Source organism: Sciurus carolinensis, chromosome 9 (genome assembly GCF_902686445.1).
Source record: "Sciurus carolinensis chromosome 9, mSciCar1.2, whole genome shotgun sequence".
NCBI lineage: Eukaryota > Metazoa > Chordata > Mammalia > Rodentia > Sciuridae > Sciurus > Sciurus carolinensis.
This window is the reverse complement of record NC_062221.1, coordinates 123,341,020-123,584,812: the sequence shown is the minus strand read 5'-3', so window position 1 is coordinate 123,584,812 and position 243,793 is coordinate 123,341,020. Positions and strand designations below refer to the sequence as shown.

The window sequence follows — 243,793 nt, the reverse complement described above, 5'->3', positions numbered from 1 at the left end:
TCCTTTGATTGACTCAATTTCTCTTGATTTATTTAATCAGAATCCACACAAGGATTTTCAAGATGGCGGACTAGAGGGCGGCTGCATTTCATGTTGCTCCAGGATGCAGGATTCAAAGAGGAGATAGTGAGAGACTTGGGACCAACTCAAAGCCGCCAGGTGAGTCTCTCCCATTGGGGAGGCGTCCCGGATGGGGCGGTAGTCCCAGTACGCAGGGAACTTGGTGAAGAAGAGTTGCTCGGCGAGACACCTCTCCCCCCTGCTGGAGAGGTAAACACGGACCACTGGGATCATCGTAGAGGAGGCGGCTCAGCACAGCGCTTGGACTCGGAGCAACCACTGGGGCTCCGGGCGGCTGCCTGAGAGGAGCTGCGTGATGAGCTGTTTGGACTCAGAGCGAACGCTTCTGAACACCGGGGGGTTGCCCGGAGGAAGAGGAGAAGCGCGGCGGGTCCCTTGGTCTAGGAGTGACTGCATCAGAGCTACAGGTGGCTGCCTGAGGAGGAATGCGTGGTGAGCTGTTTGGACTCAGAACGACCACTTCTGAACACTGGGGGGCTGCCCGGAGGAAGAGGAGAAGCGCGGCGGGTCCCTTGGTCTAGGAGTGACTGCATCAGAGCCACAGGCGGTTGCCAGAGGAGGAGGCGAGTGGTGAGTTGTTTGGACTCAAAGCGACCGCTCCTGAACACCAGTGGCCTGCCTGCAGGAGGAGCGTGGTGGGTCGCTTGGTCTCCGAGCGACTGCTCCTGAACACCAGGGGGCTACCCTGAGGAGGAGGAGGAACAGGGTGGGTAACTTGGACTTGGAGTGACTGCCTAGGGCTATGGGCAGTTGGCGGGAGGAGGAGACGCGAAGTGAGTTGCTTGGACTCCTAGTGACTGCGTCGGAAACCAGGTGGCTGTCCAGAGGAAGAGGTGTGTGGCGGGTCTCTGGGTCTCAGAGCTATTGTATGGGGCTCCAGGTGGCAGCTCAGAGGAGGGGCCGCATAGCCAGGCGATTAGGTGCAGAGCAGGGTCCCAGGACCTAGGCGGCATCTTGGTGGAAGAGCTGCACAGAGACACACCTAGGGGCGGAGCGAAGTTTCCAGGACTGCGGGCAGATTCTCTGAGGAGAGGCAGCCTAAGGAGACTCGTCTGCGAAGGGTGAGGCTCCCAGGCCCAGGAGGTAGGTCCGGGCACCTGGGAACGTTGCAGAGGAAGGCAGCCCAGCCCAGGCGGTAGTTGTAGATTGAGAGGAACCTCTAGGAGGGGAACTGACCAGCGAGGCCTCCCCACCAAGTGAGTCTTCCCAGGCGGGTGAGGTTTTCCCACAAGGACTTTAAAACCAGAGACAGGCCTTGCCTCAGCCCGCAGCCTAGTTCCCCATTGGATGACCATTGGTCAACAAGTGGAGGCACCTCTGCCAACTATCAGGGAATATACCCCACCTGAGGGTCACCAACCCTAGAGAGGCTGCATCCTTGTGGAGCACCACATTATCAACTTCCTCCAAGACTGCAGGCTACTGAAGGATAAGAGGGGATATACTAGCAATCTTCAGGGACATGATAAGTCAATAGAGGAAATATGCAATATCTTAAGGACCCACTGATTCCTGAACAATGTGAGAAAACAATGGAAGAAAATGCCCCAAACAAATCTAGATGTTACATCAATAAAATTCAGCATGGCAGAAGAAATGACAGAAAGGGAGTTCAGAATGTACATAATTAAAATGATCAGGGAAGCAAATGAGGAGATGAAAGAGCAAATGCAGGCATTGAAGGAGGAGATGAAAGAGCAAATGCAGGCATTGAATAATAGCACCAATCGACAGTTAAAAGAGCAAATACAGGAAGCAAAAGATCATTTCAATAAAGAGTTAGAGATATTGAAAAAAAAACCAAACAGAAATCCTTGAAATGAAGAAAACAATAAACCAAATTAAGAACTCCATAGAAAGCATAACCAATAGGATAGAACACCTGGAAGACAGAACCTCAGATATTGAAGACAAAATATTTAACCTTGAAAACAAAGTTGAACAAACAGAGAAGATGGTAAGAAATCATAAACAGAATCTGCAAGAACTATGGGATATCATGAAAAGGCCAAATTTGAGAATTATTGGGATTGAGGAAGGCTTAGAGAAACAAACCAAAGGAATGAACAGTCTATTCAATGAAATAATATCAGAAAATTTCCCAAATCTGAAGAATGAAATGGAAAATCAAGTTCAAGAGGCTTATAGGACTCCAAATACACAAAATTAAAACAGACCCACACCACGGCACATTATAATGAAAATACTTAACATACAAAATAAAGACAGAATTATAAGGGCTGTGAGAGAAAAGAACCAAATTACATTCAGGGGGAAACCAATACGGATATCAGCAAATTTTTCAATCCAGATCCTAAAAGATAGAAGGGCCTGGAACAACATTTTTCAAGCTCTGAAAGAAAATGGATGCCAACCAAGAATCTTATACCCAGCAAAACTTACCTTCAAATTTGATGATGAAATAAAATCATTCCATGATAAACAAAAGCTAAAAGAATTTACAAAAAGAAAGCCAGCATTACAGAACATTCTCAGCAAAATATTCCATGAGGAAGAGATAAAAAATAAAGAAGCAAATCAGCAAAAGGAGGAATTATCCTAAAGGAACTGTCAAATAAACGAGGAACCAAGGTGTGTCAAAAAAATAAAAAAATAAATAAATAAAATTTAAAAAATGAACCAAATGACCGGGAATACAAATCATATCTCAATAATAACCCTGAATGTTAACAGCCTGAATTCATCAATCAAAAGACATAGACTGGTAGATTGGATTAAAAAGAAAGATCCAACAATATGTTGCCTGCAAGAGACTCACCTCATAGAAAGAGATACCCATAGACTAAAGGTGAAAGGATGGGGAAAAACATACCATGCATATGGACTCAGCAAAAAAGCTGGAGTATCCATCCTCATTTCAGATAATGTGGACTTCAAGCCAAAATTAGTCAGAAGGGATAAAGAAGGACATTTCAAACTGCTTAAGGGAAGCATAAATCAGCAAGATATAACAATCATAAACATCTATGCCCCAAACAGTAGCTCATCCATGTATGTCAAACAAATCCTTTGCAATTTTAGAAACCAAATAGACCGTAACACAATAATACTAGGTGATTTTAACACGCCTCTCTCACCACTGGACAGATCTTCCAAACAAAATTGAACAAAGAAACCATAGATCTCAATAACACAATAAATAATTTAGACCTGACAGACATTTATAGAATATACCATCCAACCAAGAGCGAATATACTTTCTTCTCAGCAGCACATGGATCCTTCTCTAAAATAGACCATATGTTATGCCACAAAGCTAATGTCAGCAAATACAAGAAGATAGAGACACTACCTTGTATTCTATCAGATCATAATGGATTGAAGTTAGAAATAAATGAAAGAGTAAAAAACAGAAACTACTCCAACACCTGGAGATTGAACAATATGCTATTATATGATGAATGGATAACAGAAGATATTAGGAAGGAAATTAAAAAATTCTTAGAGGTAAATGAGAACAAAGAAACATCATATCAAAATCTCTGGGACACTATGAAAGCAGTACTTAGAGGAAAATTTATTTCATGGAGCGCATTTAATAAAAGAAATAAAACTCAACAAATAAACGACCTAACACTACAGCTCAAAGCCCTAGAAAAAGAACAGACCAACACCAAAAGTAGTAGAAGACAGGAAATAGTTAAAATCAGAGCTGAAATCAACGAAATTGAAACAAAAGAAACAATACAAAAAATTGACAAAATAAATAGTTGGTTCTTCAAAAAAACAAACAAAATTGATAAACCTTTAGCCACACTAACAAAGAGAAGATGAGAGAAAACCCAAATCACTAAAATTCGGAATGAACAAGGAAATATCACAACAGACACGACTGAAATACAAAAAATAATTAGAAGCTATTTTGAAAATCTATACTCCAACAAAATAGAAAATTTCGAAGACATCAACAGGTTTCTAGAGACATATGAATTGCCTAAACTGAACGAGGAGGACATACACAATTTAAATAGACCAATTTCAAGTAATGAAATAGAAGAAGTCATCAAGAGCCTACCAACAAAGAAAAGTCCAGGACCAGATGGGTTCTCAGCCGAGTTCTACAAAACTTTTAAGGAGAGCTCATTCCAATACTTCTCAAAGTATTCCATAAAATAGAAGAGGAGGGAACCCTCCCAAACTCATTCTATGAAGCCACTATTACCCTGATACCTAAGCCAGAGAGAGACACATCAAGGAAAGAAAATTTCAGACCAATATCCTTAATGAACATCGACACAAAAATTCTCAACAAAATTTTAGCAAATCGCATACAAAAACATATTAAAAAGATAGTGCACCATGATCAAGTGAGTTTCATCTCAGGGATGCAAGGTTGGTTCAACATCAGGAAATCAATAAATGTCATTCACCATATCAATAGACTTAAAGTCAAGAATCACATGATTATTTCAATAGATGCAGAAAAAGCATTCGATAAAATCCAGCATCCCTTCATGCTCAAAACACTAGAAAAAATAGGGATAGTGGGAACATTCCTTAACATTGTAAAAGCCATCTATGCTAAGCCCATGACTAATATCATTCTAAATGGTGAAAAACTGAAAGCATTCCCCCTAAAAACTGGAACAAGGCAGGGATGCCCTCTTTCACCACTTCTTTTCAATATCGACCTTGAAACTCTAGCCAGAGCAATTAGACAGACCAAAGAAATTAAAGGGATATGAATAGGAAAAGAAGAACTCAAACTATCCCTATTTGCTGATGATATGATTATATACTTAGAGGAACCAGGAAATTCCACCAGAAAACTTTTAGATCTCCTAAGTGAATTCAGTAAAGTAGCGGGATATAAGATCAATGCACATAAATCTAAGGCATTTTTATACGTAAGTGATGAATCTTCAGAAAGAGAAATTAGGAAAACTACCCCATTCACAATAGCATCGAAAAAAATAAAATACTTGGGAATCAATCTCACAAAAGAGGTGAAAGACCTCTACAATGAGAACTACAGAACACTAAAGAAAGAAATTAAAGAAAACCTTAGAAGATGGAAAGATCTCCCATGTTCTTGGATAGGAAGAATTAATATTGTCAAAATGGCCATACTACCAAAAGTGCTATACAGATTCAATGCAATTCCAATTAAAATCCCAATGATGTACCTTACAGAAATAGAACAAGCAATTATGAAATTCATCTGGAAGAATAAAAAACCCAGAATAGCTAAAGCAATCCTTGGCAGAAAGAGTGAAGCAGGGAGTATCGCAATACCAGATCTTCAACTCTACTACAAAGCAATAGTAACAAAAATGGCATGGTATTGGTACCAAAATAGAAAGGTGGATTAATGGTACAGAATAGAGGACATGGACAGAAACCCAAATAAATACAATTTTCTCATACTAGACAAAGGGGCCAAAAATATGCAATGGAGAAAAGATAGCCTCTTCAACAAATGGTGCTGGGAGAATTGGAAATCCATATGCAACAGAATGAAACTAAAGCCATATCTCTCACCATGCACGAAACTAAACTCAAAATGGATTAAGGACCTCGGAATCAGACCAGAGACCCTGCATCTTATAGAAGAAAAAGTAGGTCCAGAGCTTCAACATGTCGGCTTAGGACCAGACTTCCTCAACACGACTCCCATAGCACAAGAAATAAAAGCAAGAATCAATAACTGGGATAGATTCAAACTAAAAAGCTTTCTCTCAGCAAAGGAAACTATCAGCAATGCAAAGAAAGAGCCTACAGAGTGGGAGAAAATCTTTGCCAATCATACTTCAGATAGAGCACTAATCTCCAGAATCTATAAAGAACTCAAAAAACTCTACATCAAGAATGCAAATAATCCAATCGACAAATGGGCTAAGGAAATGAATAGACATTTCACAGAAGAAGATCTACAAGCAATCAACAAACATATGGAAAAATGTTCAACATCTCTAGTAATAAGAGAAATGCAAATCAAAACCACCCTAAGATTCCATCTCACCCCAATTAGAATGGCGATTATCAAGAATACAAGCAACAACAGGTGTTGGCGAGGATGTGGGGAAAAAGGTACACTCATACATTGCTGGTGGGGCTGCAAACTAGTGCAGTCACTCTGGAAAGCAGTGTGGAGACTCCTTAGAAAACTTGGAATGGAACCACCATTTGACCCAGCTATCCCACTCCTTGGCCTATACCCAAAGGACTTAAAATCAGCATATTACAGAGATACAGCCACATCAATGTTCATAGCTGCTCAGTTCACAATAACCAGATTGTGGAACCAACCTACATGTCCTTCAATTGATGAATGGATAAAGAAACTGTGGTATATTTATACAATGGAATATTACTCAGCCATGAAGAATGATAAAATTATGGCATTTGCAGGCAAATGGATGCAATTGGAGAATATCATGCTAAGTGAGATAAGCCAATCTCAAAAAAACAAAGGACGAATGATATCGCTAATAAGTGGATGATGACACATAATGGGGTGTGGGAGGGGTTAGTGATAGGGTTAGAGTTAGGGTTAGGGAGCGGGGCAAGAATGGAGGAAGGAAGGACTGTATAGAGGGAAAAGAGGGGTGGGAGGGTTGGGAGGGAAGGGAAGAAATAACAGAATGAATCAAACAACATTACCCTATGTAAATTTATGATTACACAAATGGTATGCCTTTATGCCATGTACAAACAGAGAAAAAACATGTATCCCATTTGTTTACAATAAAAAAAAAGAATCCACACAAGATCACATATTACATTTGGTTGAATAAAAAGACTTTTTTCTTTTTTTATGTGATAATTGCTTTTTTCTCTTTTTTTAATTTGTTCTAATTGGTTATACATGACAGAATGCATTTTGATACACTGTATACAAATGGAACATAATTCCTCATTCCTCTGGCTGTGCATGGTGCTGAGTTACACCAGTAGTGTAATCATACATGAAGACCTCTATATCTCTTTAAGTCCACATTTTCCTCCTGTAGTTGATATTTTATTGCAATTTTTCCCCTTGTGCTTGTGTTATTTTCATTTGTAGTTTGTGGAGCTTGTATATGTGTGTGCATTTCTCTATGCCCTTTATTTCCTACAGACTGGTACTTAAATCTGGAGGATTTATCAGATTCTGGTTCAATTTCTTTTTTGGTGAGAGTAATCCCAATGCATTGTGTCAGGAGGCACATGATGGCTGTCATTATGATGTTAAGATTGACAGGTGCATTCAGGTATGGGCAGACTTTTCCGCTGATGATTTTAGCAGCAGTTTGTAATGACTACCTAGAGTCATTATTTTAAATGTGTTGGTTATATTTTATAAAACTTCATTAACTTATTGGAGGATGATGGGTCTTAAAAATTTAGTGTAGACTCACTTTGGGTAAGACAAAAGTCAAGAGACATAAGAAAGGTACTCAGTGTTTTGGAATGCTTACTTGATAGAATATTAGATACATCTTTCTTTCACTGATGCAACTGTTCGAGAAATCTATTGAGACAGATTTACCTTAATGAAAGCACTAGCATTGGCTTTAATTCTAGCTTGGCCTGTGCATTTGACAAAGTTGTATAAACTTTTACGCCTCAATGGCTCCATTTGTAAAAAACAAAAACAAAAACAAAAAGTTACCTTTATGTACTTTAGAGTTGAAAAGAGTAAGTGAAAGGGTAAAGTGCTTGACATATGTAAGAGAGTAGAATTAGTCATTATTCACTGAGTCACTCATTCAGCCATTCAACACGCTTTTATGTATTTATATATATTTACATATAAATATATAATTATGTATATTTATATATACTTAAATATATATATTTATACCCAGGGACACTGTGCCACTGAACTTCAACTCCAAACCCCTTTGATAATTTTGAAACAGGAAAAGTAGCTAGGATTACAGGTGTGTACCACTGTACCCAGCTCTTTTTTAAGTGTATTTTGACACATACACATATGGAGTATGACTTCCTATTCTTGTGGTTGACCATGATGTGCAGTTACCACTGGTACTCATATATGAACATAGGATCTTTTAAATTTTTAAATGAAGTGAGCACCAATTTCAATGCACAAGACTGGATTCTTTGAAGGGCACTCTTTTCTTTTCCAGACCTTGTGTCTACTTAGTTAGTTCCAAGATGCTTACACATAAACCAGCTTACTTGGTTCTCTCAACAGCCCTGCACTGTAAGCATATGGATGGAGCTTAGAAAACAAGAAATGAAGGAGCAGAGAGGTTAAAAGACTTGCCCCAAATTTTGCATCTGGTTAATGTCAAAACTGGAACCACAGTTTGTTTCTGATCTTCCAGGATTGAAGGTGTGTAGTAAATGTTATTTAATTAACTAACTAATACATTTAGGTCAATAGGACTGATTTTAATAAGTAAACAATTTCATTTAAAATAAAATGTCCTGGGGCTGGGGATATAGCTCAGTTGGTAGAGTGCCTGCCTCACCTGCACAAGGCCCTGGGTTCAATCCCCAGAACTGCAAAAAAATAAAAATAAAATAAAATGTCCTGTTTTGTGACCTGAGAGCTTCAGACAGAACCATGTCATGGGATTCTTAATGCAGAAATTCCTTTCCACCACCAAATGAAGTGAACATTCTGGTTCAACCACACACAGATGTTGTTTATCAATGTACTAATAGGTTATTATAAACTGCCATCCCAAAATTAAAACCTATAGATAGGAAAGTTTTACTTTTCCTTTTAGAATGTAGATTTTAAGAGCCAAACTTTTACACAGACTGCTAAGCAAGTGAATTAAGGAGTTGCTTATAATCAATAACTTATCCAAGTGTTCTATTCCATTCATATGTAGTTACTGTGATGACCCCTATAAAAATAGGATTAGTGTTAACTGGGTGTTATTTGTATCAAGGAGTAAAGATCTGAAATTAACCACCTTGTTAGCAGACATGAGAAAGTGAATTCCTCAGATTACAATTTTCAAAGACCATTGACATTGCCATAATTAGTTAAGAAAGACATTCCTTGTTTGATGACAAATTATTTTGAAGCAGCACAGCCAGCCTGTAAACTGTTTTAAGTTCACAGAAGGGCAAGTACAGACATTGAGGAAATTATAGCAATTTGAAAGTAATCTCATGTCTGAAATCTATTCATTCTTATTCATGTGGGAAAAAACTGTAACCATCTTAACTATTTTAAAAGAGCTCAGCACTGATCTCCAGGAGTTTTTCATCTTGTAAAACTATAACTATATATTCATTAAAGAATAACTTCTTTCCCCTTCCTGGCTTTTAGTACATTTCTTACTTTAAAAATGTCTGTAACACAATGGAAATAAAAAACTGGTCCTTCACAAAGTTCTTAAAGCAGCCAGTTTATCAGTAAAAAGCATTTTATACATATTCTTGCCCTGTAAATTTTAACTGTAAAGCTATACATACAAAATATTGAAGTCTTGGACAAACAAATGTACCACATTAATGTCCTAGTTGATGATTTTCATCACTCTAAACTAGATAAATTAGATTGCATATTTTAAAGCAATTTAATTCATACTAACATTAGCTTCTTATTTAAGCATGTCAGTTTGATCACTGCTTGAACATAAAGGCACAAGTGATGTTCTCCTCGGAACCCTTCTATTCCTTCACATTCTGGTCCTGCCTGAAATATCTTATTGCTAGTTAGCCAACATGAGCAAGTGATTTAAATAAAAAACCTAAACTAAAGGTTTACAGCTTAATAAACTTGCATTTGGACAAGTATTTAGTCTTATCAGTTCACCAGTTACTATTCTAAAACAGTGTGGCTTTGTGGATGAGATTTCACTAATTTTCTAAAAGACTAACACCTACTAACTAATTTCAGTGGAATCTGTTTTTCACAAATTGCTAGGCCCTCTTCACGTCAGTATGTGTGTGCTGGGTGCCGGAATCATCATATTCAAAGTTTTTAAGAAATATATAGGAATCAAACACACAACACATCGGAAGTGGACCATTAGACTTTCATTCAAACACCCCAGGAATTTGATACTATTTGTTTGTTTGTTTTTTTAATAGTTTTTAGTCGTGGTTGTCAATGGACCTTTATTTTATTTATTTGTTTTTATGTGGTGCCGAGGATTGAACTCAGTACCTCACATATGCTAGGCAAGTGCTTTACCACTGAGTCACAACTCCAGCCCCCAATACTATTTGTTTTCATGAAAAAAATATCTGCAACAACACAAGAACATATTGTATAATAGTTTTATTTTTCTCATTTTACTATTTTTACATTTTATGCACAAATATTTATCTGAGTAAAAATAGAAAATAACTGTTTTATGTAAATTACAAAAAAACCACAAAGAAATACATAATTGTTATTATGATAGTATAAGTGTCTTTATTTAAAGAGTAAAAATGTATGCAAAAATCTTCCTCCCTTTTACAAAAGACTGAGAATATTTTTTCCTGGCAATAAGTGTAATATCTAAGTGTTAATATTTTTATACCCTTTAGATCTGAAGACATTAAGTTAGTCACAGGTTTGTTTTGCAGTTATAAATTTTAAAACATTTTTGTGCTATTTCAAGGATACACTAGTTCTTTTTATAAGAGGCAGTAGCAAAAATGAATGTGAAAAATAGTAGACCTCACCAAAAATATTTGGAGGTACAACCCTTTAAAAGAATTTCAAAGTGAGTATCACCATTAATCTGGGAAGAAAACAACTAAAAATTTTTTCCTAATTTACATGGATTGATACCAAATGAATAAAGGACCAGTTGACTCAAGTGAAAATTCCACACTTAGCAATCCTGCTTAATTTGTTTGATTTTTCTAGTACCAATGCAGACTTTCAGGTTTCAGGCTAGCAAGATACATATGAGAGTTGGCTCTATGCAAACTATCCATGGAAAAAAGTTTTAAAACACAAGTAAACATTTCATTATTCTTGTACTTTAATAAGGTACAGAAAAATGATCAATAATTTTATGTCTTCCTTTGAATATGGCCTATATATGAAAACTTCATAAAAACAAAGAATGAATAGCATGAATTCTACTTTCTTTCACAAGTTTTTTTAATAGAGGAAAAGAATACTTAATTGTAACTTCAATAAGAACAATGGAAATACTTTATATATAAGTCAAGACAAAGTAATGAAAGCTTCTTGAATCAGTTGGAGAAATCAGTCACATTACCTATGTTATGGTGCACAAAATGGCGGTGAAGAAGAAACAGCATCAGATCATGTATGAGATCTGTTCACATTATGATGAACAGTAAGAACTGCCAAAAGAAGATAGCAGATAGAATGTAGATTTTAAACCCTAACCCCCAAATCTTAGAGGAGACAAAAAATAAATCTGATTTTAGGGATCTAGAAGAAATGTATTCCTGCCTTTAAAACATTCACAAATAAATGAGACATAAACAAAGTCTGTCCTCTTGGCTAATACTTTTAACATAATGTCTCAAAAGCATCTTAAATTTAAATGTAAAGATTTTTAAGCTCCTAATATAACAGAAGAATACATGTATTTTTTTAAACAGTAAGTGACTTGTCAACTCCCTAGGCTGTAAGATAAGACAAGCCTTCTTTATCACTACCTATTTGTTACCTGATGTTAGGGCTTCTATATTTCATATTGTTATTCCACTCAGATATCTTTCAAATAACAGTGCCTGAATTGCTTGAATAACTTGTCAGTCTACTGTCTGTTTATGAAATAGTAAAAATGAAAGGTACAACTTTTACTTTTAGGTATTTTTTGCAGAATATTAAAGGACTTAATACAAAATAAATGAATAGATGCTGCAGTTCTTAAACAGTTAAAATTGTGATTTAAGGTTACCAGAAAAGTAGAACAACAGATTTATCTTGTCTCTAAGATCCCTGCTTCCTGACTCATTCCAAACCCTACTTAGTATTGTATCACTTGGCTTGTATTACCACAGTTCTTTCCTCCTAGATTGTCAACATTGAGCTCCTTTAAACTTGTTTTGGGGGATGAATTTAAAGGAAATTTAAAGGAAATGTATGAAGTATTTGAAGGTCAACTTGCTCCAGTCAAAGCTATCTGCCAGTCTCTCATATCATGATTCATGCGTGATCCCTTAAAACAAACAACAAAAAGAGAACAAAGACTTTTCTAGCCATTTCTGTTTAGTGTTAGCTCATAGTAAGGAATTTCATATAAGATTTCTTTAAACATTTTTAAAAATAAATTAATAAATTCCCTTTTGTATATCTTCATATACATGTGCATATGTATAAAGAAATCGACTGGACATGTATATGGATATTTGTACACAAACACAAAAAAATTAAAAGTGGGAAGTTTCATTTTGAAGAGAAGACTGCCTAAATAATGGAGGTTAAATTTTCCTTTTGTAACTATCTGCAAGTTATTTACTAACTTTTTGAAAGGTAAAGTACTACTATCTGATTTAAAGTCTTCATTTCATTCAAAACCACAGGAATATATAAGCTGCTCTGCATAATTAATCAGCACTGCAGACTAATTTAAAAAAAAAAAAAAAAAAAAAGGAAGTCACACCAAATCAAACTTTTATTTTCTGGTTGAGGTATACTTTTTCAGTTTTTTTAAATCTCTGACAGGAAAAACAGAGATCATTTTAGAATTGTTGTAACAGCTGGTTTATTAGAATTAAATGCCTCCTTCAAAATAATTTAAATTCTTGGCCTGACATAATGAATAATCTATACAGAAAACCCTTAACAATGGCTTGAGTTAAGCCAGATTTAAACCTGGATCTCCTTCTTTAGCATTGCTCTTTGTCAGTCAACTTCCTATTGTTCTTTACTTGCAAATATATAAATTACCTTAATAACCTGATACTCTTAGCTTAGTAATTTATTAATATTATTATAATTTTATTTGATTTGAATATTTTAGCTCTGCTTGATTAGATGAAACAGGCACACATGCTTTAGCTGAGAAATCTATTTTCTGGTTCTATGTAAAGCAACATCTAAAGCAGCAGAGAGAGGAAACAGTTTATATTTTCAAAAATAGTTAAGCCAGACTGTTTCCTGGAGATACTTCATTTATGTTTCATCTTCAGATGCTACTGGTTATTTTTGGTAGGGCTAGACATTAATACTGACCAGTTTAGCTTTCCTGTTAACAAACTATCCCACAATGAAGCTGCTTTCAAGTGGCCAACATTGTGGTGATCCTTTAACATACACATATTCTAAAATATATGCTCAAAGTAAAAAGATCCAAATTCACAAGAGTATGAAATATTTGTAAAAAAATCATGCATCAGATTGTACAATCTAGAAATAAAAGAAGGTTCAAATTCGGTAATAAAGGTAAGAGCAATACTTGCTCTAGATATTTAAGAAAGACCTTAGAGTCCCAGAAAGTCCTGGGTCTCAGTTATCCTTTTCTGTTTGCAGCGAAGCAGCAGCCAGGGCTACTGCTGTGACTGGCTGGGCAATTCCATGGAGCTGCATCTTTGCAAGTTTCTTCTGTTCACATTCTGTGACCAAACGGTTCAATTCTGCTGCACTGTATCCAATAAGAGTCTTCAAGTCACAGACAAACTTGTACACAAATCTCTTTCCTTGAACTTTACAAATCATGTCTCCATCGTAATAATACCTTTAAAAAGAGAACACCACATTAGAACCTACGTAAAAATTAAAACTTCTTAGGTTTCACAGATTATTCCATAAGCAGAAGCCTGTTATTACACACTTACAACAACAGCAGTTAACACTGAAGTAATACCAAACTTTCAAAGCAAATTTTCAACAACTGTGATAAAAGAGATTTAAAACCAAACATAATTATTAAATAAAACAAGAAAAACAAAAACCTGGGAATGGCAGTAGAAGCTAACAAAGGTTTTTGAGTCAAAAGCCAAGATTCAAAACCCAGCATTTGGACATAGTGTCTTTGGTACCACAGGAAAATCAAATTAACTCTTAAGTTTTAATTCCTCATATATAAAATGAGGTTAAAAACAGTACTTACCCTCAGAATTATTGAGGATTAAAGGATAATCTTTGTGAAGTGCTTAGCACACAATGACAGGCACATAGTTAGCCCTCTATAAAATACAAGCTATGTTAATAAGAATTCAGGCAGTTAAAAAACTGATTTACATATTCTACAGATTGCTGAATGTCCATTTCTGTGAATTGTGTAAATTCTATTATGATGTAGACATACCTTCAGACTTATCATTTTAACTATACAAATGCTTTCCCAATTTCAGAGAAATTACTCAAACTCAACAGGGGTTTCAAATGAATAAGTAAAAGGATTTGAAGAACAAAGAATATAGAAAAAAAGGAAATCAACACTATAAAGAAACAATGTTTCTAACTCTATATAAACAGATTTGAGGGAATCTACTTTAGAAGTCTAGCTCCCTGTTGCTTCCTATGGAGATGGAAAAAGACTTGGATTCGTATTTACTTTGGAAAACAAGACTTACTACTGTGCACTGATAACTGAACAACAGAGGGAGAAAAAGAGAAGTCAAGCTCTTTTCTGGGCTGGCAGACTGTGAAGCCCTTATCTTAAAATTGCACTGCCCATTGAAAAAGAGCTATCAACAAAGGAACAACTATTTTGCAACTGTACCTGTGATATAAACTACCACATTTAGTGGAATTTTATTCTAAAAGTCACTTGGCTTAATTAAGAATCCATTAATGAAATGACTCATCTATATACAGCAAATTATGCCATCTTTACTCAACTGCAGAATAGCAAAAATGTAACAGTCTCATTTCCTAGTAAAAGATACTAACACATTGGGCAGAGTCCTATGTTTTCTTTTTTATCATTACATTAATACAGAATTTGGATCTCAGCCTACTAAACCACCAATTCCTTGTCATCCCGTTTAAAATGCTGTAAGCATTTCAATTTAAGAAAATTCCTACATTAATATACTAGGCTGTAGTAACAGACACTGGAAAAAAAACGGAAAATCTAGAAGAAAAGTAGTTTCATCTTTCTAAGTGGAAAACGGAATTGATACCATATTTCTTAGAGGTGAAAGAAAATACATGCACAAACTTTTATTTTACTTAATATTTCCTTTCTTCAATCTAGTAGATGCATCACAGAACTACATACAGCAGCAATTACTGCATTTGTTCTCTCCCTAAAATGAAAAAGTAGAAAGGTTCACGACACTTGTATTTTCAAGGATGTTTCCTTTCTTCCTTTTTTTAAAACCTGAATTCTTTTCAAACCTTTCTAAATGTGAATTATATCACACAAAGGACACAAAGTTAACTGCTCAGTGAACATTCTATCAACCCAGTTCTAAATAGACAATGCCAGCTCCCAGAATCCCCCTAGGTGCCCTCCCAATAATCATCCCTCCCACTCTAAAAGGTAAACACAAGCCTGCTTCATGACAGTCATTTCACTGCTTATTTTTTTAATTACCTAAATATATATCCCTAAATGCTGTGGTTGAATCTTCCTGTTTTTTAAAACTGTACTACATAAATGGGTTCATACAGTATGCAGTCTTTTGGGTCTGGATTTCCTTTCTGAACATCATGTTTGTGAGTTTCTTCAATATCATTGTAGCAGTTTACTTTCATGGATGCACAGTACTTCATTGTATGAATATACCACAACTGATTTATCCCCTCTACTTCTGATATTTGGTTTGTTTCTGATTTGGGAATATTATAAGTATATGTGTGGACATTCATGGACACTTCTTTTCTGGTATCTACTTGAAAAAGCAATTGCTGAGTTGTGGTTGTAGCTCAGTAGTAGAGTATTTGCCTAGTGTATGTGAGGTACTGGGTTCCATGCTCAACACCACATACAAATAAATAAATAAAATAAAGGTATTGTGTCCATTTACAACAAACCTGAGAGGGGGAGAGAGGGGGAGAGAGAGAGAGAGAGAGGGGGGAGAGAGAGAGAGAGAGGGGGAGAGAGAGGAGAGAGAGGAGAGAGAGGAGAGAGAGGAGAGAGAGGAGAGAGAGAGAGAGAGAGAGAGGGAGGGGTAGGTGTGTGTGCAGGGTGGGGGAAGGGGAAAGGAGGGAGGGGGGAGGGGATCCTCATCGATACTTGGTACTGGTTATCTAAACTGTGACTATCCTGGCCCCAGAATGTGCTATATCATTTTATTGTGATTTCAAACTGCATTTCCCTAATTACTAATGAAGTGGTGCATCTTTGCATGTATTTACTGGCCACTTGAATAATCTCTTAACTGAATTATCTACTTAAATCTTTTGCCCATTTACAAAAATTTTCCTATTGATTTTAAGAGTTCTTCAGTTATTCCAGATACAATTCTTACGATAGATTTGTGTGGCTTGCCTTTCATTCTCTTAATGATGACTTTGATGACCAGAAATTCTTAATCTAAATATAGTGAAATTTACTGATTTTTTCCTTTAGGGTCAGTCCTTTAAATTGCTTAAATATTTGTAACTGTTACCTGCAATCATGGAGGTGTCTCTAGATGTTTTCCTATTTTGCAACAATCTACATGGAACTGATGTTTGGTATAATATGAGGAAGCAGTCAAGTGTCATCCCCAAATGGGTTGTTAATTACCCTACCACTGCTGACTGGAAAGTAAATTTTCTTCATGCTTTCTTCCCACTGTTTTATTTCTTTAAATCAAAGGTAATATATTCTTGGTTACATTTGGGCTTCCTATTCTACTCTATTGTCTATCTTTAAACAAATAGTATACGGTGGGAAGCCATCTGTGACTAGCAAAACCAGGCTTGGTGAGCTGTCAGACAGGAAATCTGGTTTTCAGGAACTGGCAATCAATGAGAAATTATTCCAGATGGCTTAAGGCATGTGGTATCCATGAGAGTGGCTCACTGCTGGAATCTGCGTGTCTTGGATGTGTCATGTGACCCGCTGGAGCAAAATGGCTTCCTTAACTCCACCCCATCCTGTTCCTCACAGAAGCAACTCCTCCTGGTCCCCCTTTTACCTATGCGACTATAAATAAGGGACAGGTGGGCTCTTCCATTATTATTAGAGCCAGATTGGTATGGCTCAATTGGTCACACCCTGCTTCAAAAGGTAATTGTCTTCTGTGGTTCTTCTATTAAGTAGTTTCTTAGCAGTTAATTTATAGCCAGCCTATCCCTATGACAGAAACCCTTTCCCTCTCCCATGCTAGATGTGGAAGAAACTTGATAGTATACTATTTTATTATTGTAGCTTTAGAGTCAGTCTCAATATTCTGAAGAGCAAGTCTTTCTACTTTGCTAATCTTACATAAAGATAGAAATTTACATATATAAATTTTACAATTATCTAGATCATCAACTATGAAAAAGCATTTCAGATTTTGCTGTTTGCTATATTGAAACTCAGATCAGGGTTGGGGATGTAGCTCAGTTGGTAGAGTGCTTGCCTTGCAAGCACAAGGCCCTGGGTTCAATCCCCAGCACCACAAAAAAAAAAAAAAAAAAAAAAAAAGAAACTTAGATCAATGTGGGGAGAACTGATCTTCTAATTATTAATTCTAAAAGCTACCTAGAATTTTGAGGGACTATATACACAATCTTTATCAAGTGTCAAAGATGGCAGTTTTAATTCTGATTACATAGAAAGGAATCTGAATAGTTGGCAAAATGTTTGAGATTAAGTAATAAGCAGAATAAAAACTAACCATTTCACTTATATATTCCAAGGAAAATAAAAGGTCATTCTGGAAAAGAAAAATATTTTTGGTAAACTATGTAATGGCCATAATCCTGGAACAATGAATACAGATCTAATCTCCATATAATTACACTGAGATGAGGGCATGGAAAGGGTATGTATATGTATAGTGGTGAGAGCTAAATCATTAATCTCTCAGTGAGAAACTAATAGATAAGGGCCAGGTGAAATACACAGCAGCAGTAAAAGCATGTTATTTACAAACACAGTGGTAAACTGCAAAACTATTATGTTCTCTTCTTCCTTCAAATTATATATAATTCAATGATATTCATATATATTCTTTCCATCAGATACAGTGAGTTTCCATCACTGTAGTAAGTATGATTTCTGATAGAAAGTTATGTCAAAAAATTTTATACTATTAAGTTTGGCACAGGGGCACACACCTGTAACCTCCGCTATTTGCGAGTCCAGGGCAGAAGGATCACAATATAGAGCACAGCCTGGGGAACATAAGGAGACTGTCTCAAGAAAAAGAGAGGGAGTGAGAAAGAAAAATTCATACTACTATATTACTTATGGAAAGTTACACCATTTTATACTCTTCCAATTTTATTAATGTAAAGGTTGGATATTTAGATTTAGGCAAACTGTAAAAGAGAAAAACCAGAAAAAGGAACCAATATTTTGCATCTAATTCTAAAAATAAAAGACAATAATTGCATATTTGTTAAAAAATTTATATTCGCTTAATTTAGCTATGCAAATGACAGCATCTTTATCTGCTGTGAAAATGATAAGACCTCAAAGATTAAACACTCTGGTTTTGAACAGCATACTATATGCTTTTAAATCAGATAACAATTTACAAAATACTTTATGTACCTCAAAATTATTAATAAGATCTTTTTAAAGGGTCATTTTTGACATAACATATATAAAAATCTTAGTTTTTTAAAAAATATAACATATGGGCTGGGGAGATAGCTCAGTTGGTAGAGTGCTTGCCTTGCAAGCACAAGGCCCTGGGTTTGATCCCCAGCACCGCAAAAAAAAAAAAAAAAAAAAAAAAAAAGAAAAAAAAATATATAAAACATATATGAAAAAGCCAAAATAATTTAGTATCACTACATAAAATGTTTACAACCAGAATATGAAACTACCTTTTAGAAGGCTTGACATTGGGAAAAGCAGATATAAATGCTTACCTTAATGCACGACTGAGTTTCTCATAGTTCATTGTAGGCTTATTTTTGCGTTGTCCCCATTTTTGTGCAACAAGCTCAGGCTGATTTAACTTAAACTCGCCTTCATCGCCAACCCAAGAAATACAGTCTCGAGCATCCTTATCAGTAAGAAGTTCTAACAAAAATTGCCATAGTTGGATTTGACCATTGTTTCCTAAATTAACAAAATGGACAAGTTATCGTCCACAATGTTACAAATTAACACAACACACAGGCAACACGCAGATCTTAGGGGTGGCAAAACAAATGTTTGTTTTCACAAATAATGTGAAATACTGCCAGAAAAATAGTTCTTATTAACATTTTCATACAGTGAAATAAAACAAACTATAATTTGATAAGTTTTATAAGTACCAGTTAATGCAAAAATACCTGTTCTGTTTCCAGGTGAGCTTCTATCTTCCCCTGAAATCCTTGGGGCTCTTTGTACTTTAGCTGCCTTTGCACTACTATTTATAACTTTAATAGTAGTTGGAGTAGCAGACTGCACTGATGCTGGAATAATTTGCACGGCTGCAAGAAAAGGGAGAAATTTTTTTCTTTCAAAATAATTACTGAATGACTTTAAATGCAATCAATTTAACTAATGTCCTTCTAACTACATCAAGACAAGGTTTCCTTATAAGAAAGCCTTAATTCACAACAGTTCTGAATTAAATTTGTAAAATTTCAGAGAATGGGGTATGATATTTGTAAATCTTAACAGTGAAGAGTTAGTCTCTTTATTTTGAAGTAACACTGTAGACATTAGACAAAGAATTATAATATAGAAACATTTGTTTCTAAATATAAAAGAAAACTGTATAACATGTTGGAGAAAATTTGGACAAATAAACACACATTGCGCTACTAGTAAGAAGACAAATTCATAAGACCACTTTGAGAAAAACTGTGGCACTACCTACTAAGGTGGAAAGGTTAAAAAACCTGTGACACTACCTTACAAATACCCATTCAATGACGTTCATACATTTAAAAAAATACTATTCAGCAATGAAAATGAAAGAAGTTGCAACTAACTCATAAAGGTTTGTCTCATATGATGCTAAGTAAAAAGCTAGGTACAGAAGAATACGTACAATATTTAACACCACTTTACCCAAAACCTTTAAACATGTGCAAAACAATGCTATAAAGTTTACAGTAACATAGCTGGTAGAGATACAAATTATATAAATGATAATAAACTTCAAGTTGATGATAGTTCTTTAGTTAGAAGAAAATAGGATCTACAACAGGTAAATCTGACATATCATTGTATTTCTTATGGGGTACACAGGAGTTAGTTATACTTTATTTTTCTGTATATCTAAAAATCTTTAATAAAAACTTTAGTAAAACATTTTTTTACTACCTTACAGTATTCAAATAAAAGATTTTTTTCTTCTTTTGGTGCTGGGGATTGAACCCACAGGTGCTTTACCAGTCCGTTTTATTTATTTATTTTTACTTTGAGACAGGATCTCATTAAGTTGCTTAGGCTCTCACTAAGTTGTGGAGGCTGGTCATAACTTGTGATAGATCCTTCTGCCTCAGCCTCCCAAGTCACTGGAATCATAGGTGGGTAGCAAGCACCGTGCGTGCCCAGTGAAGATTTCTTAATGATTCAACTGGTCAATATTATGGGCATGAATACTCACGTTGATCAATTGTAACTATCTCATTCATCTGCTGTTCTTGGCTTGCCAAAACATCTGAAGAATACACAAAAAAATTGTTTTCATTTAAAACCAGAAATAAAAATCCCAATCCAGTAAAATTCAACTTAATAAACATGATTCTTTTAAAGGGAGTTCCATAATTGAAACCAAACTAAATAAACAAAAATACAAATATTGAAGAACTGAAATGTATTGGGATATATACTTGAAAACTCCTGAAGGTCATTAATAAGGCAAAGTATCTTTTAAGGGACAAAACGTAGGGAAACTCAACTTTCTTATAGTGTTCAGAAAAGTTTTGACGAATTATGGCTTTCTAAATACAAATGTTTGTATCTAAATCAATTTATCTACGTAAAGTTGTGTAAAAATAGTAAGATCACTGAGAAAGAATATACATCAAACTGAAATTTAGATATACATTTCCAACAAAACTTGCTCAGAATGATGTTATACTCACTTTTGAATAAGGCTGCTTTTAATTTTGTAGTGCTATTTGAATATAGCTAAATTTTCAATAAAATTATAGCAATCCTACACAATGAAACTAAATAATTTAACATGTTTACAAATAAAGATCTCAACATAAGAGTTATGTTACACAAGGTCCTAACGTAGCCCTTTACAGAACCATCCATTGCTCATCTATTACTATTCCCAGCTCAAATGCTATTCTTTACCTATAAAAAAAATTGTAAATCTCAGTCTATTACCAGGTTCTTTGAGATTCCATTGTTAACTATGTATCCTTTAAAAAAATTATTGGTTCTTCTTGGTTACACATGACAATAGATTTTGATAATGAAACTAAAGCCAGAAGTAATCATTCTAGGTTCTCAATGAGTCCCGGGACAAGGGTGCCATGACAGAGAAGGACAGGAACCTAATAAGAAGTCTGAATCCCATGCATCAAGATGGGAGTTTTCTTTGAGGCCCTGAGTTTAGGGATGTAGATTATCAGATGGGACGAATTTCAAGCAGATCTGGGTTCAGATATTAACTCACTGACTATAACAGATACTCAGCCTCTCTGAACATTAATTTCCTCATGTCTAAATTAAAAACACCTCATAAAGTTGTTGTATTAAAGGAAAATGGTTTTAAGAAGTACAATGCAGAGGTAAAACTTTCCAGTAAACTAAAAATGTTACTATTTCATCCAGACTTCTAGTTCTAATAATTCTCCACTAATCTCTCTTGAAGAAAAATCCATGCCTTGTGTTCACGGTTGTTCTCTCTAGAATTTTATAAAAGTACCTGAAAGAGGAAAGTGTTATTAAAATTGAAATAGTTTCATTTATGACTAAAATGAATGGAGGTTCACTAGTCTCTAAAGAGGTCAAAGAGAAAGCAACCCAACGCACAGTCTAGGTGTGACCAAACTGTAAAATCAGTCCCTAGGCCTGAATTCTCATCCTTCAGTTTGGTCCTGGGAATGCTCAAGATGGAAAACAGAAAACACAACACAGAAAGAGAGGGGGTTTTGAAAGCTTGGTCCACGAGCATATAGATACTCTGAGCATTATATTTTCCCTGAAGCTCCAAAATCTCGGCTATGCACAAAGGAAGTATATTCCTTAGAGGCAAAGCTCTGGGGAATATGGATTCACTTTATCAAAAAACTCTATACTTTAAAGATATAAAGCAATTGTTTTTCCTAAAGAACACCCTCAACAAACTTAGACCATTGCCTTCAGTGACAATAGAAGCACACTAGAACTGGCAGTACTGAGACACTTCCTAACTACCCTCCCAGGTACAGCAGAATTTAGAAAAAGTTTCAACATGAACTGCAGGCATGTGGTGGCTCAGAAGGGTAATCAAACACGCATCAGCAAAAAGAGCTCTACCTCTCCAGCATTGCTTCTCCTTGAGATCACTGAGGATGAACAATAACAGGCTGGGTCAATAATAGTTTTGTCTCAAGAATGAATACCCTTCAGAGATATGCTGCAGACTTCTCTATACAGGAAGGACCAGATTGGTCAAGGAAGCCTGTTCTGAGAAGTAAGACTTGTGAATTATAGAAAGTCTACCAGAAACAGACTTACATATCATCCAAAATTCTGAGCTGAGTATTAAGATTCCCAAACCAGCTGAGATTTCCCTGTCAGGGCAGAGCAAAGAATGATAAAATTCTGCGAGACACTTACATAGGCTATAGGAATTTGCTGTTTCTGAAAAGAGAGCAACAATTCCAGAGCAGAACTTTTCTGCGGAAGTATCATTCTTTTAGACCAATTTCCATGGAAATGGAAAACTGTCTAAGACTCTTTTGCTACCTATACTAGAACAAGTATATGAATGAGCTTTATAATTTGAGAGTAATAGAAGAACCAGAAAGAATGAACCACAACAAAGAGTTGACCTGGCAAAGACTAGGGAAATCATAAATCTGGGGAAAACTTAACTGTAGTCTAGGCACTATCCTTGTTCTGTTCTTAAGAATTCCAAAAAGAAAAATATTTCAATGAACATATTTCAATGTAAGACCCTGAAACAATCCAGAATTTTTCTTATTCATCTGAAAAGCTCTTCAGAGGAAAATGTGAGAAACCAATGACAAAACTTATTTATATATAAGAATAGAAATTGGAAATAAACCCTATAAATGCAATGAATGTTGCCAGGATTTTAGTGTGGTATTTTTATTTATTTCTTTATTTTTTGGTACCAGGGATTGAATCCAGGGCACTTGATCACTAAGTCACATCCCCAGCCCTTTTTTATATTTTATTTAGAGACAGGGTCTCACTGAGTTGCTTAGGGCCTCACTAGATTGCTGAGGCTGGCTTTGAACTCGAGATCCTCCTGCCTCAGCCTCCTGCGCCACTGATATTACAGGCATGCACCACTGCGCTTGGCTGATACTTTAAAAAAATATATCTAAAAAATCCATATAAGAGTAAAACTATGGATAAACAATGAAGAAAAGCCTTCCTCCAAAGTTCATTTCTCATTCAAAAGTACAGAAAGTGCCTCTAAAGCTAAGCATTATATGACTGGAAAATCTCTGTAGCAAAGGTCTTCCCTAATTTGCCATATAACAGAACAAAATACCATTATATTTTTGTCCATAACTTATAAAAGTAAAGTCAGAGTTTGTCCTACTTATGAATTGAAAAATAATGAAGGTCTGGCTAGCATCTCAGATACACAGTATTAGGGAATGGCTTCTGCTAAGGTGTCTTAACAAAAGTAATGTCACTTTAATGTAGAATGCATTAATATTCAAACAAAACAATTTACATTTATTTGAGCTCTTTTTTTGGCATCCAAGCAGTTTCTAACTTTTCTACATAGTCACTTGATCATAATGTTTGTGAAGCGAAAGTGAAATCACTTATAACTAGTGGCTTCCAATTCATGATGGTGGGATGTACACTTATACTTCTTTCTCTTTAAAGACCCCATTCAACTAAGAATAAATTAAAATATTTCATCCCACTAAGAGAATGAGATAAGAGCCAGACCTGTGAACAAATAATCTTAAACTTCTAGAAGATGTGCAGAAAATGGAAGAAGTGACTGATGAAAAAGCATCTGAGTTGAGAACTCAAATTCTAACATGAGCCTGGGTTAGAATCCTGGCTCTGCCTCTCCCTGTCACATTGTGAAGCATTTTAAAGCCTCGTTCTCCTATGTAAAAAATAAGGAAAATAATGATTTGTGGATTATAGGAATTAAACAAGAAAACAGAGCTATGAGCACTCACATATGCAGTTAGTAAATGTTAAGTATTACTACTTGTCTGCTTAATTAACTGCATATTATTGTTATTAACAGTTAAGATGAAAACAAATTTATAAATAAATAAAAGGTACAATGTAAACAGATAGTAACTCTAATTTTATACATTTTCGAAGAAGCTCAAGATGACTCCAGAGAATTTCTCCTCGAGGGACCCGCTGAAAAAAATCTTCTTGGTTGAGACTACATAAATCTCTTCCCGAAATGTTCAGTGTGGTGAGGTCAATGTCAGTCATGCTGAACTCCTTCATTACCCAAACCACCCAATGCAGGACTTGGTCTGTGGACCACTGTATAGGATCTAGAAAGAAAAATATTACCTTTAGTCTAGTTCTATTGTACACATGTTTACAATTAACTTATCAATACATAGAATACACATACACACAAATTCCAGACTTTTCCCCCAAATGAAATAAAATTATATGAAAAGATTTTTTTTTTTAATTGTATACAAATGGGATACATGTTGTTTCTCTGTACATGGAGTCAAGGTCACTCTGGAATTTTATCAAGAAAACACAAAAGGCAACATATGCAGTCATCTTGAAAAGAATAGAGTAACTTATCCGAGTTCAAAATATTAGTTTATACCATTGTCTGATCTGGTGCCTTGAAAAAAATTCCAGGGGACTCTAGGGAGTGACCCTTAGTCTCTAAAATGTGAAAAATGTACTTTCCTCCCTTTTCCTTCTTGTAAAAGGCTGGCTCCTCCTGCATTTACTCTTATAGTGTCCCTTACAACACACTAATTATTTATTTACTTAGCTGCCACCCCCACACCAAGACAATATAGTCTTAACTATAAGGATTTTGTCTTATAAAATCTTCCAGGCCCTTATATGGTATAACCAGATAATTTCATTTTCTCCATCGTATTTTACTATCTAATTTAATTCACAAGTGAAAAAGATGGCCAACTGCATAAACAGTACAGTACTAAGCAGAGCACACTATTTGTGAAAGTATGGATAGTCAGAGAATCTTTTTTTCCCTTAAAATTTTCCATTAAGATCACTGAGCGACCCTGCCCGACCACCACACCGAGATCAGTTGCAATCGAGGAGCAAGCTGGCTGGCAAACCAGCCCGCCTGCCTCGTGGAGCTAGCAGGAGGGTGAGCTAGCCCACCAAACTCCCATGCCGAGGTGGGCTGCCATCACAGAGTGACCCCGCCTAACCCCCACACTGAGGTCGGATGCCATTGCTGAGCCTGCCTGCCTGCCCCCCCCACTGCTGAGGGACACTGCAATTACATCTGTGCTGACTCAGTGCACCCTCTCTGGGGCTCCCCAGCTTCTTTATAGGCTGGTGCAGGCATTTTGAATTATTCCTGAGGGCGTGGCCATCATCATTGGAAGGGCGGGCTCCCCGGATGGGGCAGCAGTCCTGGAACACAGGGAACTTTGTGGAGTAGAATGGCCCAGTGAGACTCCCCTGCTGGAGCCCTGAACCCGGTCAACCCGGCGCATTGCAGAGGAGGGCCGCACAGCGAGAGGCTTCGACACAGAGTGAGGATCCTAGGCCCAGGCGGCAGGACCAGACTGCAGCAGCTTCTCAGAGGAGGGCCACACAGCAAGAGGCTTCCATGGAGGGTGAGGCTCTGGCCCAGGCGGTAGCTCTGGTCCCCAGGGAACATAGCAGAGGAGGGCTGCTCAGCGAGGGAGTCCCTTGCAGGGCCAGGCTCCCCAGCCCAGGCAGTAGGTCCAGACCCCTGGGAACGTCGCAGAGGAGGGCTGCCCAGTCCAGGTGGTAGTGCTGGACTGAAGGGAACATCTCAGAGGAGAGCTGCCCAGTGAGACTTCCCCACAGAGTGAGTCTTCCCTGCTGGGTGAGGATTTCCCACCAGGGGAGTAGAACCAGAGACACAGGCCCAGACAGGACGTGCCCCAGTCTGCGGTCTAGTCCCCCTTTGGCTGTTCATCAGTCAACAAGTGGAGGCACCTCTGCCCACTGACGGGGAATATACCCAACCTGAAGGCCACCACCCCTAGAGGGGCAGCTTCCTTGTGGATCACCGCATTATCAAGTTCCTCCAAGTCTTCAGGCTACTCCAATATCTGTAATATCTCAGAGTTTCACTACTAGAGGGGTAGATACCTGAGCAATATGAGAAAACAAGGGAAGAAAATGTCCCAAACAAATAACATCAAAACAGCAATAAAATCCAACGACAGCATGGCAGAAGAAATGTCAGAAAGGGAGTTCAGAAAATACATAATTAAAATGATCAGGGAAGCAAACAATGAGATGAAAGAGCAAATGCAGACTTTGAATGATCGCACCACTCAACAGTTAAAAGAGCAAATGCGGGAAGCAAAAGATCATTTCAATAAAGAGAGATACTGAAAAAAAAAAATCAAACAGAAATCCTTGAAATTAAAATCTCCATAGAAAGCATAACCAATAGGATAGAACACCTGGAAGACAGAACCTCAGACACTGAAGACAAAATATTTAACTCTGAAAACAAAGTTGACCAAATAGAGAAGATGGTAAGAAATCATGAACAGAAACTACAAGAGTTATGGGATATCATGAAAAGGCCAAATTTAAGAATTACTGGGATTGAGGAAGGCTTAGAGAAACAAACCAAAGGAATGAACAATCTATTCAATGAAATAATATCAGAAAATTTCCCAAATCTGAAGAATGAAATGGAAAATCAAATACAAGAGGTTTATAGTATTCCAAATATACAAAATTACAATAGACCCACACCAAGGCACATTATAATGAAAATACGTAACATACAAAATAAAGACAGAATTTTAAAGGCCGTAAGAGAAAAAAATCAAATTACATTCAGGGGGAAACCAATACGGATATGAGCAAATTTTTCAACCCAGACCCTAAAAGCTAAAAGGGCCTGAAACAACATTTTTCAAGCTATGAAAGAAAATGGATGCCAACCAAGAATCTTATATCCAGCAAAACTTACCTTCAGATTTGACGACGAAATAAAATCCTTCCATGATAAACAAAAGCTAAAAAGAATTTACAAAAAGAAAGCTGGCGCTACATTCTCAGCAAAATATTCCGTGAGGAAGAGATGAAAAACAATGATGTAAATCAGCAAAGAGAGGAACGACCCTAAAAGAACAGCCAAATAAAGGAGAAACCAAGTTGTGTAAAAAAAACAAATATGAGCCAAATGACCGGGAATATAAATTGTATCTCAATAATAACCCTGAATGTTAATGGCCTGAACTCATCAATGAAAAGAATAGACTGCCAGATTGGATTAAAAAGAAAGATCCAACAATATGCTCCCTGCAAGACTCACCTCATAGAAAGAGATACCCACAGACTAAAGGTAAAAGGATGGGGAAAAACATACCATGCACATGGACTCAGCAAAAAAGCTGGAGTATCCATCCTCACATCAGATAATGTGGACTTCAAGTCAAAGTTAGTCAGAAGGGATAAAGAAGGACATTTCATACTACTTAAGGGAAGCATAAATCAGCAAGACATAACAATCCTAAATATCTATGCCCCAAACACTGGCCCATCCATGTAAGTCAAACAAATCCTTCTCAATTTCAGAAATCAAACAGACCACTACACAATAATACTAGGTGATTTTAACACACCACTGGACGGATCCTCCAAACAAAAACTGAACAAAGAAACCATAGATCTCAATAACACAGTCAATAATTTAGACTTAACGAACATTTATAGAATATACCAACCAACAAAGAGAGAATACACTTTCTTCTCAGCAGCACATGGATCCTTCTCTAAAATAGACCATATTCTATGCCACAAAGCTAATGTTAGCAAGTACAAGAAGATAGAGTTACTACCTTGTATTCTATCAGATCGTAATGGATTGAAATCAGAAATAAATGACAGAATAAAAAACAGAAACTACTCCAACACCTGGAGATTAAACAATATGCTATTGTGTGATGAATGGATAACAGGAGACATCAGGAAGGAAATTAAAAAATTCTTAGAGGTAAATGAGAACAAAGAAACATCATATCAAAATCTCTGGGACACTATGAAAACAGTACTTAAGAGGAAAATTTATTTCATGGATTGTATTCAATAAAAGAAAAAAATCAACAAATTAATGACCTAACACTGCAGCTCAAAGTCCTAGAAAATGAAGAACAGAGCAACACCAAAAGTAGTAGACGACAGGAAATAGTTAAAATCAGAGCTGAAATCAACGAAATTGAAACAAAAGAAACAACTGAAAAAATTGACAAAATAAAAAGTTGGTTCTTTGAAAAATAAACAAAATTGATAAACCCTTAGCCACACTAACAGAGGAGAGAGAAAACCCAAATTACTAAAATTCAGAATGAACGAGGAAATATCACAACAGACACGACTGAAATACAAAACATAATTAGAAGCTATTTTGAAAATTTATACTCCAACAAAATAGAAAATCTCGAAGACATCAACAGGTTTCTAGAGACATATGAATTGCCTAAACTGAACCAGGAGGTCATACACAATTTAAATAGATCGATTTCAAGTAATGAAATAGAAGAAGTCATCAAAAGCCTACTAACAGGGTTGGGGAGATAGCTCAGTCGGTAGAGTGCTTGCCTTGCAAGCACAAGGCCCTGGGTTCGATCCCCAGCACCCCCCCACCAAAAAAAAAAAGGCCTACTAACAAAGAAAAGTCTGGGACCAGATGGGTTCTCAGCCGAGTTCTACAAAACCTTTAAAGAAGAGCTCATTCCAATACTTCTCAAAGTATTTCATGAAATAGAAGAGGAGGGAACCCTCCCAAACTCATTCTATGAAGCCAATATCACCCTGATACCTAAACCAGACAGAGACACATCGAGGAAAGAAAATTTCAGACCAATATCCTTAGTGAATATCAACGCAAAAATTCTCAACAAAATATTAGCAAATCACATACAAAAATAAATTAAAAAGATAGTGTACTGTGATCAAGTGGGTTTTATCCCAGGTATGCAAGGTTGGTTCAATATCCAGAAATCAATAAATGTAATTCACCATATCAACAGACTTAAAGTCAGGAATCACATGATTATTTTGATAGATGCAGAAAAAGCATTTGATAAAATACAGCACCCCTTCATGCTCAAAACACTAGAAAAAATAGGGTAGTGGGAACATTCCTTAACACTGTAAAGATCATCTATGTTACGCCCATGGCCAATATCATTCTAAATGGTGAAAAACTGAAAGCATTCCCTCTAAAAACTGGAACAAGGCAGGGATGCCCTCTTTCACCACTTCTATTCAACATTGTCCTTGAAACTCTAGCCAGAGCAATTAGACAGACCAAGGAAATTAAAGGAATACTAATAGGAAGAAAAGAACTCCAACTATCCCTATTTGCTGATGATATGATTATATATTTAGAGAAACTGGGAAATTCCACCAGAAAACTTTTAGAACTCGTAAGTGATTTCAGTAAAGTAGCAGGATATAAGATCAATGCTCATAAGTCTAATGCATTTTTATACTTAAGTGATGAATCTTCGAAAGAGAAGTTAGGAAAACTACCCCATTCACAATAGCATTGAAAAAAATAAAATACTTGGGAATCAATCTCACAAAAGAGGTGAAAGACCTCTACAACGAGAACTACAGAACACTAAAGAAAGAAATTCAAGAAAACCTTAGAAGATGGAAAGATCTCCCATGTTCTTGGATAGGCAGAACTAATATTGTCAAAATGACCATACTACCAAAAGTGCTATATAGATTCAATGCAATTCCAATTAAAATCCCAATGACGTACCTCACAGAAACAGAGCAAGCAATCATGAAATTCATCTGGAAGAATAGAAACAGAATAGCTAAAGCAATCCTTATCAGAAAGAGTGAAGCAAGGGGTATCACAATACCAGACCTTCAACTATACTACAAAGCAATAGTAACAAAAACAGCATGGTACTGGCACCAAAATAGACAGGTAGATCAATGGTACAGAATAGAGGACATGGACACAAACCCAAATAAATACAATTTTCTCATACAAAGGTGCCAAAAATATGCAATGGAGAAAAGATAGCCTCTTCAACAAATGGTGCTGGGAAAACTGGAAATCCATATGCAGTAGAATGAAACTAAACCCATATCTCTCACCCTGCACAAAAATCAACTCAAAATGGATCAAGGACCTTGGAATCAGACCAGAGACCCTGCATCTTATAAAAGAAAAAATAGGTCCAAATCTTCAACATGTTGGCTTAGGATCAGACTTCCTTAACAGGACTCCCATAGCACAAAAAATAAAAGCAAGAATCAATAACTGGGATAGATTCAAACTAAAATGCTTTCTCTCAGCAAAGGAAACTATCAGCAATGTGAAGAAAGAGCCTACAGAGTGGGAGAAAATCTTTGCCACTCATACTTCAGATAGAGCACTGATTTCCAGAATATATAAAGAACTCAAAAAACTCTACACCAAGAATACAAATAACCCAATTAACAAATGGGCTAAGGAAATGAACAGACACTTCACAGAAGATCCACAAGCAATCAACACATAAATGAAAAAATGTTCAACATCCCTAGTAATAAGAGAAATGCAAATCAAAACTACCCTAAGATTTCATCTCACCCCAATTAGAATGGCGATTATCAAGAAGACAAGCAATAACAGGTGTTGGAGAGGATGTGGGGAAAAAAGGTACACTCATACGTTGCTGGTGGGGTTGCAAATTAGTGCAGCCATTCTGGAAAGCAGTGTGGAGATTCCTTAGAACACTTGGAATGGAACCACCATTTGACCCAGCTATCCCACTCCTTGGCCTATACCCAAAGGACTTAAAATCAGCATAATACAGAGATGCAGGCACATCAATGTTCATAGGTGCTCAATTCACAATAGCCAGACTGTGGAACCAACCCAGATGTCCTTCAGTTGATGAATGGATAAAGAAAGTGTGGTATATACACATACAATGGAATATTACTCAGCTATAAAGAATAATAAAATGATGGCATTTGCAGGCAAATGGATGAAATTGGAGAACATCATGCTAAGTGAGATAAGCCAATCTCAAAAACCCAAAGGACGAATGACCTTACTGATAAGTGGATGATGAAACATAATGGAGGGTGGGAGGGGGGCAGGAAGGGACAAAGGAGGGGTTATATAGAGGGAAAAGAGGGGTGGGAGAGGTGGGGGGGGAGAAAAAATAACAATGAATCAAAAACTATTACCCTATGTAAAATGTATGATTACACAAACGGTATGCCTCTACTTCATGTACAGAGAAATAAGATGTATCCTATTTGTTTACAATATAAATTAAAAAAAATTTTTTTTTCCATCAAGAAGTGAAGGGAAAATGGGCCAGCAGACCCCCGCTGTGCCAGGAAGGCTCTGGGCTGGCTCAGTCCCAAGCTGCAGAGAGGGGGAGCCTGGGCAGCAGCCCTCTTACTTCTTGTCCTGTTATTGATAGCTCAGTTCTATTCTACTTTGGGAGAGAGAGAGGAAATCAAATGCCCTTTTTAAACTGGCTCTTCAAAACTCATCTCCTGGCTTACAGAATTTATACAAGAGTGGAGGCAACATTGCTGAAGATGAAGATCATACAGTATTAGAAGTGTTTTTCTTTCAAAAGTCTTGATTGTTTGGTGGCTTTCTCCAGTTACTGCTTTTCAATCAAAAGTCCGTTTGCTTCATCAGAAATGATTTTTATAATCTCAAGGAAAAATATGTCCCAGAAATTGAGTTTACTGTTACTTGTATTTGGGCTCATTTGGGGACTCATGTTACTGCAGTGTACTTTTCAACAACCATGACATCAAAGCAGTGTCAAGTTACCTGAACAAATACTACGTTTGAGCAAAAGATATGTTAAAGCTCTAGCAGAGAAAAAAAGAACACTGCAGATGTTGAGAATGATGTTTCTGTGGCAGGATATGCAGATCTGAAATGAACAATTGCTGTCCTTTTGGATGATATTTTGCAATGCTTAGTGAAGCTGGAGAACAAAGTTGAGTATATTGTTGTAAAAGGTTCCACTACCAACACAAACAATGGTACTAGTGAGAATTTGGTGCCAGTAATCACAAATGCTGCATCAGGCAGCATTAGATAACAGTTGAGGATCACCCCGTGCTGCTACATCCACTGGGGATTATATCCTATTGCAGAAAAGCTTTTTAATTCTGGCTAGGACAAAATATCCTTTATAAAAGCTCCACATATTTTCAAGGAGCGTGTCGGATTCATGAAACTCTTAATTCTGTACATAAAATTTTAAAATGTTATTAGTTTGCTTTCAGGCAAGTCTCTTCAATGCTGTATTATATCCTTAAAGGGAATTTGATAACATGGTTAATGTAGTAATAAGCAGGTAGGTGATCTTGTCTAAATCTTTTGTGTTTGGGATCAAGTTGAAACAAAAACACTAAAAGATATATTCATTTCTATAAAATATTTATTTAAGTATATAATCTGTTTTGTCAGACAAGTGGAGAATATTGTTATTGAATCATTCTGTCACTTGTTCTCAGTAGATACAACTGTTGGACTAAGGCTATTAGAAAGTGTGCTTGACTTCCAGTACTATATTTTGTTACTAAGGTTATGAGAAAGAAGTGTAATGTTTAAAATAATGTTTTGAAATCATAACCCAAAGAATGTCTTCATCTGCACTATCCTTCAAAATAACTGAAGGATAATTATTTGTATATTTTTAAAAATTACATTTGTAAGAGTATAATCTTGAAATGGGTAGCAGTCACTATCCATAAGCTATTCTTAACATTGGGGGCAATTTAATAACTACATTAAAATAGTATTCTTTAATCTCATACTTAAAATTTTCTTATATATAGTCTAAAGAAATATTTTTATGATGAAATTAAAAATTACTATTCATGATATTTCACATATGAGTGTTGCTTTAAAAGTTCAACCCTTTAGCTGGGTACAGTGTCCTTTGACTGCAGTCCCAGCTGCTTAGGAGGCTGAGGCTGCAGGATCAAAAGTACAAGGCTAGGGGCTGGGGTTGTGGCTCAGTGGTAGAGTGCTTGCCTAGCATGCATGAGGCACTGGGTTCAAATTCTCAGCACCACATATAAAAAAATCAATCAATAAAATTAAGGTCCATCAACAACTAAAAAAATATTTAAAGAGTTCAAGGCCAGTCTGGGCAACACAGTGAGACGCTGTCTAAACAAAAAACAAAACAAAAACAGCATTTAACCCCTTGAGTAATTTTGTAATCCGGAATGCACATTATTTCCACATTTGAGTAATTTTGCTTTTGTTATATTGGTGGGCAGGAGGGGACTCTTGAGGATTTTAACTAGATATGTATAATAAAGGTGTTTGTGCTACATAAAATTGCTTAGAAAATGTTAATATTACTTGATGTTATATAAGAGTATCGTGTTTTATGAATCTTTCTGATTAGGTTTTCATTTTATATAACTACCACTTAAAATAATTAAGAACATTTAAGATGTAATTTAAATTATAAAGATTGGCTATCTTTTCAGTAAAACAGCTACTGTACACAGCACAAGAAATCTCAATCTCAGGTAATTCCAGTATAGAATGAAGTACACCCTTATTTAAGTTTCCCTTGTAGCAAATATAATTGCTATATGGTGCCCTATATATCACAAAATTTATTCTCTATAATACCCGCTAAAGTTCACTACCTTCCAGATTTAGGCTACACTGAATTTAGTTTTAGATACTGTATTCATTATTATGATACCGAGCAGTAGCAATAATTATAATATTTTGTTAAAATAAAGAGTGAAAAAGAATTGTTTCAAAGATGATCTCCAGACTGTCTTTTCTGTACCTTTTTGTGAAGAGATTAATTGTATACCACTGCCAGTTGAAGTATGGAATAATTGGTCTCTCTGATGAGATGTGGACATTTTTTTTCTTGTTTCTGTTTGCAGGGATGAAATAAAATATATTATTTGTACTTAAAAAGAAGTCAAGGGAAGAAGGATTCTAGGAAGATTGCAATTAACTTTAATTTCTCTGAATGCATACAGAAAAACAGAAAAAAATGATGAGGAGAAAAACACCCAAATCAAAAAACCACCACCTTCTGGATGTTTACAATAGAACCAGGTGACAAGATATCCCCATGAACTCTAAAAACAGACATGGGCGAAGACAAAGCAGTAACAGCTATAAGCCCTCCATGCTCTCTGTATCTGTGCAGCACAAAACAAAGGGTAGCAAAGAGATGTTTGATCCATTCTGGGCGTAGGAACACTGTATGTAGCCAAGAAGTATCCACTGATAGCACAACAGGCTGAAAGCAATGGCTAAAAAAGTTTTGCCCAAACCAACAGCAGCTGAGTACAAGGGTTCATAATGAGGTTTAAAGGACTGGAGCAGGGTAGCATCTGGGAGTTTTTCAAACTTAGCCAAGGATTCCTTTCAGGAAAGTGGCACACAAATAAGGAGAGACTGGAAGTAGAAACAAAAATGAGAAGCAGAGGAACACCAAGAAAATGCAAAGAAGAGACTCAGGTCCAAGCTAGGTAGAAAGAAAGATAACAACAAAAAATGGGAAGAAAAAAAAAAAAAACACACACACACACACAAAGAAAAAAAAATTAAGGGAACAGAGAGTAACTGAGAAACCAAGTTGCCCAATTCTGGAATGCTACTTGAAAACAACAGAAAAGGGGAATTCTGTTCAGCTAGAAAAGCTACCATGAACTATGCCTCTCTTTAAGAGTGCAAGACAGCTCACTTCATATCAAATTAGACAAGAAACTATCAAGATCAATAAAGGGGAAAACATTAGCTTGATCTGTTTTCTCAAATATCAAGGCTTCTGGTTTTGTTTATGCATGTTCTGTCTCTTTTCCCTCAAAGGTTAGTAATATGACAATAGAAGTAACTTTTAAAAGATAAAAAAAAATCATAGGAACATAAGAATACAGTAACAGACATGGATGACAGATCTCTACTAGTTTTTTTTTAAGACAATAAGCACAGAAATAGGCAATTGGGCAGAACAGGGGAAAAACCATGATTGAAATGTCTGTGCAGAAGGATACCAATGGAAGTTGAGAGCATTTCTTCTTGCAGAACCCATACATAGGCTCAGTCATTGTGGCTCCAGGCAAGAGGAAAGGCTTAAAGCTGCGATGACTGATTTAGAAGTATATGGTGTTAGAATCTCATGGCCTCTCCTTCACTCTCGGGGCCAAAAGATGAAAACAACCCACACCTGTGGACGCCGGAACACTTTAAATGAGGAAGGACATGAAGCAGACACTGGGAGAATAGTTCACAGTAACAAAAAACTACAAAAGGAAGAGTAAGACCTCTCCACCTCCTCCCTGTCTCAGTTCTCATTCCACTTTTAGAATGCAGCATTCACATACTCATCAATCCCTAAAGGTCACCCCAATCTCCTATTCCAACACGTATTTGGCCAATTATACAAGTTGAAGAAAGTCAACAAAAAGATCCACACATATCACATTTGAGTATCTTTTAATGAAAAGGCCAATGTCCCTTTTTATCAGCATCTAGTCAACAAATCCTTCAAAACATCAAAGCAATTAGTTTTAAAATTATTTGGTTTTACGGCTGGGGTTGTGGCTCAGTGGTAGAGCACTTCCTAGCATGTGTGAAGCACTGGGTTTGTTCCTCAGCACCACATAAGAATAAAATAAAGGTATTGTGTTCACGTACAATTTAAAAAAAAAAAAAAATATATATATATATATATATTTAAGTTAAAAGAATGTTATGGAAAAAAGCAAACAAAATCAAAGAGTCCGTGTAAATTAAAATTTAAAATCATGCAGGGCACAGTGGTATACCCCTATAATCCCAGTAGCTCAGGAGGCTGAGCCAGGAGAATTTAAAGTTCAAAGCTGGCTTCAGCAACTTAGCAAGACCTTCTCTCAAAATAAAAAATAAATAAATAAAAAGGGCTAGGGTGTGGCAGAGCAACCCTATGTTCAATATTCAGTACCAAAACCAAATAACAAAATCAGATGGTTTAAAATATAAAAGCGAAACAATCTGATAGAAAGTAGTACAGAGGTGAAAAAGAGGAAAGAAAAACAATACAGAAGATAAATCCAGGACATTCAACAGGAGTTCCAAAAACAAAGCAAAACAAAAAACAACACAGAAACACAGAAGGTAATTATCAAAATTATAATGTACGAAAAATCTCTAGAATCAAAGGCAATTATCTAGATCACTACTAATCCAAAGAAATATAATGCAAAATTTTATGTGATTTTAGATTTTCTAATGCCCATTAAAACAAGTAGGTGAAATTCATTTTAATAATACATTCATTTAGTCTAATATACCCAAATATATTACTATTTAAACATGTGATAAAAAATTTGATTTAATTGGTTATTTCACACAGCACATCTCAGTTCTTGACCAGGCACATTTCAAGTGCATACTTGTGACTATTGGCTGTCAAACTCAATAGTACAGGGCCTGACTGAAACTTTACAACATAAACCACAAGTCTAAATGAATGAAAAAGATTCACACTGTCACCAAACCAAGGTAAAGACCAGATAATAGGCGTAGATATAAAACGGTTCCAGGAAAAAAAAAAAAAAAAAAAAAAAAGAGAGATATAAACAAGCTAGATGAAGATACCCCTGAATGTTTCACAATAATGAAACAGGAGTCATCAAAATTTTGAGGAAAAATTAATTTTCAACTATAGTATTATATACTCAAACAATCAAAGAAAATAGAATAAAGGTAGTTTTAGATGTATAAAGCTCAACAAAAGAAAAAAAATCTATTTCTTAGTACCCTGTCTAGTAAACCCTTTTTTAAGAAAGATTAGTGCATAAACAAGCGACTAAAACTATGAAAAAAGAAAAATATGACATCCAGTAAAATGGGGATCCAGTAGTAGGATGACAGCTCTGCAGCAGATAGAAAAGACTTGATCCAAAGACACTTGAGAATTTGGAAAAAACTAACTAAAAACAGGAACAAAAATAGCTCAAAATGGGAGAAAGTGGTATTATATACAAACCTGTACAACCAAAAATAAATCAACTTTGAATTTCAGAAAACTAGGAGTTGTGTAAATATAATCAGTTATACAATAAATAAACACTCATAAGGCACACAGTACCTAACGATTTAAATTAAAAAATTATATAACTTATTACAAAATGAGAAGGTAAGGTATCATTGTGCTCTATGGAAAGGAAACAAAACCTCATCCACTATAATATGAAGTTAATAATGATTAAAAGCAATAAAGCAAAAGGATAGCTGCACCTGAGGTAAAGGGTTGAAGATATTACTGTTTTTCCTATGAGATTTTTTCTTTCTTTAAATCAATCAAATATACCATAAATGACATATCTCACTGATGGGGTTGAGGAAGAACTATGGAACTGAATAGCTAGGTATTAAACTATTTCTATAGTATTTTATTTCTTTGTGTGTATATGTGACATTTAAAATGTTAGCAATGACAATTCTGAAGGCTGAAAAGCATGAATTTGTTTTTTAAAAAAAATCATTCTAAGTGGAAGAAAAATAATCAATCTCAACATATGCTTTCAATATTCTTATTTAATAAAAGAATAACTATTTTGACTGATTTTGACCAGACTTCATTAACATCAATTTCATCCCCAGTTGTTTAATGTGAAATACTGAAAAAATTCAGCATAAAAATTATACACACTTCAATACATGTATTGATGTACACATACATCAATACATGTACACACATATATATATATGTGTATATGTGTTATGTGCCCATATATACATACACTCATGTATATGTGTTTGGGTACATACACACAAGTGAAGAAGTGGCTCTAAGCATACCAGATTTCCCTACTTCTCCAACAAGGCTTTTAAAAGCATGCTCTTCCTCGTGCACCATCATGAGTCCAGTTTTTATCACTATGTCTGCGTATACATGTAGTGTTCATTACACATGTAATGAAGATGCGACTGATTTTTATCAAGATTATTGCCCCAGTCACTCAATACTTGAATCTCCCCTCTCTGCACTCACATTCTCTGCTTAGTCCTAGCACTGTTTTCTCTCCCCCCTCCCCTTCCTTCTCTTCTCCTCCTCCTCTCTTGTTCTTTCCCTCCCTCCCTCCCTTTCTCTTTCAGTACTGGGGATTGAACCCAGGAGTACTTCACCACTAAACAACACCCAAAGCCCTTATTTTTTATTTTAATATAGTCTTGCCAAGTTGCCCAGGCTGGTCTTAAACTTGATTATCCTGCCTCCGTCTCCTTACTCACTGGGATCACAGGCATGTACCACCATGCCCAACTCAGCACTATCTCAGTACCTATCTCTTCTTTTACACTCCCCAAAAAATCACTTTGTTTAAGCTAGCCTGGACAATACTAGGATTGAATAAGCTACAATAATATGCTTTTGTGTTTTCTCCATCTGGTCTCTACCTGCTTAACATATGAAATATCAATGCCACATTCATTTTTCAATTATCCCAACAACAGCTTAACTCTATTGACTAAACCTTCTTACTATCACACATACTACCAGATTTGTGCCTAATGTTTCTGGTCTCTAATGCCCTTTGCTGCACAATAATTTTTGTCTATAAAAAAATCTTCCTCAATTTTCTCTCAGGCCACTACGATTCCTTTAAATTCTAATAGTTTATTGTGTTCTATAAGCTACTGACAGCTTTAATATTGCCTTTTCTAACAATTATTTATTTTCATCTTTCTTTTCAACTATATGTGAATATGGTAAGGCCAGAAATTTTGTTTTATACTTCTTTGTATTCCCAGCACCAAAATTTATTCATCATACATGCTTAAGTGTGTTACAGTTTAACAAATACAAGTTTAATTACCATAGGGAATCCCAAGGCGTTCCTGTTCTTTCCTATACCCTTCCAGTGCAGCAGCCCATCTTGTCACTTGTTCTGAAGTTTCATCTGAAATGGTTGTGATGTGTTTTGTACCATCAAGAGTTATCACTTGAGCTTCTTCAACAAGATGTGCTTCTGCTTCAGCATGGTGGGCATCTGGATCAATAACGACTTCAACAGTTTCCGCAGTTTTAACAATTTCAAGGATGTTAAGCTTTGGCTCAATTCCTTAACAATAAATTTAAAAAAATATATAAATTTAAATTGAGATGACAACACATAAGCCACAGACACACAAAAAAAATGAAATTTAGTCTATACGTTCCCAAATGACAGAAAAAAAAAATTTAAATATTTTTAGCAATATATCTTTATCTAGAGAACTTAATAGATCCCTATTAACAATTCAATAGAACTTTGGTAATAACAGTTCTGTATCAATGTTAATTTCCTGACTTTGATAACTGTATGGTGGTCATATAAAAGAATCCTTTTTTTTAAGAAAGCACACACTGGTGACAGAAAGGGATCATGTCTGCAACTTATGCTTGAATAGTTGAAAAAAAAATGTGTGGGGAGATGGCAAAAAAAGAAAGTGTGACAAAAGTGAATATTTGTGAATCTGGGTAAATGATATCCAAGAATTCTTTAACCAGTCTTACAACTTGTCTACAATAATTAAAACATACACACATACATGTCGTATCTACAAACATCATTAGGAAAGAAAAAAAGTACCAGTTTTTAACCACAATAAAAAGTTAATAAATAAAAAGTACCAACATAGAATAAAAAATAAAAATTAGACTAGGAACAGTATAAATGTTGAGTAGCTACATACCCTAAGATTTTTAAAACAAAATTTTTCTAAGCAAATTAAAATTACTGACCCTATTTTTCTTTTTAAAGAACAAAGAACGTGTAAAAACCATGCTGACTTTGTTAAGTTCACACCATTAAATTCTGACTTTCATTTTCAATTAAATGAAGAAAAACCCAAATCCAGAAGATATTCAAACCCCTAGTATAAAGATATTAAGAACTGTAAATTCTGTGAAAAACATAAAAATCAACATGAGTTAAATGATTAATTCAGAGACTCTTCCATGCCTATTCCAACATAAAAAACATCCAATTATGTTTCAGATATTAGAATTAAGCTAAGAAATTATTCCATAAAGACAGCAATTCTATTTAGGGGTTTCTACACAATTGTCTATAAGATATACTATTTTTTTTTCAAAACAGAAAAAACTAGGCCTATGTGAAAATAATCTCAAATACCTACTTTGAAAAGACAGCTCTAAAAAGCTACAATATTATTTTACAGCAAAAGCTTATGGAATCTGTTATAATCTACAATGGAATTTAATCAAAAGCAAATTTGAAAGAAAAAACAAAGGTCAACTTAAATCCTCTATGAAAACCAGTATTTTAAGAAAATGTGTTATCATTGACTAGATTATATACAAGTCACTTTTTCAAATACATATGATAAAAATAATTAGAATTTTAAAAAAAGTATTTTCCTAAGATTCATTCCCTCATCCATATCCAAATTTTACTTTTATGGCTTCAAGTCAAGCTTTTGTAAAATGTGCCTTGAGAGGTCACTGAGTTTTTAAAGATAAAAAAAATTCATAACAATGAATTTCTTTCCCATTTGCAACCAATAATCAATCCTGGAGGAATGAAGGATCAAAAGTAGGTAGTTATCATTTTCAAAGTTCAAAGAAAACTACACTTTGGGGAAACACAATTGCAAGCAACATATGTTCAGAGATTAAATATTTTAAAATTCTTATTAGAAATCCCAACAAACCACATTCTTAAAACCCAATAGTCAACCTACCAAAATGTTCTTCTAATTTCCGTTTTTAATTTGTGTACATGCACAATAGTAAAACACTGTGATAGATATGGCTGACTGGGTTGCTCCACTTCCTTTGCAAATTCTGTGCTATACTATAGTGACTGAATTTCCTTCAACGAGGGTCCAGATGTGATTTAGACGCTAGAGTCAGTACTTCTATTTGGAATTAAGTCAAGAAAGGGCAAGTAGGCACATGATATTCATTTTGTGACTAGTGTGGCTCACTATAAAAAACAATAGTTCTAAATTAACAGCTAGAGTGGTAGCTTCCAGACTTGCAAGGATATTTGACTATAACTCACTTTAAGTCATTTAACACCATCTGAAACACCTACAACTCACAAAAATGAGAAAAACAATGTAAAATTTAACTTACCTTGGTAAGAAATTACCTGTACACTAAGCTGTACAGTTCCATCTGTCTTTACTCCTTGGTCAAATAAACTTCGTTCTGGATCCAGCTAAATATGAGTCAAAATAAAATCATTTCGGCTAAATCATCTAATTAAGGATGCTTCCTCTGGCTTAGCATAAATGCATGCATGAAACAGAACTTAATTACTGAGAATACTAATTAAATTATTAAGAACATTTTGATTATCCAAGTTGTCATATCGTTGAATTATTTGCCAAAATTAAAAATATTTTAACCACTTGGGGTAAAACTGAGTACAGAATAAACCACAATCTTTTTAAGTATTTTTAGTTATAGATGGACACAATGCCTTTATTTTGTTTATTTAGTTTTATGTGGTGCTGAGAATTAAACTCAGTGCCTCACAAGTGCTAGGCAAATGCTCTACCACTGAGCCCCAGGCCCAGCTCCATAAACCACATAATTTAAGAGGTAGTTTTCTCTATCCCTGGAGTCTAGGATAATAATGCCAAAAGGCAATTGTTCATTCTGTAAATGTATTTAAAGTAGAAGATAAAGCAATGTCTGTCATGAATAAGCAACAGTAATTAGTATTAACAATTTATCTAAATTTATTCATGTTCTACCTCCCTTGTAACTAATGCTGAAGATTAGGGTTTACTCTAAATCTCTGACCACAAAGTTAATGAAATTAAAGAATTTATGGTCTTTCTACTTGATCTAATTATGAATATTTTTAATCAAACTTCCTGTGAACATTAGTGCTCTTTTTTCCTTCACGTCTTAGAGTAAATGCATCACACACAATGACCAATTGATGAGAAAATTAATTCTAACTTTCACTTTCTGTCACCAGCTTGAAAACAGATTTTCATTATAATTATCTTGAATAATGTATGTCTGTATGTGTCTGCATATCATATGGCTGAAGATAGAAATCTCTCACCCTCATTTGAATAATTCAGTTGATACTGCATTAATAGCATAAATACATTTCCTAAAATTTAAATTTTTATATATGTACATATATTCATATACATATACACATATATATACACTATATATAATTTTAAATGACTGTGTCTAACCTATTTATATCTCAATTTCTATATCTTAAGAATGTGAATTAATAAAATGTTAACTTCAAAGACTGCTATAAAGATTAAATGGGATAATTTAGAAGTGTTTTGCAAGTTATTTTTTTGCTCAATATATCCTGCTCTTATAATTCTTGTTCACCAATTTTTAACTGATATACTGAATTTTGACCTATGCTAGGTTGTGGTGGTACACACCTGTAATCCTATGACTCAGGCAGATGAGGCAGGAGGATCACAAGTTCGAGGCCAGCCTCAGCCACTTAGCAAAGCCCTAAGCAACTTACCAAGATCCTGTCTCAAAAAAAAAAAAAAAAAAAAAAGAAAAAGAAAAAGAAAGAACTGGTGGGGATGGGATGTAGCTTAGTGTTAAAACTCTCCTGGGTTAAACCTCCAGTACCAAAACCAAAAAGATTGGGGCTAATTTATCCTCAAGAAGAAAAACCTTAAATAATAACATTTTAACATTACTAGACTTGATATACTATCTAGTTTTAGAAGAGCAATATCTTTTCACCAGCACCATTTACTAGGCATACACTGAAAGGAAAAGATTAAAGTATGGTTAAATGGCAAATAAAATGCACAAATTTCATTAAACCAATTGAACATAGTACAACAAAAATCTTATTTAAAAACTATGGCAGCATATGATGATTTGAATTTTTTTAAAAACTAAAGTCAAATTTCTGTGATATATGGAATAACGATCATAAGACAGGCAGGGAAAGACAGTAAAGAATAAAGCAAATCAAACAATTCAAACAATTTGTCAAAAAGTTGACAAAATATAATTTGTATGAGTTAATATTAAAACAGTATAAACTCCAGTACTTACTCAAATGTTTAAAGATGATCATGGAGAAACTATCTGAGCAATCCTATTTGGTCCATTTTCTATACATAAAAGTGCTACCTTTCTTGAAAGAGTTCCATAAAACATGACTGTGAATACGCTTCAAACACCTATAATACTACTATTGTTTATCAGTTGGTATTTACACATTTGCTCAAAATTTACTGCTAGAGAAAATGGAAGGAAATGTAAAATCACTTAGTCGAATGACCTTATTTTAAAGATAAGAAAACATATATACAAAGAAGTGAAAAGCCAAACAAAAATACACTTATTCAGGTTCCAATATCAATGTGTTCCCACTATTACATATTTAAGTTCTGACTGCAATTTATTTAAACTTCTCATTTTATATTAATGAAAGTAAAAACTAAATGTCTGAATTAGTACTTACCTTTTAAATATAATTTTAAAAAGGAAATTTGCTGAAAGAATTCTTATTCCTTTTTCTTTCTTTTTTTGGTACAAAAAACTTAGCGGCACTTAAAATATTGAGTCACCTCCCCAGTCCAATTTCTGTTTTTTATTTTGACACAGGGTCTTACTAAGATGCTTAGGGCCTTGCTAATCTGCTGAGTCTGGCTGTGAACTTTCGATCCTCCTTCCTCAGCCTCCCCAGTCTCTGGGATTGGAGGCATGCACCACCATGCTCAGCTAAGAATTTTGTATTTCTAAATGCTTAAATTTTATCATAACACAGGTCAAATCTATTTTGGAGATAAAAGCAATTGTTACAGAGATAAAAGGCTAACAAAAAGAAGGGGACAAGAGGAGAAGGAGAAGAAAAAAATTACCTGGATGTCTTGCAGGCAAATTTCATGAGCATCCAAAGAACACTGTAGTCTTGGTTCTAGTAGTTTCTTTAAATTCCCTATTGGTTCATTGATGTCTATGGCTTGGCTCACACATTCAGCTGGGGCGTAGGTCTGTTCTACAATGCTAAACATTTAACGGTACAAAAGTTAACTATTACATTGTTACCCTAAATATTAAATTAAAAATATGGTCAAAATAAAATTGAATACCAAACTCATTTCTTCTTAGATAGTATGGTAGTGTATCACCAACTAGTGTTTTGCCTAACAGCTAAATGGAAATTTAAAGCACTCTTTATAAATTACTTTCTATTTAATCTGAACATTAATGATTATAAACATCATAGTTCCATATTTTTAAAAAATTATAGTCCTTAAAATTTTCTTACAGCTCTTTGTATTGGTATTTCACTTTGAATTAGAAAAGGTTAACTCCTTTGGGAAGTAACTCTACATGTTTTATAAATGCTTGTATGACACCAAAAAGACACCAAATAATACTTGCTGAATTGACTGATTTAAATTTCATTTGCAGTTGTCAAAAAAGTGTATGATAAAATTTGCTATGTGCCATTTTCACAAATGTATAATGTATAATGAGGAAAAATGTGATATTCAATGAATGTATATAGCTTAAAGTTTTCGTAAAACATGCTTAATTTATAAAACAGACATTGTTTTTTTTTTTAAGGCTTATTTTAAAATAGTAGTATTAGTCTTTTGACTAATAAGCATTTTTGCCAAATTTCTCGGCTATAGCACAACAGACTACCATTTTCTCTCTCCTTCTTTTCTTTGGTGACAATGTTCTAAAGTTTCAGATGTCACATTAGAACAGATTTTTTTTTTTTAATGTTTTTAAAATTTTTGGTACTAGGGATTGATTGAACCCAGGGACACTACCACTAGGTTCATCCCCAGTCCTTTTTGAGTCAGGGTCTTGCTAAGTTGCTAAGTTGCTGAGGATGGTCTTGAACTTATGACCCTTCTGCCTCAGCCTTACAAGTAGCTGGAATTCACAGCAGTGGCATGCATCACTGTTTCCCAACCAAGATTTCTGAAGTTCTATTTTATATGACATGGATCATCCATGTCACTCAGCGTCAATGTCTGCAAAGCAACAATATGCTACGGCTGAGTAGCAACTACTGCCTCTTTCGTAGGTCAACATAGTAACTACACATTTCCTACACAGACACGTGCAAGAGGCTGAAGAGAAACCGAAGAGGTTTTATGGACCACTTGGATGCATATGTCCATTTAAAAATAAAGACATGAATGCTAGGTTTCAAGAGGACTCCCAATGATCCTCACCTTCTAATATTTACACCCTTTTTTAGTTCCCTCCTGCATTGTATCAGCATGCGACTGTGACCAAAACACTTCAGCAGAAGTGATATATCGCTTCTTTGGTTACGTCTTGCCACCCTCTCTCAAACTATATATTTAAGGGAATCAAGTTGTCATGGGATAGCATCCTAAAGAGAGGCCTGTTACCCTGCCAACAGTATAATCAATGATTTTGAAAATGGACACTCTAGCCCCAGTCAAGCCTCTGGATGACTATAGGCCAGACTAACAACTTAACTATAAGTTCATGAAATACTGTAAGAACCAACCAGCTAAGAGGCTCCCAGGTTCCTGACCTTATGAAACAAGGTTCAATAAGTCGTGTTAAACAGTTAAGTTTTGGGGTAATTTGTTACACACAAACACACACACAATGTTATATATATGCATACATACACATATGTATAAATAATACATACACACATATAAATGAAAATCAAGAGAAGCATGCATTTTATTCTTTTTTCAACTGGAAAAAGTAGAACCAAACAAGCTAAAAAGGTCTATTAAACACTAAAGAATTTTTTTTGGGGGGGGGGGGCGGGGGGCACTAGAGATCAAGTTCAGAGGTGCTTAACCACTAAACCAAATCCCCAGTCCTTTTTTAAAAATGTGAGACAGAGTCTTACTAAGTTGTTAGGGACTCACTAAGTTGGAGAGGATGGCATGAACTTTCGATTCTCTCACCTAAACTGGGATTACAAGTGTACACCACCACACCTAACTAACATTTAGGTTTTAAATCTTGGCTGCACTCTCCACTCGGCATCCTATTTGATCTTAGTTATCCTGCTTGACTTCTGGTCCCAAGAATACCCCTCTACTACTCTTCAGTCTTACTTTAAGCATATTATCTTGTCTCCTGCTATACAGAGGAAAATAAAGACCATGAGCTACTACTTTCCACTATCTTCTTCTTGACTTCAAAATCTGTTTTGACCTGTATTCTCCCCTTGAACTCTCAACTCTTCACCACTGCCCTCCTTTCAAATAAGCAATATTCCACTATTATTCCAAGAACTAAAACCTTTCACTGTACTTTATGCTTAGTACTATACACATTATCTATATGCCTATATGAATCCTCAAATACAATGTAACTTCTGTAAGAAAAGATGAATATCTCATTTGATTCATATATTCCTGACAATTACTAGTTTACAACACTTACTTACATTTGTTGAATTAATTCAGGTTAAATTAAATGCTTTCTGAAATGAAAGTAACCACCACTGAGGAAAGGAATAAAGAAGAGAATAGTGCTCTAAGGAAAAAATTGTAACTCTCAATGGTTTGATCATTATTAGCTAAGCTCATTCCTAACCACTAGTGTAAAGCTGTTTTTCCCTCTTAAGAAACAGAAGTCAATTAAACACCTGGCAGGACAGTATAACCAAAGCACAGACCTACATGAACTTTTGGAAGAGAAAATGGCTCTTCCAGTGTAATTTGAGATGTAAACTTGTGTCAGCCCTACCAAAAGTAAATAAAACTGGAGGTTATAAAGGAAGGGTTCTTATGTGGGAATGCCTAATAATAACTATCGCAAAGGACTACAGAAGTCACAAGTTTGTCCTGAGTCCATTTGAGCCTGATCTCATAGACCTACAAATCTTCTGAGAGACAAACTTGACCTGTTTTTCATTGACATGAGTTACTGTCTTCATAGTTTTCAGAGACTGGCTGAAATACTAATTGCTTGTATGCTAATTGTTTACAAAAAAAGTAATGCTTTCTTGTTTGCTCACTGTTGTCTTAGCAACAATGCCCTACGTATGCCTGGTCCAATTACCCACCAACTGCCACCATGGACCTCTAGATTGTCCTGATGCTAAATACTCTTAACTATCCATGCCTCACCTAACAGAGAATAAGGACTTACGGTCACTTTTCCCATAGCTTAGGCCTCTCAGCAGGAAGTAGCTTGGGGATGTCTTTGCCAATTTTTCCGTAGAAATAGAATGCAGAAATTGACAGTGGGAAAAAGTAACAGTGTGTTGGGGGCTGTGCCAGCCAGAACGGCGCCTGATCACATCGGCAGTGAGGAGGTTAATTGACATAAGCACACTCAGGTGATTTATCACTGGCCATATTCAGTTAAGTCCTTGTGCACAACGCATGCACAGGTGTTCTGGAGCGCGCCTGCTTGGGCCTGCTTGTTTTTGACCCTTGCTGTGATGGGGCAGCTGGCTCCTCACCTGATCGCAACTGGCGTGGCCCCGCCCTCCGCCTCCTGGAGGGAATATAAGCAGGCGGTGGGCGGGGGCGCGACAGGAAGAGCAGCAGCTAGCAGAAAGAAGAGGAGTAGAAGCCATTAGCAGAAAGGAAGAAGAAAAGGCTGCAAGCAGATAGAAAGCACCTCTGAAAAGAAGCACCTCTGAGAAGAAGCACCTCAGATAGATGCACCCTTAGTTCACAGGATGCAGGACACACCTTTAAGAAGAAGCAGAACTAAGAAGAAATAGATCTCTGATAAGCGTAGAAGCCTTTCTTTCTCTAAAACTTTCTCTCTAAGCAAAGTTTCTCTTCCTGATAAGCAAAGTCTCTCTTCCTCTAAGCAAAGCCTATCTTTCTCTCAAAGTCTCTCTTCCTCTATAAATTAGTGAATATAGGAAAAATAGTTTATTTCCAGGCCCCTCCGATAAATACCTGCGCAATTGTTGCTGCGGGCGGCGACAACAGTGGTTTACTTTATGATTTTAATATAGCCCTTGCTGCCCTCATTGTGACTTATTTTTAAAAATATGTTTCTTTCTCTTCTTCTCTCCCTCTTCCTCCCTAATCACTCCTCTTCCCTAATCTCAGAGGAAACAGGGTTACCTTTCTTCCCCATCCTAGGCATAGTTATCTATCCTTTAGCACACACACACCACAGGACTGAAGTAATTCAGACTTTGGGGATGGCACCAGAAGATCTCAGAAATGATTATCTCCCAAATTAACAAGTGAATTACAACTCCCACAGAGAACATTAGAAATGTAGCCTTTGAATCACCTTGTTAAATACCCTGGCATTGGCATTAAATACCCTGGGATGGGCAGAATCACAGCCTCTGGGATAGGAGTCCCTAGTGTATCTTCTTTGCTAGCAAAGCAATAAAACTTCTTTTCCTTTTTCCAAAAAAAAAAAAAAAAAAAAAAAAAAGGAGTCAGAAGTAAAACCAGCAATATATTATCCCTTATTTATGCTAACATCAGTTAAGAAAAACCTAAAAGAACTATGGTTTGATTCCTCATTTTACTTAGGTATATTGATAATACACGAAAATAAGTTCAGAAAATACCAACCTTTCTTCTGTGCACTCTGTTTTCTCTGTTCCATCAATCTCAATTTCTATCAGTTCCTCAGCTTCTCTTTTAGTCATGGCTGGAGTATTTCAAAAACTCAGTTCTGCAAGTTAAATTTTAAGACACTCTGAAATTATCTGCATAAACTAAAATAACACATAAGCACAGACCAAATTCAAATAAAAGCAGAGAGCAAGCAGAAGAGGGGGTAAGTAACTGTTATGTATAAAAGAAAATCCACAAATGATATTTATAATCCAGTCTTTGTTTAAAGGGGTTTATTAAACTGACATGATGACTTCATTATTCTGCTGGATTTATTTGAATGTTTTCTGGCCCAATCTCAGTCAGTAAGTTAATTTATGTTACTTCGAATATCAAAAGAAGGTAATGTTAACCTAACCGTAAAGCAACTCAGATTCAAACCTGAAACCTAACAAGGAAATGAACTACAAATGATTAGCTAAAAGTTGTATACTTTTTTTGGTACTGGGGATTGAATCCAGGGGTGCTTAACTACTAGGCCACATTCTCAGTCCTTTTCTTATATTTTATTTAGAGAGAGGGTCTTGCTTAGGGCCTCGCTAAATTGCTGAGGCTGCCTTTGAATTTACAATCCTCCTGCCTAGCCTCCCATGCCACTGCAATTACAGGCGTGTGCCATAGCGCCCAGCTAAAAGTTGTATCTTATTAGCAATATTCATTGCAAAGCACTGTACCAACATAAACTGAAGCTAGGATCTGTTACAAATTAATTATCATAAATGTCATACAATATTTCAAAATAGTAAAATAAAGTAACAAACTATTGATATGCACATTATTGCTCTGATTATACACTAGAATTTTTTATTTTTTTAGATGTGGTTTGATTTGAAACAAATTATTAGTTCAATTTTTAATTATCTCACATTGAATTATTACCTACTGCTTTAATAACCATTGCTACAAAAATATATTAAAAATGCATTATTTAAAAAAAATGTACTGCATAAAATAGCTACATATATTGGCATTTCTTGCCATTATTTTTAAGGTACTAATGGTATAAATTCCAGGTTCTGCTACTCAGTGTAGATGAACAGATTTGTCTTTGAATTCCGTGTATTATCTTAGTTCACAGACCTTCAGAGTAGTTTTTGAAGTTTACTCCCACATCTGAAAAAGACAAATCTTGTACTTATAAGGAACACTCTCCTAAATCTGGTATTCTAACACTTTCAAAGGAATCTGTGCTCCCAGGTACAATATTTGACAAAGTGAATTCAAATACTCATTCCTGTTGATAATAACCATTATTTACTGAGCGCCAGGCAATATATTCACATGCTTTATTTACACAGAACAGCACTATTCTGAACCCACCCTCATATGAAAATTATTCAAAAGTCAGTGAAACTAAACTGCTTGTGGTTCTATACTGTCATTTTAGATATACAAACTAAATACACATTATTCAAGATGGGGTCAAACTATGGTTTACTTGAAGACAATGCACTGCATATACTAATTCAGAAGCCACCTCCTTCTCTTACTTGGAATATCACCACAGCATCCTAACAGGGTTCTGTCAGCCTTGCCCTCTACAGTCTAATCTCAGTCAATACAAGAGCCAGAGCGTGATCCTTTCTAAAACTGAAGTTAAATCATAGCACTTCCTTGAGGGATACCAGTCACAGTAAAACCCAAAGACTTCACAATGGCCAACAAGGCACAATATGATATACCTCCCTCTCCCACATTAACTTCCTTGCATTTTGCTGTCCTATGGTCTTAGCTCTCATTGTTCAGATTGCCTGAAACCTAATTGCCTCAAATATCTTCTTGGATGAATCTCATCTTTTCAGGAAGGTCTACCCTGACTATCCCGATTTAATTCTGTTATCTATCACTCCTGTAATCCTTGTTCTTCTTTTCCACGGCACTTGCCCTTATGTTATTGTTATAGATATGTTATATGTAGCATACTATATCTATCTATGTATAATATATATATACATACACACACTTTGTTTCTTTCTCTTGACTCTTCATCAGAGCACAAAGACCAAAACTGTTCAAAAATGACCACAAGAACTTAAACTGGTTTGTCTGGACTAGGAATTTCTCTTATTTTTTTGAAGTGGGAAGGGCCTGACAAGGTCTCAAGAGACTAACACCTCTATGGTTAGGAATAATGACCCAGAACCTGTGAGTCTGTTATGTGGCAAAGAATTAAGGTAATAGATGGAATTAAAAGGTATTTATCAGCTTGACCTTAAAATACAGATTATAGTGGATTGCAAAGTGGGCTCAGTGAAATCAACAAGGGTTTACTTTAAAAGTAGAAGAGGGAACTGGAAAAGAAGTCAAGGTGACTCAATGGGAGCAAGACTCAACTGGTCAGCTGTGACTGGCTTTGAGGATGGAACAAGGCACCACAAGCCAAGAGATGCAGAAAGCTTCTTTAAAAACTAGAAGAGAAGGAATGGATTCTCCTGCAGAAGTTATGGAAGAAGTACAGCCCTGCCAACACCTGATTTAAGTCCAGAGATTCATTTCAGACTTTTTACTTCCAGAACTGTAAGATAACACATTGGTAGCACTTTAAAGTCACTACATTTGTATAATGTTACAGTAGTAGTAGTAAACTAACAGTCTCCCTTTCCACTTTAGAAAAGGTCCCAATATCTCCAATTGTGAGATAGCTGGTTTCCTAACAACTTAAATCTCGAAAAAACTGACACCCAAATCTAGACTCCTTGGTACAAAAAGACCTATTTCCCCACATTATTAAAGTTGCTCTGACACTTGCCACCTAAGGATAAATAATAAGAGGGTAGAGTTTGTTACTCAAATAGGTATGTATCATGCATGTCCTTCAGTTTATCTCTGCTCCAGCTGCTTTCTCTTTGGGATGATGAAAGGATGATGAATCTGTGTTTTTCTTTCTGGCTGATACTGACCTAAAGAGAATTTCCTTTTCCAAGCAAGTCTATTCCTTAACTAGTACTATCTGAAAGTTTGTGGAATTCATCCTGAGCAAAACAGGTGATGACTCCATAAAATTCTACTATTTGTAGAACAGCATTAACTTAAAAGGGCAGGCATTTTGTTCACAAATTATACAAAGTAAGTTAAACAGTGTCTTGTCCTTCGTAGGCACTCCATTAATATGTGCCGGAAAATGAATGTTATTTGATTACTTCACAGCATAACAAATGGATTCTGGGTGTCTTAAAAGTTTTAAGTGAAAGAGAAAATGAAGTAGTATTTTTTTGGGGATCTGAGGACAGAAAAGCGCTTCTTAAAATTCCTAAAACATAAACATTGGCATGTTCTAAGGTGAAATAATTGGATGACAGCTGTAACATAATCAGTCCGTCCTTGTAGAATTTGATTATATTAATATTAGGTTCAATACATAAGAGAATGGGGAAAAATATTTCTGTAAAAAAATATTTCTAACCGCTAAAAATGACAAGGGGCAAATAAATGGAATAGATGAAAACATCCAGGAAGTTAAGAAAAAAAAATTGAGACAAACTAGTAGAGAAAAAATAGGAAAAGGAAATTCACATAAAGGGAAACCAAAATGGTTCATGAAATGGAAAAAAAATGCTCAAAGTCAAATCTTTCAAAAATGCAATTTGGCTCCTGATCCTTCTGCCTCAGTCTCCTGAGCAGCTGCAGTACAGGTGGTCCACCACCATGCCTGTCTAAATCAATCAATCAATCATAAAAACTGTCCTAAATCAATCAATCATAAAAAACAGAAAAAAGTGAGAAATAACAAATATTATAGCTGAACACCACTTTCAAAAAGTAAACAGAGGCTGAGAAACAGCCCTAATGACTTAGCAGAGATACTTGGGGTTTCTCTTAATATAAGCACTAAAACAGGGAATTATTAAAGAGAAACTTATCCTATGATCTTTCAAAAATGTTATAGATCAGTCCCAAATGGTGCCAAATAGAGGGGGGAGAAATGAACCCTATACACTTTTGGAAAAAATCACATTACTCATAGTCTCTGAATTGATCTTTTTCTCTCAGTCCTACTTAGCCTAAAAAAAGCAAAGGAGAGATTGGGAAATTGTCCAAATGCTTAAGGTCTTAACTCTTACTGGAACCAATTTCCCAGGATTCTATGTCAATACTTACATTCTTGGAGCCTCTCCACCTAAGGGCTGCCCCTTGTCCTAACTACATGAAACAATTTCACAGACTTTCATTGGTATCTTAGTACTATATTAAATCTAACTCAGAATTCAGAACATTCCACAAAATGGACACAAACTAAGCTTGAACTAAACTAAAAATTATGGTAAAGGTTAGTATTTTTTTGGTTTTGTTTTGTTTTTACAAAGCAGATATCCTTATAACTCTGTTTTGAAAACAAAGATAAATTTGAGGATTGTCTTTCTTCATTAGAATGAATTATTAGTTTGGAGAGCTTTGGATCATTTTCCCCAGTATAGGATAAACAAATATGAGCACAGTCTACAAGTACTTGACATGATCAACTGAACATTTTCCCAAGCTAACAAATACTTTTAAGTACCTGAGGAAATTAAAATACATTCTATTTTAAAGAATAAAATCAACATTAAGAAAAAGTAAAGCACATGGGCTGGGGTTGTAGCTCATTGGTAGAGTGCTTCCCTAGCACTGTGAGGCAGTGGGTTCCATCCTGGGCATCACATATACATTAATTAAATAAAGGTATTGTGTCCATCTACAACCAATAATAATAATAATAAGTAAAGCATAAAGGCGTGTGTGCAGAGAAAGTAAGCATGATGAAAGGTTAACAGCTGATGACACACAGGTGAAGGGTATACATGTGTTCACTGCACGATTTTTTTTCAATTTCCCTATAGGTTTGAAGTTTTTTAAATAAAGAGTTGAGGGACAAGTAAAGACAAGAGTTTTAATTTAGTACTAGCCCTATTTATGCCCCATGACTAGCTTCAATATAACATCTAGCTCATTATTTGGTATCTCAAGACCATGAACCCGTCGTGACATATGTTCCCATATATGCAATCCACGTAAAATTGTTCTATGTCCACCCAGCTTTAGGATATGTACAAAATAAGCAAGCTGGAAATCCTTGATCAAATCCTGAAAAAGAATAACCACTTTAAGTTTTAAGGTAACACAGTACCAAAGAATGTTAACCACAAGGAAATACCTTCTAAACCTTCCTCCTCCCACCAGTCATACCTACTGTTACTACTTTGACGCTACTTATGCAATGGACTTATTTCTAAATTACCACTCATCATTTTGCAATGCAATACCGGGCACGGTCCTCTCTGCCCTTAACCTAAACAAACTGGGATTCCCTAAATCCAAACACGCACACCGTATTACACAAAAACTAAAAAAAGTTGGTCAAGGTACGTTAACCCACTACTATGCCCTTGGTTTCCTTTCTTGTTTAAAAAAAAAAAAAAAGATGGTTATTACATAGACTAATAAATGGTTTTGGTGCAACCGTGAGACAATTCTAGGCTGACAAATGGATCTGAAGCGAATCCGAGAGCGGGTGCGCATCTTCCTGTGAAACCCTGCGGGCGTCAAGACTACCCGACCACGGAGAGAGCACCGCAGACTGCGACCAGACAAGAGCCGACAGCAGCGGAGGAAGCGGCGACAGGCGGCGCGTACGGCCCGGGTCGCAGAGGCGCGCGGGCTCCCGGGGCCCCGCGCTGCTCGCCCCCCGCCCCTCCCCTCCGCTACCCGCACAGCCTCTCCTGCCCCTCCCCGCCCGGCTCCCTCAAGTCTCCACGAACGGAAATGGGAGTCGCAGCGCCGGGGACCAGCGGAAACAAAACAGAGGCGGCCGCGGGGGGGCCGCTGTGGGGGAAAAGGCCCCGGAACGAGGCCGACCCGCGCGGGCCCGCGCTCCCCTCCTCCCCGCGGCCGCACTCACCCGCTCCGGAATCGGCCCTGTGGCCCTCGCCCGCGCTCCAGAGCCGACTGAGAACGGCAGCGGCGCAGGCTCCACGTGCAGTGTCTCTCCGGGTAAGACCTGCAGCTCCCGCGACTCGAAGTGTGAGGTCCCCGGGCCCTTCCCGCGGAATAGGTGCTGAGAAACCCCAAGCCCTCTCCCGCCTCCCAGGCACCCCCGGGTCCAGGACTACAACTCCCAGCAGGGCATGCGAAGCGAACGCCCGAGGCAACGGAGGCCCACGAGGCACAACGCCCCAATCCAACTTGTTTTACACTTTCTCACTTTCCCTGCACAATATACACCTCAATAACCTCAAGAAACAGGACGCTGACTCGGAGGGGGGGCTTGAACTAGGGGAAAGGCCAAAATGCGCATGCATACAGAGCAATGTTTCCAAGAGGAAAAAAGACAGCAGGTCAAGTTAGGCGAAGGAAAGATGGCGGAGTCTTCTTCAGGGGACCCGGAAGCACTTACCCTCCACTTCCTCCTCCTGTTTGGCTTCTGTCTCACCTACAGCCGTCCGGTCGCAGACTGTCTCCGAGACGCTTCCTGTCCGGTGAGCGTCGAACGACTGAAATGGCCGCCCATAATGCATTGCGATGGCGGGTAGGCGTGTGGGGGCGGAGCCAGGGCCGGAAGTAGAACGGTGGCGGTGGCGGTGACTCTGGCAGCTCGGGACTGAGTGCAAGGTGACTGGGAGGGTAGCTAGATCAGCTTGGCCCCTTGGGACTGTGATTCTGGGTTTCTTCACGAGGCCGGGGCAGCTTGTCACCTCTCCCCTAGTAGGAGGAGAAAACAGTTCTGTGTCCCTGGCCCCTTCGTGGCATGGCGCAGAGTCACAACTGACCTCTGTGCTTCTAGGCCCTGAAGTTGCCATAGACCCAAGAATAAGACCGATAATACCTTCTCCGAGGGCGAACGGGGGAGGAAGGGAGGCTGGGGGGTCATGAGCCTGAAGCTCGGCTGGGGCAGTCCAAGGTCAGGCAAGCGGGACAACGTCTGCAGCCAAGCCTGTCGTCTCCCAGGCACGCGGGACAATGTTCTGAACTGTGCACTGGGCAGGTCGTGCACCATAAAAGGGAAAAGGGCAGTTAGTAATCCCAGACGTGTGCATCCCACCTAAAAATGGTGGATGCTACCTAACATTTCATTACGCAGCTTTGTGGATTAGGTACTGAAGAGACTGCAAACAGACCAACCTGTGGTCGATCACTATAAATAGGCTACCCATGCTCCCTCCCATTGGCAAGGACTCTGCCAGGGCTGCTACCCTCTTGCTAATGCCTTTCCCATCTTTTTTATATTAAATACTTAACATAGGCCCTGTTAGTACTTGAATAAGTAATTTTATCACAGGTAGTATCGTACGCCTGTTGTGTACTGACATGCCCTCTGCATGATAGTGGACTGTGCACACTTACTATTAAATCAGAAAAATGAAAGGATGTGATGGAGGAGCAATAAGTTTTGATAGGAAGGATTGCATGTTCATTTTTTGGGTGAGTGCAGGATTTAGGTCAAAGAGATGTAGAATATTATGCATTATGTGTGTTGAGAGTTCAGGAAAAAGGTCAAATTAGAGATGTCATTTGGGAATCATTGGTACTTAAGTGATAGAAAATGAATTTCACCCATGTTTTAGTAGGAATAACATCTTTATAGTCAGCTTTAGAGCAAATTATCTGTGAGGATGTGAGCAATTTAATAAACTTTCTTATGCATAACATTATTATCTGTAAAGTAAGGATAAGAACACCTTTCTCTAACTCTTCAGGATTACCAGGAGGGAATATATGTACTTCATCAAATATCTAGGGCTGAACAGATTTTAGGTTACCTTACTGCTGGATTTTAGGCATGTTCTTAGGTTGCCAGAAGGGAGACATCTTTGAGTTGGATAATATTTTTTATATATTTGTATTGAGTTAGTTCTCTTATGTAATATTGGACCAGGTACTTAACCTCTAAACCTCAGTTTCTGTATGTATGAAGATAGAATGATGCAGAGTACCTTATAAGAGCATTTGTTGTTGGCTTGTAGTCTTCTCAAAAAAAAAAAATTTTTTTTCCCAGTGGGGTACAAGGTGATATTTTAAGGAATTCTTTAATTTCTTCAATATTTTCCTTCTCACTAGTGAAGGATATCTTGCAGATCCTGGAATTTCTTTTGGTAGTTTTTACATGTTATTCCCGGGTTTGTCATTATTGACATTATTGACATTTTGGACTAGATAACACAGTTGTGAGGTGGGGATGCTGTTATTATTATAAATTTTTGGCACATCCATGGCCTCTACTCACTAGAGGCCAGTAGCACCCTAGTGAGACCAACCAAAAATGCCTTCAGACATTGCCAGATGTATCCTAGGAAATAAAATCTCCCCTTTCTCCCCCTGTTTGAGAACCATTTTGCTACTCTAATGTTTCCTAGCTAGTGCTTCTCAAACTTTCATTGTGAAGGGCCATACAGCCTGGTAAATGCTTTCCAAGAGTACAGTGAAAATGAATTATCAGAAAAATGAGATGAGGAAAAAAATGAAACAACCACACAAAATACAAACATTTTTTATTGTTAAATTCACAGCATTCAGTTTCATTGAATTGCTCTAAAAAGCTCTAAAGCTCTAAAAAGTGCTTTTTCCCAATACTGTTGTTATAGGTTATTAATAGTTTGTAAATCATCATTGTACCTATTATGATTTAGTAGAAGTCTGGTGTCAAGATGATGATGATTATTAGGTAGTTTGTAGGAAGGCATTGAAAATACGTTCATATATTGGGACTTTAAGGTTCAGAAATGCTACCAAGCTAGACTGAGTACAATGGTATGTGCCATCTACACAGGAGGCTGAGGCAGGAGGATCACTTGAACCCATGAATTGAAAACCAACCTGGGCAACAACATTTGAGACCCTGTCTCAAAAAGAAGAAGAAATATTGTATTTGTCATCATTTCAATTTAGGGGTTCATAAACCCTTCTAATTTATAAACTAACCCATAATCTGAAGAAATTTTCTGTTAATTATGGCTTTCTTATCTATTCCTTTCTTCCTGGATTTCCAATTTGCATATATTTCTTGTAATTTGGAATATTTTTTGGTTTGATCATTAAATAATGAAAAAGGGATCATCCTCTAATTTATCTACTGGAACGCTCTTTAAATTAGAAAAATAATGTATTTTAGCTATTGTTAAGGTTCTCATTTTTAAAATTTATACTGTCAGGGCTGGGGAGGTAGCTTGTCCAACATGGAAGGACCTGGGTTTGATCACTAGCACTAGGAAATAAAAGATAAGACTTTCATTTCCTTTGCCAATTCTGTTTCACCGACAGGTCGACAGGTCGTGTTTCTTATCTTCCCCTCTGTTGTTACAGGGCTTACTTGTACTGAGTTTTTTTGTGTGTTTTTTTTTTTTTTTTTTTTTTTTCCTTTTAGGTGTTGATTTGGTTGTTACAGTGTTTTTGAATGACTAGGAACCTGCAGTTGTCATAGGCAAGGCAGTTTCTTTCCCATGGGTCTGTGAAGTATGAATTTTCCATTGTCATCCCTGGGTACAGCAGCTGTCTACAGTCTGCTTGCCCAGCTCCCTTTTGGCCTTGTGAGGTGGTCAGAGAAACCTAACACATTCATTTAGGGGCAGGTTTTCTTTTCCTGCTGGTGGCGGGTAGTGTTTTAACAGCCTACTTCTACTATTTCCTCAGGTCCAAAGCTAAGTTTATGGGAGGAAAAAAAAAATCCCATCCCAGATCTTGTAGTATCTTCTCTGTTGCTGGTGGGGTCTCCAGCCTGAATTCCTAACTGTTCTTAGGTTGTAAGAGCCTTTTAGTAAAAAGCAAAAATCTTGCAGTGGGAATTGAGAGGGGAAGGGGATTGTGGTTAGGTTTAGACTGAGTTCTGGTATATATAATAGAACCCACCATGTGATATATTTAGATATTTTGCAAGAAGTGCGTTAACATTCCGATGCTTGTTCTCAGTACCATAGAATCACCATGGTTCTTCAGAGGCTCTTCAAGTTCTCCTCTGTTGTTCGGTCAGCAGTCTCCGTCCATTTGAAGAGGAACTTTGGTGTTACAGCAGTGGCATTTAATAAGGATCTTGATCCCATACAGAAACTCTTCGTGGATAAGATTAGAGAATATAAAGCAAAGCGACAGTAAGTAGATAATCAACCACAGTGTAAATATAACTATTCAATGTATCAGAGTTTCATGATTTAAGTCACAAACTTTATATTCTTTATAAGGAATCCAGGGAAGAAATCCATTAAATCTATTGTCATTTAAAATTATTCTTATTGTCATGTCATTATTATGAACTGAGTCAACTCAGAAGCGTATAGAATCTTGTAAATCATTTAACAGCTATATTTGAGGAAAGCAAGCCCCTTTGACATTGATTAGCCTAATTGGAAGAAAACATACAAAGTATTCTGATTCTCATGTCAGAGAATTATTCTGATTTTCATAGTCATATAGCCCTGGGAATGTCAAAGGACAAAAACTAAAATGACCTGAATAAAGTGCAGGAAAAGCATGATTACAGAACCCGATGGTTTTGGATATGCACTTTAGCTATCATCAGGTCCAGCCCCCAAATCATAGGAAAATGGTGTACATCAATAGTTTCATTTCTCTCATTTAATTGTCTACTGGGTTACTAACTGTGATGGGCAACACTGCATTTTTTTCAATATTCTTTAATAAGGATAGAAAACTTCTAAACAAGTAAATAAAATGTAAATGGGTTTAGGCACTTCAGGAGTGACATATTCAGTGTTTGGAAAGTTCATAGGAAGAAATGCTCCTTTCTAGTTGGAGGCATTTTATAAGACTTCTTGGGAGAGTTAATGTTTTATCATGCCTTTGAGGACAGTGTTTGGGGTCATTCATCCCTCTTGAGAATCTCATGAATAGTTCCCAGATTAAAAAGAAAAAAGTAAAGAGTATACTCCATGATTTTGCTTATAGCTAGAAAGAATTCTCAAACCTGCTGAAGGCCATCAGCAGATACTCCAGGAGTCTACCCCAGGTTAAGGACAGTTGGTATAAAGGTTAATCAGATAAATGGGGGTAGGAAGAAGATATCTTTGAGGAGGAAGAAGTGGTTGAGCTATGACATGAAAATTAGAAAACCCAAAATGTATTTGGGGAATCATGTAATTCTGTTTTCCTGGAGCAGAGAGCATGGATTAGGGTTAGAATGAGGGAAAGCCTTGATTAATCATAAGATCTGACAGTTCAGATGCTATGAAATGGGCATTTGTAAGAAATTAAAGGTTTTTAAGTAGAATGGAGAAGGTGGAACAAGATTACTCTGAATTAGGAGAATAATCAGTGTGTTGGAAAGATTAGAATGGAGAGTAAAGACAAAAATGTTAGGAAAATTTAACAATAACAGCATTAGTTAATGAGAAACTATAGCACTGGGAATATAAAAGTGATATAGTTAGGCCAGGTGCAGTAATGCATACCTTTAATCCCAGAGACTCGGGGGTTGCTGAGGCAGGAGGATTGTGATTTCAAGGCCAGCCTGGGCAACTAAATAAGACCCTGTCTCAAAACAAAAAATAAGAAGGGCCAAGGAAGTAGCTTGGTGGTAAAGAAAGCACTCCTTGGTTCAAAACACACAGACACACACACAAAAAGATGTTGAGACACTGAGAACTGGTCTCAGTGACCTGGTGGAGAGACGGAGGAAAGGGAGTAATGAAATAAAGCAAACTGTTGAGTCTGGGTAACTAAAAAAATGTTTGCCATTACCAAAATTAAGCAGAGATAGTGAAGGGGTAAAGTGTATTAAGGAGCCTGTGTAGACATTGTAGTCTCAGAATAACACGATAGATTTTGTCCCAATTATATATATAAGAAAACTAAGGCTAAGGGGTGTGAATTTGCCAAAAATCACATTATTCAGTAAGCTGGTATGCAAGAATGGTTGAGAAATTTGTCTTTAGTTCAGAGGTGGTGTATCACTTAGTATTGAGGCTGTCTTCACTTTAATTCTTCTTTAAATCCTGTCCATTATTTTTCCTAAGTCAATTCTTAGGTGTACCCTGAAGCTAAAAAGAGTGATCTGTGAGTCATTCACATGAGCAGACGACAGCATGGAGAGTTGTTCTGATGATGACCTCAGTGCTGGAATCTAGCTCTGCCACCTACTATCTATGTTACCTTGGGCAGTTTTTGTAACCTTAGTATCACAGTTTCCTCATACATAAAATGAGAATGACAATAATAGTACCTATTTTACATGACGTTAAAAAGATTAAATGATTAATAAATTAGCATGCCTAGTAGTAGTTGCTAAGAGGAATAACTATCTCCTGAGTGTCTACTTTTACCAGTAAGTAGCCTTGCAAGAACCTAGGGAGATAGTAATAAATGAGACAGTCAGCAAGACTTAGTTCAGTTGAGAAGGTAGATTATTTCTGGCCCCTTTATATCATAAAAGTGCATAGTAAGGTTAGAATAGCCATCATTCATCAGTAACCATTATGTTAATATTGGTTGGATCTTCCGAAAGCAGTTACTAAAGCTTTGTGAATCCCAGAGCCTTAAGACAATCATTGAAATTCTGGTTAAAGGCTCTATTTAGAACTGTAGTATTTGTTTTGGTAACCATTATCCACATGGGACTATTAAAATTCTAATTCATTGCAGTTAAGTATAAATAAAAATTCAGTTCTTCAGTCATCTTATCCCTTTTCTAGTTCTCAGACTGGGAGTGTAGCTCAGTGCTAAAGCCTTTGTCTAGCATGCATGGGGCCCTGGGTTTGATCCCAGCACTCTTAAAGAAGAATATATAATTTTTTTCTAGCAATCAATATCTGTTCAGATATATTTGGATATCGGACAGATATATCTATCATTACAGGAAGTTCTATTGAACAGTGCTGACTGAAAAGAAAATTGGGTCCATGAAGAACCCAAAGATATTTAGATTCTTAAATTGGATTTGTCTGTATTTCTTTGTGGAAGGTCTTTAACAAATTTACCAATGCTTTGATAAATACATGTGGAAAAATATTACCCTTGAAGGAATTTTGTTAATTTTTTGTTTATCATATCCATTAGATTCATTAGTAGGCAGGTAGTAATACTATGACAAACAGAAAATTTTGTTCAAAGAATAAATTAGACATATTTGCCCCTGCTGCTCATCAGTGGTGCTATATTCATTTTCCCAAAACCCAACTCTAATTTTTTCATTTTGTTGCTTAGCAAATAAAATACAAATCCCCAAGCTTAGTGTTCCAGGCCTCACGTGAACTAGGGTCTGCTTGACTTTTCCATCTAGACTGCTCAGTGTTCCCCACATTTTACCAGTTCTTCTCTACCTCCATGTCTTTGCTTTTGTTTTAGAAGGTCTTAAATTAGGATCTAGCTCTAAATTCGTGATTTATCTCAAATGCCACCTTTGTTTTCTGTGATTAGCTCAGCATAGGTGATCTTTTCTGAACTTGACTGATTTTTTGTTAAATCATGTCTTTAAAGCTTATCATTTAACTACCTGATAGCAAAAATGTTTATAAACATGTCATCTTTTTCTTCTAATTGCAAAATTACTGAGACTTTGAAGTGATTTGCTTCTTTCGTAGATCATTATTATAGAGACTTAAAGTTCCCAAGACCTTTTCTTTTTATTTTATTTAAAATTTTTGATGCTTGAGATTGAACACAGGAACGCTCACATTATAAACAGGTGCTCTACTACAGTGCTACACCTCTATCCCTACAATCTTTTTAAAGTATTTCATGATGGCTGATATATAAAGCAGATGATAATAGGTAACAATTATTGCATGCTTGCTATGTCCATTATGTCTTTAATTCTCTTATATCCGTCTGGTAGGACCTTCATTTTTTTGTGGAAACTAACATTTAGAATGTTTACAATGCTACCTGCCATGGGAAAGGTGACATTCAAATGGAACCAGTCCAGTTTTGTTTTGCTTTGTTTTGGTACTAGGGATTAAACCCGGGGGCAGTTAACCACTGAGCAACATCCCCAGCTCTTTTTCCATTTTATATTTTTTGACAGGGTCTTGCTAAGTTCCTCAGGGCCTCACTAAGTTGCTGAGGCTGGCCTTGAACTTGTGATCTGCCTTCCTGAGCTTCCTGAGCCACTAGGATTAGAGGCTTGTGCCACCATGCCCAGGCTGGAACCAGTCTTTGACTCCACAGCCCATAGATGCCTTGTTGCAATTTAGACCCTGGGAGATTCAAACTTAATAAGTATCCTTGGCACTAACAGACCTTGAGTGTTAGAGATTTGTTTGATATCACTTCATTTTATGTGAAACCTCATCATATTAAAATAGTTTGAATTGAAATTCAAGTGGAAATATTTTTTTTTTTTCTGCAAAATCTACTTTTCCCTCTATGAATACCTTACAAGGTCTATTGAAACTTGAAGAGTATTTTTTGTTTTTTTAAAGTGGGACATACAGTTAGATTTTATTTGTTTATTTACACAACAGAACAGCTGGAGGACCTGTTGATACTGGCCCAGAGTATCAACAAGATTTGGAGAAAGAGCTCTTTAAGCTTAAGCAAATGTATGGTAAAGTGGACATGAACACATTCCCTAACTTCAAATTTGAAGGTAAGTCTCTTTAATCACAGATTCATTCTCACAGGGAACTATTATAAGTGGAGAATATTTATACTTTTTTTTATTGGGGGGGTGTGTTTAGAGGAATAAATGACAATGACATGTGAATTTATTTAGCACCATGATGTGCTCAAGGGAGTTCTTCAACCAGTGTTTGCTGCTAGTATAGAAGATCATATAACATAGAATTTTATTTATTTATTTATTTATTTATTTAACCAGGGATTAAACCCAGAGGTGCTCAACCACTGAGCCCATTCCCAGTGCTTTTTAGTTTTTATTTTGAGAAAGGGTCTTGCTAAATTGCTTAGGGTTTCATACATTGCTGAGGCAGACATTAAACTTGTGATCCTCCTGCCTCAGCCTCCTGAGCCACTGGGATTATAAGTATGTGCCACCATGCTTGGTATAACATATAGTTTAAACAATGGGGTTCTGAAATCAAATTGCTTGATCTTGAATCCTGACAGTATTGCTTACTAGCTGTGTGGTTTTGGGCAGTTCACTGGTACCTGTTTCATCATCTTGTATTTGAGGGAGAATGATTGTATCTTCCTCATAATAGTAGCTGTAGTTAAGTGACATATTTGTAAAGTCAATTAATAGCCTCATTCATAGAAATTGTTGAATAAATGTTTAACTATTGTTAAATTTCTGTGTAGATGTTTAAAAGCAGATGTTTAAGCTGGGTGTGGTAGTGACACCTGTAATCCCAGGGACTGGGAAGGCTGAGGCAGGAGGATTGCAAGTTCAAACCAGACTGGGCAACTTAACTTAGACCTGTCTCAAAATAAAATAAAACTAAATTAAATTTTAGAAGGGCTGTGGATATAGTTCAGTGATAAAACACTAGCCTAGCATGTGCAAGGTCCTGTTATTTAATCCCTAGTACCACAAAAAAAAAAATTGGAAAATAAAAATACGTGTTCACTAAAAAAAAAAAAAAACCCAACAATTCTGAAGATTGATGAGTTAAATCTTCAACATTCTAGATGCATTTTATTCTAGTATAGCTAAGTTTGAACCTTTTTTCTCCCTCTTCTTACTTAGATCCCAAATTTGAAGCCATCGAAAAACCCCAGTCCTGAAGAAATGTAAAATTAATTTGGTAATTTGTTGTGAATTAATTGTATTGCTAATTAAAGTTTCAAAATAAACATAAGATTTCACAACTGTCAAGTGTTCTTTTAATTCTGATTCCAAATAAATTATTTGCTGATGCTGAATGTATGTTTGAGTGTATTGAATTCTGTTTTTAGGGTTGTTTTAAATCCTTTTGTTATGTTGGAGATTTTGGATACAGTTTGCCCAGATCCCTGCCAAGCTGTTTTCAGAGTGCAGAGGAGTCTCTTTAGTAGTGCAGACTGCCTGTAGTGAGCCACTGTTCCCTAAGGGAATGTTACACCCTTTCCTAGAATGTGCACAAATGGTTTATAAATAATTTGTCGTAGATTTTTCAGGAAACTGAAGAGTAATTTTAGATTTAAGTAGGACCATCTATTGTGCTTTAACTTCTGTCAACTCAAAACCCAGACTTGCTTGCAGATCAGAGTTTGTTACCGCTCCTATAGATGGAAGAAGGAAAGGTTGGTGACAGAGGGGAGAAAGGCTGCATAAAGTAATTTACTTTAAAAGTTTAGGGGCTGGGGATATAGCTCAGTGGTAGAGCCCTGCCTAGCATGTGCTAGGCCCTGGGTTTGACCCTCAGCATAAAAAGATTATATGGTATTATTTTGTCTAAGCAATGAAAGATCTACCAGATACAGCCTACATCAGTGGCAGTGAGGTAATGCCAAAATTTCAGTAACCCTAGACAGCTCTCAAGGAAATTTTTTTTTATCTTAAAAAGGAAAAACCATCATGACGTTTTTGATCTGATAATATCTCCAATATGTCAATATAAACCTTTAAATATTTTCTTTAAAAATACGAAATAAACATAAGTTGTAGCTCACTTGAAAGGGAAATAGATTTTTATCATGTCATACCATAGCTGAGGTCAAATCTACTGAGGAACATCTTTTATGGAAAATCTATAAATATTTCCTAATGGTATAAGGATGGTTAACGTGTAGAGAAGGAATTAGGAAGGGTAAAGTAGTAGGAAGAGTCTGATTTTCTATAAGTGCAGGTAAGCAATGACAGATCAGTTTAACTACTTTTATTTGAATAATCATAGGCATTGAAACCATCTGATGCCTAATGACAACTATTTAAAGGTAATTGAGAACTGGAGATGCAACCCAGTGGTAGAATGCTTCCCTAGCAAGTGTGATACCTTGGATTTGATCCCTAGCAGAGGCGGGCAAAGCATATGAATATATGTGCACACGTGTGTGTGTGTGTATACATATATTTATTTGAGGAATGCTCAAGGAATTTCTCCAATCTCCCAGGAAACAGGACTACTTTCCCTGTCTGTTGCTTCCAAGCTACCCCTTGGGTCATTAAGCAAATACCATTCAAAGTAGAGAACTAATATCCTATTTTGTTTCATCTTGTCTTCATGCATTTTACTTGAATTTTACTTTTTATAATTTCATGTCTATTTGTCTCATATATACTTTTTATTTGTCTTGCAATTTGGAGTTTTCTTGAACATCCCAATCTGTCTTTCATTATAGAAATAGCATTCTGTTTGTGAATCACCCCACTCCCATCCCCTACATAGGGCTGTGTGCTTATAGCTAAATTTTAGTTGGGCTGTTGCTCCTTGTCTTCCCGGTGAGCCTCAGTGGTGGTGCTGTAGGTCAAGGTTTCGGCTCCCCTAGGGCCCATTTTCTTTCCAGTTAAGCTGCCCCAGCTCTGCAAACTCCAGCCTTTGTTCACCACTTCAGCCTGCCAGGCACTCATCTTGCAGACCATTTGAAACTACCCTGTATATTTATGACAAAAACTCTCCCAGGTATCTGGCCTTTTAAGATGTTTTCCACCTTGCCTAATATTATGGATTAAATTGTGTTCCCTCATAATTTTTATGCTAAACCTAATACCCAGTATCTCAGAATGTGACTATATTTGGAGATAGGGCCTTTACAGGTAATAAAGTTAAAATGAAAGTGTTAGAATGGGAACTAATCCAGTCTGATGTTCCAGGAGGGAATTTGAGATAAGGAAAAGCAGGGAGAACTAGGAAGGGCATGTTGTGTTCCTCATCTATTGCTACCTTTAACAATGACCAAAATTGTCTGTTCTAGACAACTTTCACTTAATCTGTTTAGGGCGTTTGTTTATTTGTTTTGGGCTGCTGTTGTTCCTGATTGTTGCTGCCCCTGGTGTTGAAGGTTTCCCAATGCTGGTTCTGTGGTAAGGTGTATATATGAGTTCTTGGGACACTTTATGGGCTAGGAGGTCTCCTTGGTTGTACAGATTACCTTCAATGTAATCTCTTCCATATTCTTCTCAGCTTCCATTCTAATGGTAAGTTCACAGTCTCTTGTTTGTTTGCTCTGGGTGAAATACTGGCAAGAAGGCTCAAGGCCAACTGCATCCAGTGTTGCATACTGGATTCATGAGACTCACAGTTTCTTTGCCTAGGAAATCATGGAAAAGTGCTACATCCTCCTCCCCTAGTTTTTGACATTTTTGTCCCAGCTCTCACCTTGCTCAAATAGCTACTGTATCCTTGGCAGGTACCTTCAAGTTGCATAAGTAATTCTCTCCTTGGAGGCATGTTGTAGTATAGTACCCCTCCTTTTAATTCATTCTAACAATTTGGACAATTCATTCTTTGTCTGCCTCACTTCCTATTTCTGTCTCTCTCCCCTCTCCCCTCACTCCTTCCCATTCTTAATCCATTCATACACACTTCAGCTTATGTGTACTGTGTAGTGAGTTAAGGATTAAAGGGGAAGTGGCCTGGAGCAGTTACGTCAGGGTAGCACTGTCCTCATGAACAGCAAATGGTATTCATATCCATTGTGTTCATTTTCTAAGAGAAAGTGGGAAATTTGTCTTCAGCCTCTGGACCAAAGAAAAAGTCCCAGTTAGTGTTCATATCTGTCTTTATAAAATGTCTCATCTCTATGTTGTATGTTATCCTAAAGTTGAGAAAAATAAGTTTTTTGCTGAATCTTTCTATCATTCAATAGTAACGTGATTTTAAGAATGAAAAGTTAGTGGCCCAGCACTATGGTATACCTGTGACCCAGGCTACCTTGGAGGCTAAATGGGAGGATGACAAATTCAAGGCCACTATGGCAACAAGTCTCAAAAATGGTACTGCTAAGGCCAGTCATTATGCACATCTGTGTTTTTGCCCAGCAACTTGGGAAGCTGAAGCAAAAGGAGGACAAGTTTGGAGCCAGCCTCAGCAATTTGGTAAGACCATGTTTCAAAATTTAAAAATATGGCTCAGTGGTAGAATGTCTCTGGCTTCAAGACCCAATACTAAAAAGAAGAAAATAAAAGGAGTGAAAAGGAACTTTAGGAGTTCAGCTACAGATCTTAGGAAATCTGCTTAATGTTTACAGTGTGTGTGTTTGTTGGGGGGGTGGGTTTCTGGGAATGAAATACAAGGCTTCATACATGCTAGGCAAGTGTTCTACGTTGAGCTATGTCCCTAGCCCAATTTTTATAATACCTTTAAGTAACCTTATAAATAGTACACTTTAAGTAGAAAACAGGTGATAAAATTTAGATTTAAAATAGTCTGCCTTCAGTCTTAAATTTTTGTTGTTGACATACATTTTTCACTTGTTTTGATAACATTTCTTAGTATGGAGACGTTTTATACTATAGTGTGTCTTAATTTGCACTTTTTTCCCCAAAATTTGGTCAAATAAAACTATGGCGAATATTAAAAATCAAATAAATATTAGAAAGTACCAACAAACGAAAGTTTATCGTTTACCTTGAATCTCCTTACCAGTTTTTACTACCAAATGTGTTCTGAAAACTTGTAGAACAAGAGACAAAATAAAAAATTAAAATTTAAAATTTGAAAGAATTTATAATCTTATTAGGAGAATCAATTCCATATGGAAGGAATATTATAAATAAATGTATGGGAAGGGGTGATTATTAACAAAATGACCAGAGCTGAATTTGAAGGATGCATAAGGAAACTGAAGAGGATAGTGGAACACATGGCTGAATGGGCAGGTTGTGACAATATGATATGTATGTGTGGCAGGGGGAGCCTTTAATTCCAGGCCCAGGAATTTAGACCTTGGTAATAATAAAGAGTGAAGGCTTTTAGCCAGGGGAAGGGAAAAAAAGGAGAAGGGAGTTGAAATTGTCCAGTACAGTAAACAGGCAAACAGACAGATGGGGTGGAGGAAGGGATACAGGGAAAAGGAACCTTTAAAAATTGGATAAATTAAAATGTAACTAAAAAGTTATTTGAGAGAAGAAGGACCCAGAAATCAAAAGGAGAGATAGTAACAAAAACCTGAAATAAATGGATTTAGCTAGTGACAGAATCAAGCCAATGAATGATGGAATTGGTGATTAAATGGGAGGTTTACATGGAGAGATTTTAAAGATAGAATGATGGTAGTAATAGAATTTAAATGCATTCTTCATGGTTAGCTTTAGTATTTAAAAAAGTAAGATTATAGATTTGAGTATCTGGAGGATGAGGGGAGAGGAGATGAGCTTGCAATGTCCTGCCACTACATTTAGACTAGTACAGGAGAAAGGGAAGACAGAAAGGCATTATAAATTGTGAGGCCAGAGATTAAGGAGGTTGAAGGGAAAGTGTGACAGAAAACCAGGAGAATTTAAATGAAAGGAATTCTGAGGAGGGTGGTGGGGAGGGGGATGGCATATGAATCACCCTGGATTGGATAGACCGGGTCCACAAACACTGACCCCTCACCAACTCTGAACTTGGCAAGATACCAACTCTGAGTTGGTTTCCTGATCTGTAAAATGATGACATTGCCCACATTATACCATCTTTGAGAGGAATGGAACTTTATACACCCTCACCCCATCCACCCCCACCTCTGACATATGAAGTGTTAAATAGTTTTTCCTTATTTTCAGAACCCCCCTCCCAACATATGAGATGTTGGCAGGCAACCAAGCTGAGAGATGAAGAGATTCTAATCTTAAGCAGATAAAGAGCTAGCCTTGCAGCTACAGATGGTGAGAGGGTGTAGTTTCCTGGGTTTTACTAAACAACAATAGGTGGGTGACTCTTCCCCTACATTGTTAACTGGAGCTAAAAAGTTTAAGAAGTTCAGTTTTTTTTTTTTTTATTAATAAAGATTTTAATCAAACAAAGCCAGCTGTGGGCTGTGAAGGAAGTTCTTTGCAAAGCTGTATGGAAAACAGCCCATCTTTCTAGATTTAGTTAGGTTCAACCCCCAACTAAAAATAAAGTGAATCTACTTACAACAGCAACAGTTTTAAAACAAAACACAAATTGTTATTAATGATTCTAGAACCCTAATCTTTATGCAACACAATCTCACTGCAGGAAAATAAAATGTTCTAAGAATTACAGTGGAGTTTTACCAGTGGTTCATGTTCAAGTTCATAAAACAATAACAAGTCACAGTAACACACACACACACACACACACACACACACACACACACACGAAAACAGCCCAGACACCAGTGACCCACAGACGTCTTTTAATAATTAGAAAATTAGTTCTCACACTATATCCTATGTGTAGAAGAAACCATTCTTTACATGATGATTTTGACTTGGCTATATATACAATAATATACTGTACAAGATATATTTGGCACAAAGACAGATGTTTACACTGCATAAAGTGAATTGTCTGGCCTTTGATATCTTAAAAAGAAGCTTTTCCTCTATTAGCAAAGTTAAGGCACTCAAGTTTCCTCTCAAAATATGGATTGGTGTTGTTTAAATTAAAGCAGCTGATCTTATGTGATGGTATGTGTGCCTGATGCGGCATCTTTGAGTCATCTATCCCCTTGACTCCCAGCAGTGCAAAAGGAAAGCGTTCCTCAAATCAAAGCAAAACTTCTTGTTAAAGCATGGGCAGCATTTAGCCAGATTTGTAAGAATCAGTTTATAGATAGGTGTTTTCTATCATTTGCCACCAGGAGTTGGGAAACTATGCTTGTAGGCCAAATCCTGTCTGTGCTTGCTGCATTTCTACTGGGATACAGACATGCTCCTTTTTTTGGCTGCTTTTGGGTGACAGTGGCAGAGTCTAGTAGTTGTAGCAGGAACCATATGGTTTAAAATATCTACTATCTTGCCCTTTATAGAAAGTTTACTAGTGACTAACAGTGCTAAGTTGACCTTTGGGGCAGAACATGTTATAGAAACCAGAAAGGACTCTAGTGAAAAGCGTCAAATGCCACAGACAAGTCAAAGGAAGCAGGCTGATAAAGGCATCTTCCCAGTGACCTGGTGTCCAGGTCCACATCAGACATTCAGTGAGTGCTTAATCATTTGTTCAGTGAAAACTGGGACTCTGCTTTGCTACTGGGTGGAAAGAGTGGATTCCTCTGAAAACGACTTAATGGTGGCCAAAGCTGTCAAAGGTCATGAATCAACTTTTCATCTAGATTTTCCTGGGATAACAGGACATACTCTAGCCATATTTTGTTTTTAATACCAATTAAATAATCAAAAGCAGTTCTAAAAGCTACACTTTTTAAACACAGTTTAATACTCTTCCTATTGAGTGAACTGTTGGAGTTTTCATATTCTAATACTAGCTGGAGGTTTTTGTGGTTAATCAATTCAGAAAACAGATGGTTAGACCCATTTTTTATTTCAATCATCATTTCTCAAGTGCCTTCTATGGCTCAAGCAGGGTGCCAGAGGCAGGGAGTGGCAGTAAGTTAGTTTACTCGTATTTTATTTACCAGACAACCACGTCTTTCCTTGCCACTGCTTTGCCATAAGGATTGACAGCCCTCTGGCTTTAACAGCAAAGGATTCGCCCTGCTCAGAATTTCACTGCATGATTTTTAGGGATAGAGATTTGAAGCTACTACTCATGCAGCAAAAGGTATCTGCAAAGCTGTGAAAGCTCCATTGTTGAGCCCTGATGTCAAAGTCATGGAGTCTCTTCAAAGGAGTCTTAGAGAAAAGAAAGAACAGCGAGCAGCAGCGGGGGTGAAATAAGCCTCTTGGATTTGTATTTACCTCTCAAGATTATAAGTAACATACACCAGGTGAGTCCGTGCACACCTGTGAGCTCTGGTCATTAACTGTTTCTCTTTATGTTACTTTTGGTTCTCAGAAATGATAGTAAATACAAAGTGCAAATCCTTGAGTATAAGACCCAACCTCACTGCCTCCGTTTCGTGGATACATTAGTGATAAATGAGCAATTGAATAAGGATTATGTTATAAAGAAGATTCTGGTGGAAATGAGACCAGAGATTCCTTTTGCATCTGTCAGAGTATTTTCTGAACCCCCTAAATAACACTTTTGCACACAGGTTTATATTTGCATGGTCTGTGGATTAACTTCACAATCATTATGATGTAGTAACTTTCTCTAGAAGTTAGGACATTAGTTAACATTTTACAAATCACAGAATATTTCAAGGTAATTTGACTCCTGTTCTTTAGTCCAGACAGAAGAAGCCAGATCATATTTCAGGTGACAAAACCGTTTGCTTAAAATAACAATTTCAGGTGAGTCAAGTCATAAAAAAACATAATGAAATATCAATTTCATTTTGTCATGTACCCCTTTGCAAATTAAGACAAAGCAGAGTTTTATAATACTTTAATAACTGTGTAACAACTGTGGTTTTGGTGTATCTCAAAAGTTGAATTCTTTTAAATTATGAAGGATTTTGTGTGCTTGAAATCCTAGGGAAAAAAAGAAAACAAATCAAGGTTAAATATAATGTACTAATACACATTTAAGGAAGTACATAGAAGTCTTATAAATATCAAACTACATCCACTATAAGAATCATAGAGATACAAACCAGCATGTATTTAATTAAATCTGATTTATGGGAATTTAAGTAAGTAAATACTAGAAGACAAAGTATTTGAAACTATGTCTAGAAAGTAAGGAAGCAGGACTGGAAGTTAGAGCAAGAGAAATATCGTCAATTAGGGATATGCTACTGGCATCTAGCTGGACAGAGGCCTGAGCTGCTACACATCCTCCAGTGCACAGGACAGCCTGCCACAACACAGAGTAATGAGGCTCAAAGCTGTCAGGTTGAAAACCCAGCTGAGTATAAAGTAGAATTGAAGGGGACCAGTTCTGAGATGATGATGGCCACCAAGAGAAAGAAAAGGAAAAAGAAACAGTCTTTTCTTTCAATTTAGATAACAATATGCCTCTCAGTTTGATGGGATGGGATTATTTTGTTCCATAAATTATAGGAATGAGTATGAAGTTGCACATTGCTTGTCCCCTAACTAAAGAACAGTAGGCTTTCAGTGTCGTAAACTACATAGGGATTTCTGTGATAGATTCTGGAGTAAATGAGTTAAAAAAATCAAATTTTTATACAAAATTTGCGAAATGTTTATGGAGCAATAAATGAGTGTTAAATATTAGTGCCCATTAGAGTCACAGTATTTAAAATACTAATGTCCATTCCCCACCCCAAGCTTTACTGAAAGGAAATCTAATAATCTCTGCTCTGCAGTACTAAGGAATTCTGGGAACCTTCTGGTTTTCAAACAGTAGTTAAGAACTTAAAAACATTATAAACTCCCCTTCCCTCACTATATTCCTGAAAAAAACAACCCAGAAAGTTCAATGTTTGCTTAAAGTACTACAAAATGTAAGCAATGATGTTTTCTAAACCATCAGAGTTAGATCTTTATTGCCTTTCTAGGACTTCTTAAATCCTTTTAGCCCTAGCAGAGGATATTTCATATCCTTAAATTTTCCAAGTGCCTTTGAATAACCAAAGGCATATTCTAGAACCATAGATCTGCTGGTAGTGATCTATTCAAAGAGCTAGGAAGCAAGGAACCTGGTTCCAGCTCCCCCACTATCATCCTGCAAGAACTTAAATCTTAACCTCTTCATCTGTCAAATAGAGCAGAAAACTGTAGGCCTAGTGATCTTTTAAAAATTTTTTTAAAATTTGTTCTAATTGGTTATACATGACAGTAGAAGATATTTTCACACATTGTACACAAATGGAGCACAACTTCTCATTCCTCTAGCTGTACATGGTTCTGAGTCACACCAGTAGTGTAATCACACATGTGTACAAGGTCATAATGTCTGCCTCATTCTACCACCCTTCCCATCCCCACCGCACCCAGCTCACCTCACTCCTCCCTGCACAATCCAAAGTTGTTTCATTCTTCCCTACCCACAACCCTCTATGAATCAGCATCCACTTATCAGAAAACATTGGGCCATTGGTTTTTTTTTTGGATTGGCTTATTTCACTTAGCATAATATTTTCTAGTTCTATCCATTTACCTACAAATGCCATAATTTCATTGATATTAAGGAGGCAGACTGATAATAGAAGACACCATGAGAGAAAAGAATGATATAATAAAGATCACTTACTGTGCTTACTCCACAAAACTTTTCTTCCCAGTGGGGGAAAGAAACTAATGTTCACTTAGATCCTTCTAGATGCCAGTAGTAGATACTAATACAAAATGCATTAAAAGTGAAGATTCACAACTTCCACACAACTGCTTCATTTCCCTTACCTATTTATATATCCTGTAAAAACGCTTTTAAAATACTCACATTTTCACTCATTGTAGGGGCTTTAGATGAAGAACTACCCTTCCTGTTTGTGGAAAATAAAAGAGAGTATTTATTGCATTATCACCTCCCATTCTGAAACACTATTCTCATTTAGTTAACATTACCTCCATTCATTTTACCAGCAGAAAGATGAATATTTATCTTAGCCAATAACTATAATTGAATTTCTTGTATTTACCAACAACATTCACAGAGAAATCCATGCAACAAAGTACTCATGTGTGTGAAGTTCTGTGCATCTAAATATATGGTTTAGAGACTAAAGAGTTTTGTGCAATTATTACTGGGTAATTTTTTTGGTGCTGAGGATTGAACCCAGGGTCTTGGGCATGCAAAGCAGGATTTCTACGAACCAAGCTATATCCCCAGTCCATTACTATGTACCTTAACATTAACATTAAGCATTTTGAAAGCTTAATTATTGTAATCTCAAAATTCACTTTTATCCATAGAAAGTTTTACATGGGGACTGGGATTCCATTAAAAGTTCAATAAATTTTGAAAGATGTAGTTTAACAAATAGGAGGAAAGGTGTCAAGGAATAAAGATATTTCTTTCCAGAATGCCACCTGGTTTTGTACGACATTAATTCAAGGAAGTATAAAGCTCCTTTGCCGCTTGTGTAATGTGAAATCTCTCTGTTCAAAACCCTCCAGTTATTTTCATCTTTCTCAATAAAAGTGGAAGTCCTCAGAACTGCCTGGGGGTCAGCAGTGGGATGGGGTGGAATGATGGCTACACATTCAGGCTGCCCCGCTCTTCTGAACTCACCTCCTTTGCTACTCCTAGTCATGATAACTTGGATTTCACCCTGGATTTGTACTGGGATATTATGAGGGATGGGGCCAGGCATCTGGGAACAGGAAATCAATGGTAGCTAAGTCTTCAAAAGATGTAGATGACAGTGTATCTGAAACCATGGCAGCTGGGAATAGAGGAGAGAGCCCTTAGACTCACAGTACGGACTGCCATGTCCATATGTACAGGAAGGACAGTCACACATCAAGCACACATAAACCAGGACTTTGTTGATCTCATTCATATCTCATATACCAATGAGTCCTACATTTCTATCTCCAGTTAAGCTATTTTCCCAAACTCCAAAGTTGAATATTCAGCTACTTACTGATTAGCTATACTTGGAAGTCTAATAAGCTTACTGAGGATTAAAATTCCAAATACTCCAGACCTCTTCACCTACCCCACCACCACTTCCAAGGCCACTCCTCCTAAAATCTTCCAAATTTCCATAAATGGAAACTATCCTTCTCATAACCTTGAAGGTACCTTCCATTGCTTTCTTTTTCTCTCAGCCCATATTCAACAGATCAGCAAATAGTTAAAAATATATCCAGAATCCTATCACTTTCAACATCTCCAACATTGCTGCTTTGGTACCAACTGCCATTCTCTTTCTTCTTTTTTTTTAATTGGCATATTATTATGCATAATAGTAGATTCATTATGCCATAACTATAGATGCAAATAACATAATTTGATCAATCTCATTCCCCAGTAAGTTCCCTTTCTTTCTCTTCCCTCCTGCAATCCTGCTGCCATTTTCTTTTGCCTTGAGTACTGTAGTAGCTTCTTAACTCGTCTATACATTTTCACCCCTTGTTACCTCATAGTTAATTCTAAACAGAACAGCCAATGTGAACTTTGAAGAATTAAGTAAGATCATGCTACTTTTCCACTCATAGCCCTCCAGTGATTTCCTATCTTAACTGTGTACCAGAACTTAATTGCTCAAAACTTCCTGGAAGGGTCACTATACAATCTGACCTATTCTGTGTACTCATTTCCTTCGCTCTGTTTCCCATATGCTGTTCGAATCACACTGGTCTCCTTGACATCCCTTGCACATTCTAGGCATGCTTGGTCTTGAGCTCTACCACAGTTTGGATCTTGAATGTTCTCCATATATTGAAAGCTTGGCTGCTAGCATGTAATGCTCTTCGGAAGAGGTAGAACCTTTAGGAGGTGGGGCCCAGTGGGATACAGTTAGTTGCATGCTCTTAAAGGAGATATTGGGGACTTTCTCCCCTCTTCCTCCTCTTTCTTTTGCTTCCTAGCCATTATGAAGTCGACAGACTTGTCCAACCTCATGCCTCTGCCTCAACATGCTATCTCACCCCAACCTAAAAGCGATCAGGTCAACTGTTCATAGACTGAAATCTCCAAAACTGGGAGCCAAAATAAACATTCTCTGTCTTTAACCTGATTGTGCTAGGTATTTGTTATAGTAATGAAAAGCTAGCTCAGTTGAGCTCTTTGTTTCCTGCCCTCCATATGAACACTCTTCTCATGGAAGAGTGTTGCATAACTTGCTCTCTCACCTCCTCAGGTCTTTCTCAGACATCACCTTATCAGTGAAGCCCTTCCTGACTATCCTATTTAAATTGATAATTTTCATTCCTACCCTGTGCACTCCCTATCCTCTTACTTGCTTTATTTTTTCTCCATAGTGCTTAACACAATCTGACATACTGTATAATACACATATTTGTTGACTTTTCTGCCTTTCTCTACTAGTATGTAAACTCCATTAAACAGTATTTTGTGGACATTTTTGTGTACTGCTGTTTTGCCAATCCTTAGAACACTGTTGCCAAATATACAATTAAATGTAAAAAATGAACAAGTAAAATTTTATTTGAAAAATTTCGATTTAGCAAAATGTGGTAAATGCATATATATTTTAAAGTAGTACTAAGGGAATGCTTATGAAGTCAAATTAATGCCCATGATTCTTCTCTTGGTAATCACTCATCATTTACAAATAGGCATGAGGCATGAGGCAGAATATATTCTTGATGTATTTGAATAACTCCCTAGAAATAAACCTACGGAAATAACCCAATATCCCATTCTTGATTGTAAACAGATATATAACAGAATATTAGTGGATATAGGGAAAGGCATGCATTTGAAGAAAGTATACTTACTGGAAGGAAGTTTCTTCTACAAAAAGAATAAGTATATAAATCATTAATGCAAGAATTCATATGGGATGACAGATTTATTTAAAGACGAGTTTGCTTATTAATACCTTTTTAATCTCAATTCTCACTTGCTGACATTTGTACCTTCTAAATCAAGGGTTGGCAAACTTTCTACAAAGGGTCACACAGCAAATATTTTAGGCTCTGTTTTCCCAAAGGCAAAAGTAAGGATACTATTTAGGTACTTATAAGAAAGGAAACGAATTTCCAAAATTTTTATAGATAAAATTTAAAGTATAATAATAAGGTCTTATAGTACAAGTCTACTAGTTAGAAGAATGGAATTTGTTGTGGGGGACAATATTTCTCTTAATTAGGATTCAAAGTTAGTGTTTCCTATCAGTAAGTAATTGCAAATTTTCTTCTTTAAAAGTTTGGGGACCTCAGAAAATCAGGTGGGGAGTCAGATTTGGCCCTGGGTCAAAATTTGCCAATTTCCATCCTAAACACAAGTTAAAGAATATGATTATTTTGGGTGGGTTTTCTCCCAAAGAAAAATGTGAATAACATTATTAGCTAATAACCCTTAATATAAAAAATGACTCTTTAATTCAGTATTTTAAGAAAAAAATTGTTTGCCAACTCATTAAAAATACTCATACAGATATTCATTAGACATATAAATACAGACTACAAGAATTTTGAACGAGTAATCTTAATGCAGTACTTTCACAGGTGACCAGCAGGGGGACACAGCTAGATTCCATTCATAAAATTACATTATACTGAATTTAAACTGAAGCACTTACACACAAGAATAATACAGTTGTTCTTATTTATGGGGAATGTTCTTGAATCCATGTTTATGGAAACACTTTATTACATTCAATATCTATTTATAAATATTATTTAAAACTCCTCAAATTTAAGTTTTATTTTGGTACAAATTATTTTAAAACCCATATTCTAAAATTAATGCTCTTTATAAAACAGTGGGTCTAAAATTTATTCATGCTATAAATTTATTTATTATTCCATTTAAAAATTCAACTTATACACTATTGCCAAAGGACGTGATGGAGTTCTACAGCTTTGAGATAATTTAAAGACTGGAAATAAAGAAATATATTAAGAGAATAAAACATTATTTTTAAATCTCACCCATTAAATCAAACCTGTTCTATTGTCAAGAGGTTTAACTTGAAGAACTAAAACCTTGCTCGAAAGCATCTCCAATAGTGTAGGTTTCTAGTTTTGATCGAACAATGCTCTTCTACAGTTAAGCTAAATTTGACATTCAACATTTCATTGTTTAACACCGATAAAACACTTCTCTTGTTTGTTTCCATCAAATGGCTTATAAAATTTGAATATTCAATTCCTAATTTAAAATAAGAGGATCTTTCATGTACATAAATATACCACAGTCCATGTTGAATATCTGTCTCTATACTATGCCACTCTAAGGATGCCACTCACACATGCTATGGTGTTGCTTAGAATTTTTTAAATATATTTAAAAAAATTTTTTTAGTTATAGATGGACACAATATCTTTATTTTATTCATTTATTTTATGTGGTGTTGAGGATTGAACCCAGTACCTCACTCATGCTAGGCAAGCGCTCTACCACTGAGTCACAACCCCTGCCCTGTTGCTTAGAATTTTGCAATGAGGCAGCTTCTTTTTTCTCTGTGGTTGCCCAGATGCTTCATAACCCACTTGCATATTACCTTGAGCATCTTCTATAGCAGAAAATCAATGAAAAATATTCCCCAGAGCTTGTTAGGACTTTTTAGGAGAAATAGCATCTCATAAGAAGACTATATCCAAAGGAAATTGTGTATCAAAGAGTGAAATTCACTTACTTGAAAAGTATCCTTTTCTCTGAGCATAGCACACACCAAGGCCACACACAGAAATCACTAAGGTCACAACTACTACAGCTGCTATGATGCCACTTATGTTGAGATCATCTGGAAGTGAAATAAATCATGTGTAAATTCACAGCACATGGATGGACAGACTTCATCATTACAATGAAAGGGCTCAAAAAACTCCCCTTTGGACTGGGGTTGTGGCTCAGTGGTAGAGCGCTTGCCTAGCATGTATGAGACTCTGGGTTCAATCCTCAGCACCACATACAAAGAAACACAAATAATAAAATAAAGGTATTGTGTCTATCTGCAACTAAAAAAATTAAAACAACTCCCCTTTGCCACTATGCTAAAAAGCATAGTTTCAAGCCTTTGAAGCCTGTTCAACTAACTCAATTCCAAGGCATAGCACAAAACTATGCATGCTAGGCAAGTGCTATTTTTTTTTTGAGGTAAATAAAATTAAACTTTTATTACAGGAGATATTTAGTTGATTTACATGGATGAATGCTAAAAGATCATTGATTGGAACATCATGTACTAAATATGAAAAAATCAGATACTCTTAACTAAAATACATTTAAACATAAGACATATTTGTAATTTGGTTAATATAAAGAATGTCTAAAATTCCTTTATTCTCTATGTTCTCATTGAGAGCCAAGTTACTAGCATTTAATATCAGGTGTGATATGTAAATGTCTAAAAATATTTTTTTAGCTAATACAATAGAAGATTATAACATGTTGAATAAATTAAAGCAAAATTTGTACAAAATAATTTTCAAAAATTTACATGTAATTAAATTGGCTATATATAATTTGCTTTATATATAATTAAATTGGCTATATATATCTAACACAATCATCTAAGGTTATTAAAAGATTTTTATTTAAATTCTAAGTTTCTATCATAAAGGCTATTTACAAATATAGAAAAGATCTTTTTACAAACTCCTACTAATTGGATTTTCTAACTAATGGATAGAAGAAAAATATGCTTAAAACATTAACCTCTCTTAGGCTGGTTGAATTTCTATTATTATTAAAAAAACTAATTTCAAAGACAGTGTGATTTCTATAATTTGGCCAAACAATACCTTATTTATTTATTTATTTATTTATTTATTTATTTATTTATTTTTTTACATTTACATAGAGTAATGATGTTTATTTTATTTTTCCCCTCCCCCCACCCCTCCCACCCCTCTTTTCCCTCTACACAGTCCTTCTTTCCTTCATTCTTGCCGCTGTCCTTAGCCTAACTCTAAACCTAACCCTAAACCTAATGCTAGCCCCTCCCACCCCCCATTATATGTCCTCATCCACTTATCAGCGAGATCATTCGACCTTTAGTTTTTTGAGATTGGCTTATCTCACTTAGCATGATATTCTCCAATTTCGACCATTTGCCTACAAATGCCATAATTTTATCATTCTTCATTGCGGAGTAATATTCCATTGTATAAATATGCCACAGTTTCTTTATCCATTCATCAACTGAAGGGCATCTAGGTTGGTTCCACAATCTGGCTATGGTGAATTGAGCAGCAATGAACATTGATGTGGCTGTATCTCTGTAGTATGCTGATTTTAAGTCCTTTGGGTATAGGCCAAGGAGTGGGATAGCTGGGTCAAATGGTGTTTCCATTCCAAGCTTTCTGAGGAATCTCCACACTGCTTTCCAGAGTGGCTGCACTAATTTGCAACCCCACCAGCAATGTATGAGTGTTCCTTTTTCCCCACATCCTCGCCAACACCTATTGTTGCTTGTATTCTTGATAATCGCCATTCTAATTGGGGTGAGATGAAATCTTAGGGTAGTTTTGATTTGCATTTCCCTTATTACTAGGGATGTTGAACATTTTTTCCTATATCTGTTGATTACTTGTACATCTTCTTCTGTGAAGTGTCTGTTCATTTCCTTAGCCCATTTGTTGATTGGATTATTTGTATTCTTGGTGTAGAGTTTTTTGAGTTCTTTATAGATTCTGGAAATTAGCGCTCTATCTGAGGTATGGTTGGCAAAGATATTCTCCCACTCTGTAGGCTCTCTCTTCACATTTCTGATAGTTTCCTTTGCTGAGAGAAAGCTTTTAAGTTTGAATCTATCCCAGTTGTTGATTCTTGCTTTTATTTCTTGTGCTATGGGTGTACTGTTAAGGAAATCTGATCCTGAGCCAACAAGTTGAAGATTTGGACCTACTTTTTCTTCTATAAGATGCAGGGTCTCTGGTCTGATTCCGAGGTCCTTGATCCATTTTGAGTTGAGTTTTGTGTAGGGTGAGAGATAGGGGTTTAATTTCATTCTGTTGCATATGGTTTTCCAGTTTTCCCAGCACCATTTGTTGAAGAGGCTATCTTTTCTCCATTGCATATTGTTGGAACCTTTGTCTAGTCTGAGAAAATTGTATTTATTTGGGTTTGTGTCCATGTCCTCTATTCTGTGCCATTGATCTACCTGTCTATTTTGGTACCAATACCATGCCGTTTTTGTTACTATTGCTTTGTAGTAGAGTTGAAGATCTGGTATTGCAATACCCCCTGCTTCGCTCTTGCTACTGAGGATTGCTTTAGCTATTCTAGGTTTTTTATTCTTCCAGATGAATTTCATAATTGCTTGCTCTATTTCTGCAAGGTACATCATTGGGATTTTAATTGGAATTGCACTGAATCTGTATAGCACTTTAGGTAGTATAGCCATTTTGATGATATTAATTCTGCCTATCCAGGAACATGGGAGATCTTTCCATCTTCTAAGGTTTTCTTGAATTTCTTTCTTTAGTGTTCTGTAGTTCTCATTGTAGAGGTCTTTCACCTCTTTTGTGAGATTGATTCCCAAGTATTTTATTTTTTTCGATGCTATTGTGAATGGGGTAGTTTTCCTAATTTCTCTTTCTGAAGATTCATCACTTATGTATAAAAATGCATTGGATTTATGAGCATTGATCTTGTAACCTGCTACTTTACTGAATTCACTTATGAGTTCTAAAAGTTTTCTGGTGGAATTTCCAGGTTCCTCTAAATATATAATCATGTCATCAGCGAACAGGGATAGTTTGAGTTCTTCTTTTCCTATTCGTATCCCTTTAATTTCTTTGGTTTGTCTGATTGCTCTGGCTAGAGTCTCAAGGACGATGTTGAATAGAAGCGGTGAAAGAGGGCATCCCTGCCTTGTTCCAGTTTTTAGGGGGAACGCTTTCAGTTTTTCACCATTTAGAATGATATTAGCCATGGGCTTAGCGTAGATTGCCTTTATAATGTTTAGGAATGTTCCCACTACCCCAATTTTTTCAAGTGTTTTGAGCATGAAGGGATGCTGTATTTTATCAAATGCTTTTTCTGCATCTATTGAAATAATCATGTGATTCTTAACTTGAAGTCTGTTGATATGGTGAATGACATTTATTGATTTCCGAATGTTGAACCAACCTTGCATCCCTGGGATAAAACCCACTTGATCGTGGTGCACTATCTTTTTAATATATATTTGTATGCGATTTGCTAAAATTTTGTTGAGAATTTTTGCATCGATATTCATTAAGGATATTGGTCTGAAATTTTCTTTCCTCGATGTGTCTCTGTCTGGTTTAGGTATCAGGGTGATATTGGCTTCATAGAACGAGTTTGGTAGGGTTCCCTCCTCTTCTATTTCATGGAATAGTTTGAGAAGTATTGGAATGAGCTCTTCTTTAAAGGTTTTGTAGAACTCGGCTGAGAACCCATCTGGTCCCGGACTTTTCTTTGTTGGTAGGCTTTTGATGACCTCTTCTATTTCATTGCTTGAAATTGGTTTATTTAAGTTGTGTATGTCCTCCTCGTTCAGTTTAGGTAGTTCATATGTCTCTAGAAATTTGTTGATGTCTTCGAGGTTTTCTGTTTTGTTGGAGTATACATTTTCGAAATAGCTTCTAATTATGTTTTGTATTTCACTCGTGTCTGTTGTGATGTTTCCTTGTTCATTCCGAATTTTAGTAATTTGAGTTTTCTCCCTCTTTCTCTTTGTTAGTGTGGCTAAGGGTTTATCAATTTTATTTATTTTTTCAAAGAACCAACTATTATTTTGTTAATTTTTCCAATTGTTTCTTTTGTTTCGATTTCGTTGATTTCGGCTCTGATTTTAACTATTTCCTGTCTTCTACTACTTTTGGTATTGGTCTGCTCTTCTTTTTCTAGTGCTTTGAGCTGTAGTGTTAAGTCGTTTATTTGTTGATTTCTACTTCTTTTTTTGAATGCACCCCATGAAATAAATCTTCCTCTAAGTACTGCTTTCATAGTGTCCCAGAGATTTTGATATGATGTGTCTTTGTTCTCGTTTACTTCTAAGAATTTTTTATTTCCCTCCTGATGTCTTCTGTTATCCATTCATCATATAATAGTGTATTATTTAGTCTCCAGGTATTGGAGAAGTTTCTGTTTTTTATTCTGTCATTTATTTCTAATTTCAATCCATTATGATCTGATAGAGTACAAGGTAGTATCTCTATCTTCTTGTATTTGCTAACAGTAGCTTTGTGGCATAAAATATGGTCTATTTTAGAGAAGGATCCATGTGCTGCTGAGAAGAAAGTGTATTCGTTCTTTGTTGGATGGTATATTCAAATATGTCCGTTAAGTCTAAATTGCTGATTGTGTTGTTGAGATCTATAGTTTCTTTATTCAATTTTTGTTTGGACGATCTATCCAGTGGTGAGAGAGGTGTGTTAAAATCGCCTAGTATTATTGTGTTGTGGTCTATTTGAATTCTGTAATTGAGAAGGATTTGTTTGACGTACGTGGATGGCCAATGTTCGGGGCATAGATATTTATGATTGTTATGTCTTGCTGATTTATGCTTCCCTTAAGCAGCATGTAATGTCCTTCTTTATCCCTTCTGACTAGTTTTGAAGTCCACATTATCTGAGATGAGGATGGATACTCCAGCTTTTTTGCTGTGTCCGTGTGCATGGTATGTTTTTCCCCATCCTTTCACCTTTAGTCTATGGGTGTCTCTTTCTATGAGGTGAGTCTCTTGCAGGCAGCATATTGTTGGATTTTTCTTTTTAATCCAATCTGCCAGTCTGTGTCTTTTGATTGATGAATTCAGGCCATTAACATTCAGGGTTATTATTGTGATATGATTTGTATTCCCAGTCAATTGACTCATATTTTTTTTTGACATGATTTGGTTTCTCCTTTATTTGGCTATTCCTTTAGGCTAGCGCCTCCTGTTGCTGATTTACATTGTTGTTTTTCATCTCTTCCTCATGGAATATTTTGCTGAGAATGTTCTGTAATGCTGGCTTTCTTTTTGTAAATTCCTTTAGCTTTTGTTTATCATGGAAGGATCTTATTTCATCGTCAAATTTGAAGGTAAGTTTTGCTGGTATAAGATTCTTGGTTGGCATCCGTTTTCTTTCAGGGCTTGGTATATGTTGTTCCAGGCCCTTCTAGCTTTTAGGGTCTGGATTGAAAAATCTGCTGATATTCTTATTGGCTTCCCTCTGAATGTAATTTGATTCTTTTCTCTCGCGGCCTTTAAAATTCTGTCTTTATTTTGTATGTTAGGTATTTTCATAATAATGTGCCTTGGTGTGGGTCTGTTGTAATTTTGTATGTTTGGAGTTCTATAAGCCTCTTGTACTTGGTTTTCCATTTCATTCTTCAGATTTGGGAAATTTTCTGTTATTATTTCATTGAATAGATTGTTCATTCCTTTGGTTTGTTTCTCTAAGCCTTCCTCAATCCCAATAATTCTTAAATTTGGCCTTTTCATGATATCCCATAATTCTTGTAGATTCTGTTCATGATTTCTTACCATCTTTTCTGTTTGGCCAAATTTGCTTTCAAGATTAAATAATTTGTCTTCAATGTCTGAGGTTCTGTCTTCCAGGTGTTCTATCCTATTGGTTATGCTTTCTATGGAGTTTTTAACTTGGTTTATTGTTTCCTTCATTTCAAGTATTTCAGTTTGTTTTTTTTTCAGTATCTCTAACTCTTTATTGAAATGATCTCTTGCTTCCCGTATTTGCTCTTTTAACTGTTGATTGGTGCGATCATTTAATGCCTGCATTTGCTCTTTCATCTCCTCCTTCAATGCCTGCATTTGCTCTTTCATCTCCTCATTAGCTTCTCTGATCGTTTTAATTACGTACATTCTGAACTCCCTTTCTGACATTTCTTCTGCTGTGCTGTCATTGGGTTTTATTGATGTAGTATCTAGGTTTGTTTGGGACATTTTCTTCCCTTGTTTTCTCATATTGGTCAGTTGTCAGTGGGACCCTGAGATATTGCAGTTTTCCGCTACTGGCTTATAGTGTTCCGGTAGATTTCCAGTGTATCACCTCCCAGCCTTCAGTAGCCTGATGTCTTGGAGGAATCTGATAAAGCAGCTCATCCGAAGAAAACTGCCCCTAGCCCCCTACTGGTTCCACGGTTTGGAACTGGCTCTGTGCGGAAATGCTCTCACTGTGGGCCTGCACCGTGCAGCTGGCCGTGTGGGAGGAGCCCACTGCCGGAGTGTGGAAGGCTACCTTGGGAAGACTCTAGCTGCCCTGCCCGGCTCCAATAAGCCACCTCTATCTGGGCCTGCCACCCGGACCGAGCTTTACCCAGTGGGCAGACTCACCCGTGGCTCTATTTCAGTCCGAGTCTCTCAATGCCTCCCCTTCTTAACTCCAGGGTTCTGGAGCGACTGGGGGTGCAGTCTCCCTCTAGGCCGCCATCTTGGATCGCCCCGTGAAGAGAGCCTGCAGCCGGAGTGGGCAGAGCCGCCTGAAGAGGTCTCTGGCTGCCCTGCCCTAATCCCAGAGGCTGTTTGCGGATCGCGGCTCTCCGCTGGTTCGTTGCTGGAGTACGCTGCGCTGCAGGGGCTCCGGGACTCGGAGCTTGTTCTGGTCAGAAAGGCTCTCACTAGCGGGCCAGTTCCATTCCGAGAACCTGGAGAAGCTGGCTGTGTGGGCGGGGCCCACCGCCGGAGTGCGCAGGGCTGCCTGTGGATGACTCTAGCTGCCCTGCCCGGCTCCGATAAGCCACCTCTATCTGGGCCTGCCACCCGGACCGAGCTTTACCCAGTGGGCAGACTCACCCGTGGCTCTATTTCAGTCCGAGTCTCTCAATGCCTCCCCTTCTTAACTCCAGGGTTCTGGAGCGACTGGGGGTGCAGTCTCCCTCTAGGCCGCCATCTTGGATCGCCCCCGGCAAGTGCTATTGACAGAGCTGTTTTTCTTAAAATTTGTGTATCTTAAATCTTAAAAAGTTCAGTGATCAAGAAAGAAAATGCCTGGCATTCTTTTGCATTCATTTGGAAACATAATAATTCTTAGAGTTAAATATCAGGTTGGAAACTATCTTTTTTCCATATTTTTATTGGTGCATTATAATTGTACATAATGGTGGGGTTTGTTGTTACATATTCATACATGCACACAATGGAAGCAATCTTAGAAGTTGGATGAGTTGAAATATTCTACTGTGGCCCCTTTACCCCCAATTTTACTTTAAATTCTTCTGTATCATCCTCTGTGCAATTTCACAAATAATGAAAAACTCAATCTCCAAGAGCACATATGTGTTCTACAAAACTGTCAGAAAGACCTTCCTTCTTGAATTTATACAGGTTGTGTTGTATGTACGTGTGTATCGCACACATGGCCATGTACATATATGCCACTAAACTGTTACTCAATGAAGTAAGCACACTTTTCCCTTTACTAAAATGTTATCTCTTCTCTACCCTAATACAAGTAGATTTTTTGGACTCAAGTTTGGAATTACTACCATGTTACAAACCTATGAGTTTTTTTCTGGATTGATTCTATTACCCAATAATTAGATTATTAAACTTCCAAGCTTAATACTCTTGCAAACTGGACATTGTATCAAAGATACCCTTATTCAAGTCATTAATAAAATGATGAACATGACTTTGTTAAGGAAAGATCTATGTAACAGACTGGTAAGACACCTTCCTTCATATAGTGCAATTTATCAGCATGCCTGGAATATGTGATTCAAGGATGTATAAATCCATCCTAACATTATTAGGTCATATTTCTCCATCCTGACTATAGGAATTTCATGACCCACATTCTTGTTATTTATATACTTTCTATGTATTTATTAAAGAAGTGATCCCTAAAGAGTTCCTTCCCCCCCCCCATACTGGGACTTAAATACAAGAGACCCCATGCATGCTAGGCAAGTGCTGTACTATACCTCAAGCCCTTTAAATTTTTTTTTAAACAGGAAACATGATAATCTTTCAAAAGCCTAATTTAACCAGAGTAGAAAACATCAATTATTACTTGGTATAGACTCAGTTCATATTTGGTGGCCATTGAGAGGTCAAAGTCAATGAGATTCTGCTATATATTTACTTGAATGAAAAAGAGAAAGGAGGGCAAAAAATCCACAGTAATCAGAGTTAGGTAAAATTAAGTCAATAGCTAAATGAATTCCTGAGAACCAAACCATGCCTATTATTTTTTTGTAGTAACCAATGAATTTGACATCTACAAAGTGTTCAAATCTAAGGGCTATCATTTGATTTTAAAAAAAACACTATACTTATAGTTTGTGATGAATTTGACATCAGTGAAAGATTAACCCTAAAAGCAAACTCTGACTTGTCCTGTGAGTGCTAAATCATGCAGTGGATTTTATGTTATTTTCTTCAATGGTATAGAAGATAGAAAAATAGTAAGTTAGAGATAAGCTGTTTTCACCCAGTTGCTCTTTTCTGTAAGATACTGAGCAAGTCATGCATTACAACTCAGTGAAGAGAAAATGTAGCAATAAATATGAAAATATTTTTGTATTCTTTCTTTGAAAAAGAAAGCAGCCACCATAAAAGGAAGGTGACATTATTCTAATTGAAAGGAACCAAACTGTTAAAAGGCTAAGGAGGAGGCTGCACAAAAAGGCAGCCTGGGAATGATCAGCAAATTCATGCCTTACTTTACTTCTATGCTTCAAAAAGAATTTCTTTAAGAGAGTTAACAGATTCTGGGTTTTCATTATAAGATATCAGTGGTATTTCACAAAGAACACCAAGAAAATGAATTCATGAATTTATATGTATTTCAAAAGATGTAAATTAACAAACCAAAGTCATGAAACACCTAGGCTCAGTGAATGAGCATTAAACAAACTAATTTTAATATTTAAGCTAACATACCTAGAAAGAAGATGCACAGAAATCATGTATAATAACTGGGGAAACAAACTTTTAAATTTGCACAATCATATCTGCAGTCATCTACATGCACTGAAAAAATGAATTTCTGACTCCATAAAGTTAAGGATCAGTTCCTGCAACCAGGCTCATCCTCAGTATTCTGTTTTAGGGTACAGTTGTCCTGAGTGAACTTCAACCCCTGGCTGCCATTTATAGCACATCCCTTCATCACACAACTATATTCAAAACACTGGCTCTCACCACAAGTGAGAATTAAATCAAAATATTGAAAATTAAATTAAAAATAATAATATGCTTGACAACTCATATAACTTAGAAAATATTAAGTGCTAATTTTATGGGACTCTAAGAACGTTATTTTGTGATATGTAGTATATGTGTGGCAGTTATATTTTATAGCAACCTAGATGCACAAGTATTCCACATGTCTTTTTAGAGCAACTACTCTGCCATACATATAATTAGTATTTCAGGGTATTGAAAAAATTATCAACAACTTGTAAACATAACTGACACTTATATAATGTTCACAGTGTGCTACTACTATTCTAATACTTTCAAACATGGAGTATTTTAATCTTCATAGCAGTGCTGTGAGGAAGATATATTACTACTTCCATTTGGGGGAACTAAGGCATAGAGATTTAACAACTTGCCTAAGAGGATTCGTAGTGGCAGAGTTATAAAATGGAACTCCCATACAGACTCCTGAACCCACAGCAATTTACGGTCTACAAGACACTTAGCTTTTGTTTGAACGATTACTCAGAAGAGCATATTTTAAAAATACTTGAAAAATTAAAACACTTGTTAAATATAATGCTGAATATTCTTGGCTTGATTGGAAGATGGATTAAAAATAGCATTGCTGCTTCTTTGTAATATCAAGATAATTTTTTTCAACATTGCCACCTATTTATCTTTCAAATCACTCAACCCTTTCTTATCCCTTGCTCCTTCTAACCCTGAACTCTGCACTCGGTAACTGCAAACCATTTACCCCTCCAATATCTCAAGCTTACCTACTTGCATGCGTTTCCCAGGACACCTGCTATGTCCAACAGAATTTTGGGCTTCACAGAAGTATTCTCCACTGTCGAGCTTGGAAATAGTGTTAAATTGCTATTTGTGGAAGGAAAAAAATAAATATATATTTCAAAAGTACAGATTTCTAAGTAGGCTCCTAACAACCATGTCCCTTGGATTTTATCATTAAGCTACTCTTTCCTTTTGAATGACTCAGAACTTTATATCTTTATTGTGATTTAAAATATCTACCATAACTTCAAGGAGTAAATAGCTAGACCTCCTGTTTAATTTGACAGAAAAAGATTTAAGTGTATATGAAGTTGTTTTTGGTTCTGTGTTCTTTCTTTTGTGATCCAAAGAAAGCAGTATGTTTAGGAAGGCAGTGGGCATTTTGAAAAGTTTACAGCATTCAATAGTAGCATTTCTAATTTCTGGGAAGCACCACTTACCAATGATGGCTTCTATGCACTTTCTAATTCAAAAGCAAATTCACTGCAGCAGAAAATAATGAATATTTTCTATGAAGAGCCAAAGTTACCACCAGGAAGTAGCTCAGAGCTTAGGAAATCTTCATGGTGCTGTTTACAGGATTATAAATTCTATCGATTCCAGAATTTTTGAAAATTCTGTAAAGATAAAGTCCAGACCTTTCTCTTTCTACTCCCTGTCAAGGCAACTGAAGACTTTGATATGACAGACTTCATGATTTGGAGTTTGTAGCCTTGGATAATTTCTGGAAAGAATGAAAGCAGACAGGAAGGAAGGAAGACGAGGGAGGAGTGAGGAAGAGAAAGAAAAAAGGAAGGGGAGAGGGAGGAACTCTGTCCTGAACACCTCGAAGGATCCTGCCAGGACCTGTACAGAGGGTGTGGGGTGCTCAGAATTGTTCTTTCATTACCCTCCTGGTCCTACACGCTACTGCAGAGGTCATTGCTGACCTCAGCCATGGGAGCCAGGAACCTCTGAGGAGCACCTCCCCACTGTCTTGAATCTTTCTGGAACATGTGTTGCTAAGATAGCCAGAGCTTTGATCCGTTAAAGCCTTTCCTTTTTCACATTTCTTTACCCACTTCCTATGTCCCCTTTTTTCAGAATACTTCAATGTGGTGGGACAGAAAGCCTTTCCTGGCTTCTTTTCACTTTATGGAATCATCTTCCCTGCCCAGAAAGCCAGAATAACTTTAGAATCTTCACCATAAACTCAGGGTCATGGTAATGGATAAATAATAAGTTAGACTAAAACCCAAAATGATCTTCCAGCCTATTATAATTGGTAACTGAAAGGAAGTCATTGGCATTCATACACTGGCGTCTTTGTTTCTCACAAAAGAAGCCATCCTAGTTCAAGGCAGGGCACTCCTTTGGCCTCTTAAGATATTCAAGGGTTGAGGCTCCTTGAGGAAAGTGAATCTATATCATTTCAGACTTGCCTTGGGGCTTTTATCACCTGCTCTGAGAAAAAAACAAATTTGACAAGTAAATTTAGCACAGTGTGACGACAGGTTTTCTGCCCGATTTCTCAGTGTAAAATCGCTGGGACCTGCTGACTGCTAAAAGGGCCAAAGCAGAGCCTTATTCAAGGTGTGGTCCCCTCTACTGATATGCTTTATTATTTAGCTACTGCATCAAATTTCCTTATTATGTATCAGAAGATTTAAGTTTTAAATATTTTTGTGTGCTACTAGGTAGAAGGAATGAAAGGACACTTCACACTCTCAAAAATTCACAAAATTGTTATTATTACTTCTCCTTTAAGTTCTTTTTTTTTTTTTTTGATACTAGTGCTTGTAGTGATCCTGTGATGCAAGAAATTAGATATTTTAAAATTGACATATAGTATTATTTTGTTTGGAAAAAAATTTCAAGTTCATTAACTTTATGTGTGTGGGGTGGGTACTTGGAGATTAAATCCAGGGCTGTGCACAAGGTAGGCAAGCATTCTAATACTGAATTACATCCCCAGACTTTTTAATTTTATTTTGAGACAGGTGCCCAAGATGGCCTTGAACATAAGATCCTCCTGCCTCAGCTTCCGGAGCAGCCGGAACCACCACGTGTGCCACTTTAGCTGACTCAATGACCTTTTGTCGTTTCCACTTCTAGCCTTAAAAGTCACACAAAAAAGTAAAAATTTTCTTTATTCTAAACATCATGAACTTTAAAGGGCCTACTTAGAGGTTTTCCTTTAGGAACCCTAGAAAGGCTCTTCGATTAGAATATTTTCAAGGAGGAAACAATCAGAAAATCTGGGACTAAATTTAAAGTAATAGATAATTAAGTCACAGAGACACTGCTGATGAGCTAGAGTCATGGAGAAGTTTAATGATCTAATGGGTTGACTGTGGTCACTGTTTTTACAGGCTTAGCGCTGGAGTCAGGGTTTACCCAAGTGAGCTTTAATTCATTGCCCCTGTGTTGTATATTGTAACTGCCCTTAGTAATTTTCCAGAACAGAAAGGCAGCTGTAAAAAACTGCAGGATCTATCATCAGAAAGTAGGCTTTGCCTGCCTCAGGTCACCAGCATAGACCCTTGTGTGTTCAGCTCCCTGGTTCGCTGGACGGTCTTCTCATCTCACACAGTAATTCTTCCCATCACTTTTTGGTACGGATACCATCATCATCTTCCCTGCTACCCTCTTCTCTCTTCTCTTAGCAAGCAATGGTATCAGTCTTCTATTCCCCACGTTATGGTTTGGATATGAAGTATCCCCCAAAAGTTTCTGTGCAGAAGGTGAAGTGATTGAATTGTGAGAGCTGTAATCTAATCAATCCATCCTAGTTTGAATGGACAGGTGGTAACTATAGGCAGGTGGGGGCATGGCTAGAGGAGGTGGGTAATTGGAGGAATGCCCTAGAAGAGTTCCTTTTCCCTTGCCCCCCACCCAGTCCCCATTTCTTGACTACCATAAGCTAAGCAGCTTTCCTCCACTACTGCCCTTCCACCATGATGTTTTGCTTCACCTTGGTCCCAGAGCAATGGAGTCACCAACCAAGTACCAAACCTCTGAAACTGAACCAAAATAAACTTTCCCTCCTTTAAGTTTTTTTTTTTTTTTTCTGATATTCTGGTCACAGTGACAAAAGGCTGACTAACACATTCCATCATCTTAAGTTCTAATAATATTTTTATCCAGATGCCAGACAGTTATTAGGTCAATACTTGAAATGATCTTACCAGAGTTCCAGATTTTGTATTCATTGTATATGAGCTGTTGGTGCTTTGGGAGCCAAGTTTTGGATTCTCCAGTAAACGGTTACCATCCTTAAACCATGTATATTCAGGAGCGGGAATCCCTTCCTTATCTTGACATCGTAGCTCTACCACAGTTCCACTCAGAGCAGAAGAGGGTACTTCACAGGATGGAACTGCTGGAGCCACTGAATAATGGAAGTCAAATAGTACTGGTTACATAAAAGCTGAACATGGGTTTTAATAGCCAGTAAAAATGTACTTACAAAGCTCTTATAATAGAGACTGGCTATTTATTCAACAGACCCATCTCCTTTCTTCTTGGGCACAGCAGTAGAGCACATTTGCCAGCCTGTTTGCTGCCAGACAGGGTCATATACATGAGTTCTGGGCAATGGAGTGTGGATAAAAGTTATATAGCCATTTCCAGGCTTGACCTATAAAAACTCCCTGCATGATTCTCCATTGAGTCCCTCTCCTTGTCCCCTCCCACTACTAACTAGTTGTCAACATCCATGTAGACCTTGGACAGCCATGTATTGAAGATGCCAGACCTACATTCAACTGAGTCTCTGATTATTTCATGAAGTAGTCATTGGCTATGCCACCACCTCTTTCCCAAACATTTAGGCTTTACTTCAGTGAGAAGGGAATTTTAATTTTGTTAAGTCACTCAGAGTTCAGGGCTCATCTGTCATAAAAACAAGCATTATCTAATTCAGTAACTATTCCTTTTTAGATAAATAATCTCTTCTATTTTCTCACCAGTGATATAATGTTTATTAACAATTGTATTCAAAATAAGTCAGATATTGTGATGGGCTGACAGATCTGGCTCCATGAGAATGTTATAGGCCAGACTCTAAGGGAAATGACTAAACAGACTCCATTTTGCTCTGAGACTCCATGTTATGTAGGAAATAAGCTTCTCCCATGGGAACACCCTGCCTCTGTACCCATCATCAGTTACTTAGTGTGACATGTTTAACAATACAGAATGATAATTCCTATGTAAAGAAAAATTGTTCTTTTTTGATTCCTCTTGCTCTTAAGCAATGTACCATGTAAACAGTGATTGTGTGGATGTTAGTAACCATTCTTTAGTTTGTACCTAGGTAAGGGTCATTTTGACCCACTTCCCCCTCTGTCAATGATCTCATGATGTTAATGTGTAATTTCGAATCATAGCAACAGACACTTATGATTAATGTAATTTTTGGTATAAGAACCCCTCAACTCTGTGGTCGGGGCTGTCCTCCCAATAGCCATTTTTTGGGGCATTGTGTGAGACAGTCAGCCAGCCAGCTTAATAAAGACTCTCAAATTTGGACTTCTCAGTGGTGATTGGTCTGTTCTTAAGTTGTGCCCCATAACAATATGATGACATTTTTTCAGGCCTGGTACCCAACCAAAATCCTATTCTATCTATAATTGACCAAGTTAGAAAATACCAGCTCCTGGAAGTAAGGTTATTCTGATCTCTGGAACTTGGAAAGTAAAGCAGATTTTATTAGGTGACCCCCAAATCCTGGAAAACTCAGAACTAGCTGAAGTAGGAGAATTCTAAGATGGTCCCCCAGGATTCCTTTCTTTGGGGGTACATGCACATTCTCTTAGTTATTTAGTCAAACCCTCATGTAGTACTATTGTGGAGAGATTCTGGAGATGTAACTAAGGTCCCAAGTTTCTGGTCTTTAAGATAGGGAGATTTCATAGATGGCTTTGACCTAATCATATAAGCCCTTGAAAGTCAGAGCTTTCTCTGCCTAGTTATATAAAGGAAAGCCAGAGATATAAAGAAAAAGAAGGATACAACATGCTTTTGTTGCATTGAAGATGAAAGGGACCAAGTGGCAAGGAATATAGGTGGCCTTACGAATTGAGTGAGGCCCCCAGCTTATTACCAGCATGGAAGGGAATCTCAGCTTATACCACGAGGAAATACAATTAGCTAACACCAACCATGAGTACGGACATAGATTTTTCTCAGAGCTTCAAGTCAGGAATTCAGCCCATGTAACACTTTGATTTCAGTGTTTTGATAATCCAGAGTAGAACCTAGCCCTGTTGCTGGACTTCTGATCTATAGAACTATGAGCTAAAAAAAAAAATGAGTGTTCCTTTGAGCTGCTGAGTTTGAGATAATTTGTTACACAGCAATAGAAAATGAATACACAGGCTGAATCTGCTGCAAGGTTTTCTGAATTAAATTTTCTCTTTTCTTGCACATCACTAGTATTTCAGGAGGAGCCTGAACAACATAAAAAAAGCAAAAGGAGCTATTGCATTTCCTTTACTTGGTAGCTTACGCTAACACCAATGACGGATAAGAGATCTGTTCCTCTACCAACTACTGTCATGAGCTAATTATGTGCACCACTAATTAAACATCCTGACTATGGAGTTAACCCCATCTGAATCCAAATCCTGGTCCAGATGTTTCTTTAGCTATGTGACACTGGGGCAGTCATTTAACGTCTATTTCCTCATCTGTTAAAATCAGGTTGTCAGTGAAGATTAAGTAAAATTACATACATGAAAGGACCTACTATATATTAGCTGCAAAATAAAAGCTAATTCAGTTCCTTTACCAAACAACTTCCAATTTTTCCCCTAATCTACTTTTTTTTTGTTTTTTCTGTTGTTTTTCCATCATCTCATGTGATATCACTTTAGATGGTAACAGAAATAGCACAAATACTGAAAGCTATTGGAAAAATCATGGGAAATGTGCTCCCATGTGCAGAGTGGAACCTTTAGGAATTATCTTTATTAAACCAAGAGACGTTCTATGATAAATGAGTTAATAACAGTGAAATTTCAGCAGCAAATAAGATAATAGGAACAAACAGCCCAGACCACCTTGCTGGAAAGGTGGTGCTTGTGGATGCTGTAACTTTACAGTGTGACTCCCAGTGAATGTTGATGTGTTCATGGATCAGTGTCATTGCTTCCAGAGCTGGAGAAATGAGGAAGGAGGTAGGTGGCCATGGCCACACACACACACACACACACACACACACACACACGCACACACACGCACACACACACGCATGCACGCACGTACACACGCATATTACCTAGTACTTCTAGAGTAACTGTATCCTCTTCCAGGTTTTGGCCTTGCTCAGACGGGGCACTAACTTCACAACGATATTTCCCAGCATCACTTCTTGTAACATTTTTGATCCGTATACTGAAATCTATCATCTCAGCTCGATCTTTAAAATCACCTGTAGAAAACGAAGACAATAATGTTAGTAACAATGCAAGTAACTTTTTGTGCAACATCTTCCTTAAGTCATTTCATTCAACTGAAACACTCATTTTCCTACAAATAAGTTCAATTTTAAACCTTAAAAATTATACATGCATGCTGTTCCTTTAAATTCCTTTATTTAACTTGGTGTGGTGGCACATTCCTGCAGTTCCTGCTCCTCAGAAGGCTGAGACAGGAGAAACCCAAGTTTGAGACCCAACCTGGGCAACTTATCAAGATCCTGTCTCAAGATTAAACAAACGGGGCTGAGCATGTGGCTCAGTGATAGAACAACACCTCTGGGTTCAATCCCTAGTACTACCAAAAAAAAAAAAAAAAAAAAAAAGCCTTCTTTTTCTTAGATTGTTCAAAAAAAAAATTAATCTGACATTCCTATATTTTAAAGAATTCAACCCAAATACCAACCTCATCCCCTTTATAGTACCCTTGTAGAAGTATTCCTGTTTTCAAAAAAAAACACCGGAGAGCCTGGTTTAATTGGTCAGAACAGTGACTGTATGTATGGTAGCCCACATGATAGAACCAGAGAACTACAGAAAATTCAAGTGAAGACAGTTATGCAGAAGTCAACATTTTGGGACCTATAGTCTTAATCTTGACAGAGGACTCAGAAGAGACTATTTGTTTGTTTGTTTATTGGTGCTGGGGATCGAATCCAGGAATTCTCTACACTAAGCCACATATCCAGTCCTTTGTATGTTTGCAGTCCTCCTGGCTCAGCCTCCAGAGTAGCGGGGATTACAGGTATGCACAATTGTGACTAGCTAGAGGGGATATTTTAAATTTTCTATGAACTTTCAACATTTGTCCACTTAATTACTTTTTCTCTCTCTTTTTTTCTTCCTTTCTACCTTTCTCACCTACCTCCACCCCCTGGGGCTGGGTGATCAAACCTAGGACCTTACTCATGCTAGACAAGGGCTCTACCGCTGAACTGAACCACAGCCTTCCATTTAATTCTTTAATATTAAGGGAATACATAACATTTTAAAATAATAACATGGTTTATTATTCTTGTTAAATTGTATTTCCAACTTTAAAAACATTTATATTGGAAAAACTCAAGCATATGCAAAAGTACAGAATTGAGGACCCTCAGTGGACCCATGGCTCAGATTTAACTGTAATCAATGAATGGCCTATCTTCATGTGTACCCTTAACCACTGGATACTTTTGAAGCAAATTAACATCATAGCATTTCATCCATAGTAATCCCACTTTTAGTTAAAAGTACATCACATATTCAACAGAACAGAGTAGAAAGAAATGTAAAACAAATAAAAAGCACTTGCTAATGGTTGTAATTACCCATTCATAGTCCCAACTTCCTGGGCTTCTCAGTGGTGGCCTTATTTTCCAGAGGAACGTAAGGAAAGGGTGAGGGTTATTACTGAGCAGCGACCCCTCTATCCCAGGGCCACACCACTTTTTCTTCCTTTCTTAATCTACTGGGCAAGAACAATTGCATTCTTGTATCTTCTAGGACTGAACTGAGAAATGAAGGTCCAGGGACGCACTGGAATTCGCCTTCACTGGAATTCTCTCCTGCCCTCTGTTTTTGTAGCTGTTGTGTTTTGGGTCTCAGACACCGTTGGTCTCATTTCACACTTGCACAAACACGTTTTCAGTAATCAGTCATGTCCTGTTCCCATTTGTGATTTAAAGGATCTGGGCTGTACTTGGCGTTCTCTTGATCTGGCCTCATCAAGGCCACAGCTTCTTACCTTGGAGAGCCTGTTGATAGTAGACGAAGGAGACACTCCGCCCCAGTTTCTTCCACTCTAATCTGGAGGAAATGGTCTTCTTTGGGTTTTTGCAGGCTAAAATAACCTCTAGGACCAACAACAAAAACACCGGTTTTTTAAGTATCCCTATGAATTTGTATTTTACTTAATTAACAAATTTTTAAACATCCTTAAATTGTGACTTTACATTCTATTCACTCATTCATTCATTCATTCATTCTTTGGGCTAATTATAATATATTATAATTATGTAATAATAATAATTATTATTATTATATATGTTATTATTAATGGGTATCCTATTAGTTTAGCCCAGAGATGAACTGGAAGCATCACAGCTCTTCCACATAACTATTTGACATTATCCTACTTTTCCTAGTTATTGAGCCTGAATTTCCATTGGTAAAATGGGACAGTACCTTATAGAGTTGTGAATCTTCAAGTGAAATAATATATGCAAAGTACTCAGACCCAAACATAGTAAGCACTTAACAAATAGCAGCTCTGATTAATTATTCATCAACTTATCCCCAGTCTCAGTCTTCAAGGAATCTACAGTCTGGTAGAAGAGACAAACAAGGTAAAGTCATTTCAGTCCGACGTTGATGAGTATCAGGAAGCTGGTCTGAGGAGGGCCTGCTGCACATAATGCCTAAGAAAGGCACTTAGTCCAGACTAGGCTGCGCTGGGGAAACCCAAAGAAGTTCCCCCAACAGGCTGTATTACCGAAAGCTTGGCCCTTATCCCAGATGCCAATCCAACAATGAGGGCATGGTTTTGAGAAAAAGGAAAACCATGTAATATTACTTTGCTAGCAAAGGAGAAACACAGGGAACTCCTGTCCCAGAGAAAGAAACATGTCCATTTTTAAAAATAAGGCACAGGGGCAGAGCAGTAAGGGCTCTGTTCAAAGCATGAAGTGGACCACTGTTTCAGCCAGTCTCAATCAGATCCCTTGTGTCAATCTTCTCCACACATTACATTAATATAAACCTAAATGGCCCTCTAATAAATTGTTGATTCCTTCCCAAAAATGGCTGCCTATAACCTTGCCTCAGTCAGATAAATTGTTAAAAGATTTAATCTTGACATTAAGTTTAACTACCCCAGTGTTGTTAAATTCACTTTATTCCAGGAAATTTACTGCAGTTGCATCTTTAAGCAATTCCTGGAACCTCTGAAGAAGCCACCTCCTTTGACTGATTGAGGGCAGGGAAACCCACTGCTGGTCTGTACACTGCTTCAGGTGGCCAAAAAGAAACCTTCAGTTACACATCTTCTAAGTATACTCCAGCAAAGCTCTCTAGAATGCCAGCTTCATATTTCTGGGAATTTTTTCTCCCACAAGGCAAATTAAAAGCACAGTATCTCTGATTACAAGAAAAATTATGTTAAAATCCTTTCTATATCTCTGAGTTTGATGTTAAACAAATCTAATGTCATTAACGATATTATCCCAGGTTTTATTAAAAATGTGCACAGATATGGACAAAAAGCCTGTAAGCATAGATATGAAAATTATAACCCAGTAGTGATTTCTGTGTGATAGAATTATGATTTTTTTTCCTTCTGTTATATGTGGTTTCCAATTTTTTTTTTTTTAGTTTTACTCATTGCTAGAAATACAGAAATAGAATAAAAGGAAATAGAAAATAGGGCAGAGAAAAAAAAAAGACAAGGAAGAAAAGAACCAAAAGTTGTTTTCAAGGATGCCTCAAATTTCTAAAACAGGTTTTACATCACAAAGAGATGTGATTTTACAGAGGTGTTTACAACAGTGCTACAAAGACAAATGTGTGCTGAGGGACCTGTCTGAGGAAACACAGCTCTGCTCTGTTGATTAAGGAGAATGGGTGGTGACCTTCCGGAGTCTTGAGTTTCAGATAGGTTTCCTTCCCGTAGTTTGTTGGTTTTCCAGCTATTAAACATACACCCACACTCTTTTTTTTTTTTTTTTTTTGGTCCATTCTCCTGTCTTACTCCTATGTCACAGGAATCATTTTGCACTCAATCACATTGTTTCCTATATTTAAATAGACCTACAAACACACACATATACACAAACACATGCATTTTGGTGAATTCTTCCTAATTCGTATCCTATATTCTCACTGCTCTATGGGAAAACATCTATTGATATTATATTAGAAAATGTCACCAAGGATTTTCCTAAGTCCAGTATCTTTAGCCCAGTCTTTCTCTCACTGGCCATATAAAATGTAGAGAATGGGTCTATCCAGTTTGCCCAAAATATGTTGAATACTTACTATGTGCTCAGCATTGCTTTTTGAGCTTTATCAGTGAACAGAGCAATGACTCCCTGTCCTTTGGGATATTACAACCTAGCAGAGGAAGTCAGGTCAAAACAACATTAAAAATAATGAATTCTATGGCGAGGATGTGGGGAAATAGGTACACTCATACATTGCTGGTGGGGCTGCAAATTAGTGCAGCCACTCTGGAAAGCAGTGTGGAGATTCCTTAGAAAACTTGGAATGGAACCACCATTTGACCGAGCTATCCCACTCCTTGGCCTATACCCAAAGGACTTAAAATCAGCATACTACAGAGATACAGCCACATCAATGTTCATAGCTGCTCAGTTCACAATAGCCAGATTATGGAACCAACCTAGATGCCCTTCAATTGATGAATGGATAAAGAAACTGTGGTATATATATATATAATGGAATATTACTCGGCCATAAAGAATGATAAAATTATGGCATTTGCAGGCAAATGGATGAAATTGGAGAATATCATGCTAAGTGAGATAAGCCAATCTCAAAAAAACAAAGATCAAATGATCTCTCTGATAAGCGGATGATGACACATAATGGGGAGTGGGAGGGGTTAGTGTTAGGTTTAGGGTTAGGGTCAGAGAGGGGGGCAAGAATGGAGGAAGGAAGGACTGTATAGAGGGAAAAGAGGGGTAGGAGGGGTAGGGGGGAAGGGAAAAATAACAGAATGAATCAAACAACATTACCCTATGCAAATTTATGATTACACAAATGATATGCCTTTATGCCATGTACAAACAGAGAAACAACATGTATCCCATTTGTTTACAATAATAAAAAGAAAAAAAGTGAATTCTACAGCATGTTGGATGTGACGAGATGCTGTGGACATAAGAGAGTACAGCAGAGTTGGGAGGTTTGGGAGTACCAGGGACAAGGATGCAATTTTTAAAAACAGAGTACAGAGTTCACCTCTTTCACAAGGTGACATTTGATCAAAGATTTAGAAGATGGAGGGAATCTATAATGTGATAGGTCCAGGGAACAGCCAGGGCCTTCACCTTAGGGTACCATGCCAATACCTTGATCTTGATTTCTAGCCTCTATAACCTAGAGGGAATACATTTCTGTTATTTTAAGTCACCTGGGTTGTAGTATTTTTGTTATGGCAACTCTAGAATAATGAATACAGACAGTAGAAATACTGGAATCATGGGGCCAACTTCTGAAGATAAGGAGCCAAGCTAATTCTTATGGAATCTCCTTTTTCTCTTTAGCCAACATTCAACACTCAAGCCCAGCACAATTTTCTGTATTCTGCTTCAGGATTATTGTGATGTACCACAGTACTTTACAGGCACAGGTTCTGGAATTAAACTTTTGCCATACAGTAGGTATGCAATAATGAGAAAATTACTTAACTTTTTTGAAACATTATATCCACAACTCAAAAACTACAAAATAAATAAAAACATTAGTACTCATATCACAAAGTTGTTGTAAAGATTAAATGAGATAATGGATTTATATACTGGGTGTATAGTACATAGTTCATAAATGGTCATTATAATTTTCACACATGGGGAACTTCTCTTTAAATGTAATTGCAAGCTTGCCATGATAGAAACCCACACTTTATATCATCACAAATCACTCAGATTTGAATAAAATGTTACCACTGTACAGCAAAAAAAAAAAAAAAAAAAAAAAATCAACATTAAATCACACTTTTCAACACAACATATTAAAAAGGAAAAATGTGCCAAATTTCTCTACTAAGGAGGTTATTTCATTGCCAAACATCTGTTTAATTTAGATTAAGAAAAGATAAATGTTTATTTAAAAAATTAGCAACATGTAGCAAAATAATTACTTGTAGGAATAAGAATCATGAATTTTAATTTTTCTAAAATTCTTTACTACTATCTTTTGAGTTTATTCTCTGTGCTCATGTTTGAAAAATATCAAAATCCTACATAGCACAAAAAGAGAATTGATGCTACCAAAGTAGTTCTGACAAATTATCAGAAATTACTTCTGGGAAGACATGCTTGCTATTAAACTCTGATTAATAGCTTTCAGGGTTGGATACCCTATATACCAGGCTACACACATAATTTACAAGCCTGACAGACCTGCCCTGATTTCAGGTTCTTTCTGCTTTTAGCATTGCCATGGAAAGAGATACAGAACCGCTACATTGAAAAGAAAGAATTAATTCACAGTTTTTGACATTAGAAAGATGAGACTTAAAATAACTGAACAAAATGGGTAGGACAGATATATGCAAACATACAAACCACAAAATATTATAGGCCTTAAGTAAAATTGAGTTACTGTATAAATATTTTAAAATGTGGAAGAAGATAGAATTTATTTTTGCCTTACAAAGAGCCGAATTGGAATAATCGGAGCACATATAAAATAGAATTAAAATGCAATTCTTAATTAAAAGGAAAAGAGGGAAAACAAGAAAATAGAAGATACTTTTTTAGGAGTGAGACTAACTTTTTTTTTCTTTTGGTGCTGGGGGTTGAACCCAGGGCCTCACCCCGCTAAGCATGTGCCCTACCACTGAGCTACACCCACATCCCTGAAACTAACATTTGATTGCAATAAATTATGGAAGAATTTTTTATATTAAAAATAAAGCATGCATTAAAAAGTAATGTAAATGGGTACAGGGTTTCATTTTGGAGTGCTGGAAATATTCTGGAACTAGGTAGAGGTGACATTGCACAACAATGTGAATATACGAAATGCCACTGAATTGTTCAGTTTTAAATAATGGATTTTAGGTTATGTGAGTTTTGCTGCAACGAAATTTTTTAAAGTAATGATGAGTACATGGCATTGAGCCCGAGGGCAGGGAAGTACAGCCACTGCGTCCAGCTGGACCCAGGAAAGTGAGAAGTAGCAGAAATGAACTTCACTTCCTTTGTCCCTCAGGGACATGCTGCTCCATTTTTCCTCTCTCACTGTGCTCACTCTTTTGGCCTTTCCAGCCTCCTTTTTGGCATCTTACTCAGCTTATTTATCTTTCTGCAAGTACTCGGTAGTCTAAGTTATTTCCTCTTCCCACCTCTCCTTATTTAAAACTAATCGCAATAAAGTGTGTTTTATTAGCTTAGTAATATAAAACACTGGAAATTAGAAGGACTTAATTAGCCTAAATAATTATTTAAGTGACTTGTTGCTAAGTGGGTTGTTGTTTTTGAATAACGGACTGATTCTTGTAACATTTTTACTTGACAAGCGCGTATAACGTGCATGTGTGAGGCACTATGGTAAGCACCCGAGAACGTGAACTCATTTCATTACCCCAGGACCCAGGTCTCTTCTCTCATCTTTGACACTTTCCTTCAAACTGTCTCCAACTCCAGGAATGAACACTTTCCTGAAGACAAGAAAACAGGTGTTTGGGACCAGTGTTTTAAGTGTTTACATCTCTGGCTTAAACAGGTATTGCATTTAAGAAACACTAATTAGGGTTGGGGTTGTGGCTCAGTGTTAGAGTGCTTGCTTCGCACGTGTGAGGCACTGGGTTCAAGTCTCAACACCACATAAAAATAAATAAAGGTATTGTGTCCATTTAAAACCAAAAATATTTTTTAAAACAGAGAAATATTAATTATTCTTTTTTTTTGTATTATTCCTTGTATCCTAAGGTAAAAGAAAAGGATGGTCAATATTTAACATAAACTTATAAAAGCTTTTATATACTATTTGGGGGGAAATTATTAGTTTTTTAAGTATTTTTTAACTGTGACAAAATACATACTAATCCCCTTGCTTATAAATATTTTTAAGAAGCTATGATAAATAAGAAAATAACACCTTAAAATAGACTACATTAATGTCATCTTAAATATTTAGTTGGGGTTTGAAGGATTAACTTCCATTAACCATCTTCAGCTGGTTAAAATTTTTCTTAGGATCTCCGTTTTGCAAAATAGATTTTGTCACAGAAAATTTACATAATAGGAGACCTTCTATGTACATCTAGCTTTATTGATTATCCAGAATTTTTACTGAGGAGGTGAAGAAAGAGCTATAAATGTGGAAATGCATGGAGTATTTCAGGCAAAAGAATTAGTGTGGGTGAGGCAGAAGATACCAACAAATATAAAAACATTACATGTCACCCTCATGAGTCATTCAAACAATATAGCTGTAAGAATCAGCAAGGAACTGTACCTTGGTACTCTATGGCTGTGACAACTTGATGGTCTTTTGGGGCAGATAATCCATAGGCCTTATGATCTGAAAAGTTAGAACAGAGATGATAATTAAAATAGTATAAAAAGTGGTTTTCAAACATTTGAAGGGGATGCCATTTCAAGAACAATGGCCTAGATTGGGGGATAGATTTATACAATTTGTAACATAAAGTTTTTTTAAATATCAAAATAGGAAAATCAAGCTATACATGTCACTTCCATCTCTTTATTGTGGTTTTGGACTTCAAGCATTTCCCAAAGCTGAACCTGTGGATGTATTCATGCCCTCCACATACAAGCCACTCTCATCAGCCCCATTGAAAACAAGAGCTTTAGGTCCTTATGTCCTTAATTTATCTTAATATGCAACCAATGTCCACCCACCCATGCATTCATCCATCCATCTAGAAACCACTTTTCTAACTCAACTATCCCCTTTGTATATAATCTTTTATCTGCTCGTTGACTCTGCTATTAATACCTATACCCATATCTCCAGCTTCAGTCTCTCTTCCCCTGGAGTCCCTCCTCCCATGTTTCTGCTGGATATCTGCATCTCCATTTCTTACGTGCACCACAAATTCATGGGCAAAAAGTGAACTCATCAATTTGAGTCCAAATGTTATTTCTAAGACTGGTTCTTCAAATAAGCCTAAGTTCAGAACAGTGGTTACCTCATTACAGTGAAAGGTTCCACAATCTGCATGATCACTCTGACCAGAATCTTAGGTGCTGTCCATGATGCCTCCACCCTTTCATCAGTTCCCATCTATGGACTATGAACTGTGCATCACCCAGGATGATGTTTTGCAATATTTGTCCTTTTTCTCTTTGCCCTGTCCTTTGTAAGTACTCCTTGCCCCAAGGAAGGGATGCAGATAGCCAAAACTAGAGAGAGAGAAACAGGGTACTTCTTGCCTTGTGACATTAAAACCCTGACTATTAAAGAAATGTTAAATAAAATAGGTTAGGAAAACATTTACAAGAAACCATTGTGACTGAAATATATCTGCTCCACAGACTTGGGGTAGAGAAGAATAAGTAAATTGGAGAACGTGAATCTTGGCAGGCTCTTAAGAAAGAAAAATAATAGTAACATTTATTAAGTACTTAGATGTCAGGCAACATCCCAAGTGCTTTACAAGTATTAATTTACTTAACTCTCACAGGAATTATCTGCAGCAGGGTAGTTTTTATCCACATTTTTTTTTCAAGTGTGAAAACTGAAGCACAGAGAGAATAAGAAACTTAACCAAGGTTATACGAGTAGTAAATGGTAGAACTGGAGTTTGAACTCAGCCAGTCTGCACCCATGACCCACATGGTTAATTACTTTATTATACTTGTACCACACCCTGTCTCTCTCAAGCTGAACTATGAACAAGAACTGCCAATTAACAAAGATGCCAGGTGGAAAGGTACATTGGTCTAAAGGAGGCAGGATAGGCTGAGAAATTGGTTATAACGAAGGCAAAGAACTGACTCTGAAGCACAACAGGAAGGTGGAAGCTAAGAGGCTGTGATCAGGGAAGCAGGACACTAAAGGATTCCCAGAGGGGAAGCTCTACACCAGCGTTTCTCAGTATTGACACTATTGACCTTTGGTGTTTGATCATCCCTTGTTGTAGGAGATTGTCTGGTGCACTATAGGATGTTGTGCAACATCCCAAGCTTCTACCCACTAGATGCCAGGAGTACCACCCATCTCCAAATCATGACAACTAAAAATGTCTCCAGACATTGGTAAATAAATGTCCTCTGAGGGTGGGCTATGGAAATCACTCCTGGTTAAGAATCACTGCTCTGAACTTAGTTAGGCTTGTTTGAAAGACCAGTCATAGAAATAAGCCAATATACTAAAGGACAGTAGAGAACTATGAGTTCAAAGATTTTGAAAGTTCCTATAAAATCAGAATTTCACAACAATGAAAGATAATTCATTATACTTCCGGGAAGGAGAAAAAAATCTTTCATATTAGACGGTGTTATGGTTTGGATGTGAGGTGTCTCACTAAGAGCTCCTGTGTTATTACAGGAATATTCAGAAGTGAAATGATTAAATTGTAAGCACTGTCACCTAATCGATCCAATCAGAGTTTGAATGGACTACCTGCATGGTAACTGTAGGAAGATGGAGCATGGTTGGAAAAGGTGGGTCCTGGAGCATGCCCTGGAAGTATTGTTCATCTTCCCGCAGTTCCTTCCCTCTGTCTCTCTCTCTCTCTCTCTCTCTCGGCTTCCGGGTCACCATGACCAGAGCAAATTCCCTCCACCACACCCTTCCACGATGATGTTCTGCTTCCCCTCCAGCCCTGAGCAATGGTCTTGGCCAACCATAGACTGAACCTTTGAGCCAAAATAAACTCCTCTACATTGTTCTTGTCAGATATTTTGGTCACAGTGAAGAAAAGCTGACTAACAGAGAAGGCATCTTTTCTTTGATTTATTGATCTCATGTACATCCACATGTAAATTAGACTTTATACTTCTAAGGAACACATGCTGTGCTAGGGAAGTCCCCCTGCTTTCTTTCTACCTTAGAATACTGCATGGAAAAAAGTCTAATTGTGGCCTCAATGTGTAGCTTCCCTGTCTAGCTATTCAGGGTTTGTATCTCTAAATTGTAAACATCTTTATTAGGGAAATTGGTAACCCTGGGGTTGATGTGAAGAACGTGGGATGGAACTGATCTTTTTTATCAACAGCTGCAAACATGTCTATATAAAGCAGTGGGCGATGTGACTCAGTCTTGCAGAGGTGTCAGGGCCATCAAGGAACAATTAAAAATAACTCTTTTGCTTCTGTATTTTAAGAAGCGTGAAAGGGGTCCATACAATCTTTTCAGACATCCTTTTTCTACTTTTCTATACAATTCTGTCATATACCATACATTTTCTTTTCTCTCACTCCCTCTGAAACCTCCTCCCTTACCACCTCCCTAATACCTGTCTTTCCCACTTTTTCCTCTCCTCCCCCAATTTTATTTTGTGTAGTTCAAAGGCAGAGTCTAGATCTTCAGAAAGCAGAAGGTTCGGATAAAGGTGGTCATACAGAATTCTCATAAGTGAGTTGAGGAAACGGCAGGAAATTTGATGTTCTTGTTGTGTTATCCTATGTTTACTGCCGAATCTCTGGATATGTTTAACAGTGATTATGATTCCAAACCATTTTTCTGTGAAACTTTCAAAGGACACTTTGAAAAAGCTTCTTTTCCTCTTTACAATGTGTGAATTGGTGTCCTCAAAAAGGCTCTCATTGTGAGTGACAATTCTTGTGATTTTTGAAGTATTTTAGTACACTTTTTAGACAAAACAATGAAGACTCAGATTCTCTGGAAACCAGTAGAGGGGAAATCTAGGCAAAATAGGAAAAGTTAATCTTTGTTCCCTCCACATGGTCATGTCTTTGAACTTTCCAAACACCACATCGCCTACTGGGAGTGTTTATTTTCTTCAGCAGACTCTGGCTTTCCTTCAGTTGAGGCAAACTTTAGTATAATGTGAGATTAGAAGACTTAGGAGCTGTGTTCCAGGAATCTTTGAGAAAGTGAATCTTTTTCCTCTTTCTCAATTCCAGTTTTCTACTTGTTAAAGCTTCTTTTGAGAAATATTTTTTAAATTTTCAAAAACTTACTAAAAATTCTCTGAAAAATTATACCAAATGTGACTCTAGGAGCTTAATTTTTTCTTCATAAATTTTACATGCATGTAGTTGAACAGAAAAAAAAATGTGTCCCAGACACTAAAAATGTTGAATCCATAAAGCTATGAAGGAAAAATATCATAATGGAAATTATATTTTTTTATTTCATGTATACTCTTATTTTTTAACAAATACATAAAAATAGTACATATTAATGGGGTACCATGCAATGTTTCTGTATATGTATACATTGTATGATTTCTAAATCAGATTAAAAATAGGTCTCCTCAAATATGTATAATTATTTATGGTAAAAAACTCTCAAAAATTCTTTCTTCCGGCTTTTTGAAATGTTCAGTACAGTATTGTTATCTACAGTCATCCTGATGTGCAATAGCTCACCAGAACTTCCTCCTCTTATCTAACTTACTTGGTACCCATTGATCAACATTTCCCTACCCCTCTCAGCCCCCTACTTCCTCCAGTCCCTGATAACCACCATTCTACTCTCAACTTCTATGAGATCAACTCTCAATTTCTGTTAGATTCTACATGTGCATGATACCATATGGTACTTGTCTTTTTGTGCCTGGCTTATTTCACTTAACATTATAATTATCCATGTTGTTGCAAACAACAGGATTTCATTTTTTATAGCGGAGTAGTATTCCAAGATATATGTGTACCATATTTTCTTTATCTATTCATAGATTGTTTCCATTTCTTGGCTGCTGTTAATAGTGCTGCAGTTAACAGGAATGCAGATGTCTCTTTGACATACTGATTTCATTTCTTAGCTATATAAGCATTAGTGAGGGAAATTAGATGTTTTTTTGTTGTTGTTGCTTGTTTGTTTTGCATTGCTGGGGATTGAACCCAAGGCATCAAGCATGCTAGGCAAGTACTTTACCACTGAGCTACAACCCCACCCCCTAGGGGATTAGTGTTGATAAATCAATAAATGGGTAGTATTTCTTGGTAGGTGAATATTTATTTCTGTGATTTTAAGCATCTTCTTCTGGTAACCTTCCTCCCTCTAATCTACTTACTTTAAGGTTTGCTTGTAAATTAAGTAAAAATATGTAACATATATGATCACTTATGCTGAACTTATTTAAACAGAAAGTCCTGAACCTTAAAATTAAAAAAAACATGCTTATAAGATTTATACCGTATTTTAGGTTTTCTAAGTCTTAAAGTTTACTTTTTAAAACTTGTACCTAAAAACTTATGAAAACAAAATGTTGGGTTGTATATAAATATGTTACCAACAGATGTTAGGAATAGTCTGTGTTGGCTACTTTCTAAAACCAATTTTTTCTTTTACTTTTCTAGAATAAATTAAATGGGAAAATAAACAAACAAAAAAATTGTGACATGAACTCAAAGGTTGAAGTCAGTGATTATTTTAAAGTTAGCTACAGAACATCTTTAATAGTTATGGATGTGTTCCAAAGTCACTGGCAGAAGTTCATAAACTGAACTTAAAGATGATTATGTCCTTAACTGCTAACAACTCCAAGTCAAATAATTCCTGGTCAAATGAAATCCTTTGTGTTTCTTTTTTTCTCAACTTTAAGAATAAAAATTCTTATGTATTCTATTATTCATCTAACATAATCTGATTTAGCCAAGAATAAATACTTACTTTACACTACAATAACTTTTAAATTACTATACAAATATTGGTTAACAGTTCGAATTGAAAACATGATTGGGAAAAATTAAAAGACTATAGAGGTCTTTTACAAGTACATTAGAGACAGCATCATCTATAAAAACAAATGATAAAAACTATGGACATAAAATTACATATTTCATAAGTTTAAAGAGATAAAAGCTAACAATCATGTGGATTTGACAATCACTAATGTATATTTATTATACTAATGAATAAAAATAGTTGCACAGGGTTAGCAAAATAATACCACCCAGAATTTATTGTAGATAACTATTTGTATGGATAGAAAGTAACCCAATGAGGTGGGAATTAGAAATGAGATAATATACTCATCTACCTCACAATCATTCATCCATACTAGATCTGGGGAGCAGGGAAGAAAGAAAAAGGGAGAAAGAGACAGAGACACAGATTATCCTTCTAGTCTCTCAAACAAGGCATTCTGGCCCTCCCTCCTAATGAGTCATCCACATTCTATTTTCAGAGAAAGGCAAGCTGCTGGAAAATGCAGAGAGAAAGAAAAAATGCACTGGACTTTGTAAGTAACTACTCATGGTGATGTCCTGGTAAGTTAGTGAAGACCTAAAGAATTTAAGGGTGATTTTTGACTATGAATAAAATTTCCTCTTAAGAACCTAACATCTGAGTAAGATATAACCCCACTATGTTTATATCCTTGTTTGACAGATATGGCAGTTGAGAGCAGTTATATAAGCTCCTTGAAGTTTCAACATTTTAGAAAGCAAGGAAGCCTAGATGTGCATCTAGTTAGTTGACCTCCCTGGTCTTCTGAGTCTCAATCCTCAAGGTGAGGTGAGGAAGTAGAATCAAATACAATACACAGACACTGTGAATGACTTCATATCCATCTTCAAGCTTTAGGATTGTAAAGATATTCAGAGAGTATACTAAAAATTGTCATTTAACAAATTATATTAATGGATATTTATGGTGAACAAACTAAATTGAACAAATCATGAATTTTGTCATATGCATTCCCCCTTTTCTGGGTCTTTAACAACTTGAGTATAAATGTTGTTAAACATAAACATATTGATGTTTCAGAGAGGAATGAATATACAGCTGTTTTCATGTAAATTATATCATTAGTAAATTCAGAAAACTTTTGGGGCATTCCATTGTCCTGAAGAAATGGACGATTAAAATTTTCAGGGATTATTAGAAAGAGATGAAATAAGTTAATTTCTCAAAGTAAAATAAATTCTCCAAAATTTTAAAGAAATGTTCCTTGGCCCTCTTCAAATGTTTTAGTCAACCGTGACTAAATATCTCACCAGGTGTTACCCACCAGGACATGATGGAAATTATTTTCCATCTTGATCTTCCTCATGATATTCCACAAGTGACAAACTCAGTCAACCATAATTTGTTCACCAGTGACATTATCTATAGATATTGTTGAATGGCAGCAGTCCAATCCAATGGACTCTCAAGACAGAAGGAAGAAATGTCATCTCTGAAAGTGATACTGATAAGAATCACATACTCAATAGAAGCCACAGTTGTTGATCATTCCATGTTCTAACTGGTTCTCTGTGAAGATTAAGGTGCCAGGAAAAAATGGCCCTTGAACTCCATTAGTGTAAAACAGGGAATTACTAAAGAGATCAGGTATCAGAACAAACATGGTGTGATGGCAAAGAGGTAAAGAACAACAAGCCCAGGTGTCTTTGTGCCAATGGCACAGGTGGTCTGAGCTGTGTCACAAGCACACTTCTATAGGAAAAATGGGGCATCAGACTTTAAGAGCTTTATTGATTTAAGATTATTCACTGCCTTTAATCTGAAATTAGAATCGCCTAATTCCTAGTTTGGTTTTTAAAGATTAAAAGTCCAGAACCATCATCAGCATTTGGTAATTACATTTCTCAGTAGAAATGGGTTCATTAATACAGTTGCCAATAAGTCATTTTTGGAATCAGGAAGAACACATCACTTCTGTAGCGTTCAATCAGCTCTGAGAAAAATTGCCTAAACCAGAGTTTCTGAACCAGACTTCAGAACCAGAATCTGCAACATCAATTCTGGTTCTGGAATTCTGTGAGTATCTGGGAATCTCTGTACAAAATTTCCTAAAAGCAGACTCATACAGATTACTCAGGGTCTACTTGGGCCAGGGAACAGGGGTTATCCCACAATTATTTGGCATTTATGAAATCCCTGAAGTGCATATATGAGACAAAAATTACCATCTCCTGGACCCTACCCTCCCACACGGTTACTTAGTATTGTTATTAAAAATCTCTTTATACCTTGGAGATTTATTGTTATTATTAATCTCTTTATACCTTGGAGATTTTGCTTCTCTGTTTTACTGAGTGAATTTCAGTAATCATTTACATTGGTTTAATGTTTCAAATATTTTCATTTTTTTAAAGCAGTTATGAATACAAATTATGTTTTGTGAGAATTAGCATAAACATGTCAAAAGATTTCTCTGCTATCATCAATCTATTAACTTCATAACTTGCAAATGAGATTATCTTTGCACTTCTCAAAGATGGATAGCACTGCTAATGTTTTCAATCTTTTCCTGAAATAGAATATTTATAAAATATAATGAATAGGCACATAAAAGGAACAAGTGGACCATGACTTTAATGAAGCTTAAGCTTTGGGGACCAAAATTGGGATTGCCCAAGGCCCTAGCAGTAGGGTGGAGAGGAACAAGCAATGTGTGCACATTTTGTAAAATGTACAAGAATAAGATTTTTTGGCATTATTTTTCATACACAGAGTGCTACTGATCAATCCCTGCCCATAATTACAGGCTTCTCCTTATTTTTAATTTTTATTTTTTTGTGGCATTGGGGATTTCCTTCTTGGCAAGTGTTCTTCCACTGAGTTACACCCCCATCCCTAGGCTTCTCCTTATTAATGAGTTTATTCAGCTTCCCAGATTTGACCACACACAGGGCTTAGATAAAGAATGTGGTCTCTGGGGACTGTGGCCTGGTAATCTAACCTCTAAAACACTAAAAATTTTATAGGACCAATGACCTACTGTACACATGCTGTCTACCAAACTTCATCTCTTGAATGTGAGAGTTTTATTTTTCAAGTACCCTGCTGGATGATGAATCAGAAAATCTTCATCCTCACTTTTCATACATGTGTTATTAATCACATTCTATGACCATGAATGCTTACAAAAGAAATTTGAAAACCAAAGGAAACCTCCCAGCATATTGTTGCTTCATGTTTCCTTTGATTAGTCTTCAGGAAGCCAAAAGAATAAGAACCATTTATTTTGAAGTGCAGAACATGGAAACAATGGTTTGGCATTGCTTTACTGTCATATTTGCAATTGTTGGGCAAGATTGCTCAGAATTAGCTACGCTGATTTCTTGCGTGCTATAAATCCAGGGGCTATTATTGTCTTTTTCTTTTGGTAAAGGCAGTTCTCTGACTCACTCTTTTATTTAAACTGGCCCTATGCACCCAAATGCATTCTCACACAAACATGCACTTTCTAGGGCCAGTTAACTAGTCTGATTAAAAAAAAAAAATGGTTTAGTGATATCTGCATATATTTAAACCTGTGAGACCTTTGGAGCTGCCTCCTGGAATGGTCAGGAAATGAGTACAGTATATGCTATGAGAAAAAGGTCCAGTTTTTAAAACTCATTCAGATTAAGTATTTAAAAGAGCAGGACTGTTAGCAAAAGCTTGGTCCTTGTCCCCAGTGACAATCCAGTAACAAGGACACAGTTTTGAGAGAAAGGAAAAAAGTTTTATTGCTTTGCTAGCAAAGGAGAAACACAGGGGACTACTGTCCCAAAGGCTGTGATTCTGCCCATCAGCAGTAACAGGGAGCTTTTAAAGAGGTGACTCAAATGCTACATTCTCTGTTGGAGTTGTAATTCACTTGCTAATTTGCAAGAGTCATTTCTGAGATCTTCTGGTACCATCCTCAAAGTCTGGATTACTTCGTTCCTGTAGTGGGTGTATACTCAAGGACAGATAAATCTGCTGAAAATGGGGAAGAAAGGCAATCCTGTTTCTCCTGAGATTAGGGAGGGAGAGAGAGGGAGGGAGATGAGGGAGGAGCAGGGAGAGAGGAAAAGAAAGAAACATGTCCATTTTAAAAATAAGTTGCAATGGCAGAGCAGCAAGGGCTGTACTCAAAGCATAAAGAAGACCACTGGTACAGGACAAAGGTGCTTATGTCCACTGTGGTATGTCACAACATAGTTGCTCTTTGATCTCCTATATAACAGGAGGATGACTATTTTCATATCATGTTTCAACCAAAAATAAGCATATGAATATATTTGATGCTAAAAATCATGAGTCACTTGCTAAAATAGCTTTCTGAATAGAGTAATATAATATAAAGCTGCTCCCCCGCCTCCCAACTACTTGTCAGTCTGTGAACATCCTAGCTAGCTATTGATTGGTTCATCAGTCAGCTTGAAGTATCCTTCTCCGTTATTGGTCCCCCGTTAGCCCAGTGGAATTCAACTGCTTAAGGGTAGCTTCCCTGCCATCTTTTCTCATGCTTTCTCTCTCCTACTCACTTGCTTTCTCTCTCCTCCTCGCTTTCACACTCTCTCTTGTGGGGCCCTTTCTCTTTTCCTCTCATATTCTCTCTTACCCGCAGGGAGACACTCTGTTTGCTTAATAAACCCTCTTATGTCAATTCCCGTGTGCAGTGTGGTTTTCTGGGTTCTTACAGATAGTAACCTAAAATATTATTTTAAAAGCCACAAACAACTATCTTTTTTAAATTTTATTTTTGCAATATTGGGGGTCAATTTGAGGGGCTTGTGCAAGCTAGGTAGGTGCTCTATCGCTGAGCTACATTTCGGTCATTTTTAAAATATTTATTTTAAGACAGGGTCTCACTGAGTCATCCAGGCTGACCTCAAATTTGCAATCCTCCTGCCTCAGCTTCCCTAGTAGTGGGATTACAGGAACGCACCACCAAGTCTGGCACTGTTTTTATTTCTAAAATATTTTTGTTATTATAAAATTGAAAATAAGCTTAATAAAATATTCTCAATTTAAAAACATAAGATGAGTGTGATAAAAAAAATTAAGCTGATTGTGGTAGAGCACACCTGTAATCCCAGCTACATAGGAGGCTGAGGCAGGAAGATGACAAGTACAAGGCCAGCCTGACCAACTTAGTGAGACCCAGTCTCAAAATAAAAAAAATTTAAAATTTAAAATAGGGTGGGATGTAGTTCAGTGGTAGAGCACCCCTGAATTCAATCCCCAGTATTGCACAAAAAAAAAGAAGAAAAGAAAAAGAAAGAAAAAAAAGAGAGAAAAGAATATTATTTGTTTGCTTAAAGTTTTGATACACCAAATTACCAAAAAACAGTTTTGAAAATAGCATTGTGATAGTTCATTTGATGTGAACTTGACTGGGTCATTGTGCCCAGATATATGGTCAAACATTATTCTGTATGTTCCTCTATGTTTTTGGATACGATTAACATTTAAATCAATACACTGAGAAAAGCTTCAGTGTAGGTGGGTCTGATCCAACAGTCTAAATTGACAAAAAAAAACTGACTTCCTTTCATGCATTGGCAATTCTTGGGTATGCAGCCTTCTGGTCCATCCTGCAGATTTTGGACTTGTCCGCCTCCATAATCACATGAACCAATTTCTTAAAATAAGTCTATATACACAAAAACACACACATCCCATTGGCTCTATTTTTCTGGAAAACTGACTAATTCAAGCATCATAATGAATTACACTAATCAGTTAATTTTATAAATACACAAATACAGCCCATTGGTTTTATTTTTCTGGAGAGCCCTAATTCAAGTATCCTAATGAATTACAGTAATAAATTAATACAACTATTAATTTATTATTGATAAAATTAAATACTGTTTTATGATTTGTCACATTCGATGGTTTTTATTGACATCAATCTCTTGATACCTGTTTCCTGTATCTGCTACCTCACACTGGCCACTAAATTTTAGCATTTTATAGAAAGACAGGAGTACCATTGCAATAAAGGTTTGAGAAACTGTGGGTTAACAAGTCAAACAAAGTTCTCTATTGTAGGACTTATTAGCGCCTTTAACCTGCTAAGGAGCACTGTGACTCTCCAGGAAGAAGCACATTTTCATCATGAAACACTGGAGTAGAATAAGAAGGAAAAAAGTCCAAGAGGAAATCATGAAGGGACGAGAAGAGACAATTGGAGAAAGTAGGGCAGCAGGATGTCATGGAAGTCAAGGGTAGGCAGACTTCCAAGGAGGCAGTGGGGACACTGTTGAATGTTCCAGAGAGGTTAAGTAAGGTTTTGATGGAAAGCAAGCCATGGATTTAGGAACTCGTAAATTTATTAGTGACATACTGACAGCAGTTTCAATGGCATGGGAAAGGGGCAGTTCATAGTGGGCTGAATGATCAGTGGGAAAATGGAGACAATAAAAATAGATCATTGTTTCAAGAAGTGTGACTAGAGAAAAATGGTATTTTTTTCCTCCAGGAAAAATCATAAACTTGAGTGTGTATAGTCTGTGATAAGAGAACTGGTAATGAAGATAAATTGAGAGGGGATAACTGCTGAAGCACAGGACCCAAGGAGACGGGAAGAACAGGATCATGAGCACAGGTAAGAAGTTGGCATTAGAGAGGAGAGGCCCCTCTTTCTTTGATTTAGGAGGGAAACTGCTAAAGATGAGTGTAGACATAGACAAGTCTGCAATTCCCCCTCTTCACTCTTGCCTGAGTTAGCCTCTTAAAACAGGATCTGATCATATTTAGCTTCCTTCAGAGCTTTCCCTTGCCTTTGGGATATATTTCAAATTCCTTCAAGTGGCCTTTCAGAGATGGCTCCTGTCCTTCTAGCCTCCTTCTCACCACTGCCTCCCACAAACCCTGTGTTCAAGTCACCCAAGGTGGGGCTCCCAGTCATAAAGTCTCTCCATTTTTACTTCCTGGAACCACCTCCCTTCAACATCCCCTGCCACATGGTGAGCTCCTATTCAACACCCTACTCTGTTGTCAGGAAAGGTAACAGCTTCTGCAGCCACCACTGTCCACCTGTGTAGCATCCTCACCTCTATCTGACATAGTACTTTTTTCTTTTTCCCAGTGGTGGGAATTGAACCAGGGCCTCATGTATGCTAGGCAAGTGCCCTACCATGGAGCTACATCCTAAGCCCCTGACATGGTTCTTTTTATAAGCTTTTATTTTATTTTATTTGGATGGGCGGGTACTGGAGATTGAACAGGGGCACTCAACCACTGAGCCATATACCCAGTCCTATTTTGTATATTATTTAGAGACAGGGTCTCACTGAGTTGCTTAGCGCTTCACTTTTGCTGAGGCTGGCTTTGAACTCGAAATCCTCCTGCGTCATCTTCCTGAGGCCCTGGATTACAGGTGTGCGCCACTGCACCTGGCCAATAAGCATTTTTTTTTTTTTTTTTAAATACAAGCACTCTTTTACAAATCCAGTCCTTCCATTGGATAGTGTTAGGAACATGGTGATGTCAGGAACTGTTTGATGCAAGTTTGTGCCTATATCACACTTAACCCAGAATGCAAGATAATTAAATATCTGTTGTAAACAAAAGTGAACATGTTTTATCTTCAAATTTACAAACTTTTATTATATTTAATAGTGGAGTATAAACTACACTTACATATAATATAAAATGTATTTAAAGTATAGTATAATTGTATTTTCTAATCTACTACAACAACATGGCATACTAATGGATGGAGCTGGAGAATATCATGCTGAATGAAACAGGCCAAGCCCAAAAAACCAAAGGCCGAATGTTTTCTCTGATAAGTGGATGATGATACATAACAAGTGGGGGGTGGCGGAGGTAGAAGAAAAGAATGAAGGAACCTTGGATGGTGTAGAGGAAAATGGGGTGGGAGGGGATGGGGGAAGGACAGATAGTAGAATGAGACAGACAGTATTTCCCTATGTACATGTATGATTACACGAATGGTGTGAATCTACATCATGTACAACCATAGAATTAAAAATTGTACCCCATTTGTGTACAATGAATCAAAATGCAGTCTCTAAAAATAAAAATTTAAATAAAAAATTTTAAAAAATAAAAATAAAGCATCATTTTTCCTACATTTTAAATCCTGACTTAATCCCCCATGCTCTGAGCTAACAGAGATTTGAAAGCTTTGTTTTATAAACCGTGTTCATGTCCATTATGTAAGTTAATATAACATGTCCACAAAGTAGTTTTTATAAAGTAAAATCTACAATCTACACTGTATCATGCTTGTTCTCACAAATATAAAAGAGGGATTGGAAAAGCACAGGATTTATTCAAGAGGCTTTTCAACTCTGCCATTTTCCATCTGACCTCTCTAGACTATTAATTACTCACTGCTCTAAATCTAAGCCCGATATAATTCTTCCTGCTTATAAGATGCTATATTCCAGAGGGTCATATTTTCAGCTCAGAAATATTTAACTAATTTTGGTGCATCTAACTGGGAATATTAGTGTATCTAAGTCTACTTATTTGTCAAGAATAGTATGTCTAAAAACATTTAGTTTTCTTCAGCTGTCTAGTAATACATTTTTCAATGATTTTAAAGCTCTGATTTAATTCTTTAATAAAAATATTTGAAAATGCAAACATGTCATCAGATTATAACCTGACTTTCTCTACCTCAATAATACAACCCAGAGATCAATATTAATTAAACTATAATTGCCTGAACACTCATTAGAATTCTTGGACTCAACATTTTAAAAGTTCCTGTGCTTCTGATTGATCCTGTTCCTATAGAAATTAAGTTGGGAAGTAGTAAAAGACAAAAGAAACAACAAAATAGGAGCAAAGAAATCATCAAAAGAATTATTCTTTATTTCAAAAGAAAGAAAAAACAGGGTTGGGATGTGGCTCAGTGGCAGAGTGCTTGCCTGGGATGTGTGTGGCCCTGGATTCATCTCCAACACTGCAAAACACAAAACAAACCCCAAAAGAAAAAGAAAAAGGAACAAAGCAAAAAGCAAAAACCACATGCTTGTGTCCCACTATCAGCACATAGCAATTTAAAAAATAACGCATACACAAATTTAAGAAAATTTAGGAAATGCAGGATATGTAGAAACACTTATCTTTACTGAAGACAATATTAATATTTTTCATTTAATATTAATTTGGGAAAGAGGTTAGAAAATTATGGGAACTTGTCCTCTTTCCTTTTAAAATAATGTGTGATATTAGGGTAAATGTTTGGATAATAAATTCCTCACAAGATTGGATGTGCTTATGTTTGTATATTCCTTCCATTTAGTTAAACAGCATCTTCAGATCATTAAATATTTATCACAGGTTATTGCTGCTCAGGTTAATAGAGCTTTGAATTAGATTTGAGTTGGGAATATGGAAGGTATTTACTTGTGTTAAGACACAACCACACTTCAAATATACTAAATATCAGAAAGTATTTTAATGACACAATAAAATGCGACATATTTAAACCACCTTATCACACTTTTTTTTTTTTTTTTTTTTATTGAACCCAGGGGCACTTTGTTATTGAGCAACATCCCCAGACCTTTTTATTTTTAATTTTGAGATAGGGTGTCGCTAAGTTGCTTAGGGTCTCTCTAAATTGCTGAGGCTGGCTTTGAACTTACAATTCTCCTGCCTCAGCCTCCTAAGTTGCTGGGTTTACAGCTGTGGACATGATGTCCAGCCGATTTTACCACATTCTAAACGAGCGTTCAAATTATTTTCTTATTATGTTAGAAAAAATTGGTCATCCTTCCAGTACCCCTGCCGACATTACACGCTGATTCTAAATCTAAACATGGTAAGGCAGAGGTTTCCTCTCTCCTTCCTTGTGCCTTCAATTTGCTGAAGTGGACAACAGAGACCATCTTTATTTCCCCTAAAATCTCCTCAGCCTTGACCTTCTTTGCACTTTCCAGCATATTTAGCACATCCCATATGGAAGAAATACAGGATTTGGAGTCAGCAACCCAAAGTCACCTTCAAGTCCTGCCTCTGTGTATCCTTAAAAATATCTGTTTCTCATTTATGAAACTCAAAAATACATTTTATATGGCTCACAGGGATGTTAATATGAGAATTAAAAGAATTAAAATAATTCTTGTGCAAATACTTTGTCAATTATAAAGTTTGATTCAAATGCTAATTTTGGTTTTTCTTTACTTTAAATTCTCAGGTTACCCATGACTTCACTCTGATTTTTTCCTTCATTCTTCCTGGCCTCCAGATAACAAATGCCTTCAAAAAATTCCCACCTGCTACCAGGCAATAGGCCTGTGGTATCCATTATTTCATTGTTTCAGTTCCATATATATATATATATATTTTTTTTGTATATATATATATTTATATATATATATATATATTTATATAAATATATATATATATATATATATATATATATATATATATATATTTTGGTACTGGGGATTGAACCCAGGGCACTTAACCACTGAGCCACATCCCCAGCCCTTTTTCATATTTTATTTAGAGACATCGTCTCACTGAATTGCTAAGTGCCTCAACTAATTTGCTGAGGTTGGCTTTGCACTTGTGATCCTACTGCCTCAGCTCCTGAGTTGCTGGGATTACATTGTGCCCTGGCTGTTCCTTATATTCGTTCTAAGAATTCGGTCTTTTTGCCTCCTATTGATCTTGCTCATGTTCTCTCTTAAAGCCTTTCCACTTTTTTGTTTTTATTTACCACCTAAGTATAAAGGATGGGTACAGATGATTCATGCTTCTCATCCTCTTTTCAATAGTCTAGAAGTTATTTTCAGATATTTTGTTGCTTCTTGAAATATAAAAATAATTATTCCTTCTCAATGAAGTACCATGATTTGTCAGGTTCTACACATTTACAACCTTAGAATTACTATTTTAATTTCTTTGCTATCCCCCATTTAATCAACTACTATCTTACCAATTTCTTTTTTCAATGTTGTTTGGATTTAACACTTCCTAAACAGTTTTTATACTTTAATCACGGATTCTAATACCTAATACCTCTGCTCCAATTACCCTTTTCCTCCAAAGTCTGTGATATATGTAAAGGGTCAAATGAGTGTTCACTCCAAATACCATTTTTTGACATATTACTCCACTCTCCAAAACCATCAATTCCCTGTTGCCTACCACATCAAATAGAAACTTTATAACACAATATACAATTAACTCCATGAATACCAAGCCATTTTTGGAGACTTTTTTCTTGCTTCCTTTCAAATGCATTGTTCTAACCAATAAGAACTAAGACAGTTCATAATTAAAACACATTCTCAGTTAAGCTTCAAATAATTTCATCATCACAGGCTAAATATAGTGCATTTTTTCCATTCAAACACAAAACGTTAAATTATAAAAACACTAATCATCATTAAATCAGACCCTCTCATTTTACAAATGAGGAAAACAAGAGCCAAACTGACTCAATCTTGTTCTTCGAAAGGGTAGTTCCATGTTATTCATAATATATTTTGCTTGTTTGTGAACAAATTTGACATCTATATTTAAGGTATAAGGAAATCCCTTGACTATCCAGTGGAAACATTTCACAAGGTGTGGGAAGCCATCTTTATCTAGCAGAATCAGATGAGGTTGCGCCATGGGACACAGATGCCTGGCTTCCAGGAACTAGCAGCCATGGAAGAATGTGGCACTGTGGGAGTGGTTCCCTGTCTAGTTTCCCTTAGAAGATGGCTCCCCTAACTCCACCCCATCCTGTCCATCACAGAAGAATCTCCTCCCATTCCCGGCCCCTTTACCTGTGTGACTATAAAATACAGGAGAGTTGGGCTACTCCATGTTGTTAGAGGCCAAAGCTGGTGTGGCCAGGTATGTCACGCCCCTTCTCATTTAAAAAAGAGTAGTACCTCTTGTATTTTTATTGATTAGGTAAGTTTATGGATAATTGCTTGATTTATAGCCAACATCACCCTCCGGCACTTAACCCTTTTCTCATCCATGCTGGATGTGACTGAAAGACCCCTTGGTGTAGGGCACCAAGGAAATTGGTAAATTTAATAACATACCACTTATAAGTGTATATTAAAAATAAAATTTGTAAGATTAATCAATTTGAAAAGTGAAGATGATTCTGCCCATCATCCCTGCCCCTGGTGGCCATGTCAGAGACAATGTGACTAAAGTTTTAGGTAAAAGATGGGAGCCCACTGTCCTCTAAACAGAATGGTTAGTTTTCTAAATAACTAGAATGATGTGTGCACCTGCTGTTGACACAGGCTTCAGGCTGCTTCTAATTTAGCTGCTAAAGGCCTCTACTTCCATTCCTTTCTTATGATCAGTGTCTCCTCTACAGCATTCTTAGAATTTGAGGGTCTTCAGTGACACAACTTTGCTCTGTAAATAAACTATTTCTATAGCCCACTTCCAAAACTGTTTGCACATTTTCTTTTTGGTACTACAGATTGAATCCAGGGGTGCTATACTACTGAGCCACATCTGCAGCCCTCTTTTCTTTAGCAAGATAGGTCTCATTAAGTTGCTTAGACCCTTAGCTAAATTGCTGAGACTGGCTTTAAACTTGCAATCCGCCTGTCTCAGCCTCCCAAGTTGCTGAGACTATAGGCGTTAGTCATGACACCTGGCTATACTTTTGTTTTCTAACAATTAGGAATAAGTTCCCTGAAAAACTCTAGACCACATAATCAAAAAGACTGGTCTTGATTGTTCTCATCATTACTTAGCAGATTTTGACATCTCTCACCACTGAAGACAAATAGCCTAACGTAGAAATGGTAGTAGCAAGGGAGATAGAAAATTGGGACTCTGAATATAGCTTCTATTAAAGCCATGTGTGGCAGTCTTGTTTCCACTCTAAAGTGGAGGTAATGGACTAGGAGGCCAAGTGAAACCTCCTGCTCTATTAACATCCACATTCCCTTGCTCATGAATTCATAGTGTATTTGGGGAAAGTGTTCTCCAGTATGGAAGCAGCTTCTGACGTAAATGACTAGAATGACAGTGTGCATCTGCCACTGACATGGGCTCTAGGCTGATTTTAATTCAGCAGCTAAATGCCTCTACTTCTTCCATTCCTTCCTCACAACCGGTGTCTTCTCTAGAGCTTTCTTAGAGTTGGGGGGCATCTTCAAAGATAAAAGAGCTGGGTAAATTAATCACATAAAGAGCCTACATGGAACTTGATATTATGTTATTATTGACAAGAATTTGAATGTTAAATGAATACTTTGGCAAGTATGAGTAATTTGGAAATGTACTTGGGTTGATACGTTAAATGCTGGCTATGCTCTAACCCTTTAAATGGGCTGCAATATTCTCTTTCTGTTGTTTCCAAGAACCAGAGGATTGACAAGAAAGGTTTGATCATACCCAAAATTGAAGTTTTCAATTTTTTTAGGAATATGATCAATGTTTCTTTGATGTTCCACTCTTAATATTCACCTTTTCTTGCTATCAGTCTCTGAAGGTGACATGCATTATCTGACGGACATTTTTACATGTTAGGAAATAAAATATTAAAGTTATTTTCAAAAGAAATGCAATGAAAGGTCCACTCTACATTGGGGGGAAAATGTAGCTGGTATACAGTAGATTTACTAATGGCCTTGCTGTATATAGAACCCAGGGTCCCGAGTTCTACTTGATGATAGGGTTTTGTTTTGTTTTTAAGGAATTTTATTTTATAGTAAAGTGGACTAAATAGATTTAAGAAGGGTTACTTAAATACAATTCACATTTCTTACACAGACTACCCTATAAGGTGTACCATTTGAGAGAATAGATATTTCAGATATTTCAAGTAGACTTACTGGGATTAAAGGTGTGAGCCATGGCAACTGGCTGTACTTTTGTTTTCTAGTAATTAGGAATAAGTTCCCTCAAACACTCTAGACTTTGCTGCTCTTGTAAATAACCTTAGCCTGGGTAGTGAACAACAGATATTTACTGGTCACAAGACAAAGTGGCTAGCAGATTTGATATCTGGTGAGGGCCCCCTCAGCTGGGGATAGATGGCGCCTTCTTCTCTGTGTCCTCTGTGGCAGAAGTGTGAACAATTTCCCTCAGACCTCTTTTATAAAAGCACTAATCATCTCCCAAGGACCCACCTCTTAAAACTACTGCACTGGGATTAGGTGTCAACATATGAACTTGAGGGATACAAACATTCAGGCAAGAATACTCACTTTGGTCTATTTATTTTCTCTTTAAACCAGTAGACCCTAAGGTGGAATGTACAAGAAAACTCAGAGGGGTGCAGAGAAGATATATGGACTTTTTATCACATTATTATTCTCCCCTTTTTTTCCCTTTCTGTTATTATGGGTTTTAATAGTTTTAGTATAGTTTTCGTTTTTGTTTTTTTGGTACCAGGGATTGAACCCAGGGACACTCAGTCACTTCCCCAGTCCTTTTTAAATAGTTTTTTGTATCTTTGGTTTTTGTGGTACTGGGAATCAACTCCAGGCCTTTGTGCATGTGAGGCAAGCACTGCCACTGAGCTATCTCTCCAGGTTAAATAGTTTTTTACTATGAGACATTTCAAATATACACAAAAATAGAGAAAAAAGGACAATAAACCCATACATTCATCAACCAGATTCACCAATTATAAAGATTTTGCTACATTTATTTAATCTATTGTTGAGGAATTTTAAAGCAAATCATAGATGTCAAATAATTTTAATCTTTTAATAGGCGTCACTAAAAATTAAAGACGTATAATTATAACGCCATTGGAACAACTAACAAAATAAAAAATAACTCTTTGGTATAATCTAAAATCTAGCCCTAGTCAAACTTCCCCAGTGTCTTGCTGGAATCGGGATCTAAACCACACCTCGGTATTACATTTCCTTAAGCTTTCTGTCTTGTTTTGTTTTGAATGTAGAATGAACTTGCCCTTCCCTCCCTCTTCTCTTAATTTTTTTCCTTTCATGCATCAACTGCAGAAAGTTGGTCAGTTATTCTGTAGAATAGTCTACTTTCTGGGTTTAGCCCTGTGCTACCTGTTGTGCCACTGAATCTGTTCTCTACCTTCCACTGAAGCTGATTCAGTGAGACTTCCTTCCTTCCTCCCCTCTCCTTCCATGTCTTCTTTTTTGAGGAATGAGAAAGAACAATGCACAATGAGTGCTATGTGTTTCCTATTGTATCACAGTGTTCAGCTGTCCCACTTTTAATGATGCTTCCGATAATCTGTTTCAAGTGAAAATAGACTGATCTTTCTATTGTAAATTTCTACATCAACATTCTGTGTATGATTTTTTTAACTATTAATAATCATATAATTAAGGCTATATTATACACACTCTTTTTTTTTTTTTTTTTTTCCAGTGCTGGGGATCAAACCCAGGGACTTACACATGCTAGGAAATCACTCTAATGCCATGCATATAAATTCTTAAAGGAAAGTAGGATAGACTTAATTCTTTGATTGCTAAGTATCAAAGAAAGGAATAGTTGACCTAGTCAAATTTAATGATGACCAAAGACCAATGACTTCTTATTTTATTGATTATCTTTCTTTCTAGTATCTTTTTTTATAATTATTGCATTTATAATATGCATGCTCAATATCTTTAAATCAATGGCATTCAATATATATTTTTTAACTTTTAATTCCCAAGTTACTTCCAATTTGGCCAAAGGGAGCATTTTTATGTTGATTCCTATGTCCTTTAGATACAGTCTCATTAGTCTTTGAGAGCTAAGTTGCTCTGCAATGCAATAAAGTATCCTAGGTTCATCTTATACATGCCCAACTCCAAACGTGGAACCAGATAATCTTCTGAAGAGCCTTAGTTCACGTAGAATATTTAGAAATTCTAATGTATGCTAGATATGCTCATTTTTATGGGGTGGAAGGACAGATCGTATTATTATTATTCCCAGTTGCTTACCCACTTCTCACTTATTATTATATGATTCATAAACTCTCATCAGGCAGAACACACTTTGCACCACAGTTCCAGGTTTGGCCATGTGATACACTTTGACCAACAAACATACATCATGTTAAGAGCAACCTTTAAAAACTGTTTAATGGTTTAGCTCTGCCTCTTGCTTTCCTGAGACCACAAAGACTGTCCCAAACAGGGCCAACACCTTCAGTCTGGATCCTGAATTGAGAAGGCAGAGACTCAGCAGCTAACCTAGAGTCACCATTTTGAACACATGCAAAAAATAATGTGCATAGAGGCAAACTACAGTGATTTCTTTTAGGTTATTTGATATTTCACAGAACTGACTGATATAGGTTATGATGATTTCTTTTGGCCTTTAAAGTGAACAGAGATAGTGCTATGGTCTTTATATGAGGTCTCTCCCCCAAAGCTCATGTTAGGTAATGTAGGAATGATCAGAAGTGGAATAATCACATTAAGAGAGCTGTAACCTCATCAGTGGGTTAATCCAGTTGATGGATTAATAACTTGAAAGGATTACTGTAATGGCTGGTAACTGCAGGCAGGTGGGATGTGGCTAGAAGTAGGTCACTTTGGGTATGTCCTTAGGGATTACATTTTGTCCCTGGCTCCTCACCTCACTCTTTTTCTTGGCTGCTATGAGCTAAGCAGCTTTCCTTTGCTCACCTCAGACCTAGAGCTATGAAGTTGGTCAACTAACCATCGAATGACACCAGAATCCCAAAATAAACTTTTCCTCTTATATTCTCCAGTATTTTGGTCACAGAAACAAAAAGCTGACTAATATAGATACTTACTTATATCATATATATAAACATATCATCTATACTTTACACTCATACACACATATGTATATCTTTAAAAAGAAAAACAATAACATGAGTTCATACTGGGTTCATCAGTTCAATTCAATTATAATGTTCCAGGATTTTTACTTAACTTTTTAAAACTTCATACATAGATTTTTTTCTATACAATAAAACTTGAGTTCTAAGTACATTAATACAATTATTGATTTGCATTATACTCTAACACAATGATTAGAGAAGGCTGTTTTAGTGAATTTTATCTCCTGAGGTAAAACATGTAAGTTTTCAAGGTCAAATCTGTATAATAAGTTATGGTAAGAGAAGTCTATTCCATCACTGCTCCTTCCGCCCACTTTTGAGTTTCCATTTAACCTTCCAGTGTTTCTTTCCTACACAGAATGTCATAAGCCTCATCATACTGCCCTGCACCTTGACCTCAATATCCTGGGATACAGATGCGTGGAGATCACCCTTGTCCCTTCACATGGTTACACTGCATACTATTGTGTTATTTATTCAGCCACCCCCCTACTGATGGGTATTTGATTGTTTTAAATATTTCTTATAATAAATAATTTTGAAATGAACAGCATGCATAAGACATACGCTGTTTTTTTTAACATACCCCATTTTTTGCAATTACAGATTTAAATGGAGCTCCCCACAGTGGGGTTGATGGGTCAAACAGGAGATAAGTAATTTCTCCACATATTGCTGAATTCCCCTCCCTAGCATGTGTACATTACACAGCCCCATCAGCAGGGTCTAAGAGCATCTGTTTCCATACAGCTTCAAAAACAAAGATGCTGCTGAGTTATGTGCTTTTGTTAATCCAGTAGGAAAGTGATGCTATCTTGGTAATGGTTTAATTTGCATTTTAAATTATATTCAGCGGAGTTTCATCTTTGAAGAACCATTTAAATTTTTCTTCTGAGAACTCCCTGAGGTTTATTTTAATGCCATTTAAAATTTTTTCAATGTTTGTCTTTTAACTCTTAGGAACTCTTTTTATATCAGTGACAATAATTCTTTGAGACTTAAATTGCAAATAACTTTTCCCAATTAAACATTTATATTTTGATTTGCTTATGGTGCTTTATTTATTTATGTGTGGTACTGGGGATTGAGCCCAGGATTCTCTACCACTGAGCTACATCCCAGGACCTTTTTATTTTCATTTTGAGGTAGGGTCCCACTAAGTTGCTGAGGCCGCCCTCCTTCCTCAGCCTCCAAGTAGCTGGGTTTACAGGCGTGTAGTACTGCACCCGGCACAGGGTACTTTATTTCTCCTGTGTGTGTGCTCTCCGGATAAATGTAGTTCAGGAGGACACAACCCTGCTTTATTTTGTCTTGGTTATCTTTAGCAGGCAAGGGGAAGGAGTGTGGTTTTATTTATGTATTTGCTTACTTACATATAGATCTCTGATCCACATGGAATTTACTCTCATGTACACCGTCAGGTTCCAGTTTATTTTCTCCTCAAGTGGCTACCCCATTATTTTAAGAATGTTTATTAAGCATTCTCCCTGTTTTCAGATGCTACCATATGTGTACACACACACACTGAATTTCCAGGAAGTAGGGCTGATTTCTGGGTGTTACATATTGTTCTACTGTTCTGTTTGTCTATTTTTGTACCAAACCCACAAGGTTTTAATTTAAGAAGTTTTATAAAGTGCTGTAATATAGGGCTATCATCACCTCATTTCTTTCTTTCTTTCTTTCTTCTTCTTCTTTTTTTTTTTTTTTTTTTTTTTTTTTTTTTTTGGCGCTGGGCATTGAAACCAGGGGTGCTTAACTACTGAGCCACATCCCCAGCCCTTTTTATATTTTTTATTTTGAGAGAGTGTCTTGCTAAATTGCTGAGACTGGCTTTGAACTCACAATTCTCCTGCCTCAGCCTCCCAAGCTGCTGGATTACAGGTGTGTGCCACAACATCTGACTCATCATCTCATTTCTGTCCCCATAAAGGTATTGTGTATTGATTTTTCCATTTCTCCATGTATGTGTTCATAATTAATATCATATGTTGATACAGAAATGTATGGATATAACCTATAACCAAAAGCCTATACTGGGGCATATGTTCTTTTCAGAAGAAGTAGGATGTGTAATCAAAGGTTTGAAGATCATTGTCCCAGGCAGTGTTTTGAACATTCCACCACCCTCAGACAGTTTTTCTAGGGCACAGTGCAGAAGCTGAGATTCTCAGGATGCATCTGATCTTTGAATTTTCCCATACGTAACTGGGAGATGATAACCTTGGATGGAGATGATGAGTCACCTGGATCCAGAGGAAGTTTTTTTCTGTGATAATGAGCAGGTGTCAAGATCCCACAAGATGAACAAGAAAGCTTAAGAAAATTGCCTTTGGTTTGGAAATAAAGATCACTTTATCAAGCTCTATTTTCTCATCTCTCTTAATAAACTTGTGCCATTATGAACCTAGATTGCTAGGATCTCACCTGAGTGGTAAAGAGATTCCACCATGAGAGACAAATCTGGAGTCCTTTGTTCCACAGAGCACTTTTATAACTCTAAAATCCTTTGTTTTGTTTTATCTCAGGCAAATTTCAAGGGTTATATTGTTTGATTCATCTGAGTTTTTAATCGAGGAAGCACCAATCAACAAAATTTTGTAAAACTCCATAAGGCAGACCAGTCAATATATTTCCTTTTAACTCTAGGGAGGCACAGTTAACAAAGGGAGGTAAGAGTTCTAGAAACAGTAAAATTATGCAAAAAATTTAATTATGAAAAAATCCCTAAAATAATTAGGTATTATTACTTTTACATGTGTCCTGGGGTTTTTATATTAAAAGGTAATGGAATTTTATGAAATTAAGAAACAAGTAAACTCTAGATTATCTACTTCTGTTAACTGATTATTAAAGGACCACCACGGGCCATGTACTTTGTTGCCAGGACACCTCAACAAACCCACAATCTAGACAGGTGCACGTGTATGCTCTATAACAGAACAGTTCAGTAAGTGCCATAAGAGAACCAGGAATATGCCAAGATCATTGGAGTATAATATGTAACAGACTTCAGCTTTGATGGATGGATGAGTTGGAAAGTTTTAAGAGAAGAGGTGAAGAATTTTGGAGTTAGACCTTCAAGGGATAAATTGCATTTGACCGTGTGGAGAATATTATACAATGACAACAACAGAGCATCATGGAGGTTAAGAAGATGTACTGTATCTAGGCTAAATCACATATGTGTTCATATCCACCACACACACACACACACACACACACACATGGCACAAAAGAATCTCATTTGTTCTAAAACCAAAAGCACTATTATATGGGTCAAAACACAACCATGGCTCCAATATGTTTATGTAAAATTTTAATATTTGTATGACATAGATGGCTATGTGTTTAGATCGTTGGATAAATAAACACTTGAGTCACAGTTTAATTTATTGTGTCAGTTCTGCTGCTGATCAGAATTCATTCCTATTTTAAAGTGCCCCTGAAGCATCTTTTAAAACATAAACACTCAACTCCCTTTTTAAAATTAGCACTTTCCCAGTAGTTCGACATGTTCCCTTTTTATTTGTGGTCATTACTTCTTCTCTGGTCTCCTTTAAAAATAGCACCCATTTGCACTTGTCTGTGAATCTTAGCTGGTGTTAATGTCTGCCCTCTCTTGCTTTGGCCCACTTCTCTTCTCTGGACTTTCTCATTGCATCTGGGTTGGTATTTTTCCCTCCTTAGATTTGGCTACTAGTTGGGAAGTTGGTCTCCCTCTTTTTTGTTAGTCACTTTGTCCCCCTATTTCTTTTTGGTAACTTCAGTTAGAAGGTAGCTCCTACTGCATTTTGATGCAACAATTTAAAGGGCTTCTGTGAGATATTGTCATGAAGCCTACTTGTGAGACTTAGCTTTGGGTTGTGGCTTAATTACTAACAAAAATAAGTTTTTGGTGGAGAATACGATATGTAATATGATTTGATTAGCTAGAAGATGCTGAACAGTAAGTACAGTAAATTTTGATTTTCACTTTTAAAGAAACTGTATAGGAATGTTCATATATACTGGAACTGTTTTTTCCCCAATTTCCTGAAACTCTAGGTAAGAACTTAGGAGTGGGTACAATTGGAGTCAGGAGGGCTGCAAAGGAAACCTATTTTTTTTTAAAAATAACTTTTCTGCACAATTTAAATTTACCATTATGTATATTATTTTTTAAATATATAAGTGAATGCATTTAATAATCTTAATATTTACTTTTTATTTTGTCCATATTAAAGTATTTAGCAGGCATTCACAGAGTAAAGAAAGCTAAGACTAAGACAGCAGGTTCTGTTTTGATAAAATGAGGGCAGGCACAACTGGACAAGCCTCACAAAAAGGACACAGGGCAGATGATGTGTTTTGACTCTTCACAAGTTGAGTGTCCCTTATTTGAAATGGCTGGGACCACAAATCCTTTGCATTTCAAATTTTGAAGTTTGCATATACAGAAAGAGATTTCTGGCTGATAGAACCCAGTCTAAAAACAAAATTTATGTTTCAGATATACCTTATAACACAGCCTTACATTTGCCGGTAAATGGATGGAACTGGAGACTATCAAGCTAAGTGAAATAAACCAAACCCAAAAAACCGAAGGTTGACTGTTCTCTGATATGCGGATGCTAACTCACAATAAAGGTGGGCAGGTAGGGAAGAATAGAAGCACTCTGGATTAGGATTAGACAAAGGGTACTGAAGGGAAGGGAGGGGGAATGGGAATAGGAAAGATAGAATGAATGGGACATTACTTCCTATGTTCATATATGAATACATGACCAATTTAACTCCACATCATGTACAACCAGAAGAATGGAAAGTTGTACTCCATGTATGTATTATATGTCAAAACCCATTCTACTATCATGCATAACTAAAAAGAACAAACATCAAAAAATATAACATAGCTTTAGCTAGGCCCTAAGCAACGTAGCAGGACCCTGTCTCAAAATAAAAAAATAAAAGGGGCTAGGGGGGTCTAGGGATATAGCTCAGTTGGTAGAGTGCTTGCCTCACATGCACAGGGCCATGGGTTCAATCCCCAGCATCACCAAAAAAAAAAAAAAAGAGAAGAAATAAAAGGGGCTGGGGATGGGACTCAGTGGTAGAAAGCACCTGGGTTCAATCCCTGTAACCCAAAAGAAAAAAAAAAAAAGAAATCTAACAAAAGGAATAAAAAGTGAATACTAAAAACAGTGGAGTGGAATGGAGAAAGAAAGCCAAGAGCAAGACAAGGAGGTAGGACTCTAGGTAAGAACCAAAATTCCTGTTTGTGAAGTTCACAAGGATTCTTGCTCAGGACTTGATGAGTCAAACAAGTAGCCAGCTAAGAGTGTAGCTCTTGAAACATTTTCACAGAACTGGGTTCAGTACGGTTCTTTGCTTTTCTGCTCATAAACTGTAGGAACAATTCAAACTGAACAACATTTCCTATCCACTCACGGACCTGAAGATACGAAGAGTAGGGTCTTGTGGTCCCAGGCATTCTTTCTCCGTCTCTCTCTCTGTCTGAATGTCTCTCTCTCATGCATTTAGACAGTTACATGAGTAGGAAATTTCAATCCATCAAATCTAACAAATAACCCTCCAAAGGGTGGCAACTCTGGGAACAGTTAATCCTGAAGGAACATAAACCCAAGGGTGGGAAAGTGTGTGAGACTGAAAGAAGATAAACTGTACCCAAAAGAGCTAACAGTTCATGTTTATATGTTGGGAGCTGAACAGAAACCTGGAAACACTTGCAGCAAACATTAAGGTTCCTTAGGGGTTAGGGGAGCAGCTCAGTGGTAGAGTGAAGGCTTTGCATGCAGGAAGGCCTGGGTTTAATCCAGCATGGAAAGGGAGAGAAAAAAGATCCCTTAAAAAACCCAAGAACAAACAGGGCAGGTGGCCCATGCCTGAAGTCCAGGCAGAAGCCTGAGACAGAAGGATTGCAGTTCAGGGCTAACTTGGGCAACTTAACAAGACCCTCAGCAACTTAGTGAGACCCTGTCTCAAAAAAACTAAACCAAACCAACCAAACAAACAAACAAACAAAACAAAACAAAACTGGGGATGTAGTTCTGTAGGTTCAATCCCCAGTACCAAAGGGAAAAAAATTAAGGAAGGAAGGAAAGAGGAAGGAAGGTGCAAACTTTTCTTAAGTCCCTGATTAATCAGCCATGTTTCAAATACAAGGGCTGAGGATATAGTCAGTGGTAGACCACTTGCCTAACATGTGTGAGGCCCTGAGTTCAATCCCCAGTACCACAAAAACAACCAAATACGAAATTATTCTCTGTGGGTGCAAGAATATGTGTAATTTTGTGAGTATATATTTCAATAAACTATGTTTAAAAATACTTCTACAAGCAATTGCCAGCTCTCCAGTCTCTCTAACCTCCATGCTTCATCCAGTGTGTTCTCTCTGAAATGCAAATCTGACTGATATTCTTGGTTAAAAAGAGCTCTCAGTACCCTCTTCAGCTTTCTAAGTGTGTTATACATGTCAACGTAATTCTCCCTACACAGCTACGAGGTCAGCAACATGATTGGGGTTATCACCTTTACATTTGGTAAATGACGCACAACAGAAGTTAAATAACCCGTTCAAGGCCACACAGCTAGTGAGTAAGCACTGAGTTTAGCACCTGAGTACATGTTTTTTTTACCACTATATTGCAGTTTGATGCAAAGTGAAAAATACCACTTTATCTCACTATGAATTATAATCTAAAGGTAAAAGTTAAGGCTGCTGCATGAGATCTAGAACATTCTTGACCACAACACTGACTCCACCGCTGCTCTACATATCCTCTTTTTGGTTGGTGTGGTAGGCAGACTAATGTCCTCCCCCAGTGTCCACAATCTGTTCTCCAGAATCTATAACCATGTGCTTTACATGGTAAATAGGAATTAAGGTTGTAGATGGAACTAAAGTTGCTAACCCGCTGACCTTGAATAGGGAGATTATCCTGGATTACCCAGCTGGACCCAGTGAAATGAAGAGGACCCTAATAAGGAAAAGAAAGAAGAAGAGAGAGAACCAAAGAGATGGCATTTTGGGTTGCTGGCTTTGACTCATGGATGGGCCATGCAAACAAGATTCTGCCTGTTGGTACCTTGATTTTAGCCCAGTGAGACTTGCTTCAGACTCCTAACCACTAGAACTTCAAGAAAATAAATCTGTGCAATATTGCTTGTGGGCATGTTTTTTGTTTTTTTTTTTTTTTTTTTTCCACAGCAACAGAAAATCAACCAGTTGGGTTGTTTTTCTCAGTTCCAGCCTTCCAAGAAAACAGTGTCCAGTTTTAAGATTTATTTTTCTGCCTTTCACAAAGGTTCTAAAAGGGGAATTAGAACCTGGGTCCAGTTTCACTTTATCTTCCTCTCGTTGTCAATCTGTCAACAGGGGAATCCCAGACTACGTACTCAGCACTGCTACACTTTGTCACTATGGATGAAAAGAATATGTTACTTTAAAAAATAACCTGTACAGATTCGTGGTGCTTTTGGACTTTAACAAAGAATGCACCTCTTGCCTGTAGTCTAAACACAGATTCTCCAGCAAAAAACAAACACACAAACCAAAAAACCCAAACCCAGGAGAAAAACAGCACAGTGGAAACCATCAAGAGTGATCATCTGTAGCAAGTGCTCCACCACTGAGCTATCTCCCCAGCGGGCAGCTCTCTTGGGCTCCCCTCATGACACTAGTCAGGTGGAGGGGTAAAGGAATGTTCTCAGCCACGGGGAACTCACTGTTCTCTTTAGGCTAAAGTTTTTGTTTATGGCCTTTTTTTCCTAATGTCATTTCTGTTATAGTCTTGAAATGGTTATCAGGTCCACCAACTACCTCATTTTGACCTTTATATCATCAGCTAATTGAGGCTATGCCAGGATGGGACTGGTTCCCTTCAACAAATTAATTGGGAAGCTTTGTTCTTAACAATGTTTACAGAAGGCAGAATTTTCCTGGCATTGGTCCCCTGGAGTGCTGTTTGGGTCAGTACTGCCACGGAGGCAGAACTCTGTGATTTTACAAAAGATCAAGACCTCTCCTACCTAAGACCTTATCGGTTTATAAGATTACAGACTCAGGCCAAGTGGTTGGTGTGTGTTTCAGTGCAGATCTGAAGACCAGCTTCTATCAGCCAGCTAGTGTCAGGAACTGTTCCTGTTCACACTCAACTCCTTGGCTAATCCCAAAAAGCATGACAGCCCCTCACCAGTACCAAACACTCATTCATTCTTTTTGGAGTTTTGGATATATCCGCTTAAATGACACCTCTGGAAACTTCACCACCCTACCTACTCAACAGTAGTTGGTGCTTCATGATTTATACTGTAATTAGTAAGTCTATGTATCTATTTTTATCTGAATGTTTTTGCCCCTCCCCCCACAAAAGGCAATCCATGTGTTGAAACCTAATCACCAACGTGATAGTATTAGGATATGGGGCCGTTGAGAGATGATTGAGGGAGAGCCTTTGTAAATGAAATTAGTGCCTTTATAAAAGAGGCCCCAGAGCTGGCACAGTGGCGCATGCCTGTAATCCCAACAGCTTGGGAGGCTCAGGAAGGAGGATCGCAAATTCAAAGCCTTGGCAACTTAGTGAGGATCCAAGCAATTAAGCAAGAACTTGTCTCAAAACAAAGAAATAAAAAGGGTTAGGGATGTGGCTCAGTAGTTAAAACCCCTGGTTTCAATCCCCTGAACCATCTTTGAGCCAGGAAGTGAGCCGTCATTAGACACTGAACCCACCTATGCTGATTGTGGACATCCTGGTCTCCAAAACAGTGAGAAAAAACCCAAGTTACCCAGTTTATGGCACTTTGTTACAGCAGTCCAAATGAACAAATACACCATCAGGTACATGTTCACATCTATTATTAACTAAGTACTTTGCTCAGCACTGGACATACAGTGGTGAGTAAACATCAAGAAATCCCTTTTCTATTGGAGTGGGAAAGAAAAATATAATTCAACTGCTATGAATTAGATAAGGGTCCCTCAAAACCCTGTGTTTTAAAGTCTTGGTCCACGGTCTATGGTGCTATTGAAAAGAGGTGCAAACTTTAATTGGTTGGTCTAATGGGAGGTCTTCTAGTATATCCTTGAGGGAAACAGGGAACACTACTTCTTTTTTCTTTTTCACATCTAGGCCATGAATTGAAGATGTGCTCTAACATGTTCCTCACTATGATGTGATGTGTTACTACAGGGCCAAAAGCATAGGAACCAACCAAACATGGACCAAAATTTAGGAAATTATGAGCCAAAATAAATATCTCCTCTTTTTAAGTTGATTGCCTCAGGTATTTTGTTACAGTAATTGAAAGATGACTAAAACATCAACTAAATACAAAAATAAATGTCCATATCAATAAAGATATTGAACTCATACTTTAAGTGGCAGGAAAAACATAAAAAGTCCTCCAGAGTACTAAGAAATATATTTAAAAGGTTGACAAATAGTAGAAAGAATGGAATAAGTATGATATTATAATTAGATATGAAAGGATTGGAAAAAAGGAATGCTACAATTACATTTGGAAGGAATAGGAAGAAGATGAGTACATAATTACAGCCTAAGAAATCCACCAAATCTTTAATAAATAAAAGTGTTAGATTACCAACCAAAGTATAAAGCAAATACATATGAGCCCATGTGGATATAAAAATAAGTGATTAAATAAATGAGAGACACATCCTCCTTCCCTAAGAATTCCAAGTAGTTTATGAAGCTATTCTACCTTCAAGGAGGTAAAACATAACTCTTCTTCCTTAAGTGTGTATTGTGCATAGTAACTTCCTTCCAAAATATATGGTATGGAAATGAGAAAAATAGGGTAAGTAACCTACACAGAAATCTGACATACACTACCTCAGGCAAGTGAGGAAGGTCAACATCAACAGTAGTAAGTCATGTTTACAAGATGCTCCCTAAATATGATATGGTGAAAATGACACTTTCCCTCTGTGATCCTTCTCCCAAAACCCTAGAACCCCATTTGGGTCATGAGAAAAACATCAGAGAAATACCATGAGGAACATTCTAGAAAACACTTGACTAGTATTCCTCAAACTTGTTAAAGTAATACAAAGCAAGGGAAGTCTGAGACACCGCCACAGTCATGGTGCCTAAGGAGACATGAGTACTGAATGCCGCGTGGGATCCTGCAGGGATCCTGGAACAAAAGAGGGCACCAGGTAAGAATAAGGAAAATCTGAACAAAGTGTACTGTGTACTCTACTAATAAGATTCTAACAGTTCGGGGAAACTGGGTGTGGGGTATATGCCTGTAATCCCAGCAACTCAAAAGGCTGAAAGAGGATCTCAAGTACAAGGCCAGGCTCGGCAACTTAGTAAGACCTGTCACAAAGTAAAAAATTAAAAGAACTAGGGAGCTGGGGTTGTGGCTCAGTGGTAGAGAGCTTGCCTGGCATGTGTGAGGCACTGGGTTCGATTCTCAGCACCACATATAAATAAATGAATAAAATAAAGGTTTATCAACAACTAAAAAATATTTAAAAAAAAAAGAACTAGGGATATACAATGCCCAGTACCATACACCCACCTCCACCCCCAACCCCCAAAAAAGAAAAGAAAATACTTGCAATGCCAGACTTTTTGACATCCCAGGAACAATATGGAAAACACACCCACAATACTTCTAAATTAACCTCCAATATGAATCTGGATTAGTAGAGGCCATGTATTATATATTTACTCAACACGTGAAGAAGAGGTAATCCTGACCATTCATCCATTTATTTTATTTTATCTTATTTTTTCTGATTGATTGCCTCTTGGTGGTTTCTTGCCTACAACTTCAAACTCAGGGTATATTGTTTCTATTTTGATGCCTAAACAAGAATAACAGAGTAAAATGATTTTCACTGTTTTTAGTTAACACATTTTTACACTAAAGTCACAATCCTTTTGTGTATTTAAAATTTCAGTGGAATACATATCTAGCCTGTAGTTTTGTTACAATTCCTCCAGCTTGCGTCTTTGTTGCCCTTGGCAAGGGTACATTTTTTTTCCTTTGCTATTCAATGTGATACCAATTGATATTTCAAAATTGCACAAAGGTTTAATTGTGAAACTCTGCCTTCTTGGTTCGGTTTTCTTTGATATAGGTCAGCACATGTCCCTTCCTTGAGACAACGTGCACCCTCCTTCCCCTCTAAGGAACATAGCTCACCTGACATTGGGCTGAGCAGCGATTACTTGGGCAATGAAGTCGTGGGAAAAAGTCACGCTATTGTGATAAGACACTCATCTGGCAGGTTGTTTTAAGTATCATACGTATTATATTACTAGGACTTGAATAGCAACAATAACTCATTTTACAAAAAAAAAAAAAAGGAAAGAAAAAATAGAAAAAACGTTAGAAAGTGGGGGGAAAAAAAAACGAAAGACAAAGCAAGACTTCATTGCTTAAGGTCTATTGTATTTTTCCAAAAAAAAGTTAACGCGAAGAAAACAAAAGGAACTGTTCCCAGGACTTTAAATCTCACGAGTTCAGAATCTGTGAAAATCCTGTTTAAAACCATCCCGTGAAATTGGCTTTGGGATGTCTCCCCTGCTAAGCTACTGGATCTTTAGGCTTTGGCATCTTTCTAACAATCGTCCCATTGGACGTCCCCCGAGGACACAGCAGCTGGCTAGAGTCGACAGAGCAGACGTCCCTGAATGTCGATGTGCAGGTGGAGAGGATAACAGTACTTCTGGCTCGGCGGCCACGAACTTCCCCCACCCACGCCTGGCACCAGCGCCCTGCGTAGCACCCGCGCAGTGTGAACCTAGCGAGCCGCGACCACTCTGCACTGCCCGCTCGGCCCGCCGCTACTTGGAGCGCGGCCGGCGCCTGCCTCCTACCGATGCCATCTTTCTTGGGCTCTTAGCATCCTCGGGGTAGAGTTCTGCATTCTGATCACGTCCCAACGTCTTTGAGAACTTACCCCAACTTTGTAAGAAGATGAGAATCTGCTAGCGGACACCCTTAATTTCCTTGAACTAGAACGGACCAAATCAGACGCTGTTTTACGAGAAACCCAAGATCTCCGGCTCCCCCTCCCCGCGGGTCCCCTCACCCGGCCTTTCCCCTCGCTGATGCCCCTCGGCAGACCCCCAGCCCAGGGCCGCGGAGGCGCGGTGCGCGAGCGCCGAGGCTGGGCGCCGGAGGTTTGGGGGAGGCTGGTCCAAGTAGGAGGCGGTGGATGGGTGGGAGGGTGAAGGTGGGTGGAGGTACCCGAGCAACTTACAGCCCAGGGCGACCACCAGGTAGCGCAGCAACAGCAGGAGGAGGCGGTGGCTGCTCCTCCTCGCCATCTTCCCGGGGCCGGAGCTGGCTGCTGGGCGCCGAGATCCAGGGTCCCCGCGGCCGGAGCGCAGGAGGCGGGGCGGGGGCCCCTGAACTTCTGGGGCGGTAGAGGCGGAGGGAGTCGTGGAGCCGAGGAAGCGGAGGGGAGGGGCGGTCTTGAAGGGATGTCAGTTTCTCTTCCAGGGGCGCCTTCTCTGCGGGCTGCCAAGAGGCCAGTCTTCAGTCTTCCAGTCCTGGGATGGGGGCTCAGGGCCGTTCTTTTTTTAAGAGGGGAGGGGGCTGGGGGCGTGGAAGAGGGACAAGGTGTCCGCTGGGTCCTAGCTGGGGGTGGGCCGCAGAAAGCTAGCAGCGGAAAGGAAAGCCCTGGCGGGTCGCTCCCGCCCCCGCGCCGCCGGGATTGATCGGCTTTGTGTCTGGTCCTGCGCGGGCTGCCAGCTGTCCCCAGGGCGAGGAGCTCGGGGCAGGAGGCGCGCACGGGGTAGGGGGCACGGGCGGGGCGTGGGGATCGGTGATGTGTTGGGCTGGGAGCGGGCTCCGCCTGCCTTGCCCCGACTCCTTTCTTCTCTGCACAAAACTTCTTTTTCGGTTTTCAGCCTAGGGCTAAGAGCTTGTTGGAAAATTTCTACCGAACGGGCGAAACCGCGAGGGAAGCGCTGGGAGAGGGAGTTTGCGAGCTCTGCCTCGGACCTGAGAAAAAAAAAGAAAAGCAATCACGATCGTGCTGGAAGTCAGGTCTCAGATGTTAGACTAGCCTTGTCGTCTTCTCAGTTGAAGCGTTTTGCTCCTTCGGGAGTTAAGGTGTGTTTTGTGTTCTTTGCTTTTTCACGTGTCACAGTTGGAAGTTCACCTAACGGTGTGAAATATTTATCATGTTTCTTTCGAGTTACATAACTGCTGCCTGTGGAGTTTTCCACATGTTAAAACTCCACAGCTGCCCTTTGTCAGGTTTATTTTTGGTCTACTGTGCTTTTAAAAGGGAAACCCATTATGAATGCTCTGTTGCGTGCTTTTTAAATTGACCCGCATTTATATTGCACATGCTTACGAAGACTAAACAGGCGATTTTTATATTTGCTCCTAAGGACCAAAAATGTATGGTGCATTCAAGGGTTTGACAGGTCTGGGTAAAGACCATTGCAAGAGAAGAAACTTACATAGCAGCTTTTTTTTAAAAGGTCGACTAATGCATAAAGTTCTGTATAAAAGATAGCTGATTTCGATGGTGAGCGGTTAAAAAATTCAGCCCACTCAGTGGACAAAGGCAACCAGCGTTTAGACATGCAGAGCTGCGGGGTATGAGGCATCCCTGATGTTGCCTTGGCGACAGTGATGAAAGCTTAGTCCCTATGGGAAGGGAGGAGGTGGCAGAGGAATCAGGGACCCAGAAGGGAAAGTCAAAAATGGCAAAATGTTAGAACTCATACTCCATCCAAGCAAGAGGGTCACGGGGTTTAGGACAGACTTTTGCCAGTTTTTCTGGGCAGTTAACAAGAAATATTTGCTACTTTAAAAGATATTGGCATCTTTTTTTCTCATTCTTGCTACAATTGTATGTCTTTTTATGCCTCCCTAAAGATACATACACAGAAGGCATAAACTAAATATATGTATATCTATATCTATATAGAGTGACATCTTGTGTAATTGACTCATTTATTTTTTCCACCCAACCAAGGGATTTGTCAAATGGCTACTGTGTGTTGAATGGTGGGGGACCATAATGCACAAGACTGAGGCTTTGTTGCTAATAAACTCACCATCTTGATGCGGGGTGGGGAAAGAATTCCATCTGGAAAGACCCCTAATACCACAAGTGTTATTACAGGAGGACAGAAAATAACAACATTTTTCATGTTTTCTCAGTGGTGATGCCTGAAAACATGCCATATCTAATAGCCCAACAACTTTAATAGAGTCAGAGTTACCACTTCCTCTTTACAAAAGAGAAAACTGGACTAAGGCATGCCAAAGGACTTGCCCAAGGCCAAGGATAAGGGGATGGTCCTTCTGTGGAGGTTGGGTTCAGGGTTTTCTTTATTAGACCTTGAAAATGGGTAAAATTGTGAAAGGATGGAAGTGAAGGATGGGCATTTTAGATAGAGAGCAGGATCAAAATCTAGGAGATCTAAAAATTATGGCTTATTAAGGACAGCCAAATTTCTACAACAAGAGAGTACATGTGGATTTGGGATGAGGGTGGTGGGTGTTGGAAAAAAAAGAGGAAGTTGAACTGTGAAGGTTGGTCAGTGTCATACAAAGGACTCTATATAGTATTCTACAACTTTTTTCTGTTTGTACAAACAGAGAAACAAGATGTATCCCATTTATTTACAATAAAAATAAATTTTAAAAAATGGTTTGGATCTTCATTTGCTCACATTTTAAAGTTGATACAGTGTAGTCGTACATAATGATGGAATTTGCTGTCATATACTGGTATGGACACACAATGTAATAATATAATTTGGCCAGTATCACTCCCCAGCACTGCTTCCTCCCTCCTCTGCTGACCCTCTACTTCAGGTCCCTTTCCTCTATTGACTTCCCTTTGATTTTTATGAGACCCACCCCACCTTTGTTTTCCTTTTTCCTCTTTAACTTCTGCATATGAGAGAAAACGATATGACCCTTGCCCTTCAGAGTTTGACTTATTTTGCTTAACATGATGGTCTCGAATTCCATTCATTTCCCTGCAAATGATATAATTTCATTTCTCTTTATGGCTGAATAATATTCCATTATGTATATATACCACATTTTCTTTATCCACTCATCCATTGATGGAAACCTCAGCTGATTCCATAACTTGGTTACTGTGAATTTATTCTATAGTTTTTGGGGACAGGATATAAAAAAATCCATATTTTTATTAGAGCTTTATATACAAGTGTACCTTTCCCCCCACAACCTTGCCAGTATTTATCGTTTATATTCTTGATCATTGCCATTCTGATTGGAATGACATGAAATCTTAGTGTAGTTTTGATTTGCATTTGTCTTATTGCTAGAGATGTTTAACATTTTTTTCATATATTTGTTGGCCATTTGTGTTTCTTCTCTTGAGAAGTTTCAGTTTAGTTCTTTTCCTGATTGGATTTGTGTGTGTGTGTGTGTGTGTGTGTGTGTGTGTGTGTGTGAGTGTGTGTGTGTGTGTTAAATTTGTTGGGTTCTTTGTATATTCTGCATATTAACCACCCCCTATTGGAGGAATAGCTGTGCAAGATTTTCTCCCATTCTGTGGGCTCTCTCTTCATGTTTTTAATTTTTTCCTTTGCTGTGCAGAAGCTTTTTAGTTTGATGGCATCCCACTTACTGACTCTTGGTTTTATTTTTTTGCAATCCCCATCAAAATACTAATGACATTCTTCACAGAATTAGAAAAATAATTCTTAAGTTCATTGGGAAGAATAAGAGACCTAGAATAACCAAAGCAATACTAAGAAAGATAAACAAAGCAGGAGGCATCACAATACCTGATCTGAAGTTATATTACAGAGCTGCAGTAACAAAACAGCATGGCATTGGCATCAAAAATAGATGAAGACCAAGGGAGCAGAATAGAAGACACAGAGACAAATCCACATGCCTGTAGCTGTCTGTTATTTGACAAAGGTGCCACAAAGATATCTTGGAAAAAAGACAGGCTTTTAAACAAATGGTACTGGGAAAACTGTATATAGAAAAATGAAATTAGACCCCTTTCTCTCACCTGCACAAAACTCAAATCTAAATGGATCAAAGACTTAGGAATTAGAACAGAAAGTTTACAAGTGCTAGAAGAAAAGATAGGGTCAACATCCCATCATATAGGTGCTGGCACTGACTTCCTTAACCAGAACCCCAAAGCACAAGAAATGCAAGATTCATATTTTAGAACTGTGATGTGCAATATAGTAGTCTGGAGATTTGAGTCATCATATAAATAAAGATCTATCGACAACAATATAAATTTGAATGATTAAAAAAAGAACATGGACAGTAGGATGGTGAAAGGAGTAGCTGTCCTTAATGCTACTTTGTTAGTGAGTGGTTAAGAGTGGGTTTCATCATTGTTCTGCTTGTACGAACCCTTTTGTCAGGATGTATGGACAATCTGTTGGGAAGAATAGGGAGAAAATACCCCAGAAGTCTCTCTAAACTCTATTCTACTCTCCATGAGCATTCACCCCCAACCCCTGCATGACCACTTTCACCTTGACACTATGGACAGTTTTTTCAGGTAAATGTAAATGGGGATTTAGTATTTTAGGACATTTCCCATTTTTTAGTCTTTTCACGCTCTCCAATTCTGAATTCGAGGTAACATTGAGGTGTGGATGCACATTTCCTAAAACAAGCAATGCAGGAAAGGGCTGGGTTTAAATCGAGTGACTTCTCACAACATCTCAGATTTGGTGTTCTGTGTTGGATGGGTTATTTTTCCTCATGGGTGTGGAGAAGGTGCTGGCAAGTGTGTCCACATGCTATAGTTTAGAGAAAAGAAAGAAAAAAAATTCTTCCATTTCTGGAACACATGAATTCTCAATTGTCCCACATGTAAATTTTAAGGTCCTGTGATAGAATTCAAGGTCTTTGAGTTCCTTATTACCTTGTTCCATTACGCTCATCACTATCTCCTCAGACCATTTTCTGGAACATGGCTGATTTAAGTATTTTGTTCTGAAGTGCCCATAGGCACCCTCATGCTTGGGATACCCTGCTATGGTTTGGATGTTGAATGGCCCCCAAAGTTCCATATGTAAGTGCTTCATCTCCAGGGTGGTGGTAGCGGGAGGTACTGTGGACCTTTAGCAGGTGGGGCCTAGTGGAAGGTCCTTAGGTCATTGGGGGCATGCCCTTAAAGGGGACTGAGGAACCCCAAGTGCTCCCTTGCTCTCTGCTCCTGATTCAAGATGTAATCACTAGGTTGCTCCTGACATACACACCTGCCATTGCCATTAGCACCATGAGGCCATATAGCCCAGGCATGGCCATTGAGCACTGTGCCATTTGGATTTTCAGCCTCTGAAACTGTGAGCTAAATAAACCTTTTCTCTCTTTATGATTTAGCTGCCTAATGTATTGTATTGTAGTAAATGAAGCTGACTAATACATACTTATCCTCCTTTCCAGTCAAATACACTATTCAACAAATCCCATGGTGGCTCAGTCATATAGCTTATTTACTCTCCCTAAGTGACACCTTTCAACTTAGTCTCAGGGAGGACTAAGAGGACTAAGAGAGGGAAGACAACTTCACAAGCTTCATTTGGTTCTAATTATAAGCAGAAACATACGTTCATGTTCTCTGTTCCTAAATTACTTAGCATCACTAAGTGAATTCTACCTTCCAGTTAAGTGACATTCACTAGCAATCAACAAATGAATCATTACTGTTTTCTTATTTAAAAAAGAAATTTATCTTATTTTAAAAGGATAAAACAGTAGAATGAAACACAGTATTATCTTATATATATGTATGATTACATGAATGGTGTGAATCTATGTTGTATACAACCGTAGAAATAAAAAGTTGTACCCCATTTGTGTACAATGAATCAAAATATGTCTGTAAAAATAAAAAAATATTTTAATTAAAAAAAGGATATTTATAGCCAGGCATGATGGTGCATGCCTGTAGTCCCAGCAACTCAGGAGACTAAGGTGGGAACATTACAAGTTCAAGGCCAGCCTGGGCAATTTAGTGAGACTCTGTCTCAAAAACTAAGTAAATAAAAAGACTTGGAGTTATAATTGAATAGTAGAGGACCTCAAGTTCAATCTCCAGTATTGCAACAACAACAACAATTGATGGGGAGCTCTCCAGTGGGTTGCCGGGAATTGTGCAGTTTAATTCAACATCACATATCTGGTGATATAATCCAGATGACAGCATGTTGAAAGGATTTGGGACAGATTTAAACAATTCCTCCATTTGGTTCCTGCTGCACAGAGGACTCTTTAATGATAAGCTGATGGCTTCTTCTGACTCAGTTGAGGGGGTAGCTGTGTATGTCGAAGGATGTTGGCTGTGAAATTTGTGACTTTGGCAAAGCTGAAATCATAACAGGTCCAGAAATTAATGCCTGAACAATTCCTGTTCAGTGATATAAAAAATATTTCAACTCTTAAACTATCACAGGTAGAATGAACTGTGTACTGGCCACATATAGAAGCAATGATTTGATGATCTTATACTTCAAGTTAAAGTCTAAAAGTCTCCATCTGTGAAAGCAACATAAATGGATTCTGAGTTGTCTGATCTCAGTTGGGTGCAGTGGTGCACACCTGTAATCCCAGCTACTCTGGAAGCTGAAGCAGAAGGATCACAAGTTTGAGGCCAGCCTGGGCAACTTAACAAGATTCTGACTCAAAATAAAAATTTCTGAGGACGTAGCTCAGTGGCAGAGTACTTGTCTAGCATGTTTAAGGCCCTGGGATCAATCCCCAATATAAAAAAAAAAAATCATCTGACCCTCAGTTAAGTTTCTGTGCCTGGAGAAGCTGATGTCAACTCATCATGTGATATTCAATTTTTGAAATAAAGTATGAGCCTAGAAAAAAAGATAATGATGAGAATTTTAATTTTTAACATTTACTTGAAAAATGTTATAGGCCACGCTGTGCTGAGCACTTTACAGGTATTATCTAGTAAGCAGCTCTGTGAGGAGGTACTATTATTGTTTTCATCCTACATATGGAGCAACAAAGACTTAGAAAAGTCAAGTTCCTGACCCAGGATGAAGCAACTAGGAAAATAACTGAGTCAGATTTAAACCCTGTCTGACTCTAAGACCCATGTTCTTTTCCACTAAGGTATCTGAAAAGATGGACTCCAATGCAATGTTTTTCTCCCATCTTAAAAGAAGTAGAAAAAGTTATCCCAAAGTTTGTCACTTGTTTCCATAATGACAATGTCATCTTCATGTGTTTGGCACTTTTTAAAGTCCTTTCACATGCATTTTTTCTTTGGATCTTGGCAACAACCCAATGAGGAAGCTGGGCAAAGGTATGGTTGTGCATGTTTTAACAGCCTTGTCTGTAACAGATAAATAAGTACCTAACATTCAGTAAGTACCTAATACACTCCAGATGACAAACCAATAGAGGCATCTTATTTCTGTTTAGTCAGTTCTCAGGGTGCTCCAAGTGATCATCCTGGATATGGGGCAGGACACAGCCTGGGAATGTGGGAAGCATGTTATTGGAAGTCTGCCTCGTTGGGATTGGGTCCTATCTCTGTGTGGCTCCTAAAGGAGTCTCGGAGACTTGGTAACCAACCCATGTTCAGGTTCATGAATCCAAACCATCTGTGTCCAAAGACCCTGCAATTCCATATTCACTTGCTTTAGTCAGTGCCCATGTTCCAATGACTCCTTAAGTCATCTGTATCTCTCTGGCTCAGGTCTTTCTTTTGGGCTCCAAATTCATTTTCTCTGTTTTAAGAACATCTCTACCTAGATGTGCCACAGAAAATCAATGTTTAAAGTTGAGCTGAACTCATCATCTAACCACCCCATCTCACTGTTCTTCAGTTTTTCCCCTCCTTCCTCTCTCCCACCCTTTCCACCCTCCATTATCCAACATGAAATAAGTAACAACAACAGGCCAGTCACTGTGCTAATGGAGACGCAATTATATGCACTAATGGTTAATGTCTCATCTCATGGAGATGTGCATGGAGGAAAAGGACATAAATCAGGTGATGTGAGCATGACTGCTGGGGAGCTATTAAAAATGGATTTGCCGGGTTAGGCAGGTTGGGGAGGTTTCTCTGAAATCTAAAGGAAGTAGGAGAGCACAGGTGGAAAGAAAATCTGTGAACAGGGATCACTATGTGCAAAGAGCTGTGACAAGTATTAGAGTGGACAGATGGGACTGGAGCACAGTGCCCCTGCTTGAAATCTTCATGACTTCCAGCAGCTTTTAGAATAAAAGCAAAGTACACAACAGGACTTCCTTCTTTTTCCTTTTTATTTTTTTCCTCATTAATCAGTCACAGACCTTTTCATATGGTGTTCCTGCTTTGCAGTGGATTCTTCGTTTTCTTTTTTAGAATTATCTAGATTTATCAAATATTTGTTATCTGTTAGACTTTATGCTAAGAGTTTTTCATATGATCTAATTTAATCTTTATCATTATCATTAAATATGGTAAACTGTCATTTCCATTTTACAGGTAATTGGGACAGAAAAGTGAAGCAACAAGTCAGAGCCACAAGAACCTGTGGGTACTTGTTATGGACTGAATGTGTCTCTCCTAACCCCCAAGGTGATGATATTAGGAGATGGGGGTCTTTGGAAGGTAATTACATCATGAGGATGAAACTCACAGGAATAGGATTAGTACCTTTTTAGGAAGAGACAGGAGAGCCTTGCATGATGACATATGCCTGTAATCCCAGCAACTGGAGGTTCAAAGCCAGCCTCAGCAATTTAACAAAGCCCCAAGCGACTCAGTGTGGACTGGGGATATGGCTCAGTGGTTAAGTGCCCCTGGGTTCAATCTCTGGTCCCCAAAACAGCAACAACAACAACAAACCAGAAAAACAAAAACAAGAGACAGGAGTGCTTGCTACTTCTCAGTTCCCTCACCCACTGATGAATGAAGCAACGAGAGGGCCGTGTTTGAGCCAGGAAGTGAATCCTTACCTGACACCTAATTCACTAGCACCTTGACCTTGAACTTCTTATCCTTCAAAGCTGTGAGAAGTAAGTGTTTACTATTTAAGCCACCCTGTCTGTGGCATTCTGAACTGACTAAGGCAGTGTAGAGTGAGGTTTGGAACCACACCTGACTGACTCTAGGAACTAAAGGTGGAGTGAGGTTCACTAAGTTGCCCAGGTCGCCCAGCTGGCCAGGACATGGGTGCAATCCCAGGCCCTTCAATATCTGCTGGCTTTCCTTCCACAGCTCTGCTGTGTTAGCACCCCTCTTACCACCTCCCTTCCAAGTCAGTCAACCCACTGCAGAGTCAGCTCTGATGGTACTACTGTGTTCACTGTAGGGATTTAATAACTTATTTAAAAGGTCCACTTTTAATTTATTTTGATTTTTGAACATTATGAAAAAAAAAACTGTGATGTACATCCTATGAATTTGTAACTTCATCTAATTATTTCCTCAGGACACTTGGTACATGTCTTAGAGTTTATTTCCTATTGCTGTAATGAAAAGCCATAGGAAATCTATAAAGGTTTATTCAGTTTATTGTTATGGAGGCTGGAAAGTTCAAGGTTGCAGGGCCACATCTGCTGAGGGCCTTCCCGCTGGCACTCTGCTTGTGTATGTGTGTGGTATTGGGGATCAAACCCAGGGCTTCGCCCATGCTGAGCAAGCACTCTACCACTGAGCTACAAACAGGTTTCTATAATAGATTCACTCTGGAGATAACCCATTAATCCATTAAACCATTAGTACACTAATGCATGAGTGGATTAATCCATTCACAAGGGCAGAGCCCTAATGACCTAATCACTTCTTAGAGTTTTCACCTTTTAAAATTCCATAAAGGAGATGCATCTTCAGCCTGTGATCTGGTGAGCACATCCAAACCATAGCAGTAGGATGTTAGGCATCACTAATACTTGAGTTTTTATTTTATTTCTGTAAACATGATGTCTTTTAAAATTTTTAATATATTTATTTTATTTATTTTTATACGTTGCTGAGGATTGAACCCAGTGTCTCACACATGTGAGGCAAGCGCTCTACCACTGAGCTATAACTCCAGCCCTACTTGAGTATTTAGTAGTAGATCCTGTTACCTTGCCTATTTGCTAGGAGAATATTTATGCTGTGTGTCAACAAAGAAAAATATGACTTTAAAAATATCCTATGCATTTTCATTAGTTTTTCTTGGCATACAGAAAAGAAAAAAGATGGAATCACTGTAGCCCTTTTCCTTGGACCAAGTCCTCTTTTGAAGTACTGAATTTAGTGTGTAAAACAACTTTAGGCAGATAAATAGGAGTACATGTAGTAAACATAGGTGACTTTTGATTTATTTAGTGTTTGCTCTGTATCTTAAACACATTTTTCTCTAATACATCTGTATAAACATTCATTTGTCTTATCCACTTTTTAATGTGAATAGAATTCGGAAAAGAACCTTGCTCACCAGCGTCTCAGCTGCATTCCTGCATCTTCAGAGTCCTCTAGAGAACATGGATACACTTCATCTGTCCTCCGACAGCGAGAACAGGATGCAGTAGACAAGTAACGGAATGACCACTTTTTACTCCCAAAGATTTAGAATTCCACTGTGTTCTTGAAACTGTCCACTCTAAACCAGGTGGATGGTTTTAATCTTTCCCTGAAATGTTTGTTGGGTGTGATGCAAAGTAACCAATTGGAATAGTAGCAGCAGACTAACGTTTAGTTCACAATTTATAAGCTATATTAAATGATAGTGTTCTGTCCACCCCAGAAGCCAAGATGTCTGTTTATCTGGAGAAGTGAAAAAAGGGAGGATATTGTCTCATAGATTTCAAAACCCTCTCATCGTTTCACTTAATTTTAAGGCTTGCCTTGTATACCCTGTAAACATAATGATTCTAGGAATTAGATCAGTTTTGGGAAAAAACTGCTTCAATTTCAGTGTTTTCACCCCCTGGAAAGGTATCATTATAAAGAAGGCCAGGCTGTTGATTCCTAGAAGTGCTAAGATTCTTCACAGAGACAGAGTTCAAATGTTTCTCTGCTGGCTTGGGGAAGTAAAGACTGAACATATCCTTGGGACATTCAGGTTAGAGACTGTAGTGAAAGTCTTCCTCATCATTCCTTCCTAGGGTAGGGCTGAATATCCTAAAACCCAAAAGTGAAGATACACTGGCTGTCCCAGAAGCAACATTTTGTTATCTCGATACACCCTTTTGTATATGTCAGCTAACACTTCTGGGCTTTGGTTTCTCACGTATTAAAAATGGGATCGAGATATGGGATTTTGAAGATGTTTTCAAACTGTAAAATAAGACAGTTTCTATAATTTGAGTCTCGAAATTCAGAAATGAAGGATAAGAAATTCTTGTTGTAAGAAAAACCATATTAGTATGCTGGAAAGTTGTCAGTATGATGAACAACTTATACTCTACTGCAGATTTTTCTCGATTTCCTCCTGCCCCCAGCCATCAAAGACAGTACACACGTTCTCTGTCTCTTTCTAATGCACCCCTTAATACACTTTTATCCTAGTAAGTCGACAATGTTGGAAGAGAAAGGGATATAGGGAGATAGAAGCAAGAGATGCCTTGATCGTGGTATATAAATTGGGATTCTAAGACCATCTGTTTCTTCTCTTTTCTGATCATTCTCTTATCATCAGTTTTTGCTTCTGTACTCCCTTCCCTTCTTTCTGCTTTCAAAAATTCCATGTTGACTGAGATTCTTAACTAAGAAAAAACTTCTCGTTTTAGCCAAATCTTTCCACAGCATTTTTTCAATGAAGAAAGCTTTGGCTTTTGGCCTAACTTGACCACTGTCTTCACCCACAGTTTAAGATTAAAGAGAACTTTGCTTTCTTCTGTCAGGGTCCCTCTGGAAACACCAGCATATAAAGTCTCAGCTGGTACTTGAACCAATTTTAACAAATCAGTTTTGTTTTTCTTTCTTTACCTCTTGCTAGTAAAAAAAGAAGAAGAAGAAGAAAATGATGGGAATAATAATGAGAAAAGGACTGCCTCATGGACACAGGATTGATAACTCAGAAGCTGTCACCATTAAGATCTGTCCCTAACTCCACCCACACTCTTTCAACAACACTGGAATGTGCCCTTCCCCATCTCCTATATTTATCAGGTTGACCATAAAGACCACATGCAGGGTGGCACCATGATGTCTCCAAGGATCTTCCACAAGGAAGAAATTCCTTTAAAAAATCACCATACTAATGACCAGTGGAAAAATACCAGACCCTAGTCCATCCCAGCAGCTCAATAAAAATTGGTGCCTTCCCTTGTTCAGAGGCCAGCCTGATTTCTCTCTCCATCAGTACTGTTCCCCTTCTTTCCCGGTGAAGCTCCCCACATTTTCCCAGTTAAAGTCTTTGCCGGTATGTTTGTGTTCAAGAGGCTGTATTTGGTTTTTAACCGTCATTGAGTCAGATGTTCAATAATAGAATCTTTTTGATATGGTTAATGTCTTGTTCTAAACTCAAAAGTTTTAGTTAAGTAAAACTCATCTTTTATGTAAGAAAATATTATTTTATAAAAGACAGACACTGAAGAACTAATGTATACACTATTTGTAATTCATAATAAACTACTTCAGAAAAATAAAGATGTAGCAAAATGTGGCAAAGTTAACCTAGGTGCCTTGGTTTGTTCAGACTACTAAAACAAAATACCATAAAGTGGGTAGCTCATAAACAGTGGAAATTTTTTTCATAGTTCTGGAGTCTGGGAAGTTCACAATCAACTCATGGGCAGATTCAGGGTTTGGCAAAGGCCCAGCTTTCTGATTCTTAGAGGCTCCTTCTCATGACATCCCAACAGATAGAAGGCACAAGGCAGCTCTCTGGTCTTCTTCTACAAGGACACTAATCCTACTCTTGAGGATGACATAATCACCTTCCAATGGTCCCACCCCTTAATGCTATCACATTGGGAACAGGTTTCAACAATTTAATAATTATGGGGGCCACAAACATTCAGACCTTAGCACTGAAGGTGGGTATATGGCATTCACTATTGCTTTGTTTTTCTTCTTTTCTATGTGGTTGAAATGTTTTACACATGTAAAAAATTAATAAAGAATTATTCACCTTCATAAACAAGGAACCATAGCATATTGAGTTATTCTGTACCCTCCTTCCTTATGTTAACTTGCTGGCTCTTCAAGATTGTGAAAATGAAGTTCTTTGAAGAAGTTGCATCTATGTTAAAACTTCAGCAGACTGACTTTGGCTGAGTAGACCATCATGATTATGGGGAAATGGAATGTTGCAGGTGAAAACCAAAATTATCTTGGGCTATCTTAGGCCTGTAATAGCCATTTACTTTAACTTTGGTATCCGACCTAACAGTCTCACAACTATTACGTAAAACTCTCGAATATATCACTAAGCTCAGCAGATCTCCTGCCTCCACCTACCCTGAAGTTAAGAATGCTGTAACAAAATACCTTGTAGTGGAGTGGTCTCTACTTTAAAATTGGAAGATTTAAAGGAAGAACCAGTCATTGTCTCTGATCTAACTCCAGTTTGTTCTCTGTCCCAGCTTCCTGCAGACAATTGTCTCATGCTGGAATGGAAAATGGACAGAAACTACAACTCCCTTCACCAAACCCTGGCGCCAGGAGGACAATCTGAAACCTATGGAAAGCTTTCTGCCACTTTACCATAGCTGGCCTACCTAATGTCCTCACTAATGTATTTGCCAAATGTATTGATTTATGATTTTGTGCTTTGGCTTTAAGTCATGTAACCTCTTTCCCAGTGCAATATATCACTCAGGGTAACGTGAATCTGTGTTCCTGGGTCTTGGTCACTCATATTTGGTAGAATAAGCTGTTTTCTTAAAAGCAGAGTTGTTATTTTGCATCAGTAAAATAGTAAAACAGATAAAGTATCCTTACTATGTTCCTGGTTCTGTTTATATACTGGATCCAAGAGAAATGATCACTACCAAAACAACTTAAAGAGGCCTTGACTGAGATTTAGAAGATCAATTAATTGGGGAGAGAAATAGAAACTTATATTCTTGTTTTTTATCTTGACCTCTGCAACTAAGTCTAACACCCTTTGCTTTGGGGAGAGAACATAAGGAAAGAAGGAAGGAGAGGCTGCTAACATCTCCCAGGTGATGATGAAGATGAAGCTCCATGGACCACACTGAATAGCAAGGCGACATTCCAATGCAATAAATGAAAAGAGAAAATTCTGAGATAGCCTCAATTTAATTATCAAGGTTGGAAGATGGGGCAGGTTAAACAGTATGCTACAGGCAGAGAACAAACTCTATTTCACATTTTTTTCCCCAATACTGGGGATTGAATCCAAGTGTGCTGTACCACTGGGCTACATTCCCTACCCTGTTTGTTATTGTTGTTGTTATTTTGAGTCACCCAGTCTGTCCTCAAACTGGTGATACTTCTGCCTTAGCCTCCTGAGGTTGCACCGTTGCACCTGGCTTCATTCTTGAATAGGAGTCAAAATTTGAAATCCCATCACACCCCTTAGGTGCCAACATATCCTGCTTACATCCCCAAACAATATAAAAGTGACAATGACTTCTGCTTATGGACTGCCCTCCTATCCCATTTGCATATCCCTTTTATCCAAGTCTGTGCAGGTTAAATATAAACAATTTAACAAATTTTCATTATTTAAAAAAAATGCCCTTAGCTCTGGTCCAGGACGTGTGTCCAACTATTACTTAGTTCTGCAACTGATAGTTGTAGGATCTTTTCCCAGGACCTGGTCCTTTTTCTAGCTAGTATTTATTTATGTATTTATTTATTTTAACCAAAAATATTTATTTTTTATTTGTTCTTTTTAGATATCCATGACAGTAGAATGTGTTTTGACATATATACCTGGAGTATAACTTACTCTAATTAGGATCCTATTCTTGTGGTTGTACATGATATAGAGCTACTGGTTGTGTATTCAAATGAGTATAGGAAAGTTGTATCTTATTCATTCTACTGTCTTTCCTATTCCCATCCTTCCTCCCATCCCTTCATTACCCTTTGTCTAATACTATGAACTTCTATACTTCCCCTCTCCACCCTCCTTTGTTATGGGTTAGCATCCACATTTCAGAGAGAACATTATGTGTTTGTTTTTTGGGGACTGGCTTATTTCACTTAGCGTGATACTCTCCAGTTCTATCTATTTACTGGCAAATGCCATAATTTCATTTTTCTTTGTGGCTGAGTAATAGCTAGCATTTATAACAGCTCAATAAACTTTTATTTTAGAAATCCATCAGTCTGAAGAGTTTTGGCTTAACATAGGATGGATACAGACTTTTCTGCCAATAAAAAGCTGCAGGAAGAATTATATTTGAGGAAGATTGTTCATACTCTATTTTCTTACTGCATAAAATTTGAATGCTTAACCTAAGCCAGGCATTCTCAATGGGGTAATACTGCCCTCAAGGAAGAGAAAATTAATCTATTGGTGGTGAAAAATGTTTACCCTTTCTTTACACAGTACAGATACACATGCAGTGTTACAGGGCAAGGGCCTGCTGTGGAGCTGAGGCAGCCACAATGATCCTTTCTCACCCATTCTTGTGATCATGCCAGAAAGATTTCAAACATGTTGCTTAGAATAGTAGGCATGAGTTCATTAGACAAAGGGAAAAGGAAAAAGGGGACACTCTCAAGGGAGAGAGTGGGTCCTCTCAGAGAGGAGAAGGATAGTGTACCCCTCCTGCCCTCCAGTTTCATTGGGGGCTGGTCCTAGGAAAGTTTCCAGAGAATCCCACTTAAGTTCACCTCTTGACTTTTGTCTCTTGACTGACAGCAGAATGACATCAGATTTTCAAGTTCCCACTGTGTACAGTAAATACCCAGGGCAACTCCATGTCATTTTGGCCCAAGATGCTCAGTTCTATTTGGAAATTGTTCTTACAGATTTTATGGTTAGGGGGAATTATCTTTCCCTGAATAATGGGATGTGGTCTTTGTAAGAGTCACAAAATTATCGCCCCCTTCAGTGTAACTTGTGTTCTTCTTATTGGTATTTTGGACCTGTGTTTCTCCTATAGATACAAGGTTGTTTGATGGGGAATGTAATATATCCTATTGACTAAAGCCAGGCAGGAGTGCAGGCATATTACTTTTTAAAAGAAAGCATGTGAGGGTCAGCACAGTGGACCCAGTTTATAGAATTATCCCTTTAACCTCATGTTCCTGCTGTTCATTTCTGTCTGTCCACCCCTAGCCAAAGGACTCAGAGTTCTGAAATTCTTTTAAGAATTTGATCTGGATACTTCATACTAAGAAAGGGCAAATTCAGGGGGAGCGACTTGAATTCCTTGTTCTCTATCAAGTTGGCTATGAATGTTTAAGCATCAGGGCAGTCCAGAGGTTTACAGAGGTGGTTGGCTGGTGTACATAGGGCACTGATCATGCTAAGACAAAAATACACAAGACTACAAAGCATTTTTATTTTTCACAAATAATCAATACAAAAGTAATTAGTATAATTAGTTAGTCTCTGAAAACCATGAAGATAGTAAGTCATTAAAACTTACAGTGGGGTCCAGAATGCCATTGATTTGTGAGTGGAGGTCTTTTGGAGCTTTAGAAATGTTAGCAGAATTGTTAGAAATATATACACAGCATTTAGTTTTCACAATGGTACAAGTATCCCCTTGAGATACAGTTAACATACCTAAATGCCATCTGATTTAGTAAAATAGCTTTTTAAAAAATTAGTATTACTTTTTGATCTGTTTAGTAGAGGCATCCCTTTAGCTGTATCATTTAGGGCTCTCTTGGTGAAGTTAGTTAGGGCTTTTATGTATAGGGCCAGGTATCATCTTTTAGACTAAACTAAGAGATAAATATTGGGTCTAGATAATTATACCAGCACAAAACAGATTTAAGTATACTCATGTTGGAAGTTAGGAAGACTTGTAGGTCTGTGAGTTCAGGCTCAAAATGATTCAGGTCAAACTTGACACTGGTAGATTTTGTGTGTGTGTATGTGATTGTTATTATCAGACACTCCTACATAGGAACATTTCTTTTATAATCTTCAGCTTTACTTACTTTTGGTAGGGTTGATACAAATGTACATCTCTCATAATCTAATCATTTAATCTCTGAATTTCTCACTGCCTAACAGGAGCTTTATGGGGGCGACACCTTATATCCAAACCGTAACACACCATATATATCACGAATTGTCAGGGAGATACCAATCCAAACCACACCCAGACATCACTTCATTCAAATTAGAATGACTATTATAAACAAGAAAATAAACAACAAATGCTGGGAAGGATGTCCAGAAAAGGGTACTATAATACATTGTTGGTGGAAAAGTAAATTAGTAGAGAAAACAGTATGGAGGTTCTGAAAAAAGTTAAAAATAGAACTACTGTATGATTAAGCTATCCTACTACTGGGTATATATTCAAAGGATATGGAATCAGTGCCAGGCATGTTGGCGCATGTCTGTAATCCCAGCTTTTCAGGAGACTGAGGCAGGAGGATTGCAATTCAAGACCAACTTGGGAAACTTAGAGAGACTTTGTTTAAAAAAAAAAAGGACTGTGGATGTAGCTCAGTGGTAAAGTTCCCCTGGGTTCACTCTTTAATACCTAAGTAAACAAATAAATAAATAAGAATTAGAAAAGAGAAATTGGTATGTCAAAAAAATTATCCACACTCCCATGTTTACTGCAGCAATATTCATAATAATCAAGATTTGAAATCAACTGAAGTATCCATCAGCAGATGAATGGGTAAAGGAAATGTGGTATACATACACAAAATCGAATACTATTCAGCCACTCAAAGGATGAAATCCTCCATTTGCAAGGACATAAATAGTCCTAGGGATCTGAAGTTGAGTGAAATAAGTCAGATGCAGAAAGAAAAATACTGTAAATTTTGTTCATATAGAATCTGAAAACACCTAGATTACAGAAAATAAGAGTAGAATAGTGGTTATCAGCCTGGGGAGAACATGTTGGGAAATGAGGAAGAGATTAGTGGTACAAAATTTAAACCAGATAGGATGAATAAATTCCAGCATATTAGTACACAAAGGGTAATCACAGCTAATAATATTGTAACATATAATTAAAAATAACTAGAAGAGAGGATTTTGAATGTTCTCATATATAGAAATGACAAATGTTTGAAATGATGGATAACAAATATTCTAAGCTGTAATTATACAATATATAAATATGCTGAAGCATCACATTTTATCCCATAAATATGTGCAGTTCTTAGGCCAATTTAAAATAATTTAAAAATAAGTCAGATATTTTAAAAACAACAAACAAGAAAACCCTAACAGACTTCTTTGTTGTTGTTGTTGTTGTTCTTGTTCCTGGTTGGCTGCACATAACTCAAAAGGAGGCCCACTGTGGTTGAGTTGGAGATTCTCCCTTGGTTTAATGTATAAGGACGGATTTGTGAGTGAATTATGCCATTACATAGACTGGACATGTTTGTGTCTTTCTACAATGTCAGAATTTATTAACAACTGATTCATAAGTCACATCAATTTCATTGGCTTTAATTCACCAAATACTCATGGTTCACTTGGTGTCATGACTATGGTAATCACAGGTGCTTTTATTCCATTACAATCTTAATTACTAATATCTACAACACTCAATCACACATCACACTTTACACAATGATATATGTAAGTAACACAATGGCTAAAAAGGGTTAACAACGGCCACAGGACTTGAAGCAAAACCGAAAGCAAAGGCAGAGTAATGAATCGGATGTAAGAGTCACTGCAGATGGTCAGACAAGGTAGAACCCAATCTACTCAGGCAGGTATGGAACTTGCTTAAGACATGGAGTCAGCCAGGGCTGGAGGCTATTCACCTACTCATACACACTGAGAACATCCAAAGGCACACCTTTCACCACAACTGTGTCAACTACATTTGTGAGGGGAAACATGGTACCTTTCAAGAGCTCTGTGATCACTTTTTATAGGCAGAACTTACAGTGAGAACTGCAGCCACTGAGTTGGAAAATGACATGCAATAGAGATAATTGGATTTTTGGGTGACAGGGGCCAAATAGCAGTACTCAGCCAGCAAAGGTAAGGTGACAGGTGTGGTTACCATGATAGACTTGGGTGACAGGGGCCAAATAGCAGCACTCAGTCACCAAAGGTAAGGTGACAGGTGTGGTTACCATGATAGACTTGGGTGACAGGGGCCAAATAGCAGCACTCAGTCACCAAAGGTAAGGTGACAGGTGTGGTTACCATGACAAACAGCAGAGTCAAAGCAGCAATCAGAATAGTCTTCCTTGTGCAGGCCTATGGTATTACAACTTGATTTGGTGTTCCTGGAAATAAAATGATAATAATCTGACTAAATTCTTATTTGATCTGCATAAGCAGAGCATTTCTAGGCCAAGTGAACAAAAGTCTAATATGAATCATAAAGAGTTGTGACTCAATCCAGTTTAGAGACCCACAGCTTTTGAATGAAGATGAATCCGAGTCCCCAGGATGAGGAACCTTTGTATAATACCCAAAATTTATACTGTTAATCTTTTTTCCAGTTTTACCCAAACTCTATGGCTTTTTTGCCAGGGAAACCATGTATTGGAAAAGGGAATTAATTAGACATTTGGGAAACAAATGGACACTGGATACTGGTTCTGCATTGACAATAATTTTACTGTGGTCCATCAAAAAAGAGCAGGGTTTTACAGTTGATCCATAAATATAATTTAGCTTAGGTCTGTGTTACAGTGGGACTAGTGAGCTTCCCAGCTCATCTTAAAGCTATTTTCCCCAGTTCCAAAATGTATAATTGGAATAGACTTACCCATTAGCTGGCAGAATCCCTTACTGGTTCTCTGATTTTTGGAGTAAGTGTTTAGGAAAGGTTAAATGAAAACCAGTAGAACTACCCCTATCTAGTAAATAGTAAAGCAAAAGCAATGTCACACTCCTGAAGGGATTATGATATTAATGCCATCATGAAGAATCTGAAAAATGCAGGGCAATCATTCTTATCACATCCCCATTCCATTTGCCTATTTGTTCTAAGCAGGAGACTGGTGCATCTTGGAGAATAATGGTGGATTGGTATACATTTAGTGGGGCGATAATTCAAATTGAAGCTGCCATATCAGATGTGCTTTTATTGCTCAAGCAAATTAACACATCCCCGGTATCTGAAAGGCAAATGATCTTTTGGAGCTTGAAAATAAAAAAAAAAAAATACATAGAGATGAATCTCCAAAGGATTTATTTGGTGATAATAAACAAAAAGTAGAATTGCAATCTGAGACATATACACTGACCAGGATAGATTTCTGTATGTCCAAAGAACAAAGGAAAAGGTTAGGACTTTGCTGAGATAAGAGGAAGACGAGCTAGTTGCTTGGGAAGACAGCAATGAGGCTATCAGTGACTCACCGGGTCTGGTGATTTCTATTTGGCGAGTGTCAGTAGTTAGTAGGTAAGACTTGTAATCTTGGTGTAACAGTTAGACCTATTTTTGGATTGGACTTGTGAGATGATTTTGGTAATGGCATATTCAATCGTAATGCTTTTCTCCATGGCTCCTTGATTCCACTTTAGTTGAGTATTAATATTAATAACTTCATTTTATATAAAAAAAACCTTCATATTTTTCAATATCTATTTGTCAAAACCACCAGAAATTTACTTTCAGCTGGCAAGGCCAGCAGCTCACCTTCACTGTCACTCTTCAGGGAACTATCAACTCTTCAGAGCTACATCATAATGTAGTTCATAGAAACCTTGATCTTGTTGCCCTCCCACAAGATATTACATTGACCCACAACATTGATGACATTATGTGGATTGGACCTAATGAACAAGAAGTAGCAACTGCTCTAACTTATTTATAAGCCATTTGCCTATCAGAGGATGGAAAATAAATATGACAAAAATTGAGAGACCTTCTAGCTCAGTGAAATTTCTAGGGGGCCAGTATGTTACAGGCATGTTGAGATATGCCTTCTAAGGGGAATCCTACACTGTTACATCTGGCTTCTCCTACAATCAAAAGAGAGGCAGGGTGCATAGTGGGCTTGTTCAGATTTTGGAGGCAACTTGTTATATATTTGGGTGTGTTACTTTGGCCCATTTACCAAGTGATTTATTGAAAAGCTACTAATATGGAGTGGGACCTAGAGCAAGAGAAAGCTTTGTAACAAGTTCAGGCACTGGGCAAGCTGCTCTGATGCTTGGGTTATATGACTGAGTAGATCCATCAGGGTTCAAAGTGTCCTTGGTGTTGAGGATGATGCTTAAAATTGTTGGCAGGCCCCTACGGGTGAATTGCAGAGCATGTCCTTAGGATTTTGGAGCAAAGCCCTGTCATCCTCCATAGATAACTAATTTCTCTTTCAGAAATGACTCTTGGTCTGCTACTCTGCCTTAGTAGAGACGGAACACTTCACCATGGGTCAGCAAATTATCATGCAACGAGCTACTGGGTGTTATCTAACCCCGAAAGTCATAAATTTGAAGAGGTACAGCAGCAGCACTCAATCATTCCCTGGCAGTTATATGTTATTGGCCTGAGAAAGATGAGAAGGCACAAACAAGTTTCATGAAGTGTCCCAAATACACATGGTCACCAGTTCTGCCATACTGTTATCTCTTTCCTAACCCACGTCTAGGACACTATGGGAAGTTACCTGTGATCAGCTGACAGAGAAAAACAAGAGTAGAACTTGGTTTGCATCACCCCAAAGTGGACAGTTATAGCACTACAGCTCCATTTGGGGGTCACTCCTGAAGGCTAGTGGTGAAAAGAAATTATCTCACAGAATGTAACTTTAAAGTTGATTGTGTGGTTTACTTTGCTTGGAAGGAGAAATGGCTACATGTCATTATGTAATGATTCATGGGCTGTGGTCAATAGTTTGGCTGGATGGTCAGAGACTTGGAGAAAACAGGATTGGAAAATTGATGACCAGGTAATTTGTAGAAGAGGTATATGAATAGAACTGTGCATGGGAAAAAGTTGTGAAGATATGTAAATTCTCACCAAAGGGTGACCTAAGTAGAGGAGGATTTTAATAATCAAGTGGATGGGTCAACCTGTCATGTGGATACCAGATGGCCTCTGTTGCAGTCATCCATCATCACCCCATGGGCTCATGAACAAAGTGGCTATTATGGTTTGGATCTGAAATGTGTCCCAAAAGCTCATGTGTTGAAGTCTTGGACTCCAAGACATCAGTGTTCAGAGTTGAGGCCTCTGGGAGGTGATCGGATCATGAAGGTTCTGACCTCATGAATACACTAACCCATGTACAGATTTATAGCTTAATGGACTATTGGGAGGTGGTGGACACTTAGGAGGGAGGGTCTAGTTAGAAGAAGCAGGGTGTTGGGGGTGTGCCCTTGAAATGCATATTTTGTTTTGAAACCTGTCCTCTCACTCTTTCTGCTTCCTGGCTATAATAAAGTGAGCAGATTGTTCTATCATGCTCTTGTCACCATGTTGTTTACCTTGCCATGGTCCCAAAGCAATGGAGCCAAGTGACCATGTGTTAAAATTTCTGAATCTTCAAGTCAAAATAGTTTTTTTGTCCTTTTTAAGTTGTTTTCCTAAGGCATTTTGTCACAGCAAAGGAAAGCTGACTAACACAGTGGTCTTGGTGGCAGGGATGGAAGTTTTGCATGTACTCAGCAATATGAACTTCTGTTCACTAAGGCCAACCTGGCTATTACCACTATTTTGTGCACAGTCTGCTAGCAGCAGAGACCAACAGCAAGTCCACCATTCCTCAGGGTGATTAGTCAGCAATCTGATGTCAGGCTGATGATTTTGTCTTATTTTGGATTGATTTTATTGTGGAGAGGGCAGCATTATTTTCTTACTGGGATAGATATTCTGGATACAGACTTGTCTTCCCTCATACAATGCTTCTGCCAAAACTACCATCCATGTCCTTACCGAATGCTTCCACTGTTGTGGTATTCTGTATAACATCATCTCTGATCAAGGAACTCACTTCACAGCAAAAGAAGCATGGCAATGTGCCCATTCTCATGGAATTCACTGGTTGTAGCATGTTCTCAACCACCCTGAAGCAGCTGGCTGTATAGAACAGAGGATTCGCCTTTTGAAGATTCAGTTACAGTATCAGTGAGGTGGCAACACCTTGCAGGACAAGGTCAAAGTTCTGTAGAAGGTTATCAATGCTCAAATCAGAATCCATCGTATTTTGCTGCTTTTCGCATAGCTAGGATTTATGAATTCAGGAATCAAGGAATGAAAATGGAATTGATACCTCTCACTATTATTTGCAATATCCCATGAGCAAAAGTTTTGTTTCTTGTTCCTGTGACTATATGCTCTGATGAACTAGAGATTTTAGTTTCAGAGGGAAGAATGCTTCCACCAGGAGATACAATAATAATTCCATCAATCTAGAAATTAAGAATATCACCCAGCCACTTTGAGCTCCTCATACTTCTAAATCAACAGGCAATAAAGGAGTTACTGTGCTGAATGGTGTATTTGATCTTGATCATTGATGGAAAATTGGACAACTACTTTATCATGGAGGTAATGAAGAGTATGTCTGGAATACAGGAGATACCTTAGGCTATGTCTTAATATTGCAATGCCCTATGATTAACAACAATGGAAAACTACAACAACAGAGGGTCTTAAGAATTACTATTGCTCAGAACCTTAGAAAATGAAGATTTAGGTCACCCTAGCAGGTAAAGAACCACACCAGCTGAAAGGCTTGCTGAAGGCAAAGGAAAATGTAGGATTGATAGTGGAAGAAGGTAGTTACAAATATTACCCATATAACTCATGACTGTAATTGTCATGAGTATTCCCTTTATTTTGTTATGAATACATACACACACTACACATACACATATACACACACACATACATGCATCAAATATCTTTGTTCTCTTTCCTCTCTTATTTCCTTGTGCATGCTAGGCAAGTGCTGTACTACTGAGCTACATCCCCAATCCTGCATGTCTATTATTATGTCAGTGCCATACTATTTTGATTATTATAACTTTATAGTTAGGTTTTGAAATCATTGAGTGGGAATCCTTCATATTACTTTTTTTTTTTTTACAAGATTGTTTTGACTATTCTGGGTCACTTGATTACCTACGAAATTTGGATCAGTCTGACAATTTCTTCAAAACCTAGTTGGAATTTTGATAAGGATTATATTGCATTTGTGAGTCAATTTAAGGAGTATTACCACCTTGACACATTAAGTTGTCTGACCTATAAAAATGACACACTTTTTCATCTATTAAGATTTTAATGTCATTCAACAATGTTTTTGTTATTTTCAGGATATGTCTTGAATTTTTTTTGCTAAATTATAGTTAAATAATTTATTCTTTTTGATATTCTTGTAAATGGAATTATTTTCTTAATTTTGTCTTCAAAATTTTCAGTGCTAGTCTACAGAAATGCAATTGATTTTTAAAATTTTGATTTTGTACTTTAATTTGATTTTGCATCCTGCAAGCTTGATGGACTTTTTATTGCTGGTTCTAATAGTTTTTTAGTGGATTCCTTAGAATTTTCTGTATAAAAAATAATTTCATCTGAAGAGAGTCCTACTTTTTTCCTTTCCAGTTGAGATGGTTTTTGTGTTTTTTCGTGCCCAATTTCTAACTTCTAGTAACATATTAAATAGTATTGGGAAGAGTAGACATCTTTTCTCTTTTTATTCCTGATTAAGGTACAGGTGGTTGAGTGCCCCTGAGCCACATTCCCAACCCTATTTTGTATTTTATTTATAGACAAGGTCTCACTTGAGTTGCTTAGTGCCTCACTTTTGCTGAGGCTGGCTCTGGAGTTGGTGGGATTACAGCTTGTGCTGCCAGTCCATGCGGTTTATTGAGTGTTTTTATCATAAAAAAGTGTTGGGTTTTGTTAAGCACCATTTCTGCATCTACTGAGATAATCATGTTTTTTGCCCTTTATCCTATTATACAGTGTATTTTGTTGATATTCATATGTTTATTCCTAGGATAAATTCCATTTGGCCATGGTATATAATCTTTTTGTATGTGGCTGGATTGAGTTTTCTAATATTTTGTCAAGGAATTTTTGCATCTATATTCTTAAGGGATTTGGGTCTGTAGTTGTTTATTTGTTTATTCTTTGTGATGTCTTTGGTTTCAGTGTCAGAGTAATTCTGGTTGAAAAGTGTTACTTCCTCTTCCACCTTTTGGAAGAGCTAATAAAAAATTGTTAATAATTTTCCTCTGAATGTTTGAAAGACCTACCTGGACCTGGTCTTTATTTGTGAGAAGATTTTGTTGTTGTTGTTCTTTTTAGAAATACACAACAGTGTTGACATATTATACATACATGGAGTCTAACTTATTCTAATTAGGATCCCTTTCTTGTGGTGGCACATGATGTGTTGTTTCACTGGTCATGTATTCATATAAGAACACAGAAAAGTTACATCTGATTCATTCTACTGTCTTTACTATTCCCATGGAAGTTTTAAAATTACTGTTTTTATGTCCTTGTTTCTTATAGGCCTATTCAGATGTTCTGTTTTTCCTTGAGTTAGTTTTGGTAGTTTGTGTCTTTCTAGAAATGTGCCCATTCCATCTGAGCTGTCTAATTTGTTGGTACATAATTGTTCATGGTTTTCCTTATAATCCTTTTTATTTCTACAAGGTGGATGGTTAATGTGACCTCTTTCATTCCTGATTTTAGTAATTTGTATTTTCTCTCTTGTCTAACTAATGTTTTTTTGTCGATTGTATGTTTTCTAAGACTTGATTCTTCACTGATTTTCTGTTTTGTTGTTCTCGTCTCTATTTCATCTATTTCTTAAATCTTTATCTCACTTTCCTTCTAGTTTTGGGTTTAGTTTGCTTTTCTAATTCTAGTTCTTTAAGGTGTAATTGATTTGAGATCTTTTCAAATGTAGGCATTTATAGCTATAAATTTGGGAAGAAATGGGGGTCTATTTTGACTTAAAGACTTACTAGTTTGACAGAAACTTACTAAGACTGAATTACACAAAATTTTACTTGGACGCTCATTTAGTTCTGATTCAATGGCAGAGTAGTATCCAAAATGCACAAGTAAAATACATAAATAACACTAGAGCTTTTGTTTTAGTAGGGACAATTATTCAAAGACTTCATGTAATTTTTCATATGGAAGGATGAATTATTTGATGACAATTGTGAAACATTCTTAAACCTGTCACATGTAGCAATTCTGTGGTCTGAGAAATTGTTACTGGCATTTGCAAGCATGGCAGAAATTTAACAAACTGTGGCCAAAGCATTTGCTTGTTTGAATGCCAAGGTTTCTTTTCCCACATCACATGTGGTCATCTGCTGCCAGTGGTTATCAAAATACTCCCACAGTTGTCACAGAGAGAATTGTTCAGGAAGTTACTATTTCTTTATTCTGGTTGTCCTTACATTACATTTTCTTGCCACTTCCTGAAGAGTTATTTGAATAACATGAATAATTCCATGGGGCAAATAGATATTAAATCATGGATTGAAAAAAAAAACATTTGTGATACAGCTGTAGATACATAGGTACAGAGTGCAGTGAGATCAAGATATCTTTCATGCTTTACTCTGATATATTCCTAATGTTTGGATTTTTGTAAGAGGACTATGTAGTTTGTAACAATGTAAAACAATAATAAAAATGTAAATTGGGTAGAGGTAATTAAGAAAATAGTACTAAGAAAGTCCAGCTGAGCAGGGTGAGGTGTCATACACCTATAATTCCAGTGACTCAGGAGGCTGAGGCAGGAAGATCCAAGTTTGAGGCCAGCCTCAGCAACTCAGTGAGACCCTGTCTCAAAATAAAAAAATAAAAGATAAACAAAGAAGGCACAATGGTAGTGCATTTTCTTGGAATTCTTGAGGCCCTGGGTTCCATCTCCAGCATAAATAAATAAATAAATAAATAAATAAATAAATAAATAAATAAGAAAGTCCATAGAGATCAACTTATTATAATCAAAGATATGCAATTGTGTGGTACAAAAGGTAATAATAGAATTTTGGGATAAAATCCAGTCTTTTGTACCAGAAATCAATAAGCAGGTGAATTTATTGGCTCTGAGTTTGCATTTTCAGTTAAGAGCCAAGGTTGGTTTAAAAATTCTTGCATAGCAAACAGGAAAGGTGGAAGATTGGAAAGTGTGACTGTGCATCTCAGTCACAAATTCAAAGATGTACATGGCTTGGAACTTCTTAGGAGAAATACACCACTGCATGCATGTTAAACAAATAGATGCTCACTGCAGCAGAACAGTTCTAAAGTAACTAAGTGTACATAAGAAATGGGAGGGGGATAGAGAGAGAGTTAAGTACCATTCAATTTGCCCAAGGTCGTAGGACCAGGAAGTGGAGAAGAGCTGGGACTTAAGCTGGGCTTTTACCCCTCATTCTGCTACATCTCATGAGTTAATGTGTGGGTGGCTTTTGGCCCACCTGGATGTCCTTTGCAGGGTAGGACAGGATGTTATGGTGGGGAGAGGAGGGAGAGAAGGCAAGTGTTATATCCAAGAGACTAGGACTGAAGCCAAGTGGGTAAGGAATTTAAAATAACAAAAAAATGAGGGCAAAAATTATGTATCATCAAGAGAAAAAGGGCTGGGGTTGTGGCTCAGTGGTAGAGCGCCTGCCTAACGTGTGAGGTACTGGGTTCGATCCTTAGCACCACATAAAAATAAATGCATAAAACAAAGGTAGCTTGTCCATCTACAACTAAAAAAATATATTTCTAAAAAAGAGAGAGAGAAAGGGATTCTGGAGGAAAGGATTTTGTTTCACCAGAAAATTGTTACTTTAACCAATTAGAAGAAGAACAACAACAAAAAAGCAAATTGTTACTTTAAACAATTCCCACTCTGGGCACCAGGAACCATGAATCTCCCATCCCAAAACACTATCAATGAGCTCATGGTTAGTTTAATTGGCTTTCTCACTCTGAAATAGGATGGTGGGTGGAAGGAACAGTCTACTTCTAGGGAATGTATTTGTCCCCTTTCATCAAAGAAAAGGCATATTAACAGATGTCTAAGGGATTAGAACATCTTTGAAACCCTAAGCAAATGGAAGGAGAATTCTCACAGTGTTCCCCAAACTAGGAAATGAAGGACTTGGCGTGGCTGCTGCAAGGCAGATGATTCAGTTTTAAGGACTGCATGCCAATTTCAGGAGTCCTGACATTTTCTGCATACCCTGGTGTTTCCCAGTGGCCCAGATGCTACACCAGCATTCCGGATGACCTTGAGTCAAATACTAGCCCTTCTGTGATTCGTTTTATCTCTCTACTAAGGAGGAGAGGTGTGGAATAAATGTTCTGGACTATCTTTTCAACTCGTGATTTAATTTAAAAATTTCCATACTTACTGAGTCATCTGCATTTTAAATAAACATCATTTGTTATTTATTAATAAGGATAAGAAAGAGAAAAAAATTTTCTTGTGGCACTGGGAATTGAACCCAGGGGTGCTCTTTCATTGAGCTATATCCCTAGCACTTTTTATTTTTTATTTTAAGACAGTCTCACTAAGTTGCCCATGCTGGCCCTCAAACTTGTGATGCTCCTGCCTCAGTCTCCCAAGCAGATGGAACTATAAGTGTGCTCCACTGCACCAGGCCCTTTATTTTATTTTATTTTTGCAATACTGGGTATCAAACTTTGGGCCATGCATATGCTAGGCAAGTGCTCTACCACTGACCTACACACAAAGACCTTGTAAACATCTTCATATGCAACTATTTTTTATCTCTACACACACACACACACACACACACACACACACACACACACACTCTTCACAGCCAACTCAGCCCACAAAGGAGTTGAAAAGGAATGATGTTAAAGTAAAGGTACTATTGGTATTATTGGCACGGTGTCACAAACCAGTAGAAAAACTTGTTATTTCATAGCTGAATGCATGATTATACTCAGCAGGGTCCCAAGATAAACTAAATGATAAAGTGTGTGTTTATTATGAGGAACATGTAAAATGCATATCAATTGCTGCATTCACTAACTGAGTCCCCAGATGCAGTTTGTTTGATGTGTTCCATGGACCCACAATTACAGGGAATGAGGTTGACCCAGAGCTCCATCCAGCTGCTGAGTTCTGAAATCTATTGCCATGCTTGCTCTGAGGCTACATTTCCTGCTTCTTGGGGATGGTTGCCCCCAAGAGACTGGGTGAGGTGGGGATACCAAGGCAATCCCATTTCTGGGAGCCTGGGACACCTTTAATCCTGGACTTTGTCTCAAGGACCCCTGATGGCTCTGAAAAACACTCTTTGAACTGCAAGGGTGGTCAAGAATGCTTCTACACAAATTCACTCTCTCTCCTTCCCTTAATTAAACATTTTTGCATAATTAACTCAGTCTTGGTGTCTGCTCCTCAAAGGACCCAACTAACACGCTGATGAAAAGCACAGCTTTGCAAGGCATAAGACCATGTATTTGGTATGTTGCATTTTAGTTCAAAAAAAGGGAAAAATAAGAATATATATTTGGGTTACCTGATAGATGTTTCCAGCACTCTCAGTGATATTTAGGAAATTATTAACAGTGGTATCCTATGTGAAGTTTTGGTAAGAACCTGTGAGTGGGGAAAGAACTGGGAGGAAAACTTCACCATGCACCTTTTTTTTTTCTTTTTTAAATTATGGAACGCTTCACAAATTTGTGTGTCATCCTTGCGCAGGGGCCATACTAATCTTCTCTGTATTGTTCCAATTTTAGTATATGTGCTGCCAAAGCGAGCACATCATGCACCTTTTACTTTTATTCCATCTAAGTAAATGTATGCAATTTGAAAGTGTAAAATAAGATATTTGAAATAAAATATGATTTTGAAAAAAAAGAAAGCATAGACTTTGGAGACAATCCCAAATAGGGGCTGCTTCAACAGCTTGGATTCTGGAATAAAGTTGCAGGACCATAACTGGCCAGCAGGAGCCACCATGCACCATGAGCACAATAACTACTGTAGTTATTCCCAACCTATTTTCTTTTCCATATATATTTTTTTAAATTAGTGCATTATAGTTGCACATTCGATGGGATTAGTTGTTACATATTCGTACATGCACACAATATAACAGTATAATTTGGCCAATATCACTCTCCAGCACTTTCTTAACCTTTTTTTTTTTTTTTTTTTAGAACCACGGATTGAACCTAAGAGCTCTTAACCACTGAGCTACATCTCCAGCCCTTACATATATTTTAATTTTGAGACAGGGTCTTGTTAAGTTGCTTAGGGCCTCACTAAGTTGCTGAGGCTGGCTTTGAATTTGCATTCCTCCTGTCTCAGCTTCCTGAGCCTCTGCGATTTCAGGTATTCACCACCATGCCTGGCATTCCCCAAACTTTCTATTTTGAAAATTTTCAGAATAAAGTTGAAGGAGTAGTACAATTGATACCCTCACTAAAGATCATGGATCATTAACATTTTACCACATTTGTTAAATCCCTCTTGCTCCTTCTTTTAAAATACAGCCTCCAAATTATTTTTTCTGAACACTGTAAGTTAGTTATAGGCTTAATGATACTTCAACCCTGAATATTTCTATATGTATCTTCTAAGAACAAGGAATCTCTCCTATACGAATCTCTCCTAGACGACCACAATATTAGTATTATCATATCCAAGAAATGTAACATTGATACGTTATTTAGTATACATTTCATGTCCAAATTTCTATATTACAATAGTATCTTCTTAAATGTCTTTTTCTTTCTGATATGAGATCCAAATGAGGATCTTACACTAATATTAGCTATACGTCCCTTTAGTCTCCTTTAATTTAGAACAGTTCTCTTAACTTTTTTGGTCTGTCTCTAATGAAACGGTTTTTTTGGAGTTGAAGTCAGTTATTTTGTAGAATAGTTCACTTTCTGAATAGACCCGATTTCATCACCTTATGATTCAGGTTAAATATTTGTGGTAGGAGTAATGTCATATTGTCTCTTTTGGGGTGATGATGAGTTTAACCATTTTGTTAAGGTTGAATCAATTACAGATTTCTGTCAGTGACAAAATATCTGAGATGATCAATTTATAAGAAGGAAAGGCTTATTTTGGCTCAAATTTCAGAGGTTTTAGACCACAGTCACTTGCCCATGTTGCTTTGGGCCTACGATGGCATAGTCCATAATGGTTGGAGAAAGTGGTGAAGAAGACCTATTCACTTTATGGCAGCTGGGAAGCAAAGAAATAGAGAAGGCCCAAGGTCCCAATTGCTCAAGGGGCGTGCCCCAGTGACCCAACTTTCTTCCACAGGCCCCACCTCCTGAAGGTTCCACCATCTCCCACTAAAGTCATAGACTGGGGAACAAGCCTTCAACACAGGTCTTTTGGGAAACATTTAGGATCCAAACTATTGCACATCAGATTTGTCTGTAGAAAAGGTTCATTCACCCCTCTGTGTTTAATCAGTAGTTTATGAGATGCTACTTAGAGACTATGTGATTATCTTGATCCCTAACAAGCTTTCCTCATTTTAGTGTGCACTAAATAATCCCATTGTGAACCAATTATTACACTGATCATTGCAGAATAGTAAATTTCCCCATCCTAGTATTCCAGCTACATTTATCATCTGACATTCTTTTGTAATGAAAAATTTCCCTTCACTCCTTACTGCCCTGTATCCTTGAGTTTTATTATGGGCTCATGGATTTTTAGTATATATAATGTTATAATCCTTCACCAAAATTCTTTTTATTATTTAAAGTGTTCTAAATTTGGACAATGGGAACCTTTTTCAGGTTGGATTCTCTGTGCTTCTAATATGCTTTTGTCTTGGAGTATTTCCTTGCTCTCTGGAACTACAATGTTCCAGGCTTACCTTAGATATTTACTGCCACAGACTTTATTCTTTCTCTTTGGGAGAAAGACTGACAAGAGTGAGACTAAGATTTGGGGAGAGGGTTGATAAAGAAGGAAAGAAGATTTAGAGAAAAATATTTTGAGGGAATTCTTAGCCAAAGATCTACTTTGGGTACATCTCTTAGGCTCTCCAAACCAGAATTCTGGAAAATGAGAATTACTGTGTTTATTGTTCAAGGCAGTCTGAAAATTAATAAACATAGTCCTGTGATTGGCATATGGTCAACATTTGTTGGCCATTATCACTAGTGACATCCTTCCAACCAGGTTAATTAATGTAATAGTAGGAGCTCCAGTGACCTGCCTTCAAATGCGTTTATGATTAAACTTGTTTAAATTTATGTTTAAAGACTTAGTTTAAATGTTTCTTTAAAATGTTCTAAGAGCAACAATACCGTTGGTTGGTGGGGTTAAATGGGTACAATTTCTCAAAGGCTGGTGAAACAAAAAGCTTAAAAGGAGTGGGAAGCAGTGGCGCAGACCTTTATTTAATACCAGTGGCTGGATAGGCTGAGACAAGAGGATCGGGAGTTCAAAGCTAGCCTCAGCAACTTAGCAAAGCCCAAAACAACTGAGCGAGGCCTTGTCTCAAGATAAAAAAAAAAAAAAAAAAAAAAAAAAAAAAAAAAAAAAAAAGGGCTGGGGATGTGGCTAGTGGTTCAATCCCTGGTAGTAAATAAAGACAACAAAACAAAAAAGGCTTGGAAAGGGAATCATTGTATATAATGAGAGAACACTCACATCTCTGTGTATATGTGGACATTTCACCGATTGGATTATGATCTTAAATGAGAGGTAGTCTGGTAAAATGTAGCGTTGCTCAAATATAAGCTCGGCTTCTTAAATTTTTCATTTTGACAGTGCAGTCGCACCTTTCCCCGCAGTCGTGGGTGTAAAATCTGGGGAGAGGAGACCGGACAGCTGGCGCTGCGAGGAAGCGGAGCCGCAGCCGGCGCTCCCACCAGGCGGCGGGGTATTCTGGGTGAGGGTCAGGGGCGCAAGGCGTGGGGGAGAGGGCTAAATCCGTAAACCGGTGCGGCTTTAAACACGTTTGAATTAAAGCATTTCCAGCCTTTACACAGAGAATGCTTGCTTCATGCGGCCAAAGGAGTCTTTGCAGCGGTATTCATTCATTCATTCATTCATTCATTCATTCATTCATTCATTCATTCACTCATCAGCAAATTCACCCAGCGCTGATCGCGCTCCGGGCGCCGGTTGGGTTACTTCGGATCCGTCGGTGGACAAGAGTCAAAAACTCGACCCTGGGATGCCTTTTGCTGTGCTCTCTATAGATACCATAGAAACGAATCCAGACCATTTGAAAAGAGCTCCACAGATTCCAAAGTTCCCTCCAGGGTCCACAGCACGCGCTTCCAAGTCCACAAAAGCAGGGTCAACTAAAACGAGACGCAGCCCCGCCAACCAGAGAGGCCGCCCCCGCAAGCCCGAGTTAAGCCCTGGGCTAGACAGCGTCGTCTCCGGCGTGCCCAGCTCGGGTGACCCAGGACCTAGAGGCAACGGGAACAGACTTTCTTTCCCCAGGTTTTCTCCCCGGAGAGTCTTGGCGGGATTTTGCCCAGGACTGCAGCGCGAACGCTCAGAAGGCAAAAGGGCGTGAAGGACTCTGCCCCGCTCCTGGTGACACCCGTTCCCCGAGGACCCAGGGAGGTGGTAGGCCCATAGCCTGCGGGCTGGGAACCTTGGCTCGCGCCGCACCGCCGGAACGCCCCTGCCGGGCCGCGGGGCCTGGGGGTGACTAATCCTGGCGAGGCGCGCACGCGCCCCCACGTGGCGGCGCGCAGCCGGAGCGCCGGGTCCGGAACGGAACTGTCTTACGGAACCTTAGTGAGAACCTCCCAGTTTCCCGGGGAGGAGGTCGGAAGAGGACTTGCGCGCCCCGGTTCTTGAGCCGACTTTGGAGGCAATGGCCGTGATGGGCCGGGGATCGCGGCTTTGGCGAGCCGCCTCAGGCGGCGGGGCCGGCTGGAGTGAGTTTCTAAGACGGTGGGGAAAGGGAGCAAAGTGTTAAGAGAGATGTCTGCCCAGACTGGGCTCGAAGTGAGTGGTAGGAGGTAGGACAAGCTGAGCAAGGAGGAGGGTCTTTTGCTCCACCCTGTCCCCCGCTTTGGCTGCGACCCCCTCCCCGCAGCCTGGGAGGACAAATCTGGGGACTCGAGGGGTCGGGGAAGAGCAGGGACCCAGCCGAGGGCGGAGCCGCTGGTGCTTGTCCTGCCTTTAGGAAGGAGTCCGTATCTGCCATAAATGTGCTATTATCTTCCTGTAGGGCTACTCGTACCTGCCTTGCCAGACCGCCCTGATGTAGGATTTGGGAGATAAATTCAGCATTTCTTGACTTAGATTATTGATGGTTTGTTTGGGTATGGGTCTCCCAGTCTCCTGGAGCTTTCTTGCCCTCCCCGAGGCCCTTCCAGACCGGCAACTTTGCTCGCTTTCCAGAGGAGTGGTCTTGTTTTACCGCTGCATCCTGATTGGGTTTTGCCCTTTATTGTAAAGCACAAATTGGAATACTACGGAGGAAATTGGCGGGAAACAGGGATCTGATGTGAAAGAACAAGGATGAAGTAGAGATGAAGTTCTAGGCTCTGCGGTTTTTTTTTCCTGTTGAGATTTAATTATTAATTAGAAAGCGGTTTAAGTTTACTTCTGGGAGCAATTTTGGCGAATGGCTTTTAAAGTTCCGTTGCCTCCTTTTCTTATTATAGGAGGACGGTGATGCAGGAATGCAGTGGGGTGGGGTGTCAGCAGTAAGTTACCCATTTTTTTCCCTCCAGTCTTCATGTTTAATTTCTCCATAGGATTTATAGCAACATCACCTGCAACACAACTGTCACCTACTGAACTGACAGAAATGCGGAATGATCTCTTTAATAAAGAGAAAAAGAGGCAGTCATCACTAACTCCCCGAACTGAGAAGATTGAAGTGAAACATGTTGGCAAAACTGATCCCGGCACTGTCTTTGTGATGAATAAAAACATTTCAACTCCTTACAGTTGTGCCATGCGTAAGTAACAAACGATACAGTCTTGACCATTTTACTTGAGCCCTGCTGAAGAACTGGTACAGAGGAGACAACTTGCTGTAATTGTTTCCCCAACTTCTTGGAAGTTCTTCTTTACCTGGCACCTTATTGTCTGTTCACTGCCCCTTTATCCCTGGAGGGTACTATGGGTATTTCAAGGTAGGTGCTGTAGTACACAGGTTGTCCTATGGCTAGCTTGGATCTGGCTGTGTAGGTACTAAAAATTTTTTTTCTGGCAAAAGAAGGCCAGACCCAAATGCATTGTCACTGGTGGGCTTGTCTCTTTTTTGATGTGGTGGGCACAGTCACCATGCAGGCCTTATTGAAGGATTTTGGGATAAAGGAACTGCTATGACCTCAGATGACCAGCTTTGTTTGTCATCTTTCATAGCCTGACATTTTTTTTTTTAATCTGCTGACTGCATACCTCTTGGCATGTTGTGTTTTTGTTTGCATTTATGTGTACGTGTACTAAGTGTGTAAATGGAAGTGTGCATGGGGTGAATGTGATGGAGTAAAAATGTTTGTTTTGTTTATATCTTGAGAGATAATTGTTCCCCATGTGTGAATTGGTGTGGAAATAAAGGGAGGAATCCTCTTTAAGTATTCTTTGGATCACTCAAAACATTGGATAGAGTTTTGATGTAAATGATAGTTTTCTTTTTGGACTGGGGATTGGACCCAGGGGTGCTTAACCTCTGAGCCACATGCCCATCCCTTCTTTATATTTTATTTAGAGACAGGGTCTTGCTGAGTTGCTTACATCCTTGCTGAGTTGCTGAGGCTGACTTTGAACTCATGATCCTCCTGCCTTAGCCTCCTTAGCCACTGGGATTACATGCATGCACCACTATGCCTGATAGGTATGACTAACTGCATTGTGTAAACTTTTGGAAAACTCCTTATGATTCCATTTAAGTAATTAACAATTTTAGCAATCTTTTTTTTTTTTTTTTTTTTTCTGCTTGCACTTGAATTGGTGCTTATATAATTATTTACCTATTTGGTTAAGTATTTCTTAAACCTCTGTTATATCATAGGCATTAGGAGAATAAGACAAACCTCAAGCCCTTATGGACTTTTACGTGTATCCTATGTAGAGATGAAGTTTCTGAGCCACCCTCAACATGACCTCTAAGACTTGTCATTCATACCTTTAATCGTTCAGTAAACTTTTATTGAGCACCTGCTATATTCTAGGCCTGGTGCTAGGCTCTGAATATGTTGATGAATGAGAAAAAATAGACATGATCCTGCTTTCATGGAACTTATATAGTGACTGATAATTTGGACTTTGTAGTTTGACCATTTTTGTAAGTGTCCATATTCTTAAAACATCTGATTAGTTGTATTCTAGGGTGGAAGAGTAGACCTGATCTCATTGGCTTTTGTGAATTTATATTCATAATTTAAAAATGATAATTACAGTATTTTACTTAGGAATCCATGTTATAGAAATAAGAGGTGATTTGAAGACAAAAATCTAAAAACAGTCTAGAAGAGATTTATGTGGTTGTATGTTTTCCCTTTTCTTCTAAGTTGTGTACATTTGTCTAAATATATCCATGCTATCTCTTGCTGAATATTTAAATGTAGCCCTTAGAATATTATTTTATTAATAATTGACATTTCATGCAAATCAAAACTACCCTAAGATTCCATCTCACCCCAATTAGAATGGCTATTATCAAGAATACAAGCAACAATAGGTGTTGGCGAGGATGTGGGGAAAAAGGTACACTCATACATTGCTGGTGGGGCTGCAAATTAGTGCAACCACTCTGGAAAGCTGTATGGAGATTCCTCAGTAAGCTTGGAATGGAACCACCATTTGACACAGCTATCCCACTCTTTGGCCTATACCCAAGGACTTAACATCAGCATACTACAGAGATACAGCCACATCAATGTTCATTGCTGCTCAATTCACCATAGCCAGATTGTGGAACCAGCCTAGATGTCCTTCAATTGATGAATGGATAAAGAAACTGTGGCATATATATACAATGGAATATTACTCAGCCATAAAGAATGATAAAATGATGGCATTTGCAGGCAAATGGATGAAATTGGAGAATATCATGCTAAGTGAGATAAGCCAATCTCAAAAAACCAAAGGACAAATGATCTCGCTGATAAGCGGATGATGACATATAATGGGGGGTGGGAGGGGTCAGCCTTAGGGTTAGGGTTAGGTTTAGGGTTAGGGTTAGGGAGGGGGGCAAGAATGGAGGAAGGAAGGACTGTATAGAGGGAAAAGAGGGGTGGGTGGGGTGGAGGGGAAGGGGGAAAAATGGCAGAGAATCAAACAACATTGCCCTGTGTAAATTTATGATTACACGAATGGTATGCCTTTACTCCATGTACAGAAAATCAAAATGTATCCCATTTGTTTACAATAAAAAAAAAAGAATAATTGACATTTCAAACTAGACTTAACTTTAATGATTTTTAAAAATGGTTTGGATAATTTCATTAATAATTAACAATATCAAGTGTGTGGAGTATGTTTTAATTGGTTATGGATATAATATGTAATACTTATGCAAAAAAGAACCTACAGAATTTTGCTTTTCCATTGTTTTATTTCCTAATGTAGCCCTTATATGTGTAACTTTTCACTTTGGGTTTTGTTAAATTTAGATCATCAATCAGTTTTAAATTCCTAGATTTGAGTGAGTGGTACTGCAGGAGGTCCATTCTGGCTCTTGTGGACGGACAGCCCTGGGACATGTATAAGCCTTTGACCAAGTCCTGTGAAATTAAATTTCTTACTTTCAAAGATCATGATCCAAGAGAAGTAAATAAGGTATTTCTGTCTCTATATTACTCCCTCTCCCAATTTTTCTTCTTTTTTGTTAAAATCTATCTTTTGAAGAAAAGAAAAGTATGAATATGGCCAATATTTATGTTATATTATATATTATAATATGTTAAACTGTATTAGATAATGAGTGTTTTATTATATTAGGTATTTTCATAGTTCAAAAAGTATCTAGCATTTTTCTGTATTTTGGATTGAGGAAACTGTATGACATTCTTTTACATTCATAACTTAGTTCCACTTATGTTCATTGATAACTCTCTGTGTTGCTGGTTATTCTGTTCCCACTACTACTGCTTGAATTCAGCCTTTGACCATCTTTTCTAGGTGATTTCAATAAATTTTAACTCTTTTGCTCCCCTTTTTTTAGTAATTAAAAATCTTTCACAATCTGATTAAGGAGTTTTATTAAGTGACTTGACTAAGGGTTATATCACTTACCCCTAAAGAACTTGCCTACCTGATATTTGGCACATAACTCCAGGTCCTGTGTAATCTACCCTTAGCCTGCCTTTCCAGCTTCATTTCTCACTACATCTTTTCACTCTGTCCTTGTTTTGACCACATGAGAGTACTTGGTCGTTAATGGTTTAAGCTGTGTTGTCCTTCTCCCTTTTGTCGATGTTCTTCCTTCAATGCTGAGCATTTCTTTTCCCCTATTAAAATTCTGTTTGTGTTTTATGGTTCCATTAAAATGTCATCGCTCTGTGAACTCTTCTAGGTTTTACTTGTCAGAATTCTTTAGAATCTGGTAACACTTAGCTAGTGTCTCTGAAACCAGTATTTTAATTTGTGTCTTATAAATAGCTGAATGAATTAGATTCTTGACTCCATGAAGATAGGGACCATTTCCTTATTGGAGCTAGTCCTTGACTGCAAATAGTAGGTGTTTAATAAATATTTTTTGAAATATTTAGATAAGAAAATGATAGAAATGATACTAGTAATAACCACCATTGAATATTATATGTCAGGCACTGTTCTAGGTGATTTACAGGTATTTACTTCTTAAATCCTCATACAAACTCTCTGGACTGAATGATGCTGTCCCCATTTTCCTGATGAATAAACTGACAAAGAGATGTTCCACAGCATAATCAAGGTTACTAGTTTAGGAGGTGGTGGAGCCAGGGATTGATTGAATTCTGCTGACCTTTAAAGTCACTGAAGTAGGATAGGTGAAGTACATTTTATGACTTGCCTTTAGGTCTGAGTTTGTACATAGTTTTGGTGTAATATGGTTGTATAGAATATAGTCCACTGCTCTGCCACACACAACCAAGTGACCCCATTCTTGTGGTCCTCAGAAGTGGAGAAGTGTAGAAGTCACATGCTTTATAAGAGTGGTAAGGGGAGTAAGGTGGTTGGGTATGGTGCAGGCTGCTTGTTTCTTCTTTACTCTCATACAGCCATCGCATGAATGCCTGTATCAGGCGTATGCGTGTGTCCCAATGTGCTAGTAAAACGAAAGCCCAGTTTGTGGGAGACTGCTTCACCATAAATATGAGTAACCTGAGTGATGTGTTATATGATGTTAGTTATAGATTAAAGTTTTAAATAGTTGTCAAAAGTTGAGTTTTTCTCAACTTTGTTTATAAATGGTATCACCAGTTGTATATTAATATGTTTATTTTACTTTGGCACAGTTTGTTATGAATTGAACTTTATTCTGTGTTAAAAATAGTGTCAGATGTTAAAACTTATTGGTTGATAGCCATTACAGCATTTGATTTTTTTTTTTTTTTGTACTGGGAATTGAACTCAGGTATGCTCTGCCACTGAGTTACATCCCCAGCCTGGTTTATTTTTTATTTTGAGGGAGGGTTTTTATAAATTGACCAGGTTGTCCTCAAATTTGTGGTCCTCTTACACAGTGATATCTTACACAGAGATATTGCTAACAACTTGAAATTGGTGCATTATTTTTTGCCTGTTTTTGCTAGGTAGAGGTAATGTCATGGCTTGATGGTAACTATTGCTATGTTCTGAGAGTGGATGGATATTTGAGAAATATTTCCTACAAGTCAAAACTGACTTGAATTTTAATATTGTAGACACTTCAGTGACTCAGTGTAGATTATATTTGTATGTATTTTTCTTTTTCTAGGCTTATTGGCGTTCTTGTGCCATGATGATGGGCTGTGTAATAGAGAGGGCATTCAAAGATGAGTATTTGGTCAGTTTGGTCAGAGCTCCAGAAGTTCCTGGTAATGTACACATATGAATATATGTATATATTTGTTTTATATATAAATATAAAAACACATATGTAAAAAGATATACATATATATTTATATATTTTTTTGTAATATTTGAAAATTTTGTACCTATATTTGATTATGTACAGAGATTTCTAATTTTATCTGTTACTATCATATACATGTTTAACTTATTGTAGGTAACAAAATCTATCCTATTATGAAATATGAAGTAATCACAGGAGGTCAGTAATTAACATAATAAAATTAGTGACAGATGTTTCTTTTGAATATGAATTTCATGAAATTACATCGTCATGATGTTTTACCATTTTCAGCCTTTATTTCTAAATTGAATGTGTAGAGGAGGAGGAAATAGTATTAAGTAGACTGCTGTAAAGAGCTATGCTACCATTTCATCAGAAATGATGATGACTTTGGAGAGGGAAGGGTATAGATACTGTAATTTTGCTAAAGCTAGGATTCTCATCATTATGTATAGGGGGATTGTGTTAGGTATATATTTTTAAATGTGTACACTGAAAGTATTTGAAAGAAGCTCAAGAAATGATTTTAAGAAGAAGAATAACAATAAAACAAAAAATGAAGATATGTGGGAGATAGAAATTCAACATTTAATTATTCTGAATATAAATATCTTGTTCTTTTAGATTTTTTTCTATCTAGTATGTTTTTGAGATTCCCTGTAGTGATAGTATTTGTGAAGAAAATTTGAATGTTTAAAAAATGTTGGTGCTCTGGTGTTAACAAAAGATTAGTTTATTTTGGGGGTTGGGAAACTTTGATAGAACTCTGACAAAAAACTGGAATAATGGCACCAAGTTTTATAATTTGTTGAGTTGAGAGAGATGCCTAATTTTCATTTTATGTTCTGTATATTCAGTTGCAAATTATTAACATTCTGCCATAACAGATTGGACTTTGCTTTTTATTTTGGTTGGATTTACAGTAATTGCTGGAGCCTTCTGTTATGATGTAGTTTTGGATAAAAGACTAGATGAGTGGATGCCAACAAAAGTAAGTGTACTTTTTGGAGTCTTAAATTTAGAGTTCAGGCCTTTCTCTATTATAATGATACCTATTATTATTGTTGATTGGTACTGCATATTGAAGACACTTCAGAGAATCGACCATTCTCAATCATTGCCTTATCAGTGAATTTCAGACATAGATGTGTAAATGAGGGTATTCCCAACAGCATAGTCAGGTGTCTTGAAGTTTTTTGTCATCCTTGTTTTTTTTTTTTTTTTCTTAAAGTCCCTTGAAGTACCTACCAAGACTTACTTATTTATTTTTCACTCCTGCCCAAATTATTTAGCATTGAGGAGAAGAGAGAAACAGGAAGGAAGAATGAGAGAAAGGGAGAGGGAAGAGAGAGAGGGAGAAAGGTAAGGGGGTAGGTGGAGATTGGAAAGTCTCTCGGTGATCTCTGGGCTCTTGTCAGGATAGCATCTTCCTTTTCAAATAGGTCCAAATATAAGAATAGATTCTCACTTTAACATAGAAACTAATGAAACTTGCCGCCTCTCTTTTTACATGGTGTTCTGTGAATGACACAGAGATAATAGGGGAGAGATAGACTGAAGAAATGGTTATTTTAAACCATGAATGTGGATTTTCTTATGGTATGAGTTATCCCTTTAAGAATGAATCATTTCATGTGAAAACATCTGATAGTTTCTTATGGAAATAGTTTTTATTATAAAAATTATTCATGTAATCATGCTTGATGTTTTCTGTATTAGTAATGACTTATAGTATGAAAGCTCAGTTATAAATTTTTGTTAAAAATCTCAAAAATTTTTACTGTATATTAATCATTTTAATTGTATAAAATTGCCACTTTCATTAAATGGAAACAATTTTGAACACATGCAGGGCCAGCAATGATACTTCCTTTCTTGTGGAACTTTTTGAGTTATGAAAACAATAATATTTTCCTTATGCATTTAATAAGCTTAATTTATTTATAGTATAAACACATTTTTTGTCTTACTATTTGTTAGTATTTCTACTTATTGTATTTATGGCTTTAATAAACATTTATAAGTATGTAATTTGGGTGAATTGTTTTTTAAAATTTCTTGGTAGGTTCATCTTTAATAAATATCATTAATGCAGATTAATATCTGAATTATAGGTAAATTACAAGTTTTATAGTTTGTGAGTTTGGGAGTGGGAGGATGTGTGTGGTCTAAATATTCAATTGCTATAAGTTAATAATGTTTTCTCCTAACAAATTTGGTTTTGCTTTTTCTTTAGTTGGATTCACAGTACCAAGAATACAGGCTCATCTGGGTTGTAGAGAAATGCTTTTAGGTAAATTGTTGCTAAAGGTTAATTCTTTTATTTTTAAGGAGAACTTGCGTTCCATCACAAAAGATGCTCATACTCTAATTTATAAAGATCTTCCATTTGAAACTCTGGAAGTTGATGCAAAAGTGGCATTAGAAATGTTTCAACACAACAAGTAAGTGTTAGTGTTGGTTTCGTTTAAAGCAAGGTTAACCTCCAAAATTATATATAATGATGAAAACTCAGCTTTTAAGAATTTCTATTTGATGTATGTGACACAGTTTTACATACCTTTTTAAGATCTCTTTATCCGTACTACCCTATTGTCTTTTGTTCATCTCATTGCTCATTTCTGAGCAATGACTGAGAAAAATGTCCCCCATCCCTTTTAATATTTTTCTCACTTTCTTTACTTTTCTGGTTTTTTTTTAGGCCATCTCTTCTCTTTATTTCAACATAGTAATGTATCCCTTTTTTCTTTCCAGTTTAAAGTGATAACAGATGTTAAGAAACTATATTATTTTGTACAATTGGTCTTTCCCTGATATTCTTCCACCCTGAGTGAAAAGGATAAGATTAAAAATTTAAGCAGTTCAGAAGGTACTAACAGCTGAAGTCAAATGTTTTCAGTCAGGTCTTAGTCATCTGCATGTGAGCTATCCATTTAGTGGATTTTCTTTGTCAGCATTCTAAATCCAGCCTGGCTTCTCAGTTTTCTTTCCTACTCAGAAGGCTTCTAATTTACCTTCTCCTAATTGTAAGAACATAAAACTAAATTTTAATATTTAGGACTAGTTAGAAAGGGAAATATGTGCCACAAAATAAATAACAGGGTGTATAATCTTGAGGCCAAAATATATACCTGCAGATTGTTAAAATTTATGGATAAGAATTTCTTTAGTTCTATAGAAACTGGATCACAAATTCTCATAGGGATATTTATCATAAATACATCTCTCCCTCACCCCTCATATTGGGGATTGAACCCAGGACCTCACACATGCTTTGTGCACGCTCTACCACTGAGCCACATCCTCACCCCCAAAATGTATTCTTGAGTTGGTTCACAAATCTCCTCAGCTCACTCTTTTAACTTGGCCTTTCTCAAAGCAATATACCTCATAGTCTTATATGAGACAGTAATTGATATGCTAAAAAGCATTCACTGTGTTCAGCTGAGTTTGGAGAAGAGTTGCAAACAAAATAGAACGTGTTCATTGCACTCTAGGTTCTCCTGATGCATTTTTATTATATGTTGGAACCAGTACTTATAAAACCAGTGGTAATGTATTGTTTGGAGTAGATAGTACTATACATTATATAATTGATTGTGGAAGAAAACCTTGGATTTTCAGAACTCATTGAGTCACATTCCGACAATGTATTGTTCAATAGAAATATGATATGAGCTATGTATGTAATTGTGAGTTTTCTGGTAGCTACATTTTAAAATAAGGTAAAAGGAAAGGTATAATTTTGATAATAAATTTTATTTAACCAGTATATCTAAAATATTATTTTAACTTATCAATGTTAAACACTAGTAATAATATTTTATATCTTTCCATATTAAGTCTGTAGGGTCTGGTTTGTATTTTACATTTAAGGCATATTTTAATTAGGATTAATCACATTTAAGTGCTCCATAGCTGTGCTACTGGACAGTATACTTTTCACTTCTATTTTGTGTATTGTTGAGATTTCCCTGTCCCCCTTACCTAAGTTCGTAGACATTGGTAACTTAGCTTAGTGTGTGGCAGAAGAAAGGGAATAGTTTTTGGATAAGTTCGAGAGGACAGAAGAATGTTGTACTGTGGTAGGTGAATTAGGATTTGGTCCTTTCTGCTTCAGAATGAAATGTGGGAAGCCTTTAGTAGCTTTGGCTCGCATGGGACAAGAGCATCTCTTGGAGGTGGAGGGACTATTATTTAAGGGAATTAGTGCCCTCTAATGCTTGAGGGTCTTTTGCTGAAGGGGGATGGTAGTCAGTGAATATTTTTGCCTAAACCAGTGCTTCCCAGCTGTGCCACTTCATTATACCTGTACATAGGTACTCACACACTTAATGTTGGTTTAGCATTCTGGAATAAAAAGATAAAGCTCTTAATAGTAAGTAGTAATGTTATGATTTGAATCTGGACTGTGTAGTTCTGTATGTGCTTTCTCTATGCCAAAAGAATTGGGTAGATTTGAGAGACACCTAGGTAGTAGAATTGACAGGAGTTGGTAGTGAATTTGGTTGTAGGGGTATGGTGTGAGAAGGAGAAATCAAGGAAATATCACAGGGTTTTCACCTGGACACAGGTGGTTTGTAGTGTTAATACTAAGATAAATTCTTTTTTTTTTTTTTTTTTTTTGGTGCTGGGGATCAAACCCAGGGCCTTGTGCTTACAAGGCAAGCACTCTACCAACTGAGCTATCTCCCCAGCCCTAAGATAAATTCTTGAAGAACAAATTTGGGTGAAAAAATAGGGATATGATTTGTTGACTTTGGAAATTTGAGGACTTAGCGTGTGTGTGGTGCATCCTGGTGGGTGTCTAGAAGGGTCTTAGATATATAGCTTGGGTCACAGAAGAGACAGGTGAGTTAAAGCAGTAACTGCGGAAGATGTAATTGCATAAGTTGTAGCTAAAACTTGTAAATCAGGGAGGTAGCCTAGGGAGGATACTTAGATGGAAAAGAAGGTCTAGGATAGAATCCTTAAAAGGTGGAGAGAGACTGGCAGAAAGGTGAAATAGTGAGCAGTATGGAGGGCCACTGACATACGGGGAAAGAGCACTGTGAGAAGTGGACATGAATGGTGGTGCTAAGAAGATGAGGACTGAAAAGTGTCCATTAGTTTTGTACCAAGTAGGTACCTGTGACTTTGGTGAGAAGAGTTTGGTGGAGTTCTGGGACCAGTGCCAGATTAAAGGTGGGGGTATGGAACAAGAGGGTCTAAGCGAAAACCATGGTGGAAGGGGAGGAGAAAGGGAGGTATCTTTAAGCACTTTTTTGTATACTTAGAATTAATGTATTTTTTCTGTGCTGATTTTCAGGTACAAATTAGATTTTATAGAAGAGAAGGCTTCTCAGAACCCTGAAAGAATAGTAAAGCTACATAGGTAAGTAAAAGTCTGAATTGACTGCTGTGCTAATTTAGGGTAAGACTTAGCTTTGTTGTTACCTGAATAAAATATGTGACAGAAATAGGTGAATTTGTATCAGGTTTTGTTCTTATTATCTTATTTTCTGTTGCTTTAATTGTGGTGGTAAGTGGAAGCTTTAAATTACTTTTAGAAACAATTGTGCTGTTCCTTATTTTATTGTTTAATTCCTTGTTTTCAGAACTGAAAAATGCCTAAAAATGTAATTTTTAAATAAAGAGTTAATCTTTGAGGGCTGAGGTTGTAGATCAGTGGTAGAGTGCTTATTAGTGTGAGGCACTGGGTTTGATCCTCAGCACCACATAAAAATAAAATAAAGGTATTGTGTCCTTCTACAACGAAAAATATTTTAAAAGTTAATTTTGAAATTGGGCAAGGTATTGTTATGGATTGAATGTGATAGTTAATTTTGTAAAGAAATATGAGTACTTGTTTGTTATTATTCATGTTACATTTAAGTAAGTTAAATTGGAATGTGCTATCCTATATGTGGATGAGAAAGGTCCATATGTTGACTTTCTTTCTCTCTTTATTTGGTACTGGGGATTGAAATCTGGGGGCACTTAACCACTGAGCCATATCCCCAGCCCTTTTTATATTTTATTTCGAGATAGGGTCTTGCTAAATTGCTTAGGGTCTCCCTAAGTTGCTGAGACTGGCTTTGAACTCTCGATCCTCCTGCCTCAGCCTTCCAAGCCACTGGGATTATAGGCATGCACCACCACACCTGGCTTCTATGTTGACTTTTCTTGCATGAGGAACAATTCCCAGGACAATGCATTATGCAAAAATGACTTCATGGCCTGGGTCTATTTTCTCAGCCACATGTTTTCTTGATTTTGATGGAATATTTTTCCTTTAGAAACTGCTTTGTGGAAATAGTCTGTCCTCCATACTGAATTATAAACACTGTTGCAATAGGTTATTGTAAGGTTGTAGGTTATCAGATTTGGACTGATGGTTCAGTTGTTAGCACTTGTTCGCATGATGGATTCCATGACTCTTAAAGATCTTTAAATTTGTATGAATGCTAATGAAGAGAAAGGTTTACTTGATTTAATTCTCAAAGTTTAGTCTCTACTTGAGATTATATGTCAAGGTTGTTACAGATGAAAATGAGCCATATAACCTTTTCTTTAACTGGCATGTCATAGCAAGTAGAATGGGTAGATTTCTTTTTTCAAACTATTATAAATGATTTGATGTTGAGGTTTGCTTTTTTACTTTTCAAATCAAATCAGAATTGGTGACTTCATTGATGTGAGCGAGGGCCCTCTTATTCCAAGAACAAGTATTTGTTTCCAGTATGAAGTGTCAGCGGTTCACAATCTTCAACCCACTCAGCCAAGTCTTGTAAGAAGATTCCAGGGTCTGTCTTTACCTGTTCATTTAAGAGTAAGTAAAACTTAAGTTTTTAGGTATTTCATTTTGGGAATAGGTTGATTCTAGATTTGATTTTTATACCATTTTGAAGGACATGAATTTTAATTTTCCTGAAGTGGTGTACCATTAATATTTTGTAACCTCAAGTTTATGATTAAAAACAAATTTGCCCAGGTTGTAAAAACTAATTCACAAAAGGAATGATTTTTAAAAAAATTAAAACAAATTGAGGTAGTATTTTTAATTTTCAAATTAGCAGTATGTGAGGGTAAATTGAGGGGATATTGGGATACATTTCACCTTAAACTGAGCATGCTCTTTCCCTAAATTTTAATGATCTATTCATGACCCAAGTTTACTCATTTTCCCCACCCCTTGCTGATCTTTCTTTTTTTATTTTATTTTTGAGATAATTGCAGCTATTATAAAGAATGCAGAAAGGTCTTATATACCTTTACCCAGTTTCTTCAGTGGTAATATCCTTCAGAACTAAAATACAATATCACAAACAAGGGTATAGATATTGATACAGTAAAAATTAGCTGGGCATATCCATGTGGGTCTATATTTGGTTTCTCAGTTCTGTTTCATTAATCACACATGACCTTCTCAGGCGATACCTCATAGTCTTGATTACTGTTCCTATAAATAGATCTGAAAACTGAATAATTTCTCCTATGTTGTTATTCTTTATTTAAATTGTTTTAACTCTTCTAGTTCTTTTCCCTTTGGTTTAATTTTAGCATACTTTTTTCTATGTTGACAAAATCTTGTGATCTAATAGGAATTCACTTTAACTCTACAGCAGTTTGGGGAGAACTTTAATCTTTAATACATTGTTTTCCAATCTATTATCTAGTATATCTTTTCATTTATATAAATCTTTTTTCATCTTTTTCATTAACTCTCCCTGCCTCTACTGTGAATTGAACCCAGGGGCACTTTACTACTGAGCTACAACCCAGTCCTTTCAAATTTTTGAAACAGGATCTCCCTAAGTTTCTGAGAGTCTTGCTGAGTTGCTGAGGCTGGCCTCCAATTTGCAGCCCTCCTGCCTTAACTTCCCGCCTCTACCTCCAAAGTCACTGGAATTACAGGTGTCATCAGAATTTTATAATTCTTAGCACACATACATTCCATTTCAGGAAATGGTGCCCTCATCTGCCTACTTATTTGAAGAAATCTTTGATATTCTCTTTCCCTCATAGTTATGAGTCCATCTCATCTACTTTCAACTCTGAACTTCAAAACACGGATTCTGAATCTATCCACTGTGTAGCATTGTATCTTCTACTACCTCCCTAACCCAAGTCCTTTTTCTCTTCATTGATTTTTCTTGTTTTCACTTTTTCCTTCTCTTCATTGCTTTTTCTTGTTTTCACTTTTTCCTTCCACAGTGTATCCTCTGCTTGGTAGTCAGAATGATCTTTTTAATATACAAACTGATTATGTAATTCTTGACCCCAACTTTCCAGTGGGTTCTCTTGGACGAATCCCAATCCTTTATCCTGTTTCTCAAAGCCCTGCATTATCTGATCCCTTCCTTGTGGACATCATCTCACACCATTCTCTCTCTCTTGCCAACCGTATCCCAAGGTCTTGGACTAGGTGTTCATTCTTCCTGAATAAGGTATCATTTTCCCTTCAAACATACCTTACTGCTCTTTCTCCAAAAAGGTTTGCATGTAGATATTTAGTAATTTTACTTTTATTATAGATTTTCTGAGCTCATGCTGTATGAAATAGTCACTGGCCCCCTAGATGGCCTGAGTATCACCTTCAGTTTACCTAATAAAATTAATATGGTTATTAGGCACTTTGCAGTTTTCAGTAATATATTCTGATAATCCTCTGCTACTTAAGATTGTTAAGGATTGAGGAAATTGGTTGTATAATTTTACTGTTGTCCTCATTGTTTTCTGCTTCTTATTTAGTATAATTTGCTAAATACTCTTGGTCTGCCCTTTCAGTGTGAAGATGTCACAAGTGGTTCCTAGTGAACTTCTTGTGATTGCTGAGGATTTAAAGAAAGGCCATTAGCACATAGAAATTGGTGGTTTAGGGAAAAAACTGCAATCTTTGGGGAGGTAGGACACATTTTTACTTCCCATTAGAAAGAATGCTTGCTATGATGGAAACGATGAAGAACAAGAGAAGAATGGCATATTCAGTGTTTAAGTCTTTTTTTTCTCAAATGCCAAAGAAAGCAGGTATTTTTTATAGTTCCTTTTCCCCCCATGGATTCACTTTTATAGCCACTTTGTCACGTTAGTACCACCTAGCTTTCTATTTGTTTTGTTTAAAAAGCCATAAAAAGTCTCAGTCTCTTTTATTTCAACTTCTCTGCCTTATTTAATTCACAGCAAATAATTTCTTTTCAGGCACATTTTACAATATGGGATAAGCTATTGGAAAGATCTCGGCAAATGGTAAGTGTTTTCTTTATGAAGAAATTTTTGTTAAAATGAAGCATTAAAAGCCAAAGAGGGAAAAAGAAACAAGGGGGGAAAAAAGTAATAAGTGGTCTCCTTAGCTAAAACAGTATTGGGATTGTGTTATTTTGACAAGAATAAAGCTATAATTTGGTAATTCTCTTGATTTTGCTAATAATTTAAGAAATGATACTATAGAACTTGAAGAGAAATGAAAATATTAATGTATAATAGTAGTAGTTCTTAATAGCTGTATTGGTGTTAATTAGATGGCATGATAATTTTTTTAAACTTCATGAACATTTAAAAGATTTTTTTGCCAGCTATATCTTAAAGCTGCCTTGATCATTGACATTGAATGTGTAAATGTCCTGAAAAACCAGATTTGAGTATTTGTTTGCCTGTAGTTTATCTGATCATTAGCATACAGGTTTCACAAATAGGAGTGCTTACATTTCTTGACCACCACTATCCCTGTTCCCTCTTTCATAGGCCACACTCTTTCCTTTTACTTGTGTGATCTGATAGTGGTCCTGTGTAACCTGGCCTCATGAGCCCTTCCTGCTTACCTTGATTTCCCCTTACTCTGCAGGCACTCCAGTCAAGCTTACAAGCATACTAAGCAGCACACATCAAACTTATTTTTAAGTTTACTTATTTCTTGATGAAGTCTCTGGATTCCATTTCCCAGTTGCCTGCTCATTCTTCTATCCTTACCTAAGTCTTACCTTCTCCATGAAGCATTCTTAGAGTAAATCTCTTAATAAATAATTATCCCTTAGTTTGATTTCTTGCTTGCTTGTTTACTTTCTCATATTGTTTTCTTTGTGTGTACATTTATATGCAGCCTGTCAACACATTCAGAGTTTACTATATTTATATAATCCCAACTTTGAACATTAGCGCATGGATGGGGGGTTATCCAAGAATTTTTTTTTCTAAGTGGTGCTGAGGATCAAATGCAGGGCCCGGTGCTCTGTCACTGAGTATATCCCCAGTCCAACCTAAGAAATGTTCATTGATTAGCCCAGTATTTATTAGTGAATTTACAATTAGAATGTATTATTTAGTGACCTTACCATAATGTTTTGGTGTAAAAGTTGAATAATTTTCTTTTCCTCATGAGAAGAAAGTATATTTAAATTGGTGTTAATTTTGTGTTTTTGTTTGGTCACATGATTTTGGATTAGGGAACTAGAGGAAAAATGAATATCTGAGAAATAGCTTTAAAGTCAAGAAGCAATAACAACTGAACATTTTAAAGGGAGGGGAAAAGAAAAATAGTAGAGGCAGTAATTTACCTATAATATCTGGTAAAGTTATTCAATACATGTTTTTTAAACACTTACTTTGATTTAATTGCTCTCTTCTATCGGTTTTGCTTGTCTGGAAGGAGTTAATTAAATTCATGGTTCATATGATGCAGACTTATTGATTTTTTACTGTGGCCAGATTCAGAAATGAGCAGAACACACCTGCTGCCTTAAAGAAAGTTACTTTAGTGAGGTAACTACACTTATAAGCAGTATACGTTTGGGGTTTTGACACAGAGAAGGACCCAAACTGAGCTTTGGTTGAGGAAGGTTCCCAGGAATTGGTGTCTCTTAAGCTGTTGTAAAGGATGAATAAAAGTGGGTCAGGCAGAGAATTTGCTATGAGATGGGTTGAGGGTTATCTCAGAGGAAGCTACTTGCATAGAGGCATGAAGGAATGGAGAACACCAAGAAGATGAATTGAATGTACAGGTTATAGGTAAGTGGGTGGGTGAATAAGTCCAAAGAAGTTTGTTGGAAATAGAACATGATGATTTATTTTCCTGGTGTGGAACTTGCATTCCTGTTTCCCACCTAACCTACTGCCAAAGATGATAGATGGTTAACTGGAGTGTTTTGAATAGGGAAGGTACCTGTTGATGAGCTATTCCAGTTTTCTTTGCTCTTCTTCCTCCTCTTCTTCGGGTTGCTTTATCCCCAAGTTACATTCATTTTTTTTTTTTAATTTTGAGACAGGGTTTCATGAAGTTGCTGAGGCTGGCCTCAGCATCCTGATTATATGTCTAATTTTAGGTGGGATTATAGGTATATGCCACCCCATGCCAATTTAGCTATTCCAGTTTAAAAGCTCATTCTAGGGCAGTATGGGAAGACAGCTATAATTTAAGCTGAGAATTCTCTTGGGAATAGAAAAAGATGAGGTTCTAAAGTTCAATCACAGTAGTGAGAATAACCATGAAAATTTCTTAGGTCAGATTAATAGGAGTGTGAATGAATCTGCAGGTGAGAGGGGAGCAGATTCTCAAATGCTGGTTTAGGGAGCTGAGTAGAGCCTGTCACTGAGATAGATAATACAGGAATTGGGGTGTTGAGGAATTCAGACTTAGCCCTGTTTGTTCATGAGTCTCTGAGTGACAGAATAGAAATATGGACATAGAGACATTTATTTGCACTAAATCTGCCGTGTTTTATTCTTAAGACAATTATACCTCACAATAAAATATGGGTTTAGAGTACCTCAAGTAGCACTTTTGGTATATTTTGCTGTTACTAAAGTTTTTGTTTTATAGATGAAAAAAAAAAGATTTGGGAAGCCTAGATACAGTATATCTCAGAGCTTGGTTTTGAATGGAATTGTACTTTTAATTTATATTGGTAACTTGATCTTTAAATTTTTTTTCTTATTTAACTTTTGTGTGTGTCTGTGTGTGTGTGTGTGTGTGTGTGTGTGTGTGTTATTGGGGTTTGAACCCAGGGCTTCAGGCATGTGAGGCAAGCACTCTACCACTGAGCTACACATCCTGAATCCCCTGTTTAACTTTTTAAAATAATTACTGTTGAAGGAAAAACATAAAGTACTATTTTGAAGGAGATGAAAGGACTTAAATTGGGTGAAGGGTAAAATTGAAAGTGTTTATTAGAGAAGTAAAACTATTCATGTTTTTACAGGTAACTGAAGATCAAACTAAACCGACAGAGGAAAGTATGTCTACCTAATAACGTCTAAAATTAAATATGTATAATAAAATAAAGGTTTGTAATATAATGTTTTTATGTGCTTGGAGAGAGAACTTTTTCTCCCTAAGACTGATATCCATCTTTACCTTTTCCTTTCTGTAAAGGGTAAAGCAATTTATGTTGTTCGCAATAAAAATGTAACACAGAAACAACCCCCTCCTTTCCTACTCCTTGGATGCTATACTTTAGCATATTTTTTTCTACATTTATAAGCATACATCTACACATAACAGGTGTAATTTTTAAAAAACCAAACAGGATCATACTGTACTTGTTTGCAGTTTTCACTGTTTTAAACAGTGGTGTAGTGAACATCCTTGTGCAAAATGGTAGGTGTTTGTAAATAGAGAATAATATTAACTGAGTATTTACTATGTGCTGGGCATTGTGCTGAGTCCATCACATGGAGCATTTTATTCAATCCTCATGACAACTGATGGAGAATGTTTTCATTTTATAAATGAGGAAACTGTCAGATCATAGAACTGGAAAACCTGGAAAACCTAGAATTTGAATCCAGGCAGTTTCACTCATGTGCTCTTAGGTACTAGTGTGCACTGCCTAACATATAAGCAATTTTATAGGAATAGATTTCTGGTAGTGGAAGTACTGACAAATCCTACCAGATGCTGACCTCCCAAGGATTTAGCCAGATGCTATTCCCGGCAGCAGTGTCTGAGAGTACTTGTTTCCCCATAATTTGAACAATCCTTGATTATCAGTCTTTTAAAGTTTTTGCCAATAAATTTCTTCCTATTCTAGTCTGACAGGTTTTCTGGTATTCTCACAGGCTTCCTCTGAAGATCACCTTTTCCTCTGGGTGGGAACTATTTCTTTTGGAGTCTGTATCTTCCATTTCTTGACTTAACTCTTTCATTTTGTTAGACTTCATTTCTAAGATCCTTCCAAGGAAAAAAAACCTGAGAAATGATTTTTCTGCTTGTTACTTGGTAGGTCCTTTCAGTTTTTTGACATCTCTCTTCAGGTCTAGGAATCTTATTATTATTTTGTCTTTTTTTAACTGTATGTATACCTTCTTTTTGTTTTGTTCTTTGTTTTTCTGACACCTTTTAGTTGGATTTGGATCTTCTCTATTGGTTCTCCGTGTTTTTTTCTTTTTTGTGCCATTTTTCCTGATTTATATTCTCATTTTTATATAAAGTTAGTTAAAGCATATTTTAATTTCTGAAAGTTTTCTGCTTATTGTTCATAACAATTCTTTTTAACAAATGTGTACCTTCATGAACCTCTATGAAGATACAAATAGTGTTATTATTAATTTATCATTCATCATTTATTCATTTTCTAGTCCTTGGGTACTTTTTTTTTTTTTTTAACCTGGGTCTTTCACTTTCATGTTTCAGGCTTTATCAGATGTCTAGTTTATAGTTTAAAATGTCATTGGCTCTCAGTTTTTAGTTTAAAATATGAATGTAGAAAGATTGATTTGGTCTTATAGGCATCACTAGGATGAGTAGTGAAGCTAACTTATAATGGGGATTTTATAACTGTTAGAATGAAGAGGTCTTCATTCTTGGTTACTGAATTTCTCTACTGACTTTCCTAGTTTTCCCTAGACATATCTTTTGCTCATTTTTTTAAAAATATACCCCCAGTAATTTGCCTGGGGGCAATGCCTGGATTCAGGACCTTCTGTATTTGCAGATGGGGGATATGGTGTGGAGACCAGTTGTTCTGTGTGTAGACGTTTATTAATCTCTTTAACTCCAACCCCTCTACTGCCCTCTGCCATCTCTGCTGCTCTTGGCCCTGCTGGGCAGGCTGCTGCCTTCTATGTGGAAGTTCCTCCACCTGCATTTCTAGGCATTTACTGTTGCACTCGTCACTTCATTTTCCGTCTTTTAGAAATTGTTGAAACTTCTTGTTTGCCACTGCTTTTTTCTTTCATTCCTTGTTCATTAGTTTATACTTCAACATTTTTTAAAATTGTGAAATATATCAAACATACAGAAAAGTATAGGAAATAATTTAACAAATCCTTATTTGGACCTTTTTCCTGCTATTGGGACATTTAATACTGTTAGAACACCCACTGGTTTTTGACTTATGGTTCTTATTTTATCAAGTAAAAGGCTGTAATTTAGTTTTATACCCCTCTTGAACGTGGGTTCAGTGTACCAATAGACACACTGGTGTAAAAACTGGAATCAAGCAATGAAGACAGAATGGTACACGGGATCCATTTAGTTGAGGAGAGCAACATGGGGCCCTCAAGGCAGTATTGGTCCAGGTCTCATGTACAGGGGTGGAGGCCTGCTCAGCAGGGTTTCTCTGCATCTGCTCTGGGGTGTGATGATGGACATTTTTCAAGTCTGAGACTTATAAGCCATTTGGTTTTTGCTTAAACTAGTGTAAATCTTGTTCATAGCCTAGAATATTGATAAATAGCTGCAGTCCATATTTAACTACTGTTACCCTTTTCTTATTTACTTCAGACCCTTTCCAGGAAGAATCAATATCCTGTTTGTACTCATCATGGTTTTACATTTTTATTGCAGTATATAAAGTATTCACTCGGTTTAAAAACTTGTTTTCATGAAACGTGTCCTTTTATAATTTGCTTTGATTGCTCAGCATTATATTTTCATGTATGTCATGTTGCAACAACTTGTAAATAGCTTATACAGTAAAAAGTTAGTGCTAGCTTAGTAATAGCTAGCTTATAAATAGCTTAATACTAGTTTAGTACAATCATTTCATCTGCCATGTAATATTCTACTGTATGGCTAATCCCATCACTAACCTATTTTCTTATTAATGACCTTAGAGGATGTTATTGGTTTTTTAGTATTAAGCAGTACTGCAGAAAATAATCGTGTGCATTTTTCTTCATGTTCACATTTGTCAGTGTCTTTAGGGTACGTACAGAAATGTATCATGCATCTTCTACTTTACTGAACATTGTTGGTTGGCCTCCACAGTAGTTGTTCCAGTTTACTCCCTGTCAGTAGGGAGTTTCTCTGCTCCCTCACAGACATCTTTGTAGACATTGAAATATTGTATTGGTTGGATATGTATCATCCTATTTATATGCATGATCATTTAATTTAGTTTGCTTCTGAGTGTATAGCACTGATGAGCATATCATTTATTGATTGTATAATAAGATTTCTCTTCCTGAGTTACCAGTTTACAACTTTTTCTAATTTTTTAAAAATTAGAATTTGAATTCTCTCATATTAATGAGTTCTTTATATATTCAGAAAGTTAAACTTCCTGTCACTGCAAGTATCTACACTGCTCTGACTTTCCTTTTAACTTAGTTTATGTTGTCTTTAATTTTAAGGTGATCAAAATTATTGTCTTTTCCTTTATGACTTGACTTAAGCAATATAAGCAAATCTTTCCTAACTTGAGGTTATAAGGTAGTTTTCAGTGTATTTTATTTTAAAATCTTGCTCCCTACATTTATTTGAAGTTTATTTTTGTAGGTAGAGTGAAGAAAGGGATCTTCTCATTCCAGAATTGATAGTTATTCTAGACCATTTCCCCCCTTTCCTCTTAGTGGTTATATCACTCTGTCATATATCAGGTTCCTTTAAATGCCTGAGTCTGCTTCATGTCTGTCCCTGTGCTACCATCACATAGTTTTGATGATGATAGCTTTGTAACATGTTGTGATTTCTGGTATGGTGAGTCCTTCTCTATTCTTTTCACAGTTGTGGTTTTCATAAGATCTAGTTTTCAGCTTCCGATTGAGTTGTCTTAAAATCTGTGTTGTCTGATACTGATATTTCAAAATCTGTGTTGTCTGATACTGATATTTCTGCAACAGGTTTCATTAAATTAGTGATGAATATTTTTCACTTTCTTTTCAACTTTTTCATTTTATAGTATTTTTAGATATTTTCTTAAAAAGAGGATATAGGAATCTTTTTTTCCTTCAACCCATTCTTGGAAAATGGTTGTGAATTAGACAGTTTCCTTTTGTGATTAAATCAGTATTTGCTTATTTTGAGATTATTTTTGTTAGTACTATGTATTCTGGATTGGGATTTTTGTTTTGTTTTGGTGGTACTGGGGATCGTATTTAGGGGTGCTCTACCACTGAGCTAACATCCCTAGTCCTTTTTTTATTTTGAGACATGATCTTGCTGGCTTTGAACTGGTGCTCCTTCTACCAAAGTCTCCTAAGTAGCTAGGATATGGTTTGGGATTTTTATAAATTGCTGGTAAATTCTCTTTTTATCATTAAATAATGATAAAATGTGTATTTTATCTTGATGTGTAGTAATAACTTTTCTCCTTAATCTGTTTTCTTTGCTCTAATTTTTCTGTTTTCAAATTAAAGTAGCATTTTAACTCATATAAGAACAAAATTAAACATTTATGTGGTAATTAGATATTTAATGCATGTATACATTGTATAATTTTAAAATCTGGTTAAATATATCAGTCTCTTCAAACACTTATCATTTCTTTATGGTGAAAACATTCAGGATTTCTTGTAGGTTTTTGAAGTATGCAGTTTATCATCATTGTGTATAGTCACCCTACTTTGCAGTAGCATATCAGAACTTCTTACTCCTGACTATATTTTAATACCTATTTACCATCCTTTCTCCATCCTCTTTGCACCTTTCCCTAGCCTCTGGTAACAGCCTTTCTAATCTTAATTTCTACGAGATCAACTCTTTTAGTCTGTATATGAGCAAGATCATGTGGTATTTGTCTTTCTGTGCCTGAATTGTTCCACTGAACACCTTGGTTTCTAGTTAACATCTATGTTGTAGCAAATGGCAGGATGCTGTCCTTTTGATGTCTTAATAATATTCCATTGTGTATTTGTACCACATTTTCTTATCCATTCATTAGTTGATGGACACTTAGGTTGTTTCCATTTCTTGACTATTGTGAATAGTGCTGAAATAAAGATGGGAGTGTGAATATCTCTTTGACATACTAATTTCATTTTCTTTGGATAAATAGCTAGAAGTGGGATCATGTGGTAGTTCCGTTTTTAATTTTCGTAGGACCTTCCATACAGTTTTCCATTAACAACTATACTGATTTACATTAGCACTAACAGCATGCATTGTGGTTCCTTTTTCTTCACATCTTTGCCAGCACTTGTTATCTTTAGTCTGGCGAAGATGTGAAGAAAAAAGACCCACACTGTGTATGTGTGTAGAGGGATTCTATAGAGAGTTTAGGATTTTTTTTAATAGTTCTATGAAGAATACCATTGGAATTTAGGTAGTGATTGCATTGAGTCTAGATCATTCTGAGTAGTCTGGACATTTTAATAATATTAATACTTCCAGTCCAAGAATAGAGGATGCTTTTCCATGTTTTTCCTGTTTAATTTCTTTCATCAGTATTTTATAGTTTTCATTTTGGAGATCTTTCACTTTTTTGTTTAAATTTATTCCTAAGTATTTTATTTTAATTTTTGTACTTATTGTAAATGGTATTGCTTTCTTGATTTCCATTTCAGATAATTTGTTATTGTTGTATAACAATGGTAATAATTTTTTATGTTAATTTTGTATCCTGCAACTTTGGTGGATTTGTGCATTGGTTCTAATAATTTTTGGTGAAGTCTTTGGGGTTTTTCATGTATAAAATCATGTTATCTGCAAACAGTGACAATTTGACTTTCTCTTTTCCAATTGAGATGCCCTTTATTTCTTTCTCTTGCCAAATTGATTTGGCTATGTCCTCAGGTATTATGTTGAATAAAATTGGTCTTTGGCCTTTATTATGTTAAAATATATTCCTTCTATAGCCCATTTATTCAGAATTTTATCATAAAGGATACTGAACTTTGTCAAATACAACTATTGAGATTATTATATGGTTTTTGTCCTTTAGTCCACTGATATATTTTATCATGTTTATTGATAGTGAACCTACACATTATGTGCTGTTGGATTTGATTTACTATTATTTGGTTGAGGGTTTTTGCATCTGTATTCCTCAGTGATGTTGACCTGTCACTTTCTTTTTTTGTTGTATCCTTGACTGATACTGATATCAGGGTAACACCTTATAGAATGAGTTTGAAGAATTCCCTCCTTCAATTTTTGTAATAATTTAAGAATTGACATTAGTTCCTCTTTAAATATTTGCTAGAATTAGCAGTGAAACCAAATGGTCCTGGGCATTTCTTTGATGGCATATTTATTGATTCAGTTTTGTTACTTGTGGTTGGTCTGTTCAAGTTTTCTGTTTCTTCATGTTTCAGTTGTAAAATGTATGTGTCTGGGAATTTGGCCCTTTCTTCTAGGTTATTAAATTTGTTGGTGTATAGTTGTTCATGATAACCTCTAATGATCCTTTGAATTTCTGTGGTATCAGTTGTAATGTTTCTGTTTTCATCTAAATTTTATTTATTTTAGTCTTTTCTCATTTTTCTTAGTCAAACTAGGGCTTTGTCATTTTTATCTTTTTGCATAACTATCTTTTTATTTTGTTGAACTTTTGTATATGTTAGTCTCTTTTTCATTTATTTCTGCTCTAATCTTTACTCTTTCTCTTACTGATTTTGGTTTTCAATTGTGCTTGTTTTTCTGGTTTTTTGAGATGAAACAATGGGTTGCTTGTTTATTTCTGCTTTTTTGATGTAGGCATCATTTGCTATGAAATTCCGTGTCAGTATTGCTTTTGCTGTATTCTGTAGGTTTTAGTATGTTGTGTTTCCATTTTAATTTCTTTCTAAAAATTAAAAAAGTTTCAACTTCCTTCTTGATTTCTTTTTTGATTCATTGGTTGTTGAAGAGTAAGTTGTTTAATTTCCAGGCATTTATGTAGTTTCTTAATTTTTTTGATTGATTTCTAGTTTTTATTGCATTTTGGTCAGAAAAGATGTCCCAGATGATTTCAGTAATTTAAATTTGTTGAGCCTTATTCCATTATATAGCCTATCCTGCAGAATGTTCCTTGTTTTGATGAGGAGTATATTTTCTGTAGCTGTTGGATAGAATGTTCTGGAGATGTCTCTTAGGCCCATTTGCTCTGGGGTGTGATTTAACTCTGCCTTTTCTTCATTGCTTTTCTATCTGGATGATCTGTGCATTGCTCACAGTAGGGTGTTATGTTTCCTTGCCTTTATTTAAGATTTGTTTATGATAGATTTTTGTTCTGTGGTTATCAAGAGGTTAACAAAAACCATGTTTTAAAAACATTATAACAAGCTATTTTGAAATGACAAGAACACAATATGATTTAAAGATAAGAAACGAAAGGAGAAAATATACTAATATTTACACTAGAAATTCACTCCTTCCCACATTTTGAATTTTTGTTATCCCACTGTACATCTTTCTATATCGTCTACATTTTAACATATTAATGTAGTTACTATTTTTAATTTTTCTAGTTTTCATACCAAAGATATGAGTAGTTTGGGCACCATGTTTATAATATTAGAACATTCTGAATTTGTATCCTTACTCTTACCAGTGAGTTTTATTTTTTCCAATATTTTCTTCTTACTCATTTTTTCTTCCAGTTTGAAGAACTTTCTTTAGCATTTCCTATAGGATGGGTCTGATAGAGATTATTCTCTCACCTTTTGTACACCTGGGAATATTTTTTTCTCTTCCTTATTTCTAATGGAAGTTTGCTGGCACAGTTTTCTTGGTTGGTAGTGTTTTTCCTTTAGTACTGTGAAAATCTCATGCCATTCTGTCCTGGCCTGTAAGGTTTCTCTGAGAATCTGTCAAGCAAATTGGGATACTGTTATATATTATTTGTTTTCTCTTGCTGCCTTGAGAATTTTGTCTTTGTCTTAACCATTGAGAGCTTGAAAGATGTCTTGGGTAGACTTGGTTGGAGTTAAATTTGACTGGTGGCCTTTGGTCTTCTTACACTTGGGTATTTATATCCTTCTGGGGCTTTTGGAAGTTTTGTGTTATTATCTTGTTGAGCTTTCTGTACCTTTGACATTCTCAGGACCCTCCTGAACCCCAGTAAAGTGCTTTCCCAGTGTTCCCATAAGCTTTCTTCATTCCTTTTCTTTTTTTGTACTACAAATGTGTATTTTCTGATACCCTGTATTGAAGTTCACTGGTTCTTCTTTTTTTTTTTTTTTTATCCTTTTTGCTATTGATGTCTTTATCACATTTCTAATTTCACTGAGTGTATTTTTTAGCTCAAGGATTTCTGATTTTAAAATATTGCTTCCATTTCTTTGTAAGTTTCTCTGTGTTTTCTAAAAGTTCATTGAGTTTCCTTAAAGCAGGTGTTTTAAATTCTCCACTTGAGTTTGCCTATAGTCATTAAGTTATGGTTGGTTTCTGGCACCATATTTTGACTGTTAGGTGGAGTCAGGGTTCCCCAAAAGTTCTTAAGTTTGTTGGTTTGCAGTGTCATTTGCACCTTGAAGGATTAGGCATTTATTCCAGTTTTTATAATACGGCTTTGTGCCTGTCCTTCAAGAAATTTTAAGCAGGCTGCTTGTTTTCTCTGAGCCTGTTGTTACTTCTGCAACTGCAACACTATATTATGTTCTAAGCTCATGTTTGGATGAGTCTGCTGTGGATGTGCTTTTGTTGCTTTAGCATTAGATGGTGATCCAAGCCCAGATTTATCCCAGATCTGTGGTTGGTGTATGGTTCAGCATGAACTGGGAGAGTACTTAGAAAAGAGTAGTCCTATAAGACTCTGCCTGGGCCTGGGGTAGGCCCAGATGTCACAGTCACTGTGGTCAGGCATTGTGGGATTCCACTGGCTCTGAGCAGAATCATTGTGGAGAGAATAGCTCTAGGCTCCTGTGCTCCGCATGTGCTCACCAATGCTGCAATACTGTGCACACTCTGAATCCATAGGTTGTAGAGACCAGTGCAGTGCTGGGGTAGGACAAAGGCCCATGCTGCTATGGGCTGCCTATTGCTGTGGCCCAAGACCAGCCACAGGTGTTGCTGACTGGAATAGAAGTCTGATAGACTGATTCCATGTGCCTCTGCCCTGGTATTGAGTCTTTTGCAAGGTCCCCATCTGCAGGCATTAAGCTAGGGATAGGGACCGTTATGATCTGCTTAGTGTTAGGTCTTACCAGTCTACACTGAATTCCAAGGCAAAATCCTATACTTACTACTGTCTTACCCCCAGCAAATGGAGTTTTGTTTCACCCTGTGCTGACTGAGGTTGGAGTACTGTTGATAAAGGCAATCCCTTGACCACCAAAGCCAATGCTAAACTGGGTTACACCTGAGTCTCACAGTTGGATGGATCTGTGCAGTAACAGGAGTGTGCCCAAGCCTACACCACAACTCCAATGATAGAGTCCAAAACACGAGCCTATCCCACTGGGGTACAGTCTCCACCTAGTGCTAGGGCAGGTCTAGAGACTCTGGCTGTGAGGTCTGGTTTAGGAATAACTGCTTCCCAATGTTGGGAGATGGGTAGAAGAACAGTCCCTTGACTGCCAAGACTGAAGCTACCTTGGTTTGTACCTGTCTCTCACAGATGCAGAGACCAGTTGAGTCTGCAGGAATCATGTGCCCCAGGCCCACTCTGATGGACTGATAATGATTTATCTGTCCCTCTAGCTTGCAGGTCTCCACTTGATGCCAGGCGAATGAGGTCTAAATGCTCCATCTGTGAGCTCTGGCCTGGGTTTAGGGGCCTTTGTTTTCTGCCTGGTGCTGGTTCTGACTGCCATGGGTCCAGACTGAGCTCCAAGGCCTAAGTCCTCTGCTAGCTTTTGAACCCTTCTCTTGTTCTCCCCTTCTTAACTGAGGTTGGGAGAGGGTGGTGGAGGCAGTCCTTTAGCAGCCTGGTTAACTCAGTAAATGAGGTTAGCAGAAGGGTAATGTCGACACTTTCTTTTCTGCCTTCTTCAGTGCATTTTTTCTTCTTCTTATACTAAAACCAGACTTCGACTTCCTTAGCTGTTATAAGGTAGTTTGGTGAATGAATAGCTGTTCAAATTGATGAGTCTGTAGGGTGATGGTTGTTGGAGGATCTTGGCTTCCCATCTTGCCCCACCCTCTAGTTTTTCTTTAACCTGGATCTATTTTAGTATTTATCTGGAATATACTTACTTTCAATGTTTTTATGTCAGGTCTGTCTCCCTTTTTTGTAAACAACATAAAATGTTAGAGTTTTAAAAATTCAGTCTTCAGATTATTCTTTAGTAAATAAATTTTAACTTGCATACACTTTATTGTGATTATCAGTTTTTTGTATCTCTCCTTTCCTGCCTTATTGGATTGATCTTGTCCTTAGTTTTAGTTTTTTTTTTTTTTTGCGGGGGAGGGGGGTGCTGGGGATTGAACCCAGGGCCTCGTGCTTGCAAGCAAACACCCTACCAACTGTGCTCTCCCCAGCCCTTGTCCTTATTTTTCATTCCTTTAAAGATTTTTTAAAATTACACATTCAGCTTCTATTTTTTCACCATATTGTTTTCTATTTATAGATGTACCATTATTTAATCTGTTTTCTGTTGAAGATTGATTTAAAAATTTTTTTCCCTATAGTAGTGGGAATTTTAACCCAGGCGCACTTTACCACTAAACTACATTTCCAGTCCCCACTGGCTTTTTTCAAGATCATCTCACTAAGTTGCTGAACTTGTGACCTTTCTGCCTCTGTCTCCTGAGTTGTTGGATTATAGGCATGCACCACTATGCTTGGCAATTTTTAAATTTTTTCTTTTTTATTATAATTAGTAATCTTGTACACATGGTTTCACACATGTGCTTATAGGTGTATAAAATAGTTTCTCATGGGTGATTCCAGGTCAAAAAGTTGGGTATTTTAATTTTGTTAAAATAAAATCCTTTTAAAGATGAATTGATCCAGTAAGCAGATTTTATATTTTATATGTAGTTAAAAATATTGAAGGAAAGCAAAAATATTTAATTTTAGGCAAGACTAATAATGCAGTATTATTTCTAAGGAAGATCAGAGTTTGGTGTTATGTCATAATTGCCTATAGAGATAAGGTTGAGGACAGATTTTCATTTATGTATATTAAATAATAAAATTTTATTAAAATGAATTTGAAGATTGCTTTTCTGATCTGAAGAATTTAGAGAGAACCAAACTGATGCTTGAATTGTCTATAAAGAAGCCATACTTATCAACTTGAAAAATAGTTCTTCAAATTGGAACACATGTATGCCAGTATAGGCTCCAAAAGCAGAAAAAGTTGAATTTTCAGTGTCAGTGGAAACTTGCATACATTCTCCTGTTCAAATCAAATAGCTATGAATAAGGCCCTGAGTTGTGGTGGTACAGAAAAATTTAAAGTGATATTCCTTTGCTTTAGGAGCTCAGTCTAGAAGGCATAGTATGTATGCAAATAACAGACCAAAGTGGGATCAATGTGAAACATTTATATGGGAACTTCTAATTGCTTTGGGAGGGCAGAGGAGAAAGATCTCTTCTGAGTGTAATCCTTTTCACAGTTCTTTACTATGTCCTCTGCATGGGTTAAGGGATCAGAAATTATTGAACCAACTAGGATTTGGGAAAGAAATAGGTATGAGGGTGAGATGGGATGGCAGTGACATTTGTGACTGTTCTGTTAGTCCACTCTGCTGGGCAGGAACTGACTTCCAATCCCTTCTTACTGACTTTCCCTCTTTACTTATCTGAGCAGCAGATGATAACTTGCATCTAGATAGTACCACATCAGCTGGTGGTAGAATATAGGGCAGCTGATTTCTGTGGCAGAATTTGAGGTCAGGAGGATTTTATTAAGTGAGTGGGATATTTTTGGTGGAGAGGGTGATAAAACTTGGAACCTTATTGCTGCTTGTCCCAAAAGAGGTGAACCACAGGATGTGTGTTATCATTCAGCCCACATTGCAGTCTCCCATTATGTAGAGTGAACAATGTCTAAACAGATGTTAGCTCTATAAATTTTGTAGGATTTCTGCTGAGCACATCCCTAATTATCACATCAGCAGTAGCACTGTGTATAAACTGTTTCTAGAGTTGATTTATGAACCACTGGCATCTAGGTTAACCAGTCAGTCTGGTAAAAATGTAATTTCCTCAAGCTTCATTTACAGAATCAGAATCTCTGGGGGTGGGATTCTGGGAAGTGGCACCCTGACAAGCTTTTTAGGTAAGAATCTCTTCTCTTGCTTTTCAGTTATATGTAGAACTTTTAAGTCATTTGTTTACTCTAGTGAACTTTTATTTTCTAAAAATCACCTGTTTGAGCCAGTGGTATTCTTAAAGTAAAATGTTCATTGTATTTAAACTCGTTTCTGTTCTTAGAATTGCATTTCAATGAAAATGGTGTGATCAAGTCAGTAAACATTGGATGGGCATATGAATATGCAAGATGGTGGTTCAGTCTCAGTCAAGGGTATCTATCCCTTCTAATGTAGTCACTCACACAGCAGGTTATCATGCAGTGAGTCAAGTGCAAATGAAATGGGAAATCCCTGAGCACTGCAGAGAAAGATAGAAGAGTGAAAATAGAGCAGATATTGTGACATCACTTGGTGGTAGTTACAAGTATATGGGTTAGACAGGTAAAGAGTAATACTGAAATAATTAGATTTTTAAAAATAAAACAGCAACAACAACAATAACTTATGTGAACCATGTTTCCCTTATCCTTATTGCTGTGGGAGAATATGAAACCCAAAGTGGAAAGCTAAATTTGTGTAAGCTTTACCTTTTGGTTTCACTATTTTCTAGTCATTATTCATATAGGACCACATGCTGGGCCAGTTTTTTTATGTGAGCTTCCCCTTTATTATTTATTTTTATTATTTATTTTTCAAGCTCCTTTTTCTCTTCAGGTTGCCCCACATTCTTTGAGTTTCTGGCCATCTTCTGTTCTCAGAGTATTTCTAATGTACCAGGTTTTCTATATTTCAATACCTTGACTTTGTTTCTTCCTCCTCCTCTTTTTTTTTTTTTTTTTTTTTGATTTCCCCTTTTGTGTGTGTGTGCTCCTGGTGATGTAACCCAGGGCCCTGCACATGCTACCAGTTCTTTACATTCTTCCACTGAGCTATATCTCCAGCCCTTAATTTTGAGACACGGTCTCATTAGATTGTTCATGGTGGCCTGACACTTGTGATCCTCTTTTAGTTTCCTGAGTACCTGGGATTATAGGCATGTGCCACCAGGCTCCACTCTTATTTTCTTCACTGGGTCCATCTAATGACTGACAGTAAATAGGAAAGGCCTGGTTTCTAATTCAGCAAATTTCTGGGGAAGTACATCAAAACCTAGACTGTTTTCTTGATAGTCTGCAATTTTTAAAAAAGAAATGTCCTGCATAATTCAGTACTTCATTTAATTCTTAAATGAATAATTTTTAATTTAATCTTCTCTGCACAAAATTGGGTTGCTATTATGTTTCCCAACCTGCAAAATGACCCTAGTTTTGTCATTTTGAGGTGTGCGTGCCCACCTATACTCATCCTGTTACTTCTTCCTTCATTCCAAACACATACCCAGTCTTCCTTATGCTCCAAGAATTCTTGGAATGACTGGATATGTTGGTCAGGAGGAATCCATCTAAAACCAGGAGATCAGTAAACAGAAGCTTAGGAGAATTGGGCATCAGAGAAAACCCAGTGATCCTGGCAATGTTTGAGTTCTATGGGTTGTAACCATGGAATGGATTATGTTTAGGTTGACTCTGAGTGTCCTTGGGTATATCTGCTATGGTAGATCATTTGATTTAGATGACCAAAACATGAAAGTTTTAAAGTTTGCATTTATTTATCATTTAATGCATAAAAGACATTGCTCTTTATATATAGTATTTCCTTTAAACCTACTGTTTTATAAAATATATACATTATTTTACCAGTGAGGAAACTGAAGCTTAGGGGGAGAGAGAGAGATCAAGTAACTTGTTTAAGCTTCATATAGTATAAGGCCAATGTTTTTCAACAGGGTACTTCATAGTACAGCTTTTCTTAAAGTGCCTCTGTGATGCTCACAGATTTTTATTATAAGAGCAGGAAGATAATACTAAAATAGTCTATTCCAGTCCTAAGGTTCTGTGACTTTGTGGCTATAGGTAGCAAGTAGGATTTTGAAGAATTGGATCTCAAAACAAGGACTCTTTTTAAAGATGTACAGTGTCAGATCAAATTAATAGTCCAGAGGAACACCAAATGTGATGTATCTACATTGGAGTTTCTTGGAGTCACAGGTTAATTCCAAGGATTAAGAAAAATTGATCTTGCTAAGACACACTACTTATAGGGGTAAAGCCAGGGGAGCCCTTACATGAGAATACTGTGTTCTAGCAGTCAGAGATGTTCCCCTAGGTGCAGGGGAATGATATCAGCCAAATTATATTGTTATAGTCCATGTACAAATATGTAACAAATCTCACCATTATGTAAAGCTATAACACATCAATAAAAAATTAAAAAAAAATTTTCCCCTTAGTATCCCTTATAATTTTTTTCTGTATAAATATCTTCTGGAATTACCATTTGTACTTTGCAAAAGAAAAAGGACCATAACAAAAAATTATTTTAAATCAACCTAAAACTCATGAGATTTATTTGGTTCACTGAATGACAAAATGTTAAGACAAATATAAAATGTGAACAAGTACAATTGACTATATATTTGTAATTGAAAATATTAATTATGGAAAAAATTGCATATAAATCTAAACCTTAAAAATTCTGTAAATCAAGTCATTGGCTTTTCTCTAACAAAGTAGGGGAACTCATTTTGGATTAATTTTACTTCAATATTGATTGTATCCTTTTTGTCTTACAAAATAGTTCTGTATCTTATGTAAGCCTCACTTCTTACTTTGTAAAGTTTTATCCCCATTCTATAGTTGAAGAAATAGACCTAGAATGGAAAGATGGATTCTCTAACTCCACAACATTATTATGTGGCTAAGTTATTGAACTTGAGCCTAGCTTTGGGACTTGATTTCAAATATGAAAATTTTTAAATTAAATCTTTATCTCTTATAGGGAAAAGACAGGTACATAGCTCTCAGATGTCACTTACCATGTTAATATTTCATTTTAAAAACATTTAGCATCATTTCAGTTTCCCCTTCAGATTCAAATTAAAGATGTTTTTATCATAAATTGTTACCAGGGGGGAAATGCCAATTTCTAAATCTTTTAAAACATGTTTCAAGACAATCCATGATATAATGTAACTGGAGAATAGTATTGCTTCTAATTTTTAACTGTAAATAAAGAAATTTTGTTTTATAATATATTTAGCCTGTGTTCTAGTTGTCAAAAGTACTTACACAGTGAATCAACCATAACTTTGAATTAAAAGTGATGCACATGCATTTTCTATTAAAGAGAAAAATAAATACGTGAACTACAAGATTCAAGTGAACATGTTTGCATTTGGAATACTGCTGATAAGTCTTGTAAAATTACCTTACTCTTAAAACTTATGGTGGAATATCCTAGTAGCCAGATTATGATTAACAGATTAAAAAAATGATAAAGTCTGAAGTCTAAGTTTATCCAGCAGGGTGACTCATGCTTCTTTGTCATCCTCCCACAGCAGCGTTTTGTTCCATGTGAATGCTAGTAACAGGCATCATACCCTGTTAATGCTAACATGTAGGAGTCAGTCGGAGGTAAAAACCCCTATCACGATTAGCATTAACAGCATACAGCCTACAGCAGGCCTCTGACACTCAGAGGATGAGGCGCACAGAATGTAAACCACAGATTTCCCCTTCCTGGTTTGCGTCACCTGCAGAGAGAGAGAAAGAGACGGTTGTGTACACACATGCAGTTATAAAGATAGAGTACTAGAATATAAATCTGATCTAGTCTTTAGTTTTCTTTTGAAAGAATTCATTAAATCCCAAGAAGTCATTTGTTCAAGAAAGGTAGAGAATTTGGAATTTAAAAGATGGTATTGGTAACTCTAGTCCTATTTGAAGACTTTTTAAAATTATATTTTAATTCTATTCTGTAGTTATAAGTAATGTATACGTATGTATCATCTTTAAAACAACAACAAAAAACTCATCAAAGTCCCCAAATGCTAAAATAAAATGCAAAGCAAAGAGCTTGAGTTCCAACATAGTATTATCTCTTGAGATTTGTATCTCATCTAGGAGCTAGATCATTTAAAGACCCAGATATTCAAAATAGTACTTTCTGATTTATGAAAATTAAAATGGAATTAGCCTGTTGTACAAACGTAGGATTTGGCCTAGATTTTCATTCTGTAAAAAGTCATTGAGGTTTTATCTTTATTCTTTCAGGAACTATGATCTAGGCAACACAGGTCTAGCCTGTAAACGAAGGCATGTGAAAATGTCCCCTTCTGCTAGAGATTCCTTTGGGGAAAGGACCTAGTGGTTTTGTTTTTGATCTACACATAGGAAGTATGGTAAAGAGTTTTCTGTGTTCAAATGACTTGTCTTCAGCAAAGCCAATTAGAGAAAAGAAAAAGATGAATTTGCTATTTCCTGTTAGAGTCTGATTTTACTCTCACAGATAAAGTGACATTTCTCCCACAAGTTTCTGGTTTCAGTGTTACTATAGCAGAACCTAGAAGTTGGAGCATCATTCAAGTATGTGGTCCTTTTCAGTACCAAAGGGGAATCACCTTTTCTTTTAATAATGAAACCAGCTAGATGTAAAAATGTGATTACATTCAAAAGAAATGTTTAAAGTTAAAAATTCCCCAATGAATGTATTTTGACAGGGCAGAATATCGTGGTTTGGAAATTTCCAAACCAAGGACCTATTACTTACTGATAGTATTTTTTTTAAACTTTGCTGTTCTCTGAGATGAATTGGTTTCATGTGAAAAGCTTTGAATTAAACAGTGTCAATTCAGAATTTTAATTCATTTGATAGAATTTCAGTCAAAAAAGATTGTAAAAGTCAGGACTTCCCCCTCCATAGTGCCTTGGATACAATTAATATTCAGTAAATACACAGTAATATTCTAGTGTTAGTTCCACCCCAACCATTAACATTGAACTTTCTCTTAAAGAGATATATGTAACTGGTATTTAAGGAAATTGTTTGCCTACTATTCTACTTATTCCTATTTTCTAAAGGTATATCTGAATACAAGTATTAAAATAAATATTATTAGAATCTTTTCTTTTTGTCTTTTTTACCATATGTATGAATTGCCTGATGATTCAGAAAATTGACCAATGTTTTGATGCTATTATACTATATTAAAAATTCTGATAGCTTTTACTTCTACATTGGTTCAGATTCAAAAGATATGTTGAAATAGTCACCAGGTCCCTCTTTTGTTCCTAATGCTCAAACACAAACTTGGTGGTCCGGCTCTGATGAATTCCTAATACTGCAGAGAAATGAACAGTTTGTCTAAATATACTAAACGTTCTTAGGTCACCAAAATAGTTGAAAACATTAACTCCAATGAACAGATTGGGGAGAAAATATTCAAGAATTGCTTAAAAAATATATTCAGTAGACTTCTAGCCCTTTAGAATAACCAGAAGGTTATTCATTTATTAATCTGGAAGCTGTGTTTACTTTTAGTGTTTTGGCCTGGGCTAACCAACAAAAGAATTCTATGCGCCTGAGTGGAAATTAGTGATCACAGACAAGAAAGCCTAGTCTGTTAGCCAAGACACTGGGCAGAGGATGATGTAAGGTAATAAGAAGGTGGCTCTTTCTGGAGGCAGTACAGCTACCCAGCTGGCAGAGTGGCAGAGGGAGAATTACACACAATTATAGATCAGGCAATCAGTGGTGTCAGTGTTAATCAAGTGGTAAGAATATGGTGAGCATAATGTGCAGTACACCACAATACAAGAGAAATATGTGCATTGTACAAGATAAGTTGAATTGGGGTCTTGCTTAACTAGTTCTGTGGCTGTACTTCAAACCCCACTCTCCCCAATTCTTTTCTGGCCTACCACATGAAATATGTATTAGTATTAGTTTTACTATAGTACAGTTCTTAGTGGCTAAGGATAGGCTCTGTGTTAAATCTAATACTTGAAAGAATTGCTACTTAGTATCAAAAGCAATCTTTCTCACCTTAGATAAAAATCTAAGATAAATCACTATATATCAGATAATAATATCAAATATTTTTTCATTATATGGCAAGTTACCTTTCCTCTTATAAGGATCTCAATTAAAGGTGCACTTGGGAAAATTTCCTTTAAATTACTCTTTTCTGAAGTATTTTTTTTTTTTTTTTTTTTAGGGATAGGGAAAATAGAATTTCAAAATATATTTTCACCTTACTGATTTGCTGGGAATTTTTGGTAAAATACACATAAAAGTTACCATCTTAATCATTTTTAAGTTTAGAGTTCAGTGGTATTTAACACATTATTAATATTCTTCAACAATTACCACTACTCATTTACATACTATTCATCTTATAAGGGTCTTTTTAAATAAAAGAATCATGATAAGTTCTATCTTCCCACAATTTTATATATATCCATATATTCCTATTTTGCTACTTACTTTCAGCACTAACCATTTCATATTGACATCAAAGGAATCACATTCTATAAAATGTTCTTTAAAATAACCAGTGATTGCATTTCATACGGGATGTCCTAACTATTCACTCTGCAGTGTGCAAATATTTGGAAACTATTAATTTGTTATAAAAAGAATCTTGGGCATCTATTTCTATTGAATATTTCTATATTAAAAGAGCAATACAAATTCAAATGTCATATTTTTGAAATTTTAAGTGGTTCAGTTTAGATAATTTTTTTGAGATATTTTCCCAGTTAATTTTTTTGTGTACCTGTTAAAAACATAATCATAAAAATGGGCTTCAAAGTTGATTCCTATAATAGATCCATTTACTGAAATCATATAATTGCATATGTGGAAGCAGTATCAGATTTTTCCCATCAGAACTTATTCTGATTCTCTATTCTACAGCTGCTGTTTTGGGATAGATCATGGAAATAAGCAGTAAAGATTGATATAAGATCCTGAGAAATTTTGGATGTATCATGGTTAATATTTGAAAAAAACAATAATTTCTTAGTTACCTTTTAACCTAGATTCAGAAGATGAAGGGTGACTGCAAACATGATGTCCCAATGACCTGCCCCTCTGAAAACTCTATTATAGTACTTCTCTTCCATTCTACTTAGTCTGAATTTCTTACAATAAAACCCTCTCCTTTGGGTGAGAGAAGAGAGGTGGTAGGTAAGGTTATCAGGTGGGCTGTTCTTGAAATGCAAATAAGCTATTTGGGAAAGGAGGACCTGGGTGGGGTTAAAGTTGAAAGTCAACTTACACTAGTTTATTAGGTTAGTTAGCTAGTTGTCTTTTAAAGTGGAGATCAGAAATTGAGTAGAGAGGACTCAGGGTAAGTAGGTTTTAATGGGATTAAAGAGTGGTTTAGAGAAAAGATGTATATACCCCAAATTGTTCAAGAGCACATATTCTCCATGTTCATTATAAAACAGCCACAAATTAAGTATTTGAACAGTAGGGAGACAGGAATTTGGGGAAAAAGGAGAACTACTGACTCATGAACCATTGAAATGCAAGAAGTACCTGTGAATAGTTGCCCTTGTGCTCTTGACTATCCTTGTCTGCAAAAGTAACATGAGGGCAATGTGCAAGTGCAGGGAAAACTGGAGGGATATCGTTTAGCTCCGCCCTGGCACTACCTCTAGTCCAGCGCCTAGCAATTGTTCCTCTATAAAAACACCCCACACCAATGGATTGCTGCCTCTCCCTCTGGAGATGACCCATATTCTCCCTTGAATGTATATTCCTTGCTTTACTCCAAAAGGCATCTCTCTCTTGAGATTGCCCCCATTTGTCCTTGAATATGTATCTACTTTCCTAAATAAACCTCAGTCTATGCCTTTGACTGGAAGAGAAATTCTCTTCCTTAATGCTGCTGGGTCAGCTTCACCCTTCTCTGGGAATTCCTCAGACCCTTCTTGGGAAACATCTCTCTGACAGTATCATCTGAGTTTCACTTGTTCTCTGTGTTTCAATCTTGTGCATATTATCAAAATTCATAAAAAGTAATTTTTCAATAATTCCTCATAAAGACCTTCAATATTCTCTGACAAAAATAAATTTCAAATACTGGTTTCCTAAAGTGTGTTTGTTTTGGTGAGAGTTATCACAATATGATTTTTCTGTTACATCTCAGTAACTGGTTTTGGAGGTAAGTCAATTTCTCCGCTGTCAGGAAATGGGGCAAAGAGTATTATATTTCCTCTTGAATCCTGAGTTCCACCATTAAAAGGAGATTGATGGCATGAGTTGCCATTGACTGAGATGGTGAGCATTGGCAGCCACATCTTCTAAATCTCACAAACACATCTAGAAGTAAAACAGTTCAGCAGGAATAATTCATATCCCGAACTATTGGTGAATTGTTAGGATTACCTCTCATCATTAACTGGCATTTAATAATAATTTCTGGTTTAAGCCATTGCTGGGAAAAGAACTATAACCTCATTATGTCATATTTTCTTTCATGACATCCAAAATCCCTTACTTGCTATTTCTAATTAAGAATTCTTTATTGAAAACACCTATTTCTAAATTAAGAGCTCCTTATTGAAAAGAGCCACTTGCATATGAAACAGCTTTAATACAACACCTTAAATACATACAAAAACTTTGTATTTTTGAGGATTTGCCACTAATGATATTAATACATTAAAGCAAAACTGTGATGTACCTACCTTTTTATTTTTTTGATATTAGGGATTGGACATGGACACTTTCTCATTGAGCTACATCCTCAGCTCTTTTAATTCTTTTATTTTGAGACAAATTGTACTGAGTTGGTTAGGACCTTGCTAAATTGCTGAGTCTGGACTTGATCCTGGAATCCTCCTGCTTCAGCTCCCGAGTTGCTGGGATTATAGGTGTGTGCCATTGCACCCGAATACTGTGATGTCTTTTGAACTGTCTCAAAAGAAAGCTGATATGGATATCACAGAATCACTATGAAAATATTCCATTGAATATTTGTAAACACACAAAAGAGAGAATATTGGCCTTAGAGGGTTATTTTGTATTTCTCAATTTTAAAACCAGGCAGTTTTTACTAAAAGGACTTGTAGAACATATTTATGAGCTAGATCACCTTCTTAGTACTTTTATTATGGACAGTTATTAATACCTTCACTTTTCAGATAAGAATGCGGAAAAAACAAGTGAGGATTTTTTTCCCCAGAGTGAGTCTGAGCAGTAATTAGAAGTAGGAGTACAGCCAGCCTGAGCCCATCTCCCTCCCCTGGACCAGTGTGTCCCAGGGAGGGGCTGACTTCTTCAATACTCTGACCTCACACTGGCTTAGCTGCAGGCCCAAAATTGCTGAAATGTTATAAAACAAACATGGACAAAAAAAAAAAAAAAAAGACAGGAAGTGAAAAATGAATTTTGTTGCTTTAATGACGGCCATTCTTTCTTATTTCATATTTAGTTTTCATGTGCCTAAGAACTTAAAACTTTTTAATATCATGCTTCCCCATAAGAGAATTCCATTAATAATTTTTCCTTTTCATTTATACTTTATTTTTGACATCCTTTTATTTTCCCCAACCTGAGGAAAATGTGATAGCAGTTATCAGCTCTGGGGTATCCTGTCAGCCTTTGTCTTCCTTGAGGCCTCCTCTGTGTACTTGAGTTCAATGTTAATTCTCAGCACTGGATGTCAATAAAATGTCCTTTGGAACTTATGTGTTATCTGTTATTAGTTATATTCATATGTCTAAATGACAGGAAAACTTTGCTTTTCTACTTTGGCAAGCTACAGTTCGTATTTTTCTCCTCCTTCCTTTCCCTTCGCTTCTGCTGGGGATCAAACCCAGGGCAGTGCCTCAGGCATACTAGGCAAGTGGTGTACTGCTGAGCTACACTCCCAGCCCCATAATTCATATTTTTCCATTTCAACACACCATGTCCTCCAGTAGGGAAGAATTTGTGTAATGAGAATTGTGGTAGACAAACTGAGCAAGTTCTATGAATGACAGTTTTGGATTTTGTCTTGTTAAAAGTTAGCTGTCTTATGATGCTATTCAAATTGGATAACTTGAGTTACAAGGCAAAGCCCGTACATTTACTTTTTATACCCCATAGCATTTTACCTAATGCCTCAACATACTATATAAGGGTTGTGGTTAGTATTCCCCAAGATGTCATCTTGGGATCCTATATACCTATGCATTTGGCAAACCTATTCCAAATTGCTCCTCAAAATGTGGACTTTCCCACCTTGCCTTATTTTCTTTTTCTTACTTTCCTTATTTCTCATTTATTTTTTATTACCTTTTCTCAGGTAGCACCCTCCTGGAGGCTGGGCTGCATTTATGCCTGGCTTGCCTTTCCTTGTCTGTCTTCCCCAAGGTGGCTAGTCCTTTCTTCATCCTCCATTAGAACACTTATCACATTGCATTATTTCCATGTCTCTTCTACAGTGACGAGTTACATGTGAGGCAGAAACTGGGTTTTACCTCAGTGCTGGATATAAAGCTAACACTTGGTAAATACTCTGAATAAAGACTTGGGAGTCTCCAAAGGCATTTCTGTATCGACCATGGGCTTAGATTTGGCACTGGAGTATTTTAATACAATTTAATTAATAGGCAGGTTCTTGGAGAATTAGTGTAGAAATTTATAAATGTGGAAAGACATTAATAAGATTTGTTCATACTGTAGGTTAGTAATAGAAGCTTTTAGAGGATTCTAGGCTTGACTCTCAGTCCACAAAATACAATCATCATAGGGTATAGCTGGAGAATATGAGAAGAAATAATCATATGGACTTATGGGTAAAAACTGGGCTTCAACCCTATTTTTTAAAACCATACTTGGATGCCATAATCATGTGTTCTCATTATGTTAGGACTATATTGTTGCTCTTAGGGGATATGCATTAAAGCATTTAATAGGTGAGATTCATATAGATATATAGAGAAAAGGAAATGGATAGGGATAGGGAAAGGTAAAGCAAATGTAGTAAATAATAACAATTAGTGAATCTACCTGAAAGGTCTCGGGGTGTTCACTGTTTTGTTTTCGGCTTGCCTGAGTTTCATCTCTGACCTGTCGAATGTTACTGTGTGTTATTTGGCAAGTTAATAAACCTCTTCAAGCCTTAAATTCTTCTCTAAAACTAGAGATAAGCATAGAATTTCCTTTAAAAGTTACTGTATGGGACGAAGTGACACAGTACACATAAAGCATCTACTCAGATATGAGGCTCATAATCAGGGCTCAAGGATGTTGACCATGGTACTAATGACAACTGTCATCAGTACTTGCTGGGTACCTCGTAAGTACCTGAACATCTGTCATATGTTAACCTTGCCATTTTAAATGTTCAAGTCCAGATACATTTACTACTCTATAAATGAATCATTACATAAATCTGTAATTATCTAAAAGCCTACAAGAGCCAAATTTTAAAAATTCTTGAGGACTAAAATCGAGCAAGTTTTATGACATGCATATATGATTGTGTCAAAATGAACCCCCATATTATGTATAACAATAATGTACTAACAAAAATATTACAAATAAAATTTAAAAAGTTTTTGGTTTATCCTGATCTTTAAGTCATAAAATAACTTCTAAGAGGTTTCCTTAGGGAAAAAATTCAGAAGTGTTTTAGTAATTTTTTTTCTTTTGGTTAAAGAGACAATGTGTATACCTATAATCCCAATGGCTTGGGAGGCTGAGGCAGGAGAATCACAGGTTCAAAGCCAGCCTCAGCAACTTAGTGAGGTCCTGAGCAACTCAGACCCTGTCTTGAAATAAAAAAGAACAACAACTAGGAATGTGCCAGTTACATGTCCTTGAGTTTAATCATCCCTGGTACTACATAAATAAATAAAAAGACAAATGAATCCTGAAACTGTTAAAAACTGTAAAACCTAACAGTTAGTTGTTTTACTGTTTATTGTGTCAACAAATTCCTTTGTACATATGTTCTTTACTTTCTAGACTTTATTCCTATTTTACTTTCCAAGTTGGTTTCTTGAAGACAAGATCAACCATTTATATATAATAAGAGCAAAACACTCACATGGGACTCTTGTGCCAGGCACTATTCCAGGTGCTTGGTGCATACTAACTTGCTTATTCCTTTTCACAACCTTGGGAATTAAGGAGTGAACATCCTTCCCAAGTGCCAGAGAGGTACTGAGGCTCAGGTGTAATTTGCCCACCGTTAAACAGTGGGTGAGGAGGGGCACAGCTGGGATACACATCTGGGCAGTCTGGTTCCAGCATACACGCGCATAACCACTCCTAGCCTACTGATGGTGGACAAGCATATAAAAGACCAAGGCATTTTGTTAAGACAGCCAGGAGACAACACTCTGTAGAACACTCATTTATGGAGAAATGACACATTGAATGTCATTATAATCTAAATGGCTTCAAGGTTTGATTCAATCGGCTGTTTGATATCCTTCACTAACCTTTCTGTCTGCCAGTGTCTTAATCTTGCCTTTTTACATATGGTTATTGTTTTTCAGAATTAGCCCAGATAGTCATAATCCATGTTATGTCATAGCCACTTGACTGATGTTAAACCTTCTTTTCTGGCACGTGTGAGAGCCTTGAGGTTGTGAGTGAGGACACTGAACTGCTCTGATATGTGGTGTGCTAATTTGAGGGTAAATGTGCTTTTGAGGTAGTTTTGCTTAAGGCCCTGGATATTATAAGCTCAAAGACACTAACTGATGGACAGGGCTTAAATGTTTCATGGCAAGTGAGAATTACATAGCAGTGATCAAATTTAAAAGCATTGCTTCTTTTAAGATTCTGAGATAAAAGCACACATACATATATATATATGTGAAGTTACTGTGTATTATCTCTATATTCCTTATATTACATATGCATATATATTAAAGAAATTTGCAGTCAGTGGAAAGGTGGAATAAAAACAGGCTTTTGGATTTTAATATTTCCCTTGGAAAAGAAGTATTTTACACATTTTTTGTGATACCCAGTTTCAGGAAACATATGCCAGTACCAGTAGAACTAGTGAAAGACAAAAATACATTTTATAGTGAATTATAATGCCACTTACTCTGACTTTCTTTGAACATGGAGGATATGAATTCATGTAGCTGTGTCTTAGGAGATACATGAAGGTGAGTCTGATAGTCACCCTGGAACCACAGAATTTCATCAGTTTAAGGGATTTTAGAAATGATTCAGTCCTGGCTACTCATTTGAGAGATGAGAAAAAGGAGTCACAGGAATTTGCAGAGTTGGCACTAGAAACATGTCATGGTTTTCAGACTGGTGCTCTTTTCTTGGAGGGTTGGAGGTTGCACATCAAAACAGTAAGGCTGATCAATAGCTTCAACTAAGCAGTAGCTCACAAAAATGGAACACCAAGTAGTTAAGGACAAGACTGCTTGTTAGGGAGTCTGCCCACCTCGTTCCTCCATTCAAGTTATTTAGAATAGGGACTACGAAACTGACCACCCTGTAGGGTCGATGCTGAGTCAAAAGAAGCCTCTAATCTGCTGATGTTGAATGCAAAATTGTGTATGAGGATGCATGTTAAAAAAAATTCTGGGAAAAGCATATATAACTTGCATTAGAAACCAAAGAGGTAGGAAAAAGGGAGTTAAAGAACTATTATGCTACAATTAAAAGACTTCTTTAATATTGAATTGTAGATCTTAGTCATGACATAGAATAGCTGTTGAGAAAATTTCAGAAGTTAAAACCTAGGGCTTTTATGGATGGAGTTTTTGATTCACCAAAGACTGATCTGATGAGATATGAAGAAAGATGAAAGTTATGAATTTATCATGTTTGCACATGGAAAGTAAAGAATGATAAAATTCTTAATACGTTCTAATTAGTTCAAGCATTTACATTACCACAGTTGAAATGATATCTAATTGCATAGCAATGTTTTGTTAGCCTTTCTTAGCACTTCTTAGGATTGTGAGGATAGACTGTGCTTGTCTAGCTCACCTTTGTCTCTCCAGCCTCAAGCATTGTGTCTGTCACAGCAGAATGTGATGATGGCCTTCCCAGAAAACAACGTGGCACTTAAGAGACTTTTTTTTTTTTTGTAAAGATCAATAAATTATACATTATACTTTTTTTACATGATTAGGCTAAAACAAGAGTGGATGTTTGTGCAAACACCACTGTTCTGCTTTGAGGCCACAGTATGTTTCTCTTCCTTAGCGTGAGTGGATAGGAAGCTGGGACCCATGGCCTGGGTGAGCTGGCCCAACCTGTGAGGGAACTTGCTTACTACAGATCATTAAGGAGTAGCCCTAGCAGCAGAAGTAATTACTAAATGTGCCTTGATCCCCTGATAGAAATCAGGGGGTGGGGGCAGCAAGGTATTGTGGAATTCAGCCTAAACTGAGAGTCAAAAGCCTGTGGTCTGCCCCTCCCCCACCATCCCACATCCCACATCCGTACCTAAAAGCAGGTTTTGCACGAAGGACTGAGTGACCTTACTGGAGAAAACTTAAATACTCTGAGTCACAATCCTCAATGGTCAAAATGGGGATAACACCACCTACCCTGCCAATTTCCTGTCATTGTCACTATCAGTTTAGAAGACAGGCATTGCTTTGAAAACTTTATAGCTTGTATTACTGTTCACATAAATAGTTAACTTTACACATCTATTTTTAAAACATCAACCTATGTTTATTAAAAGTTCGTGTGCTCTAGTTTACTTAGATTATACATTATGTCAAAGCCATATAAAAGAGGCACTACTTCTTTGGACAACTGAATGGGGATAGCAGTAACTTTGCTTTGAAATACCTACACAGTGTCCACTTGGCTTCATCTATTTGCCACCGTATGTAAACTAAGTTATGAGCATCATTAGATACTGCTCATGCTGTCTGATGTAGATGACTTCACCTCTCTGGGCTTTGGTTTTCCTGGTTTTAAGATACTTTGGATATTCACGTATCTTTGTAAGCTGTCAACTTCAGTATTTGCAGGTTAAAATTTATTCTTAATCATCCTGCTATGCCTGCTTTAGATGAGACAAAATTCAAAAGACTTGGTCCACCCTTTAGAGCTGTAAAATGTGATGGGAGTTTGGTGAGCAAAATCGCACCCTGCCACAATGGGAGCAAATAAATAACAGCAACGCTTTGAACGTTTGCTCAGTCTTCATTTCTATTAAACAAGGACATTGATAGCTAAAATGATGATTCCAACTTTGTAAAATTAAGAGAGGCTATTAATTGTTTTTCAAAAGAAAACAGAAAAGACGCATGTTCGGAAGGCAGTCTCTTCTGCTCCACTCTGGCCTCCAGTGTCTCGCCCACTTCCCTGGCCTCTCCTGGGCTGCAGCACAGGTACCTCCTCTGTCATCTAAGGAAGCTTTGCCAAGAGCACAAGTATCTTTTCTTACACCCTCCTCGCCCTCGCCTCTTCCCCCGCCAACGCGCAGAGCGACCTCGGTGCCCGGGTGGGCCCAGCCCCTGTCCGTGCGGGCGGCGCTGGACGGACTGCGCCCCTCGGCGGGCAGCCGCAGGCGCGCGGGCCGGGTTGGCTCCGCGGCCACGTGCGCACCGCTCCCGCCCTGCCCCGCTGGCCGGCGGGGACCGTCGCAGCGCGCCCCGCGGCGCCCCTGCCACGTTCAAGAGGGCGGGCTGGCGGGCGAGGGCAAAGTCGGCGTACCTGCCGGCCGGAGCGGCTTCCTTCGGTCCCCGCGCTTCCTCTCCGGGGCTCGGAGCCTCGCGATCCGCTGCCTTCCCGAGGCTGGCCACGGTCCCGCGGTGGTCGGCGGCGCGGCGCCCCGGCTGGGCCGCGCACAGGAAGCCCGAGGCTGCGAACGTGCGACCCTTTTATAACCCACTTGTGACTCATAACCGACCAGGCGCCTTTTCTGTAAAACCCCCCGCTTCGCCCCCCTCCTGCCTGTTCTTGGAACCTACGGCTTGAAAAACTTTTTTTCTTTTTAAAGGAAAAGTCGAAAAAGTCCGGCGCCCCGAGGATTGGTGTTTTCCCCCTTGCTTCCTCGTGGGTCACTCGGCGCGCGTTTTCTCCTGACATGCCGTGTACTTTCCTGACCCGCGCGCCAGGGCTCGGGCTCCAACCTTTGTTCGTGCTGAAAAGGAAACGCATTCAAATGACGGCCAGACGTCGCCGAGCTTTGGGCCGGCTGGAGGGGAAGTTGCTACTTCTTGCAGCCGGTGGTAGGGAGTCAATACGCTTTCCTTGCAGTTGGGAAAGAAGAGGCAGCTGGAGAGCAGTTAGTGAAGCGTCCTCCTCGACCGAATCAGCTGGAGGCAAGCGGGTCCCTAAGAGGAAGAAACGTTCCAGGGTTTCTCCTTACCTCCCTCCTTACCCTTTGGGTTTGATTTGGAATGTGTAACAGATGTGAGAGAATTTGGACCTCACCTGTTACCTGAATTTATACCAGGGGATGCAAAGGCTATAAGGCTTGAATCTTTTTTAATGTGACTTCACCAATGTGACTTCACCTGGCCCTCCGCTCTCACCCTCAGGCCATGTTCCCGGAGCACATAGGACTCCAGTCATTTGTAATTTTTCTTTCATCACCCACCTCTGCCCTCCCACACTCTACCAAAAGGGTGGCATTGGAGCAGACCATTTGATACACTGGATTGAAAGGAACAGAGATCTAAAGCTGCAAGTCTGCACTGCAAGGCTAGTTGAGTAATTCATTTTATGAGCCGCAGGTGAATAAACTTTAGACTTAGAGGAAGAAGAAAGACGGATGTCAAAGGGGTGGGGATGGGAATAGACCCAGCCCCATGTCATACTCATGCCTTTTTGTAGATAAGACAGCGTCAGTGCTGGATTCCAACACAGGTGTCTCATACTTGGACCTTCCATGCCAACCTCAGAAGACATTTGGGAATAGTTTGTATTAAATTGATATGTAAAAATTAGTTTCTAGAACCCCTGAATGCACAGCAGAGTTGGAAATCATGTAGCTAACTAGTCAATTTACAGATGGCCCAGGATGGTTAAGGAACTTGGGAACATTTTAAGATCCTCTATTTTTTTTCCTTTTCTGATAGTATGGGGGATTGAATCCAGGGGTGCGCTTGCACTGACCTACTTCCCCAGCCATTTTAATTTTTGAGACATGGTCTAAGTTGCAGAGGCTGGTCTTGAACTTGAGATCTTCCTGCCCCAGAGTTCTGAGTTACTGGGATTATAAGCATCATTGGGCAAGACCCTCTATTCTTAAAACTTTTATTTCTCCTCTCCTGTATAAATGAAAAAATAAAAATAAAAAAAGATCATCATAATAACAACTAACATTTATAAAGCATTTACCACATGCCAGTCCTTGTCCTAAAAATTCTTGTGTATTAACTCCTTTGGTGCTCACTATGATCACACAGAGAGGAATATTATTTCCAGATGAGGAAACTGAGGCACAGAGAGTTTAATTAAACAACTTACATTAGATCATAGTGAGTAGTCAAGCTGAGATTCAAAGCCAGTTCCAGCCCAGGGGTCTGGTTCCTTAGTCCTGTCTCCCTGGTGGGTCCTTGTATTATCTGGGTCCTGGGGAAGACCTGTGCAATCAGTATACAGCAAGGAGGCAGGCCATATCCTTCTGCTTATAGATACCTGAAAGGTCTTTCAAAATTTCCCTTTCTTGTTTTAGGTTGCACTATATGCTATGACCCATATTTGACCCTTCATTTCCAAAATGACAAGTGCATGTAATTTAGTATAATAGAAGTAGGATTTATTTTTCCCACCCCTCCCCTTTCATCACAGTGAAAGAAATAACTCTAGATCATGTACAAACCTCCCCATTTTAGGTCCTAGTTTGGGACACTCAGCACAGAGGGCAGAGAAATGGGTTTGGAAGTCAAACTCACTTGCATTTCATACTAGTTCTAGTTGTAGAACCTGGAGATTAACCTCTCTATGTCTACGTTTCCTCAATCTGGGATTGTTGTAGACTGAATTGTGTCATAAAATTTGGATGTTGAATTCCTAACCCTCAAATTGACTGTATTTGGAGATAAGGTCTTTGAGGACCTTTATCTGATAAAAGTTAAATGAGGGCTGAAGGATAGGGACTGAAATTTGTAGGGCCAGGAGACACTGGAGCTCGCTCTCTGTCTTCCTCCCTCTCGTCTCTTTCCCCACAGAGGAGAGATCATCTGAGCACAGGGTGACATGATGGTTGCCTATAAGTCAGAAGGAGTCTCCTCCCTAGAAACTAAACTCTGCTGAACCCAGATTTAGACCTTCTAGCCTCCAAAACTGCGAGGAAACAAATTTCGTTTGTTTCAGACATCCAGCTTGTACTATTTTGTCATGACAGTCCTACTAGACCCAGAGAGAAATACAGTGATTAATTAGGGTGATGAATGCCACCTGTGTGCTTCAAATGATAGCTTGAGAAAGGAAGGGCCACCTGCTGGGAGGGTCGAGTGTTATCCCATGGATGATGTGCTGACTTGATACCTGTTCCCATTCACATCCTAACACCCAGGATTCAAGAATGTGACTTTATTTGGAAATAAGGTTTTGTGGATGTAACTAGTTAAGATGAAATTACATTAGAATAGGGTGGACTCCTCATTCAATATAACTGACATTCTTTTTTTTTTTTTAAGAATCTTTTTTATTTTGATTGTCAGTGGACCTTTATTTTATTTATTTATTTGTATGTGGTGCTGTGAATTGAACCCAGGGCTTCGCATATGCCAGGCAAGCACTTTGCCACTGAGCCACAACTCCAGCCCCATAACTGGCATTCTTATAAAAAGATCATGATGAATAGAGAAATAGAATATATAGAAGGAAGATGATGCTAAGAGACACGGGAAGAAGCTGGCCATCTGCCAGTCAATACCTTGATCTTGGACTTCTGGATTCCATAACTTCAAGATAACACCTTTCTGTTGTTCAACCCATCCAGTTATGGTACCCTGTTATGGCATCCCTAGTAAGGTATACAAATATGTCCATGGGGCTGATTTAGTAGGGTTCTTATCCTGCCTCATGACTTCTCATATTCACCAGAGGCTTAGCAGTTCACACCAATGACCTCCCAGATGAGGGGTGCTAATTCTTGATTTTACTTAGTATTGATAAGGATAACTAGATTATGGCAATTGGCACAGCCACATACCAATGAAGAAGTCTTGCTGCAAACACCATAAGTTTATGAAATTCTGCAGAGACCACAATAATTACAGGGAATGATTAGGAACCAACCTCTAATGTGTCCTTAAAAAAAAAAAAAATGCTAGGGCAGGGGTTATGGCTCAGTGGTAGAGTGTTTGCCTTGAATGTGTGAGTTACTGGGTTCAATCCTCAGTACCACATAAAAATAAATAAATTAAGGTATTGTGTCCATCTACAACTAAAATATTAAAAAACCCCCAAATCCCACAAACGATAGAAAAATAAAAATAATTCCTGGGTGTTTACTGATGTTAAACTCAGGTTTAATGATTACTAAACTCATCTTGCATCTCAACCCTTTGGAATAACGTAAGAGAGACCCATATCTCAGAGTGGATAATGCAGTTTCAATGGTGGGTGAAGAAAAAGACCCACATTTCAGACTTGACCAACTTATTTAATGAAGCACAAGGTTTCAGTTTGCTGTTTACTCTGTTGGACAATAAAATGAAGATCATTAATTATTCTCTGAACTTGTGGATGCTCTCTGTCCCTCAGGATGAAGTGGGTTGAATTGGCTTCCTCTGGACCCCATCGGTGGTGCAACCATAATTAATGCCAGAGGCTAAAAATGTGGCCTTCATAAGATGTTCAGACTTAATAAAGAGCGTTCATGTTATTCTTCACCAACAAAGCATCAGAAGGGTTTTTTTCCTACCATAATCTAATTTTTATTCCTTTCACTGTTTATAACATTTTGGAAGCCCAAATCTGAAGTCCGTGTTGTTTTATTTTTTTTTCACCCACATTTCCTTTGTAAATGGGTTATTGGCTTGGAGTGTTATGTGACACTCTTAGATGCTGGGATGACTTCAGAGGATAAAGGAAGGAGTCTTTCTTTTTTTTTTTTTTTCCCTCCCTTTGCTTTCATTCCATCAAATAGATGAAGTCTACAAATTAGACAGAATTAATGTTTTAAACTATCTTTCCCATTCATCCCTATGCAAAGAACAGAGGAATGAACCTCAGCACAGGAGACTAGTATTTGCTGCAGTGAGTTACAGACTCTGATTGGTTCTGCCCTAACTATTGAATCCAATGCCTCCTACGAATCTTTTTGTCTGTATATGCACTGTTTTCAGTAGATAACTTCTTTTACAAACTCAGTATTTAAACTTTTGGGCAATGCAAAAATTTTTTTCTGTTGGCCCATTTCTTTTTCTTTTCTTTTTTAATGTTTTAAGAGGTTAGGTTGTCACAGATTGCTGGAAAATTTCCTATAATGGAGGAAGAATTAGGCTCTGGGGACTAGACCAAAATTCTCAGGACATTTTGGTTCACGAACAATATTGGGTGGGAACTGTTCTGCTTCAAGGTCTGTCATGACCACATGTAGAGGGAATTCTTCTGCCTGCCCTGCAGCTCTCACCTCACTCCGTATCTGACTCCAGCCATGCTCTTATCTCAACTGGCCTGGCCCCCTTTTCTCAGCTTCAGTTGGTGAATTGATGAGTCACTTGTAGTAAATCACTCTCCACTGTCTTTTTTTTTTTTTCCTTCCTCCCTGAAATGACTGAGGAGACTTCTCTGAGCACCAGCACTGTCTACTCTTATGTTCAGTTTCTGCCTGAAACCCAGCATTGTATAAATCAGGTGCTGGAACCATCCTGACATCCCAGTGGTACTCTGATGTTGCTCATTATATTAGTCTCTTAGGGCTGTCATAACAAAATGCCATAGACAAGATGGTTTAAACAACAGAAATGTATTTCTCAGTCTGAGGCTGGCAAGTTCAAGATCAAAGTGCTGGTTGATTGGGTTCCTGGTGAGGGTTCCCTTCTTGGCTTGCAGACCACCTCTCTCTCGCAGTATCCTCATGGGTCTTCCTTCAGTGTGTGTATGTGGAGCACCCATTTGTCTTCTTATACTTATAATGCCACCAATCCTATTGGATTAGGACCCTACCTTTATGACCTCACTAATTGCCTCCCAAAAGTCCCATCTTTAAATACGATTACACTAGAGTTGGGGCTTCAACATAGAAATTTTGGGGCAGGTGACACAGTTCAGTCCAAAACATTTTGCTCTTTGCTGCCACTCCCAAATTCATATCTGTTTCCCATGAAAAATGTATTCATCCCAGCTCAACAGTCTCCAGAGCCTTAACTCATCCCAGCATCAACTTTAAAGTGCGAATGTTCATCTAAATGTCATCTAAAGCAGATATGGGTGAGACTCCACAGGTATGATTCATCACGAGGCAAAATTCCTGTCCAGCTGTGAAGCTGTGGAACCAGATAGGTTATGAGTGTCTAAAATGCAGTGGTGGGGTAGACAGAGGGTTAACAGTCCTGTTCCAAAAAGGGAAAAGTAGGAAAGAAGGAAGAGAGGACAGCAAGTCCCAGCAAGGCACATTCCATGAGGTTATAAGGCTCAAGAATAATCTTTAATGCTCTGCCTTCCAGAACTACTGAGGTGGCAGTATCATCCCTAAGGGATGTCAGGGGAGGTCCTGCTTTGGTTGGAGGTCATCTGGCCTTTTGAAACCAATGTAGTGGTATTGACAGTCCTTGAACAGGCTTTGAGGTTATTTTTCTTCTTCCTGAAGAATAGTATATTCAAGGAGTCTGACAGCCTTCCTTTGTTTGTCCTTCTCTGTCTCTCTCACTTCAAATCAACAGTTTGCTTACAAAATATGGTGAGCTCCTTATTGGGTAAGAGTCCAGACACACCCTTGGTGTTACCTTCAGAATAAGCCTTCTTATTTTTTTTCCAATATGGACAGGTTGAAAAAATTTCCAGATCTTCTGTTTCTTTTTTGCTTAGTGATTCCTTCTTCAAGTCTCTCCTTTCACATTTTAGCATAACTCCTTCAGCACGTTGCTTAGAAAAATCCTCAGCTAAATATCTAACTTATCACTCTCAAGTTCTACTTTTTGCAAAACACTAGAACACAAGCACAATCCAGCCAACCTCTTTGTCACTTTATAAAAGGACAGCTTTTCCTCCGGTTTCCAAAAACGTGTTTCTTATTTTTGTCTGAAACCTCACCAGAATAGCCTTTCACATCCATATTCCTACCAACTTTCTCTTCACAATTATTTATGTTTTCACCAATAAGATAGAAGCTTACTCTTGAGAATTCTCCAGGATCCTTTAATGTTCATATTGTAGCAGACAGGAGGCCAATGGAAGGATGACAAGTGAATATATTCCAAATATTAACTCCACAGGGGCACAGTTTTGACTCAACAAATTGGAAGTCTATAGATGTTAATAAAGTATTTGGCATATACTAAAATTTTTAGTATATTTTGATTCATGTTGATTGACAAAATTTCATTGATTCGTGAATCCTTCCTTGAAGAATAACAGACGTTGATTTCCAAGTTGGCAGTTGGCAGAACTCTTCATGTGGTCCAATTTATTCTTCTCTGATCTTGACCATCTCAGTAATTGGTGCCGCCATCTATTTTACTGCTTAAGCACCTCTGATTTTTTATTTTCTTCACTCCACATACCCAATTCTATAGATTGTACCTATGAACCATAGCCTGAACTTAACTACTTCTAGTCTATCTCTATTGCTACCATAGTTCAAGCCACTGTCCTCTTTTGCTGGATCAGCTAATCCTCAACCCCCAGTGTATATGTAAGGGTGGTCTTAAAAAAAAATCTAACTCAGATGTCACATCTTTACTTAAAACTCTGTAATAGTTTGCCACTGCTCTCAAAATAAATTTCAAATTTCTAATCTAGCTTTATAGAGTCCTGTAGCCCTTGGGTCCTACATATCTGTATAGGTCATCTATATATTTCCCTTTCTTACTACATTTCAGCCACAATGGCCTTGGTTTTTGTTCCTGGAGATTAACAATACCGCCTCCATCTTGAGCATTTACACTATAATGTCCATTGTGCTCCTTTTGATTTTAACTTTTCTACCCAGAAAGAGGGAAGTTTCTCTGAAAATCATTAAACAAAATTATGGAATGGATGCTCTTGCCAACCCTGATCTTCTAGCAGAGTCAATTTCTTGGATCTCCACAAAATGGAACTGCCCTTCGTGGTTAAGCCAGGCAAGAAACTCAGGCGACTTCCCAAAAGGTAACGTAAGCCCTTCAGTGTATCTTTACAAATAGTTTGTCTTCTTTGTGAAGATGTGGTGACCCCAAGGAGGTAAAGGGTGACGTTATGGTTTGGATGTGTGGTGTCCCCCAAAAGCTCACACGTGAGGCAATGCAGAAAGGTTCAGAAGAAAAATGATTGGGTTGTAAGAGCTTTAACCCAATCAGTGAATTAATCCCCTGATGGAATTAACTGAAGTGGTAGGGTGTGGCTGGAGGAGGTAGGAATTGTGGCGTGGCTATGAGGCATATATTTTGTATCTGGAGAATGGAGACTCCTCTCTCTCTCTGTTTCCTGATGATATGAACTGTTTCCCTCTGCCACACTCTTCCACCAAGGTGTTCTGCCTCACCTTGAGCCTAGAAGGATGGAACTGGCCTTCTATGGACTAAGACCTCTGAAACTGTGAGCCCTCAAATCAACTTTTCCTTCTTTAAAATTGTTCTGGTAATATCTTTTAGTTATAGCAGTGAAAAAGCTGACTAAAACAGGTGAGTAATAAGAGACATCTGAGGAATACAGTTCATGCTGTTTTCTTCAAAGCAGTGCAAACCAATACTCATGGTGCTGGATGGTCAGTTCCCAGGACCCAGGACATTGCTGTTCCCAGTGTTGGTATGCCATTCAAGAAATATGTCTGAAACTGCACAGAATTCCTTGATGCTTAGAGATAAAAATTATCTTTCTGATAAGATTACCTAGTTTTCACAAAATGACTATTCCCTCAAAATTCAGTACCTAAAATGTTCTGTTTCCTGAGTACCATCTCCTGGGTAAAGGCAGGACACTACATCTAATATTAGTCTTCTCTCAAAGCCAATTTAAAGGGTTTGGGTTTAAACCACAGGTATTCCTTCTCACCTCCAATTCAAATAAAGTTTTCCAAGGTGCAATAGGAGAGCCCACTAGGTATATTTGTGGAAGGGAAGGGAAGGTCTGGAAGGGAAGGTCTTTGGTGTTCCCCACACCATGCACCAACATCATATTTCTGAAATGTCTTTAGAAGGCTTTGTCACAAAAAGCCCAAACTGAGGTCACTCTTCAGTAGAGTAGTTAAATGGGGAGAGGCTTCGTCTCACAAGCTGTTCATCTCACCAATGTGGTGGTATGTGTTGGTGGTGCCACATTATGATGGTAGTTTCATGGTAGGACCCCCTACTAATATATATGTATAAGTGGCCTTTACCTTTACCTTTAAAACAATTTATATACCGGTACACAGGTAAATAATGTGAGGTCTGGCTAAATATTTCTCAGGCCAAGTAAGAAAAAAGGACTGCCAACTAGCCCTCTACCTGTTTTTTGTTTTTGTTTTTTCCCTGAGAAATAAGCCTGGGTATGATGGCCTATCCTTGGTTTGCTGTGTTGGGGCACTTCTTCCTTTCCCAAGGGAGTCTTCAGTCATCTTTAGGGGCTACAACATGAAATCTACAGTTAAAACCAAATCTCAAGGTCTTATTCTTATAGCCAGAATCAGGGGTCAGGAGTTTGTTTCCTGGATAAAGAGAGTGCTCACTAGAATGTAAACTATATAAGAGAAGGGAGATAACCTCATTTGTAAATGTATTCCCGGCACCAGGAAAATTGCCCAGTACAAATGAATGCTCTGTAAATGTTTATTAAATGACAGAATTATTGAGCAAACACTAAACACCTTTTTGAAAACTTATACAAAATATATAGAAGAGAAAGTTTCAAACATAATATGATAATACTATATAAATCTTATAAGGCAATAAACTCAAGACTCAAAATCAGATTTAAACAAAGTGAAATATGCTCATATTGCTTATATTAATTAGTAATGTTAACAATAGTGCTGTATAACAAATAGCCCCTGTGCCATATGTTTTTTACTTGATGAATGAAATATTTCATTGATATATATATATATAAAAGAAAAAAACCCCACATATATAAATGAGATATATGATATGTAAATGTACACAAATATTTATATGTATCTCAAGTCCCACTTGATGGTTATGTGTCAACTTGATTGGACTAAGGGATGCCCAAATAGTTGGGAAAACATTATTTCTGGAGCCTGAAGAGGAAGTTGGTATGGTGCTAAATATCAGATCAGTTGCCTCAGTTTTCTCCAGAGAGTTCATTCGATTTTTTTAAAAGAACCAGATACTTTTTCTTCCTGAGGAGAAACACCTGTCTGTCAGGAGAGGGCTATTTATTAAGTAGCCTCTTGTTAGGCTCAGCACCTCATTTCTGTAATGTGTCATGCAACAGCTAGTGTTTCTGAATCTTACCAGCTGACCTCGTAGCTCTTTCATTGATACTGCCTCCCTGTGTGTATTTTAGGCTACGTCTTCTTTCTGTTCTGCATCGTCAGTATCTACTCTTCTTTGTGATTTGCATCTTCCAGAACTTTATTTATAGCCATCTCCTGTTCTCTCAGCTGTTAAGTTTATTGTGCTACAACAGGACCTCGGCAGATAGAGGAGATTAACATGTACTTAACTACATCTTGAACTGAAAGGCCTCTGCTTTAATTTTCTCACCGACCAACTCAAAGTCTAATAAATGGCCCCAATTTTGCTGCCTATGCTTTTAGGGATTTCTAAGATTTCTTTTGGAAAACTGATTTTTTGGGTGAAACCTTCATTTGCTCATGTAATGCTTTGAGGACATGCAGCTCTCAAATTTCAGCATCCATCTCATCCCTTTCTGTTTTCAAATCTTTGTTGTTTCTGCCCAAGCCTTCCTGCATTGCTGTGTTCATGCTTTATAGTCTGACATTTCAAAGGAATTTATGGTGGGGAGAAAAGGAAACCTATATTCTTAGTCAACTATCTTCACCTGGGAGCCAGAACATTTAAATTCTTAAATGATATAATTTAATGATGTTTCTCTTTTAATAAAGTCCTCATAGCCTATAAATCATAAAGCTTTCAGAAATATAATTATGCACATACATTTATAGAAGCTTTAAACTGATTTATTTTAAAATGTGTTAGATCCTGGGTGGGACATGGTGGAACATGCCTATAATACCAGTGACTCAGGAGGTTGAGGCAGGAGGAATGCAAGTTCAAAGCCAGCGTCAGCAACTTAGTGAGGTCCTAAGCAACTTAGTGAAAACCTGTCCCAAAATAAAAAATAAAGAGGACTGGGGATGGGGATCAGTCTCTTGCTCTTTTTAGTTCTATTCTTCTATAATCTATTAACCACATTGCCACAAGTATGAGCTTCTAAACAATGTGGTATGTTTGATGGAGTTCCATGTTGTTAGAACAGAAAAGAGGGTGTTGTGGCTGCAGTGGAGTAGACATGGGGGAAAAAGAGGAGATGATACCAGATAGGTAACTGGGGGCCAGATGTGCGTAAACTTTGTAGGTCATTTGCTGTTATTCAGAGTGGGTGCTAATAGAAGATTTTGAATAGAGAAATATCTGCCTGATTTAAAATTTATAAGGGTCCCTCTGACAGCAGTATTGAGCATTGGCTGAAGGGGGTGACCAATAGTGAAAGCAGGGATGGACTGAAGTGGGTTGAATATGGCCCCCCAAGATATTTCCACAACTACATCTTAATCCCCAGGGCCCTTTGCATATAACCTTATCTGGGGAAGGGCTTCTGCTGATATAATGAAGTTAAGGATCTTGAGAGGAGGAGATCTGCCTGGTTTATCTGGGTGGGTCTGAAATCCAATAAAAAAATGTCCTCATAAGAGAAAAACAGAGGGAAATTGGGACAGACAGTAGAGGAGGAGGCAATGTAATTACGGTGGCAGAGACTGCAATGTGAGGTCACAAGTGAAGGAGTGATTACGTCCAGAAGTTGAAAGAGGTAGGGAAGAATTCTCCCCTAGAACTGCAAGAAGGTCTACAGCCTGACCGGTGTCCTGATTTTGTGTTCCTTCAGAGCCATGAAAAAACACTTCTGTTATTTTAAGTCACTCAGTTTGTGGTATTGTATTTTATCAGCCACGGAAAAATAATACTAGTCTCTCGTGATAATCCAGGTTCAAGAGGTCTGTAGGCCAGCTTTTTCCCAGAACCCGAGATCCTGACTGCCTAACATTGTCTCCTGGATTACCCAAAGGACACTCAGTCTTAACTGATCAAAAGAGCAAACCTATCCCTTCGTTCCTCAGAATCCATTGCACCTCCTGAACTCCCCATTTCAGTTGATGGTACCTCCCTCTTGGAGTTGATTCCACCAGCCTAGTGATTCCCCAGCAGAGATAAGCACTGATGCTGTTTTCTCGTAGGACTTTGCCTATGGATCTTTAACAGCACTCACTGCATTCTATCACATGTTCACATGTTTCTCTTTCCCTACCCTTTCATAACTCTGGAGCACAGGGTCTATCTTGAATGATCTTTTGGACTTAGCACCTTAACTTATAGTCTGTTCAGAGCATGTGCTTAATGTAGTTTGATGATCTACAAAGTGAATGATCCATCTTCCTAGTCATTCAGGTTTTAGAGATGCTTTTGGATTTCAAGGTTTCCTTAACTGTTATATTGAATTGGTCATTTAATTGTATTCACCTACTTTCAAAGTATCTTCTTTTGTAATTGTTCCACTCACCATCTCAAACTCTCTTGCTCTTTTTAGTTCTATCCTTCTATAATCTATTAACTACATTGCCACAAGCATGAACTTCTAAACATGTACATTGAATTATATCACTTCCAATTAAAATTATTGGATGAATTTCAGAGTCCTTCTCTGACATGCAAGTTCTTCATGACTTGATAATCTTCCCATATGCCCTTATAATACCTTTATACTGAGCTAATTGCTTTCATTCTATTAAACCATATATCTGTAACTTGATCACAAGGCACTGGTGATAGGCCCTCAGGACAGACAGAAAGTGATCAAAAGACATGATTCCTGCCTTCATTAAATTTTTACTTGAACCTCATAGATAATAATTCTAAATTTTATAATTATTACAATAAAAATATAATAGTAGAAACACTTGAAAAAAGTACACCCCAGATTGGGAGGTGTAGTCACCAGAAAACCTCCTGGTAGAGAGGATAGGGGATAGCATATGAAATATCTGAAAGGATGAGTAGGAACTGGCCAGGTGGCAAGGAAAAGGTACTTTTCTTGGTTATAGGGAATCATTTATGCAAAGGGAAGGAGGGTGGAGGCATGTGGCTGGAATGTTGGCTGTGAATTGAGACAGCAATTAATGGGAGAGGCCAGATCAAGCACTATCTATGTATCAGGTTCAGGATTTTGAATTCTCTGTCCAAGGTAGCAAAGAGTTATTGAAAGGTAAAAGCATACAAATGACATGATAATATTTATCTTTTGGGGAAATAATAAGAATGTAGTTAGTGGTTTGAATGGGTCAAGAATGGAGACAAGGAAGACCTTGATCATGAAGCCAATGACAGGGAGTCAGGCAAGAAGCTGGAAATTTGAAAGGTAGAAATAATAGTAACTGATGTCTGATCATATGGGTCAGGGACACGGGTGAGTCGATGATTCTTAGGATTCTGGTTTGGGTAAAGAGAAAAATAGATGAAAAAATTGGGAGGAAGTTGATGCACTTAGTTTTAATTACATTGAATACAAAATGCTTATTGGACACTTAAGTGGAGATAGGAGACCAGTTGAATTAAGTGATCTGGAGCTCAGAGCACACATGGATTTTAGTTATAGGCATAGATTTTGAAGTCTACTGGTGTATAAGTATTAATAAATGCCTTGAAGATGATATATCAGTTAGGGAAAATATTATGGTAAGAGGTGAGGAGAGACTTGTGCAAAACTCTGAGAACTCCCACACTTAAGAGATGACTGAAGGGAAGAGTAGAGAAGCAGGAAAGTTAGAAGAAAACCCATGAGGGAGTCACATCTTAAAAGCCAAGCAAGGAGGACTTTTGTGACACAGGGAGATATTTTGCAGAGTTAAATGTACCGGGGAGCTAAGCAACATGAAGGTTTGAATTTTTTGGACCTGGCAACATGGTCTTTGAAGCTCTTAGCAAAAATAGTGTCAGGAGAGAGTAGAAGCTGGCTACACCAGTGGTTTTAAATGTAGGTAGGTATTTTGGAATTGTGGACATGAGAGTGTAGACAAATTTTTCAAGTAGGAAGTAGTTGGGCATGAAAGATAATGATGTAATACAATCGCTACAAGATGTGTCAAAGGATAAGACTTTAGAAACAAAAAACGTGGCAAGAATATTTGAATACTGAATGAAAAGTCAACCCCTAAAAATATTGTGAAAGAGAGAGAGAGTTAGAAATACAGTCAAGAAATGGCAATCAATTTAGCAATATCTTGAAGGACATGGAGAATTAGCTTCAGAGCTCAGAAAGAAAAAACAGAATTAATTAGCTTTTTTTTCAGGGAAAAATAACTAAAGAATAAAGAAGAAGTAGTTTAAGAGGTCTGAGTGTGAGTGGTAAAATTAGTTGAACTAATCATTTTGTTAAAATATTAGAAAAAATATAATTTTCTGTTGCAAGTAAAAGTGTAGTATGCAAAACTGATAGCAAATGTCTAAATATAAAACACAATATTACAAGAACTGAAAAGTAGTGGTGATAATGGAAAGGACTAAACATGTTCTACATTAAATAAGATAGCTTAGAAGATCTTGACTTCCACTCATCTAAATTTAGGTCTCTGCTTAGATGTCATTTCTGCCATAATATTTTCTCTGCCCATCCTAGTTGAGATAGAGTCTCTCCTATGAGCTTCCATAGCATCTTTTGCTTTCCACTGTAGTCTGAATCTTAAGTATCCCCAAAGAGGTAAAACTTTGTGCCTAGCATGGTGCTAATGGAGGTGGTGGAAACTTTAAGAGGTGGAGCCTAATGGAAGGTCTTCAAGTCTTTGGGTGCATGACCTTAAAGAGGATAATGGAACCCCAGCCCCTTCCTCCTCCTTTCTTTTGCTTTCTGGTCATGAGGTAAACATTTTTTTGTTCTGCCCCACACTTTTGCCATAATGTGTCTATACTGCCACAGACCCAAAGAAACAGCTAACCAAACATGCATGGGAACCTCTAAAAGTCTGAGTCAAAAGCAACACTTTTTCTTTTTAAGTTGATTATCTCAGGTGTGTTATAGTGACAGAAATCCAGCAGACATAATTTCCTATGATTGTCCCTTTAATACTGTGTTGTAAATATTTGTTTAACTTGCTGATACTTCAACTAGATTTTAAGCCATGTATAGACAGGAACTAGATTCATCTTTTTTTTACTATTTAATTTTTTAAACCCATCAGAGTAACCAGCATAGTTTAAGGGCTTGATATATGTTTGTTCACTGAATATGTGAGTTTCATTCTCATTTCTCAAGTTTGGAGACTGAACATTAGGAAACAACTTAAAAACATAAAAGTAACTATAAATAGAATTTTTAAAAAGGAGACATTGTTACTATGTACTAAATACTGGACAGCTAAACATTAGAGAAAATAAGTAATAAATGATTAAAAATAGCATTAAAGATTAGGACTAATATGAAATTAAATAATAAGATTATTTATAAATGAGTTAAATTATCCTCTTAGAATAACAACAATTTCATGTAGGAGTTTAAAAAATCAGTAGGAAAGTATTTAAGAAAAGATGCCACTTGGCAAAATCATATAAAAAGTTAAAGCCTGAAGAATAAGCAGAGTTATTTTTAGAGCAAACAAAAAGAAAGCAGGGGTCCAAAACAAAACCATTATAAAGGAAACAATTTTATATTGGTAAAGGTCCAATGCACATTTTGCCATTCATGTTTTATATACCTCATTCCATTATGTATGAATGTAGTTAACTAGTCAGTGAGTTATTACTGTTTTGCTTTAAAAAATATTCCAGATTATTCTTTTACTAATAATTACTGGTAATATAGTTAATATCAATTTTTGCATACTGTAAATAGAATATGTTCATATAATATTAATATCTACTGGTACTATAGTTAATATCAATTTTTGCCTGCTATAAAGAGAATACGTTCATATGATATTAGAAGATGACCATACATTAGAACATATAAACTGTGTATTATGAAAATGCAGAAAATTTTACAGGACATAACTCCTAAACACCAGGTGGAAAAATAGAAGTTAATAATACAGATTTGCTTTAAAGACAAATCATTTGGAATTTAAAAAAACTATTCTAAGTGACTTTAAGTTCTACATGGAAAACAAAATTTGTAATCATAGAATATTTAGTATAAAGTGACAGTCAGAATGGTAAGAGTACATTCAAGGGTATAACTTAGAATTTAAAATGTGTTAACATAAAAAAATGAATGTTAAAAGGTCAAGTGTTAATATAAGAATTTAAAAGAAGGTAATTTAAGTAATCTAAGAATGTAGATAAGTGGAGAAAATAAAGATTAAAGCAGAAAAATTTGAATTTAAAAACAAATTCTTGGATGTACATCCAAAACACAGTTCATAGAAAGGATTGATTACTCAAGAAACCTCAAATAACCACAAAAATCACAATAACAACAAAGAGAGATGCATGGTGTAAATGAAAATAATCATAACTACTAATATACGAAGATTCATTGACTATGGAGGTTATAATTCTTCCAAAATAATTTATAAATATAATGTATTTCAATTAAAGTTATAAAACTTTTTGGAGGGTATATTTGATGAAAATGATTCTAAAGTCATCTATGAAACTAATGCTTTATTGTGTTAAAAAAGCAAGAAAAATAAAGTGATTAAGTATGCTGATATGTAAAAAAAAGTCTTAAAAAGTAAGGAAATGAGGGTTGGGGATATAGCTCAGTTGGTAGAACGCTTGCCTCACAAGCACAAGGCCCTGGGTTCAACCCCCAGCACTGCAAAAACAAACAAACAAAACAACAACAAAACCAGCAAGGAAATGATAAATGTGAAATTGAGGATGGTGGTTACATTCAGGTATGTGTAGGAAGGAGAGGTAGGAGATGGGAATGGGAGGATATGGAAATTCCTGTTCATGCTCCTGTTCTTATTCTTGGGTGGTTGATCAATGGGTGTCTATTAGTTGTTAAACAATAAATATTCCAAGTGAACATATAAAGTAAAATGTCTATTCCAATAATTATGATTGACCAAGAATTATAGTTAATCCAATTTCACGTACTTGAAGTCCATTATGAACATTTAATGAATGAGAGTAGCTAATGGAAATTTTTAATGGAGGAATAATGTGTGTGTCTGTTGGGGGTAGGTTGGGAGTACTTAGGAACAGAGTTGATACTTCTTGGTATTAAAATATATTGTTAAGTTACAGAAACAAAAATAGAGTATTTCACAGGCAACCTAAAGAAATAATAGAAGTCCAGAAACTGATACATAGGTGTTTGTGTATGTTAATTAGGATAAATGATATATTGAAGAGAAAAGGGAATCAGGCTCACCTTATTTTCAAATAGTTTTTTTATTATCTTCATTGTTATTAAATCATTATTTAAAATTAATGTATGATAGAAAAATCTACTTTGTTGGTCTCCCTCCTAATCTCATGAGATTCTCCACCACCATCCCCTCCTTTTCTTTTTACTTTTTTCTTCCTAGCTTCCAGATGAGAGACAAATATACACCCTTGGCTTTCTGAGTTTGGCTTATTTTATTTAACATAAGGCTCTCAAGGTCCATTGATTTTCCTGCAAATGACATCATTTCATTCTTCTTTATGGTTGAATGAAACTCCATTGAGTATATATGCCACATTTTCTTTATCCATTCCTCTGTTGATGGACACCTGGGTTAGTTCCATAACTTAGTTATTGTGAATCATGAAGCTATAAACATGGGTATGCATTTATCACTACAGTATGGTGACTTTAATCCTTTTGGACAAATAGCATTATGGTTTGGATATGTGATGTCCCCCAAAAGTTCATATGTGAGACAATGTGAGAATTCAGAGGAGAAATGATTAGCTTAAGAGGGCTGTATCCTAATTTATGGATTAATCCACTTGAATGTATTAACTGGGTGGTAACCATAGGAAGATATGGTGTGGCAGGAGGAAATAGGTCACAGGAGGCATGCTTTGGGGTTTATATGTTGTCTCTGGTGAACAAAGCTCTCACTGCCTCTCTATCTCATGGCTGCCATGTCCTTGCTGCTTTCCTGTGCCATATCCTTCTGCCATGATGTTCTCTCTCACATCAGGTACAGAACTGTGGAGTTGACCAATCATGGACTGAACCTCTGAAAATGTGAGCCAAAATAATCTTCTTGAAGTTGTTCTTGTCAGGTCTTTGGGTCATAGGAGCACAAAGCTGAAATTTAAAAATCCAAGCAGTGGTATAGGTGGGTCTTACTGTGTTTTCATTTCTAGTCTTTTGAGGAATCTCCATGTTGATTTACTCAGTGGTGGGCTGGTTTATAATCCCACCAACAGCATATAAATGTAAGGTTTTGCTTTTTCTGTGTAGATTTGTAAATAATTTTTATTTATTCTTGAGTTTAACAAGTGAATAGGTAGTTATCAGTGAGCAGAAGTCTTCAGCAGAAGTAACATGTCTTTTTTTTTTCCTGTTACTATAATTCAACACCTGATCCTGGATAATTTATATAGACATTTAGCTCACAGTTCTGGAGGCTGTAAGTCCAGGAGCACAGTGCCAATATCTTCTGGTTAAAGTCCCCTAGCCCCATGATAATGTGGACAAAAGAATCATGTTGGGACAAATAAGTATCCCAGCTAGGCTCTCTCTTTCACTTCTTATGAAGTCATTAGTGTCATCATGGATGCTTCACCCTTATGACCTCATTTAATCCTAAATATCCCCTGAGTACCCTACCTCCAAATATCATCAACATATGAATTTGAGGATGTTTCTGACACAAATTTTGGGGGGATACATTTTAACCCTTGCATAATTGAAACACATATACTTTTGTACTTGACCTATTTAAGTTCTTTCTTCATTTTAGAAAAAGTTTTTCTGTATTATATCTTTGAGTATTTTTTAATAAAAAGTATTTCATTGATTTTAGGAGGATCAGTAAATATCACCTATTTCTTTTCCTGCTGAATTAGAAAGCAAGAAAGGAATAAGTCCCTAAGAGTAAGATAAATGGAGTTTAAATTGTTATATTTATTATTATAAAGCTAGACAATATGACTTTAGAGCTGAGGTCAAGTAGATTTGTGCTATTCATCCTGTTATACAGATTTATCCCCTATGTCTCATGAGTGAGCCTGCCTCACTAAACTTACTATGAGGTTGAAGGGACTAAATATTTCTACAAGCAGACAGATCAGAACCAAGGGCCAAAAGGTACCCATCTACCTATTTCCAATCATTTATTCCAAGTTCACCTATCAGATAGCTCAGTCTGTTCCTGGGGAAAAACTCAATGAAAGGACAGTGTAAAGGTAAAATTGCTGTTCCATATTTTTTCCTTTTGGATAGTTTAGTTGATTTTTCCTCCTATAATGGAAAGATGAGGCAAGGGGAACATAGGTTACCCCAACATTGTGGGGGAGCTTCCTTCATTAGACATCAATCATGTTAAGCTATCTTTTCCTAGATTCCATCATTTTTTAGTTCCTCTCTGATTGTTTTAATCTTTTTCATCTATGTTCATTGTGACCATCTCTATCTTGCTTCCATATGGGAAATTCAGTCTGCAGCTAAATGTGTCATGTTTCCTGTTATAAAAGATTCATTTGTTAAGTCTTTGGTAATACAGTTTACATTCTCAAATTGTTTCATTAAAGCTTCAGTCTTCTTGTGCCATTCTTTTTAAATTTTAAATCTATATTTGAACATTTTCGTTAATGCTCTAAATAATTTGAAGCACTTGTGAGCAACTTTCAATTCTTCAGGTATTTATTTTTTTCTGTTTTCTACATGCTAATTTCTTTTCTTTCTACTTCCTTCATTTCTTGTTTCCTTCTCTCCTCTCTATAGTTCACATTCTTACCATGCTGTTCCTTCTCTCTTACTTACGCTCAGGTGACTCTGCCTTGAAATCATATTCACTCTGATAGAACATGGGAGAATCTTTACATTCATTTCCACCATAACTTTGACATAATTACTTCCTCCCCTGTTTTACAGTTTCTTCTACACCTTCTGCATCCCTGTCCCTATCAGTACCAGACCTAAAATTTTCAGATGTGTCTTTTCCAAGATCCATTGTCAACTACAGTTTTGAATTCTAGGCACTTATCCTTTGTCTCTGGGCAATCTAACCATTAACTTCTTCCTAATGTTGAAAGTTACATGGTTAAACCATAGAGTTGATTATAGTGAGTGAATTAAGAAGCCCCTTCATGGTGTCTTGCAGTGACAGAGGACAGACATATTGCCCTTCTACTTGGTGTTATATAGTAATATCTGCTGTTCTTATTACAATTTCAATGCTGGATCACCCTGCTTTATTTTTTGAAATAGCTTTACCACAGTCAGAACAACATTAGAGATAGAAACAAAGAGTTATAGAACTAGAGAATGTGAGAAGCTGGGCTCATGATCACTATGTGTTTTTATAAAGTGTGCAAAGTACTTAAAATCAAAGAAACTATTTCTAAACAGAAATAGAACAGCATGTAGAGGAAAGTTAGTAAAGGAAAACATGTTTAAAGAGAAAATGCCAGTTAAGCCATTAATCATGTGAAAACAGTGAAGAAAGTTTTAGCTTATACTTACATTTATGAAAACATGGTGAAAATTTCCTCCAAAATATTACAGAGCCTTACTGAGTTCACTGTTAAAGGAGTTCTAGTGTTATGGGGATATTTTGTTAATATAATTTAAATATTTTGTTTAATTTGATTAGAAAACTTAGATGGCAATAAATGGGAGAAATGACCCAAAGACACATTGATGATACCATCTTTCTAAAATGGCAGAGTAAACAGTTTATTTTCATTCTATTTAAAAATAGACATACCCATTTTCCTTAATACCTTATTCAATAGTTAAAGCATTATTCACTTCTATATTGGTTTTAAAATTAAACATCAAAAAAATTAATAGAAAAAGAAACATTTAAATTCTCTTATTAGATAACCCAGCTTCAAAGTTCTCTAAAATATGAAATAAATTAGTGAAAAGTAATAAATGGAGGAAAACAATAATTTGTGCTTTTGCAGTTTTGGGGGATTTTTCCTTGTTTTAACATGTTGCACTACTGGTAGAAAAAATGTACACACCTTAATAAATATTAGCTGAAAAAGTCAATTTGGTTTTGCCTTTTTAGCTACTTTCAGGATGAATTTCTTCTAAGACTCCAAGACCAAGTTTTATATATGTTAGTATAGTGACAAAATCTACCTAAGTTACTGATATTTAAAAAGGAACACAGTCGTACAGAGGGGATTTTTTTTTTTTTGCATTATGTCACAGTAACCAGAAAAATCTAAATCACATTTCCTGTAATGTCCCAAGATTGAATGTTACATATTTGACTTTAAAGTAAGCACATGTTGAGAAAAAGAAACCAGCATGTAGTCTATGCTAAGGAATGGGAGGGTTGGTTGGGACTTTGAGACATGCTTCAGAGAACAATGTGGGTGGGGAGTTTTTAAAAAATGAATTATCCACTTGCAACGTGTTCAGAAAATTTTTATCAAGAGAGTCCCCTGATTTTAGTAACACATGGGATCTCACACTTTCTCTGAGCCATTAGAGTTTCCTTCTCAGAATCTTTTAACTGTTTAGTCTGAATTGTATCATGTCGTAAACTGAAAAATTTATGAGCTCTAAGACAAAATGACTCAAAAATATAGCACAAAAATTATTTAAGCAATAAAAATTTGGGGTCAGATTTGAAAAAAAATTTTTAATGTAGTAACAAATGGATGAGAAAGACTTCCTAGGTAGATAAAAAGATCTCAGTGCAGAAAGCATCTCTTCCATCCATATTTGGGAGTGTGAATTAAAGTCTCATATTAAAAAAAAGCATCATATAACAGAAACTTCTGATTGGATTTTTAAATTAATCAATCAAAATGTCTTCTCTTTATGTAATTTAAAATTCAAGTATAGCAAATGATATTTACTTTGGTAAGTATTTAGAGAACAACATAAGACATAAAAGGAATCACTGGTTTAAAAATAAATTGTTTCATGTAAATATCAAAATCACATATGAATTTAACTGTTCTTATTTTGGGAAACCTATCATATCTTGTAAATTAAGAGAACAGAATTGCATATTGATTTTCTTCTAATCAATCTTTCAAAATGTATTTAGTGTAATCCAGAGTTTTGTTAACTTTTTAAAAAGAATCTTATAGATTATGTACCCCATTTGTGTACAATGAATCAAAATGCAGTCCGTAAAAATAAAAAAAAAAAAAAACAGAAACTTATAGTTTAATGAAGATAGTTGGACATTTTAAATACTTTTGTTTCTGGATGCCTCTTGCTTCCTAAAATACCACAGAAAGGAAAATGCTTTCATGAGGAAAACACTTCTATGAGTAATAGGTCATTATAGTCTTACTGTTTACTTTAGAAAAGATAATTTGACCTAAATGTTTACTTTAGAAACGAGAATTTGAATTTTACTAATAAATGGAATTTTGAAAATGCATGATCTTTTGAGCATGAGTCAACAGGACTTAAAAAAATTTATTGGTTCTTTTTAGTTATAGACAGTAGAATTCATTTTGATAGACTTGTACAAACATGGAATATATCTTATTCTAGTTAGGACCCCATTTTTATGGATGTACATAGTGGTGGGATTTTTGACAAATAAATCCCATTAAATGAATTAACTTTTTTAAAACCAAAATATTCATGGTTGGAGTACCCCCCCTCGCCACTCTGAAAAAACAAACAAACAAATAAACAAAACCCTCTGTCTAGACATGGTAGCTTACATACTAATCTTTTGATTTTACAATTCCTGGAATACAGTAATAACATCTACTATCGTTGCTGGGCAACTGTTTTATTCTAGATACTTTTTCAAGACTTTTCCACTTTCTCGTTGAATTGTCAATGGGGCCTCTGAACTGTCTGAGGTCTCTGCTCTTGGTTTCAGCCCCCAGCTGCCTTGCCATGATGACCAAGAAGGCTGTGGTTCTAGGGTGATTGTTTCAGTTTTTTCCAGGAAGGAGGGGTTCCTGGAATGTGGGACTTTCACTGCTGCCTGAGGAAGTCTTGGGCAAACCCAGGTGACTTGGTTACTTTATCCATAGGCGTGCTCCTGTGGGTGTACTGCGTAGCCAAGGCCATGCTGTTCTTTTAGAAGCTCCCTATTCCTGCTACATCACCTCAGGGAAACCAGGGCTCTAACCAGTAGGGTGTAACTCAGAGCTCCTGGCATATCTGGAGAGCTGTACTGACACAGGGAGGATGGAAGCTGTTGTTTATGAATCTATAGCATACCTTCAGAACTCTAAGAGTAAAATGTTGCATGATCTCACAGTTGAGCATGAGTTAACAAGGATTTTTGACAAATAAATGCTGTTAAGTGAACTGACTTTTTAAAAACTGAAACTGACATTTGGCCATAGATACCCTCCTCTCCCCATTCCCTCCATACAAACAAAAACCACTAAAAACCTAAAAAATAAAAAAAAACCTCCTCCTAGATGTACTTGCTTTTATAGTTACTGTTTGCTTTTGTAATTCAGTCCAGGATTCCTAACAAGTTAAAAAATATTAGATTTATGTACAGCCTTTGTATTTAATGCAAGCAGGATCAGGATGTTCTCCAATTAAAATGCTTTCCTTATGAAAGCACTACATCACTTAGCAGTTCTTTATTTTTCTGTGCAATCTTATCCATTACTTAGCAAGTACACTCACATCTTCTTCATTGCAAATTTTTTTTTTCTCCTTCCAGTAGAAGTATGATCTTAAGTTTCTTGATGGTGAAATGTATGCCTTTAGCTCAGCATAAGAGGTCACAGAATACTAATTTCTGACTGTTGACCTTGAGCAAAGTTACTTAATTTCCCTTTAGCTGATTTTCTTATCTAGAAAATAGGGATCATGATAGCTCTTATCATAATGAAGGAATTAATGTAGTTGCTTTATTATATGTGGCACAAGAATGTGCTATCTCCATGGTCATGTTATCTTTACTAATCTGGGATGATGCTCTGATGTTGTTTTCACTGGGACACTCAGTGTTGCTGTTGATGATTTGGTTGGAGTTTTTGGCATTTTATTTCTGTGTTGAAGGTTTTACAGCTAATTTTTCTAATCAATAGGAATCAGTGTTATGATTTTGATATATACATTAATTTTATGTTACTGTGACAAAACACCTGAGATAAACAACTTAAAAGAGAAAAGATCTATTTTGGCTCATGGTTTCAGTCCATGGTTGCTTGGCCTTGATACCTTTAGGCCTGAGACAAAGTGGCAGGGAGGTACATGGTGGGGGAGGTGTGTACCTCATGATGTAAGGGAAATAAAAGAGAGAGAGACAGGAGGGCATGGGGTCTCAATAGCACCTTCAAGGGTGTGCCCCCAGTTATCTAACCTTTTTCCATTAGGCCTCACTTGTTTAAAAGTTCCACCTCCTCCCAACACTCTCAGGGGCTGGTGACCAAACCTTTAGCACAGGAGCACTTGGGGGACTTTAAGATCCAAACCATAACAATGCACCAATCAGTGTTATGGTGTAACCAAGACTAGAATGATTCCTACTGGATTTCAGGGAAGTAGCAGTCTTGGACTTGAGGCTGGAATGTTCTTCCTTCTACATAAATTGAGGAAAATCTCTCTGGTTGTTCTTATTGATCACTTTCCCTCCCATAAATTTTGAATGATTTGTAAGTTTCAAAACTAGTTTTGTTAAGGAGAAAATGCTTCCTGATTACTTAAAATATTTAAATTTTAACATTTATGTACATTCCTTTTATGTTTAATTAATTTTATAATTTGTTCTTTTAGATATACATGATAGAGTATATTTTGGCATGTAATACATACATGAAGTATAATTTATTCTAATTAGGATCCTATTCTTGTGGTTGTACATGATGTGGAGTTATCTTGGTGATGTATTCATATAGAAGGATAGGAAAGTTATATCTGAGTCTTTCCTATTCCCCTCCCCCTTCTCTTCCCTTGTTTCCCCTTTGTCTAATCCAGTGGACTTCTAGTCTTCCCCTCCTCACTCTCTCTTGTTGTGGGTTAGCATCCACATATTAGAGAGAACATTCAGCCTTTGGTTTTTTTTTGTGGGGGGGACTGGCTTATTTCACTTAGCATGATATTCTCTAGTTCCATCCATTTAACAGCAAATGTCACAATTTCATTCTTCTTTATGGTTGAGTAATACTTCATTGTGTGTATATATATGATGTTTTCTTTATTCATTCATCTGTTGCAGTTTTAACATTTATGTGCTCCTTAAACTAGTGGATTAGGGTCTCTAAAACAGTATGTGGTTGTAAAGCAATGGATCTTTGCGGTAGCCTGAAAAGATGTACCTATAACACAAAAGTGCTTCCATTAAAATGTAAATTTTGAGTGAGAGGAACTATACCTCTGTAATTTAACTATCCAGGGATTAACACACACAATTCTGGATATATGCTTATAAAATTCCATATGATTTTTAAATACCCATTGCAATGGCTGTCTGCCATGGCCATTACATTGTGTCTGTGATTCCAAATATTTATCAACATAGTGAATCATGTTAATTCTCTGGTTAATTAGAAGAATCTGCAAGTGATTTAAGGGTGAGTGTCATGGGAATTCATATAGAAAGCAGCTGTTCTTTGGTTGCTTTACAATCTTTAGAGTGTTTAGGCATAAGAGAAGTAGGGGTACAGATTTGAAGGAACAGGTATGGATTTGGATTCTTTCCTCTTTGTAAAACAACTTAGCTAATGTAACAATATTAGCAAATGTTAAATACACTTTAATAAGTACCAAGCTTTATGCTAAGTAACTTAATTGGTGTTTGGATTCAAGGTGGTGATCAAGTTTATGAAGTACAACTGAAAATATGAAATACGGAAAAATTATTTAAAGATGTTTATTTTGGTTGAATACTTATTTGATATGACCGACAATTCTATTGTTGTATCAGAGCAATTTGATATAAAGATGTTATAATGGGAAGATCGACACGTTTATTTACAAAATTAGACATCACCTCTGCCAAGAGGCTTCTGATCTCTAAACTATTTCCTATGTCTTAAGTCACACAGTAGAGTTCAAGCAACGATCTTTGAAAATGGATGCGGTGCTTGGGGAGTGATGTGTGTGTGTGTGTGTGTGTGTGTGTGTGTGTTTAAAAGGTATTTTTTTTTCCCCTTCAGCTGTTTAGAATTTTGATACTGTATCCATGCAAATCACACAACGTAACTAGATGGTGTGACCAGCTGTTGGGAGTTGCCTAAGATTGGTAGAAGTCAGTAGCTCCACTCTGAAACCAAATATGATGGTATGCTAATTGTTAATGTATTATTAACCATTTCTTCTACTCTAAGAGGATTCTGGTTTCTCTGGGCCATCAAGCACCAAGTGCACCCTTTCAGGAGTCTGTCTTCCCAGAGGATTCTTTCGGGACGTTGGTATGCAGAATTAGAAGGCAAGGAGAGATGGACAGATTCCAGAAAGGACAGTCGATGTGCGCCTGTCGCGGAGAGATGACTGTTTTTTCCCCCCCCTCCTTTTTAAAAGTCAGTGTGTATGAAGATCTGAGAGTGGC

The 243,793-nt window shown here is 37.1% G+C and overlaps 4 protein-coding genes, 1 non-coding gene and 1 pseudogene across 12 annotated transcripts; 3 read left to right on the top strand and 3 right to left on the bottom strand.

Moving 5' to 3' along the window:
• Positions 1–10,290: 10,290 nt before the first annotated feature.
• Gabpa (GA binding protein transcription factor subunit alpha) lies at positions 10,291–55,341 on the bottom strand. 4 transcript variants are annotated; one of them, XM_047564251.1, is made up of 10 exons: positions 55,253–55,341; positions 48,838–48,940; positions 44,179–44,323; positions 41,432–41,516; positions 39,165–39,410; positions 24,458–24,652; positions 20,581–20,634; positions 19,313–19,453; positions 18,902–19,094; positions 10,291–13,670 (listed from the first exon to the last, which is right to left on the bottom strand). In XM_047564251.1, exons 2-10 carry the CDS (start codon positions 48,912–48,914, stop codon positions 13,442–13,444), a joined length of 1,365 nt encoding a protein of 454 aa, XP_047420207.1. In that variant the 5' UTR covers positions 48,915–48,940; positions 55,253–55,341; the 3' UTR covers positions 10,291–13,441. The 4 variants fall into 4 exon arrangements, with proteins under 4 accessions (XP_047420207.1, XP_047420206.1, XP_047420208.1 ...); XM_047564250.1 differs by lacking the exon at positions 55,253–55,341 and adding an exon at positions 54,758–55,222; XM_047564252.1 differs by lacking the exon at positions 55,253–55,341 and adding an exon at positions 54,292–54,515.
• Positions 31,998–32,410, top strand: LOC124992906 (coiled-coil domain-containing protein 126-like; annotated as a pseudogene).
• Positions 55,284–64,623, top strand: Atp5pf (ATP synthase peripheral stalk subunit F6). Of its 2 annotated transcripts, none has more exons than XM_047564254.1 (4): positions 55,284–55,334; positions 58,759–58,937; positions 63,264–63,388; positions 64,448–64,623. In XM_047564254.1, exons 2-4 carry the CDS (start codon positions 58,774–58,776, stop codon positions 64,483–64,485), a joined length of 327 nt encoding a protein of 108 aa, XP_047420210.1. In that variant the 5' UTR covers positions 55,284–55,334; positions 58,759–58,773; the 3' UTR covers positions 64,486–64,623. The 2 variants fall into 2 exon arrangements, with proteins under 2 accessions (XP_047420210.1, XP_047420211.1); XM_047564255.1 differs by having other exon boundaries at positions 55,328–55,467.
• A 4,985-nt stretch (positions 64,624–69,608) lies between these two features.
• On the bottom strand, positions 69,609–138,850 carry Jam2 (junctional adhesion molecule 2). 3 transcript variants are annotated; one of them, XR_007110224.1, is made up of 10 exons: positions 138,095–138,850; positions 103,746–103,811; positions 97,288–97,395; positions 95,363–95,515; positions 92,268–92,470; positions 89,085–89,184; positions 78,877–78,984; positions 74,835–74,988; positions 74,043–74,085; positions 69,609–72,166 (listed from the first exon to the last, which is right to left on the bottom strand). XR_007110224.1 is itself a non-coding variant. In XM_047564547.1 (10 exons), exons 1-10 carry the CDS (start codon positions 138,159–138,161, stop codon positions 72,134–72,136), a joined length of 897 nt encoding a protein of 298 aa, XP_047420503.1. In that variant the 5' UTR covers positions 138,162–138,839; the 3' UTR covers positions 69,610–72,133. The 3 variants fall into 3 exon arrangements, 2 of the variants coding, with proteins under 2 accessions (XP_047420503.1, XP_047420504.1); XM_047564547.1 differs by lacking the exon at positions 74,835–74,988 and adding an exon at positions 77,012–77,027 and having other exon boundaries at positions 69,610–72,166; positions 138,095–138,839; XM_047564548.1 differs by lacking the exon at positions 74,835–74,988 and having other exon boundaries at positions 69,610–72,166; positions 138,095–138,845.
• A 28,626-nt stretch (positions 138,851–167,476) lies between these two features.
• On the bottom strand, positions 167,477–167,583 carry LOC124993880 (U6 spliceosomal RNA). The gene has a single exon (XR_007110394.1). It is a non-coding gene; the product is annotated as a U6 spliceosomal RNA (small nuclear RNA).
• A 3,962-nt stretch (positions 167,584–171,545) lies between these two features.
• Positions 171,546–190,202, top strand: Mrpl39 (mitochondrial ribosomal protein L39). Of its 2 annotated transcripts, XM_047564269.1 has the most exons (10): positions 171,546–171,702; positions 172,531–172,737; positions 175,425–175,564; positions 177,687–177,786; positions 178,748–178,815; positions 180,156–180,268; positions 183,133–183,198; positions 184,482–184,635; positions 187,005–187,052; positions 189,998–190,202. In XM_047564269.1, exons 1-10 carry the CDS (start codon positions 171,639–171,641, stop codon positions 190,043–190,045), a joined length of 1,008 nt encoding a protein of 335 aa, XP_047420225.1. In that variant the 5' UTR covers positions 171,546–171,638; the 3' UTR covers positions 190,046–190,202. The 2 variants fall into 2 exon arrangements, with proteins under 2 accessions (XP_047420225.1, XP_047420226.1); XM_047564270.1 differs by lacking the exons at positions 171,546–171,702; positions 172,531–172,737 and adding an exon at positions 172,886–172,914 and having other exon boundaries at positions 175,399–175,564.
• The last annotated feature ends 53,591 nt before the right edge of the window (positions 190,203–243,793 follow it).

What these genes read in the sequence shown, in the direction of transcription:
- Gabpa (XM_047564251.1), bottom strand. Translation starts at nt 48,914, where the DNA reads ATGACTAAAAGAGAAGCTGAGGAACTGATAGAAATTGAGATTGATGGA. An exon ending in ACAGGTAATTTCTTACCAAG is followed by an intron (nt 39,411 to 41,431) that starts GTAAGTTAAATT and finishes TTTATTGTTAAG; the next exon opens with GAATTGAGCCAAAGCTTAAC. An exon ending in CTCACCTGGAAACAGAACAG is followed by an intron (nt 19,095 to 19,312) that starts GTATTTTTGCAT and finishes TTGTTAATTTAG; the next exon opens with GAAACAATGGTCAAATCCAA.
- Atp5pf (XM_047564254.1), top strand. Translation starts at nt 58,774, where the DNA reads ATGGTTCTTCAGAGGCTCTTCAAGTTCTCCTCTGTTGTTCGGTCAGCA. An exon ending in GAATATAAAGCAAAGCGACA is followed by an intron (nt 58,938 to 63,263) that starts GTAAGTAGATAA and finishes TTTACACAACAG; the next exon opens with AACAGCTGGAGGACCTGTTG. An exon ending in CCCTAACTTCAAATTTGAAG is followed by an intron (nt 63,389 to 64,447) that starts GTAAGTCTCTTT and finishes CTTCTTACTTAG; the next exon opens with ATCCCAAATTTGAAGCCATC.
- Jam2 (XM_047564547.1), bottom strand. Translation starts at nt 138,161, where the DNA reads ATGGCGAGGAGGAGCAGCCACCGCCTCCTCCTGCTGTTGCTGCGCTAC. An exon ending in AGTTACTCTAGAAGTACTAG is followed by an intron (nt 92,471 to 95,362) that starts GTAATATGCGTG and finishes TCCATTATTCAG; the next exon opens with TGGCTCCAGCAGTTCCATCC. An exon ending in TGGGAAACGCATGCAAGTAG is followed by an intron (nt 78,985 to 89,084) that starts GTAAGCTTGAGA and finishes TTTCACTTCCAG; the next exon opens with ATGATCTCAACATAAGTGGC.
- Mrpl39 (XM_047564269.1), top strand. Translation starts at nt 171,639, where the DNA reads ATGGCCGTGATGGGCCGGGGATCGCGGCTTTGGCGAGCCGCCTCAGGC. An exon ending in AGGCGGCGGGGCCGGCTGGA is followed by an intron (nt 171,703 to 172,530) that starts GTGAGTTTCTAA and finishes ATTTCTCCATAG; the next exon opens with GATTTATAGCAACATCACCT. An exon ending in ATGAGTGGATGCCAACAAAA is followed by an intron (nt 178,816 to 180,155) that starts GTAAGTGTACTT and finishes TTTATTTTTAAG; the next exon opens with GAGAACTTGCGTTCCATCAC.